The 234,931-nt window shown below is 41.4% G+C and overlaps 7 protein-coding genes across 14 annotated transcripts; 5 read left to right on the forward strand and 2 right to left on the reverse strand.

The window, feature by feature from the left end:
• The first annotated feature begins 901 nt into the window (after positions 1–901).
• On the forward strand, positions 902–10,166 carry ccdc92ba (coiled-coil domain containing 92Ba). The gene is made up of 4 exons (XM_006802031.3): positions 902–1,361; positions 1,618–1,758; positions 6,598–6,645; positions 9,138–10,166. Exons 2-4 carry the CDS (start codon positions 1,626–1,628, stop codon positions 9,869–9,871), a joined length of 915 nt encoding a protein of 304 aa, XP_006802094.2. The 5' UTR covers positions 902–1,361; positions 1,618–1,625; the 3' UTR covers positions 9,872–10,166.
• A 7,435-nt stretch (positions 10,167–17,601) lies between these two features.
• Positions 17,602–38,236, forward strand: cluha (CLUH binding protein of NUMT mRNA a). Of its 3 annotated transcripts, none has more exons than XM_006795490.3 (27): positions 17,602–17,952; positions 24,337–24,530; positions 24,697–24,868; positions 25,837–25,980; positions 27,141–27,268; positions 27,357–27,511; positions 28,081–28,206; positions 28,323–28,470; positions 28,556–28,648; positions 28,740–29,174; positions 29,263–29,522; positions 29,623–30,047; positions 30,639–30,740; positions 30,942–31,042; positions 31,752–31,904; positions 31,993–32,055; positions 32,147–32,391; positions 32,475–32,559; positions 32,644–32,797; positions 32,906–33,045; positions 33,165–33,245; positions 33,336–33,461; positions 33,554–33,675; positions 33,768–33,861; positions 33,945–34,079; positions 34,192–34,265; positions 35,036–38,236. In XM_006795490.3, the coding sequence occupies exons 1-27, from the start codon at positions 17,829–17,831 to the stop codon at positions 35,160–35,162; spliced, it is 4,206 nt and encodes a 1,401-aa protein (XP_006795553.2). In that variant the 5' UTR covers positions 17,602–17,828; the 3' UTR covers positions 35,163–38,236. The 3 variants fall into 3 exon arrangements, with proteins under 3 accessions (XP_006795553.2, XP_006795554.2, XP_035765629.2); XM_006795491.3 differs by having other exon boundaries at positions 29,623–29,960; XM_035909736.2 differs by lacking the exon at positions 17,602–17,952 and adding an exon at positions 18,602–18,909.
• Positions 38,237–39,621: 1,385 nt separating this feature from the next.
• On the forward strand, positions 39,622–78,210 carry LOC102799993 (lissencephaly-1 homolog). Of its 3 annotated transcripts, none has more exons than XM_006795487.3 (11): positions 39,622–39,810; positions 47,461–47,800; positions 60,742–60,826; positions 64,658–64,732; positions 64,989–65,195; positions 69,670–69,838; positions 71,199–71,301; positions 71,440–71,668; positions 73,476–73,577; positions 73,699–73,855; positions 74,798–78,210. In XM_006795487.3, exons 2-11 carry the CDS (start codon positions 47,769–47,771, stop codon positions 74,869–74,871), a joined length of 1,233 nt encoding a protein of 410 aa, XP_006795550.1. In that variant the 5' UTR covers positions 39,622–39,810; positions 47,461–47,768; the 3' UTR covers positions 74,872–78,210. The 3 variants fall into 3 exon arrangements, with proteins under 3 accessions (XP_006795550.1, XP_006795551.1, XP_006795552.1); XM_006795488.3 differs by lacking the exon at positions 39,622–39,810 and adding an exon at positions 39,901–39,958; XM_006795489.3 differs by lacking the exon at positions 39,622–39,810 and adding an exon at positions 39,992–40,200.
• Positions 78,211–79,313: 1,103 nt separating this feature from the next.
• mettl16 (methyltransferase 16, N6-methyladenosine) lies at positions 79,314–104,655 on the forward strand. Of its 2 annotated transcripts, XM_087850959.1 has the most exons (10): positions 79,314–79,438; positions 79,649–79,785; positions 90,240–90,427; positions 91,384–91,524; positions 92,733–92,848; positions 93,049–93,191; positions 95,956–96,025; positions 97,512–97,601; positions 102,650–102,823; positions 102,919–104,655. In XM_087850959.1, the coding sequence occupies exons 2-10, from the start codon at positions 79,658–79,660 to the stop codon at positions 103,528–103,530; spliced, it is 1,662 nt and encodes a 553-aa protein (XP_087707085.1). In that variant the 5' UTR covers positions 79,314–79,438; positions 79,649–79,657; the 3' UTR covers positions 103,531–104,655. The 2 variants fall into 2 exon arrangements, with proteins under 2 accessions (XP_087707085.1, XP_087707084.1); XM_087850958.1 differs by lacking the exon at positions 79,314–79,438 and having other exon boundaries at positions 79,625–79,785.
• A 1,617-nt stretch (positions 104,656–106,272) lies between these two features.
• mnta (MAX network transcriptional repressor a) lies at positions 106,273–121,786 on the forward strand. Of its 2 annotated transcripts, XM_006795485.2 has the most exons (6): positions 106,273–106,573; positions 111,010–111,616; positions 111,971–112,012; positions 112,214–112,325; positions 117,918–118,110; positions 118,261–121,786. In XM_006795485.2, the coding sequence occupies exons 1-6, from the start codon at positions 106,501–106,503 to the stop codon at positions 119,034–119,036; spliced, it is 1,803 nt and encodes a 600-aa protein (XP_006795548.2). In that variant the 5' UTR covers positions 106,273–106,500; the 3' UTR covers positions 119,037–121,786. The 2 variants fall into 2 exon arrangements, with proteins under 2 accessions (XP_006795548.2, XP_006795549.2); XM_006795486.2 differs by lacking the exon at positions 111,971–112,012.
• Positions 121,787–126,481: 4,695 nt separating this feature from the next.
• Positions 126,482–137,504, reverse strand: septin4b (septin 4b). Its single transcript, XM_087850960.1, has 13 exons — positions 137,458–137,504; positions 136,197–136,331; positions 135,051–135,374; positions 134,608–134,704; positions 134,425–134,511; positions 134,218–134,341; positions 133,975–134,109; positions 132,399–132,516; positions 132,170–132,271; positions 131,013–131,109; positions 130,701–130,863; positions 130,284–130,383; positions 126,482–128,109 (listed from the first exon to the last, which is right to left on the reverse strand). The coding sequence occupies exons 2-13, from the start codon at positions 136,299–136,301 to the stop codon at positions 128,041–128,043; spliced, it is 1,521 nt and encodes a 506-aa protein (XP_087707086.1). The 5' UTR covers positions 136,302–136,331; positions 137,458–137,504; the 3' UTR covers positions 126,482–128,040.
• A 40,592-nt stretch (positions 137,505–178,096) lies between these two features.
• On the reverse strand, positions 178,097–232,017 carry limk1a (LIM domain kinase 1a). 2 transcript variants are annotated; one of them, XM_006795479.3, is made up of 16 exons: positions 231,790–232,017; positions 228,672–228,771; positions 203,637–203,775; positions 188,386–188,495; positions 187,131–187,346; positions 186,695–186,800; positions 186,119–186,333; positions 185,791–185,977; positions 185,470–185,556; positions 184,368–184,499; positions 184,149–184,208; positions 183,439–183,504; positions 182,576–182,744; positions 182,401–182,456; positions 181,661–181,818; positions 178,097–181,249 (listed from the first exon to the last, which is right to left on the reverse strand). In XM_006795479.3, exons 1-16 carry the CDS (start codon positions 231,845–231,847, stop codon positions 181,081–181,083), a joined length of 2,028 nt encoding a protein of 675 aa, XP_006795542.1. In that variant the 5' UTR covers positions 231,848–232,017; the 3' UTR covers positions 178,097–181,080. The 2 variants fall into 2 exon arrangements, with proteins under 2 accessions (XP_006795542.1, XP_006795543.1); XM_006795480.3 differs by lacking the exons at positions 203,637–203,775; positions 228,672–228,771; positions 231,790–232,017 and adding an exon at positions 193,875–194,073.
• Positions 232,018–234,931: the final 2,914 nt, after the last annotated feature.

Consider the following 234,931-nt stretch of genomic DNA (forward strand, 5'->3'; position numbering starts at 1 on the left):
GTTTTTAAGTTTTTAAATGTGTTAATTTTGAGTGATGCTAGATACCGGGGCTGATTTAATTTTGGTGAAAATCTGTTCAAGGTCACACCACTTGTGAAAATTTCTAAAAAAAAATCTATATTACCCACAATTTTTTCTGGATCGTCTTCAAACTTCAAAATATACTAGCGCTTGGGGGACATGAGTAGCTAGGTTGGCTAAGCATTTGACCTTGGCCTTCACTGTTAGAGCCCAAGGTCAAAGTTCATATTGAAAAAAAAAGTTAAGAAGCCATATTGAGTAATAAGTTTTTCCCAGCTTATAGAAATCTAATCGTTTATTTGTGCCACTCTGCCTAGACCTCTTGCCCCTCCTTTGCCCCCCATGTAAAATTTTCTAGATCTGCCGCTGGTTATAGGTTAGGTCCTCTCCAAAACTTTAGAGCAATGCAATAATCACTGGGGGGCATAAGCACTTTCTTTGTTTGAAAGTAAAATTTAAAGTTTACTTTTTCAATACAAAATTATATGACTTCATAATGACACAAAATATTTATATACTACACTAGATTTCCATATTAACAATGCTGGCATGAGCATAAAAGATCAAAGTTAGCATAGCCCTTATTCTTATTACTATTAGACTCCCAAAAGGTCCAAATGAGGTCCCCGGCCCTCATGTTGAGAACCACTGCAGCAGCCCTCTTGTCTCTCTGTCCACGGTGCTGGAATCATGCGCATCCTTTCATTAAAGTGCACAAAGCAAACATGCACGCGAGGCTTTAAAGTTTCGCGTCTTCACACGCACGAGCTGCGCCTTGATCCTCCACAGAGTCGACTCGGAGCGGTGATGTGCCGCTCAGCCAATCAGCTGGCGGACTGACCCCGTCGTACGATGTTCTCGCGTGTTCTGGTCACGATGGCTTGTTTTCATCACCGTCTTCAACTCGCTGCTCATCCAGCAGCTCGATGACGCCTCAGTTGGTGGGAGCGGAGGAAAGGTGCGCACGTTAAGAAAAAAAATGGACTGCGCACTTTGCTCGTCGGTTTTCAAAGCAGCTTCATGTTCCTGCTGCTGATGATCGACCCTGCAGATGTTGCAGCAGGGATTGTTTTTGGTGTCGGCGGATCGCGGTGCCATGCGTCGTTTTGCATTTTTACGCACCCATCCAGCCTCCTCCTCCTGCTCTTCTTCCTCTGATCAAACAGCGTCACATGCTGCTGAAAAGCACTTAAACGCTCCAGATAAAATGTCTGGGTGAATGCGGCAGCCCGCAGGATTTGGACCGACGCCGGAGGCCAGCATGCCCGGACCGGAGGACGTATTTATAACGCTAGCAAATCACATTTCTTCACATTTTGGTACTTAACGTCAATTTAAAGGTAAGCAGGGACACTTATATTATCTAATGAAATATAAGTCGAGGTTATCGGTCAGGCTTGATTTTTTTTTTTTTTTTTTTTTTGGTTATCAATGCCTTATTTATAGCTCCAGCATGACCTCAATTCCGAGCGTGCAATTCCCGCTGAAGACAAAGTTACGTGGAGCCGCTGGAGCTCCAAGGCTGTAATCTGAATTTCTAAGTTAGTGTCTGGCAGGAGTAAACGCAGATTCTCTCCCCTTCTCTCGTCTCTTTAGACTCAGCCATGGGCGATGAGAGGAGTTTGTCTCAGCAGATAGAGAGTGTGGAGAGGAGCATGGTGTTCCTCAGGAAGGAGCACCTCTCCATGCTCCATGGTCTTCACCTGGAGATCCTTTCCCTGCAGAAACGATGCACAGGTGAGCGGTTTTCAGCTGCTGTTGCTGCTGTTTTTGAAAGAAAAACCCTAAAAAACTCTACCTGACCCCTACTTCTACTGACGCTAAAAATATATTTAACCACATGGCCTTTAGAGAATCAGCAGGAGTACTTCCTGGCTTCTTAAACCTCCTAAGACCCGAACTCTTTCATGGCATGCATTTTTAATTTCTCTTTGCTATTTGGACTGATTGGGACATGATGAATGTAAAAACAAAGAATTACCAGATTTTTTTTATATATATATGATTTTTGCTTCTGAGAAAAATGAGATCCACATATGAGGACATTTGTTTTAAATTTTGATAGAACAGTGGCAGTATAATGTCCTCGTAAGTGGATATCAGGCCCTTGTAGAGCCCTTGTAAATTTAGTATTTTGGTCTAGACAACCCAAAATGTGATGACCACATATGTGGAAGCCAGGTCCTAGGAGGTTAAATCAGTTTTTCCTCTTGGGTTTCTGCTATATGTTTACTTTAAATGACTTCTGTTACTTTATAGAATATAAGATGTGAGGATACACAATGTCTGAGTGTCCAAGGTGTGTTTAAAAAAAGAAAAAAGAAAACCCCTCCCAAAAAAAGTACAGAGTGGACACTGGAAGGTACATTTGTAATGTACATTTTAATTTTTAATCGTTTGCGGTCTTATGAGTTCATATTTAATTGAAGAATCCTTTTGGCTAATCCTCTTTAGGCATTGCTGGTGTTCTGCAGCTCTTTATTAATCAGCTAAGACCAATCTAATTGACCTTTTACCCTCAGAGAAAGGATTTACTGAGATTTTGGAAAACAGCCTTCTTTGAATGGGGTTTTAACCTCACAATAAACCATCAGAAACTCTGATATTTTCATCCTGTCATTTCCCTGATTTCACTGAATTATAACATTTAATTTTTTTAAGGAGACACATCCACTGAGCTAAAGCCAGTGTGTGTGTGTGTGTGTGTGTGTGTGTGTGTGTGTGTGTCCTCATTGTTCTTCTAATGTGTGTCTGCAGCACCACTCAGTGCCAGACAATGCTTACATGATGATGTCATGCTACAATTCCTGTAGATTGCATCATTTCCTGTTTGGTGCCTAATGGATGGTGCCTTCTTCCATTTAATCAAGCAGCCAGATGCATATGACCACACACACACACACACAGACACACACACACACACAGTCTGGTATTAGCCTTCTTGTGGAGATGTTTTTGTTTATTTCTGGCTAACCATCAACCCTGTTATAGTAATTCTAGCTTAAAAGCCTAAAATAGATCATCATTGGTTGGGACGTGAATCCTGTTATGTGAACAGTTTTTTGTCCCCAGTACACAACCAGCAGCACACATTAGTTAATTGACAGACACAGAAATACACGTGCTTTGTAATGAATCCATAGGTCCTATAGCTTTAGTAATCCATATGAAGAGGATTGCAGGGGGTGGAGGAGGATGGGGGAAGGGCTGGGTCCATTATTTTGTGTTTCTCCCGCACACATGTCACATCTGCTCAGTGCAGCTGCGTGTGGCAATGACACCACCAACAGAGAGAGAGCTGGCCTGCTCTTTGCCATCTCCTCCTCCTCCTTTCCTTTTGTTTCTGTGGGCTCTCCCACTGTAATGTGGGGCTCTTACAGATCGTTTATAGCAGTTTTTATTTATTTTTGGTCCACATGGAGCTTCAGTCATATTTCTGTCAGCTGCAAGGAAACGAAGCCAAACCTGCATAAAGACAGTACAGTGCATTTCTGCCCCCAGAAGTACGTGTACACAAATAAATCATCTTTCCTCAGCAGTTGGTGGCATCGGCCTGCTCTCCTCACTCCAGTTTGGTGTTGCCTTTAATTTCCACATTCCTCAGAGGTTTCTTTGGGATTGCACTCACTAAAAACAATACTTAGCAGCTCCTGTTGCTGCTGAGCATCTTTAAAGCTTCTCACGATGCCGTCGGGCCAGAGTGGAAAATCTGTTTAAAGGTTTTCCATGCAAATGTCTTTTTAAGGCAAAGATCAAACAGTTGTATGTATCTGAACAAGCGAGGAAAAGGAAAGGAGGAGAGCCGTTTGTGTGCGGAGCTGTCGCTTTTTTTGTCCGTGGTCTTTGAATATTTGCTTGTCACGGATTAGTTAGTTTTCTTTGCTGAACGTTTTTATTTGTAACTTGAGGCAGTGAAGAACAGATAGGCTAATGCAGTTTGCAGGACTCAGAGGTGTACCCTGCCAGCTCACTAATAAAGCGTGGAAGGTTACTGCAAGGTTGGGCTGACAGTGTTGTTGTGCACGTTAGTTTAGCCTTTTTTCTTTTTTTTTTCACTGTTCTCACCTCCAAGAGTTTCCTAATCAGCACATAAAGGCGCTTCTCTCTTCATGAGCTACAAGCTGCATCACTATTTGTAAATGAGGTCTTCCTGTCTGGTCTAATGCGTTTTTTGTGCATCCCGGAAATGAGTTGCATTTGTCCTTCCAGATATCTTTCCAACGTTCAAGGTTGAATCGACTAAACAAAAGCCTTGAATGCTCAGTCAGGCTGCAGGAGATAAGACTGACCTACAAAGTGTTGCACACGCTGGATGTTGCAATGTGCTGAGTGACTGATTTTCATTGTGTCAGGAATAATTCTTAGAATTACGCTTATTCTGTGCTCCCCGCTGCTAAATGAATTTCACGGAGTTTCAAGGCTCATGGAAGCTGTGAATGAGGGTGATAACTAGAAAATAAGATGCTTTCGAAGTCACTCACATTTGGGTGCAATCACTGAGTGTGCCTTTCTGGAGCTCCCCTTTTCTTTTTCACACCTACCTTCCTTCCTTCCTTCCTTAACTCCCCCCAACCCTCCACCCTCACACTCCCCCCATCTGTCTTTCTCTCTTCATGCCAGCTGCATGGGTGGGTGTGCTACAGTATGCTGACTGCAGAGGGAAGGAGAGAGGGTGTGACAGAGAGAGAAAGAGGAGAAGAAAGGCTAGGGATAACCAAGCCACATGCACATGATGGCACAGCCTGTTCTGTATGCACTGCAAATTCTTCCATCAAAAAAAAGCCTGAAGTTCACTGCTCATAATTTCTGACTTAAATAAACTCGAATATCTCAAGAGAATAAGAGTTTTTCTGGTCACGGGGGAATTAAATGAAGCACCGCTCTCTGTGTTGTGGTGTGTGCAGAAAAAGGCTGAATGTGGAGATTTTCCTGCTGCAGTCAGGCTGCTGTGGATGACCGTCAAGATGACTGACAGGACCGACACAACCAGCAGTCTGCTCCTCTGCACTCACTTATATGCAGAAATATAGTCCAAAAATCACTGAACGACTGAATACTTCAGTCTGACACATTTGCTTAACATATCAGAAATGCTTTATTTTATCCATCTAAAAATATGCTGCATATCACACTGAGCATCTTTTAACATCACTGCCACTATTCGAGACTGTTGCTCCTGCCTGATATACCCCCAAAAAAGGCATTAATGGCTTGATCATTTGATCAGATGTGTTTTATTGTCCAGAAAAGCTGCAGAGTTTCTAGTGCCTCTAATCTGCTTGCTTTGCTTTTATGGCTCAAGTGAAATGGACTCAAAGGCGAGCGCCTAATGTGAGACATAAAAGCCAGACGAAGCATACAGGAGACACAGATACAACAGTAAGATGCACATCTTCACTCGAGTGCTATACAAGGGGGAAAAAAATAACTATTAAAATAATGTAAAGGTACTTTTAATTATATGATTTTAAGCTGTGGCTTTAAGTTGAAATGATTCTCTCGAACAAAGCACGACAGGATGTTTAGCTTCATCGGATGTTTTATTAATGTGGCACAGCTCACGGGGATTGCATTTTTATTTAAATATATTCTGATTACACTGAGAGTGGCTCCACAGTGTAGTGGTTTACACGTTTGTTTAAGAAGCAAAAGATCCCCGGAGGAGGCACGAAACACTTTTGGGGTTGGATTTGCCAAATCAAGCTTGCAGAGAGATAGCTGGTAAAAAATATATATATATATATAGATATAGATATATATATAGATATATATATAGATATAGATATAAATCATATATAGATATAGATATATATAGATATATATTTAAATAAAAAAAAAATATATATATATAGATATATATAGATATATATATATAGATATATATAGATATATATTTAAATAAAAAAATATATATATATATATATATATATATATATATATATATATATATATATATATATATATATATATATGATTTATATCTATATATATATCTATATCTATATCTATATATATTTTTTACCAGCTATCTCTCTGCAAGCTTGATTTGGCAAATCCAACCCCAAAAGTGTTTCGTGCCTCCTCCGGGGATCTTTTGCTTCTTAAACAAACGTGTAAACCACTACACTGTGGAGCCACTCTCATATATATATATATATATATATATATATATATATATATATATATATATATATATATATATATATATATATATATATATATATATATCTATCAGAAAAGCAGCTTTTTCCACCATACTGATTTCACTCCTATATCCCAAAAATAAGGATAATAAAATAAAATGCTAATATGACAAATGTGTCCTTACACATCCAGACTGTGGCAGTCTCTAGCACTCAGTCTTTGATGTAAAGTTTCAGATTTTGTTTCATAAATTATGCATGAGCTCGCCGAGGATGTACTGCATCGAGCATCTGTTATGTTAACCGCCAGCAGCAGCAGCAACCACAAACTGTCAGCATACAGCTTTAATAAGACTCTGATCGCCTGCGTTTAATCTCTGATTATTTGATTTCTCTCTCTTCCCGCTGTCTTTGTGTCTCTTGCATGTTTCAGAGTTGACGAGCGAGTTGAAGATGAAGCCTCCGGGCAGGAGTCAAATAGGTATGTTTGAGTTCACATCCGCTCCCTTCACAGACTCTTCCTAGTTCTCCTCTCTCTGCCGTGCCTGACTGTGTTCGCGCCTCTTGGATTTTTGTCATCTTTTTTTGGCTTTGAGGACACAAAGACAGCCACATGTTTACATCTCCCCGAGCTAGTTTTCACTCACCCTCCCCATACTCAGCTTTAACCCCCAGATGACCCCTGTCTCTCTCCATGCTTCCACCCTTGCATCCTCCAGGGGACAGATCTTTGTCGGCCACCGCTGCCTCTCTCTTCAGGAGGGAGGAGTCTCTGGTAAAGCCACGTGTGTAAAAAGATGCCACAGCTTCACACGTAAGATGAAGAAACTGTCTCAGCAGCTAAAGCATACCTCGTGAAGGTGGCTCAGTGCAGAAAGAGGCACCATTTTGTCACAGCGAATTGGAGACAGACTCCAGAAAGAGCAGTCAAAAGGCTGTATAAATGTGCGTGTGCTTGTACAGAGTGCGGAAGGCAGGGGGGAGGAGTTGTGCCTGGTTGCATTACTCAGCCATTAGATCCCATCTACTTTATCCAGGGCAGGTTATCCCCCCACTCACGATACATCATGCAGCACAGCCCTGTGTTCTCCTCCTCACCCCGGCAAATTGATCCATCCTCTTTTTTTGTCTTCTGCTCTCCTTTTTTCCTTGAGGTCCCGGTGGGGGTGTCCACTTACAGATTTTGCTGAGAGCGAGAGAGAAGGAGATGTAGGAAACAAGAGAGGAAAAGAAAGGAGAGAAGTAACAAGGGGGAGAGAGGAGGGCAATTAAGGCAAAAGGAAAGGCGGCAGAGTGCAGTCAGCTGCAGACATGGAGGCGTATGGAAGGACGTAAAGTTCACATTAGGTAGTTCTATAGCAGGCGTATGAGTTTAGGTGGGGTGTGGTGATGGGCGAAAGACAAGCCGGTCGGCCTTCAGAGGATCGATCCTGTAAGAAAAATGGAGAAAATAAAGAAATAAATGAGTAACAGAGATGAAACCCAATAAAAGGCCTGTCATAGACAGAGAAATTACATGATACCATAAGCTGTAAGATGTTACCTTTTGGACCCCCAAATTCAAAGCTTTTGTCAGTATATGAAGCAGCTTATTAGGATTTTTCAGGTCGGTTTCCCTCTGGGCAGAAGGGTCAATGCCGGCCTCTGTGGTTATAATCCCCTGCTCCTCCTGCTTCTCCAGCTCAGTGAGCCCTGAGGTAACCGCACTGACTCAGGGCTTTTCATCCATACCTACCTCTCATCCCTGTGGGGAATTTTACTGGAATAAAAAGAGACAAAAGCTCGTCTACAGAGGCAAAAAGGAGAAAAGGCAATGAGCAGTGTGCTGTGTTAAACACGACCTTGGCAGAGAAGGCGTTTAGTAGTAGCCTGAATGAAAGTCTGTGTCTGTGCAGTCTGTTTAAATGTGGGACTGTGTTGTGAGGACAAGCTTTGCATACTGTACAGAATATAAATGCTTATGGAGCAGCATTAGCTCTGCTTTGGTGATAAGAAGTAAAACGCATGAATCAAGCTGTAGCTTCTGTTTTTCTCTAATCCACAAATTCGGCATGTGAGCATCAGTCGGCCTGCTGTGGGCAGGACATATTAAAGATATCAAATATCACAGTAACACACAGATTTTCCCATAATGTGGACCGAACGGCCTCACAAAAGACGACCGTTCATTATCAAACATCAGAATGGAAACGAGGACCATATTAGTTTGATCCACTGACAAAAAAAAGTGATTGATCGAGAATTTTGATTATTTATCAGTCAGAAAATATTTCTCCTTTTATTTTTTAGGTCGGGAGAAAATGTTTTTTTCGCCTGAAAAAATCATTCTGATTATTTTATCACATAAAGAAAAATGGTGGGATGCCCACCCCAGGATGGAAATGAGAGCAGGAGATTGACAGATGGATCTGTGCAGCGTCTGCAGTAATGTGGATGCTGTACCGGTCTCAGCTCAGCTCTGTCTTCATGGTGAAGACGCAGCTGAGCTTCACAGCAAATCTGACGATTTACTGGTCGATCTGCGCTATTATGGCCATCAGCTGTGGGTAGTGACCAAAATAATTAGATTGCTGATGCAAGCAGCAGAAAATGAGATTCCTCTGAAGGGTGTCTGGGCTCCTTAGGGATTGACTGAGGAGCTCGGTCACTCAGAAGTGGCTCAGAGTTAATGCTGCTCCTCCAAATTTAAAGGAGCTGTTTTGGCGCCTCCTAAATGAAGTATTTTGGGCATGGTAAACTGGGAGGAGGCCCTGTGGTAGGAAAAATGGATAATTATGTTATGAGGGAGCACCTCAACAGTTGAGGAGACGGGTGGGACATGGGAGGTCTGGGTGTCTCTACAGCAGAAGATGGATTGATGGATGGTAAAACAGAGGAGAGTATGTTGCATACCAGAGAGGTTTCCATAAATGTGAAACAAACTTTATTCTAAAACTCTACATGTTCATAATTTGCATTTCTGGTCTGCATCAGAATTGCAGGAGGAAGAGGAGCTCTTGGAAGCTCGCAGTCTGGAGGTTGAAAACCGCCTGGCAGAAAAGGAGTGCGCCTTGGGAGAGCTTAGGAAGGAGCTCACTCAGAAAGGGGCTTTGGTGGGAGTTCTCAGAGCCAACCTCAAGCAAAAAGAGCGCCATTTTCTGGAGGAGCTGAAAAGCCGCAGCCACTGTTCGACCGTCCTTAACACGGAGCTGCAGAAACAAACCGAGGCTGCGGCATACCTCTCCTTCCAGCTGCACGCTGCGAGGCAGAAACTGCACCAGCAGCGGATGCAGCAGAGGCAGGGACTGCTTTCCAGGGCCAACAACCAGGGGCTCCAGTACGGTGCTGAGCATAACTCCACAGTTTCTCCACAGATGCTTTCAGGAGCTTCCCCTTCTTCTCCTGTGGTTAAACCAAAACGTAAGAGCGCTAGGGCTTCCTCGAGAGTTGAGCGTTCCCGAGAGTGTGTGCCGATGGAGAAAGTGATGGGCCCTGCAGAGCCCACAGCCATGCCGGACCCTGCTCTCTTCCTCCACCCTCGAAGGCACAGGGCGCGCTCCAGGCACAGTGTGGCACAAAGACAGCCTCCACTGGGCATGGAGAAGGAAGAAGAGGAGGACGATGAAGGGGCAGGGGGTGGGGAAGGGCCAGTGGAGCCCCAAGATGAAGCTGCTAGACTGGTGTCTTCAGCAGCAGCGCCTCCCGCTGCGGAGACGCAAGCAGATTAGTAACTACTGTGACATGTGCATTTCAACTACTGTATCATCTGTCAGACTGTTACTGGTGATAACTGTTGTTCTGCACCTTGAGTGAATCCATACTGAGACTGGTTTTAGCCATTTTATTATATCACACTCACTATACGCTCTTTTTTAAATATGAACTTTGAAGTAACCTTAAATAACTCGCAAAAGTCAGTAAGTGTCACTTTAGGTCAGTCTTTTAAACTAGAAGGAATTGTTTACACTGCTGTCAGATACTCTCTGCATACTGTGGGGCCTTATTTTATGGTAGCCCCCCCCCCCCCCCCCTTCTTGGTTTGAGTTTGACCGTGGTAGCAGTCATTTAGAGTAGACTAGAAGCTGCTGTGGTAGTTGTGTTACCCAGGCAGCTGTGACCTTTAAAGGCCCTTCATAAATCACCCTAGGTGGCTGAGTGTTTGCGTGCGGCACAGCTGAATATATCAGAGGTGGTAGGCACATGAAAAAATGATTGATCCCCAGGAAATTCCTCACTTTGAATAGAAACATACATAGTTTGTTGTTGTTGTTGTTGGGTTTTTTGGGTTTTTTTTTTTTTTACTTCTTTTTGAAAAAATCCATAGCCATGCATCAAAGTCTGGTCTCCCCGGTGTAATCTGAAAAACAGAAGTAATCAGTCCATGCAACGATTTTTAAGGAAACAGGCTTTAAATAACTGTGCACGGTACAAATCACATTTTCACAGCAGACTTTAGATATCTCTGTCAGTTTTACCTGGCATCGAGGCTGTGTCTAAAATGAATATCATGCTCACTCAACAGGCACTAATTGCCAGAGTTACTAAAATGTTGCCCGGCATAGTAAAAAGTACTATCAGTATCCAGAAAGAGATCACAGTGACAAGATTGCCTGTGATATGTTAATATTAAATATGTAATTTTGGGAGTTCCCTTCTCAAGGTGCAAAATATAAGAAGGAGAATGTTTCAATCAAGCACGCACACTAATTTAATAATGCAATTTACTTTTAATTGTGCCGATATTTAACACAGAATAAAAGCAGGTCTTTTTTTTTTTAAACTTGATACTGAAATTGACCGTTCAAAAAGCAGCGCAACTTTTGTAAAGCACGCTATTTTGCCCTTGTTAATAAATCTGGCCCTAAACTCTTCTCTGTAACCAGCAGAATGCCTCTTTGAGAAACACTCCCTAACAGCAGCCTGGTTACGTTTGGGCAACAAAGCTACAAGGCTGGTTTGAGTCAGAGTACACCTGTTTAACAATGTCACCCACATCACAGAAAGCCTGAAGCCAAACTGTTGCCATGTGCAAAGCAGCCAGTCAGTGTTTCAACTAACAACAAAGCGTTTTTCCACAGCCCACCTTCACTGTTCTGGTTAGTGACCAGATCGTGATACACTTTAGAGCAGCGATCCCCAACCCCCGGGCCACAGACCAGTACAGGTCCATGAGTCGTTTGGTACCGGGCCGCGAGAGTCGAGGCTAACCCTAACCCGGTTTTCAGAGTTGTTATCGGTTTTTAGCGTTATTATTATTATTTTTTTTTTTATCGTTTTATCGTTAACTCGGTTTCCCTGTGTGTGTGTGTGTTTTTGTTTTTTTGTTTTTTTTGTACAGGTTTTATTTTGTTGTATTTATCCGCGACACCTTAAAGGCCGGTCTGTGAAAATATTGTCGGACATAAACCGGACACAAATCCGTGGCGCAAAAAAGGTTGGGGACCGCTGTTTTATGCTTTTTGAATTATTTTTGTTGTAAATACAGTTCTAAACAAATTTATTAGATCACCAAAAATTCTGTTCAGGAATGCAAGTAAATTAACATAATTTGGCATCTCAACCAAAAAAATATAATGTGCTTTAATATTGTTTTTATACTTTTTTTTTCTACAGCAGCTGATTTGAAAGTAATAATTGACAACAATAATTATATTGTAGCATAAAAAATGTGCATACAGAATTTTTTTTTTTTTTAATTAGTTACAGATACTGTTCGCTTAGGGCAGCTGAGACATAAACCTTACACTGGGCGGTGGTCTAATACATTTCTTAAGTACTGTATGTAAGGCAAAAGCTCAGTCTACTGCCTCTGCTTGATGAAGGGAGGAGATATCCTTATGTGGTCCTCTCAGGCTCCACCCACCTATTGTCCAAACCTTCTGCTTATGAGAGGCAACCAATCAGAAAAAGGCTGGCTTAAAGGGCAAGGAGCTACAACAGCTTGTTTCAGTCAGTGGATGAGGGCAAGTATAAGATGAAGAAGAATTATTTTGAACTGTGAATCATGCAAATCTAAAGTCCTGAAAGGTACTACAGGTCATTAGACTTGGTTTGTCTACATCAATCTCAGCCAACAGGTTAAAAAAAAAACATTAGAAGAAAACAAAATATTATCACTTACATTACTAAGAAAGCATCACAACTTGTCATTCATTTTTAAATAGCGGTAGCGATACAATGTGAAAATAACTAACTTAATTCCTTTAAGGTACACAGTATATTTTATCAGTGCCTGTCTCTAAAGGAGGAGAGGTCAGCCACATGAAACTTCAGTCTGTATGTTTTAAGAAGTGATGGATTGGAGTGGTGTGCTGCCTCTCCTTTGCAGGGCCTGCTTTGCGTGTAAACAGGCCACATGCTGGTGATAATCAGTTCTGACTCACTGGACTGTGCACTTTACTCAGGTGTGGGTTGTGTACAGAAAACACACACGTACGACGCCTTCTTCGGCATATTTGTGTTTGAGGGTCTTGTGTTGTTTTGTTTCACTTTTTTTTTTTTTTTTTTACCTCAGGAAAAAAAATTAGATTTCTTGATGTGTCTGATGATGTGTCTTACACTGAAGAGCCAGATGATTGTTTTGATGGAATTTCCTTTCACAATTTTTTTAAAAACACATTTAACAAAATCCCAAACTAGCCTTGTGAGTGCACACGGATGCAGTGGCTGTTACCCTCTGTTATCAAAACACATGCATATGGTGGCCCCTAGTGAAACAATGAGCAAACAGCATGAAGCAAGCAGGTGAAATCAACCTTTTATGCTACGGCTTGCATTAACAGCGCCCGTTTATGACTTTACATCATATACACTGCAACTACTGCCTTATAATATATAAGAGGAGTCGTGATGTAATAAACGTGCACACGGACTCAAAGGAAACTACAAGTCTTTACTTAACGGATGGTTTCCTTTTATACAACTCTGGTTGGGGTTTGCATCACAATCCCCAGTCAGATCACAGTTTTTCTCCAACGCTTTCCTTGAGCCATAACCTAACTGAGTAACCGCAGCTTGATGCGAGTCTTCCTGTAAGACTGAATTTGATTGTAAGGATTTTCTTTCACTCCTAAGCCAACGGTTAGCGGCTTAGCATCATGTTTGTAGGACTATTATTAATAAAGCAATATATATTGTATATTTATATATTATGAGTAGGTGAGGTCAGCTGGTGTAAGGACACTTGAGGCGTGAAAATAGTTTCTATCTTTGTAATTTTTCAGCTCACAGTGTTTTCGCTTTATTTTTTTCTGAACTGTCTGATGGATTGTTCCATTTTAAAGTTTTGTCACTGACTCTTTATGAGATGAGTTGCTACGCTAAATGTTAAGGGATTTAATGATATGTTGCACGTGACGCAGCGGTGAGTAAATCGGCATATTCTTATGCCACCTGAGAAGGTCTGGATGCGACCTGAGTGAAGTACACTTTTTCTTTCTTTTGTTTTCTTTTGTTTTGTTTTTTAGCAAAGAAATGCAAACATGACAAGGGTTTCCATTCACCTCTTAGCTGGGAAGCCATTAGCATGACCGTGTGCACTATTCTTCCTCAAGTTTTATGAGATAGTCGGTGATATAAGTGCAAAGCTGTCTTGTCCAAAACAGTTTCTCTGACAGGGAAAACTGAGCTTTAGACTGTTAGACTCCATGAGTTAATCACTGCACCTCCTATCCAGGTAGATTCAACTCTCCATCCACCTGTAATCATCAGTTTAATAGATTTCACAGCAGATGATCCATGCTTTTTATGTAACATCGAAATACTGGCTGCTGTATGCATCTCTGCTACAGTTTTTACAACTCGGAGACTGACAACTTGTTTGTCTGCCTTGAGGGAAAACGCTAATGAGCCAAAGAGGCCCACCACTGAAATTAGCACAAAGACAAACAGTGCGACGCCTAACGAAGATGTCTTTCTTTCAACGAAATCTTCACTGCCTCAGAGCATAGCATACTATATCTCACATCATGCAAACAAACGGTAATGATCTGCACATATCCGCAGAGAACGTCTTCCATCTTTCAAAACACTCATGTGACTCTAATCCTCATATCAGTCGCATGACAGCAGCAGCATCTCTGTCAGTTTTACTCTTCCAGGTCTTTGTGGTGACTCCTGGTTGATTTTCCGTCTTACAGAAGCATTTTCAGGGCACCGTGAAGCATCTCGTTTGATGTGTTATGTGGTTTCTAGCAATAATACCCAACATGCAAAACAGAGATGTTGCTCTGGGTTGTTATTTGCTAATGACTGATTACCGCATATACTGTGTTTGCTTCCTACAGTAATTTACTGTACCCATAACCCAAATAAACTGGAAGGTTGTCGAGTCTGCTTGCTTTGTCAATAAAGTGATTAAATTATTTTGCATTTATGTATTATTATAGTTTCCTTTGATGTGGCTCATCTGGAATGAGCATCAGTGGGTCTGTTACACGGTAAAATATTACTATTAAAATATGTGATTAGTTTCTGTCTCAAAACAATGTGGTAAAACCATCAACCCTTCTCTGCTGCTTGTCCTTTTCAGAATTGAATTCAGGTTGATTTCGCTGAATGCTCAGAAAGTATGCAGGCTAGCCCAACTTTGCATGTGTCAGGTTATGTGTAACATAGTGTCTGTGTCTGCCTGGATGAGCAGGCAGTCTTCCTAGCAGAAAGCAGATACTTTGTGCACTTTATGTATGAACAGACAGTGGCTGTGGCTCAGGAGGAAGAGTGGCTTGTCTACTAACCTGAAGGCCGATCCCTTAGCTCCCCTAGTTCACATGTCAAAGTATCCTTGGACTTATACTGAACCCCGAGTTGACCCTGACACATCATCGGACTGTGACTGTGTGAGATTGTTAGGTTAAAAGTGTGTAACAATAAAAAAAGATTTGCTTACATGAATGTGTGTGTGAACGCAGAATGAGATTTTCAGTAAGAAACAGCTCTGAGGGCTCAAACTGACTGGAAAAACATTTACTAATGCCAGTCCATTTACCTCCCAGGCGAGGTGTTTGGGGCATGTCCTACTGGGAGGTTGTCTCAGGGCAGACCAAGAACTCGCTGGAGCAATTATATCTCTTGACTGGGTTGGGAACAACTCAATGTCACTCAATGGATGAGCTGGAAAAGGTGGCTCGGGTGAGAGGGTTCTCTGCTTAGACTGCTGTCTTTGCGACTCAAACCTGGAAAAGTAATAGAGAATGGATGGATAGATAGATGGATGGATGAATCTCAGTGAGCTGCTGGAAGTGAGGAGCTAGTGTGAGTGTCAAACTGTTAAAGTTCAGCAAAATCAACCTGAATTCACTTCTGTTTTATTGGTGAAGCACCAACAACAGGTGAGATAAAATCCAATGAGTCCCTTTAATCCAGCACCTAAGGACAGATGGGAGATTCTTTTAACGGAAACAAACCTGGTGAAGAGCGGCTATGTGCCTCGACCAGTTGAGTAAGGGTAAAGTGAAAAGAAGGGGATGTAAACAAAAGAAGTATAACATTAAACACTGCGCAGGTTGGAGGGCTTAGAAACGTGTGGTAGGGGAGGCAGATTTACCTTCAGAGAGGTATCTGTCTGGAGAGATTAGAGGAGATGAGAAAGGTGCTCACTCCATCATGGGAGGTCCTCCAGTAGCATGGGGCTATGGTTATCTAATTCAGTTCAAACTACAAGAGTAATTAAAAGGTTTTGAAGTCTAATTTTAAAAGCAGAGAAACGTCCGTCTATTCAACCAAACTGAGCTTGTAACTGCGGTTTAATAACTGACAATTCTTTGCAGAATTGTTTTAATTCAGCCACATTGGAGTTTTCTAGCTTGAAAAACCTCCAATGCCTGTTTAAAGTTATGGCAAAGCATCTCACAGATCTAGCTCCAGACTTAGAGTAGGCCACTCCAAAACCTTCATCATTTTGTTTTAAGCTATTCAGACGTGTACTGGCTGGTGTGTTTCAGATCATTTGCCTGCTAGATAACCCAAGTGTGCTTCAGCTTCAGGGCACAAACTGATAGATGGACATTCTCCTTCAGGATTTAAGAGCAGAATTCATGGTTCTATTAATTATGGCAAGTCAATCAGGTCCTGAAGGAGCAAAGCTGACCTAGACCGTCAGACTACTACCACCATGTTTGACTGTTGGTATGGTGCTCTTTTTATGAAATGCTGTGTTAGTTTTACATCAGATTTAATGGACTTAAAGCTTCCAGAAAGTTCTGCTTTTGTCTCATCAGTCCACAGAGTATTTTTCCAAAAGTCTTGGTGATAATCAAGATGTTTTTTGGCAAATGCGAGACTAGCCTTTTTGTTCTTTTTGATTAGCAGTGGTTTTCTCCTTCGAACTCTCCCATGGATGCCATTTTGCCTCTTTCATATTGTTGAATCATGATCTTGGCCCTTAACTGAGGTCTGCAGTTTTTAGATGTTTTTCTGGGTTCTTCTATTACCTCCTGAATGAGTTGTTGGAGTAACTTTGGTAGGTTGTCCACTCCTGGGAAGGTACACCATTGTTCCACATTTATCCATTTGTGGATGATGGCTCTCATCATCAAGTTTGCTGGAATCCCAAAGCCTTAGAAAAGGCTTTGTAATGCCTTTCCAGATTGATCGATGTCAATGACTTTTGTTCTCAGCTGTTGTTTATTTAGATCATGGGATAATATGTTTTGACACTATTTCGAGTCTTGATTCAACAGTTCAGACAATAATGAGTACAATGACTGGCTACCGACATTGAACTTATTTTTCCACAAACTTTAATCACAGCTAATTTATGATTTTTCTTTTTTGCATCAGGGCAGGTAGGTTTGTACAGCTTTTTAATTTTAACCCTTAAAAATTAAATCTTCATTTGAAAACTGCATGTTATATTTACTTAAGTTATCTTTCTCTAATATTGAAGATTGTTTGATGAAACATTTAAGTATGAAAAATACGCAAAAATAATGTAATCCACCAGTTTTACCCTCAGCATTCTAGTAGATGAGCCTACGGTATCAATTTGAAAATCTTAGATTACATCCTTCTTGAGTCACAAGATTTTCATAAAAGTTGACGTCTGACCTTGAGGTTTACAGCAGAGAGGTAAAACAAAAATTAGGAGAGGGTGAAATATTCGTTTTACAGCACCTAATCCGAATAACTATTAAAATAGTTATTTCAGCTATTGTTCTAACCATTTTGAGGGGATTTTGTGTGAAGGCTTTGCAAAGTACAGCCAATAAAAATGTGGAAGAATGCTTCAAGATATAAAATGCTATGCACTTCCACATAAGAAGAAACACCGGGTCATTAATGTGATTAGGGTTTTAAATCACTCGTGTTTTCCTCTCTCCATCCATGTGTCCATGTTTTCTTTTAGTACAAGAGAAATGAAAAACTGGTGAGTGCGCACGAATTGTCGCGTGTAGCTTTCCGTAGCGCCACGCGGAGCAGGTGGGGAGGTGCAACGCAAAGGCAAAGAGGTCAAGAGGAGGGGAGGAGAAAACCACGTGTGATCGGCACTATGTACAGCACTGTCCTTCCTCTGTAGACTTGTTTTTGTAAGCTTGTACCCCTCGTATGTAGCCAGCTAGCTCGTGACAGCCAGAGAAGAAGCTGTAGTTTGTCTTTGTTTATTTGCGTTTCATTTACAGAGACACACAAATATTCGAGCAAAGCTGCTGGGGGATTTCTGTCACAGAGACACACTGACTGCCGACCATGGTGAGCAAGACAGATGACATCCCAGCGTCGGTGCCTAACTGCAATCCGGCAGATCCCGCGGATGGAGCCCAGGATGGTAAAGGAGCAGGAAAGGCACCTCTAAAAGAGTCCTGCGGTTGTGGTAAGTCCGCTGCAGACACCACTGCTCTCATCGTGCATGCAGAATCAACATACATACAGCATGACTGAATGTCTGCTTTACTGAAGCTGTGCAGCATGCACCAAATGTGGTGACTTTCACCTCCATGCTGCGCTGTGTGACTTAAAGGTCCTCAGACCGAGCGTAGTGCTGCTGCTTTACCCCTCCATCTCTGGAAGTTTGAAGGTTCCACCTTGCACCCACCTGCTAACCAACTGTCCGGTGTTAATGGGTTTTTTTTTCACTCGACTGGGACCGCTGCTATATTCACAGCTGGCTCGGACTTCAACCTGACACTGCAAGCTGCTCAGGCTAACCTAAACACATTGGCCGGTAATGCTAGCATTATCTTTAGCGTGTCCCATTCAGCGTGAAGCTAGTTAGCGCCCCGGTTAGCTAGAAAAGCTAGCTAGCTAGCTAACTAGCACACAGGCGCTCCTGTCGCTGTCAAAGCTGTCTCGTGCCTTAAAACCAAACGTGATCACGGGGAGCTATGTTTTTTCGGGTAAAGCACGGGGCGCCTGTGTAGAGCCTGTTTGTTCAGACCACATAAAGCAGCAGTAGCTGCCGTAGCACAAACTCGCGCTGACGCACATGTTCGGTAACTGAAGGTCACCTTCAGTGGCGCTTCACACTGCTTACATGAACACGGGGGGGTCGCGCACATGCCTTCGTTTTTACTGTGGGTGGTATGTGTATCACACAGCTTGTGTGGCAGACATGTTCGTCGTTACCGAGCTATAAAAAATACGCGTGAGGTGGCTGAATCGCGAGGTGGTCGGTGTTAGTCCTCTAACCGGCCCCATCTTCACCCCCCCAGTCCTGATTAGATCGAGCGTTCCTCCCCGACCGGGAAGCGGAAGCTGGTTATAGCCGATAAGTCATGATGGTGGTGTGCGCACGGTGAGGGGGAAGGTTACTCTAATAATACGCGAGCTGGTGAGTAAAAGCTGTCAGGTGAAGGTTGTTTGGGAGCAGCGGCGGAGTGCTGTGGGTGCAGGCGGGGTTAGACTTAATACAAGGGCTGTCACCTGGTGAAGTTTGACTCCCACAGCTCTGAAGTTCATTGCAGCCTGCCCGGACCTTGAAATGTCTCATTGCACAGTATCTGATTCCTCCAGCTGTCCGGAGTGAACCTTTGTCGGTTTGATGATGAAGAGCTGTGGTTTTGTGTGTGTGTGTCACTCATTATAAAATCCCACATGGAACTGCATTTCAGACGTAAACAGTGTATTAAACCATAGTTTTGAGTCATTGGGAGGGATGGGATTAGAAATGAGTTGTGGTTTTGCAGCTTGACGTTAGAGAGGCAAGAAGCGGAGATGATTTTGACATGTGCGGAGGAAGAGGAGTGGATGTTAAAGATTGAGCTGCCAGGCATCCTCTCGTGTAATTAAAGCTTTCCTATTTCCAGTCCTTTAGTGTTTGTTGGAGCCTGGGTGTCACATGGGCTTCATGAACATAGCAGTACAGCTCCAAGCTTTCTCCCTTCTTGGGGAAGTTGTGTCAGCACATATCCGTACTGTTGGCAGCACATGTTGCAGAGTAGCATCACAGCTGATGGCACATGGACTTGTAGTCAAGCTGTATTTTAAGCTTGTGATTTTCTTCTTTCCAGTATAACTGTAGCAGGTTCATATGTTTGTAGATGTCCTTGGAAAGCTATATCTGCTTCAGCCCCAGAAATCCAGCATTAACCAAGCAGTGTGACTTCACATGTCAGCACTTGAAGCATTTTTAATTTAAAATTACTTTTTACATCCCAAACCACTCATGGACTAATCAAGAATCAATAACAAATGTAATCACTGGGCGATGGTGACGAGGTTGATGCGTCTCAGTGAGTAGTTGTAACTAGACATACTAACAGCACGTGGCTGAGCAGACAGGTTGAGGTGAGGGTCACTGTGGTTTTAAGGAGCTTATTGCTCCTGTGGGTGGAAGAGTGCCCTTGTTAATCCCAGCAATCACTGACACCCTGCCTCGATTGCTCATCTCTCTTGGCATCTTCCACACCTCTGCTATTTGTCTCGTTGTCTTTGTAGTTTGTGGCTCAGAGTTGAATGGATTTTTTTATTTTTAGGTCTCTAGGGATATGTATATGTATAATTTCGTTTAAAAAAAAAAACCCCATACATTTATTGGAGATATGGCAGAAATATGTCATTGTTTGCAGGAAGGATTTTGATTTCAGTGATCATGTTATGGTTTGGACTCATTATGGATCCTGTTTGTGACTCAAGCTGCCCCCTCCCAAGCCTGCACCACAAAAAAAGTCTCTAGCATCATTCAATGCTCGGGGAATAAATTACAACAACGGATAATCTGCTGGCAGACTTTTAGATTTCAGTCTTTGTGTCCCCGTCCACCAGAAGGATGCCACCTTGTGGTCCAGCAAACTCGATTACAGAGGGGCCTTGTGTGCTAGGTGGTGTTTTCGGTGTTGCCTGGCTGGTTAATGTTGCCATGGTGACGGTGTGAAGGGCTGCAGAGTGGCTAGATGGCCGCTTGGCTGGCTTTATTGTTTATCAGGAGAAGTAGGCTAATGGAGTAAACAAGAGAGTGCAGTTCAGCACTGAGCTTTAAGTTTGAAACATTTTCAGTTTGATCTTCAGTTGTTTGTTAGTATTTGAATGTATCTAATAATTTTTTTCTTTAAAAAAAAAAATCTAAATCCTTACTTCATTCCTTACCGTGACCTTGTGGAGGACTTGGGCATTGTACCAGTCTGAGCATTTGCTGCAGTGCTTAATGGCCGCTCCTATACATGGTTTTTAATCTCTGCTTTTAATTATTTGACTCTGATTAGAGCGGTTTGATTGTTCCACTGAAACGTGCCTTTCAATTACTGATCAAGTCAAGTTAGCACTGTCTAATTAGATGGGTTGATACTTAATCCCAAAAGAGAAATCAAAGCATTTATTTTAGGTAAACAGATATGTTTAGAGGTTTATTATAAAGTAACACATCATTACACTGTAAAACTCATATTTTGTCATATATTTCTCCATAAATAGAACACGAATTTACAGTTTAGCTGATGAAGTAATACTAAAAGAATTAGAAGTGTCTGATTTCAGCCAGTAAATGAGACATTTTATCATACTTGTATTAAATTAAGTAGTCATTCTCAAGGATTTCTGGCAGACTTTCTGATGCACACACTGAGTGGAAAATTAACCCACTTCATTAGGTCCTTCTCCTGCATTTGGGAATATATACACTTATAACCAGCTAGTGCATCTCTATTTCTACACTAAAGTAAAGCAGCATGCAACATTTCCTCTTCACTGTTTTAACGTTGCTTCTCCCGCCTCCTTTTGCCTCATTACCTACTTTCTGATGAACTTTAATCCCTCTACTGTAGAGAATAGGTCTGTTTTGCAATGCTTAGTCCACTGGAAAACCTCATCATTAGTCTTATCACTTATAGCGTTTTGTACTGTTGGGTTTCTGCGATGATGAATCTGATATCTACAGACTTAATCTAGCCAATTGCACGCCAACTCCCCTCTTTGTTTCTTATGAATTAATCCAAACGAAATGATCAGAGACAACCGTTAATGTCTGTAGATCTTCTTTTGGTTAATGAAACATTAGAAAATCTGTAAAGTGCCTCTTATCACAGTCTCTATGCTTGAGGAGCCAGAGATAACCTCTTCAAGTGACTTGTTTTGTATCACTAACCATTCATTACCTGAAGATATTTAATTAAATTAAATTTAAAATGAGGCCGCAAATCAAATTTTAAGAAGCTGCACTTAAGAAATGCAGTATTGGCCTAATACTTCCCTGTTAACGCTGCACTAACTGATTGGATCATATGCGTTTTATTTCCTTCCTGTCTAGTCTATAATATTTCAGAAGTTAGTCATCATCATGTCACTTGTGTGAGCCAAAATAGAGCTCGACTCGGAGATGAAATGTTTCTGCACAGATCCCTCATTCTTTCCGACATTGTTGGCCCACATGCTCACACGCCCTGAAGCAGTTGTGTTTGTTGTTCAGAGCGTGGCCTGTCGTTCCTCTCCCATGCGCTTCTTCCCCCTCTCCTCCACCGTCTCACTGCGTTCATTCCCCACCCGGGGTCGCGGTCCAGGTCCAGCCCCTCCCCTCCCTCTGGCCCCTTCTCTCCGAGTAACCCTGACACCGCATTACCCTTGACAGGCGGCAAGGACGCGCTGGCTGGCAGCAGTTGTAGGTCAGTGAGAGAAAACATTTGCCTGATGTCCTTGCAGTGGGCCCCTGTTCCTTTGAATTAATGTAGCTCATTTTTATTCATGTCATTTTCCTCTCACCTTAACTGTTACTCAAGAAAATAATATCCATCCGTCTTCTGTATAATGAGAGGAGCTGTCAGACTTTTCTCAGCTGGCCTATTGAACAGAGAATAATTTTGGTGGCTCTGATTTCTATAAAAGGTAAAGCAACTGCTGGATTATTTGTCACAGTGCTGGTATAAGCAGATATCCATGTAAGTGACCCATAATTCCCTCTCGTGAATGGTGAAATCCTCCCTCGAGGCCTCCTGGCTGAGTTCCCTGCAGTGTTGCAACAGTGTAGGTTTCAGCAGGTCACTGCTGGAAACCAAGCGTTTTCTTTTCTAGACGAAGCTGGTTACTTATTGTCGAATTTCAGATAAATCATTAGTGACTCAAGTCACTTATGATTGTCAGCGTGCTCTTTTCAGTACTGTTGACGTTTCATTAAAAAGAGAGATCTGAGTGTTGAGAAGATCCCTCACGCTAATCCTCTAGTCTTTGTCGACTTCAGGGAAGCAAAACCACAGCATTGTCATGGTATAGCTGAGCTTTGTTGGCTCTGCTCAACCATAAATAAATATTTTATAAGGATATCGGTAAGATCATCTGGGCCTGGAGGATTGCCTTCCTTATTTGTGACCTGGCTGCTTATGTGGAAGAAAAGGGAGTTGGTGTTGACATGATGGCTGAGTCACTGATGGCAGCCAAAGAGGTGCATTGTCTAAATTATGCTGTAAACAAATAAATTATAGCATAAACACAGTGGCCTCGGGACTTTGACAGGAACGCTCCTGCATGTGGTGCAGTTGACACAATAACTACATAGTGTGGTGGTTAACGCATTCACTTGACAAGTGAAGGGTCACTGTTTTGATTCTAGCTGGAATTCGGATGCGAAGGGCCACAGTGTTGAACCCTTGTGACAAGGTAGGACCCAGAAGTAGCTTTATTATTATCATTATTGATGTGGAAGAAGGGGCAAATACACGTCTTTGTTTCATTTGAATATACTTATCCAGTTTACACAGTTTAGCATCACCAGACAGCTGTAGTACCATATGTCTGTAACTACATATAAATTCCTGTGTCATGCTGTTTGGCAAGGTGAGCTCACTTGGAGAGTGCATAACAATTGTTCTTTTGTCCTTTCAGTGTTAGCAGAATTAGCCTGTAGTGTAGTCTGTGGTGGCATTTTAGCATGTTAGCTCTGCTGGACAAAGTGCATGATTGAGATTGTCACTGGAACAAAACATTGAATGGCAGAATCGAGAGTTTGAATTTTGAATTAATAACCAGAAATGCTATATTCTGTTTTAGTGATTTTTTTTTTTCAGAAGTTTGAGTTATTAAGTCAAACTTCTTCACTTGAAATGTTGACTTATGAAGGAAAATATTTTTCCCCCTTTCATTAGTGGAAACAAGACTCTAACAGTTCTGAAACCGAGACAGTGCTTCTGTCCAGTCTCCTCATGACTACTGAAAAGATTGGAACTGGTCTTTATAAGTTGCCAAACAGGAAAAACACAGTTTTCAATTACTCATAAGAAATTCAAAGGAAGAATGTGCTAATACTCGGTGTGCTTACAGCTGCATTTTGTCACCAGTACGCCAAATGTCACTTTTTGGGTTACAACATTTATATTACAATATTTTCTAATTAAGATCACACTTGTATTAAAGTGGAAAATTCAGAAAGCGATCAACTTTTTTTTGTTCTTTTTTTGTAAATGCTTTATCCAACTAACAATTGAGTTCAATTCAATTTTTTTTCTATAACAACAGCAGTTGCTTTGAGGACATTTATATTTTAAGGGGCATAATACAGACACAACCCCAACAATCAGGCAAAGCCCTGTGAGCAAGCACTTGGTGACAGTGGGAAAGAAAGAAACAGGAAGAAACCTCCAGCAGAATCAGCCTCAGGGAGGGGCAGACGCAGGTTGAGGGTGAGAGGAGGACAACATGTTAATAAATTGTCGTTTCTGACAAAGGGAGTTGGTTGTGTTATTTTAAATAAAGCATAAAGTAGTGGAATATTTTATTAGTAGATATGTCTTGTGACTTGACATAAAGCTTGATCTATGCACTTTTTTTTTCATTAAAGGGCACAGTGCAGATACAGCCATGGTAAATGGTGACAGGGCTCATGAGCATACGGAGGAGACGGACTCAAAGCAGGATGGGAATGGCGAGGCAGACGGAGGGGAGGAGTCTAATGAACAGGAAGTGATAGTGATCCAGGACACAGGCTTCACTGTAAAGATCCAGGCTCCGGGGACAGAGCCATTTGACCTGCAGGTGAGGATAAGCTGCAGTTCTTTAAGAAAACTGCAGGACTTTTAAATGACATGGCTCATTAATCAAGTCATGTCTGTGATGATGTAGTTTGTAACGTGAATTAAATGTTGCTGCTCCTCCTCATTTCTGTGTCACTTCATTTCTTTAATTTCTTCCCCAACATCAGGTCTCCCCCCAGGAAATGGTGCAGGAAATCCACCAGGTTTTGATGGACCGTGAGGACACCTGCCACCGCACCTGCTTCTCTCTGCAGCTGGATGGAAATGTGCTGGACAACTTTGCCGAGCTCAAGTCTATCGAAGGTCTGCAGGAGGGATCGGTGCTCAAAGTGGTGGAAGGTAAGGTTCTGAAGCACCAAGGCTTGTCGTGCAAAGTTTGGACGGACTTCCTGAGAGCTGTTGTCCATTTACTTAGAAGGGCACTACATTCATAGCTATCTGTTTAAGAGAGAATCATGATGACTAAGCACTTTGGTGACGGTGGGAAGGAAAAACTAACAGGAAGAAACCTCCAGGAGAACCAGGTGGAACTCAGACAGTATTGGCAGCTGCAGCCTGATCCTGATAAACCGTTTTTATATACAAATATGTTGGTTGTCATGTTGCGGCATTATACACGTGGGTCTGCTAAGGGTTCGACTTATGTAATGGAAAAGGTGTTTCTAAAATCGGTAATCGCATTCAATTCTAATCATCACATCCATCCATCCATACATACATATTGTCACACTTGTCAGGGGTCCGGCTAAATACAAGACGTTAACATACAGCTAGCGTTAAATGACCCAGAGTGACGCTCAGGCCAATGTTTGAGTTTTGCAGTTAACAAAAGTAGAGATGAACATGCTCCTATTAGTGTTTAAACTCAGCCTCAAAAGCCAAACTGAAGTATTCCCCATTAGTGACGCTGCATCTGAATCTGAGGAATATGTTTCAGAGTGTGTCTGTTACCTATGCTGAAGCAGCGCAAAAATAGTCGACTTGATGATAATGTACAGAACTGGCTGGCAGGAGGCTACTTGTGTGACCTTTGCAGAGAGTGAACAATGTTTCACAAGTTAAATTCTTCCTTGGGGTGTTTTTTGGGCTGGTGTTCCTTAAGTTATCGGAAAAGACACTTGTGCTGATATGAGCGAAAATGCTCTTGTGTTAACCAATTAATTTGGGGGACAAATTGATTTGTTGCTTAAAAACCAAAAAGTTGTGAGTAATGCAAATTTTTGAGTAGCCTCCAGCACTCATAATAGTTCAGTATACATGTTGCTTAGTTGGGTTTTAAACCACACTGTTTGTTTTGTTTCCCTCAGAGCCCTACACGGTGCGTGAAGCTCGAATCCATGTGCGTCACATCAGAGACCTGCTGAAGAGTCTGGACCCTTCTGACGCTTACAACGGAGTAGACTGCAACTCTCTCTCTTTCCTGAGCATCTTCACTGATGGAGATCTTGGAGGTATGACACCAAGGATCAACTCCAGTTTCTTTAAAGAGTGTGATTCCTGCTTACAGAGCTGGACCTTGTGTAGTTTAGTTGGACTTTGAGCACATTTGAGACAAACTCTGTTAAATCATTGATAAACCTTGTATTACACTGTTTTGAAGTGTGTGAGCGTAACAAAGAGCACGCGAGCTGAAATGCCCGTTTCTGAGATGGAACAAGAGCAGGGGAATAAAATATGGAGACAAAATGAAGTTGAGTGCAGACCAGCAAGTTGGTGCATGGGTTAAAATCACACAAGGCAAACACGTTTACCATGAATATCACCTAAAACTCTTTTCAATCCTATCGCCTTGCTGGTTTTCTGTCATTCAGACAAGTTGGGTTTATTTTTCTGGGAGGCTTAATGAAAGAGACACTCGGTTACGAAGTATTTGCACTGAGAGACAGACACGCAGTTTTCTTCTCTCAGTGATGGATTTTAAAACCTACTTTGCAGTCGGGAGATAAATGAATGACTGTTATTGGCATTAGGAGGTTTCCCCCCTGCTTCTCAGTGAAATCGCCTTTTAAACTGCTTGTATATTATTCATACGTAAGAGCTGAGGATTAAATTGTTTCAGGGGATTTTTAAGAAGGGAGTAAAATGTTTCCCAGCTCTAATATTTTCACCATGCACTGCTGCAGCCTTTGCAGTAATCGAACAGCATGCAGCTTAGAAATGAAAGGCAGAAAAATCTAAGACTCCCTTCTCAGTGAACGTGTTTGTTCAGACATGTCAAACTCGATCTTAAGTGGGTTGGACGAGTGAAAGTTCCCTTTCTCTCAGTCTAAAGAAGTTTAACTACACATTTAATCTCAAAGATATCTTAATGTGAGGAGAAGGTTAGGGTTTTCTGCATAATGAAGAAATGCTGCTGCAGTAAATGAAAGAAACCTGTCAGCGTGACAGAAAAAGTTCCGGTAGCCGTCCATTGGGCTTGAGTCTTTGCCGAGCAGATTCTGAACCCCGAGCCTTATGTTTTCCACCCTTGTGTTAAGCGATCAACAGATGGTTTTAAGAGTGACTAAATAAGGTTTATGTGTTCACATTAGTCCCGTGTGTGTGCATGCATGCTGTTTTATTCAATAGAAATCCACCAATTTTCCTTTCTTGCTTCCTCCTTTGCTTATAGAAACTGGAAAGCGGAAGAAAAAGGGCAGCGAGATGGAGCAGATAGACTGCACCCCTCCAGAGCACATCCTGCCTGGCAGTAAAGAGCGCCCCCTTGTGCCCCTCCAGCCACAGAATAAGGACTGGAAGGTGAGGAAGGCATTTAGGGATTTAAACGAGGGAAGTAAGTTTGGCTTTTAAACTTGAGATTCATCTTCTTATTTTACGTGCTCCACAGCCCATGCAGTGCCTGAAGGTCTTGACCATGAGCGGGTGGAACCCTCCACCTGGAAACAGGAAGATGCACGGCGACCTCATGTACCTGTACATTGTGACTGTGGAGGAGCGCCATGTCAGCGTCACTGCCTCAACACGCGGCTTCTACCTCAACCAGTCAGTTGATGTTTGGGCCTCGTGTCTCCTTACAAGCTCTGTGTTCTTACTGCAGCTGACTCTCTGCCGTTAAAGTGCAGTTTAAGCATTTGGCAGCACCGTTTCTGCAGCGTGTATTCATAATTCAAGATGCCATTAGGTGAAGACATTTGGCAGCAGTTAGTCTGCAATTAGGTGATGTAAGAAGCGATGCTGTGAGTCAGCTCATTATAGTTGGCACAATTTCTCCTGTAGTGTTTTTCCTTAAAATAGAACAGGAAATGTTGATGCAGTTTGTTTAGGTGGACAGCTGGGAAACATGTTGCATTGTTAGGATGAAGATTATTTTGTTTTGGTTTTTTATGTTTTCTCTTTTTTTTTCCCCTTCCAGTTGTTTGCTCAGTCATAAGCTTGCTTTCATGTATTAGTGCTTTGTAGTGTGGTGGGCATATTTAACAGCAAGTTTGTTGTTCCTTTTTCGGATTTTTAAATAGATGCTTTTCCTCCATTTAGCAGGCTACAGATGATGAACTCCTCAGTCAGCTGTATTAGTGTGAACCATGATGATAATGTGCTTGTGTGCTTTTCAGGTCCACTACCTACACCTTCAACCCCAAACCAGCTAATCCCAGCTTCTTGAGCCACTCTCTAGTTGAGCTGCTGAGCCAGATCAGCCCTGCCTTCAAGAAAAACTTCACTGCCCTGCAAAAGAAAAGGTGAAAATATATCAAGTTTATATCTAGTTTTAGGACCCTCTCACAGCAAGTGAAAAATGATATTTGCAGCTAAATTATGAACCATGGAAATTATGGTTTCTCTTTTACTGCTGCAGAGTCCAGAGACACCCATTTGAGAGGATAGCCACGCCTTTCCAAGTATACAGCTGGACTGCTCCGCAAGTAGACCATGCAATGGACTGTGTTCGAGCTGAGGACGCATACACCTCCCGCCTGGGTTATGAGGAGCACATCCCTGGACAGGTCAAGGCGCTGAATCCAGCAGCAGATCATCAAGAAGAATGATTTAAAGTTTTTTCCAATATTAATTTTCTTGTTGTGCATCTAGACCAGAGATTGGAACGAAGAGCTGCAGACTACCAGAGAGCTGCCCCGGAAGAACCTGCCTGAGCGGCTGCTAAGGGAGAGGGCTATATTCAAGGTTTTAAGTCTTACTTTCTGCAGCTCTTTAATTAGCCACATTGTTGCTTATGCTGATGCTAATTTAACGTGAAACATTTTCCTTTCTGCAGGTCCACAGTGACTTTGCGGCAGCTGCCACTCGAGGTGCCATGGCTGTCATTGATGGCAACGTAATGGCCATCAACCCTGGTGAAGAAACTCGGATGCAGATGTTCATCTGGAACAACATCTTTTTCAGTCTGGGCTTCGATGTGCGGGACCACTATCGTGAGCTGGGGGGCGATGCGGCCGCCCACGCTGCACCCACCAATGACTTGAACGGAGTACGAGCTTACAGCGGGGTGGATGTGGAAGGTCTTTACACTCTGGGAACTGTAGTGGTGGACTACAGAGGCTACCGTGTCACCGCCCAGTCCATCATCCCAGGTATCCTGGAGCGTGAGCAGGAGCAGAGCGTCATCTACGGCTCCATTGACTTTGGGAAGACTGTTGTGTCTCACGGCAAATACCTGGAACTGCTGGAAAAAACCAGTAGGCCACTAAAGGTAAGAAGCGTGACTGTGTGACAATAATAATAAAGCTGACTTGTGTCTACATACAGATACTGTGTATGTTTTGTACGTTCAATTTTAGATCCAGCGGCACAGCGTGCTGAATGAGAAGAATGACACGGTGGAGCTGTGCTCCTCCGTCGAATGCAAAGGTATCATCGGGAATGACGGCAGACACTATATTCTCGACCTCCTTCGCACCTTCCCCCCTGACCTCAACTTCCTGCCTGTGGATGGAGTGGAGCTGTCTCCAGAGTGCCAGCGTCTAGGCTTCCCCCGCCAGCACCGCCATCGCCTGGCCTGTCTACGCCAAGAGCTCATCGAAGCATTTGTTGAGCACAGGTTTGTGTTGTTGTTGTGCAGCAATAATGAGCTGTTTTCTAGAAAGCTGTGCTGATTATATAGAAGTGACTTTGCTACTTTTTCTTGTCTTCCTCTTCAGATATCTCCTGTTCATGAAGATGGCAGCGTTACAGCTGATGCAGCATAAAGCCAACAGGGACTCTATCAAGACTGACACACCCGCCATCACAGAAACCTCAGAAACACTCGCAGAGAGCAAAGCCGACACGACCCAGACAGACACAGCACAGACCAATGCCACAGATTCCTCTAAAGCAACAGACATTTCCACAGATGGCACTAGCCAGACAGACAATGCTTCCACTGCTGCCTCACAAACAGGAACTGACAGTGAAGAGAACTCCTCGAAGCCCACAACAAACGGGCCTGTAGACCCCACAGCCACCCAGAACGGGGAATGCAAGGGCCCATTGGAGGGTAAGGAGCTTGAGGAAAGTATTCCAGGATTAGCTCAGGCCAAAGAGCTGGCGGAGACCTTAGTTTCCGAAGATGGATCTAGCATTGGTACGTTTAGAAACACCGCCGCGCCCACCCCCAAAAAATTGGGGCCAGGACAATACAGAGAGAGCTACTCTGGTGGATAACGGCATAGAAAAAAGAAATGGATCAATAGAACTCTAAAATTACTGGATCATAGTGTTTTCTTTCCACCTGAGTAGCTGTCCCCGTTCAGTCCTCAGCCTGCAGCAGGGAATAGTGCCCCTCCCTCGAAACAACCCATTCCCAGCCTGTGATCCCTTTGCAGCAGGATTTGACCCAATAACTCCATAATCGGGTGCTGTGTTGATTAATCCAAAGGTGTTTTGAAATGCAGAAATAACCTTGTGGTGGGTGATTTGTGTAATCTGTGTGAGCCAATCATAGAGCGAGGGTTTGTGGTCCTGATCGAATGGTGGTGGGTGCTCTGCTGAGGCCAGGGTGAAATAAACTGGACTGCTGTTGTTGTGTATTGATGTGTGAACAGATAGTTTGAGGTGAAAGAACAGTTCAGATCAGAACTGATCTTTACACATTTTGACATGACCTGTCTGACGTAATCACCTTTAACATTTCTGTATTTTTTTTTCTTTTGTCTTTGGTCCCAAACACACACAGACCCCAAAAGCCGTGAAGTGGTCCTGAATGCCTGTAAGGCAGTGGGCTCCATCAGCGACACAGCTTTCGATATCCGCTTCAACCCTGATATCTTCTCCCCAGGTAACATGATTCCTATTATATGGGTTATTAGAAACAAATAGCTGGGAAGTCAGAAATGATCTGTTCCATGAACATTGTGTGAAGCTTTTAAGTTTTGGAAGTGGAAAACTAGAGTTGTGGAGACACTACCACATTTGATTCCTGATTACTACAAAGTGAATACAACAAAAAGCAATGATTGTGTTTGTGGTGTTGAACCAGGAGTACGGTTCCCTGAAGAGAGCGCAGACGACATCCAGAAGCAGAAGCAGCTACTCAAAGACGCAGCTGCCTTCCTGGTTTCCTGTCAGGTCCCAACACTGGTCAGTGACGCTTCTGCTCCCAAACATCCAGCTGAGTTGTCTTGGTGTGTGAAGAGTGTGGATTCAAATAGTTTTTGCCTTTTATTATAAGGACATCACGATCATGTTAAACTCCCCGATGAAGGCTTGTGTGTGGCTAAGGAAATGAAGGCCCAGGTAGTGTCTAACATGAAATGATTAAAGCATAATTGTGTTCTGCTTAAACTATTCACCGACTCTGTTTTTGCTTTTCCGGTGTATAAAACCTTTGCAGCTGGGAGACTCTTATAGAGAGGGTCAAATTAAGTTTTAATTGTAAACTACTTAGGAAAAAAAAATAAATTTCACGACAGCAGGGATCAGATTAGTAGGACCTCCTATATTTAGCTGCCATAGAAGATGTCACCACCTCGCACTACCCCAAAGACTGCAAAACATCATCAGGACTGCTCTCAGTCCTGGTCATTGTATGAACTGTTACCCTTTGACTGATGATAATTCAAAGCATGCGTTCAGAAATGCTACTTCTGTTTTTGTGGAAATTCAAAGCATATTTTTGGTATTTTATTAGTAGTTTTCTGCACTTAACTGTTTTTATATTGGAGTTGTGCGCCTAATTTCATTGTTACAATGATAAGAAGTCTGTTCAGTAAAGGCTTGCACATCAAATTATCATGTAGGGTTGTCTGTGTCTGAGTTTAAAGCCATGTTTGTGTGTTTTCATAACCAGGTGAAGGACTGTTTGGACCACAGTGCTCTGCCCATGGATGGAGCCTCACTAACGGAGGCTTTGCACCAGAGAGGCATCAATGTTCGCTATTTGGGCACAGTCCTGGAGTTTATGGAGAAGACTCCTGCCAAAGCCCAGCTGGAGCACATCTATGTGAGTCTGATTCCTCAAATCTGACCAATAGCATCAGCACACACTGTTTAAATTTAAAAAAAAAAAAAATTCTTCTTGTGTTTTTTAGAGAATAGGAATAACTGAGCTGATCACCAGATGCGCAAAACATATATTCAAGACGTACCTCCAGGTTAGTTAAATTTAATGGTGCAACATTTTCTGCTCTCTTTTAAAGACATTAACGAACTGTTGTTTATTTTCATCCGTGCTTTTTCCTGCAGGGTGTAGAGCTGTCTGCCCTCTCTGCTGCTGTGAGCCATTTCCTAAACTGCTTCCTGAGCTCCTTCCCAGACGCCGTTGCCCACCTGCCTCCCGATGAACTGGTGTCACGCCGCAAAAACCGCAAACGTCGCAACAGGGTCCCCGGCGGTGGCGACAACACGGCGTGGGCCAGCCTGACACCGAGTGAACTGTGGAAGAACATTGCCTCTGAGGCCCAGAGCTATTATCACTTTACCCTACAGTGGTAAGGACCCCACCTGTTAAACTCAAGCAAATGTAGAGATTTTGCATGTATTTCTAAATAAAACCTATTTATTCATTACACAGTGAAAGTGTCGACCAAGTTGTGGAGAAATTCGGCCTCCAGAAAATCACTCTGCTCAGAGAAATTTCAGTCAAAACTGGCATACAGGTAACTCATTGACGTGACTGCACCCTCACTTTACTGAATGGTCATCACATCCTTTCTTAGACTTGTGTTTTATTTGACTTTTAGATCCTGATAAAGGAGTATAACTTCGACAGCCGCCATAAGCCTGCCTTTACAGAAGAGGACATCCTGAACATTTTCCCTGTGGTGAAACATGTAAACCCCAAAGCCACAGATGCCTTCCACTTCTTCCAGAGTGGGCAGGCCAAAGTGCAGCAAGGTGACGTTTGCATGCCGTTTTAAAAAAAAAAAAAGAAGTTTTTTCAGAGCATTAACCCTTCTTCTTTTTGTACTAATATATCTAAATTAATCACTATACCGCCCTCAGGTTTCTTGAAGGAAGGATGTGAGCTGATCAACGAGGCTCTTAATCTCTTCAACAACGTGTACGGAGCCATGCACGTAGAGATCTGCTCCTGCCTGCGCCTGCTGGCGCGCCTTAATTACATCCTGGGAGATCACCCTGAGGTAGGTACAGATGTGCAACGCTTCCTTTTTTATAAGCTCCATGCTGATTTTTTTTTTGTGGTGCTGAATGGCTCTTTTGTTTTTGTTTTTTGTTTTTTTTAATATTTATTTACCTGCAGGCTCTCAGCAATCAGCAAAAGGCTGTTCTGATGAGTGAAAGAGTCCTTGGCATCGAGCATCCCAACACAATTCAAGAATATGTAAGCTACCAGATGGAGGAGGAACTCATGTTTGTTATGTTGATCATGTTTAATATCCTTCTAAACTTGTTTGTTCCTTTCATTTGTCAGATGCACTTGGCCCTGTACTGCTTTGCCAACAACCAGCTTTCGACTGCTCTGAAGCTTCTGTACCGCGCTCGTTACCTCATGTTGTTGATTTGTGGGGAGGACCACCCTGAGATGGCTCTGCTCGATGTGAGTGCGGACTTCGCCTGCTGGCTTTAATGTTATTTCTCATAAGGTGGGGAAAAAGCAAAATTATTGAACTTTGTTCCTGACTTCCTCAGAGTAACATCGGGCTGGTGCTGCATGGAGTCATGGAGTACGATTTATCTCTGAGATTCCTGGAGAATGCTTTGACCATCAACACAAAGTACCACGGACCTCGGTCCCTCAAAGTAGCCCTCAGGTGGGTAGATTGATTTATTCATTCATATGCATTAGAATAAAAGTAGTAATGGCATGATGGTTTGTATTATAACTGCCTTATTGTTGTTCCAGTCATCATTTGGTTGCAAGAGTTTATGAGAGCAAGGCTGAGTTCCGCTCTGCACTACAGCACGAGAAGGAGGGTTACACTATTTATAAGAACCAGGTATGCTCCACAGCAGTTCATACACTTTAACTTTACCAGTTGTGATGAAGCAGTTTTTTTCTAACGTTTTTTCCTCGTGTCAGATGGGGGAAGCCCATGAGAAGACCAAGGAGAGTTCTGAGTATCTGAAGTATCTCACGCAGCAGGCTGTAGCTCTGCAGAGAACCATGAATGAGATCTACAAAAATGGCTCTAATGCCAGCATTATGCCCCTTAAGGTAAATGTTCCAAGTCATTTTGGTTTTTTGTGCTTCCAGCTGATTATGTCCAAATGTGCAGTGCTGATGGCTTTTTTTTTTGTTCCCCCTTTTCCCCCCTCTGATTTTCTAGTTCACTGCACCCAGCATGGCCACCATCCTGGACCAGCTCAACATCATCAATGGCATCATCTTTATACCTCTCAGGTAGACACGTAAAGGAGCATTACTGCTCTTTGTTGCTTGTATATGGGTTGGTAATCTCACAACACGCAGGAAGTTGGTGGCTTCCTCAGGCATTAAACTGTGGAACTGAATAAATGGGGAAATTATTTGGTTATTAGCGTAACCCTGGTTCTCCGAGAGTGTTAAGATTGGAAATGCAATCTTTGCTTTAGTTAAGATTTTATAGAAATTTCACTCTTTCGGGTCAATATACTCACTTCCTATATTTGAATTAATCCATCCCAGAAAATGGCCATTAGAGTACTGTGCAAAAGTCTTGAGCTGCCCCTGATTTCTTTGTATTTTGCTTCCAGGGTGTCACACTTTCTAGTATTATTTTTAAAGTAGTCTTGAGCAGTAGTTCTCTAATTTTTCCACAAATGCTTTGACTTTGGATAAGAAAGTGTTAAGCTACACAGGCTGTGTGGATGTATGTGTGCCTATACAACCATAAATCCTGCAGACAGAAATCTGTGTGCCTGTTCTGATATTGGACCACATCCTTCCTAGTAAATAAGGACTTATAATTTAATTTTGTTCCACCTCATGTAAACACGTGATGCAGACAATAAAGCTCCTTGAATCCTTGAGATGAAGGTGTGGTTAGCGTGTAGCTAAAGCACTGAAAGATGGAAAAGCACTATTGTTCTCTGGGAGCATGTCTGTGACATGAATGGGGATAACTATAGGCTCAGGATTTCTTCTATCTTAGGGAGTTGTGTGTTGATTTTTCTTCTTTTTTTTTTTCCCAGCCCAAAGGATCTGGAGAACCTGAAGGCAGAGGTGCAGAGGCGGCAGCAGCTGCAGGAGCTGGGAAAGAGCGAGGAGCCTGCTGAGGACCGCTCACTGGAATTGGAAGACAAAATTCCCATCGATTAATATTGAGTAGTGGCCAACACAGCTATTTTCTGCTATGGGAGAGAAAGACGGGCTGTGATGGATGAGTCACAAAGCCTGTGGACCCGAAAGCCGAGCAGTCTAAATCAACATAAATAAATGAAAAAAATATAAATAAATAAAAAAGAGGAAGGGGAGGGGTCAGGGTAGTCCAGACACAGACTGATGAACTGTAGGAGAAAGGAATACTGAGCAGGAATTTCCTACAAAGTAGGGATAGAGGGGAGGAGAAAGTACAAACAATCTAAAACCACTGTACCGTGCAATCTGAAAATCCCAAGAACCTGGTGACGAAGCCCTAGAGCGTGTTAGCTGTGTTAGAATTGATGAATATGAAACGAGGGTTTCAGCCGGGGGCGGGAGACCAAGAATGACCATGACATTTTATACCAGAGCCTTATCCACTCTACCATAATCTCCCCCCACACACAAGCCATTCTTCTTCTCAGCTCAAACTTTCCACAGCACTGTTGGCCCAGGACCATATTCTGCCCCCGTCATTGCCTAAAGAGCCTCGAAGATCCTCGGGCAAGTAGCCACCCACTCGTGGTGGATCCTACCCTGTCCTTGAACTCAGGGGTACTTTCTACTGTGCACTAAGACCAGAAAAGACCAGTTACTAAATTTGCCATTTTTCAAGTTGGGCTTCTGAATGTAAACTTCCCTTGTTGGTGGCTCATTGAGCCTCCTTGCAGCGAGCACCCATCATTCACACGTGTCCTCAATAATGAACTAATTTGATCTTTCTGTCATTTGTACTTGAGACATCCCAGGAGGGTGCATGCTGTATCCTCTGGTTCCCGTTTCTCCAGCGCAGTCACAGATTAGCGAGCTCACAACTAATCATTTAGGTTGTTTTTTTTTTTTTTTTAATTTCTTTTTATGGATTATTTTTGTAAAAGTGCACAGGGGGGAGTAAGAAGGAATTTTATTGCCTGTTCATCATCAGTTAATTTAAAGCCATGTCTGTTTTATAGAAAATGTATAGAAATGGAAAAACGATGTATAAATCTCTATTAGACAAGTACTTGATTGATGTGTATGGGAAACACAGATTTGAACAAAAAGAAAACGTCCACCTTAAGCAGTAGATTTATCTATCTATATATATAGTTAGCTGTGTTCAAATATCTATTTTTGCACAGTGAAAGAATATGTGCATGTGTGTTTGTGTGTTTGACAGTGTGCGTCTTTGTAGTCGGACCTCAAATCTGTTGGCCGGGGCTTTCCTCGCATAGTTTGAATAGAGGCTGAAAAAACATTGGCTTTCCAAATCTTTAATAATTCTGCACACGGTAAACTGGGTTCTGTTCTGGGCCCCAAAAATCCGCTGATATACTGAAATTGGTACTGAAATTAACTGCATCGCTTCTCGACATCGGGAGTGATGACAGACTTATCGTTGCTGGTTGTTTATTTTTATTTTTGTTTTCTCGTTATGTGATTTGTTATTTTCTTCATGTGTAATGGAGCCGAATCCCAGACAGGAGCGAGCAGTAAGCCGTTTTAGTTAACTTTCTTGTGCTGTGTGTCGACAGGTACACGGCGTCACCAAAACTAGGAGAGAGGGGGGCGTGGGGGGAAAAGGAAGGGCTGCCTCAGTGATGTACCAAAAAAGACTGATAAAGGCTTGTTTTTGCTGTAAACTTAATGTTTTCCCTCTCATGGAAAGATGTGAGTGATTAAAGCAATAGAGCGATGATGCATTTTTTTTTTTTTTTTAAAGAATTTTACTTGTTGGAAGTCTGCCTTCTTACTGGACTGGAAGAATGATTTATACAAAACAATGAAAGATGAGTTCTTCACACCAGGAGATGAGGTCACTACAGTGATTTCCAGATTGCTCCTGAACCAACAACAGCTGAGCATGTGCCTGTTCTCTATCCTGAATGGAAACCAGCAGGATGATGGCTTTAAAAAAAACAAAACAACAAAAAGATGACATAAGCCTTGTGATTATGTCTTCTGGTTTTCTTGTATTATTTTCTTCCCCACCTACTCTCCAAGTGGCATTCAGCAGTAATACAGACATTGTCCAAAAGGTGGCACTCTAACATTCTTCTGTATGTGAAGGACAAACGTTTGACCTACATGACAGGAAATGTCACGGTGCAAGTTCAGATATGCACATGCTGTATTTGATTTAGAAAAGTATGCTCATGGACGTTTAGAAACATACATCTCTTCTAGCATAGCCAGATGTACTGGGAATGCATTAAATTGCATTACTGTAAACGTTACATGAGATTCTGATTAATTTTAAAATACCAATAAGTTTTGACATTTAGCAAGGATGTGACAACTTTAATTTTTAGCACATTTGTAGTTCTGCCTGCTGTTAAACGTGTTCTAAAATGTTTGCAGCAGAACACTTAATGATCTGATGCTACGATAGTTTATGAAACTCCCTGAGAGACAGGAAACTGTCTACAGAGATGCTCTGCTGCCCTTTCAACACTTAGCTTTTCACTTTAGTTGGGGACATCAGTCTGACTCTGCTGTAGGTTCTTTCCTGAATGCTGTAGATGTTTATTTGAGGTTATCTCCAGAAGAGGGGGGGCAAAGTGTAATAATATAAAACTATGAAGTGTATTCATTCACACATATTTTGCAGAACTTTGCAATTTGAATGTAAAACAAAAAATGCAAAGCAGGTCATGGAGAATGAATGTTTAAAGGACAAATACTCAAAGATTAAACACTGAACTTGCTCATATGGGCTCTGTGCAAAGTGGCTTTTTAAAGTTAAAAAGAGCTCATACTATCTTATAAAAAAAAAAAAAAGAGGCAAATATCTATCGTAAAATATGCATTTCACTGCTCCTGGTCATACTGCAATACGGTCTTTGTGTGATGGTGAAAACACTGGCTGTTTGAGGGTTTTGTGTTCTCTCGCTGATGAAATCTCTTCTCCACAAAGACTTCTTAAGCCTAGTGTTTGAGTCTGCTTCCCCTGATGGTGTGTGGTATTTGTGTGTGTTGCTCTTTACAAAATAATCTAATTATTTTTTGGTCTGAGTATGCTTTTATATTAAAAATGGATTCAAATAAAACTAGTGAAAGATCTGTTTGGATTTTTTTTATCAACTTTTTATATGTTTTTAATTGGTTTTATAGCAAGTAGCCAGTGCAGATGTGAAAAGGTTTTCAAGGACTCGACGCAGTCCCATGGAAACACTAAGTACACCTAATGTATACATAGCTCTTTAGTGGGCTCACCCCAGTATTTCAATTAGGTTGAGGTCTGGACTTTGACTAGATCATTGCAACACCTTTATTCTTTTCTCCTGTTGCATGACATCAAGTGAAGCTTCAGCTGTCATACAGATGGCCTCACATGTGACTCTACAGACTACTTAGGTATTCAGAGAACTTCACAGCCAATTCGGTGACTGCAAGGTGCCCAGGTCCTGTAGCTCTGGAAAAAAGCCCAAGTCATCAAACCACCACCGGCATGCTTGTTAAACTCATATGAGATGTTTGTGCTAAGTTGTGCTTGTCTTGTCTGTCCAAAGGACGTTCCCAAAGTCTTGTGGGTGTTCAGATGCAACTTTGCAAAACTAAGGCATGTTGCCATCATCTTTTTAGAAAGAAGTCTCTTTCTTCTGGCAGCACAACACATACTTGTTCAGTCTTTTCTTAATTATGCACGAACTGCATTAACTTTCACATTTAACTTGCAAACCATAGAGTCTGAGCTGTAGCTCTTGGGTTCTTGATTTTTCTTTGAAGGCTCTAAGGTCTAACCTTGGAGTGAGTTTTCTGGGACCTCCACTATTGAGAAGATTTTGGCATTGTGTTAAAACACTACCAATACTTATGCCTTTATAGAGATGCTCAGTTAATCAAGTGCATTTGATTAGCAGCATCTGACAGTGGCTACTACTTACTCCCGTTCATATGAAAGGAATACTCAATACTGCTTTGACAGAACTGCATGTATGGTCCTGTGGGAAAAAAAAACCTTTCTTGACTGTGTATCTGAGGAACATCAGTATCAGCTCTTGATCGGTATCAGTCTATTTGTAAATAACTGACAGACTTGTGTCTCAGCTGGTACAAGAGGAACCAGTAACAACACCAAAAAGAAAAAAAAAATCTAATTTCAGCAGCTGCTGTCAGTATAAGTAAAAGTTTTAAACATGGTACATATTTTCATACTCAGCAAGTTTTATAAGTAAAAAGATTATTTATAAAGCTTACTAAGATGGGGGGTAATAAAAAAGGAATTTACCTGAGAAATGTCCTAGAATTGGCGTGTAAAGTACAAAAAATAATTAAAGCACTAAATAAAAAAGTGCCCTTCTGGGAGTTTAGTAAGTCTCTACATCACTCATGACATTTACTAATGAGAAGCCGCAATCTAAGAGTTAACAGGCAAATAAAATAACGACCAAGGGCGCGCGCGCTCCTGTGACGGCGTGAACGCGAATTCCGCGCGCGTACCCGGCCGAAGTCGAATGCGGTAGTGTACGAAAAAAAAACAAGCGAGCGGAGCCGACAGGAGACAAGACGGCCACAGTTTACCTCCACATCATAAGACCAGGTTTTGGGAGCGGAAATTTCACGCCCTGCCGGGTCGTGTTGCCGTCGGAGACGTCTGAGGATACTCGCGGCCAGGAACAATAGGGTAAGTCCGAGCAGTTCTCATTTATGAAGCCGGCGACGGTCGAAGGAATCCGTCGTTAGGTGGGGAAAATGACGATGTGGCTGCAGTCCGTGCACCTCCTTTCTGTGCCTCAAAATGGCGGATAGGCCGCTCTGGACTGGAGCAGCAGGTACCCTGTCAGTGGGAGTTTGTCCTTGTGTGCCGACAAACAGCACTTGAACACTGGCTGTCATTTAAGCCGTTATTATTTGCTGTTTTAGTTAAATGTAGATACTTGAGCTGGAATACAAAGTGCGGTTTTGATTGAAGTTAAATGAGCGAGCTAACTTTCTGGAGCTAACTTGGCTAACGTTAACTTTAGCTGAAGATAACCTGGAATAAGATAATGATAACGACTGGCGTTGTGGTCAGGTAAGCCCAAGTAGAGTAAGTTTGGAGAAGGTTTCAGTGATAAGGTATATCAGTGCCAGCTGTGCTGCTTATGGCGTCCACCTTAAGTTAGTAATAAGTAATTAGCGTAGTTAGAAGTGCAGTAACTGTGCCTGTCAACCTAGTCTCTTAACCTCTGCAGCATGCTTGAATGCATTTCCAAGTAGAGGGTTATTCTTGGAAATGTTAGGCCTGTGTCTCGTTTAAACACCTGACCGCTCGCACCGTGTGGTTCTGTTGTCGTTAACCGGCGGTGCAGCCCCGGCGTTAGCATTTGGAAGCGGTTGTGAGTGACGTTCAGGCGTCGTGTGGTTTATTGTGCAGATATTATTGTGTTTCGACATCAGTCAGCCCAGTTGCTCCCGTGACCTGTCACCGGGTGCGTTTCTCCCCTCTCTGGTCGCTGTCACACTGCTTGATGGATGCTCGGCTGAGGAAGCTCCCATCATTACTGTCACACTCGTGGGCTGCTTCACGCCGTGTGTTGTTGGCACGGTGTTTGAAAATCAGGGTGGAGCACGCAGGAGGAGGCGACGTGTTTGCATGTGTGCCTCGCTGCCGTGTTTTCTGTGTCTCGTTGTATGAATTCAGAGTCTAGTGAAAACGGGGATGAATGCTAGTCTTTGCTCTGGCAGTCTCATGGGGGAGAGTACGTTGTCGCTACTTTGCGTTAACCTTGTTTTCAGATCGGATAAACCATTAATTTGAGCTAGGATCAGCCACGCCTGGTAAGTGTCCTGCAGCTGATCCTGTGGGATGTTGATATTTATTTTAGAAAACGGCATTCAACACGTCTTACACTCCATGCAGGTGTTTGCGATTGTGTTGTAGGTTGTGACAGACTTAAAAGGACTCTCAATTGCAGCCATTTTGAGGAGCAATGCAGTTTTTGACAGTAGCGGTGGTTGGGATCTGTCACGTGTAATACTATTATGATATGCACACACTTATCTCTTAAACACTGATGCCAAATGCTGCAAATTTCTTTGGTCTTGTTGTGGGTGAAAGTTGGTCTGCTATTTGCTTGATCTGTTTCTAAATCTGCACAGTCCACACGAAGTTTAGTAATAATTTATGCAGTTTTCTTTCAATGTCAGAAAATGTAGCTATACAGACTGTTCATGATGTCAAAATAGTTCAAAGTTCAACTTTTAGTTTAAGAACAGCAGCGTTGTATTTGTATAAAATATACAGTGTGCTGAGCTGATTTTTACTTGACAGCGCTTTTTTCTCGTCTGTGCTGAGTTTTTATCAGCAGTTGATTTGAATAAGTGCATCTCTGTAGCCAGGCCCCATTCAGTACTGTCAGCACTGGAAACACAGCAGCACCAATTGTGTTTCACTGCAATGGGAAGCTTTAGAAATTGCTTTTAGTCCATCAGCAAAACTGCAAAGAGTCACTGATGTTGTGGGGTTGTCATCTAATAGTTGTGTAAAATGTGAAGATTTTTGCGAGAAAGGAGCAAAATGTGCCCTTTTTTTCTGTCAGCAGAGAGTATTGAGGGAGGGAGAGACCGAGAGAGAGGCTGTTTGCCTTTGCTATAGTGGATGGCACAGAGGTTCACCTTCCAGACAGCTTGCCCACTGCTAAGCTGACTGGTCATTAACCAATCTGCCAACAACAACTGCCAGTCATCCTACAAATGACTGTTTTCACACGTTGCCAGATATTCTGCTATACTTTACAGAAAGTATTTATGTTGTAGTGAGACTGTAAATAAGTTGTAGAGGCTGATGCTTTGATAGCAATCCACCATTTGTATGATAGTCACCATAGTTGCTTGCAGAATTAACCTCTGCTCTATATTTATAGTCTTAATAGTTTCAGCCAGTAGCTTGTTGGTGTGCGGTGAATGGCCTGGAGGGATTCATACATGGTTTATAACAAACCTCTTTGCTGTTGTGTAAATGTAGCAGGCTAACCTGCCTCAATGGTGTTGCTCTCGCCTGCATGTTCAGCGTCTTATTGGCGTAACATTGATCTGTTGTCCTTTACAGCTTCCTCTCTGTTCAGTGTCTATCCCATTCTGTGGGTGTGGATGTTGGGGGGGGGGGGGGTGTGCTCTTCCAGAAGATAAAACAGCTGTTTGAGAGCAAGGAGTAGGTTTTTTTTCTGTCTTGTGCACTACTTAAATATTTTTGTAGTCATGCATTTGAAGCTATCTGTAGAAATCTCCTCTATTAATCTCAGGAGAACTATGCTATCTTACTACCCATGTAATTTAATAGGTTTAAGTGACTGCTACCAACCCAGTTAACTAAGACAAGCACCTCGTGGGTTGTAGCGGCTGCATGTTGGGAGCCGAGCCAGATGTTCCCCCAGTTGCAATATCAGTTAGTGGTAAAGGTCTTTAGATGGTCTCTGCCTGAGTGATTTATCAAGAACAGCCATTCACAGAAACTTAGCATTTGAGTGTTATTAGAGTGGAGAGGATATTTCCATTGTGTGTCATCAAGCTTGAGATTTCTTTAGTTATCTGATTTTGAAAAACCTCTATTTAGTCTTGTCAGGAAGCAGTCGTCTCCACAGCGTATTTCCTAATTTTATCACTTTGTATGTTAAATTAGCCAAAGTATGTCGACATCTAAATTACTGCCTGTGTGATAAGCCTCTAATATGTGCACATTAGCTGTTAAATATATTATGTTTATTGCTCTGTTGAAACCCAAGTCTTGAAAACATCATATTATATCTGCTTCAGTAGCTAAATGTGTCAGCGTTTAAGTGTTGGGATGATGACGACATAACGTCACAACCAGAGAGCTGTGAATCCAATGTAGCAGTGGGTTTGCGACAGTCAGCTTTGTCAGCATTGCTGCAATATTTTGTGACTAGTTACTGGAACACTATTTCACATGTGACTTTAGACTGTGGTATTTTTGTTTCTCTTCTCTGCACGCCATAGCAGCTTATTCCTTTGTTCAGACACCATAGGATGGGTAGTCAAAAAGTTTGTGCATACCTCGTCTGTAATATTTGGCTGGTAGCATAAAGTTAAGTCATAGTGTTATGGTGACGTGTCAGGACTAGATATCGAATTAGTTTGGGGATTTGTCGTCGTCTACGTTGTTTTCTTTGAGTCTTTTTCTTTTCTTTTTTTGTTGACATTTTTCCTCAGGTATTTTTAAACAATTGTTGCACATTTTAATTGTTTGGATTCAAATTATCAGTCAGGTGGCCCACCTTTTTTTTTTTTTTTTAAGTGTGTAGAGACCAGCCTTGGGTTATCTGCTTAAATGCAGCTTGTGCGCAAATGTTTGTCTGAGATAGACTTGTAGTCAAGACCGCCTAAACCAAGACCAAGACTAGGGCAGGGCGATATGACCAAAAATATTTATCACGATATACATTTGAAAATTTGCGATAACGATATAACTGACGATATAATTGACACTAGACAAAATACTGTACAACTCCACAACTTAAACAAGCAGCTGTTTTTTGTATGTGCATTAAAGTTACATAAAAATGTAACAGTGCAAATTCCTTGCTGACAGTTTAACCAAAAGGCATTTCCAGTGGAAACTGGTTGACATATCCTCAGCATAACCATGTGTAATATCCACAAAACTTAAAAAGAGGTTATACACACACAATACCGTAATATTATGTTGAAGCACAGTACGTATCACTCCGCGAGGTGATACGTACTGTCGGAGCCGTAATGCTCTGACAATCCATCAAGCGGTGTGGCTTCGTAGCTTAGCAAAGTCGTACTGAAACATCTGACAGATTTTCGAGCGCCGTGTACATAAAATCGTTTCGAGGTCAGTAAACACAACCAGAATTCATACATAAGGCACACGGGATTATAAGGGGCACTGTCGATTTTCAGAAAAATCAAAGGATTGATTTTAAGTGTGCCATATTTTCCAAACAACACGGTAATAACAACGGCCCGCTAGCATGCTCTACCAAAAATAGTGCTTTGTTGTGTATCTGATGGACGAAAGCTAAACCAGTTCCACACCACTGAAGTTGCAGCATTTTAACAAACCAGTTCTGGTTCATCCGTTTCATTTAACGATCCGCTTTCGCTCTTCTCATTGTGCGTCGCCGCCATGTGCATATGTATACATAGGCAGTGCGCATGCGCGTTTTACCCATATTCTATCGCGATATTTCATTTTCCTATCGTTGCCCAAAATTACACCGGTATTACCGTGAACGGTATGATATAGCCCAGCCCTAACCAAGACAATATCAAGACCAGAGGGTATCGAGACCAAGACAGAAAGAGTCAAGACAAAATCGAGACGAGACCAAGACCGAGACAAAAAAGTCTTTAAACTGCAGCCAGATGCTGCTTTGTTTACGGGTGTCAGGCATATTTATGTGTTTTTGCGATGCACTCGCACAGCCCTCCTCACCGCTGTCTACTGTCACTCAATAACTGAGAGGACAGACGCGCGCTCCACTTGACTGTCGCGTCTCTCACCCTCTCTGTTTTTCACATAATGATATTATCCTATATCCTCGCATGTAATTGGCCACAATATGGAGGGATTGGAGCATAGCTGAGCCACTGTGTGAGAGCTGAGCAGCGAAAGGAAATTAAGTGAGGAGCCGGCTCTCGCTCAATGGGAGTTGACTTTTCTGATTCACTACAAATCACTCTCTAAGCACGGCTCTTAGAGCTGATGCTTTTGCGCATGACACATTATCGAACGTTACGTTGTGTGTCATGGATACTGTTGACTCCAAATCTCCCGACCACTATGTCGATCTGAGACAGCAAGACCGAGACACCAAGACAAGACCGAGGGATCCGAGACCAAGACCAAAGTCTTTCGAGACCAAGACAAGACCAAGACCGCGTAAAAGTCTCTAGACATCCAACTCTAGTCTGAGAGGTCTCAGAGGTAACAGCCAAGAGGCAAACTCTGGAGCTAAAAAATGAAGCAGAAGCAAAAGTGCAGTAAACTGCAGTGCTTCTAATGGCCACTTGAAGCTGCCTCCAGAAGAAAGTTAAGCACCCATACACTCACATGTTAAAACACCCAACTTAACAGCTTTAAAAAGCATTTTTGCAGCCTGGTTCAAAAATGAGTTTGTCCTCTGTTGACAGTTTACCCTTGATAACTCTGAGTGGGGTCATTTTTACTGTAACTCATCTACCAAGGTAGTTATTTAGGAGACTTTTGGAGCATTTTAATGGATTATCTGAGTAATTTTATGGTCTGAGGTGTGATGCAGGCTGTTCTGGAAGTACATTTTACTTATGGTGAGTGAATTTTAGTATTTTGTTTTAGTCCATTATTTTAGTACCAATTTGTGTGTCTGAGCTAATGAATGTAGCTGGCTAAAATAACTGGAGGGCCCCCAATATTTTATTTATTTATTTTTATTAATGAGTAAAAACCCTGATTGGGAAGGATTCATTACATTTGACTGCTGTTGTTGCATTCTTAACCACAAAAGATGCAGAGTATGTACAGTACACGGTGTTCATTTAGTATGTATGAATTGGTCTCCTAACATCAGATAATCTGTTGGGACTCATAAGCAAATTGAACACATCTCCCAGTCAGCATCATTAATGTAAAGGGCTCTGTCGTTGTACAGTTCCTGGTCCTGCACAAAGACAAGACAATCACTGGGAGGAAGACGCATTACCATTATTGACTGCCTTTGAGCAGATTTATAGATGCACTCCTGGCTGCGGCTCATACCCCTCCCTTTCCATCGAGGCACAACATTTTGTGCTGAGCCAATTAGCCTGATTGTGCTATTGTGCAAACATTTTTGCTCGATGCTGAAGCCGCAAATGAGTTTTTCAGAGAAGGGAGTCCTACACATTAATGGATACACACAGCGATGAGACCTGCCAGCAATGCAGAGAGACGTATCAATATGTGGCAGATGACCTGATTTTCACACACAATGGCAGTTGTGAAGGTTGATGCATTTGGTGCCTATTTTGTGTGGTAGTTTTTTTGTTTTTTTTTTATATGGAGGGAGTGAGGGAGACATTTTTAGCTTCAGTGCCTGCTCGTTAGAATATTTTTGCTGCGCTCTGATAGTGTTTTTGGGCAGCAGCCAGCACGCCGTAAGGCACACACAGTCAGGGGTAAGTAGACATTTGGACTGCTGTCAGGTGGTGACATCAAGGTCCAGAGGTTAGCTGCTGGTCACGTTAGGCTGTGTACTGTTAATCAGTTTCTCTACAACATATGAATATGAATAAATGAATAAGCAAGCAATACAAAGTAGTACTTTAACAGGTTGGTCAGTCCTACATCTGACCAACTAGAATTATTTAGCTTGTCTCCTTTTTTCTGCAAACAGAAACACAGTGCATAGGAGGACTCTTTTCCTTGTGGTAATGCAACTCCTGCATCTAAAATCAGCAATGTGCTTTTTTTTTTCTTCATTGTAGCTTCCTGGGGTGTTTCTATTCCTCATCTCTTCTGTAGCCAAATAACGGTTTCTTTTACTGCCTGTTTCCCAGGCAGCAAATCTCATGTCTACTTTACATTGTTTCCTGTGTCTGGAAGTCTGCCTTGCTGTAATTTTGTCAGCTTTTTGCAGGTGTTGAAGTAATTTGGCTTAGTTTGTACCTTTTGTTTAGTGCTCTGGCAGAGATTTACTGAGGCTAGTCCCAGTAGATTAAGAGGCTTACTCTGTTGGGTACCTGGTTTGTTAAAGTGCTTTTTCAAGACAATGATGCAGTATAGAAATAGTCTTCATCGTGACATTCTTAACATTTCATTGACATTTATTATTCCTCAAATAAATACTTTAACCCTGACAATACATTTATTTTCCCACTACCACTGATGGGTGTTTTTTTTTTTTTTTTTTTTTTTTTTTTTTAAAACATGCCATCAGCCAAGTCAGCTCCTGAGGTGATAACGAGATGATGGGGACAGGGGAGTTTGAGCACAGCCGTTACTCATACTCGCTCTGCCATGTCCTGTTTTTCTTTTCTGTTGGCAACCTGGGAGGAGAATGTGGGTCAGCTCTTGTATGTGAACGGAGAGGCATTTGCTTCAAGAGCAAACGAGAGTTGTGTCATGACAGAATGTGCAGACAGATAACAGAAGTGGATGAAAATATTTAAAAGTAAACAAATAAAAAAAAATCGAATGAATGAGCAGTTTATGGAATGATTTTTTGCTTTATTGTTCAGTTTTTTCCATCATCGCTGACAGTGTCTTTGCTAAACTGGTGCAGCACACTCTACATGTTATCTGTCATGCATACCTAATGCTGACTTTCTCTTTTTCTCTCCCCTGCAGATGCAGCATACACTCAGCTGGTGACTGGTCTGCAGGCTCTCCATTTCTTCTCCCCGGAGTCAGCCAGCTTTCGGGGGGCAGATTCCTGCGACCCTCTTCTCTTAATCTGAGTCTTAGTCTGGGCAAAACTAACCTGTCATTGGAGTACACCACCTGACCTAATCTGTGTTGCTTGGATCAGCACAGCTCATCTCCTGACCGAGGAGAGCGCAGCGGCTGCACAGGAATCACCTTCTTCTTCTTTTTTTTTTTTTCTTTTTTTTTTAAAGATAAATAAAATCCGGCTCCGCCCACACTGCCCCGTCACGATGGTGCTGTCACAACGTCAGAGAGATGAACTGTAAGTTTCCAGCACAGCTTTCAGATTTGAAACTTAGGGATTTCTGCGCTGTGGTTTGTTTGTTGCCATCATGTGATCAGACGCGTTTCATACTCATGTGGCTCTTACTACAGAGCAGGATGTGGTGCTTAGGATTTTCAGGGCAGGTTACCATTTCCATTGGTAACTTGCGCTGCAGACCTAACAAGCTCATGCAGAAGCCAGATAAGAAAAAGATATCCCGGGTATGCTGAAATTGCTTTGTAGTCTGCGCTCTTGAACAGCTGCCCAGTACGACCACAACCTGCTCATATTTCTGTGCAGTGAATGCATTTAGCAAAGGGGTTCTGGCAGCTCATTATTCTGATACCTAATCACATGAGTGCAAGTTATAATGCCAAATACCCCGACAAATGGTGTTGGTGTGAGCTGGCTACATTTGAGCTTCATTCGTTCACCTGTCCCAAAGCAAAAGACACTGATATTTTTAAAATGGTTAAAAAACAAAAAAGCCTGAGACAAATGTCCTTTGTTGTGGTTGTAGACTGTTTACTTCCAGGGAAGGATGTGTATTGACTACAGGATTCAGTTTAAATGGTTAAATTTAGTAAATGTTTCTCCCCTCGGTAACCTGTCAAGATTAATCAATAAATGGTTAAAGGTTTCTAAGCTCCCCTGAGGCCTGAAGCACAAATTTATTGATCGACCACCTCTGCTGCCTACCCCTGCCCGATGTGACCTTAGAAAAGCTTAGACTGCCACCTTTGGCCCACAGTACATACACGGAGATCCAAGGAGTTTGTATATTTGCGTTCTGCTCGCTGTGAGTAGTGATTCCACAGAGAAATCATGCACCCAACATAGCATCATTGGCAGCGATGTGGCACACAGACAAAGACATGTCTGCTCATGTGCTGAGTAGAATATAGGGAGATGGGAAGAGTGAGAGGAGCTGCAGTCTGGGCTTGGTAATTAGCACCTCAGGCAGGGATAAAATGTTAAGGCATCTCAGTGTGAGATAGAAGGTCATGAGCAGGAATTGAGATCATCTTCCTGAGCTTTAGTTGTGGAAAAAATATCCATATCTGTGCAAGTCAAGAGTGTCTAACTTGCTTTATTGCGCCAGGTGATAAAACCCATTGTAAAATAATATATGATAGAATAGAGCTGTGCAATATGACCAAAATCTCATATCCCGATATAAGACATCTATCGTCCCGATAACAATATAAATCACAAAAATGTAACATTTTCTGTAAATTCTGTGAATCTCGGGCAGCTCGACTTGCGTGAAGTGTTTCCGGCTGGGCGTCATGTACCTGGAGTCGAGTGTTTTAACAGATGCATGAAACTATACATTTTTAGACATAAGTTGTAACGGCCGCCATTTTCTTTGTGAGTATTTATTACACAGCGTGCTGCGGGGAATAGCCTGTTCTAACGTTTGAGTCTAAGGTTTATTTTTTAGCACCTGACGGCTCTTTTTTGCTTCTCATCCGTAAATACTCTCCATACTCTTTCACGTGATTCAGTTTATTTTGAAAAGTCTCAACAGGATCTTGAGCTTTATTGTGAAAGGTTTATGTGGGAAATAAACAAGCGGACACCCGATGGTTTTACCGCGGTTGTTGCTAACGACAACGCATAAAAACAGGCACTTGTCCGTCCGTAGTGTGGTTATATTAAATATAAGAGAAAGAGAGAACTTTAAGAAATTAATATAGCCACCACAGTGACCATCAAAACGATGAAAAAATAATGCCGTAAACTGTTTATTTTGCGACACCACGAAACAAACAATAGCGTAAAATGAAACGATAGACGTTTTTATATCGTCATCCAATATATATCGTTATATCGAACAGCCCTATGATAGAACACCATCCACTCAATATTTTTCTCTTAAAGAGTAAATGGGCACATTCTGAAAATTTCCCCTCAGCCATAACCAAGATTTTATAAAAATCATAAATTGTAGGGCCTACCAGAAACACTAAGCCAAACTGGACCCTTTGGCAGGCTAGTTCTAGCTTCCAAGTTACATCTTTGGTGATGGAATTACTATGTTAGAGGCACATGATAGATTTTCCTTTGTCTTTCAGTGAGGTGAAGACCTTGTTGATGGCCTAGTTTGTTTTGGGTGTTTGTTTGTTTTGTTTATGTTTCTTTTTTTGTTTTGTTTTTTCTAACCGCCATCTTGCACTGTCATTGAAAAATGCCTCACTGCATGTGACAAGGCTCTCAGCATTCCTCAGTCTTTCTCTGTGATTAGTGCTGTGGGAGGGGTCTGTTGGTATGGAGAGCTCCATTGGAATGCTAATCTTTCGTGCTATTTGCTATTCAAATTAAGCTGGCAGGGACACACCCCCCCCCCCCCCCCCCCCCCAACCAAAACAAAACAAAAGTCCCTCTTTCTTTTTTTTTTCTTCCTTTCTCTCTGTTGCACAAGTTTCTAACCCCAGTGGTATACAGGAAACTGTTGAGGGACCCCCTGAGTCGCATTCAAGCATCAACGAATCACATTTGTTAGTGATGTTGCTTGGCTCGGATAGTGCTCTCATGCAGTGTCCTTAAGATGTCATTTCCCAGCTGACTTTCTCATTTTGCGAAGCCTGCTTGGAAACCAAATGGCCCGTTTTGAATCCAAACAAGGCGGTAATGGGAACAGTGACCGGCTGATTGTCTGCTCTTCACACTAATTTTTCATTGGGCCCCCTCCTTTCTTTGCCACAGCCCTGTTTAGCATTAGGCACCAACCCAAAAAATTTAGTTCCCATAGCATTCAAGCATCTTCTTCCCTCTTTTTCACAGTTGAAGTGTTAAAAGTAACCAATCGACTGGGGGGCAATAAAAGCGCAGCTTTACAGTCTGTTTTTGGAAGAAATATTTTTGCACATTATTCCTCTTTTTTAAGAGAAATAATCTTTGTCAGCACCATAGTCAGATGCCGTGATTGCGCAGCATCTTCACAACAACTTATTTTCTTTGTCTTTTCTTTCTTTTCCTTCCTTTTTCCTTTTTTTTTTTTGCTGCCACTGAAAAGCCCGTTTGTGTTCCTTTCCAGGGTCAGGAGACTTATCCCCAGCAGCGTGTAGCAAAAATAGAAACAGAACACAAACTATCTGCTCCCCTGAAAGACCTCGGAGGCACTTATGTGCAAATGGGCCTTTGCTTTTGAACTCTTTTCTTTATTAAACAAAAAATAACCAACTCCATGTCTTGGGCAACAAGATGGTGCATGTGATTTTATTTTTTCTTCTTTTTCCACCATGCCCTTGTCTATAAATGTGGTGACATAACAGATGAAATTCAAAGATATGGAGATAACTGCCACAGGCAGTCAGAACTGTGGTGTAAAGAGTTCACCGTGGCTCAGTTTGATCATTAACAGGACTTGGATCATGTTTACCTGCCAAGATACTAGTCCTCTAAGTCCCAGTGTTCACACTCATTCAAATAAACTCAGTTATCCAATGACTCCTGCTTGTGTTTTGGCTTCACTTTGAAAAGCTGAACCACAGACGAAAAAAATATATAGTAGTTTGGATATAATGTAAATGTTCAAATGTTTTTCTGTAACAAAGACAAGGAATTATGAAAGCACATTGCTTTGTTAGATTATGGAAAGCTTTTAAAATGATCCGCGGTTGTAGTGATTTTTTAAAATGGCTCATTTGAGAGTAAAACTTTTTGATAAAACATGCTCTTTATTTTGTAGACTGTGGTAAATGGACTGGTTCTTATACAGCGATTTTCCATTCTACTTGTGCATAGCCAAAAATATTTATCACAATATATGTATGAAAACAAAGGCACTGCGCATGCACGCTTTACCCATATTCTATCGCGATATTCCCTTTTCTTATCATTGCCTAACATTATACCAGTTTTACCGTGAATGGTATGATATGGCCCAGCTCTACTTGTGCGCTCAATTTTTTTTTTTCTCATATAACATGTTTCATTCACCCGTCATTCAAGCACTTTTTTTTCTACATGTAAGCACTTTCTAACATTCACACACCACGAATGACCACACGGTAATTAACACATAATGCACCAACACAATCAATAACATCAGCCAGTTATGTAGGTGATGTCATAGGCTTTTCAAAGATTCCCCGCTGAATCTAAATCAGGCCTAAATCATTGCAGGGTTAGAGATGTGCGTGACTAGTCCAGTTGATTTTTCTGCCCTTGCTAGTTGTCACCAATGTTTCAGTGTGTTGTCACTTTTCGATTAGTCAGTCTGATCTGTATCCTGTTGTTTAACTGTTGAGTAATTTAGTTTCCAGAAACATTCCGCTTGGCAACTAATTTACTAGGCAGGTAAGGTGATAGGATTCACGGCAGGTTACCTTTTTACCTTCTGATATCCACCACTGTGCTTGTCATGTCTGGTTTGGTGACAGTCAAAATGCACAGTATGCGTTTCAGATGGAGCCTCGCAAACCAATGGGCAACGTCACATGACTACGAATAATTTAGAGGGTGCTTATTTAAACATAGCTGTGCAAGCTAAACGAGAGGTTCAGATTGATTGCGTGTCGCTTAAATCAGTTAGCCTTTGCACTTTTTGTCAGTTTTAAGTGTTACTGTACAGATTTGTGGCTTATAAGTCAAAGGTCCTTCCTTTTTCATTAATTGAACTTATTGCATTTGTTCTCCCCAAGTTGGGTCCAGAGAAGTTGTATTTTGCTAGTAGATAAGTGTTGAGCGTGAAGGATTTTTTTTTTTTTCCTCTCCCCTCCATGGTGGTGGTAGTAGTGAGCAGGAGGTTCTCCAGCCTCTCTTTTGGTTCTCAGGGAGCTGAACACAGCTTAGTGCACAGGTGTCAATCAGATTTTTGCACTGGCATGACAGCACTCCCTGTTTTGTGGACCATCATCTCTTATCAATTAAGCTAGTTAAGACAGTTTCAGTTGGTTGAAACCTCGATCGGTTGCTCATTGGAGTTTCCAGTGGTTTAGTTTACCTAGACTTTTACTGTCAAGAGTCAGCATTAATTTTCTTTATAGTCCCTCCCTGGTTTCCTCATTACTTGTATTTCATTTCAGCCAGACCTTTCTCAGTGCGTTTTCATAATGCATCATATTTATTAGTAGTATAATAAAATACTCAAATCCAAGGTACATTCCTAAGTAAGACAGATTTGTGGCTCAAGACCTCTACCACCAGAATTCTCCCATAGATTTAAATGGAGGGCTCTCTAAGTGCCATGTGTGTCTCTATCGCCTATGTCGTGTCTGGCTTTATTCTGTGTTTATCCAAGGATGAATTATGCACAGCCTCACTGGATTAAAGAAAGTTTGACTTTGGCTTCAGCTCAGTCAACAAAACTCCATCATTGCTGTTTGACAGAAAATGTGTATATGCCACACCCATTATAGAAAAAAAACCCTGCTTTTGTTTTCTTATTTTAACATAGACACCTGGTTTCCACACCCATGCTGCTTTTGATCTTAAAAGCCATCTGCTTCTACACACCCACAGAAACGCACAAAGGAAAGTCAATGTCTAAAGTTGACATTTACTTAAAATAAATAAATAAATATAGAATGATGTTAGAACCTTCTTCTTTTCTGAATTCCAGTATAGTGGGGGTTTTCTCCTTGGATTTTTCTCATGGCTTAAATGATAATCCCCACAAAAAAACCATTCCCCTACCTGTTTCACACTCACGCTGACTGCATTGTGATCATCATCCTTCTCAGAAGCTTTGTGATGACAAAGATGGAAATCTATCAAGGGGTATTTCTGCCTTTGGGGGCTTTTCTCTGGGGTTTCCCTGACTTTCAGAGGCCTTACCATTTTAGGTTTGGGAAGGATGGATTATTATTTTAAAGAAATTGTAAGTAGTAGTAGTTTTTGTTGTTGTGTTAAATCATGTTTTTTCAGCTACTGTCTTCATTGTAGTTGTGAAACAAAGCTCCAAGCCCTTATTGGCTTTTTTGGGTTTTTTCACTTGCGTTTGATCCCTTGACGTATATACGTTGTACTGTTGCCCCACAGTCACACCCAGCAGAGCAGTGTTCCCAACACTGGTCCTTTCTTTAAAATGGTTACCCCTGTCTGTGTGTTGAAGGAAAAAGTAGACCTTTACAAAACAGAATGAGGTATAGCCAAACAGTCTTTAATATAGTGTTCAAGTTAGTGTGAATATTAAAGGCAACATGGAAAGTAAACTAAATCACTATTGGGAACGCATTTCATGCATGTGCATACATCTTCATGTGCAAGGTGTTTCTTTGCATCTGCATGTCGGTGTTACTGGTATTTTCTCACTGCAGACTTGGAGAGGGGGAAGTTTACCCGATTGGAGTGTTTTCTCTTCTTTGTTTGACCTTTTTATCCTCTTTAAAGTTGAAGCCATTAATATGTTGTATATAGGCTCTATATTTATATATGTGCTTGTTGTTTTTATGTTGATAGATAAATGTCTTATTGTGTTTACTTGGTTTAAAACAAAAACCCTTAGGTGGTCTGAAAAGCTTTCTATGACAGACAAAGCCCTGCTTCTGAAAAACAAGGGTGGTGATTGCCTGAAGGTGCCAACCAAAGCCCAGAGCTCTTTTTATCAGTCAAGTAAGAGGAATAGAGTGGTTTTCATAGAGCTAGATTTAGCTGGGAAGTTATGCAATCTTGTTATTTATTTATTTATTTAGTTAGTTAGTTAAAGTTCTCACTGAGAAGTTATCACCTCATTTAATATTAAAGGCAAATTTAGCCCACTGCTGCAATTCTGTTGCTAATTGCCCGCAGCCTTATTGTTTAATATAAACACTAATCATAAAAAACAGGGCAGTGCTGTGTCTTTGCTGTTTGCAAAGTGATCATCATCAGACAAACCAACCACTGACACAGCCTCTTTCACCTTTAAAAGCAGTCAGAATACCAGAAAAATCTCTAGTCCAGCTGAGATGCACATAGCAAAGAGCTGTGCTGTCTTTTGAAGAATATAACATTGTAATATGAAATCCAGGGGAAAGGTAATTTTGAATATGCTAAGATATTTTTCAGAGTGTAGACCTGAGCTGTGGTCTGTTAAATATTTATCAGGAGTCTTGAAATGCAAACGGGCCCGTAGACAGAAATGGAAATATTCCTTTGTGAGGGTTTTTTGTGGTTATACAGCAGGGGGGCAACATCCTGTTCAACCAGCTGTAGCTAATGGAGCTGCTGTGTAGTGTGTGGTGCATTGTAGGTTAAATGTATTCTAATCTGTGCCTTAACAAGAGGGTGTTTGTTGGCTGATTAATTTCTATGCTCTGCTGTAATCACTGGGCATGTCAATAAATTAAATGATAGCCACACATTTAGGTATGACGTGCTTTATGGAGTGTTGCGTTCAGTTTTTCATACTAAACTAGTTAATAATCTAAAGAACATTAGTCTGATCTGAAAAATCAGGAGCCAGAATTAACAACAGAACTCTGTCTGTAAATGGTGATATAAGAGTAGAAAAAAAAGCAAAAGAGTTGGTGATTGGGGTACTCTCCTCTCTCTGGTATGCATCTTTTTATAATGAGTTTTGTTAAAGGAATTGAGCATAAAATCAGGATGTAATTGCAAAGCATGGCGACAACAGAGAATGAGAAGGGTGAAAGCGGATCGTCGAATGAAACGGATGAACCAGAATTGGTTTGTAAAAATGGTGCAACTTCAGTGGTGTGGAACTGGTTTGGCTTTTGTCTGTCAGATACACATCAAAGCACATTTTTTGGTAGAGCATGGAAGCAGGTCATCATTATTACTGAACTGATTTTATGTGGTACACGGCGCCCAAAAATCTGCCAAAAAATGTTTTAGTGTGACTTTGCTAAGCTACAAAGCCGCACCGCTTGATGGGTTGTCGGAGCATTACGGCTATCGTAGTCAGGAGCCTCACGGAGTAATACGTACTGTGCTTCAACATAATATTACCGTATTGTGTGTGTAAAACCTCTTTTTAAGTTTTGTGGATATTATACATGGTTATGCTCAGGATATGTCGGCCCATTTCCACTGGAAATGCCTTGTGGTTAAACTGTCAGCAAGGAATTTGCATTTATACTGTTAAATTTGTGTATAGCTTTAATGCACATAAAAAAAAAAAAAAAAACAGCTGCTTGTTTAAGTGAAAATACATTGATGGGTTTTTTTGCACTAATAAAGTTGTGGAGTTGTAAAGTATTTTGTCTCGCGTCAATTATATCATCAGTTATATCGTTATTGCAAATTTTCAAATATATATTGTGATAAATATTTTTGGCCATATTGCCCTGCCCTACTTTACAGTCATATTGCTTTCTCCTTTTCCTGCACATTCACATCATGCGTAGCGCTAATGGGTATAATAAAAGCTTCCCAACCGGCATTGCACTTTACCAACAACCCAACTTGAGACTTTACCAACGTCTCAAGTGAAGCTAAACAAGTGAGGAGACTTTAGTCATGTTGTGTAATTTGACTACTGTTTGCAGTCAAGTGAAAAGCTAGCAAACAAAGAAAAGTTGTTTGTCTAGAGGAGCTGGGAAATGCCCCCAAACTGCTCTTTCTTTCCTGTTGGTTTGTTATTGTTTTGGCTGTCCTGCTAACGTCCAGCGTACTGCATGGTGAAGTTAATGTTGGGCTCATAGACCAGCATTTTTCATTTAAAACCTGAGCGACAATCTTTCTGTGCAGTATTATTTAGTTAGTATGCTGACAGCGGTGTTATAAATCTTTAATAAAAATATTAAATGAGAGCAATAAATATTGGGTAATTGAATAATCTGCTTTATTTGTTTGATTTAGTTTAGCTTTAGGGGAGGCTGTGTTCGTGCTTCTCATTTCTAAAAGGAAGCAAAAGTGGAGTGGGAACTGCGAGGAAGTGATGTCACTGGCAGACGAGCTGGATGCCTGACTCCCTCTCTTCTCAGAAGGATGAGGTCATGCATCTCTTCCTCCTCTCATCCCTGTTTTTCTCTCTGCATCACAGGCTTTTCTTCTGGGACCATCAAGCGTTTGTAGTGCCTAAGAAAACGTAGAGGTCTGATGAAGCATGCCAGTATTATAACCCACGTGAGGCTTGCGTAGGCTTTTGCTTAATGACACTAGATTGCTAACACTTGTAAGCAGATGCTGGTGTGAGAGTTTCTGAATAGTTTGTGAGTGATTAATCTCGTATTTCATCCCCTGATGTCATCACGGAGATCTCACTGAAGCAGGGACTTCCAATGCAGGCTTTCAGGCCATCTATTGTTCTTGTTCCTCACTTCTCTCTGGCCTGGCTGTCCACGTTGCTCGCCCTGCCCTCGTTCTCACTGTCTCCTTATCGCGTCATCTAGCTGTGGGCTGCTTGTAACCATGGAAACTCTGTTCTCCTTCTGTTGATATTTGTACACCTCCCCATTTTTTCTCTCTCCCCCATTCTCTTTTCATCACAGTCATGAGGATTATAGATGGTTAAAGACTCTTTTTGTTTTGTTTCTTTTAAAAAAAAAAAAAATAAAAAAAATTGGCACATCCAATGTGAAGTGGCGGTCGTCAGCGCTGCATCCCCTATGCCGATGACTGATTTGAGCAGTGTGGCTCTCTGTTGACCACTTCTGATCGTGTGTGTGTGTGTGTGTCATCCCTCCCTTTGTTCATTTGTTTGGCTGTGTAGCTGTTTGTTCTTAGTTATTTGTCATTCTTTTTTTTTTTTTCGAGATATCCTGCTCTAATATTGATCATGATCATTTAATACAATAAATTAATATTTTAAATATTGTGTGTTTGTAAAACCTTAAAGAATAATCTGAAACTGAAGTGTTTGTTAACAGCTGAATGGATTTCACTAGTCTTGCTGACAAAAGTCTGCATTTCCATTATTTTGGTCTTAAGATCAACTAATGTAGCTGCACCCTTTTGGAAAGTGTGATGCTTTGTTATAAATCCAGGAGTCTTAATTCCTTTAGAGCCACTCACTCCACTCTACAAAGGTCTGAATGAGAACACCATTGCTAAGGACAAAATGGTTATTTTTATTTATTTTTATAATCTTTTCATAATTGCCAGAGATTTGTGTGGAACGTCAAATGCACAGTCCTGCTCCACCATATGGTTTATATATAAATAAGTGATCTTCTGCACCTTCTTGTGGTGCAATAGAGATCATGGATACATCAATCACCATATCAAAGGCATCCTCTGTGCCTCAGCTCCTTCTCCTCCTCACCTGCTTATACACTCAAGACTTTGTGCTTCCCCCCTCCCTTTGGTTGTCTTCTAGGCTTTGAACAGGCTGTCAGAAGAGTAGATAACCTCCTGCTAACCTTGAGCCTTAATAAGGTCTGGGCCTGTTGTCACAAGGATTCTGGTGGGCAGAGAGAAGCGGGTTTCTGTGCTCAACCCTGACCGAGAGGGTGCAGGGGGCACAGGCTGGGCTGACAGATTGTACCCCCCACACCCCCGTCACATTGGCACCTCAAAGCAGTGCCTGCCTGACAGCTTGTCTGGCATCTCCTGGCATAAATGGTGTGCAAAAGAGCAGGAGGACCCAGAAAATATTGTATATCAGTTTAAAGAAATTTGCATTTCTTTTTAAGGCGGTTCAGTTTTATATCAGTTTTTGTTTGGTTTGGTAGGTAGGTGATTGTGATGGCTGCATGCAACCAAACAACTGAGATACTTAGGTAATATTAATTTGGTCTTTTGTCTTATGTTTACGTTATGCTCTAAAGCTTTTGTGATCATAAGTTAACTAATTTGATATTTTTACCTGTAATGCATGACAGCACTAAGCTATAGCCCAAATGGTGGCATAGACTTTGCTTTGCATTGTTTGTTATTTTATATAGGTATATGTTATATTGATTATATTTCTGCTCTTTCTGAGTTACCTGACCTCCGCTCCAGTCCTTCCTGGTTTGGCTGAAAGAGGAGGCTGAGGGTGGAGCTGGTTTAAATGCAGAAGCCAATAAAGTGGACTGGACCATCTATTTTGATCATGCAGGGGGAATGGGGTTCTTCTTGAATGATGGTTAGCTGTTATCTCTTTAGTTTTCACCTTTGGTGTATATAATGGTTTATTCATTTGCCAAATAACTGGAGCTGTTTCTCATTTGGGCAGGTCAGTTTGTTGAGTTATGTTTTTGTTAAGTGACTTTTGAGTAGCGTTCTGTTAAGTTAACCTCTTTTATGGGCCCAATTGGTTCTTAAAAAGTTTATTTTTGTTATTTTGAATTTTTGTAATCATCTTGTCCTTTTTGGGGTATAATAAAACCCATTTTTGAAGATTACATTTGTGCCTGTGTGTTCCTGGCTGCTTGGATCATGACAGTGATATAAGACTGAAGGTGGAGCTGGAAAAGGTTTAAGAAAACACAAATCCAAATTCACCCTGAAGAAAAGTCAGTGCTCCTCCGGCACTGATTTGTCAGTTCGCAGTACTTCAGCCATATGCAATCGTTTGCTTTTTCCATGCAATACTCTTGGGAAGCTGTGAGGTTAAATAGAAGGACCTGCTTGGAAGAAACTTGTGTGTGTAAAACACCTGGCCTCAAGAAGGTTTGTGTCACATGGTCTGGGAACTTCAGCTGCTTGCTCAAAAATGTCCACAGTTCCCAGTCTAATGCTGAAGAGAGCACGCTTGCTGATGGTTTAGAGTTTGGCTGAGGCTTCTTCACCTCCACCAGGTGAAGTACATTCATGTAGTCATGCACTCATCAACCAAGTACAAGTGCACACACAAACCAAACATGAGTATGTGGGAAACTTCGGTGAATGGGTCAGACAAGCGGTGACTCTATTTCTTCAGTAGTGAATCAAATGTCTGTACAGCACCTCAATAGTAAAACACAATGAAACACCTGCATGGCAGTGTCCACATTGTAAGTGGAGCTGTACTGGATAATAAATGAAGGTCTGATTAAAACATTATCATATTGCTTTGTCGCAGTTAAACTGGTAGTTGCCACAAGAACATTAAATTATGCTCAGGCTCAAATTATAATTGAAATTGCAAAATCACCAAGTGGAAGAATTTAAATATATAATCCACTTTTGTTGTGCACCCTCCTGAGAGTCTAATTAGGTGGAAAATATAAAGCCCGAACTGTTTGATACTGACTTGAACCTCATTAATAACTCTTGGTAAATTGAACTGCTGCTGAGGCTGCAGTCATGAACCAGACGTGCGTGCGTGTGTGCATGTGTACGTTTGCCGGGTGCCTCACAGGGGTCTTTGGGTTTCCCTAGAAGACAAAAACAGGAAGAATGAAGGTAGCTTCCTCTGTCCCTGCTCTGCCTCACTACTCTATTGTCTTTCCTATCTAGCCATCTCTCTTCACATATTTGAAATAGTAGGACTGTTGTGTACTGCTGTCACCATCCTCACACCACCTTTTGTGCCGTCTTGCTCAAAAGATCTGGTGTCTTTGAACATCTGCAGATTTGGTTCTTAAACTCAGGAGATCGACTGTTTTTAAAATAACAACAGCCAGAAGCTCGTAGAGGTCACAGGGGTTATTCCCTCCCACCTCCATGATTTCTGTTTTCCTTCTCTGTACAAGTAGGTGATGGTGGGATGTACACTGGCTTTCATTTTACCTATATGTACACCACGGGGGAGTCGCCCATTCCCATTATTTGCCCACAGCAACAAGAGCTCATTATAGAAGCCAGACAGATATGTTCTCAATTTTTGTCAGATGGGTGGAGAGGGGTGGGTGTGCCTGTGTGACTGTAAGAGCGAGTGAGGAGAGTGTGTATTTTTCTATTGGTAGTGTTAAGTAAGCATTTTTATTATTATATAGTATGATAACAGTCTGGGAGTGTGAAAAGCATATAAAGTGTCTTTGTCTGGCACGTTTCCTGAACCTGATGATTTTTCTGTCTTTGTTTCACCCTGTTGAATGCAGCTTCATTACTTGTGTCGTCATTTCTGGTGGCAGCTTAACTACTATCTTGTCTGCTAATCAGGAACGACTAATTATGGTTCCTCTTTGTCTGTTTTGCAGAAATCGAGCCATAGCCGATTATCTACGTTCCAATGGATATGAAGAAGCATACTCCACCTTCAAGAAGGAGGCGGAATTGGATAATGTGAGTAGATTAAGGACGGACACATACATCCACACAGCCAATCAGACCAATTTAAACAAACAGTAGGTGTTGATTTCCACTTTATTTCCCATCATGAACATGTTTTATTTTGTCAGTATGTTCAGGAGTGTGACCTGGAGCACCTGCTCCTGGTCAGGATGCTCTGTCTGATTGGTGTGGCTTGTGCTGCAAGCCTTTTTTAATTAAATTAATATATATATTAACATATATACTTAAAAAAAACATTAATACCTCTCCTTTCTGATGAAATATGAATGTATTAATTCCTTCTGTCACCCTTTTATTAGGCACACCTATCACAAATGTTGGGCCCTGAAGTCTTATTTTTATGCTGCTTATATTGAGTGTTTTGGACACACTCATGGAATGTGGAGAGTTAGTGGTGCCGCACTTACACTTACATTTTTTTCTTTTGTGTCAGCCCCTAAAAACAACATCTGGGTCATGTTCTTTTCCTCGATGTACCTTTCCTCTTCTTGCTTAGTGTGAATTTTCTGGTGTAGCTATAGCATTAGGAGCAATGCATAAAACAAACCAGACATAAAGTTCAGTTTATGTTGACATTGTTTTAGACAGGTGTGAATTGTAATGTTGTTTTATTTATTTATAATGTATGCATTGGAACAAAAAATACCAAACATCTAATGTAATTAAGAAATGTGAATCCAGCACTCAATTCCAGCACTCACAGTGGGAGAGGTGGGACTTCACTGCTTGGCGGGATTTAGGGGTACGTGTTGAAAAGGTCAAGCATCTTCAGTCTGGGGTGTTTAGTAACTTAAAATTAGCAACATGAACCACAAAAAAAGTATGACTTTGTGAGTAATTGTCATTTTATTGTAGGTTAAATCAATAAACACCAGTCAGTCACCTGTGTTAGTTGTCACTTAAAACTCAATCACTGCATTTTTTTTCCACATGATACGGAGTGTAGTAAGGAGCCTAAAGTAAAATATGTGCCCTTTAGGGCTTATTGTGTAGTGTTTGTCATGTTATTGCTTATTTGTTTAAAGCTCTCTTCACCTGAGAGCGTTTCTTATCTCACTCTTGCTCTTCTGCCTTGTGGCACCTTTTCTTTTCCATTGCCTTCACATGACACCACACTCCCCTCTCTTCTGTGTCTTCATCTGTTATTCTCCCACTTGATCTCCACGTGACAGGTCTTTGGAAGCAGGGTGAATAATGGATGAATGGCACAGAGGGATTGGTGCAGCCTTTTGGGTATCGGTCACACGCACCTTGACGGGACTCGGCTAAACAGATGAAGCATTTTTAAAAAAACAAAAACAAAAAAAACAAAACATTTTATTGTTATTTTTAGGACTGTTAAGTATGTTACCTTTTTTTTTTAATGCCTTTTAAGTGTGGTTGGGTTTTGTTCTTACTGGTGAATTAAGTGTTCCTCGGTGTGGCTCTTTGTGGACGTTTGAGAAGCAGTTTAAAGTTAATGTCATGACAGACTGAGTGCACTGGTAGGAATAATTAATGTAGGTCATGCTCCAGTATTTTCTTGCCTATTTGAAGGAAAGTATACATACCTGCATGCACAGATAAACATGCGCACGCCTTTTTATTAGCCACTGCCAATTGGCTGGTAGGCAGAAGTGAAGTCTGGCTGTGTGTGTGTGTGTGTGTGTGTGTGTGTGTGTGTGTGTGTGTGTGTTTTGACCAGGCAGATGGCAGATTAGATGACTGCAGACTTGTCCAAACTGGGTTCCTCCACTCAGTCCATCTGAGATAGATCTGCTCGATTTCTTCACAGGGCTCCGTACATGTCTTTGTCTCTCTTTCTTGTTAACACCTCCTGTAGCCCTGAGGAATCACCTCTTCCCACTGAAACGTGTTAAATATAGGCTTCGACATCACCTGCAGCTCTCCACACCTCCAGGATGTTTGGAAACAGACACGGCTGAGTAGGGGGCTGTGAAATTGGAGTGCACTGCTAATTTTCTCCCTCACTGACACCCGTGGCTGTCTGTCAGTGTGGGTTTTTGATGCTTTGGTACTTGCGCCCTAAAGGCATGGATGTGCATAGAGTCCTCCAAAACTGTTGCATTGTTTATAGAGCGAGGCAACACAAAGCAACACTTCAGATTTACTTTAGTATATACTTAAATACACTTTCAATAATATTTCAGAAAAAAAGATAAAATGCTCTCCTTGGTTATTATTATGGTTATGCATTTTGATTAGTTTTTCCCCCTTTAGTTTCTAGAGTAAGTTTGCCTGTTTCAGTTTAGTTTTGTGTGTTTTTTGTTAGTTTGGGGGTTTTCTTATTTTTAGAATGCGGGTGGTGTTTTGTTTAGTTTTTTTCTCCACGGATATGATACTTTTTTCTGACTTCTTACATTAATAATACAAACACAACACTTCATGTCTCACAGACATCCCAGTCTCTCTAAACGTGCACTAAAGCATGCTGTTTGCTCGTTGGCTTGACTAAACTGACAAAGACTAAACCTAAGGACTTTTCCTGTTTGTTTTTGTTTCACTGTTATTTTCATTCTTTTTAAGAGTTAAATTTTTAGTTGTATTGCAGTAACTTGAAGCTTTGTCCACACTTATTTTTAGTTCTAAGTTTATCCTTAGTTTATAGTTTATGTCAAATATTACTCGATTGGAGTTTTTATCTCAAAGATTTGTTGATTTTCTTTGACTAGTCATTGAAGGTCATGAGAGTGAGTGATTTATTTATTTTTTATTGTTATTATTTTTTAAAGGCATTTAATGACACTATGCATCGTTATTTTGATAAACAGTATGTATTTACACAGAGCTAACTTTGACACTATGTGTATAAGAGAATACACTCAATGGGGTGTGTCATGTTTTATTGTTTGATGTTTTCAAACAAAATTATTACAGAAAATAGTATTTTTTAACATTTTCTTGATGTAATTTGTTGAAATGTAAAACCTAATTCATAAGGCTATTAGGTAAGCTGTGATAAGTTTGTTTATTGCTGTATGTAATCTTATAAAATGGTAAGGCTTGCGGGTTAATTGGTAGCAGTCTATAAAAAGCTGGTAATTAGCATCAAAGAGTGCTGCTGGAACCACGTGCCACCACTGGGCCAACATCATTTATTTTGTTGTGTGTGGTGAATAAATCCCTGGTTGGTCTGCACCTCATCTCTGCCGCAAGCCTCCTATTTCAGTCATACCACTGCTGGCCTTTCTAATAAGGAATCAAATGATTATTAAAGACATGCTCTGTGAGACTGTCAATCTCTATATATATGGTATTTAACTTTTGGTGCATATGTAGCGACACAGAAAGCACGACACTGCAGTGTTTTGTTTCCTCCGTTGCCTGTTTGTGCCATGAAGCCAGTTACGTAAAAGGTAGAGTCCAACTCGAGGAATAAGCCTGCAGGTGAAATCAGGCTTCAGTCTGCCACAAGTTAACTTCTACCACTGCTTCCAGGACCGGGTGTGTGGCTGTGAGGCTGTAAGCCTTTCTTGTCTGCAGGAGATTAGCTTGTGTGAGGAGGATTAGGATTTGGGGTGTGTGTGCGCGTGTGTGTTTGTCATACAGTAGGTTGGCAGTGTCCTGCAGTTGGTGTTGGCCTGTGAAGGGTGTGTAAATAATCCCCCCCCCCACACACACACACACACCTTTTTGGGGGGTTTTTTTGTTGTTGTTTGTTTTGTTTTGTGTTTTTTTTCTAACTATAGCCAGATCTCACTATGCCCCTATCCACCCTTGACACCCACACACACAACATGCTCCTCACCGATTATGCTAAGCCCACGACTTTGACTTTCTTTGCCAGTTTTTCTGATACCCCCCTCACACTTTTCTCCCCAGAATGAAGAACTGGATAAGAAGTACGCCGGCCTTTTGGAAAAAAAATGGACCTCAGTCATCAGATTACAAAAGAAGGTTTGAGCTTTTTTTTCCCTCCTCAAAGAAAGCTTGTGGGGATTGTAGTCTTGTGAAAGGTTCGTGATATTGGTGCTGAAGCAGTTGTTAACACTGAAATGAAGTCTGTCAAAGAAAGCAATGACACCACTGTTGATGTAAAATACTAACTTAAACACAAACAATAGTCTCGTGAATCCATGTTCCTTCTCCCGTATCTCCTAAATGCACATTTCAATATGCTTCACCAGCTTTTGTCCCTGTGCTCTCTGGCTAGGTGATGGAGCTTGAATCCAAACTAAACGAAGCTAAAGATGAGCTCACTCTTGGTGGGCCCGTTACTCAGAAGCGTGACCCCAAAGAGTGGATCCCACGCCCACCAGAAAAGTATGCGCTGAGTGGCCACCGCAGTCCGGTCACCCGTGTAATTTTCCACCCTGTCTTCAGCGTCATGGTGTCAGCCTCTGAGGACGCAACAATAAAGGTCAGTCCTGCTGGTTTCAAGTCGAAGAGCCAAGAGTTTCCAAATAAAATCTGCACTAGGTGATTTCACTGACAAATTTGTCTCGGGGCTCAGGTTGCACATAACAGTCCAAATAACTTTTGAAGCTTTAAATGGAGCCCTGCAGGACTGTGCTCTCCCTTTGCACATGATCCGATAGCCCTGATCTACTGATGTTTGTTGTTCTGCTCAGCATAGCTGCTGATGGTGGCCCCAGTGAGTCTTATGATGAGTTCAGAACATTTCAGCTTTCCAGGGATAAAAACACTGACAGTTTTGTTTTCAGTATAAGACAGTATAAGACTTCAGTATTTTGTCTCTAAATTCAAGCATCGTACTAATCAAAGTTTAAGAAATGGTCTCAAACTGTGTTTGTGGAGCTGGATTTTTAAGCTCGGTTAATTATTTAGTTTTAAAGGAGAGTAATAAAGACAGTTGTGTTAAGTAGACTGGTATGGGTATCCCAGCAGTGGATGTGCGCTTTGTTGAGAAAATGTGCATTTTGTCACATCTTTTAGAAGAATTTCTACAAATCCAGTTATTCAGTGTTTGATGCCTTCTTTTCCCAGCATGCACAGATGGCACAGCTGTCGCTCTGCATGGGTAATATTTGAGTATGCTAATGTTTTAATTCATGATGTTTGGACTAAAACAGGCATTTACGCTTGTGAGAAATGTTCAAATACAATATTGCGTGTATATCATGGCCCCAAAAAATGACTCCATGAGTGGTTTGTGTGTCTGATTTTGAGCTTTCTCATATCAGAGGTAAAGATGTATGCAGCATAAATCAGTGTTTAAAAATTGCTTTATAACCTTGTTTTATCGGTCCAGTTTTGCCCTTTCACTTTGTGCTTAATGTAAGCTGTCTTTAAAGAGAAAAGGATGGGTTCAATTCTTTCGTTTCAACGGTTTTGGTGTCCAAAAACAAATTATTTTTTTAAACATGGCATTTTCCTTTTACAAGATATGTTTGCATTGTAGGCAGTGAAAAGAGGCATTCATATATTGAGTGGCCTTTTTAAATTTTTGGTATTTTGAATATGCTGTCATTGTCAAAACATTAAAAAAAAAAACTTTTATGGAGACTGAAGAAGTAATTTGACCCAGTGATCAAAATACATGCACATGAACAGAATCTGCATTCTTGGACTTGGTGGTATAATCTACCCTGACTTTAGAGTATTACAGCAGTAACCTCCTCCTGATTAGAGATTTAAAAATGATCTCTTTTTTTTGTCTTTTAATTTAAAGCCCGCTTGGTGGCATTTTTAACTCAAACACCTTTTGTTCTCTTCTTTGGATGATGCTTCCCTTAGCTTTCCCTTTACTGCTCTGACTCTCCTTGCTAGATGTACTCTGGATTATACGAGTATCTGTCTCTGTGTCTTGTATTTATTCGTGGATTCCTTTATATAAACTCTGTGTTCTGTCTCTGGGCTATTTTTGCAGCTGCGTTTCTCCACTGCTTCACTGAACAATGCCAATACTCCGCTGAGCTGTTTGTTATCTGTATATTTTATTCATGAGACAATAACAGACATTTGTACATCTCCTCCTTGGCTACACCCACGCAGCAGGGAATTCTCTCTCACTCCGTTTTGGCATCTTCTTCCTTTTCCAGCCCCGCCCTCCAACTCGCTCCCCCCACTGCACCCCCTCCTCAGCATCCTGGCGCATTCATCTTCCACTTAAACCATTAGCTGCCCCACCATGACTCCATGCCATCAGCTGTCCTTCCCTCAGGAGCAGGGAGGCCCCAGGCCCAAATCTTACAACTGAGCCCCGATTTCAGGCAAATCTTTTCCCTGTCACCTCCACTCTCTGCACCCTGCTTTGAATCCCCCATTTGTCCTACTTTTCATCTCCTAAACCCGTTGTGTTTAATTTTTTTTTAAACAAGGAACGGACCCCTTGACTCAGAAAAGGCCAGACTGAGAATCTTGTCAGCTGCCTGACCTCATAATCAGGCCGTCTGTTAACATGTGGGAGGCAGTAGATGTTAGCTTGGTTTCGCATGAGGACCCGGGGTGAGGTGGGGTGGAGTGTGGGGTAGCGCTCTCTCCTGAGATTAATCTGCCTCACAGCACCTCAAAAGCTCACTAATTAACACCTTGTCTTATTTGTTTAATCTCCACAAAGAAAGCAGTAAACCTTTTTGTGGTCATTAACTGTAGTCACATTTCTGTTTGCTGCTATTCGAAGAAGTTAACTTCCTCTATAGCAACTGATTCAGAAACCTTTTCATTTATAGAGGAAACCAGCTTCATCAGAATTTTACTCTTGATGTACTCACCATCATTTTGATAAAAACAGGCATTCCTAACCTCGTAGTATTTTAACATGCAGCCTTGATTTGAAATGCATATGTTACCTTGTGTGATTTGTAATCTTCATGCACCAGCAAATACCTCTCCAGCTCTGTACTGTACTATAACAGCTCAATGGGCAAACAGAGCTGGTACTGACTGATGTTTAAAATGCTGACTGGCCTGCTCATCGTTGGAGTAAGCAGCTTCATTTTCATTTGTGCTGACTGCTCAATATCTTTCTGCTTTTGTAGTTTTTTTTAATGATATTTTAGTTTATTAATCCCCAAAGCAGCACTGAACACTCAGTAAAATAAAATGGATCATAATGACAAAATGTATAGTAGGTAAAAATGTATTCAAAGCTTGAATAAATGCAATTAAGTTAATCAGTGTTTCTTAATGAGACTGTTTTTAAAATGTTTTCTAATGGCATTTATTGAAGTTATTAACAGTAACTTTGCTTGATGTTACTGGCAAGTTGAAACTTTGTACAATAAACTACCAAGCTAATGGTACAATAACAAAAGCTGGCTATAGGCCAGTAAATGGTGGGAGGGCTTTTGGAGGTCAGACTGCACACACACATTAAGCCCTTTAGAGCTGTTTTTCCTTACCTCTCACGTCTTTTGTGTTTTATACTTGATTAAATTTAATTCCATTATACCGGAGGGGAATAAAGGGGAAAAAAAGGTTAAATAATTCCATCACATGTTTGGTGAAAGGCAAAAACTTCTTTGGTGGGCCTCAAAATGTTTTATATGCAGGGAAGTTCTGACCGGAGGTGACTTTTCACTGTGTAGGTACTTTTATAATCCAATATCTGCAGCCGTTGTGACAGATCATAAGACCACCTCAGGAAATGTTATTGGTAGGCTCAACTTGGGTTGTACATTGTTAGAAACCCCTTGTACTTGTATCTTTTCATGGGATGTAAGCTGTTTTTTTTTTTCTGTTTCAAATCCTGTTTCCCCTTTATTTTAAGTAACATCTCTGCATGGCAAAAATAAAAAAAAATTAAATTAAAAAACCAAAGAAACCAAACCCATAACATGAAAATATTATGGGTTTGGGAAAAAAATACATGAAAATAGGAGTTAACTGAGGGCTGTAAAACTAGTAAATCTACTCAAAATTTTAAAAAGGGTTTTTACACCTGAATATGATCACGGTGGTTTAAAAAAACAAACAAACAAAAAAAAAAACGGCACTCTGAGGAACGTCTCAGAACTTTCTCTGACACCTTTTCTGCTGTGCTCGTAAGAAATCTCTCTTGATTTGCAACTATAATACCCTTTCATGCGAGTACAGCAAATCATGCTTCTGTGTGTGCTCAGGTACGCCACCAGGAGGTCAGGGTAATTTAAACAACTGAAGTGTGAGCTTTCTCATTGCTTTCCTCACAAATAGCACATGGACAGAGTCTTCACATTATTAGCGGCCTTTGATATTTAAAAAAAAATCTTCACTGAAAGAATGGAGGCTATTAATCAGTGCCAGTCTGAATCATCAGTCTTTCAGTGTAGAGTTACAGGTTAATGGATAGCTGTGCTTTAGCCTCTGCTCCTGAGTACTGTTATATGTGTGAGTGTGAAATGTGTACATCCAACAAAAGAGGGAGAGAGAACCACTGAATTCATCCAGGACAACCTCCCCCAGCCATCTGTAGCTTCCTCGTGGGAAGAGGGCAAAGGAAACTACGAGGATGGGGGAGGTGATGGGATGGGTCTCCCATCACCGTCTGCCCCAAAATTCCCCCACCCCAGGAGAGGAACCAAGAAGGGTTTATCCCTCCGTGACAAACCGTCTGTCTGCTTTAAAGCTAGAGACGCAGCAGCTTTCAGGCTAGAAAATTAGACTTTTCTATACTGTGCTCCGTCTGCAGCACTCACACTCGGCACAGTAATGTGTTAGCTTTTTTCTGGCCAAGCTGTGACCCTGATGAGCAGCTCTAAGGTGCCACAAGCTCTAAAATGCATTCAGTATGTGCTTCCTTTGACTTCTGCCATCAGTGCGTCTTATTGTTGTAACTGTAATTTCAACAACACAGAGCTACAGATGATGCAACGTTTGGGTGTGTGATGAAATGAAGTGTATCAGCGATATACAAACTTAATGTTGACAAAGGGATTTGCTTTGTCCATCAGGTGTGGGACTATGAAACAGGAGACTTTGAACGCACGCTGAAGGGCCACACAGATTCAGTGCAGGACATCTCCTTTGACCACACAGGCAAACTGCTCGCGTCCTGCTCCGCAGACATGACCATCAAGCTGTGGGACTTCCAAGGCTTTGAGTGCATCAGGACCATGCATGGTAAGAAGATGAAGCTGTCGGTTTCTTTTCTCTAGTGGATCTTAATCACAGCTGCTGCCGTTTTATATCCCCTTTGTTATGGTTTCCGCACCGTGTGGTTCCAGTGCTCAGGTGCTACACATGCTGCTTGTTATCACATTTGATGTGCATCAACTGGCACCAACCCAAGCCGGGGAGTACATCTAGCTCTGGATTCAGCTCTTCTTAACTTAAAAAATCATTTTAAATGTGTCCTCTGGCCCTGCTCGTTAATGGACCACCTTACCAATGCTTTTCATCTTCAAACCTTGAATCTGAAGTGGCCACTGATGGCTGTCTGTGAAGTAGACATAAAAGAATATTTATTTTTGATGGGGGTGTAAGCCCTTCCTGGTGAGCAGACTAAACCCACTCAAGCATTCTTAAATTTATGCTGGAGTTGCAAATCCTGCGTTTTTGTGCAAGTGAGCAACAGATTTCACCGGTTGCCGGTCTTCTTTTTGGTTTAAATGAGAGTGAGCTGCTAGCACGCATATATAAACAGACGAGCTGGGTTTGCTGCGCAGAACTCATCAACGGAAATGGCTTTATTAATCTGAGCCTGCTGTTTACTTCTGTTAGCCACCATTTTCCCACCTCCTTCTTTTTTACTACCATCTCTGTCCTCTTTTAATTCACTCAACCTTTCCTCCTTTTTAATCCACTCCTCCTATTTTAAATATCTTGGTGGAAACGCACACACGCACACACACACACGCACAAGCACAAAGAGAGGGGGAGAGAGAGGCCAACTGGTGAAGTAGATTAGTGCCGATTTGGACAGAAGCTTAATTACCCTCTTCAGCGCTAGATAGCACTTTTCTGTGTAGCTGCCACCCATTATTGTAGCCTGGTGGCATGTGCAAGTATACACACACACACACACACACACACACACACACACACACACACACAGGCCTTTTAGAGTATGCTTACTGTTGTCTTCATCTATTTAGCAGCTTAAATATGGCCCAGCCTTTAGGTAATTACGCGTCTCTTATTCTCTGTCTAACAAAAATGAGTGCTAAAGCTCCAGCATGTTGGCTTTCTTGCTTGTCAGCTTCTTCCCTTTTTTTTGGTGAATTATAACAGTGTTTGGGCTTTTTTTGGTGCTAAGCATGTGTTTTTAAATAAATAAATACATTTATGTTTCTAAATTTTCATTCTGGTGGTCAGATTGCAAGCAGAAAGACTAAAAGGATCATGTGTTGCAGTCTGAAATCATTAAATTACATTTCACAGCAGACTTAGATGTTATGTGGGCTTGTGCTGTTGGGTCTGTTTTCAGAGGTTCTGGGTCTCGCTGAATCTTTGTTTTTGTGTTTGTTTTTCTGTGTTCCAGGACACGACCACAATGTTTCGTCTGTAGCCATCATGCCCAACGGAGATCACATTATTTCTGCCTCCAGGGATAAAACCATAAAAATGTGGGAGGTGGCAACTGGGTATGCAAAAGACACCTTTAAGCTGTTCTTTAAACCATTGTGTGTTATTTATTTTTACTTAAGCTTGATGTTGGGTTTTAACTATTTGCAGCCACGCTGATAGCTTTCTAACTGCTCTCATGTTTTTTTGTTCATCAGCTACTGCGTGAAGACCTTCACAGGCCACAGGGAGTGGGTCCGTATGGTACGACCCAACCAGGATGGCACGCTGATCGCCAGCTGCTCCAACGACCAAACAGTCCGCGTGTGGGTGGTGGCCTCCAAAGAATGCAAGGCTGAGCTGCGGGAGCACGAACATGTGGTGGAGTGCATCTCCTGGGCACCGGAGAGTGCCTACTCCACCATCCTTGACGCCACAGGCTCGGAGGTAAAAGATCTGCTTGGATACATCTCATTTCTCCCAAACTCCTCAAGGTCCACACAGGTTTTGGTGTATGTGTTGGTTTGTTCTCATCAAATGTGCAGTTTCGCCTTGTATGAGTACAGTCACTGTTTGAGAACCCAGAAATCTTTCCTTCTAGCAGCCAGTGAGAGAAGTAAACATTTGTGGGAGGTGGCTGGAATCAAGACACAGTGATATCTCATCATGGATTGCTTTCCTTTATTTATTTTTTTGTTCATCCTATCTTTACATAAAATGGAAGTTGACTCTAACACCTGTATCCGGCCACAAAAAGCAGCCGTAAGCTTTTCCTCCATTTCTGATCGTTGGTCATGCCAGCAGAGTCGACAGTCGTAGTCGAGAGTCTGAAGCCCAGTGTGAATTTTTTCTTGAATTTTAAGTATTTTTTAACTCTCACTAATGCAAATTTGCCTCAGTTCACCTCTTTGCATAGATTCTGTGAGACAATATCACTTCTTGTTTGGTGTGAACACACCGTAGGGTTTATATTACCTGAATTTGCAGTTCAATATGTTTTTTCCCTCTTTTCCTGATTTTAAACCCGAGGTCAGATCGTATTATATTTGGAGGCATTAGTTTGGTACAACTGTATGTAAAAGAAAAAGAAAAAGGAAAAACTCAGTACTGCCTTACTGTTTCCATTAGAATTAAGAGGGTAAACAGCCAGGTGCTGAACTGTCAGCGCTTGATTTACTATTATCTACACCTTATCAATGAAACACAGCATATCAGAACAAATACCCGACACCAACTGTGAAGCACGGTGGTGGAGGGGTGGTGATTTGAGGTTGTTTTGCAGCTACTTGTTATACAGACAACCTCTGTATACCAAAGTATACCAGAGTCAGATGTGAAGCAATCTGAATGACAGATAAAGGCTTGGCTAAAACCAGGTCATGCAACAGGACAAAGGGCCCAAGGTTGGATGGTTGCAAAAGAAAATAATCAAGGCGTTGCAATGATTAAAGTCCAGACCGGATTGAAGTGCTGCGCATAAACCGATGAGCAAACCTCAATGAACTGAAGCAACATTGTAAAGAAGAGAAGACCAGATTTCCTCCATGGCAATTTGTGAGACTGATAAAGTCAAACAGAAAACGATTACTTCAAGTTATTTCTGCTCCGGGTGGATCTAAAAGCTGTTGAATCATAACGTGAACCTAATCGTTAACAGGATTGTATACAAACTGTGAGATCAGTTTATGTGTGATAAGTAACCATCACTAGTGAAAAATATTTGTAGCTTCAAACATATCCAAACCAAATAAGACTTTGACTGATGATGGCGAGGAGATTGAGCCACAAGGCGGCCATCGCTATACAGCCATGTGCTGCCAGTCACACACACAGAATCAGCCCATCCTCCTGCCTCATGATCTTCAGTGTGTCTGATTGTAGCCTCGCAAATCTAAACACACATGCTCCCTCGCAGCAGTCATCCCAATCTAACCTGTGTTCACAAAAGCTGACTTTTAGTACTCTTTAAATAGTTGCTTTTTTGTTTGTTTTGTTTTTTTTTAAATAAGCCAATGTAGTTGTTGGAATTGGGTGAATATGCGGCCTGAGAGACAGCTTTTGTTATACAGATGTTTGCACATGTGCTCTCAGACTAGTTGCCAGCAACGTATAACACAAACGCTCAGAGGTGTTTAATTTAGGCTGCTCTCTGTGTTCTGGTACAGTGGGTACAGTATGGTACTCCGCATAAAGTACAAATAATGAATTATACACACAGCTAATATTTCAATCCCCTCCCCTTCTGCCCGACCAGTCCAAGAAGAGTGGGAAGCCCGGCCCCTTCCTGCTCTCCGGCTCCAGAGACAAAACCATCAAGATGTGGGATGTCAGCACTGGCATGTGCCTTATGACGCTGGTGAGGAACATTTTTGAAGTTTTTGTGTGTGCCACATCCATATTTTTGGGGGAAAATGCTTTAAGTGAAGATATATTTCTTCAGGAATCAGATGAGATGTGTGTTGCTGTATCTCATGCAGGTTGGCCATGACAACTGGGTGCGTGGGATCCTCTTCCACCCCGGAGGCAAGTTCATTGTGACCTGTGCAGATGACAAGACCTTAAGGATCTGGGACTACAAGAACAAGCGATGCATGAAAACCCTGAGTGCCCACGAACACTTTGTTACCTCTCTGGGTAAGCGCGCCCCCCCCCCCCCCCCCCCCCCCCCCCCCCAAAAAAAAAAAAAAGGCTTGTGCCTTGGTATTGTTTGTTGACGTTGTCTCCCGAAGTTCTCCCTCGCGGGGTGTGAATACATGTTCCAGGGTATTTGCTTTACAGTTGCGGTGAAGAAGCCGAGCTTCTTTACCAGGCTCGCTCGCAGCTGGGGTTTAAAACGTAGACAATCGCTGCAGGATTATTTATTTATTTTTTATTCCCCCCTCTCCTCGCGCTCCCCAGTATCTGCAGCTTTTCAGCAGATCAAGGCTTGGTTAACTCTCCTGAGGAGCTCTTGAGCCAACTTTTCCTTGGCAAGCCGTTTGAAACCCAGTCCTCTTAAATCCTGCTTCAACTGGAGAGGATCGCTGTGAGCTATTGATGTGATGAGTTCTGGTGCAGTCTGAAAAAAGCAACAGAAGCACCTTTTGTTTGAAATCGGCAGAGAAAAAGAAACTTCATTTTCCCCCCTTTTTCTGTAGAGGTCTGTCATACAACACCACGAGCTCTTCCTTTATTTTCAGTGATGACTCACTTTCTATTCAGTGACGGGAACATTAATAAATGTTCCCAGAACAAATGAGATTTTGCGGGCTGCTAACCAGCCACGCCCCTGAAATATCGTCAGATTCATGTCAGGTCTACATCGTTTAAAAGAAGGGGGAAAAAAAGCAATGCCAAAACCAACAATAAGTGAAATGCCCCAAAGCTTTGCTTGTTCCTCAGAGCCTTACAGCTCCATTCTTGTCCACAAACATTGAAAACACATGCTTGATCCGAGCCAAAGGACGTGAAATAAACACATAACAGGTGTTGGATATATACTGGCCTGCTGGCCCACAGGGGCAAAAATGTTGTCAGTGTCACTGTAGTCAATTTGATGGTAACTCTGCTTTGTGTTTTTTCTCTTTTGCTCCACAGATTTCCACAAGGCCGCTCCTTATGTGGTCACCGGGAGCGTAGATCAAACGGTAAAAGTTTGGGAGTGTCGCTGATTTGGACCTTGAGAGGATTGGACCACAACCCGACCACCCAGGCGCTCCTCCTGCCATCCCACTTACCCTTTCACCTCCCTCCCTCACCTTAAACCCGAACCATCTCCTCCCTCCTTCCCCTCCACCCCCGCACATCTCGGTCCCCTTCTGTCGCACTTACCGCCATGGTTATTTACCCATTGCGCGCTCTCTGGTCCAGTAATTTTTATTTTATTTTTTTTGTCCTTCTGTGTAAATTATTCCTGGATGTAGATCGAGCTATTAAATGTTACACAAAAGTATTCTTGCATGGTAATCCAAAATTGTATACTGTAAATTTACATGACGTTGTCTAGAAGTACCATAGGTTTAACAACGGGGCTCGCGGAGCCTCCACCGACCAACCGAAGGCGGATGTTTTTGACTGGGTGTGAAACGTAGGGCACTAAAAACCGATAATTTAAGAAATGACAGTGTCTTTATGTGTAAGATTTATTTTTGTCTATTTTTTTATTTAGGATTTTTCTTTTTTCCCCCTCTCTCTCTCTGTTATTTCTCTCCTTCACTGTCGTAGTCTGTCGGTGCCTAGCTCGGTGAAACGTTTAAGAGACGAGGCAGGAGAAACGTATATGTGGGGCTTTGTTATTGAAATAATCTGTAGCTTTATAACATCACTTCTCAAGTGTGCATACCATTTCTCTTCATGTGGATCTAGGTAATATTTTAATGGCTGTATATACGAATGTTTCAAACTGTGTCCTTGGACCTCGGGGGCTTGAAAACGGCTTTGTACTCATTGTCACGGCGGCACATGAATTGCTGCTGGGCTTTAGATAAATTATCCCATTTTTAAAATGCGTGGCTTTGCGAGTACCTACACTAAGCTTGTTTTTTCTTCTTTTGTTTTTTGTTTTTTTTTTAAAACAAGAAGCCTGATGTAGCGAGCGAGTTTCGCCGTCAGTGAGCGCCCTGGTCGCCGAGCAGACTTTGGGGATTACACCCGTTTAATCTGAGTAAAGATCTCGGGCGTGCCTCCCTTTTTAGGAGACGTTTTCCCTTCACCTCCTCAGTCAGACCCGGCCGGATCTCGTAGCCACGTCTCTCGCCTCCTGACCTGGTTGGCTGTGGCGGGGGGGTTTGGAGCACCAAAGGAAAGTCTGAAGATGCTCAGTTATCCCGCTTTGCCCTCTGAAGGCTTAAAAAAAATAACACAGTGAACTGGCTAATACACGACAAGGAGTCAAATTGAGCGCCCCCCGGGTTTCATATCTGGCATGTGCAAGGATCTGTAATTTTTGAGTTATACCTTGTGTATAAAGAAATTGGTTTTGAGTACTGAAATAATACAAAGAAGCCAGTTTTCTGTGAAAATAAATGTAAATTTAGCTTGTTATGAATTAAGAAGCCTGGCAATTTTTTTACTGTCGCCGTAAACTGATAACCCTAGCCGGGAATGAGGATTAGTGAGGAAATGCCGGATAACTATGGAGGTCGTCTCGTCTGGACGGTTTATACTTTAACTCTTTACCCTTTGAAAGCCTTCTGGGAGTAACCCTGGAAACGCTTTCCTGAACTGAGCAGTTTGTCATATTTCAGACCTGCTTTACAACAAAATGACTGGGTTTGTATCTGCAGCTATCCTTGTAAAAACCCTGAAACTATTCTGATTGTCAAACCACGTCTTTATTGATATATGCAGAGGTGTCAAAACTCATCTTAAAGGGTACAGAGAAAGACAACACTAACACCCGAGGGTCTCCACAGACAAATCTCTCCTGAGTGGGTTTCCTCAAAAGTTCTGATTTTGGATGAAATGCTGAAGAGACAACCATTCCACTTCCCTCATAGGACACAAACATAATGAAAAATAAATGAAACATCTTGCGTCTAGCTGTAGCTGCCAAGGTGATTCGTTAATCTTGCACATCCCTGTGTTTTTGTTTTGTTTTTTTCACTGAAGCTTTGTTCATTCACTGGTGATCAAAGACAACATTAATGATGTTGATGAAGCGTTTAAATTAAATTTAAAAACAAAAAAACAAAACACTTATAATTTCCGATTAGCCGTGTCATTCCGGTGCATCTCTTGGCTAATAAAGAATTCCACTGCTTTAACCGATCTTCTTATCTTAGCTTCTTTGCCAAGTTTTTCCTCTCTTCCTGTGTGTAACTGGATGTGGTGATCTGCTGCTCAAGCTCTTGCTAGTGGCCACTGTGAGCCTAAATGTGACCTGGTGATGTAGCACCGCTGCATGTAAGCCTGCGCCCAGAGGCGGAGCTGTCGGAACGTGACGTTTTAAATGATTTGGTGAATGATTGACTTAAAAGAAATTGGCGAATGAGTGCTTATTTGCCTTCTTCCTCTTCAGCGTTAATGATAATGGTGCCACGCTGTTGGCATCACAGAGAAAGAAAGAGAGTAATTGTTTTTTCCCCAAACTGATCCCAGGTTCGGACAGCTCTGATCTCTGGTTGTAGGACAGCTGGTTTTGTTGTGTGTGATGCTATTCGAGGGAGGTTTGACAGCCTCCTCCTTCTGTACATGCAATGGGATTGTGGCAGACTAGGATGTCCCAAAGGAGAAACCCTCTCTATTACTGAAAATATTACCCTCTGCCCCCTTATTTTTTTTCTCTCCCTATAAGCTGTTTTTTCTCTGTACAGAACATCTGAGTCAGAGGCTTTGGATGAAGAGAGTAAATTTTTGTAGTACAGTTTGGCTAACAGAGATGCCAACGTGTTAAATGTTCTAGCTGAAGCCAAAAATGGAGACATTTGTCTGTACAATCGGGTTTATCTTGAGAAAGCAGCCTCCTTGGTGGTCCAGATGCTGCAACCAGCCTTTTTGAAAAGTCTCCTCAGGATCACGCTATGACATGCCAGACCACAAAATGTAAAGAAAAAAAACGTATGCCCCTCCTTGATTTTACTTCAAGGAGGAAGGTGATGATCAGAGGTCAGGACGATGTGCGTTCTGTTTATTTTGTAATAATCGGTTGGGGGAGGGGGGAAAAACGGAAGGAAAAAGACTAAAAGCAAACCTACAACATGGCTGATGATGTATGCAAGTGTTGGGAAAATCCCCTTTTGACATTCACAGGTCCAAAGCAATCCCTGTGCTGCTCTGGTCTGGTGTGTGAAGGGACCGACGGACAGCTTTTTACTGTCTGTGGGTCGTTTCCCTCGGCCCTCTGTAACCTGCCTGTGAACCACACACGAGGACTTCAGACTTCACAACAAGCTCCTACAGGAGAGCTCATGATGTTATCGCCACTATGGTCTCACTCTTCACACAGCAAACTGTTAACAATATACCTGGATGTCATTATTGTTTGCGATATAATAAAAGAAGAAAATCTACGTCTGTGTCACCTGATTATTTCTTTAGAGAAGCTAGCAAGGGGCTAGGGCTCTGGAAAAGTAGAGATGATGGGTATGGGGGGGGGCGCAATCAGCCTTTTTATTTTATTTTATTTTATTTTATTTTAAACAATTTGCATGCAGCATGGTTGTTGGTGCTATACAGGCTGGCCTGAGTATTTCAGAACCTGCTGATCTGCTGGGATTTACACACACGCACACAGACACCTTTAGAGTTTACAGATGATGGTCTGAACGAGAGAAAATATCCAGATGTGGCAGTATGTCAAAAGAGACATAGGAAGGCAACAATAACTCAACCATCCCTTACAACCAAGGCAAGCAAAAGACCATCTGTGCTGTAGCAGAAGACCACTCCAGGTGCCACTTTTGTCAGCTAAAAACAGGAAATTGAGGTTACAATTTGCACAGTCTTACCAAAATTGGACAACAGAAGACTGGAAAACATTGTGTGGTCTGAAGGAGGGTTCAGACGGGAACAGGTCTGATCCTCCATGGATTCAAATAGAGCAATCCTGCTTTGTAGTTCAGGTTGGTAGCGGTGTAACGGCGTGAGGGATGTTTTCTTGGTACACGTTGGACCTCTTAGTACCAGTTGAGCATTGTTTAAACACGACAGCCTGTGTGAGTATTGTTGCTGACCATGTGTACCCACAGTGTGTGCCATGTTACAAAGTTCAACAGAGCACCTTTGGGACGTGCAACCAAGAAATCTGCAGCAAGTGTGTGATGCTGTCATATCAATATGAACCAAAGTCCAATTACAAATGCGTAATAAAATGACAGGTGCACGACGGTAAGGAGCAACCGGGGAAAACGGTACACGGGAAACGTAAAACAGACCAGGGCTCAGGACTGAACATAATGAAAACGCTAAACAGGATCATTTTAATTATTTTTTATATTTGTTTTTAATCAAATTTAAATGTATCGATACAAAACTTAAGTGATTTTATAAAACTGACATGAAAAATTATTCCTTAAAAAAACCCCACAAACTTTTACCGGTAGAGGCTCGAAGCTAAACACCGTTTCGGTGACGTCAACGCGCAACGACGTGGATATGTGACGTGGCAGGCGTACAGGAAGTGAGCTGCAGAAAGTGGGAAAACGTTCGTGCAACGTGATCTGTGTAGTGTTTTTCTCCGCTTTAAAAAGTAAGCGAAGGTCAGGAAATATTAGCAGCTACAGGCTGAGCTCTGTGACGGTAAGCAGGGGCAGCTCCGCTAACCCCGTCTGTTTGTGCTCCTTTAAAAATGTCAGACATTTGTTTTTCTGTCTAACATCAACTTTTACTGCTGTGAGTCCGTGTCTGTGTGTGTGTGTGCAGCCTTAGTGTTGCTGTTTACACTGCCGATGTCAGTGATCCAAAAGTGAAAGTTCAGCACTGTTGATGTCACCTCATGTCCACCATCAGGGCTCAATAATGGCTCTGAATAAGTCCATGCATCCTCGGAACCGTTACAAGGACAAACCACCTGACTTCGCTTATCTGGCATCCAAATATCCAGACTTCCAGCAGCACGTGCACACAAGCCTCACGGGAAAACCTATGTAAGTACCTGAGACTGCCCTCCGCTCTCTGTGTGTGTGTGTGAGTGAGAGAGAGAGATCCGTGGCACTAATAATCTCCACTCTAGTTTCTTTCATAATTACACACATTTACATGCAGTACTTCCAGATTGTGCACCTCACTGGAAAATGAAAACAAACAGTGTGATGCATCTTTGCATCTTGAGGCTGATCTCTGAAGAGTGAGTTGTCTCCTTGCTGCCTTCCTTTCTCCTTTTCTTTCTCCTTTCCTCCCCTCCCAGCGTACCCAGACATCCTCTGGGTCTGTTGGCCCAAGATTTCTCCTCTCCTTGCATTTTTCCTCCTTATTTCAGAGATTTCCTGATTTAAAACAAGCCAACTGGTCCGAGTGCAGTTAACACCTTACAAAACAAGATTGTTGGCTGCTTTGTTAACAACAACAAAAAAAGATTTAATGTTGAGTAAATTAAACCCCACATAGGGCTATAAATATTTCTGGTCCTGGTGATTTTCGATTAAGCTGGCACCGAAGATTTTTATATGGGCTGGTACTTATATACTGCCAAGTGTCATTCACCCAGTCTCACACACATTCATGCACCAGTTTTATCTGTGCTCAGGTGCTTTATCTAATATTCACTCTGATGGATGCATCTTGCTGAACCAGAGGAGCTGGGAATCGATCCCTCTGACAGACAAACCGCTGCTGCTGTACCCGTATGCAGGAAAACCCCCAGTTTTATAACAGTGACTTCTGTATTCTACCAAATATATTATTTTATAAGAATTATATAAAAAAAAAACCTGGTAACGTCTCTTGGAGGCATTTCTAAACAACTGCGAGATCATCAGTTCAAACAGGCTCAAACTGCAATAAACTGGAAAATGCAGGAACACCAGCATCGCTGTCCACAGTCAGAGGGTGCTGACCAAGAAAGAAGTCTCTGCTCGAAATTGACATCTTCAAGCTTGAATGAAATTTACAGCCTTGCACACGGACAAGCCAAAAGTTTTATGGTCTTTAAACGAGACAAAGATTGAGCTGTTTGCAACATGTTTGCTGTTTGTCTTTCCCCTCTCTGTTTCCTGTCCCTCTTCACTGCTCCACTAGCTAATTAAAAAAGGAAAAAATGTGTAAATCAGAGAACCCTGTACACACTGTGAAGCACGGTGATGGTAGCATCATGCTCCCGGGCTGATTTGCTGGCGGTGGTGCTGATATAGTAAACAAAGTGGAATAATGAAGGAGGAGGAAAACCTCAAGTCTCCTTAACTTGGACACAGCTCAGTGATCCAACAGGACAATGATCCCAAACTGATTTTGGGATGGATAAAGCAGGCTAACATTAAGCTTCTTTAATGGACTTCCCAAAGTCCCGACATCAACCCTTTTGGACATTTGTGGATTACTCTTAAAAATCGGGAAACCGGCATATTTTAAATGAACTTCTTCTACCAAGAAGCGTGGTCAAATATCCAGCCAGGATTACGCCAACAGCTTGTTGATGGCTACCAAAAGGGTTTGGCTAAGGTGCAACTTGGTCAGGGACATTAAACTAAATATTAACAGGAATGTATGAATATATTTGAGCCTGTATGAATCCTTTCAACCCTGCAGGGATTAGACAAAATCAAATAAATCCAAACTTGTACACCAAATTCTTGTTTTGTAAAATCTTTAAAGACACATGCTTCAATTCAAAGAAATCATTGAAACCCCGAAGTTACCACGACATTCAAGCTGATGAGTGAATGTGAACCTCTGACCACAGATGTACGGTACCTACCTAGTTCGCACTAATTGAAGCCCTGAGGAACACATTCAGCTCCTCTCATGACCCAGCTGACTCGCTCTGCTGGTTAACGCTCATTCAGCTTCTGGCAGCAGCAGGAGGAAACCTGGACGAACGATTAATGGGCCCAACGTCAAAAATTTTCTTCCTCTTCACTCTGTCCTCTGTGCATGTACGAGGGGTTTCAACCAGACCCACAATTTAACTCGAAATAGGTTAGTGTGCCAATCAAAGAAGGCCGGCAAGCTTCCTGTGTTTTCCTCCAACTGGGCACAGATTTTGTGTGTCTGTGTGTTGCTCAGTGAGATCGAGCTGCTGAGAAAAGTAGAAAAAGTCCAGGCTGGAGAACAAAGGAAGGGTACGTCTGGTGGGATTGGTGGTGTTGACGTCAAACAGTATGAGCTCATGATTGCAGCTCTCCATCTCTTGATTTTCCTGTCTCGTTTCTGCTGTGTGCGCGCTTCGTTCTGTGGTTTCCATCCAGCGTTTGCCCTTCAGTGCTTGCTGTGATGCACTCAATTCCAGCGAATTGCTACCTTTGATATTTAATAAATATGAATGCAAAACAGATCGAGGTAAATGTCTGGGCTTCTGCTTTTATTTTTAATTATGAGAGCACGTGTGGAGTGAAAATGTAGACTTGTGGGAAATCTTATTAGATTTTTGGGTCGATAAGTTGGAGGTGATTTTATTTGTGTGCCACCGTTTTAACACCAACTGTCACATTGTTTCACTACAATGAGCACGGCTGTTAACTAAACCGATAACTCTTGCACATTATCAATCTTCTGAATACAGCGTATAGGATTTTCACATTGAAACCATAGGTGTGTCTGCTTGACAGGATTTTTACATTTCTCCACTAATTGGAAGAATTTCATTGTGAGAAGAGTGAATTTACTCCCCCTTTTAAGAAGCTGATTACTAAACTTTAGAGCAGATAAATATGTTACCATAGGTTTTGTTTTTTTAGTTGAGATATCAAATAAAACACAACTAACGTTTGAGTGACGGCGAGTGTAAGAGATGCCAGTCATTGTTGGACTTCTCCTTTGTTTACATTAAACAGGTAGCACAGATGAATGCGGACGCAGTGTCACTGCAGTGAGTCCGAACATCTGTCTGTGGCTGCGAACATGTTGGCGTGGGCCGTCTGTAGCGGACCGAGTGTGCGTGGGCACACTGTAAAACCCGACTTGATGTCCGCGTGTGACAGGTGTTAATTATCAGTCTGCGGTTCCCTGACAGACGGACAGATGACAAACAATGAGGCGGCGGTGTTCGAGCTTGACGCTCGGCATGAAAATCATATCTGGACAATCAGGGGATGCGACAGCTTCTCCTGCTTACGTGTGAGATTTTTGTGACAAGACCCGATGTGAGCGGACACACACACACGAAGAACTGGTCGCTTGAATTTAAAAAAACAGACGGCCCTCCGCTCGCCTTTGAAAAAGAGGGCTCATCTCAAGCACCACCATCCTGAGATAATATGAGGAGAGAAAACTTGAATTAAATCGTCTCAACTGACACTAAACACACTTGGTTTGATAAAATAAGATGCCACCTAATCACCGCAAACTAGTGGCTTAATCATACAAGTCGGTCTATAAAAAAATCAGTGGCTACTTGGTGATTGTGTTTAGTGTTGTAATATTCTTGAATCAACGGATCCTACCTCATTTTTTCTTCTCCAGCCAACATCAATATGCTTGGATACGTCACTCAGTGAACAGCCAGCCTTCTCAGCAATGACCTGCTGTGGTTCACCCTTCTCCTGGAGGGTGTCGATAATCGTCAAGTCAGCAGTCTTACTCGTGATTGCAGTTGTGCGCACAGAGCTAGAAGAAGATCTGTTTAAACTGTGTTATATAATTATTATTTTTTTTTATCAAAGTCTAAATTAATGATCTAATTGTTTGCAGTGCTGGATTTCTGATTTTTATGAGCTATAAGCAGTAACCATCTTGATGAAAACAAGGAAAGGCTTGAAGTTTTTCACTTCAGGTGTCATGAACATCAGATATTTATAGAGAATATGTGAAAGTCACACTGTTTAACTGTTTAAGAACAGTTGCCCCAAGGTGCTTTGTGTTATAGGGTAAAGATTAGCACAAAAACCCTCCAATAGTTCATGAACGGACGAGTAAGCTGTTGGTGACAGTGGCACAGAAAAAACTCCCTTTTAACAGGAAGAAACCTCCAACAGAACCTTAATCAGGGATGGTTGGAAGGAGAGAGAGCCATCTAATTATTCATAATTAGATACAGTAGTGGGGTATAAACACAAGCAGACTGAAAGGAAGGTCTAAATTTGACGAGATGTGCTATTAAACAGCGAATGGAGTGTGTCGAAATGATGTGTCGTGTGGACACGCATCATTAGATTAGCATGTTGGCGTGCGCTATTGGTTAATTTGGACTGAAGAGAGTAAACGTCTGAGGCCAGCGAGAATTATTTGGTCACAAAACTGACGAGCTGCAATGAGGGGGCGTCTGTGGCACACTGATGTTCATGAGGCATTGCAGTTAATGGGATATAAGCAGAACAATTATGGAGTTATAACTAGGCCTGCAGGATTATGGCTAAAATAATATTTTCCACAAGTTTCATATAGAAGTAAATGTTTAACTTCAGGGGCGTTTGCACTGCTGGCTGGACAGAGCCCGTTGGAGGTGAAACGAGCCTTTGGTTAAAGCCGAGCAGATGCGTGAGACCTTGGTGGTTTCACGTGCCCCACTGTCGGGTGAGTCCTTGCAGTGGATGGGAGACGGCTGAAGATGGGGTTTCTTTGTAAACAGATGCACGTGAACAGTGTTTTAGTCATTTAGGCTTACCTCATGGCCATGTTGTTGAGGCTTAAGGATGTCCTGTGATCCTTTTTTTTTTTTTTTTTAAAGAAATAAAAATCCAATATTTTGTTTCATTTCTGCCCGACACCTAAAATTTCTGTAGGAGTCACTGACAAGTTTTTAAGGCAGCTTGAAACATGTGACGACAGGAGAGATTCTGGATTTCTGGTTAGCCGTCTGCAGGAATTTGGCTCTTCCTCCCCGTCAGCCTGTCGCTCCATCAGCGGAGGGATTAGTGCGGTTTTGTACTTTTCAATGAATTCATCTTCTGGGTTTTTAAGTATTTAAGCACTGAGTTGGGGGATGAAGGTAATCTTGGGGAGACACTCACTCAATCCTCCGGGGAGATATGCCTCCCCTCATTAAGGGATCGTCAGTGGAGCGGACTGATAGCAGCGGGCAGAGAGGAGAGCTCAGTCCAGAGGCAGCACGAATTTGGTGGAATTGACTGGAAGTGAAGCAAGAAGAAGATAAACCCCAAAATATTTTTAAATGTTTCGGGCCTTTTTCCAGATTTTGATAGGAGAAGGGGGGGCTCTGATCAGGCAGATAGAAGGGTGGGATTAGGAGGCATGAATGGTTATTAAAAATTCAGCAGCTCAGATGAGATTTAATTTAAAAAATGTTCAATTTTCACACCAGTTTTGTTCAAAGATGTATTATTTAACAGATTCCTGAAATGGGGGTTGGAAATGAACGAATAATTAACAGCTCTGATCAGTGCAAATTGATAAATGTAACCTTACATGGATCTTGCAGCAGAGTGGCTCCTGTACCACTCATTTTAGTGTCTGATCAGGGAAACGAACCACTTTTCGGTAAGAAATGATCAATTTATTAAGGAGCACATCAACATTTCATCCTCAAAGTGAATGTTAGAAGAAGGAAAAATGGACAAGCGTAAAGATTTGAGCATGTTTGACAAGAACCAAATTGTGGCTTGGGGATATGTCAGAGCCCAAGCTGCAGCTGTTGTCGAGTATTCCCGGTCTGCAGTATCTATAAAAAGTGGCTCAAGGAAGGAACAATGGTGAACCAGTGATAGTGCCATGAGTGGCCAAGGCTCAGCGATGCAAATGGGGAGCAAAGTCCGATCCAACAGACGAGCTGCTGTAGCTCAAATTGCCAAAAAAGTTGATGCTCGTCCTGATAGAAAGGTGTCAGAACACAGAGACCTCACAGTTCGTTGCATATGGGGCTGCATGGCTGCAGAGAACACCTAGTATCCGGATGCACTATGGAAAGAAGGCGAGCCGGCAGAGGCAGGGTGATCATTTGGGCAATGTTCTGCTGGGAAACATTTGGTCCTGCCATCCATGTGGATGTTATGTTGACATGCACCACCTATCTAAGCATTGTTGCAGACCATGTACACCTTTTCATGGAAACGGTACTCTCTGATAGCTGTGGCCTCTTTCAACAGGCTAATGCATTCTGCCACTAAAACAAAAATGAGGGGAGGTGTTGACTTGGCCTCCAAATTCCAGATCCAGTTAAGCATCTGTGGGATGCGCTGGACCAGAAAATATGATCCATGGAAGCCCCACCGTGGAACCTAGAGAATTTAAAGGATCTGTTGCTGATATCTTGGTGCTGGATACCACAGCACATCTTCAGGCCCCCAACCAGTGGTTGGGGGCTTATGGAGTACATCCATCTTTCACATACAGTCTCTACAGAACTGTATGTAACTCTAATGACGGCGTGTTAGGCTTGTCTGATATATTGAGTTGCTTTAATTTTTTTCCACTTTTGATCTTGAGAGACAAAGGCACCTAAACTCCTTCCTTCCACTCACCTTTCTCTAGATGTTCTCTGCTAAACACAAGTGTTACATGCATTGTTTCATATCAGACTATCTGCAGAATTGCAAAATGAAACAAAACGTGCTCAGAGAAATTCATAAGCAGGTTATCTTTAAATTCACGGTGAGCTTCTTGTGACGCTCTTATTGCTGCTCTTGTGAGGACTCAAAAAAACCCCTAAAACTCATGACGTGAGAGAAGTTGCTGCTGTTCAGCACAAAATATGTCCCAGTGCACTCAGATTGAAGCACCGTGAAGGTCGTGTGTGTGTGTGTGTGTGTGTGTGTGTGTGTGCTTTATTGCTGATCATGGAGCTTGCTGTCTGTCTCAGCACTAAACGCCTTCTCACCTCCACATTTTGACCTGAGCCAAGAACTTTACCGCCCTTCAGCACTTAAATTGTCTTTCTTTCTCCACCTCCTCTCCGCCTCGGTTAAGTCAAATGCAACCAAAACACGACTAGACTCCTCATCGGTCCTCCCGGTGCTGTTTTTATATGTAGTCTACTCTTCTCGTCACTTCTACGCTCAGATTTGTCCCACGTCGCATCCCGTCGACCACGTTAACGGCGTAGGCACGCAACGGTGAACCTGTAAATCGCGGGCACGCTCACGCTGCTTCTGGCATCAGCCATTGCTCCAGCGTGGCCGGATTTGCGTGCTCTCCTCATCTGTTCAGTAGGTGGGGTTGCCATGGAGATGTGGCATTTGCAGTGCTGCTGATGGGAGTGATCGGTCTGCATTGCACACACACATATAAAGAGCTAAAAATAGAGGGCTGGCTCCCTCTCTGAATATTGATCCTTATCTAATGATGCCTCAGAGGAGAAATGAAAAGGGGGCAGAATCTCTGTGCGCTGGACAGACGAGAGAAGCCGGCTTTCATTTTGGGAACGTGCGAGCGTTATGCTGATTTATCACTTCACCCTCATTAGCCGGGCTGTTTTTAAAGTGCAGATTTCTTCACTGGTTGGTCATCTGCAGTTGTGTTGCAGCTCAGAAGAAGCAGCTGTTGGCTTTCTGTGAGAGGTCAACAGCTGTTCACAACTGGACCATTAACCTTGTGTGTTCATTAGGTGTAGAGACAATGACTAAGATTGATGTGGGGCTGTGTGGGTGCATTGCGCCTCATCGGGGGTCTTTTGTCTTTGCTGCCACCTGAATGAAGATGCAGAGTTCTGTGAGAAGTGAAATAAGCATAAGCATTTAGAAATATTTTAGTGGCATTTTCTGTTTTTATTAGACCCCTGACAGCAAAGAAACGACAGGAAACGAGGAGGAAAAGAAGCACCTAAAAGAAGCTGATTTTAGTAGAGCAGTGTGATGTTCATAGTTCAGCTGTGGGTTAACAAGTTGTTAGTGAAAATTAAAAACTATGAAATGATAAATGCATCTTCACCTCTTTGATAGTTTTGTGTGTTCTCTGCTAATGGAGCTAATAAAGGATGAACTGAAGGACTTTTCCTTAGTGTTTAGCCCCCGTGAAGAGCTTTTTAGGCTCTTATAGTTTGGTCACTTCCCTCAGTTAGGTTAATTTTACTCAGGAAGGCTCCTATTTGACCGCACTCCTGGAGAACTGCATATCGAATAAAGGCCTGTCCGAGGTTCGCTCTTTTTTTTGACTTGTCACCTTCCTATTTTGCCACCTTTGATGGTGTCGAGTCAGAGGTTCTATAAATGACCACAGTTGACCAAAGTGCTGTACAAGTTATACAATAATATACACTGTATATAACAGTCACTAAACCAGCAGTAAATATACGATAAAGTTCAAAAGTTGGGACTCTTGCCTCATTGGCTCTTGCTCTCCTGTTGCTTTTTTTCCACTGGTACCCACACCACTCAGCTTGACTCGGACTTTGAAGTTGAGCCGAAATGGTAGTAGTGGAAAAGAGGCACAAGTCCAGTTAATACTACCTACTGGAAAACAGAACTCTTCTCCACTTCCTGTCATTTTCAAAGGAGATTATGTAGCCAGTGACAGAAATGTGAAGTGAAATGAAGGTTCAAAGGTTCACAGTGAACATAGATGGTGTTATTATTTTGTCCTCCACACACAGTGGAGTCAAAGACTTCCATACTGCCACATTATGTTGCTCTCATCTCTGTTGGTCAGTTCAGTTAGTTGGAATAAAAGAGTTGCACACAGCCAGAGCATGTAGTTTTGTCGTGGTGCATGTGTGTTAATTTAGCTCCAGTGTTGGAGCTACTGGACCTCCCACACTTGGTCCAAGTCAGAGTCACAGACTTTTTATGCATCCATCCCGACTTGGTCCAGGTCTGCTGTGTACCTCTTTCTGAAGATGATGGTTTGTCAAATCTGTCATACTCCTGGTATTTTAAGTCTAAAATGAATCCTTTAGTGATGACTAAACGGTGCACATTCAGAGAACTCACAGGACCTTGCAGGATTTTCACTCACACTTAAACACGGAGGTTTTCTGGTCATACCCCTGACCTCTGACCTGTGAAAAACCCAGGCTGGGATGGACTCTTTATTTAATGTGAGGACATGAAAACTGAAATGCAAAACATTTCAGTAGTTTTTGTGTAACCGAATCCTGAAAACGGCGACAATGAAAACACAATCAGCGGCTGCCTGCTTTTGAAGCCGCAGAGCCGTTTCCACCATCACTCGATGCTTTTTTTCTGCAGGAATATGCTCACACCGACACTGCGAGGTGCCAGACGCTCGCATCGCGAGGATGCGTCTAATTGCATCTGCCGAGGTGCGAAAGAACTCTGCAAAGCTTTAATTACACCTCTCTCGCCCACTCGTTTTGTCTGCGTGCCTGTGTGACAGCTGAAATCATTAAACACGGCGAGAAGGAGAAGACGGGCGAGCTGAACGACTGGGACCGAGAACTGGGAATAAAAAGTGGGAGGTCTGAGTTGTGTTGAAAATGTGAAACTCATTGTCATCAGCAGGGGATTGTGAGTTGATGGGCTGCTTATCTCCCTTTTGTTTCTCGTGCGCGAGCGTGTGTATAACGTGAAGTAATGCGGTTCAGTGCAGTGAGCTGCAGGAGGCCGGAGCAGCTGAAGGTTAATGAAGTGCTGTATTAAGAGCAGTTTGGTAAATTGCTGTCAGATGGGCCACATGGTGAAATGAGAGGATCAGCAAGAAGCTAAATTGAAATGATCCTTAAAGGAAAATTGTAGTTTCTTTCAGGCTTGGCTTTATTTTCGGTCACCATTCCCGCTGGTACTCACTGGAAGTGCTGTACTCACCAAATGCTGAGGAGAGGGCGGTGAGGAGCAGTTAACCACTTTTATTCAGGATTAAATGAAGGTGAAGAGCAGAAAGGTGGACCTGTTAAGCTAATTTCCACTAGCCATGCGTGATTCAAGTTTAGAATAATCTTTCATCTGATACGGAGCATCAGTACGGCTCATTCCCTCTCTGATTGAAACAAGTCGTTTTGGCTTTTTTCTAGTTGGGTACTTCTAGCAAACAGAAGGTCTGAACGGTGAATAGAAACAGCTTTTGTAGACAGGATGTAACACTAGGACGAAAACCATTCATCAAATAACTCAACTATAAAAGGAAAAAAATCCTCAATGCAAATGTTTTACTTTGATGTTTTCTTTAATCCACGACTCTGTAAACCGTGAGCTCAGGTGGAGAGTGAGAAGAGTTTTTTCAGCGCCTGCTACTGTAGAAAGAAGCCTTTAGACCTTACTACGATATATCACTCAGACCTAGTTGGAACTTTTTAAAATTTTCATTGAAATAAGGAGTTTTCTGATGAGCTGCACACCCGCGTTCAAAGTCACACTTCCACACATCAGACTTCACCCTCGTTGTTCAGCTGTGATCAGCAGGACTCGCAGTTATTCACACTCATGACTTAACTGGTGTCTAAAACATCTGTCTCTTGCTCGTTTTGTGTGTTCTCGATGTAGACAGATGCAGATTTCACCACCTAGCAACAGATGACGTACGTTAGATAAAGTCCGATTCCCACAGCTGCTCTGAGTTTGAAACGTTTTACTCATTTAGTCGCATTTCTGATTTTCTTCAGAGTGAATTTCAAAGAGCCGGAGGCGGTGCGAGCGCTGACCTGCACCCTGTTAAAGGAGGACTTTGGTTTGGCCATCGAGATCCCGCTGGAGCGACTCATACCCACCGTCCCCCTGCGCCTCAACTACATCCACTGGGTGGAGGACCTCATTGACGGCCAGAAGCAGCCGCGCAGGGGCATCGACATCGGTACGGCCACCAGTTTTAGTCGCCTTCAGCGCACGTGTGATGTGATAGTCTAGTTAAACTGCTTTGATTGGTTTATAAGACGAGAAATCAGGCTTACTTAGTCACTTACTTAACTAAGTTCAAACATGGTCATTTGCACTTCCATCACTCACTGTCAGACTCAAAATATAAGGTCATCTGCACTGACCCAGTGTGTCAGACTTCACTCTAATGCATATGCGTTTCAGTTCTCACCAGTACCTGTACATCTGTGTAAAATGAACGTGCTTTTCCTTTAAATGCTGCAGCAAACCCCAGCAGCACATCTTTAAACATTAATAACCACAGACGGGGGAGATTTAAATGTTAATGCCGCTGCTCTGGTTTTTTCTTGATGTGGCTCGCCGCTCGGCACAGCACCTGAAATGTCAGTTGGCACTTCCAGCAGATGAGCCCAGTCATTCCCAGTTTTCCCAGCACTCGCCAGCCTGATCCCCAGTCACACGTCACTACTTGTTTTTCATTCTGTCGCTCAGAGAAAACAAGGCCTGACTTTAAATGTGTTTTCCTGCAGGTGTGCTGCTCCTCTGTAGTTCCTCAGGTCACTGATTGGTGACCCCGAACCTTTATGTGCGCCCACTGAAGCTGTCTGCTGCTGATGGATCACCACTGGGTGTTTCCTTTTCTAACCGAGGCCATCTCAACTGAATTATGTGGCTTTGGTCCTTGTTAGATGGGAATAATTTAATAATAGCTGCTGGATTTGACATTTATTGACCATTATGTTCACCAAGTCTAAGATAATTCTTTGGAAACGCATCATGTCACACTTTGGGACCTCCTTCCTTCAAGACAACAAAAACACTGCGGCACATTTTCATATTGTTCAGTGACAGCTATGATCAGTCATCATTGTGAACGCATACATCACTGTCAGGCTGCCAGTAACGTGTGTGTGTGTGTGTGTGTTTCATCAGGCACTGGGGCGTCCTGTATCTACCCCTTACTGGGAGCCACAATGAACGGCTGGTACTTCCTCGCCACAGAGGTGGACGACATCTGCTTTGACTATGCTACCAAAAACGTGGAGCAGAACAACCTGTCCGACCTGGTCAAAGGTGCGTTTAATCTACTCATGTGAAGGTGACTTCATCTTCAGATATTAGACTACGCTGGAACTCTCATACACTGTCTCACTAGAGATGATGTTTTACGTGTGAGCTGCAGCACTGAGGATGAATTTCAGGATACTGTGATTACTAAGAAGTAGATTAATAAGACAGCAGGAAGAAGTCAGCTACCATTAGCCACCACAAGCTACTGGTCACGTCAGGTCAGCGTGACTTTGGAAATAAAAACAAAAAACAAAACCATTTTGCACAAATGTTCAGTTGGATGAGGGTTGATCGCACTTTTCTGGTCATAATTCATGTGATAGTGATGAAAAGGTTTAAACATCAGATATCATCAAAGGTCCAGTCTGACTTGAATGATGTGTAATTCGGAACATCTTGGATTTCACCTTATCCTGTGGGTCTAATACAGCCTGGAGACAGATTGGTTTGTTAGATGATGAGGTTTGCAGGGCCAGTGGGTAGTTTTTCGGGGCTTCTGGTGAAGCCGGTCAATATCGACGCAGAGACTTCCTGTGTGTCCACTGGTCATTGTTTATGATTGTAGATGATGCTGCTATAGCGGCTCTGACCAGCCAAAAATTAAGAAGCTTATGTAGGTTGCATAGTGCAGGCTTGTTCTGGCAGATCCCACAGATGTTCCACCAGGTCCTCTGGAGTTTGGAGAGCAGGTTTGTTGTATTGCTTGTGCTGTTCCTGAGCAATTTTCACAGCGTGCTGATGTCCTGCTCGGAGAGGCCACTGCCATGAAAGGTATACGTGGTTTGCTGCAATGTTTAGGTTGCAGACCGTGCACACCCAGAGTGTTCCAGCAAGAAACAGATATTTTCACCAGTCCTATTTTTAATGCTGTGGCTGCTTTGTGTAATTTGATCACTGATTGTTGGTGTAAATATTTCAACAAGTCCCGCCAAAATCTCCATATCCTGCCTCGAAAATGCTTTGTTTCCTGTTGTAGTAAATAGGATGTCTTTTTGTGACACTTAGCCGGACAAAACAGGGACGTCTTGCTGGAAGTCGTATTTAGCCTGAGCTGAGACTAAACTTGTCTCTGCTCAGCAAATCTGTGGCTGACAGGAGTGCAGCACACAGTGACTCGGGAGTCCCATTTTGTATTGACAGTCATACATTTTATTCAGCTTTTACACACTTGTCGCACATTAGTGTTTATTTATTTATTTTACCTTCCTCAGTTGTCAAAGTTCCTCAGAAGACTTTACTGATGGATGCCTTGAAAGAAGAGACAGAAATGGTGTACGACTTCTGCATGTGCAACCCTCCCTTTTTCGCCAACCAGCTGGAAGCAAAGGTAAAAGTTCAAGTTTAAAAGTAGTTTAAATTCTGGAGCGTTGTCTGCTTCGAACTTGAAGTTTCTGACTCATTGACAGTAAATGCACTCGTATACTGACCGGAGAGGCTCCAGCACCAAACACAGTGTGTTTACGTTTTAGTAACAGGGCTCTAATAGGATTGCATTGTAATCTCTGTCTGTCTTGCTGCCCTCTCCAGGGGGTAAACTCCAGAAACTCACGCCGACCTCCTCCCAGTTCAGTGAACACGGGCGGGGTGACGGAGATCATGGCAGAGGGCGGAGAACTGGAGTTTGTCAAGAGGATCATTCATGACAGCCTGCAGCTCAAGAAGCGCCTTAGGTGAGGAAAGAGGACTGTTTTCTTCTTTTCTTTTTTTTAAAAGGTTGCACACGTATTTGTGTGTGTAAAAACACAAACGTCATTACAACACAGCCACATATTTAAATTGGCGGGTGGATGTAGATGAGTGCTGCACTTGTAGTTGCTCTGGAGAGGCTTGGAGAGCTTTAAATGGCTGCAGTGAAGGGGAGACTCGAGAGGTGAAATGGGCAGATGGGCTGCTGCACATTGATGGAGCTGTCACCCACAGTTGCTTTAATGATTTTGGCACACGTTGACTCTGTGCTGTATCCGGGAGCCCACAGGGAACAGCTGTGTTTGGGAGGGTGAGGGTGGAGGGGTCGGATAGATGGGTGGGGGTGTCTCAGGCGGCCCTCGCTTTACCCTCCCTCGTTACGGGGCTGTCACCGAGGCAGCCGAGCGAGACCCGGGCAGAGGGAGCTGCAGAGTGGTGCTATTAAAACTGATTAGACGTGTCACACCTGCTACACGGAGCACTGTGTGTGTGTGTGTGTGTTTGCAGAGTAAAGGAAAGATGAGCACTCTTGAGTGGGACTGAAGTTAACACCTAGTTGCTCTTGTGTGGCAGTGTTACACTAAAAGTCAGAGCGAGCCGGGTTTCATTTCGCAGGTTTGAGGCTCCGGCCAAACCAACCGGAGCCGACTGTCACTCCCAAAACCATGCTGGGACACGAGAGCCTCCAGGTGTCCATGGAAACACTGCCAGCCTTTTCCGATTGGTCCTTCGAGACGCCCCCATTGCCCCGCTCTGCTCCTCTTTCCTTTCTTTTCACCAGAGGGTAATTACTGTCAGATAAGGCGAGTTTAACTTTCAGCCAAATATCCAAAAGTGCGGTTAGATTTGAGGTAATGCTCCTAATTCATCACGCCATTGATATGAAAATTACCGTCTCTGGTAATAAGACTGTAATCACGTGCCAGTGCTTCAGAAGAGAAAAGACTGAAAGTGGAGGCTGATGCAGCTGCGCTCTTCTCAAAGCTGGTGGTGCATTCGGGGATCTCTCCTGGGCGTTGCTCCCCACTGTGCTCAAAATTGGCGAACATCTGTGAATATTAGAGCTGTTAAATATTTCATCGTGTCACCTGAGGCTGACGGGCTGCTCCCCAATATCCCTTCAGCCCTGGCTGTCCTCATGCCTCTTTAACATGATTACATGTCAGTGTCCTTACTGATTGTCAGTCACAAGTTAAATAATGTGTCAGATTTAATTTTATTTGGGTGTTACAGAAGCTTTTTAGCCAACTGCAGTCAGGAGGTAGGTTTGACACAGTTGAAGTCAAAGCTTTAGGAAATGATGTTAAACTGCATCTATGTACATGTCTATTAAAGGCTTTCTGTATTATAATGAAATAATAATAATTATTATAATAATAAGGAAAGTAAGACTAAAAGATGTTGAGATGGTTGAATGGTTCACAAATTGCTAGTATCTCACTATAATGATCATAGAGTATTTATGTATGTCTGTATGAACTCCTCCTTAATGGGGGAGCCAGTCACAAAACCTACGTACGTAACTTAACGGTGTCCAGAATTTGTATTTTTTGTGTGTGTGGCTACCACATTACGCTATTCCAAGTAAATGTCAAACCCAAGGTTTGTAGTTTTAGGTTTTGCTTTCAAATTGAACAGGTTTCTCAAATAGGATGAATACATGTAATAAATACAGGAGGGAAACAAAATAGCACCACAGGCATGGCAAAAAAGGCTTGTAGGGAGGGTTTGTCCTTGTGTTTGTAATGTAGGTAGGAGCCATGTAAGGCTGTAAAAGTCATTAATAAAACTTTCAAATGAATTGAATGTTACATTTGACAGGTAGCCAGTGTAGTGGTCTTTTTATTCAAATTCTGGGACTTTTTTTTAATGAGCTGGCAATAGGAGATGGACTTTTGGCTGGGACCCAAGCAGTGAACATTACAGCAGTCCATGAAGGAGTGGGTGAATTTTTCGAGCTCTGTTACAGATAGAAAATGATTGACTTCATCATTAGACATTTCTTATGTCTGATTTATACAAATCTGTAGAGCCCACGATTTGGGTGACAGCATTGCCAGTAATAAAACCTGTATGGGTTGCGTCGATAACTACGTCAAGTTGAATTTCTAGTGAGGTGTGCATCAGGTTGAAATGTAGGAAGTTTTTACAGTCCTGTGAATAACTTGGCACCTCCTTACTGCTTCCACAGGAATTAAGAGGTTAAGTAGCAGCCAGGTACAGATTATCAACTGCAGTTGGTAAAGTAATCATCCACAAATCTGAGCACCTCTATAAAAGCTGAAGTTTTGGCAGTTTGCTGGTTTGGAACAATAATCTGCTCTGGTTTTTAAGAGCGGAGGCGATAAAATGAAACCCTGATGATGACCCTAACCCTAATAAAAACATCACACACACGTTTTGACTACCTCTGTCAAATTGACCAGCCATCCTTCCAGGCTGACACCCCGATGTGTTTCTTTCCTCCGCCTGCCCCAGCTGGATGTTGCTGCTCATTGATCAAGTCCAACCTCACGTCTTTATCACACAGCAGTGATTATTGATCAGGCATCCACCACGGGATGACTTCAAAGCAGTTTTTCCTCTGCTGCAGGATGTTTTTCTGCCTCTCGTATTTTACTTTGTGTCGCTCCCCTGAGCACTCCCCCTCTCCTCATTTGATCTGTGCTCGAGGGTTCACGCCCGGCTGTTGGCCACTAACACCTCCAACAGACACAGTTTGGTTAATATGGATTCTCCTTTCTGCAGGTGGTACAGCTGCATGTTGGGAAAGAAGTGCAGCCTGGCACCTTTGAAAGAGGAGCTGAGGAAGCAAGGGGTGAGTAGCCAGCGAGACCCAGAACAAAGACAAATTTACGAATACATGCGCAAACACGGTAATCAGTGAGAGTTACAAAGCAGGCACAGCTTTGATCTCAGTTTGTTCATGCAGAGACACGATGCTTCTTGCAGGGCTTGTTAAAACAATCTTTGCCACACCCCCGTCGCCCAAGCTGCCTTTCTCCTATGTATTGATGTTTAAAGGAGGCAATCACCAGCACCAGCTGAGCACGCTCACAAACGAGCCATGAATGAGCTGATTTCTGTTTGCTGTGCATGACTGAATCACACGCCTCTCAGTAGCTAACATGCATTAGCATCATTAGCCTGACTAATAGCCCAGCACATGACTCCTGACTGCTGCGGGCCTGCAGTACCGCGCCAATCTCACAGACCGCCCGGCCCCCGCCCCGCACCTGCCACCCCTCAACCCTCCTCCGGGGTGTCGCTGCTCATCAGAGTGAGTGCAGCATTGGCTAACATCCAGGAAGAAGGCTTCATTCTGAAGCGTGTGTAAAAAGAAACCTGCGCTTGTTAATATGCTAATGCTTTCATCACCAATTACTTGATTCATTCTCCAGCGTGTCCTCAGTTTGTGTTTTTAATTTAGCAAATGTGACTCTGTTACACATAAAAACTCATCTCACCCTCAGAGCTGTCTGACCTCTGACATATAAGATAAGTGACTTCCTCTTATTTTCTGAGAAAACCCCGACAGCAACACAGTGGATTCCCACATCCTCCTTATGTTCTCACATACTGTCAGAGACGTGAAGCCAAAGGTCACATTGGCAAAACATCACACTGTCAGATTCAGTCACAGCTTTCTAGAAAGACTAAATTCCTAAATTGTTAGTTTTGATCGCAGATACTGCACACACCAATCAGTCACAGCTGCCAATCAGTACTGATACTCCAAATGTTTTTATAATGATGGGTTTTGTTTTAAACAAAATATTGAATCGGTGCTATGGGAAGGATTTTATTTGGATAAAATAACTGAATATTGATAGTGAGACGGATACGTGTAGATATGAAATGACAAGCCTCGGTTGCAGGAAAATATTTGAAGTTTGGATTTTTCTGTATTTAACCATAAATGATCATCAGATTTTCACCTAAGAGTGTTTTCACACCTGCACTCTTTATTCCATTTAAAATCATTTTACTCTTCTCTGCGATTCAGTGTAATTCAGCGATGGTACACAAACTCATTTTTATTTTAAAATGTTTCTTTTCTCACATCTAGTTTCAATTTTTAGTTTAAATTAACTATCATTAATTTTGTTTGTAGAGATGTATTTTGCATGACTTGGACTTTTTCTCTTTACCACAAATATTTTACATGTGATCAGTTTCTGTGGTGTATTTTCTTTATGAATTTATTGTTTTGATGATCTCAGATACGGCCTGGTCGCCAGAGTACTGCAGTGTTTTCATGTTGTGCACTTGTTAACTCCAGACTCCTCTCTGTTTTTGCTCAGGTGCCTAAAGTGACCCACACTGAGTTTTGCCAGGGGCGGACCATGCGGTGGGCACTGGCTTGGAGTTTCTATGACGACGTGGTTGTTCCGGTGAGTTTGTACAGATTTTTTTTTGTTGTTGTTGTGAAATGTCAGTAACAGAGGATTACCAGGATCAGGATTACATATCCTGGTTAGAGCTGACCAGGTTACCTGCTCAGCTCTGAGGAGCACATTTTGCTCTGCTGCTGGATGTTTCCAAACCCTCTCCTCAATAATGCACCACCTCTGTCCCTCTCCAGACTGGATCCTCTTTCCCTGCAGCCTCGTTCCATTATGTGCACTTACTCCGTCCTCTGGGGAGATGTTTATGTGATTTCTAACATGCTGTAGCCAGGCAACAGTCGCCAGGGCAGGATTGTGCGCGCACACTGTACCGCAGGCGTGTCTGGATTAGAGGGTGAGAGTTGGAGTTAAACAGACATGAAAGCATTGCAGAGAGAGATCTGGAAATGATGCTGCAAACACATAAATGCAGGTGAAGCAGAGGGCTGTTTGGTGGACTGTTTCTGTTTTTCAGCAAAAAAGCAGTTGAGCAGAATGATTGGCCTAATTTTTCTCCATCTACCATCCTCCACGTTCACACTGCTCCAAATCATCAACAGGCAGAGCCCCTCGAGCACATGTGGGGTTACGTAGCAGAAGTTCACGGTCAAACGCCCAATTCTGCCTGCATGAACCTTTCTATGGTCATCTGGTTTATGTATATAAGCATGGGAGAGCTCATTAATGTTAAATGTAGACTAAAACATATGTGACATGTATGATCTGTGACCTACTTAACCTCATTATTACCAGTGGTGACTTAATTAATTCATGTCTGGTGTAACCAGAAATGTTTGCAGTACAGTTATTGAAGTAGTGGAAACCTCAGGATTCCTAAGGATTCTAATCCAGGAAGAAATAGATTTTTGGTCAGTTTTATTTATTTATTGTTTTTGCATGTCATTTTCATTTGGTTCCCTCATTTGGAAATTTTCCATTTTCATCATCCTTTGTCCAGTATATCCACTATTCCTCCTCTGCACATCTCCAAACCCTCTCAACCATGCTTGTCTAACTTTGTCCCCACACTGCTCCACCTAAGCTCTGATGTATTCATTACTATCCCTGTCCATTCTGGTCAGTCTTCAGCTCAGCCCCCTGCCTATCATTAATATGGTCAACTCAGAAACATAGCACTGACTTTTTAGCAAAGCAGCCCCACTTCCTTTTTCAGACCTACTATTTGTGAGGTTCAGCCAGTCAGGAAAAAGCTAGAAACAGACCAAGGATGGAACTGAAAGGCTGAACCAAGGCTCAGTATAAAGGATTATTTTCATCTGTGAATAATGCAAAGCTACTCTACTAGATTAGAGTACTATAGAGCTGGAATCAAGTGTAATGAGTCCCCTTTAAACAGTTTAGTTATTTTCTAATTTATCCTTTTGACTCTGGAAACTAGTCATGGCTGTTTGATTGGAGCATCAGCTTGATCCCAGTCTTTTTAGCTTTTCACTGAGTTTTGTCTTCCTCCCGTAGTCCGATACAACCAAAGACCGCATAGACAACCCTTCCCTCGTTTGTTTTTTCCAACCAGTACACACAAATCCACACTGTTTTCAACATATGAAATAATACGAGCTGTTGTTATTTTTAGATTCAATCTTATTACAGAGAGAGGACAAAATGCAGGGGTTGTAGTGAATTGAAAGGAAACTACATTAGATAGAAAGACCTTTCGAATGCAGACAAAAGAGGAGGAAGCACATCCAGCACAAGCCGACAGAATAAAAGGACCTGTAGACAGAGAAGACTGCCAGGCTTTATCTAAGCCCTGAGGCCCACTGTTGCTCATACAAGCCTGTAGCAGCAGGAGGAGGAGGAGGAGGAGGAGGGATCAGTAAAGTCCAGAATCCAAGCTGGGGTTTGGGGACCTGATGGAAATCGGGGGGTTGGGAGGAGGGGGGTGATCAGAGTATGATTTACAGTTTGCCTGCAGGTGAGACTGGCAGCAGTTTGTTTCTCTATGATGTGCGTGTGCATGTGTGTGTGTGTGTGTGTGTGTGTGTGTGTTCATGGACTCAGGAGGTGAAGATTGATGATTGAACATCATTATATGTAGAGAGAACAGCTCTTGTTGGACTCTTGTTGGTTTTAACCATCTCTGATTTTAAAAATCGGGCAGGTCTGTGTGTGTGTGTGTGTGTGAGAGAGAGAGAGGGCATGCAGTGAGGTTGTAGTAGGTAAGTGGGATTAATAATGGAGTGAAAGAGCAGCGGAGTCAGAGGAGGATGGGATTCAGTTGAGAGGTGTGTATGTAAACTCTAAATGTGGGTTTTGTGTTCTTTCATTTGTAAGTCTGTTTGTGTGTGCGAGATTCTGTGTCAAGGATGCTCGGTTATGAACAGACAGATTTGGCTTGATGGATTTTATTGATTTCCTTGCACAATGAGCTGCAGAGCGTGCAGAAAAGAGGGAGAGACGTCTGAGGCAAACAATAAGAAATAAAAAGCAGCAGCCAGACAAGGCAGCGCTCATTGTCAACCCATTAATTACACGTGTCCATCTCCTCTAAATATGCATCTAAAAGCACCGTCATTTTAACTAAAAATCAATAGATGATTGAGACAGGGAGTGAGCACCAACTCTGCTCTTCTTCTTGAATGTGCAGCAAATTCGGCGATTATCTCTGAGGAACTGTAAATGATGAAACATCACTCACAGGCAACAATGAAAATCTTCAGTGACTCTGAGAGTAACTGAAACTTGACAGCAGGCGAGTGCAGCAGAGTGAAGGTCACCCTCTGCTCCTTCCCTCAGCTGTTTGTAGGTCAGTCGGCCATGCTGTCTGCTGCCTCACTACTGCCGCAGACCCCCGCTGTCTCCCCGCTTTAAGCCAGCCTGCAGTGAGTGCAGCGATCACAGGTCGGCTGCAGTATGACTGCTGCAGAGCCTCAGTACTCCGACACAGTTGGGTGATGATCTACATCGCCATTACAGCATGACATTAAAGGGAATTAAAAATTTACGTTTGATTTATTGCAGGCTCGGGTGCAGCTTGCATGATTTGAGCGCCCTCTTGTGGCACTCTGCATTTATTTTTTTCTCTTTAGATTTGTTTTTGATGCACAGATATAACTGCATCATTTTACTCATGCCACTCATTTTATGTAGTATTTTTAATGGACTCTCACTCATGGGCGACTGCTGGGGAATGCTCCAACCCTCTCCATGAGATCGTTTTAGGCCTAAAATGAGCAAAAACTGTATCTGAGAGGTTAAAGAGTAAGGAAGGAAGAGTACAAAATGTGAGGAAGTGTTCAGCAGATTTTAGTGTTGGTAGCAGGACAGTGCAGCTACTCTGAAGGCCAAAGGAAAAAGACTCAATCCAGTAAAATGTCAGTTTTCCTCCTCCTCCTTCCTCCTTAAAGGTCAACTGTCTGAATGCAGCACAGATGTTAATCATTTTAAAATTTAATGCTGACTACAAGTCGCACTGTGATACGGAGCTACTTAACTTTGACATCCAGTTTGGTCTACAATATGCAGACCAGGGGTGGGTGACTCCAGACCTCAAGGGCCAGTGTCCTGCAGGTTTTAGATATCACCCTGGGTCAACACCCTGAATCAAATGTTTAGTTCATTACCAGGCCTCTGGAGAACTTCAAGACATGTTGAGGAGGTCATTTAGCCATTTAAATCAATTGTGTTGGATAAAGGACACATCTAAAACCTAGAGGACACTGGCCCTCCACACCTGTAGACTGTTGCATGATATTTCCTTGCATGTCCCCCTCAGTGCTGTTATAACACAGTTATTGTCTGCATATTGACCTCCAATGATATTGGAGGTGACTGAACGCTATTCATGAAATGACATTTTCCTGTAGTTGCAGAAAGAAGTGTGTTGCTATTAGTGCGTTCTTGATTGAAGAGTTTACAGATGTCTGAGTTTGCCAAAAGGATTTGAAACAGCTCACACTGTGTAAACATTGCCCCCTGCTGGCAGCTGTGCTCTGAACTCAAACAGTTCATTGTCTCTTATTACTAGGGATGGGTATCGTTTAGGTTTTATCCGATACCGGTGCCAAACCGGTACTTTTGGAACGGTGCTGGTGCTTAAAGAATGGAGAACACAAACTTTGTCCAAAAACCTCTTATGTTTTTATTTTTAGTAGTCTTTTTTTTATGGTGACTCCACCGTTGAAAATAGATGGAGATCTTTGACTATAAATTTTGTCACTGCCCTATGAATTTTGTCCACTTTTTCTTTGGTCATTTTAGCCTTTTTGGCCAGGGTGAAGGGAGTATCTGCCATCAAACAAGAAGATAGCCGCATGTAACTACGACGGTGTTTGCTAGTTCACCTTACATGCATTAATGTAATAACGTTGTTAGCCTACTCAACGTAAATTACACACGAACAACATTAAGCTACCCAGAGATGCTGCTGCCATCATCATCCGTCATCATTTCTGCTACACTGGCAGGGCTAGGGGCCAGGACTCTCCTCTTCGGGTTCTTGGGAGATGTTGCAAACTCCGAGACCGATAACAGGCACCACACCTGCAGTAGATGTGCTCGGTGTGAGGTCTTGCAGCAAGCTATCAAATACGGCGCATTTCTCGGCTTTTAAAAAAACGCTATGCGTCGGCAGGTGTTTCATCAGATTCGAGGTGTTACCTCCTTTGCACAGTATCACTTTAAAGCACTTGTTGCAGGCTGCTGGGTTTGCATCTTTTGCTGTGAAGTACAGCCAGACTTTTGACCACTTCGCCTTGGGCATTTTTAATCTGTCGCTCTGGTCTAAAAGAACGTACATACCTGGGCCCGCCTACTATCCTTGGAAAGGTAAAATGATTGGCTAGAATCCAAAGTGTGTGACATCTCAGGAAAAAAAAAAGCACTGAAATAAAGCACCGAAATGTGCGCTGCTTTTTGGTCTGGTTACTCCCGTTTATGTCAGAACCGGTGCCATCATGGCACCGGATACCGGTACCCATCCCTACTTATTACTGTGTGGATTTGAGTATCCTCAAATCTGTTTCCCCTGTCCTCGGTAATATTCAGTACAGCTCGCTGTCTAACGGTGTATGACTGGCTTTGTATGATCTCAGTCCCCTCCCAGTAAGAAGTGTAAACTGGAGAAGGCCCGGAAGCCCCTGTCGTTCACGATGCCGGAGGCGGGACTGAAGGAGCTCCAAGCCAAGGCCTCGGCTTTAGGCTGCACGTGCCGCAGCCCTGTGGAGAGCCTCACCGTTCTGGTCGAGAAGACACTCAGTGAGCTGCGGGTGAGCTTCACTACTGAACATTGTTTTATGTATAATAGATTTCACTGACGTTTTGACTGCACTGGCCTAACTGTCTCACGTGTGCGGCTCTGCAGGTGCTGCACAAACGTGTGCCTTGCAAAAAGGAAGAGCAGAGCCTCTTTCTGACAGCTGTGGAGAACACCTGGATCCATGGGCGTCAGAAGAGACGTGAACAGACACGTCAGCTGCGAGAGCTCCCCAGGGCGCCACACTGTGCCGGAACCACTTCACAAACCACCGTGACCGCAGGTGCTCCAGAAACCTCCCAAAACCAACTGACCACCGCAGAAAACGGCAGCAGCCAGAACGAGAACGCAGAGAGCAAAAGCACGCCTGCAGACAAGCCGGGTAAAGAAGTCGCAGAGAGCATGACTGGGGAACAAAAAGAGGCCCCAGAAAAAGTAACAGGCGAGGATGTGGACATGGAGTCCTCTACCTGCACAGGAACGGGGCAGGAAGCAGACCTGAAGGAAACACCTGCTGCAGCGAGCGAACCGCCCTCGAAACGACCCGTGAGCCCCAGCACTGTCAAACACTTCTTGTTTAAGTGTCTGCTGAACGTGATCCAGGAGCAGAGTGATGTAGTGATCGAGATGCACTGGGTGGAGGGTCTGAACAGAGACCTGATGAACCAGCTGTGCACTTACCTAAAGAACACACTTTTAAAGACTGTCGCAAAGTCCTGATCAGCAAGTCGAGATCTTTTCTTCTCAAAATTAAAAGCTTTATTTTTTAGACATGATTAATGTTAGGCTGTGTGTTGGGAAGTTTATTTTGTATAGCTTCTGAAAGGCAATTCTGTATTAGCTGTTTCTTTTAATTCACTTTTAAGATTTTGTATTCTAGAGGCAAAAGTCTCCTTTCCCCCCACTGAAAAAACACAAGCTTGTTGTAAAAAAAACAAAACAAAATCAATATCACCTGTTTTAATTAAAATACTTATTAATATACTATACTTCATGTCAACCATACAACAAACAAACCATCATACATAACAAGAATCTCTATCGCAACAAAAGTAAGGAGACACCACCTTGTAGCACTTGTCACCAATTGAGCTTTACAAGTTAATTTTACTGAGCTGGAATCTTCAGGGAAATTACTCCGAACACTCCAACCAATGATTCATTTGGCCTTGCTAATAGCTGATATACTCATGGAATCACCCAACACTGCATATTGTGTGTTATAAATTGCAAAAATATTTGGAATAAATGTACATTTTTATACAGATTTTTTTTTTCCCTTTCTCATAGTGCATTTTTACTGAATTGTCTTTAATTGTGTAGTACCTGTAGATATCCACAAGAGGGCAGCGTCAGCTTGTCCTGTGTGTTATGATCCGTTGTACTCGTTGATCTTTAATTGTTCCTTTGTTAGAGATTGTATTTTAGACTCACTGTCGCTCCAGTCTGGCACGACTGTTTTAAATAGACCCACAGACCGTGTAATTCAGGAAGTTCCTGGAGCCCCTCGGTCTTTCCTGGAGAGCCTTTGGTATTATTACTCTGCTGTACCCGGTTGACTTCCTCAACAGCATCGAGTGAATAACAGGAAAACATTCCCAAAATATGCAGGGCCACGTGTATGTATGTGCACATTTTCTGTTGTCATAAGCAGAAACGCGGTTCCTGCTCGTACGACGTGCCCTGCGGTCACGGCCGGACTTTGACTCCGCCGATGCATGAGTCACGTGATATCTGCTGAATAAAGGGCAACAACATTAGAAGCTGGCATTTTTGTTCTTTTGTTTTTGGTCCGCTGATACAACATCTTTAAAGATTTTTAATATGCCTAAAAAACTTCCAGTAACTCTCTCACTGTTATTTATGTTGCTGTCATAAAGATGACGTTTCCTTTTTCTGCAGACCTTGAAGGCTTATAAATCAGTCTGGTGTGACCAGTGTGACTGGAATTATTACCCTAATAAATCAAAAAGACCTGAAGTGACTAGCTAATCATTTCGAACACTAGTTATTTATAAGTCCAGCATTTAAGTTGCTGCCTCCAGCCACTAGTTTAATTTATTGCTTTTTCTTTCCCTCTTTACTATAAAAAAGCACATTTGGGTGGACAAAATCACCATAGAATTAGAGGGAAGTGTATTGTCTTTAATCCTTATTCTGACATAACAGCAGTCAATGATGAAAGTGAAACTGAGCTGTGGCCTTACATTAATCAAATAAGCCAAAATGTGCTACTTCGCTATGCTTTTATTGTTTAACAACTACAGATATGGCTTCAGCAATAACACTGATTAGTGCAGGGATGACGAGCTCTTTTTATAGCCATATGTGGGTGGGGCGGACCAGTGAAACTGCCCTTCAGTGTCAACTAGTTTAATCCTTGAGATATCCTAATTTAAAAAACCAAGTGAAGTTTCAACAGTATTTCTCAGTTTTTCCCGCATGATAAAGAAACCTTGCAACACGACTCTTTGGGCTTAAATTTTAAGTGTAAACAAATGTGTAAAATTCTGGTAACATCACAAAAATGTCCAGTGAACCCACTATAAAAAATAAACAAAACAACATATATTTCTATAGTGAAAAAAGCGGAAGGTTTTCTGCCACTTGATTATTTATCTACTACTTAATGACTTTAGTGTAAGAATCACCATGGGGAATCTGTGAAACATGTAAATACAGTAAAAAAGTCCAAAATGTATGCCCTCCTTCATGACCAGTGGGCCAAACTTGAGTTGTTGGCAGTCTGATTGTGACCCCTGAGCCTTATGTTTGACAGGGGTTAAAGAGTGGAAGTAATCTTCAGATGTAGGAACCAATCATAGTATAGAAACACTGTTACACATGAACAGAAATGTAAAAGTAAAATAAGACATTATACGGACAGACAGGATTATATTATTTATGTGCACAGAGGTGTTATGATGCAACTGTTGGAACTAGCACTTGCAGTTATTAGATGCAGGGCTCAGTCTACCCCGTGACTGCTTGGTTTTTTGCTTGGTTTTTACTTTTAAAGTGCGCCCGTACGCCTGATGCACGCTCGTAAACTCCCAGCATGTGACCCTGACGTGCCAAACAAAGCTCGCTGACTGTTCTCCGCGCTGATTGGCTGGTGGACACAGCGCCAATAAGATGTAAATTTACCGCAGTCAAGCAAACTGTCGGCCTTTCGTTTACACAGAACAACTACGCGGTGACAACTTGTAGTCATCGATTAGTCAAACATCAAGCCGCGAGAGGGCGGCACGTGAGACACTTTTAACAGAACAAGCCGCCGTTCTAAGCGGCAACATTTTTGATACATTTTCTGCGCGTGGCGGACGTGACTCGTGACGAGAGCTCCACGAGACCGAAATCACCCGAACCCCGCTCCGTGTTTTCCCGTCGCTTCCCTCGTATGCACGCGGTGAGGGAGGGCGTTTGTCTGTGGGCGGTTACAAACGCTGCGTGATTCACAAACCTTATTTGTTCGTACTACTTTGAGCGCCATCTTGTTTGTAACTCTTCTACGTAAGTGGTAGAGTTTCTACTGAGGGGGGTATCGGATTACCCTCTTTTTTTCTCCTTCCTCCCCCCTACCCCACCCTCAGCTTCAGACCGGGAACCTCTCCCTGTGGCAGGCTGTACGCACAGGCGCGTCTGCTTTACAGCCTTTTCTCCGAAAAAAGTATTTTCAAGCGGACAGAAATGAGCATCGAAACGCTTCTGGAAGCGGCCAAGTTTTTGGAATTTCAAGCCCAGCAACAACAGAAAGCACGTGGTAAGTTTGTATTTTATTGGGAAAAAAAGATAAAATAAATAAAAGCTCGCTCGCTTTTCACACTCTGGCAGTCAGGAGTGGGAACCAGTCCACCCATTCAGTGAAAGGTTTAGTCTCCGAGTTAAGAGGAAACCCTGCCTGTGGCTCATTTAGCAGCACAGTGTCTGAACCGATTCCCGTTTGTCACGTATGCATTTAAAGACCGTTTCAGTCTTCCCAGTTTTACTTTCATTCCGGTTTTAGAGCGGCTGCTGTGGATCTGGAGGCTTCGCTTCATGTCAAGATTGAGGTCAGGTCTCAGACAGACAGGCAGACAGAGTCGGGCTTCTGCTGCAGTGTCAGGGGTTACTGCATCGAAACCTGCTGCATAGACACTTAACGTGCTGCTCGGCCGCGTCACCGCGCGCCTTCCTGTATTTCTGAGTATCTGCACGCGCTGCTGCGGAACATTAAAAATAAAAACAAAACACGGTCCGATGAAGGGCGGTGGCGCGCGGAGTGCCAGGCTCGTTTTACATAATGACCTGACATCGTCCGCTGGGGATCAAGTGACTCTGGCATTCAGGTTCCCCCTCCTCCTCCCTCCCACCCCAGCAGTCTGCGCCCCCTCAGTCCTTCCGCGCGCCTTCCGGATATCAAGTGTTGTAGTGACTCTGCGTACCTGTGTGTTTCGGTGTGACTGTCGATTCTTAATACATAAAAAAGCAAAATCACAAACTCCCCTGGCGCTCCAGACTCTCGTGGAGGGCTTTGAGTGTCAGTCGATGACGTGAAACAACAAACCACGCCCCTGTAGTTTAAAAAGCATAGATGGTTACGCCCCTTCCACCACGTGCGTGCCGGGCAACCCCTCCCAAAGATCGTTTATAAAGCAGATGGCTCACTCCGGTATGCCATCCGTGTAAACTACATCCGGAGAGAATTAACAAGCGTTACGTTTTTATATTTACAACTTCATTCAGCTCTCGAGTCAACCAACTCTTCATGTGAGATTTCTATTCAAGTTTCTTGTGATGTCATGCTGCACATCGCTTAATGACTGAATTATGCGTCAGTGAGAAATCTACTGCATAACTTACTACGTAACCAGAAACTCCTCTAAACGCTACGCCGTAACCTGACGTGCACTTCCCGAGAAATGGTGATGAAAACCTAGTAGAAATTGCTTCATGTGCAGGAAATCACTTGGAATCACTGACCAGTTCATGACCCTTTGTGACTGGGGCTTTTTTTAAAAAAAATCTTTTCCTGTGGGCCAGTGGTTGACAGATGGTCTCTAGCCTTATGTGTCTGTGGCCTTATTTACTTGACTGTCACCATGATTGTCACACATCCAAATGGCAGACGAGTTAATGTCACATGTCTGCAACTCTTTGTTATATACATGCAGTTACACTCCAATAAATCAATGTATCTTGCATGGATCGCTATAGCTGTCAACATATTGTGTTTGCACTGCATATTAAAAGGAAACAAACCTATCAGAGTTGTTTACGTTTGCATAGCTGTGAGGTGTAGTTATATTTCGGGGAAGGTGCAGGTTGAGCTACCTCAGACAGCCCTAACGCTAACATCAGACTTGCTGAAAAAGTGCATTACACTTCCTGCGCCGTTCAAGCTTGGTTGCCAACAGATCAGCCCTTTGGTTGAACGCTGATTTTTACATATGCTGTAGCTCTTTACATATTCGTGAATGAAAAGTAGCCTTTTGGCTAATTATGGCATATTTACATTGATATGTTCATGAATGGTTAAATTCATCATTACGGAGAGAGTCCACGCAGGCTCAGAGTGAGAGATCCTGTTTTTTTCCTGTCTCAGCTGCTCCTGCCTGGTGCATTCTAAGCAGGCGCCTTCTCCTCCTCCTCCCTCTCTGCTACTGTAGAGCAGGTCACTGTGTGCAGGAAACTAGGCCAGTGTTCCTCTATGTACTGCTGCAGTTATATAATGCATATAGAAAACCTGCTTGTTTTTTGTAAGTGTTTCATGGGTTTTCTTTCAGAAAAGACCCCTCTATGTGTTTATGTCAACAAAACAACATTAAATTGTCAGAACTCATAACTGTGCATGCAACAGCTTATGAAAGCTGTCTACTGCAACTGGAACATCTTGTTCTTTCATATGTTTTTACCGCTGAAGAAAAGACTTTTCAGTGTAACAGGACATGTTCATACACTGGAAAAAAAATACACTGAAATGCTTAAAGTAACACTGTTAAAATTTTTCTAGAGCTTTTTAGAGCTGGATAGAATATCTCCTTCCTCCATCACATTATTTTTTTTTTTACAGTCACAGTCATTGATAAAGTGACATTAGTGTTTTAAAATGTAAAATCATAACACTATGTGCTGCTTTTTCGTAGATCTAAATAGACTACCAGATCTGTGAAAGATCTGTTTTAAAGCAGGGCTATAATGTTCTGAACTTTGAACCCTCAAAATGTGAGCATGTATATTTTAAACTGATTATACATGGATAACAAGTAGTATCTGTCACATTATTATTATTATTTATTTATTTTATTTTAAACAAAAGTTGAAGTTAATTTAAAGACTGACCGATAAAAGGTTGTGATTTTGAGAAATATTAGAGAAACCTGCTCTTAATCCTAACTGATTAAACAAGCTGACCTCATACGCCATGCTCTGGTGCCAGGCGGTTAGATCCATTAATTCCTGCTTTTATCAATGTTGGTGTTTTAGAGATGTGTTCATTCAGCTTCAAATAGTCTTTGATGTTAACAGGTGAGAATATTCCTATTATTTTGTACACCCTATTTGAAGGCAAGCTTACATTATGATGCAGCAAACTACATAATCTAAACCCGGATTATTTTTTTTTTGTTGCTTCATACAATCTTATTGTACGTAGCTATGTAGAATTTTACATACAATGTAGCTATTGTTTGTAAATGTATAATAAAAACAGACTGTAAACTTGTAAATTAAAACCCCCCCTTTTGTGTATTTAAAAAGGTACAAAGACAACATTTCACATTTTGAAACTTAAGAAATGTTACTGGGTTTTTGGGTTTTTTATTGTCTTTAGTGGGAAGGTTTCAGTGACTTTTTTGGATGTTGTGTATCTAATAAACATTTGTTATTTTATTTTTTAGAGTGACTTAGCACCTAATTTCTTGGAGACAGCTGTGTTGTTGTCGCTCACTGTCGTCATCATTTATGTGAACTTGTTTTCAGTGGCTTGGGGTGAAGTCTGTGGTGCCGCTGTAGCTTCAGCTCTGCAGTGAACGGATGAGTGTGTACTGCTGCAGCGTCCTGATCGCATTTATAACGATGTTGATGACAGCTACTTGTATCTGACATTTTCTAACTGTGAACATGAGCTGCCATAGCAACTAGAGTCCCTTTCCACAGCATCTATACAGTGTGGAGGGGGTGTGCTTTAGATGACTGGACAGCCCCGTAAGACGCATTTAGACTGACTCATGTTTTACAAAAATACTGAAGCTGATCACTTTTCAGTTAGATTTATCTGTACGAATCTTTCACATGGCTGTAATCACAGTTTATTTAATAGTAATCAAAACGTGCAATCATTTTAAAGCTGGCTCATTGAGATCTGCAGTGTATTAACTGTTATAAACATGGCTTTACAGATAAACCTAACCTGGACATGCGTCGTGGTAGTAAAGAGACCCTTGGGCTTTGTTAGTAGAGATCTAGAGTCGACTTGCACTCACTTCCCCAGCACAACTCAGTCAGTGGACTGTGACCAGGATTACATTACAGCGAGATGTACCTCCATTAAAGCAACAAGCTTCTTTTGTGAAGACATGCTCAAAGCTAGGCAACATTTTTGTGGATGTGAAAATGCATGTACAGATAAAACACAAAGTAGGAACAGCAAGAGAGAAGAGCCTGAAACCTGAAAGCTCAGACTTTCATTTCTGCTTGTTGTATTTACATAACAACAAACATTCTCTTGTAGAGCCACTTTGACTTACAACTGGATGTTTCAATAATATTAACAATAATACTTCATCACTTTACGTGTAACAGGAGTCACAGTTATGGAATATGTTTGTGCTCTTTCTCTTGTGGCACAGATGAAATGAAACCTGCTACTGTCATGGTTTTACACAAGTTTTAGGTTTAGTTAAAAAAAACATCTGTTGGTGTCATGTGCAAATATACCTGCAGCTTTGAGTGTCAAACACGTCTTGTTTTGCTGATTTACTATAATTAAGATGAGCAGGACTAATGTCACCGAGCTGGTACAGCATAACATGCCAAAACAAGGCCTTCTACCAGACCTTTCTAGAAATGACTCTGGCTTATTTCCTTTCACATACTCCCAAAATCTATCAGTACTGTTAGTGCTAACAGATTTAGAAAGCTCAAAGGGTTGTTGCTGCATTTTTGTGTATGTGTGTATAGATGGGATTGGTTGTATTAACGGCTGTGTTTTTCCCACAGAGGATGAAAAGGAGAAGCTGCGTCTGCAGCACCTGAAAGAGCAGAGCCACCCTAATGTGAACTCCACAATCCACATCAACAATGTTTCTAAAGCAGAGGAGCTCCACATGGAGTCCCGTCCCCCACCCATACCATCAGCTCTGTCACCTCCCTCTGTCCCCATTACAGTCATCCCGATACCTGTGGTCACCCCCAACCTTACAGGCTCACCTACTCTACCTGTTACCACGCTCTCCCCTCCTGCTGCTCCTCCACTGGCCTCCCCAAAGACAGACTCTAGTCCCCCTCTGGAGCAAAGTGCAGCAGCTCTGCTCTGGTCTCCACAGCCCAAACCTGACACCCAAACCATGGTGACTGCCAACCACAAGCAGCCGATACAAAACCACCACCTTCAGCCGCAGCTCGTCACCCAAACCAACAACACTAAACTACACCAGCAGCTGGTTCAGCGCTATCCGGGTACCATCGTCTCGCCCATACAGCAGCAAGCCTTACTGCCCCATTCAGGCCCCGTGCTTCAGCAGGCCCCCCTGCACAATGGCCCCGTCAGCCGGGGAAGTCCTCCTGATGACAGTCGCCACCTAGACAGCAAGAAGAGGCCTGGAGGGTAAGTCTGACCTTTTAACTCAGTATTGTTTTACTGAGGATCAATTTAAATCAGTCCTTAAAATGCAGAAAAAATAATAACTGGGAGTCCAGATTACAGATGTACTGAAACGGTGTCATCAGTAATCTTCTGTGGTCCACTCAGATAATTATTAATTAGATTCCACTTTGCACGGTTGCTATTACGATAATTTGGATGAGATGATAAATTCACTCACTTACTGTCATTGATCTGTCTGCTCCCAAAACTAAGAAACAGGTTCTTTGATTCATTTTTTTGGGGGGGTTAATTTAATTTTTATTATTTCAATTTTGTTGCCCTTTTAAACATCACCATTTTACTGTGCTCTTGCAGGGCTGGTACAAGAGAGGTGCATAACAAACTTGAGAAAAACAGGTAGGGTCACCCCTTTCCCCAAAAGCATTTGCCAATAGATTCTTTTTTTTCCTGAAAACTTTACTTATTGGTAGCGCTTCAATTTTGAAATGTGCTTCATATTTTAATCAGCGGACTCCCAAATAGAGATGTTGTTATATTGAAGTGCGCTTTACCATTAGCGCTGTCTAAAGTACCTTCTATTTGTCTTGGGTCTGTCAGACGAGCACACCTGAAGGAGTGCTTCGAGACGCTGAAAAAGAACATCCCGAACATCGATGAGAAGAAAACCTCCAACCTGAGTGTCTTAAGAAGTGCACTGAGATACATTCAGGTGAGCTTGTGATGTCTCCAAAGTTCAAAGTTTTATTACCTTCAAATTCCACATTGGTGTATCTGGTATTGGTAATCATTGGTATCCGATTGGTGTTGGTAGATTTTAAAATCTTCTTGAATTTCATTAGTTAGATTTTCATTGGCTGTTTTGTTACTCAATGTTAATATTTATTTTACCCTTTTGTGTACAGTGTGTTGTGACCACTTGTCTGTGAAAAGCACTTATTAAATAAACTCACTTATTATATTGTTTTAACAGCTAGATAAATACAACCACAAACCAAAAAAAAATCACAATTACAGAAATTACAGATTTAAAAACCAACAATCGAAGCGCCACCAGTAACAAGTGGCCTGAACCTCCTATCACCTGTTTTTGTTTAGCAGTGTTTCACTGGAATGCACAAAACATCCACAAAGGCGATGCCTTGTACTTTATTCCCCATGAATGCAACTCGTATAGGGAGGTTATAACACATCACTGATGATTGCTCGCTCTTTCCTCACTGCTAACAAAGCTGTCACACTGTGGTGTTATTGACCCCCAGTCTTACTGGATACATTTACAATCTTACTGCGTTTAAGATCCTTAGTTGCAGAGAAAAACATCAGACAGCAGCAAGTTTAAACACGGTGATGTATTTAGATCCTTCCTGAGTCTCTAAGACGTCCTCATTTATACCTTTTTCTTAAGTGTGCGAGTGTTTCAACGAGTGACTCGCCATTTCTATGAGTCAAGCTTTCCCGGTTAGAGTATGCTGGTTGTAAACAGCTGGCGCAAAGGTCTGCCACTGGTCTAGTGTAACTTTCAGACTGACTGTGCTGCTGAGTGTGTCCGTTTTTATTGTAGGTCATTTTTCCAATACACTAATCCAGGAGGCGATAAAACAATATCTCTATTTACGTTTTAAAATCCAACAATGCTTTTATAGATTTGCGTTTTACAATTAGTTGCATGATCTGTGTGTTTACGTTTGTCCAAATGTGGTTAGCGGTTTGCTGTTTAATTTGCATAATAATAAAACACTTACACGGTTTTAGACATGTGGTTGTCACGCATTGTTGTTTATGAGCATGAAGTTCATTAACCGACCGTGGTGCAGGTTTACTGATGTGTACACCGAGGAGGACGGCATGCTGCTGCTTGACTGTGAGATGCAGCAGGCTGGTTATTCCTCTGTGCGCGTGGATGCTGAGGGAAACTAGGACAGCGTGGGTGCACAGCTCGTCACCCAGTCTCCCTCCCTGTGCCCCTCTCTGTGATTAAGCAACATGCTGTGCGTGTTGTGTTCGACAGGCTTGTGCGTCTTTTCCTCCACTCATCAGCTGAGCTGGACATGCTTGAAACAAACAGAGCAAGGGAAACTTACATAATTGATGATGCTTATATGTGGAAGTGAAGAGTATAGTAAAGAGTAGTATGAAGCAGTTAACCCAGTATTGTAATAGTGTTATACAGGCCACAACAGTGTGTTGTGCCTCTTTGTCACGAGGGTCTTTTTGATTGGCCAGACTGGTGGTGTTTTGTTTTGGAGGGGTGGAGTAAAAGATGTGAGTGTTGGGTGATAGGATGCCTAAAAAAAACAAAAAAAAAGGCAGAACACGTGCGAGCACTGGCATCTTGACATGGGAGGTACAGACGCGTGTCCTGCCTGCATGCACCTCATTCCCGAAACTCTGCACACTCCTCCCTCCCCGTCCCTGTCCTTGTCCTCCTCTGGGCTGGCAGCAATGAGGCAGCCTGCACACAAAAACACTGAGCTTAGAGGTCTGAATAAGAGGCTTTCAGCTCAGCGCTTCGCCGCTTTTATTTTTACATCTTATTGTAAGTGTTCATTTGTAAATGAGCAAAGTTTCTATGAAAATAAGTGGTAACTGGAACAGTTTTAGTGGTTTTCCAGTGAAAGGTGCAAACTTGGCTAACAGCTACATAGGTCAACTTCCACTTCCTTATTACATTTCAAATGAAGATGACCAGAAAATCTTACATGTGAACCAATTGTTTTCCTTTTTAATTATAGCAATCGCGCTAATAGAGCTGTAAGAGGGTTTTTGTTTTACTTTAGAGACAACATGTAGCAGGCTTTCCTCTGAGCCCGTAGTGGTGTCGCGAAAGCCGAGGCTGTAAAATAAGCCCTGATGCATTAGCGCTCCTCCTCTCCACTCCCCCTCCTTCCCTCCATCCTGCCTCTCTGAGCTTTTAAGGCCACATGAGCAGCAAGCACATGGCTAGCCTGAGCCGCGTGACGTCACCCCCCCTGTGCTGGGCCCCCACCCAGCACTGCAACATGCAGGACTTGCTGTACCACCAGGCTTAGCCGCCCGCAGCAGGGAGGGAGCATGGAGCAGTAAACATAAGGCTCAGCTTACTCCACACGCGCTTCACTTCCTCATGAAAGCTGACTGAACTTGTTCCTCCACTGCTTGTCCGCAAATGCCAGCATGAAAAGTGCTGTACTCTCTGCTAGATGAAGATAAGCTAAAAATGTATTTATCTTTTGATATTTTTAGCATAGTCACTGTGGACTTCATGGCATATTTCCTTTGAAAGGTTGCCTTACAAGATAACTGTACTAGTTCCTTTGACATTTTCATTTTTGTTCATCCTTAACATTAAAAAAAGCTGGCCTCCTTCAGCTTTCTGACGACTCGGCTCTTAACCGCAATGAGGTAAATAGGCCAGCTATGACCAACACAAGCTTACACACAAAGGATTGGTGTGCAAAAGTAGGCATTTTATTTCCACAGACAGACTTTTTATTGTTAAAGTCGGGCACCACGTGAAACCCTCTGCTCCAGCTTGAAGGCAGACTAAGACAAGGGTTTATGGTTACCACAGTGTCATAAGACCTGTGTGCAGGAACCCGATCAGTGGAGCAGCATGTCTGCAACGTGGCCTCCTGTGCTCCTGGCCCTTTAAGACAACCCAGCCTTGTGCTGTCTGTTCACGGCTGCTGCAAAAGTGAGTCAGTGAGTACAGCTTGTATTGCTCTCTTTCAATCCCCTGTTATCTGTGGCCCTCCCTCTCCCTTTTTCTGCGGGGCCATGTGCTCGGCCCTCGCATTGCTTGTGACAATAATGCTTCAGCAGTGTTTACCTGCCATGCGCACGCACAGACATGCACGCACACACAGTTCTGTGGTAACAACTCTTCCCTGGAAAAAAGAGGAGGTCTGAATGCAGTCATGTGCAAAGAATTCAAGCGTACCTGGCACATTGTGTCCTACCAATCTGGTGACATGTTTAACATGGTGATGAAGTCACGTGGGACCCATCTGCTGCAGTCTTGTTTATCAGGTGTATGCGGTTAATCTCAGGCTAGCTGTGTCTAAAAAGGCGAATGTGGCGTTGGCTCTCAGCAGTTCAGTGGGTCTCTGTGTCTGTGGAGCATTTCTCCACTCTCTCATTCTCTCTTTATGAGTCATCACTTAAAGCTGTAAGCTTGTAGCGCTACTCACGTAAGGCTGCCAGCTACATGAGGGTAAAAAAGAAGGCGGCCAGACCTTTTTGGACATCATGTTAAATTTTCCTCACCAGAGTAGGTTTTGACAGAAATGTTTACACACTAAGAGGCTGTTAGAAACCTAAATCGCACCTCTCGCACATGAAGGTGTGTGCCATCTTTTAGGATTTCAGAGAAAACGTTGACATGTTTTCAGGAGTTTCCCTGACAACCAGAGATGGGGGGCATTTTAGCACATCTTGTGTAGAGACGAAGGGTGTTTTTAATCTGTACAGAAAGGCGGTGCTCTTTATGGCTGGTTACAAGTTGCACATCTGTGTCCAGATGTTTAACAGTGCATGCTAAGGAGCACCTTACTCAGTGAACAGTAGTGTACATGTCTGTCCTGCTATTTAAAATCTGCATGTCCAAACTATATCTCCATTAATCAATAATATTAAAATACAAAGTTGGGATCCCTGTCTTTGTGAATGAGATGGTGCAATACCTGAATTCTTGGAGTTTTCATTAAAATAAGAGGTGTAGTTGTGATTCACATTAAGAGTTGTTCCATGTAACAATTATTTTAAAACAGAACTAGGCTACTAACTCTGATCGTAGATAACTTTAGGTCTATTTGGGAGCAAGGACACAGATTTTCCAACTGTAAAAAAAACCTGCTCTGGTCACAATAAAAGCAGTTTAACTTAAAGATAAGAAACAGCTTGTTTATGTGGATTTGAGCTAAACTGAAATATGAACGGGACTTCTTCTGAGCTTCTATTTGTGTTTAAGTTACTGAGAAGCAGCCAAAGTACAGACCACTTGGCCCATGCATGTCTAATCCTGGATCAGGATTTGAGACAGGTGCTGAATCACACAAGGCCCGCCTTTTGTCCCCTTTTGCTATTTATGTACATGTGCATTGTGCTGTAGGCGCACACGCTCATAATGCACATGCAGGAATGCACTTAAACCGAAGTAGGCCAGAAGCAACCTACACACGACTTAAATCGTACACACGATGACTTGCACATTTACTGTATCGTCACACTGTACACAGTAGGATGAACACTAACAGGAAGTCCACCCTTTATGATCTCAAGTTATCAGGTTGCTGGTAGCGGGTTTCAGACTGTGTCATTTCCCTGAGCCTCTCCCACAGAGAGCGTGCTGAATACTTTGACCAGGCTGCATGTGACATGCAATAAATTATATATAATTAAAGACTTCTGAAGTACTTTAAAATGGGAATACTTAAAAACACAAGTCTGCTGATCATGTACCGGTTGCCATAATTTCACTTTTCCTCCTGATGTTGCACGCTAAACATAAAAAACATAAAACCAGTCACTGTCAATAGTAAAATTCATGTATTCACATTTTATAAATGTGTATTTATAAACGCAGACACAAATGCTAAATACCAAAAGTATAAGAACATAATGCAGGACGGGCCGTTTCTGAGTAATATGCTTCATTGCTAATTGGAACCTTTGATGAATTGCTTTAAACAATGTTTTAAATGTTGTTGCTGGAAAATGTGGCTTTCATTGTAACAAATTTATATATTTTTTCTGATAGAAGTAATCAGTTATAATGTATAACAGTTTTCTTTCATTAATCTCTTAATATTATTATTTTGAATTTGGAAAATTTGCTATTAAATAAACCATTTCTCCCCTTTATTAGAGAAGTACGAGTTCAAATAGGCCCAGTAGAGTCAAAGTTCATCCCACTGGTGCACTTTGACGTTTTCCTCAAATAAGTAGTGCTGCAGATTTTCTCTCCTCCACCCTCTGTGCACACGAGTAATATCTAATTTCATATCAACATCTTTGACAAAATCAGAAACGGGTCATTTTAACTCCTCGCTAATTTTAGAGGTTGAAGTGGTGAAATCTGTTAAATACTATTAAGACTAATATAAAATCAATGTGAATCTTTACAGTATTGCTTCAAGCATGACCTTGGACTTGAGTAAAAACCTCTCTGACAGCTTCACAAAGAAAATTACTGTGGTTCTCTTCTATTGGATGAATTTATTACACAGTAAATATGATCTTAACGTTTACCCTGTGGAATTTTTCCTGTGTAATTCATAAACCAGTTCTGAGTTTTACCTTTGTATTCTTTTCCTCCTTGCAGACATTAAAGCGCAAAGAGAAGGAGTATGAGCACGACATGGAGCGTCTGGCCAGAGAAAAGATCGCTACCCAACAGCGACTAGCAGAGCTGAAGAATGATCTTAGCCAGTGGATGGATGTGATCGAGATTGACCGCATCCTCCGACAGACAGTGCAGCCGGAGGAGGACCAAGCTTCAACCTCCACAGCCTCGGGTAGGCAGACGGGAGGGATTGGTGGGGATTTATGTTCACTCTCAACTGCATGTCTGTAAATCTCCCTAATACACAACCAAACACTGTTTCAGATTAAGTCATGTAATTATATATGTAATTAATGAATTCCATAATTTGTTGGTGTTGCAGAAGGTGAAGACATCATGGATGACGATCTGGACGAAGAGCCTGCACCAAGAGCACCCACTGCCTTACCCACCGTGCCTCAAATCATGAAACCTGAGCTGCGCACAACTGCAACACCTACTCAAGTCCCAACTGTGATGCCCACCACCACTACCTCCTTCACCACCCCACACAACCAGCGCAAAGCCCCTCAGCACCAGCCTCAGTCGCTACCAGTGACTCCCCCACAGCCACTGTCTAAACCTGCAGCTCCACCAACGCTCACTGCCACTACATCCAGCACACCTTGTCAGCTGTCAAATCCCACCCAGACGCAGATGGTGACCACACCCAGTCTGCACCCCACAGTTATTGCTCATGCACCAGTGTCCCACCCTTCGGTCATCCAAGTGATCCCAAGTCAGAGCTCCAAAAACATCGCCCAGCTGGGTCCCTCCACCACCACCAGCTCTGTGCAGTTAGCCCCCGGCCACCAGCCCATCAGCCACATAACCGTGCACCCAGTGGCTCACCTGAGCCAGCATTTACCCACTCTCTACTCTCAGCCGGTGGCTGTCACACAGCCGGCCGTGGTCGGTCACATCACTCAAACAATAAACCATGCTCATGTGAACGGCAGTGCGCCTGCACAGCCAGCTGCCACCATTGTTGGTAAGCAGACAGCAGTGAGCACCCAAATGATGGCTCACCACCCGCAGCTAGTGGGTCAGACGGTGCTCAACCCTGTGACCATGGTAACCATGCCCTCCTTTCCCATCAGCACTCTGAAGCTGGCCTGAACACTGCCAACAGGACCACTGAGCTCCAGACTGTGATCCCCATGACAGGGGTAAAGTGATGGAGGGATGTTATTCCCCCATGTTAACAAAGTGACCAAAAACAAGTCCCTGTTCTTAACCTTCCACCTTCTTGTGTGTTGGTTAGTGTTGTGGGAGCACTCAATGGGCCACCTCCCTGCTGTGAACCACGGGCTTCATACCAGGCCATTGACAAGCCAACCGTGTGTGCAGGAGAGCTGCTGGAGACCCTTCTGCTCTGTTTAATTCTCACTTAAAAGCATTAAAGTGGACACAAAGCTGGGAACAATCCTAAAACTCCTTCTAGACCAGACTACCACATCTTCTAAGATATAACAGGCTGCATGTGACTGACGGTCCTAATGTCGTGTTTGTGTTGTACACAGTGGGCTGATGTGCAGTTTTTGACCTTCACCTGCCATCCTTCGTTGTTTTAAAGTGAGGCAGTGCGTATTTTCACAGAAGCTAGAAAGAAACGGCCTCACATGGGAAAATGTCGATCTGCTATTATAGAGTCCAGACAGTGTAGGAGCAGAGTGCTGGCCCGCCAAACCCAGCACAAGGAGAATGTGGTTCAGAGGAGCCCCTCCTCTTCAGCAGCAGCACATGCTGTAAGGTTGGAGCCAAATCATGGACTGCACTTTGCCGCCTGAGCAGGAGCTGCAGTCCTCGGTGATGGTGCACACAGCAACAGCTCCCCCTGGTGGTTGTTTGTGTTCATAGTCAAACTACCACCTCTGCAACAATGACACAATTCTTCCAGTGAAGTAAAATGATGATATCACATCAGAGTGGCTATACATGTACATATATAGCTTTGTCAGTTCTAGGCCTAGCCAGGGTGCAGGGTGTCTCAGGAGCTTGTCTCTGCCTTTAGCGAGTAATGTTCTGTTGACAGATTGCAGCCAAGATGACAATCAGCACCTTGAATTTTAAGGCTCAAGTGCTCAATCAGAAAAGGGTGGATTTCTCATTTCTGCCTCAAGTGAATGAGTTTAAGTATCTCAGGGTCTTGTTCACAAGTGACAGACTGACTGGTCCAGGCACCGCACCAATCAGTGGTCTGCTGTGGCAAAGAGACAGCTGAGCGCTAAGGCAAAGCTATTCATTTACTGGTTGATCCACTGTTCTACCCACAAACTGTGGTTAGCAACTGAAAAAAATATGAGATCACTGATACAGGTGGCGTAAATGGGCTTCTTTCTAGGCTGTCTTGCTTAGCCTAGACAAGATGAGGAACTCATCATTCAAGAGGAGCTGAGTCAGATGAGGTGGTTTGGGAATCTGAGTAGGATGCCTCTAAGGTGAACGGTTTCAGGCATGCACAACCAAGAAGACACCCGATGGCAAATCCAGGACATGATATCTCTCAGCTTGCTTGGGAAAGCCTTGGTGTCTTCCACACTAGAGGAGTGAGGTCTCGATAGCTCTGCTTAAACTGCTACCTGTGTCCAGATAAGCAGAAGATTGGGTGGATGGCTGGATTTAGTTTTTAGTGTTTAAAGGACAATCAAATTGTTACTTATTTCTAGTATCTGTCCTTCAAACATACTGGTGATTGTACACTGAGCACAAATACAAGTTAGTGTTTTAGGATAAAACAGTTTGTGTCACAGCTGCTAATGTATTTTAAATATTTTTCATTTTGCAGAGTAGGATTTGTATCTACATCTATATGACCCCCAACCCCAGCAGAGGCGAGTTTATATGCGCTGTGAGACTTAAATACCATGAGGTAAAGGATGTGAATCTGAATACAGAAAGGTCCATAAAATATAGTGAAGTGTGTCTATGCTGTCTTGTAGTGCATATGGTAGTAGGGTGTGTGTTTGCATGCCATTAATGCATGCCATGACTGTACTAATGTAGTGATCACTATGAAAGCAAGGACCTATAGCAGTGCTCTCCGATGAGCTTATGAACTTCATTACGTCACTATAGGCGTGTGAAGGATTTCTGACACATTTAAGATTCTGTCATCCATAAAACTGGAGACAAGTATCTGTACAAAGCGACAACAACAGATGACTTTAATGTGTTTATTCGAGGCACCCTCTTTCCAAAGCTGGCACTGTGAACATTTAAAAAGTAGTCTCAATGAACAGCCAACCTGCAGTTTAACGCACTGTGCTCTCTGAATTTAATCTGAATGTACTGATCTGTGAAAACATTTGGAGTGTCGAAACAGGAGTCGAGCCCTTTTTAGAAATGCAGTTACTTTATTAAAGTGTATGTAAAGTGTAACATTACAAACCTGATTTTGTATTTTAAGATTTATTGTCGCTTGTGTCATCACCCCTCGTTTGTTAATTTTATCAAATAGCTTATTTTCTGGGACCATGTACAGTGCTGTATGTGAAGGGGCGATCACTACATTCAATCACATTTGGCCACTTGTTTAAATTATTCACCCCTTCCATGTTTTTGTATTTTGCTCTGATGCAATACGTTGTTTCCTTGCCATCTCTTAGATTTCACACAAACATCTGGGATAAATGGCATTTTGAAATCGTTTTGCAGAAAAACAAAATGCATAAACGTTACCAGATACCGATGCTTGAAGAAGCAAAAATATACCTGTGTTTTCCCTATGGAGAAAGTTTACATTGTATATAGCCTGTAAATGTTGGGCTTCATTTAGATCTATCTGTATTAAGGTAAAAGCTTGGGAAAATATGTAAAAGTTAAAATTTATAAAAAAGATACTTAATAAATTGTATTATGTTTACAAAGGTCTGAAGTGGCTTCTTTAAACAAAGTGTAGAGAAACATATTCAGAGCGCAGTCAAACATTAAACACTGCCTTATCCAGCGCTAACTCTCAGTGATGGATACACTGAGGTCATCAGGACTTGTTGACATGCCAGACTGGATGAGCTAAGAACTGAGCCGCCGACTTTCCAATTGGAGCGACTTTGCCTGCTGAGCCACATTAACTCAGAGAAATAAAGTGGAAAGTTATACTGATATTTGAACGCAGAATTTTTTTTCTAATTATTATTAGTTATTTAGCATTAACACTCCTTTAAGTGTTGTTTTGTTCATGCAGTGGTTTGAAACACCAAAGACGATCAGAGAAATTGCTCTGGTACTTTAACTCCAGAAATATCAGGTTAGGCTAATACTGAAAACGGTAGTAGATAAACTGCAGATATAACGTGGACAAAGAGATCAAGTTACCTCTGTATAATGTGATGCCACTTAGTAGCACACGCTAGCTACATTTTTAACACCTTTTCAAAACCTCTAAAATAAAAGCTGAACATAAGCATTCAAGAGGAGCGGAGTCAGATGAGGTGGTTTGGGCATCTGAGTAGTCCTTTTATACAAGCCTTCTGTAGGAGTTTCATCATTCCAGGATAACTAGATAACAAAGGCTAGTCTAGTCAGGATGTTATGTCACAATTCCCGCAAAAGCCAGGTTGGTTGTAATTAAAAACCTGTTTAATATTTAGTCATCATAGCACCTAGACATACAAGTTATACCTATGATTAAAGTTATCTGTATATCTGTTTAGTCCACTTAAAAGTAAAATAATTTTAATGTTTCAAAACTATTTTCTGATACCTTCAAATTAACGTTTCTACAAGTGGAGGTTGACACAAAAACCTTAACAATGAAAGTGCTTGCCAAAGACAATGCAACTACTAAAAATCACACTTGCTTGACATTTCACAGTTGTTGGTGCCAGACAGGCTGCTCTGAGTATTTCAGAAAAAGCTGATGTACTGGGATTTTCCCCACACACCCATGTCTACAGTTTACAGAAAGAAAATATCCAGTGAATTTTCTGTGTGTTGTTAATGCTAGAGGTTAGAAAAGAAAGGCCACACTGCAACAGTAACTGCATACCTTGGTTGTAATAACTAGGGTATGCAGAAGAGCAACTCCAAATACCCAACACGCTGACCATGGAAGCAGATGGCTTACAACAGCAGAAGGCCACTCTTGCCAGCCATATAATAATTTGCACACTCGCCAAAATTAGATGATAAAAGATTGGAAAAATGTCACCTGACCCGAGTCTTGATCTCCACTGCAACAGCCAGATGGAAGTGTCATAAACGGCATGAAATCTTCCTGCCTTGTATTGGTGCCTTATGCTGGTGTAATGGTCAGAGTAATTTTCTTGGTCCACTCTGGGCCCCACAGTACCAACTGAGCATCGTTTAAAGCATACCTGAATATTGTTGCTGGCTATGTCGATCCTTGTATGACCACAGTAGAACAATCTTCTAATGGCTGCTTCCAGAAGGATAACACACCACGTCTCAAAGTTAAAATCATCTCAAAACATGAACATGACACCAAGTTCACGCTTCTCAGACGACCTCCACAGTTACCAAATCTCAATCCAGTAGAGTGCCTTTTTTGATTTGTCAGCTTCACACAAATTTGCAGCAACTGTGTGATGCCATCATATCAACGTGGACCAAAATTGCAGAGGAACACTTCTAACACCTTCTTGAATCCATGAAGCAATAAGACAGCTCTGGAGACAAAAGTAGGTCCACGGTACTAGAAAGGTGTACCTAATGAAGTGGCCAGTGATTCCATCTTTCACACTAGCAACAAATTTAATTGAGATATCATAATTGAACAAGTTATTTAAAAAAATCGAAAACAATTTACCGAGGTAAAGTGACTGGTAATACAGGGTGGGCCATTTATATGGATACACCGTAATAACATGGGAATGGTTGGTGATATTAAAGTCCTGTTTGTGGCACATTAGTATATGCTAGGGGGCAAACTCCTCAAGATGGGTGGTGACCATGGTGGCCATTTAGAAGTCGGCCATCTTGGATACAACTTTTGTTTTTTCAATAGGAAGAAGGCCATGTGACACATCAAACTTATTGGTAATGTCACAAGAAAAACAATGGTGTGCTTGGTTTCAACGTAACTTTATTCTTTCATGAGTTATTTACAAGTTTCTCTTTGTTCACAGCCATTGACATGTTGAAGAGGTTAACACGTAAGGAGTGGATTAAAATTGTGTTGATATCAGGTGAACGCAGTAACCGGGTCATTGCAGCAGATTTCAATGCAAGACACCCTATGAGATGTCCTATCTCCCATGCTACAGTTAGCAAACTGCTTGCTAGGTTTTGTGAAACTGGTTCAGTGTTGGATTTGCCAAAATGTGGACGCAAGAAAACCGTCACTAATGAAGAAACATCAGTGGCTGTCCTAGCTTCATTCAGCAAGAGCCCACAGCGTAGCACTCGCCGCATGTCACTGGAGAGTGGCATTAGTCGAACATCCATTCGGCAGATATTAGCTACTCACAAATGGCACCCTTACAAACTCCAGCTACTGCAGCATCTCAACGAGGATGACCCAGATCGGCACACAGAATTTGCAGAATGGGCAAAACAAAAATTGGAACAGGACCCTCAGTTCACGCAGAAGATTTTGTTCAGTGATGAGGCAAACTTTTATGTGAATGGTGAAGTTAACAAACAAAACCACCGCTAATGGTCTTACACTAACCCACATTGGATGGATCCCTCCAAGACTGTTGGAACAACAAAAGTGATGGTTTGGTGTGGTATATGGGGTACAACGATAGTGGGTCCATTCTTCATCAATGGAAGCCTCAAGGCCACTGGATATTTGAAATTGCTACATGATAATGTGTTTCCCTCTTTGTGCACTGAAGCTGGCACGTTTTTCCAGCAAGATGGTGCACCACCACATTATGGGTGCCAGGTCCGAGCATTCCTAGATGAACAGTTTCCTGGAAAGTGGATTGGTCGTCGTGGGCCAGTTGAATGGCCCCCAAGGTCTCCCGATCTGACCCCCTTAGACTTTTATCTTTGGGGTCATCTGAAGGCAATTGTCTATGGTGTGAAGATACGAGATTTGCAGCACCTGAAACTACAGATACTGGATGCCTGTGCTGGCATTTCTCCTGCGGTGTTGCTATCAGTGTGTGAAGAGTGGGAGAAGAGGGTTGCATTGACAATCCAACACAATGGGCAGCGCATTGCACACATTTTATAAGTGGTCAGAAACTTGTAAATAACCCATGAAAGAATAAAGTTGCGTTGAAATCAAGCACACCATTGTTTTTCTTGTGACATTACCAATAGGTGTGATGTGTCACATGGCTCTCTTCCTATTGAAAAAATAAAAGTTGTATCCAAGATGGCCGACTTCTAAATGGCCACCATGGTCACCACCCATCTTGAGGAGTTTGCCCCCTCACATATACTAATGTGCCACAAACAGGACTTTAATATCACCAACCATTCCCATGTTATTACGGTGTATCCATATAAGTGGCCCACCCTGTATATTAAACATTTTAGCTAACCATCTACCTACCTACATCAAGAACTTCGTAGCATTACCTTTGCTTTATTTCCTAAGTTTTATAAAACAAACAAACTACTAAGTAACTTAAAACACTGTAATGAACGGACTCACTGACTTTTTTCCTCCTTTTGTGCTCCTTCCATCTTCTGACCCCCACAGCTGCAAAATGGCGTCAAAGTTAGCTAGCAGTTTTCAAACGGTTGTGAAGTTGCTGCCAATGTTATCAAAGTTCCATTTTTTTACTTTAAACCTCCCAATTAAAATTAAACACTGGGGAAACGGCTAGTAATTTTGGAAAAGTCTTCATTTATCTAAGCATTTAAAAACTTATATCAGTTAAAGTCGCAGAGAACGTGATACCTTAATTAGCTACCTTTGAGGGGAGGAGGATTTGACTGAAAATTTAAGTAAGATTTTAAGATAGGAAGTCGAAATTTCGAGTTAAGTATCACGAAATTTTGGATTTAGTCATAAGTAATACATATTTTTGAAACTATAAGTTGAACATTTAAAGTTATGCATCTCAGAATTTGTGCACACATCTAGAAATTTTCCATTACTTCTGATTTTTTTTTAAAAATGTATGGAAGAGGATTAGGGCCACTGGGGGCACGTCTTTTTTATTCATTTTCCAAAATTCAGAGAAAAGTCTCAGAATTTTGGAAAAGAAACCCCCCCTCCCTCCCCTAGTGGCTCTAATCCTCTTCCGTAAAAATGAGAGAAGTAACTCAAAAGTTTTAATTTTTTTTAAAATGTAAAGCTAATAACCCCAAATTTTTATGGAACGTAAAATTTGGAGTTACATCTCAACATTTCTTTCAAGTTATTAATTAAAATTTTTAGGATAACCTGAAATTTTGCTTTAGGTCTTCCTGACTATTTGTTATTTATTTCCCCCCCAGTGGTAAAAACAAGCTTCCTCTGATTTATTATAACACTGTGTAATAATATATAATAATATATATATACTATAATATATATACACACACTTCCTAAACTTATATCAGAAAATCACTATCAATCCACCCATCTTAGATGACACACAAAACCATTTAATCCCACTTCCATTTGCAGCCATAAAAAACTCATTGTCTTATTCAACTTGAAATTATAGTCATATTTTATTACAATATTAGAATTTGTACACATTGCCCTCTCCATCCTCTTTCATTTATAAATTTATTACATAAATATAATCAAAAAATGCAAAATAACGAAGGCAAATTTAACATGAATTCAAAAACAAAAAGTGTCACCTGACTCTGCGATAGAAACTCGAGGAATGTATTTTTCATATATATATTTTTTAAACAAAGATCAAACAAGTCAGAGTAGAGTCATCTAATCTATTTTTTTTTTTCAAAAAAGAAGCTCTGCAACATTAAAAAAAAAGGTCAAGAGACTCATGTTCACTCATTGTTTTTGATCATTACTCATGGGCTGTAATGGTGTTGCTAAGTTATTGCAAAAATAAAAGAAAAAAAATCTCACTTTTGAAGACCAATCCAAAGAAAAAATATTGGGATTATTAAATTTATCATTGGCTGTAAGATAAATGTAAAGGTTAGTACTCACCCAACATAGGAGCTCCCTTTAAAAAAAAGCTAAAAAAAATATCTAAATCTAAAAAAAAAAAAAACTTCTATTATCACCCCCAACAGCTGGTCAGTTTATGATCATCAAACAGATCTGCAATCTGAGTAATCTTCACAAAACTCATGCAAAAATAAAAATCACTGCATGACCTTTAATGCACCCCTGCCCTTTGACGCTCATCTCATGCAAATCTAGGGTCTTGTATTTTTCAACAACCTTTTGTGACTTTGCTACTTTTGGGAATTCTCCACGCGGTTTTTAAAGACTTCTCTACCAGATTTAAAGATACATCGCATCTCGAATGTTGACAATGACAATCAGTGAGTTTGCTTGTGAGCTAACACTGGCCAACCCTGTGACGTCGGGCATCAGATGTGACAACTATAATTGTGAACATGCAGACACTGAACAAACCAAATGAACAAAAATCTAAAAAACCCTTAAACCAAATTAACCAACAGGAACCTCCGTCATCCACATAGTCGAGCAGTGTAACATTAAATACAGCATGTAAAAAACAAAAACAGTAGGAAAAAATGTGTATTATAGAAAATTATATTATTACAGTATATATATATATATGTATATGTGTGTGTGTGTCTGTTGACCTGTAAAGATTTTTAAAAAATAAACCAGAAAAACACCCAGAAAAGTGTAAGCTTTGATGTAAACTTGTAAAAACAACCCTGTGATCATGTGGCTAAAGAAAAAGCTCTGATATGTGAATTAACCCCCAACCTTTCATTCATTCAAGCGAACATCACGAGAGCCGTTTTAAACAGCAGACAGGGAGAGTTGGGTGTTTCTCAGCGGTGCTGCCGTAAATGTCAGAGATTCTGGAGAGGATAAAGGGAGTCGCTAAGCTGCAAACGTCTTACCACCTCCTCGCCGGGTCCTTGATCCACGTATAACATGCTGCTGATGAGGCTGAGAGGTGGCTTGGGATGTCAATATCCAAGAGTGGAATAAAGGTTTGTTTGGGGTGGAGTGGGGAGTTTTTCTTTTTTTATTATTAAATCCCAGTGAGAGCAACACATGTACACAGTGTGACTGGGTTCTTGTTTCTCAATAGCCGTCCTTCTGAGTGATCATATGATCCTGGATCCTCTGCAGCATCTCCTGCATCCGCCGCAGCTGGGAGAAGAGAGCAGAGAGAGGAGACAGGTGTTAGTGTGATACGTTTGAATGCGACGCATCCACTTTCATAGCGGTGTGAAGTCTATGGGGGATTTCATCGAAGCTATTCATTTACGCACGGCTGCACAGGCAACAAATCAATAAACGCCTGGGAGATGGGCCTGTTCTCCCCAAACCACGTGACATGTGCTGAATGGCAGCAGGGAAACAAGGCTCCCTCCATCTGCTGCTTCACTCTGGACTACAGAGTATCTGTTATTACAGAAGCAGCACTTTAGGATATTAAAATCACTAGTATCAGTCAGCTACTCAATCACCTAATCATGTTGAGTGAGTTCCCCCCATCCCCCCCATCAGATTTGTTGGAAATAAGCAGGTAACACAGGTGTTATACAGCTCCTGTTCACCTGGAGATGTTTGTCCAGCTGCTGCTGTGTGTGGGTTGGCTATAACACCCGTGGGCAAAGATGTATTATTGAGCTAATTTGGTGTTACTGCATTGCTTCATGTGGATCAGACAGAAAATGTAAAATAAACAAATGAGGGAAAAAATAAGACTCTTTATTTAATGAAATAAATAGATTTTGCACGGTCTGGTGTTGCAGAGGAAAGGGGCTGGTATTGACATAGCTTATTTAACTCATTATGATTGCAGGACAACATTGAAAGCATATACAGCCGTCTATTCCTGAGACTCAAAACAGTCATTAACAGGGCAACAGTCTAGCATCTACAAACCCAAAATAAAAAAAATAAATCACAACAGTAATATTTATAACTAAACTTTGCAAAAAAAGTAAGGAAATTTGGGTTTGGTTGATTATTTCTGTGTTGCAACGATGCTGCTTGGTAATAAATCTTACACCGAGGGAATGCCTGTTTATTTCCTGTTAAATGGTGCCACATTTGTAATGAAAATACATCTGTGGGTTGAGCAGCAGATTTAAGCATGTGGGTTATGTGCATTAAAAACATTCTCTACTACAGAGATGATTAATTCTGCTATTGCTCTTGTTTTGAGCTTCTGACACCATGACTGCCCTTCACCATCAGGCCCCTTTGCACCAGTGTCTGCAACATGTGCGGTGGGACCTAAACATGTGGAGGACCGTTATGTCCAGATTGTTGCTCTGAGAGGGTAACAGCATTTACTGTTGGCATCTCCCTCACAGGAAAAACAAGGCTTGTCATCACTGCAGGCAAGGTCGATGCAGAGAGACTTCGAGATGAGATTTTGCAGCCAATGGCCATCTCTCTACAGTCTGGGACTGAACTCTATTCTCTAAGATGACAATCCCCCCACCCCACAGAGAAGGGTTTATCAGAGACTACCAGTTCGTTGGGGTTGTATTAAACAATTAAAGTATGTTTTGTTTCTTCAGACTTAAATAATCTAATCCATTAAATTACACCAAACAAGAGTCAATATCATAGCTGTTTGGCATTGGCAGGGAAGTTTTTCATGGGCTCAACTCTGCTGCTTGACTGACAAATGCATAAGATATAAGAATACAAGGTTTATTGCCTGGAAGCATTGTTACAACAAAGAAGTAATCAACCAAACACAAATTTCCCTACTTTTTTATGCTACTTTACTTCCACTAAGCATCACAGTATTGCACAGTATGTAGCACTTTAAATACCCACTAACACCAAGTTTTTTCTGTCAGTCTTAACACTTTCCCATCATTATCCTTCCCACCTTCTCTGACCTGCCATGCACAGATGTTATGAGCTCAGGTGCAGGAACACATGTTACATTCAGCTTTTCTTTCTTTAATCCTGAGAAGGTTCATCCTGAAACTCTGGATGATGGCGTGGTTATAAACATCCTGGTGCTTCCAGAGAGTGTAAGTGGCAACCTCTTTTCCTAATCACAGTTTAAAGCTCCAAAAGGCTACAGGTTTACTCTATAATTAAACCAGTTCCTGTTTATGAGACTGTTTTCTTGTGAGTTTCACAAAACGTGATCTGACTGCACTTAAAAAAAAAGTTTTTGGGTAATGACATCATCTGTGAGCTAAAGATACTCAGAGAGCTTCATCGCCTTTGTGATCTGAGTGCCTCTCTGGGCTGGGCTGAGGGTCTGAGTGCTCGTGGTGATCAAAATTGTGGGCAGAGTCATGCTCGTGGTCGTGATGCGACTCCAGTTCGTGGTCGGCATGCCGTACCTCCTCATCTTTCTCTCTGATGAGCTTTTCCGTCTCGGTCTCGGCCACTCCAGGCACCACTGGGATGGGGAAGTCTGTGCCGCTCTCCCGGGTTAGCTTACTGCAAAGAGACACACGTTTTGGAAAAGTTCACAGAGTTTACTACAAAGAGAGAACACAGACCAATGTAAATAAGCCTGTGATGTCTAATCAGCTGCCGACAAACATTGTTAAGACACTACACCAGACACTTCAGAGCAAACCCATCAAATACCTCAAGAATATATGAAGGTCACACGGTTTTTAATCACATTCTCCTTCTCAAAACAACAATATTCTAACATTGTCATAATTCATATCTTCATCTTGATTTTTCTTGTGCCATATTTCTTTCATCTCACTAAAACTTATTTCTCCCGTCCTTCAGCGTGAGCATACTTGCGGTTGCGCTCCTTGACGACCATGCGGGTCATGCTCTGGATGCACTGAGCTCTGTAGTTCTCGTAGTGAGTCTCTCGGGTCACGTCCTTGAGATCTTGCATGTGCGTGCGAACGAGCATGTTCCTCAGCTTCACGAAATCACAGTGTGCTGGGTTTTCCACTGCAGACCACAGAGTGAGGATCAACTACACACTCAATGCTTATGCACGTTCACTGTCGACTTTTGTAATGGTACATCTATACAGAAAGCATGTTAGTATGTATGATTTTGAGGTCTTTGTTTAGGGGAACATGTGAGGTCAAGGTTACCTTCTACAATACCCCAGGGGTACAGACGGCCTCGCACCCTCTTCCCTTTGGCCTCCACCACGGTGTTGCTGCCTATTACTGCAAAGGGGATGCTTTCCTAAAGGGGTCAAGATAAAGATCGTAATATTAAAAGCATGTTATGGTCATAAAGATCACATCTGGCTGGGCAGGATGTGAACACATCTGTATTAAAAAAACAAAAAAAAACAGACCAGTTATATCCCTTTCCTCTTAAATGTCTTCGTCCTTTCTTGTGTAAGACCTTTTTCCCCCCTTTTAAACCTGATCTTTAATCCAACAGGAGGTAAAATTCCTAATTTTAAACCTCAAAGCTATTGATTTGATTGTAATCATACTGACATGACTGTAGCATATGTAGTCGAATGGACCATGAACTTAAGATATAGCTTTGCATTAACTTTCCCTAGAGCACTGTGAGTGTATAGGGCAGTATAGGGCATAGATAAATATGATATCAATAAATATATTATATGTTTTTAAGATTTTCCTCATGTCACATACTTACATGTCAAAATGTGACATCTAACAAATTTGTTACATTATTGCTGTTCCAGTAAATAAACCAGTATTTAGATCTTTATCATAGCGTTAGAATGAAACGCTGTGTTGATATGATAAATTAAATTACACGTAGTAATAAAATTATTAAAGACGTGTCACATGGTCAAACAAGCGCTGCAGGCCTGGCAAAACCAGCCTGTATGACACAGAATATATATCCTATACTTACTAAAATTAAAATATATGATATGCATAATAATTAAGAAGTAATTCTGATTTTCTTGATAGTTATTGTTTGTTGACCAAAGTAAAGACCTGTGTGTTGAGCAGGGGTTTTGCTAGTATTGATAACTTTTGCTTTTATTTCCACCGACTGTGTGCTTAGTACCACCTTACAATACGGGAAGTGTAGAGGAGGCTGATTCATCAACACTTAAATCCACCAGGTCTGACTACATAGTCTGTCCATTCATTTTAATGTCAATTCTTATTAATATTAAATTTGTTTGCAGCACAATTTGTTTTGAATGACAATGATTTGTCTTGACTCTCAGCATTCTGCTTTCAGCTGAGTTTAGTGTACTAAACACAAAATACTTTGATGAAGAAAAGAAAGAAAGGAGATCACTGATCACCTTCAGCTCATGGTCTTGTTGCTTGAAATCTTCATCTTCATCAGAGTCGCAGTCAGGGAACTGGTATATCTTTATACCGTACTGCTCAATCTCCTCTCTGATCTGCAAAGAAAAACAGTGGAAAACATGTTTGATGTCAAAGTGTGAATAACGTCCTCTGTGAGGATACAAGTAAAACACTCTGCGGCGTATTCACAGATTCGTGGGATGAAACATGCAGTCGCCTTGCCTTAATTTTCTTTTTCTTCACTTCACCAGGGGTGAGTGTGTCTGCTTTGGCCAAGACTGGGACAATGTTGACTTTCTCATGGAGAGCCTTCATAAATTCCACATCCAGAGGTCGGAGGCTGGAAGAGATGAGGCAAAACATACCAAGAAAGGATAATGAGACACTTATTATTTATTAGGATAGTGTAGTGTAGACAAGAGAGTGGGCATTTTCGAAAAAGGTGAGTCACCTGAAAGCAGGCCACTGCAATAAGGACTACAGCTTTCAGCACATGAACGCAAACTTTATTTTAGGGGGTTCTCTGAGTTTTTATGGCCAGGTCGGTGTTTGTAGAGTGTAGAGTTTCTTCAGAGAATGATGGTTTGCGCACGTTTATCGCTAACCATTAGTGAGGCTGGAGTTACATTCCTGGGCAAAAAGTTATCAATCAGTGTCAGGAAGGTTTAGTTTGCTAATGATGACTAATTGAAGAAAAATACTTCCCGAGTCACATTCTGGGGCTGCCCTATCATGGTTTAACATAAACTGTGGCTGAATGAAATATACAAGCCATGCGCTTTTTCCATGTTGCCTTCACAGGCCACAGAAGACTTCAAAAAGGGCCACCACTGATGATTTACTGTTAGACAAGTTTAAACTGGGGTTGATAATCATTAACTGTTAGATCATTTTGTGCCAAAAAACTCCATTTAGATTTGAAAGCGTTTCATAAATGCTCATGAATTGCTGGCAATCAGGATCAGGCAACAGATTTACCTGGCGATCCACATCTAGATTTCTCCACTCTAAGCTTTCCTGCATCAAGTCTTATCTGTAGTTCAAAATTAAAGGAAGTAGGGGTGCTAGTTTATCTCAGAGATTTAGCATGTGACCACATGCCATATAGCTGAAATGCATCAGTCTGGGTTGGAGTCCTTCCCCTCCTCTCTCTCCTTCCCCCCCCCATCTAATGCTGCACTATCAAATGACGGCAAAAATGTACCACCCCCCTCCCCCCCAAAAAACTTGAAGCATAAGATGATGTCTCTGGCTGCATGGCACACTGGCCGACCAATCAGTGGCAGCAGACATTTGCTCACCAACAGAGGGAGCCGTTTCTCCATGGCTGTCACGCTGAAAATGCTCTGCAGCATTACTTGAATTTTATGGTATTCTGGCTCCTTGATGAACACAGATCTGGATGCGCACAAATGTGCTGAGAGGTGCCACAACAGCACACAGCACAAACAATTGATTAGTGTGAATTCACTGCATTAGATGTAAAGTTATCCAAGGGGAGCTGAGAGTTGCTTTATCTCTGGGAAAGATGCTGGGCATCAACAATTTAAGAGGCTGAACACATTGTGAGTAAACACCAATCCACTAGATATGTGTGGAAGATATCACGTGTGCGCTCAGGACGATGGCTGCGATAAACATGTGATCAGAGATCACGAGGAAAAGTGTAGTTAATGGTCCCATTATCATTTCTGCACGTGATAATGTGCTGCAGCAGAAACAACTTAATCTTCCATATTTTTAGAAGTAATAATAAAGAGAGGACGAGCAGGCTGAGTTAGCTGTAGCTTTGTCATACCCGTGACCGAAGGGTGAGATGAAATAGAGGCAGCAGTGTACGCGGTTGTCCTGGATGTTCTTGCGATTGAGGCCACTCTCATCCCTGAAGTACTGCTCGAACTGCTGGTCAATGTAGTCAGCCACTGACTTCCAGCTAAAGCAGAAACACACAGGGGCGTTCAGTCTCTGAGGCAAAGTGTAACAGCTGACCGTGTAACTCAGATTCACTCAGGGTTATCTGATGTGTTAAACATGTCTGTACCATTCAGTGTTGTTCACAGCGTCCCCAAACCCAGGGGTATCCACAATGGTGAGTTTCAATTTGACACCTTTCTCCTCTATATCCACCGTGTGTTTGGTGATTTCTACCGTTTGTGTGATTCTCTCTAGGATAGAAAAAAGAAGTAAACAGCCCTCAGCCATTACATAATGTAGTACAGCAAATTTTAAAACAAATAATCACACGCACCTTCTGCATTGAGCAGCTTCCTATCTTTGTACAGATCTGTGAGAAACAGACTGTTGACCAGGGTGGACTTTCCCAGGCCAGATTCACCTTCAAACAAAGAACAACAAAGAAGAAAAGACCGTCTTTTTAAAACAAACACGGTCTTAAGATCAAATAGCAGCTAATGCTAAAACGAGGATTTACCTGCTACCATGAGCGTGAAGTCAAATCCTTTCTTGACAGACTTGCGGTGCACCTGGTTTGGCAGCGTTGCGAAACCCACGTACTCCTTGTCTTGGTCCTACAAATGCACAAAAAGATAAAAATGGAATAAGGAAGAGGCTGTGTACACCATGGTTTCTTTTTTCAAACTCTTTTTGAAATATTTTGGCATTGTTGTCCCATTTGCAGTATTTCGACGGCAATAACAGCAACAGCACAAACCAAAACAAACAAACAAAACAAGAACAACAAAAGGGGGGAAAAAAGCAATATGCCCAAATAAAAAGGCAGATTTGCAACCATGGAAAATACCAATGTATTAATTTTAGACTGTAAAACATGGTATGAAGGGTATCAGCATGTTACAGCACATGGGCTGTGCTGACCCCTTTTTGGGGCTTCCTGACCGTGACGCCTTGTATTACCTCGCTACTGTCGTATGGGTCAAATCGAACCCACGGGCTCTTTGGCCTGGAGGGACTGACGGGGGACGACAAGTCAAACTCCACGCTTCGGCTTTGTGGCAAACCGGAGTCTGAACCCGAATCTGACTGGGCCCTGCCGGCCACGGGGGGCCGCAAATATGACGGGGTGTGGGGGCGGTCATTGCCCTCGGCCTGCCTGTCCGCATCATGAGCCTCGGGGTCATGATGGTGGTGATGCTTGTGATGGTGGAGACCGTGCCCACCATGATGCTGAGGGTCCTGCATAATGTTTTCCACTTCTGAGTCATCTGAATGGCTTGAGGGCTGGAGAGAAGCGAAGGTCGTGGGGGGGCGGGAGGGATGACGAGGCAAACAGGAAAAAAAAAAAAGGAACGGTAGAGCACCAATGTAGAGGGGGAGGTATGGAGATCCAGAGGGTAGAAAGTTTTAGAAAATCAACTTAAAGTTTTATGGTGAGGAATTTAAGACACAGCAGCAAAGAGATCTTTCATATCTGACAACTCAAAACTGTTAGTATACCCAGCTGAAGGCCAGTGGGTAACACATGACATTTCTACAGTAATGTGGATGAGCCTTTAACTATTCATTGGAAACAGGATACATGTTAGGGGCTTTACAGCTGGTGGATCAGCTTCTATTATAAATGAAGAGAAGTCATGTTAGAGCTGAACACTGCAGCCAAGTTGTTTTATGAAACTAACAATGAATGAACTCCAATACTGTGTTTATATTTACTCTCCTTTAAGAGTGATCGGTAACATTAAAGACAAGGACTGTTTTAGACATCAGATATTTTACTCTTCATTAAAAATGCAAACTTTAAAAGTGTAAATTTTCTGTAAGAGGACACGCAGCTATGGACTCTAGTTAGAGTTACTAAAGTCTCCCTGATAGATAAATAATGGAGTGGAATTCGGCAAGCAACACGGCCACTCAAATTCAGCTGTGAGCACACACTGTGGCACAGTTTTAAATTTAAATTTAGACCCTAAAGAGATAAATTGCTTAAGCGCATAAAAACTACAGACGGCAGAAATCAGCTGAAGATGGGCAGTAACAGAAAAATATTTTTTTTTATTTTTTTTTTTTGGGGGGGGGGGGGGGGGGGGGGGGCATCACCGATACCTGTTCATGGCGATCATGATCATGGTGTCTGCTCTGATTAGGGGAAGCTGGACAGGAGTCTTGTTCATCTGATGAAGAGGAATGCTCATGGTCACTGTCCTCCATTGCAACTGGGGCTAAAGCGCACTCTGTGATCTTGAATCCGAAGGGCGCATGCGTGTGGTGAGGTTTATCGGGGAAAAGAACAACAGGGAGGTTGAAGAAGAGGATGGAGAAGGGCCAACAAAGAGCCTCGCAGAGCCACGCATGAACCACAAGGAGGACATGAGGAGTACAGGTAAGATGAATAAAGACGAGGAAGAAGACGACAAAAAAATTAAAAAAGCTAATGAATAAAAGAACATACCATTTACAGCAGAAATGGTATGATGTATGTAATAATATAACAAGGGACTGAATATTAGATATATGCTATAAATTAATATGCATCTGTATACATTTGATTGCAAAATCAAAACATATATAGGATAAGCTAAACAGGGGCAGGAATTAATAAGCATTTGCTTCCTCCTTAGTAATTTTTTTCCAAACAGGAATTGCTCAATATTTTCAACATATCTTTCTTTGATATCATGTTCATTCATTTTTTAATATGTATTAACTCTCGTTATGCGTTTCAAAATAAAGATTTGATACAGATTCAGGCTATGTTCACTCCTCTTGTTCTGGTGCCATTTTCCTATTCATGCTCCCAGCTACAGTTACTATTTCAAAAGCTAACTACAAGTTTGACAGCAAGTAACTTCTGTGCCAATTTCTTTCCAGTTTAATTTTGATAAAAAAGCTTAGCTTGTAATCTTTTTGGTGTTTCCACATGGTTAGGTGCTCCACCTGTGACCTATAGCTCTAATATGATTGGGATTTAGAGCTTAAGGGCAGAGGAAACAGTGATAGTTTCACCGATTGAAATCGGGAAATCTGTGACCTGCTTTCCTGATGCACAACCAAAGCCCTAAGATCAATGTCCAGCATGGTGGGTTCTGTGTCCTACATAAAATTAAGTGTCAATCACCAACATTTTGCTTTGGATTACAAATCCACAGAAGTGCATCAAACAGACTCCCACTACTTTTTTTTTTGCTTAAATATGAAAAAAGCTTCAAAGCAACTTTTAGATGTATCATCTGGAATATCACACTAAAACAACTCAAGTGACTACAGGAATAAAAATCAAAGGACAAACTAATTATCAAACATATTCTCAGTAAAGTGGATAAAAGCACGTTCACCCGTTCTCACCTCCTTTCTTTCGATGCCTCACCTGTGTCTAAAACCCTCTTCCTTTTACTTCTTAAAAACTGCTCCTCGTACAAAGTCCAGCAGGAATCGGAAAGCAAAGAGCAGCGGCTCCAGCATTTATACAACTCCACACTAGAGGACACGGCGCCCTTCAGCTCCATTGAGCTGGTCGGCACCCCGGGGAGCTGATCAGTGGCATTGATGAGGTGCACGTCAGCGCTCACAGGCAACACCAACCCAGACATAGACTACATCCATCAAATCTACTTAACTTTGGGGCTGCACAGCTCCATGTCGTGCACAATTATACACAAACTGTGAGTTTGACATCTTCTGCTGTTTCACCGTTTTGTCTGACAATTCACATTGACACCAGCAAACAGCCTAATCTGATGAGTTGGACCTGATAACAAAGCAAAAAGATAAGGAAACACTGATAGCAGCATTAGAGCAGAAAACATGATGCTACTTTGTCACTGTGTTGTACAGTGTGTGGACTGATGTTATAACATGAAGACAAATACTGTACATATTTTGCAGGGCCCATTCTTAACCTTTGCCACTCACAGCTAATGTCTGCACTCCATAAGCCTACAATGACAGTTCCTGTGACAATAAAATATGTCAAGAGCAGAAGTATCCTCACAAAAGACTTACAGAAACTGCTCAGAGTTTGCAGTGTGACATCAAATTCAATTCTAATAATGATCGGTTCAGCCAGAGAGGATCTGAGGCCAAATTTCCTCTCATTCTGTTTGGAAGCTCGAGTACTAAAGGAGGTGACTAAAGTCAGATATTTAGGTTACATCATCAGGAACAATCACTGTGATGATAATTAGAGCCTGACTGCTATTGATACCAAAACCAATCTCCACATTTGGTGATTTAAAAACAGGATAAACTCATATACTGATGTGCAATGCTGATATACTACCCCAAATGTGTATATTGTACAGCTGGTGTTAAAATCGGTCCTAGTGGTGTATTTAGACTAAAACTAAAATGAAAAAGAATAATGACTTTAACTAAAAGCCCAGAAGGCTCTGCAGAGGACCATCACCACTTGATTGTCAGCCTGGCTATCGCTGACCATGTGAGTTGTCTACTTAGAGGCAGGACTGTAGAACTATACAACATCCACAGACACACATATACTCTGCACATATTCAAAGAGACATCAGGGCCACAAATGCTCTTCTTTCTCTCCCTTAAAAATTTCAGAATGCAGAAAATGACTGACCTAAAGAACAGCTTGGAATAAAGAGTGTCACAAAGGTAACCACCAAATGTTTCCTCCAGATCACACGAGGTGAAGTCGAGCTGCTTACTGCCTCATTATAAACATAACTGCCGGCAATGCTGATGAATTCACTAATTAAGCTAACAAATGAATTAATTATAAACTATTTATCTGCCAAGGCACTTGTCTTCACGTACCACATTAAGCATTTAGGAGAACTCCTCATTTATAAGCAAATTTATTCAGCAACTTGCTCCCAGTTTCAAACTCTGCAGTTTGCATCGTCTTTACAGGAGACATCATCGTGTCTGGGAATCACACAGTTACTGTACACATTTCCTATTCCTTTTCTGTTGTATGCACATATTTCAGAAACTTACATGTTACCTTTTTGTGTAGTGTGTCTGTGTCTTCATTCCTTTCTACTTTTGTAGCATTCCTGAAGTTGACCCCAACTTCAGAGCTTGGTTACAGATTTCTTCTCTAAGCCAAACATACTCTCAGTTTACTCCATCTTTAAAAGCAGCCGAGATAGCAGGCATTACTGAATGCAGGTAGGGGATTTGTCTTCCTCTAAGCACTAAAGCAGCTTTGTACAGCAAACTGATGAGGTTCAAACAGGTTCAAATTCTTCCTCTCACACCAAAGCAGCCATCAGGCCATTGCTCCGCTGTGTTCTGGGCCCTGATATTTAAGAATTTAGAGCCGAAAAGGTCTTAAGAAAGGAATGCCACAGGAAATTGTGTTTGGGGTTTTTTTTTCTTTCCATTTTTTAATATACCTAAGGAAACATTCATTTTCTCTTTTATTCAGCTGGAAGAAAAAACACAGCTCAGACTATTAGTCAAGCACAATTACAACTATTCTGTGTTCCTAGTATGCAAAAAGTAGGAAAAGGGATATTGGGGAATTATTAAGGCAGAGTTCAACATAGGCGAGACATTTAGGCTGATTTTACTGGAGTTCCATTTTCCACATGCAAACATTTCCACTAACTTTAAAAAAAACATTCAAGTATCTCCTGACACATTAATCTTGGGCTTAAATGCATTCCCACTAAAATGCACTTCAGCGCAACTTGCTCAGCGCCATCTTTCCAATTCAGTCTGGGTGGAAAGCAAAGCCCATAAACCTGCACTTTAATGGTTACTGTGAACAGGCTGAACAATTCAAATATTAGCAAATGTTCTGAGATCAGCAAAAGCTCCTTTTAACAAGACTTACCATCATATATTTCTTAAAGTTGGCTTCTCCAAGCCAAAAGAAAGGCAATTTCCAGTCCCGAGCCAATAGAAAATGAAAGTCAGGCTATTGTGTGTCATGCAGATAAATCAATATGCTAATGAAAAACATGATTGACTAGGGATAGAAAGATTAGTGCTGCTCTCATGAGCAATACAAACACAGAAAAGCCATACAACTCACACAGCTCTAGATTTAAAGTTTAGAAAGAGACCCCAACAAAAGTTTAAAAAAGAAAAAGAAAAAAAAAAGCCCCCAATCTTGTGTAAGATTTACAGATGTGTCCCCCTAATCCCGATTTCTCCAATATTAACTGATGACGTGAAAACAATCTTCTTTAACTAGAATGAAACCTGATGGGCTTTGACATCTATGTCACATTTTTCCATTTTGGTCCCACACAGTCTCCCACTGGAATGAGTCTCCACTGAGACCTGAACCAATTATAATTTCCATAACTGGCTCAGGATGAGTTCATCGAGAAAATAAGCAACCAATCGCTAGAGAATCCACGCAGAGTTTGACGAGAGATAAAACAGAACAGATAAACTGCCAACTGGGTGAAACCATGGTGTAGCTGGTTCTGATCCAAAGTGGTACTGTGAGGATCGGAAGCACAAAACCCCAGCTGGAAATCAGGAACACCAATGCCCAAGAAGTAGTGCCAAACAGGCCTTCATAACGCAACAGTCCATATGGCTTTTGAGACTTCCTCACATTACTCAAAAACATTAATCTACATTTTCTACATAGCAAAACAAAGGAGGGAGGGAAAATTAATCACTGGTATGTGGACAGAAACATTTTGCCTCTGGAACGGACATATTTTACTTTGTCAACAGCTGCGTCTTTGTCATTTCCTGCAACACTGATAAAAATGCACTTATGAAACATCCTGAAACGTCCTGTTTGCCGTGTGAAATTAGTAAGAAGTAGGGTTAAAGTAACAATTTTAGCTCTTTGTTGCATATACAGTCCACAAAGATGGATTCAATAATCTTAATGATATTTAATAAGCAGTCTAAGAGGCAAGTGGTAGGTTTCTGCACAGCTACTGAGATGAATAATACTAGCCTTTGAAGTTCTTTCCAGTCCTTTATCAAGAAGACCACTGTTGGAAAAAACAACCTCTCAAGTATGTGTGGCATTTATTACGATGGGAGTAAAATCTTTATGCTAAGCCGTGCAGTCCCTGAGAAACAATTGGAGGACATGAAACCTAGCCAAACACAAACAAGTTGTGCGGCTGACTGTGCTGCTTTGTTACTTTTGGATCAAGATGGTGGGTTTGGCTGGCACAGTGCTGATGGACGGTGATATGTTGCATTAAATGCTGCTCTCAGGGGAAAAGCCCTCTTCAAATGTACGACATGGGAAATGCAATCAGAAGCTGCCAAAAGTCATAAAGAAGCCGGGCAGCGTGTTGTTATTCACCGTCCGTGATGAAAGCACATTTCAGCTCGGTAGGAAATGCAGTTGACAGAGTCGTATATAATCCAGCTACAATAATTACTGCACTATTATTCACTTCTTGCTAAATCATTTTTGCTTGACATGAGGTGCCATGGTTGGCACGAATTCTCTCTCTACTGTATGCTGGTAGACAAAGTATGATTATTATTATTTCATACACACTGTGTTGATATTATGCTCCTCCTAGATTTTAGTGTTTCCACAATTCAATACAAGACACTATTTATATAGCACCAACTCACAACAAAAGTCACCTCAAGGTGCTTTACCCAACAATAAGACAATCCACTTTGAGCAACCACTTGACAACAGTGGGGAGGAAGAACTCCCTCTTACCAGGAAAAAAAAAAAACTTCTGAGAGAACCAGATTCTGTGAGGGGTAGCCATCTATTCTGATGAATTGGGGTGGAGAAAAAGAGTAGACAGAAAAGGAAAGCATAGAGAGCTATTACAGACAAACAGAAACTATGTGAGAGAGTAGAAAAAATTAATGACAAACAGCAGTAAAACAAGAGAGTGGAGTGGGTTGCCTACCAATCGGAATCAGTGGATTGCCTCCCCAGCTACTCTCCCATGTGAGAGTATCCTTGAGTAGTGCGAGTTCGAATGTTAGATACAGCACATGCATGAATGCTTGTTTGATTGGGCAAATGAGGCTTATAGTCAGGGCAAGGCTCGCAAAATTTCAAAATCTCTGGTAGCCCTTCGGGCAGGCATTCTTCAGTTTTTGGTAGCCCAAAATAAATTTAAGTAGCCCGAATAAAAAAAGAAAGCTATTTTTTAATGTTTTGTTTCCTTTACAATATTATACATTAAAATATAATATTGTAACAGAAACAAAAATTAATCAAAAAAATTGTTAAAATACAAATCACAACAACTGTATAAAAATTACAATCATCAACTCAAATACTTGGTTCAAATTGAACAGAAATTTCTATGAACTGAAAGAACTGTGTAGAACATGAATCAGTCTGTGTCAGATCCTAAATCTGAAATTTCCACTGAAGTCACGGGTAAGAGGTAAGTGGAACCAAGATCTAGGCCATTTGCTTTTTGAAGTTTGCAAAGACTGCTAAATTTTGCCAATATAGTTCACTCTTATAGCACGCTGTTCTAAACAGCTTTTTCAGGAGTTCTTGTTGTGCTTGGTTTATTTTTAGTATGTTTTTTTGCAATTGCTGTTTGTTCTGGGACCGATACTGCAGACTGAGCAATAATGCATTTCTTGCATTTCTCATGGGTTCTGATGGGGTCTTTCTTAAAATTACTGGTCCCAGTAACAAAGGTGCTTGTCGACTCAGAAATCAAATGAAACTCACAACACACCTGGCAGAACATCATGTTATTTAGCTTGTCATATTCCAGCCACAGAAATTCTTTTGTCCATGAAACCAAAAAACCTGCGCTTTCTTTTTGCCTCATAGTCTGATTTGTCATAACTTTTCCGTTTTGTGGTAAGCTTTTCTTTGGCTGCCCCTTCTTCACCCTGACCTGACTTATTTGGCTGAGCAGAACTAAAATACCAGCGTAAATCCTGCTGCTTTTACACACGTACTTACATAATGGTCAGCGATTCTTTGCGCACTCAACCTCTCACATGTTTAAGCTTGCAGCAAGAGATTTCACTTGTCGCGTTTGAATAGTAAGCTAATGAGTGATAAGACTATGTCAGAGGAATTGGTGCGCAATTAATCGTCACTCACCAATCAGTACTGCTGCTCCCTACACACCGTTCGCGCGATCGCAAAATGAAAGTGAAAGCAAAAAACAAGCGCAAATTCAAACGCGATTTCAATATGTCACATATTGACAGTGGCTCATCGATGCCAATGACATAATTACTCAGCTACATTGGCGAAAGAATGCAAAAGCATAGACATATATTTTCCTTCCTACGATAGCCCGACGGGCAGGGCTGAGTTAGATTTTGGTAGCCCGACTGGAAAAATCGCTAGCCCCGGGACGTCGGGCTAGCGATTTTGCGAGCCCTGCAGGGGTGCACATAAGTGGTCCACAGGTGCGCATTCGCTGTCAAAAATAAAAGACGTGCACCAGATAAGAAGTTGCAACACGTGTTTGCGTCCATAAAAAAAGGCACTGTTTTTGTCCGCTAGAGTGGGATTTTCACGGCACATTCTGCACCACATCTCTGTGCGTTCATCATTTGTTTGAAGCCAGCTCACATCCTGCAACCACTTTTCCGAGAATACGCGCTTCTTTTGTAGTTCGGACTCCTTCGGACATTAAGTAATTGCTTAAAGGAGCTTCTTCGACATCTTTAAGAGTTCTAAACAAATGTCTGTCCTCCTCCAGAAAATCTTATATACGCAAACACGCGTTGCAACTTCTTATCTGGTGCGCGTCTTTTATTTTGACAGCGAAAGCGCACCTGCGGACCACTTATGTGCACCCCTGACTATAGTAAAGAGTTCTTGGAGTTCAGCTGCAGCAGAAAAGTTGAACATAAGTACCACAACATTTCACATGTTAGAGTGGAGAAGAAGTGCTCACTGCCATCATGGGAAGTTCCATCCACTGCCTAGGCCTTAATAGTTGTTATCACAAGAAGTGATCCACTAGTCGCACATTGCTTTGTCACTGACACCTCAGTTACCTAGGTATCAAACAGGAAAATTTAAAGTCTAACATTAAAAATAGAGAGAGTGTCTGTCTCCAAAAGCCAAACTGGGAGAGAGACAGTTGAAGGCTGTGTCTCCCAGTCTACTTTTAGAAACTCTAGGAACAACAAATAAACCTGCAGTGTGAGAGTGAAGTGCTCTACTTGGACAATATGATAGTTTGTGATGCCCGAAAGATCTCACAAAGCCTGATCATTCAGGACCATCCCTGTGAGATGAAGGATTTATATTCAGTGAAAAGCAGCCAGTACGTGAAAACTATTGCTTCTATTTTGGATGAGCTGAAGGCTTTTCAGGGAGCTTTTAGCTGTTCATTAGGTAATAATGAATTAAAATACTACCTCCTAGAAGTAACAAACTTGTGGACTAGCTTTTCAGCATCACTCAGGAGACAGGATGTTTATAGTTTTAGCAGTATTGTGCAGATAAAAGGAGGCAGTCATAGACATTTGTTTAAGGTGCCGGTTGAAGGAGATATCCTTGTCAAAGAACGACTCCAAGAAAAATTAGATGTCATGAATATAAAAGCTGCATTTATACTAATAAAGCATGATTACAAATGCTTTCACAGCATTAACAACACTGTGTTGTCGAACAGAGAGGCTGAATCCCAGTAAGGTTTCCCCTTGTGATGAGGCCAGTAGCAGGTGGTGAAGGGAGCCATGTGTGTGCCGTGTGAATGCTGTGGTTGTTTGGATAGTTATAGCGGCGCTCTGTGTGAAGCTGGCTCAGTTCAGAGAGAGAGAGAGAGAGACAGAAATAGTCCAACTCACCACACTCTCCCACAGCTATAGAGCCCATACAAATATTCACATGACCACAAATATTCACTGCTACACAAAAAAAATTATGTTTTTATCATTTCCTACTCCAAGTCAAAAGAATACAAAAAGATAGCAGCTCCCTAATCAGGTGTTTCCTCTTCCTCAAATGTATTTCTGTCACAGTAAAGCACCAGGAAACGACATCTTCCTCCATCTGAGACTCGCTTACAAACACGCTCAGTGCATTAAGCCATCACATCTGATCAATGCATGTGTCAATCAGGGTTAGCGTTTTAACTTCTTAGAGATGTGCACAAAGGAAAAGCGAAAACCAAACAGATACTCCCAGCAGCTTAGCATAAAACCACCATTAGCTGAGAAAAAGAACAAGCCTGGTCACATGCACTCATGTGAACGGTCCAGCTCCCACAAGGTTTCATGAGGATAATCTGAATGCGGCCAAATTCAAACACATGTACAGGGAGAACCTGCAACCACATGTAGGAAACTCAAAAGAAAAAACAAAACACCAAGAGTGAGTCACAAGCAGCCGCTAAATGCAGGGTCAGCAAGAAGAAAACCAGCAAACACATACCTCTCCATCACTGTTTGCTTCTGAATTTGCTGCCATATTATATCTTCAGTACCAGTGGTATTCCTTGAGGCTTACAGCTTAAATTGCACAGAAACCAGTGAAGAGACGTCACTTAGCTTCCGGGCCTCCACTCGCGTTACATAAGTGCATCAACTTTCCCTGCAATCAAGTGGCATACAAAGTTCCTCCTGCACATGTCCAACATCTTTAACAGGTAAACCTTCAATCTATGCCTTCTCTGCATCTGGAGCTTTTTCCAGAGCTCCACCCAGCTCTCCCCTTTCTGACCAATCTGCAGCTGTTATGCAGATGAGCAGCAGCAATGGAGCCTGTGTGTGCGCGCACCTCTGTCCTGCCTTGAGAAGAAACACTTGTTCTGCAGGGAGACCAAAGACACTGGCCCTGCAAGCCTTGCAACAAGCAACTCATGCCCTCATTCCTAAAGCCACAACACGCGTGAGGTTAACACATAACACAAACACACACACACACACATATGAAATATCTGTCGCCAACAGAAAACACATGTGAGAAATAATTCTGTGAATAATTCAAACTATCACTGGGAGAATCTGGTTTTGCAAGAACCTGGGATGAAGCATCAGAAGATAACAGCACTGTGCAGTTAAACTCTTACAATGGCCTTTACATCCAGTCCAGACCTCCCAGCTGGCAGTACCAGGACCAGAGCGGCACGAGGAGAAAGAGAGAGTAAGTGTGTCCATGAGGGGGAGGAGAGGTAGTGTGTGGCCTACATGCTACAAATAATCTTTTTTATCTAATACACACTTCGCGCCCCCCCCCCCCCCCACACACACATTCTTACTTAAGTGGACCACAGCTCAAAGCTTTTCCATTAATCTCAGAGATTCCCTGTGTTTTGCACAGTCTTACAATACTCACTTATTCTTAAAGGATTTTATGATTACCATGTTGGGTTCTGAACAAGGGTGAATGAACTCATAAGTGTTGTGTGGGTTTTTAAAAAAAAATTTAAATCATAAAGCTAAAAACCAGTTGAAAGAAAAAAAAAAAAAAACACAATATGATGGTGATTCTGTGATCTAACAGCATGTGACAGTAACGAAACATAACCGGAAACAAAAAAAAAGAAAAATATAAAAGGTCAGCTTGCGTCTGGGCTGAGATCTAATCTTCGGCTTTTTAGGGGAGAACAAAAACAGGAGCAGAATTCAGCTGAGAGTTCATTTTCTGCCTATGGGAGGAAGAGCTAAATGTAACACGATCCCAATCTTAATAGCTTTTGATGCAAGTGTGCCAACTTACACAGCCGTAATAACTACCATAAGCAGAAGCAACGCAAATAGAATCAGGTCAACAGACGTGCCAGTCTAAGAAACCACACAGTAGGCAAATCTCACTTAAACAGCCATTAAATGCGACACATGCTCAGGACTGGCCTGGCTGAGAAACACAGGCTTATAGACAGGAGATATTACTTCCTGTAAGGAAAGATAGTGTCTGGGGAGACGACTCCTGCCTTGCTTTAATCCTCTCTGGCTGCATCACATCATGAGGGTGATTATCGTGGACTGTCTGAAAGGGCTGACTGTGCCCAAGGGACGGTCAGCTTTAGATATAGTGCAAACACATGCACATGCACGTACCTGTATGATGGACTACACAAACACACACATGCTCGAGTCAAACAGTAGAGTCTACAGTGCTGTGAGGATCACACTGCCCCTCATAATTAAAATGTCTCTCTGTACATGTTTACACTGCAGGGTCGTTGGCTTGGGGCCAGCAGGGCTGGAATGAGTTTCTTGATAAAACTATTTGGTCCAGTAAGCTACACCATATTTTATTATCTCAAAATGTCAAAGACAGAGCCCGTGCATCAGTCTGCTCAACAAATTATCATCTCTATGACTTTGTGTTGCATGTACGTGCTGAATTTCTCTCACCCAGAGGACGCACTGTGGGACGGTGGAGGGAGGGCAGTGCCACCTGCTGCTCATGACTGGAAACGGCTTGATAGGAGTTAATGGGTGTCACGGATGGTACTGTAAGTGTAGTATGTGCATGGGTCATGGGGCTTTTCCACAGCAGACTTTCAAAAGCAGGGAAGGAACCGAGGTTAAAAAGGTCTATTCAAAGTACCAGAGGCATTTAAATAAAGTAGATTAACCAAATAAAGCCAGCTGTGAGGCATGGAAAGAGGTTTTTTGGGTTTTAATAGAAAATATAAGGGAATTAAAAACAAAAAACTTAAAAACAGGCACGTAATATCGAAATGAGCAGTCTTTCAGCAGGTCATCTCATTGCCAAACGTCAGAAAGTCCCGAAAAAGCAATCTGCATGCTCGTGCTCATGAACGCAGACTGTTGTTTGTTAGCGGGGACCTAGCTGTCATACACTCCCTGGACAAGTTGCAATCTGTTGCAGGACTAACACACAGAGACAGACAACCATTCACGCTCATGATAATTCATGGCATATTTTAAAATATCGCAATAAAAATGAGAGAAATAATCCAGCTATGACCAACTGTGGTCTTTTTCATAAGCGGCGACATGATTCATGACACCACTGACCTGCAAATGTTTTCTCTATTAAAACAAGAATATATATACATTTCATCACCATGGACACAAATCAGTGCACACTTGAGTGGACAGATGAAAATGATGAGAATCATGAAATACTGTTGCCAAGAAACACAAATCAGTGGATTAAAAGACTGTGTAGCAGCTTCATTTAATGGCATTTGGGCAAGACTTTGTAAACATATACTGCACAAACGAGCCCTGAACTTGAGACAAACAGTCCTGCCTTTGGCTGTAGCAGAGTACTTCATGCATGCAAAGCAAGGAAAGAATGGAAACCTGTGTTTTTAGATGCAGACAGGAAACATGCAGCACAAAACTTGGAACTTGATATAGAAGTTTGCCTGAGCTTCCCTAAAAGAAACTGGATAAAAAGCCCTACAAGGTAGCACAGTAACACGAAATACACTCTGACACCCTTTGAAGCAGATATCCAGCATCTATGCAGGAACATAAATATTGTTCCACAACAGGCATCAACAAGGAAACGCTAGATTTGCTGAACTTAGACTTCCTACACTTCCTCCTCCATTCAGTTAAGGATCTTTATCTGACACAGAGACATTCCTGTTGGAAAAGAGCTAAAGCATTTTTCTCACTTTGTTTTTTTCACCCTTCCTTAAAAGAGGCAAGGTGCAACAAAGGCTCATGAAGGGGGGAGGGAGGTGGAGATTTCCATTGTTACATTCAATCTAAATCGCAGCATTCATCTGAAGGGTTACACCACTTCGGGATGGACTCAGCCGGCATATCTGCTCGCTCACAGCAGCTCGGCCTGCAGAGAGTGCGATTTCCAGCTGGTGCAAAATCTGTCTCAGGATCAAGACGTCTCAGTTTTATTCTTTTCCCCCATTTCGCTTATTTCCCGGGAGAGAGCTACAAAACAACTGCACAAAGAACAAGAGAGAGGAAAACAACATTAAATAAGAGCAATTACAGTCATATAAAATGTAGTCTCAATTGCAGCGTATTTGACCAGGTCTGTTTGTAATCTTTTCTAACAGCTTGAAGAGACTGAACTGCATCATTACCATCAGTGTAGATGCTACAGTATAATGAAATCTGGTTAAACGGAGAAAGAATCGGTACAAATATCAAGCAGATTTACAGCTTATCAAAATTAGCTACATACAAAAAGGCTAGAGCTACACTTCATTTCAAAGAACAACAAAAGGGTCTGCTTTCCCCTCAACTGAGTAATTATACTTTTTTTTAAAACTACCTTTGGCAGAAAACTGCACATTTAATGAGCTGCACTGTTTATTCTTAGTATTATTTCAAATGAGGGCATGGAAAGGAGAAGTCGCAATGCAAACTGCATGACTTGAGTCCAGCGTGTTGTTTATTTTAACTGGTGTGGAGAAAAACACCTGTGAAATAAAAGGCGGCAATAAACAAAAACAAACAAAAAAGGGCCAACATCTGCCGGGTGGTGAACTCTGTGTGCCCTGGAGAAAGGAAGCTGGTGGGTTTGTTGTGCGGCCTCGCTTGTGCTGCACTGAATTCCAGCCCGTCTAGCTCCCACATTACACGAACACAAAAACCACCTTGTGTGATTTTTGGCTCCTGCTGGGTCTTATCACAACGCTACCGGAGTCTGGAGTTGGAGCCACAGATCTGCTGAAACACTGTTGGCATTGTGTCTAGGACAGATTCAATAAGAGAAATTGCAGTGTCTGGACTGGGTTCCCAGCCTTCCCAACGGTGGAAATCAAATGGAAGCACCACTATTCCCAGATTCATTACTATTTTAGTAAAAACCCTGGAGCAGGCAGCGCTGGAGGTTGACTATTCATTACATCATGTGCAGTATGAATAAAACAATTAAGAGACTGAAGTGTAACTGTGCACTACAGGCAAAATGCTTTCCCAGGAAATAATCTGTGGTTCACTTTAACAGCTTGCTCTTTTACTGCTAAGTTAAATTATGCTTATAGTTTGTAGAATTTGAGCTTGTTTTCCCAAAGTTTTGTTGAAAGTCAAAATGTATAAGTCAAAACAGCAGCCACTGCTGGATAGTAAACACCAAGGTAGGAGCAAATTTTATTTTTGAGTCCCAAAAAAGTAAAGTGCAATTCTGCAGACTTTCCGAAATTCTTAACATTTGACTTTGAACGCTGACTGCGCTTCCACTAGTTTTCAGTCCGGTCCTTGTACCTGACCCTTTTCAGAGGATCAAAGGAAATGTTGTTGTTCCCACATGCAAAGATCCAATTTGAAATTTGTAACTTTAGACACCTTGTTACTAGCAGCCTGTCACACAATCACATATGAAAAAAATGGGAACACGTTATCAAAATCTCGAACGATAGCAGTTTGCCTGGCATAAAATAGTATTTTTGCACCAACAAGGTGATTCCCAAAGAGCTATTAGCCAAACCCTTAGCATGTCTCAGCAGATGTGCAATGTTAAAAAAAAAAGAGAAAAAAAGAGAGGAAACTAGACAGCTGTCTAGAACAGATGAACAGAAAAATGATCCATCAGCTGTTCAGCAAGGCCTCATCAGAAATGAACTTGGAGGAAATATGGCTATCAAGAACTCATTCATAAGGAATTGAAACAGACAGAAAAAGCTAAGGTTTGCCAAATTCCAGAAGAAGAGGGCCTTAAAAATCAGTGACAACAAGTCTGATGGAGTCACGAATCCAAATGTTTTTGTTCAAATTGTTTTCAATAGGTACAGAGGAGGTCAGGTGGAGGCTCTGTTATGGTTTCGAGCTGCATTTCAGTCACTGGTGTTGGGAATCTTTTCAGAACTGATGAAATTATGAATGCTGAAACATGCATGCATACATACATGTATACATGCAGTTATATACTATGGTCTAAGGTCTGCCATTGGGGAATTTATGGTGAGCTGACGAGTAAAAGTTTGTTGGTGCCAATGTCACAAATTCAGCTTTGCAGTACTACAGTACTCATACATTCATTACACATTTATTCACACCAACACTATACAGAACCACAGTGCTTTGTTGAAGTGAGAAAACTTTTAAAAGTGTTATCAAGCAGACGCAATCTGGGTATGTGAGAGAATCAAAGAAAGCACTACTTTAGAAACCCTATCCTGGAAATATCCTTTGGTTTGTAGACCTTTTTGGACTTACTCAGGAGATAAATATACTATAACTTAATTGTTTTTATCTCAAGATAGAACAGCTTATGGCGCTCAATAGTCCAAAGTTACCTTGATTTTCTTCCCAGATGTTCTGAGCTTCCTGAGGTCTTCTCCCTGCTGACTGAGCTGTTTATCCTATACAGCAAAGATCGTTACGCTCCTATAACAGGACTGATTGACAAGCTGAACCTGTGATTGATACTCCAGACACTCCACATGAGGCATGATAGGATTAAGAAGCTGCCAGCATATAAAGTAGCTCATCTCTGTCTTTTGATTGATCTTTAAAGTTTTAAGATAAAAATGACCTCCTCATTCAAGCTAAAAGCTGTTATAAAACTGCAGAGTCATGCTGGAAATCACAGTGGTTACGTATCAGCTTCGCCTTTAAAACAGCCAATCAGATGGAGCTGATTTCTAATCATCTGAGTCTAATAAGCAGTGTATCTGTAAAAACAGATTCATGTTTAGACAAGGTCAGAATAACAGTAAGATAAGATGATTTCGGCTAATTTGCACTATGAACTCACATGTGTGTCAATCCACAACTTGTACCCTCACCAGATGGCATCGGTGGCTCGGGTGATGCCTGACTTGCCTGGGCTCCAACATGAAGTACACATAATTGTCCCCTTCCTCCTTCTCTTTCCATCTGTTCACATTCTCACGGATGTAATCCGCTTCTCTAATCTTGATGCCCAAACACACCAAGAACCACAAAAAACACGCAAACCTCAACACGAACGGGTCAACTTGCCAACTGACTCATCTGTGACGCCAGAGATGGAGCTCAAACATACGTTGTGCTGACTAACGAGCATTCAAACCTTCACAGGAAACTCACACTCCACTGGCACGTACTTTTTTAACCTCTTGTTTACAGATGTCGGTCTTGCCAGCAGCACGGCTGGCAGCCAGGAGCACACAGATGAAAAGAGCCACTACTGTACGTCCATGTGACCTCAGTATCAACACTACAGTGAACACATGCACATTATTAAAATCACAGTTCTCACAGTAAAAGCTCCTGACTGGGTTCAGAGGACACTGTCAATGTCAACAACAGATTACCAGGAGCTCTGAGACAGAGGAGATGTGCTGTCTAACGGAGCTTATTTCACTTCTCATCACAATGCAGATGACGGATGACACGCTACACTTACCATTCTGCAGATGGCCAAGTCGTGCGCGCACACACATAAAACGGACCCAGCAGAGAACAGCGATCGGCCACGAGTGGCTCCAGAACCTGCACGTACAAACCTTTTTTGCCTCCAGTTTCTGCAGAGCTACACAGTCTTAGAGCCAGACATTATTAACGTGAGGGTGCACACAGACGCATGCCGTACCACGGGCTTGGCTGTCGGTGACAATGCAAAACGAGCAGCAGCAGTGGGACAGATCTGCTGTGAGTGTGAGTGTCCGGCAGAAAGAAAACACAGTGGGAGCTGGGTTAAAAAACACCAGTCTGCAAAGCATTAAACATTAAGAGCTTTTGATGTAAGTGTGTTGGACATTCATTTAACCCACATGTTCCATTTCAGGTGCAGGATGGAGAGGTTGCATGTGGCATGCAGACATAACCAACTAGATTTTAACATGTTTCAGTAGCCTGCAGTGTCTGCTTTTCTTTTTGTGACCAAGATGTAAAATATGATTACATATACAGGATGTTCTTACTGTGTTAGGTGATCATTATTAAATAACTAATACAATTATTAATAATAAACACAACAAATAACAAACCACTTATCATTCTCCTGTCTAATATTTGATCCCCATATTAAACACGGCTAAAGTTAAAAAAACAACAACATCAGTGTACATTCAAATAATCCCTACAAGTCAAGGTTGAGGCTTCAGATTGCTTCAAACACCAGGTTTCAAACAAATTTTTTTATTCTCTTGGCTCTGAATGGTGTCATAGAGAGGGGATTTTGCTAATATGGCACATCTGTTAATATTCAGTCCTTCTGTTTGTGGAGGGCAGCCAATGAGAAGAAAGTTAGCTTAACAGAGGAGGAACTAAATGACTTGTTTCAGACAAATGATGAACTGATGGGCTGCACCAAGGCCCAGTATAACAAAGAAGAATTATTTTGAACTGTGGATCATGCAAAGCTACTTTAGCAGACTCAAACAAAGTAAATATGGAGTTGGAGATTAGCATAACAGGTCCACTTTATGTACTGAGGTGCAGAGGATTCAGAGCGTTTGCCTCTAATTTGTTTATTATTGGCACCTGGTGCTCAGGGCAGTGTGTTTGGGCCCATTCAAAATGGCATGATGAGACTTATTTAGGGTGTAGCCTGCTCCTTCACTTACACAAAATCATGGCTTGGCCCATAATCTGGTTTTTCTTTAGCGGGAAAAAAAAAGGACTACTATACATTTTACTTGTTCCTGAATAAGCCAACGATAATTTGGGCACTTGTGTGTTGTGATTTGTGTCTTGGTTTCAGAATTGTTACAGTTCTAATGAGCACAGTAGTTCATTAGGGCTCATAGGATGAGTTAAACAGACTGATGTTGCTGTGTCAATGTTACCCTTCTGTCTTGGCCATATTTTCATTTCTACAAACTCAGCATTGCTTAAATATTCGATGAATATTTCCCAGAGCTTTACTGTTCAATTATCTATGAAGCACTAAAACAGCACACCAACTGCAGAAGAGCACTGCTTAGGCTTTCTGGAGAGTGCTGCACCACTCTTGCACACTGAAGGTTGTGTGGCACATGGTGTATGTCACAAGTGCTCACACCTAAAACAAATGAGGTGTCAAAAGGAAATGGCACAAACTCAGCAACACCCTGCCGGGTATCAGCGTGAAGCTTAACGAAGAACTCGCGTCCAACGTATTTAAATGAATAATATCATTGTGATAATGATATGTTGGTGTGTCGACTTTTGAATTAAACTGCAGCATTTAAAAACTAAAGGGCACATCCACTCTCTGAAACAAGCTGAACAAAGATTTTAACACCAGGTGAGTCTGCTGTGGTCACAGCTGGAGCTGTGTGTTTCAGATGACCACATTAAGATTAAGGTCACTGATAAACTGACTGGTTCTTTGTGAAATGCACTTCACACACGGACACACACGCACAGTTGTTTGTCGCCAGATGCCACGTTTATTTCTAGTTTTCCTTTGTTATGACCGTCCACAGTCTGACAGCTCTGGTCTCAGCTGATTTCCAGCTTCCACTCCGCTCCTCTCCCGTCTCACTATAAAAGGGGAAGGAAACCATCATCAGTCCAAACGCCATCAGCTGTTCTCACCTGCATCTCCAGCACCGCCCTGTTGAGCTCACTGCACCACTCCTCCCCTGCAGCCGCGCCCGGGACCACACCTCCGCCACATTCTTACATAGCATATTTCTGATAGTTGAGCACCTAAAGATCTTTCTTACTACAAGTATCATTCCGCCAGTCATGCACACACTCAGAGCTTTTATCTATACCTAAGTGCTTTGAAACATTCACAAACTCACACTCTGATTAATGCATCAGTACCTCGCCCAAGGATACTTGGGATTACTGGAGGAGTCAGGGATCAATTATCAGGGATTGTCTAACACAAAGTGTTTAGAGCAGTCTGGAGCCTGACTTTAGGTTAACAGGGATTGCTTATACATAGGATTACCTCAGTATTTGAAACCTTTGGCATGGAAACTTTGATTTGAACGGATGTGGTAAGACAAGAGTTTTATATTAGGATTGCTGCAGATGTGAAAACACTTGAGCCATAAACGTCAGGAGTTTGCATATATTACGAGCTTCTTGCCTGCCAATCATAACTCAGTAACTGTCACGGCCATGTTTCTGTGGAAAAACAGTAAAAAGCAGAAAAGAATTTTCTAAGGCCTCCTTATGTTTATGTTCTTATGATTTTCACACCATCAGAAAGTTCCTTTGTACAATTGCGCAAAGCCAGAATCGAGTGTAGTAAAAGATAGAAAACATGTGAGTGCACATAGTAAGAGTGGCACTAACACGGCTGTGAAAAAAAAAAAACTGGTCCCTTTTCATACACATGTATTTAGGATTTCATCAAAAAGAATAAAAAGAATGGGGAAGAAGAAAAATGAGGTAGAAGAAGAATGAGGTAGAAGAAAAATGAGGTAGAAGAAGAATGAGGAAGAAAAAGAAGCACTATAAAAAATTTTCAGTTACATCTGATTAATTTAGTTGGGGAAGGAAAAATTTCCTTTTAATCACCAAATGCTTTTATTTATAGCAGTCAAAACTAAATACACAAGCCTGGCACGGCAGCGGCAAAGTTTTGAGATAAAGTGAATTCTGACCTGGATGAATAATTTCTCAACTGGCACAGGCACAATGCTAAATACTAGTACAGAGCTGATTTCTCCCCACTTACCCTGACTCATCTGTGGCTGTGAAAATGCATTCTGGGAGCTGCAGTTTGAAATGCTCACTGACTGCCTAACAGCCCTGGGTCTTAATGGATGATGACTGGCTCAATGGTGACTGAGCAACTGTGGGACAACATGACAGTGATGTGGAGCGAAGGATGTGGGTGAAGGGCAAGTTAGAAGAAATTAATAACAGTAACATGAAGATGGGAAGAGAGGAGGGGGAGAAAAAAAAAGCTTTGAGCAATGCAGAGGTCCATAATGAAAAAAACATCTCAAAATTGTCCACAGGGGTTGTTGTTATTTTATTCCCCCTTTGGCTCTGTTCACTCCATCGTTCATAGGCATGACCCCAAAAGGACAAAAATGATCAGCTTGCATAAGAAATACAGTCATTCACATTCCTGCAGTTCATTCAACTCAGTCAGGAAAAGTTTAATATGTCCATAATGAAGAAAAAAAATGCAGGCACACTCACTATAGTCATCCAAAAAAAAATAAAAATACTCATAAACCAAAAAGATTTCTGTTATTCAAAAAAGCTGGCAAATCAAAGATAGTTAATAATGATCATACTGATTTTGGGTCAATTGTAATGTGTACATCACTGGGTGTTAGTGTGTCAGTGTGGGCATTAATCTGGTAGGGGCATAATGGTTAGATACAGCCATATGTGGGGGAGGAATAAATGGTCCTCTGTTTATATTTGTTTAAGGGACAGTGGCTCTGAGTTAAGCTGGAAGCTCCAGATGTGTGTGACTGTGTGCTCGTGTTAGCAGAGCCTTGTGTGTCTGTTTATCCGTCTGTACGAGCGGACAGATTGCTGACAAAGCTGCCATCGTCTAGTCAGCAGCTGTGCTCTAGTAATAGCAATAATCCAGTCAACCACATCTGTAAAATGGAGCAAACTGAGTATTTAGACAAGAAACAAATGAAACGCAGTGCCACAGTTTGGGTAACTATGATTGCCTGTTTTTATATAAATTGTTAAAGGAAATGTAAATAGTAAAAAAAAACAACAACAACAACAACAACAAAAAAAACTCCAACTTACTCTTATTATTTTATTTATTTAATGATAATGAAAATGCACTAAAAAACAAAAGCACAGTTCCATCACATTTAATGAAAATCGTTAGCTTACCTATGAACATGTAATGAGACATCACACCTTTTCATTGAAGTGTATGCAAGTGTTTCCACAACTACAAACACTGAAGACAGTCTCAAACACATCTGACCAGACTCATGGCCGCTACTGAGCATCCTTATACAGACTATATTGGGGGTAGACGTACTTAACACAAAGTCCTAAAAATGTATGATATACTGATGAAGTCTTCAGCTCTGTCCTCAATTTATCCCACGTTGAAACGACTGCAAAGCATAAGAACTTTAGGCACCCGTGAGTCATATTTGTGCATATAATGTCTCTGAAAGGGAGTAAAGTGCAGGCTAATGACTAAATGAGGCTAACACTAATGGAAACATGCTGGAAAATATCAGCAAAGTTGTAAAGGGAGTGATCCAGCCTGAGGTTTCCTCCCTAAAGACAGAAATACAGCAGGCCATCGCACCAGTAAAAGCTGAAATAGACGCATGTAAGGCACAACTGGCTGACCACAAAGAGGATTTAAATACACTGGTGGCATGAATTGATTCATTGGAAGCCAGTTTGTGATAATGCCAGGCTAATGATAATGCAACGCTACCAGTGCAGACTGTATATTTAAAACAAACAACAACAACAACATAACAAAACAAAATAAACTCATGAACGTAGCAATGGTGATATTATTTGAATTGAATTAGTGAAATCTGTAGCCTATCCAGGATCACACTGGCAGAGAGATTGCCAACACTCTGGCCTTAACATACATGTTACTTGACTGTGGAGTAGCTAAAGGGAACCCAAGGAGGGGAGAGCATGCGCAGAAAGGTACAAGCTGACCTCTTGTCCCTTCTAATAACTAGTGTAAATTCATCATGGTCTCACAGTATCGGCCAATTCGTCATTTGAACTTTACACTATACAGGTGGTGGGCTGTGCGTAGCTATGGGATTTGTGAACATTATGGCCGCCACCACCACAACACCAGCATCCAAGTGGATGCTTATAAGACTGTCTTTGGTCAATCTCAAGTTGCCACTTCAAGAACTGCAGTTTCTTTTTTTAAACTTCTGTGTTGGCTTTATTTTTCCAAGAGGTTGCTGCTTGGTCTTCAAGGGTAGGTGGTGTCTGTGCTTCACTCTGGTCGCTTTCCAAACAATTATTAAAGTTGGTCTGATTTAAAACTGACCTGCAGTGCACTGACAAAAGTAGCATCATGAATTACTAAGACAGAAAAGAAGCTGAGATTTTCAGGTTGCATCCTGCAGCACGTTCCACTCTGAATCACTTGAAAAGCTTAAAGCACTCAGCAAATCGAGACAGCAGGACAACAGTTGGCACTTTGGGCGGGGAAATCTGCAGAAGTGTGGCTTCCCTCTAACCCACAGTGAGGCCATCCTGTATGAGTGGAAGTGAAAAATGAATAATTTCAAGGAGGGACTTTTCCCTCTTGTTCCCTTGGATTAGTTGGGAGCAGGAATCTGTTGCTGACCTTAGACTGAATTCTCAGGCTAGCTCTATTAATAGCCCAGACACCAGCAAGCACAAGACTCCTAAGTCAGCAGCCTGAGCTTGCTCGATAGGCCCTCCTTTAGTCTGGCTCTAGATGGACCAGGCAGTTGATTAGAAAGGAAAACAGGCCTCTCGCCCCACATTCTCCACTCATTCAAGTGAGTCAATCTTAAACAAAGTACAATACAGCACATGATCTTAAACTTCAGCATATCCTGCACATTTATGAGAAAACAACATCTGTGACTACCATGAATGTCTTTCTAAACAGGGTAGTCACGTCACTGCACAAAGCTTCAACATTAGCGTCAGATGATAACACTGCAGAGAAGGGGGCACCCCCTTTGGCACGACTCCCAGTCAATCTGGGCAGTGATGCAAAAGAGAAAGAGAGAGACACTGCTATGCCATAACCAAAGAGCTCATTTAGGGCGAGGAAACTGGGCTTCAGTCTCCACAGAGTCTGAAAAACAGAACGTTATTCAGAGATCATTGGTGTGCTGCAGCTTGAGAGCCAACAGGAACAAGCTGGTAAATCACTCAAAAAAAAAAAAAAAAAAAAAAAACTTGCTTAAACTCCACAAATGATTCACAGCCTTTGACAGGTCTTAGAGACATGCTTTTAGACAAGCCAAACTTCCATCATGCTATGAACTGTGGTTTATGATGACAGAAATTTATTGTTTAAACTTCTTTTGTGTCACCAAACTTGAGTTCAGTTTTTTTTTTTTGCTTTTCTTTTAAAAGCACAAGGGATTGGTCCACATTGCCTTGGGATGTTACAAAATCCTGAGACATCTTTATTTTTCCCTGGACAACTTGTGCTGTAGTCTTCCCAGTAAAAACAATGTCATAACCAAAGTGGCTGAGAGGGAAAGGCCACAACTGTCATTTCACATAAACATGGACTCAGAATTACATCTTACTGTCCGCCTCCAAAGTTCTTCCTTATTGTTTTAGAAACCAACCGAGAAGAAAATCACACTACTTAAGAGGGATGTATGCTCTGTCATAATGGCATGTTGCAACCCAAGAAAATATCCAGCAGGGGTTTGTGGGAGGGAGAGAGTGAGGGGTGGGGGGCTGGGGGGGCTCTGCAACTGACAATCAGACTTTCACACCTACTTTACGCCATGACTCGTTTTTTCCGCTCGCTACACATCTGCACTTTAAATGTGGTCCAGTGCAACCCTATGAACACCTCCCTGGAGAGATTTGCAACACTCGACTTCCAACGTGGTCAGACAGTAAGGGCTCTGAGACACCGCAAACCAACTCTTACAGTGCTACTTAATGTTGACAATGCCTGAAATACACACTCGTGGTGCATTCATTACCCAGAAACATATAATAACTTTGACTTAAAAGAACAACAGTAAGATTGTAAAGTGCAAAATGCATCAAAGACTGAAACAACTGCATTATACTGCTAACACAGCACTGGCTCTTTGCAAGCAGCTGTGTGCACAGCTAACAAAGAACCCATGAGTGTTTTGCACTTTGTGACAGCAGCTGACTCACAGTCATATTAACAATAAAGACTCAATAAATAAATGCATTAAACCCTCATCAGGCAGGTTCGGCTGATGCTACATTTAACAGTTAGTAGCCCTGTCCAAAGTGTACCCTGCCTTTCACCCTATTACAGCAGGTGACCCTGAACTAGATAGGAGGTTAATGTGGATACATGGATAGACTAAATACTAAAAATAAAGCCACTTCCTGTATATTTTTGTTATATATAAGTTAGTTATGAGTAAAGAATCTCGTGTCAGTTCTCATTCGGTCTGAATTTTTATTTCAGCTAACGGGCCCTGGTTCTGCCGGAGGTTTCTTCCTGTTAAAAGGGAGTTTTTCCTTCCCACTGTTGCCAAAGTACTTGCTTATAGGTGGTCGTCTGATTGTTGGGGCTGCACCTTGAGGTGACTGCTGTGGTGATTTAGCGCTATAGAAATAAAACTGAATTGAACGAACTGAAACATTTTTAGCACACAATTTTAGTCAACTGTAAAAACCTTGCTCAACCGTGACTCGTGCTTTCTGCCCCCTCTGCGGTTTACATAGTTTTCAGTGTGTTTTGTAATTCGATCTCACACACATTCACAAGTTAAACACAGAGTGCTACTGAAACACGCAGCACTTCTCACAGACGTAAATATCACAAACAGCGTCAAAAAGGGGGAAGCTTGTTAACAGGTGGACTGGAAGTGCAAGGACACTGAGGGCATCTATTTACTGCCCTGTGAGATGGCTGAATACAGGAGAACGAATGTCTTATGCTGTAAAAAAGACAAAAAATTAATAAATAAAATAAAAACTAAAATAAAATAGCAGGAAAGTGATCACAGATAGTTATAAGCTTCTGTGTTATATCCCATTTTCCTCCAGCCTCACTGCCAGTAACAGGCCCGTCTGGTTTCTGTCGTTTCCTCTGGTACCTCGGGATCAAATTATTTTCTGGTCTTTTTAAAAAGTGTGTATAAATATACACTGAGATCTGCTATAATGATATCATCATGCCTGACTGACACACAGGAGGGCACTGCTAACACACAGTGCTATTACTCAAAAGCAGCTCAACAAAATGACACAGACGTTTTCCACTGAAGGATGGTAGGACCATTTTAAATTTTCATGTGGTCAATAAAGGACCAAAGACTGAGTTATAGGAAGGGAGATAATTCACTCAAATAAATGAATAGGATTGCGAATTGTGGATCGAGTACTTTCTAACAGCACTGACAATTACACGTTGTATATTAAAACCCACTTTAGGTTTGTATTTCAAAGTTCTCAGTTTGGCCACAAACAGAAATATAAGCTGGAGATTACAGCCATGATAGAGCAGCTTCTTTGTTTTCCTCTGCTGAGGACATTTTAACTCACTGACTGAAATGAATAAAAACTGGGCAAAGCTTGTAAGAGGAAACTGATTGTATTAATTTAGCTGTAAAAGGGACAGAGATATATAACAGCTATTCTGAGATTTTTAAAAAAGCCTTTTGGTTATTCAGCCTTTACTCTCCCTCCAGTTTGACTATTAGTGATATTTAAAAAGTATCCATACACCGAGCATGATCCTCATTTTCATACAGGCATATTATAGAAACAAACTTGTGGTCTTTACTGCTGTAAAGTGTATGTCTACAGTGTATTTGTCAAAATGTTTCATAAAAAAACCCAATGAAATAAGTGCTACAGTTACTGAAAAAAGGACCTGAATAAACTTGTACTACACCCTGTTACGAGCTGCCTTGGGCAACCTGTTAATCTGTCTAAAGCACCGGATGTTTTTCTTTTTTATTTTCAGTTACCAGGAGCCTAAAAAAGGAGACTGAAAGAGGGTTTTTTAACAGTGAAAATAAGGAAGTCATTAGCTGCTCATAGGGTTTAAATACTAAGGGCCGCTCCATAAAGCAATCCATAATGGATGTCCTGAGGGTGCTGTTAACTTTTGAAGATCATAGAGGCGCACGCAGACACACACACAAAATAAGATAGACACTTGTAATTAAAACTACCTCACAGAGAGGATTAGTAAATGGGTGTCTGGCTTCCTGCTGGGCCACACTGCCTTTCAGAGGGTTTTTTTAAAACACCGTATTTTATTCGTTACAGTTAAAACTCACGCAGCGTCTGTAAATCAATGTGAGGCCTCTTAAATTAAAATATAACTTTTATTACACATGCTTTTGTTAAAGTATAGTTAGACCCTACTACGACTATATAAACCTGAATGATAATTTAGTGTCAGAACTACAGTCATCATGACTGATGACCAAAAGATGCTCATTTCTAAAATCCCAGGTTCAGAAACCTTCTTGGCCCCGATGGTGGAGACACATGGAGAGAGATCCTGGTGTGGTTGGAGTTCTTGTATAGCAGGGAGGTCAACATGCCGCAGTTATGCAAGTATGTTTATGTAAAGGTTAAATAGAGAAAGTCTAAAGCCCAAGGGAGTGAGTCCTTTAAGTGAGAGGGGCTATTTTGGATGCTGGAGATCCTTCTTTCACCAGAAGATAGAGAACAGAAAATCTCAAATGAAGGGAGGATATAAAAGGGGTAAAATGGGTGGAAAAAAAGAGGGGCGCAGGCTTAAGAGAGGGCCACGTGTCAACACTTTGATCTGTCAATGAGACGCACATGTTGTGGCGTTTACCCAGTTCACACAGAAACAGACACTTCAGCCCCAAAATCCCTGAGCTCACATCACTACTGCTCTCAACTGACCCCCAAATACACTACACAGAACACATAAAATACAACCAACTCCAAATTACAGTTACAATGATATGTTTTTGTTTAGCACCTTGTGTTAGTCAGACAAAAACACTATGAATCGAATCATATCAGGCCACAAAGATCACATAGAAAATGAAACCCAAAAATAAAAAGACGCATCCTGAGCCTCAGGGGCGTCATTAATACTGGCCAAACAAACTGCAGGGGTAGTAACAGCAACAGTGTTTTTAAAAAGTCATAAGAAAAAAAGGATGTTAACGTACTCAGTCATTCCAAGAAAGATGAAAAAGATTTTATCACGTGTAATAACGTGGATGAAACGGATCAGATCACAGGTCCATCCCCCACAGATCCTCATCATGATGCTCTCGGCTCAAACACCAGTGAATAAAACATACTTAATCTGATAGGAGAGCATAAAATGTGAATCAGGTTTGACCTGTTGAACTCCAGACACTGTTCCCATAAACTACTCGAAGACTTTACTGAACAGTAGGGTGCCAGTGCCGTGGTTATAGTTTCAGTTAGGGCTGGGCCATATTATACACTCAGAAAAATAAAGGTGCCAACTGGAACCAAAAGTGGTTCTTTAGACTGATGCCATAGAAGAACCTTTTTTGGTGCCACAAAGAACCTTTCAATTAATGGTTCTTTGAAGAACCATTTCTATAATAAAGTTACGTTGAAACCAAGCACACCATTGTTTTTCTTGTGACATTACCAATAAGTTTGATGTGTCACATGGCCCTCTTCCTATTGAAAAAACAAAAGTTGTATGCAAGATGGCCGACTTCTAAATGGCCAGCATGGTCACCACCCATCTTGAGGAGTTTCCCCCCCTCACATATACTAATGTGCCACAAACAGGACTTTAATATCACCAACCATTCCCATGTTATTACGGTGTATCCATATAAATGGCCCTGCAGTACAGAAAATAAGTTTTTGAGCCTGGCGTCTAAAGGCCTTCTCTCTTCCACTAAACCACGTCCTAAATTCCAGTTACACTTATATCCACCAAACTGCATTGTGGCGATGGTTTAAACTTCCAGCCACTCCACGCTTATCCGTCTATCATCATGTTTCAGCATGATGAAACATGATGTGCTTAAATCTGATACCTGCCTCTGCCTAAGTATCTGTTTTGTCTGTGTGTCTGATGCTGATGGTGCGAGGCAAAGAAATACAGTAAATCCACCTGGTTTCTTTATCGTCTGGATTTATGAGCAGCAGCTCCTCCTGCAAACTAACATCTGATAACATCCCATCCCTGACTGCAACCCTATGAGCCTTCTGTAACTTTCCTTATCATTTACAGGCGTCTAGCAAACTTGGTGTGTTTTCCTCATGACTCACATCATCCCCTTTGTAGTCATTTCTTATAATTTACCTGTTGTTATAACCAGCACATTTTCCCACGTTACATGAAATTAATCTGACATCTATTCCTTTTTCATACTTTTACTACACAATACTTATTTTTCTACAAATCAGATCAAGATACACTTTATACACACACACACACACACACACACACACACACACACACACACACACACACACACACACACACACACACACACACCAGGGACATAAGGGGCCATAAGGGGCCATCCTTTACTGAATCCCCTGCCCTCAACATCTCTACCATCTCTCCTGCTCTTCCTTTTGGCTTGCCTGGAATTTCCTCTCGCTGTCCGGCAGCATGGTGGGAGCATCTGGAAGTGTTTGCTTAAGGCGAGCAAAGGGTGCTGCAGCTGAGGCCCATGCTGGTCTTATTTCTATGCATTAGTGCACAGTCGCATATTCTCATGCAACAATAAGCAGATTTCAATGTCTAACAAATGTCAGACGTATAAAATGTAATCCTAAACAGCGAAAAAGCAAAGACCGTTGTCAGCATTCACCGGGGTGCCAATGTCATTGTTGACAAATGAAGAAATAATGCTCTTAAGTGTTCAAGACATAACCTGTAAGGCATAATTTATTTATTTTTTAACCTTTACTTAACCTTGGAGTGAATCTGTTTTGTGTGACCTGGAAAGACACGGGCAGCATTAATCTGATGTCTTCTTGATGGCATGAAAACATGGATACCAGAGGGACCCTGCCTGGGTTTGAAACCTTCTCTAGAAGGGGGAAAAATTTACCTACTGAGCCTCCATCCTGCAATCGGTCCACAGCAAAATAAATAAATAAAAATTCCCACATGTTGGCAGTGGTCACTCCAGAGCTTTTTCTGCATATTTCTCATCACATCAGACGTTTCCCCTCCCATTGTGAGGTCTGATAATGACATTTAAAAGATAGCCTTAATTGTTATCTGCTTTAGTCGCGCATCCACTTAGAGTAAACTCCCTGACTTTACTCCCAGATGTACAGAGATTAGATCAAGGCATTTTGACTCTCAGCCCAGACAGCTGCCCATCCTTACAAACATCACTCTGGTTAATATGCTGCTTGTGCTGCATGAAATTCCTCTGCAGGTTCCTTTGTAACGCAACTACTACAGGGAAGAAAAGAAGCTACAGTGCAGAGTGCTACAGAGCAACCACACTGAAGTCAGGCCCAGGTCTTGAGGATGCTGCTGGGGGGATAATTGTTGGTAAATAGAAAAAAGCTCTGTTGTTTACAGAGCCCTTCCTTTATTTAGCTCCACAGTAGCTGCAAAGGAAATATGCTTTTCCCCCCTCTATGAACAAATCAAATAAATCACAAAACAATGCTTGAAGACCCAAAAATGCTAACATTTGTTTGAATGTTTTGTATGAGCTGCAGTATGTGTGGGTGACTTTTCCTTCTATGGTATTTATTCACTCCAGATGAATACTGTTTTGTATTTTAATGACAGTATGAACTATATGCACACATGCTGAAACATAAGCAAAATGTATTTTCACTGGGCTGACTCCAGATGAATTGGAGATGACTGCACTCCAAACCACAGAGTGAAAAGCTAGAAGAATATGAGAGCTGTCCCACAGGGGTTAGAGGTTAGGACTGGATGCTTTAAATACTATAACTGTGCAATGAGAACATGGAATCTGGGTATGCCAAAAAATGAGAGCCACTCTGCAGATGTAAATTTCAGTTTGATTACAAACCAGTCTGAGCATAGTGGAAAAAAATGTGGCATATTTTCTGAAGATGGTTCTTAAACGAACAATTCCAAGTCTCCTAAACAAGAAACAGCTGGAGCACTGCACAGAATATGTTTATATGAAATGGTCTTTTTATTCCCCTTAAACCACAGTGGCCTGACCATACTGGCAACACCTGCCACTGTCTCATCGCCTGCCTCAGGTTCTCCCTGAAAGATAATCTCAGTCAGAAAAGCTGGTAATCTCATTGGTTTAAGCATATCACGCATTGTTAGCTGAGTGCTGGGACCTCAGTGGGGGCCATGGGAACTGGGCTGAGATTATTTATAGCAAGTGGGAGGATTGGCAGGGGCCACTTCAGTGAGGCTTTAGAGGAATGTTTAAGGTCACCCTCTGACCAAAACTTCTGCAGAGTGCTCAGAGTGGAGGTTGGAAAGCGAGCTCGGGCTGACGTGGGACATCTGCAGATATGAAGCCGGTTAGCTTGAGGGCTGGGTGAGCAAGCCCAGCAGGGATAGGAAGGAAGCAGCGAGCACAGGAAGTTGGGATTTCAAAGTAGGAATGAACAGGGTGATTCACAAATGCATTTCCAACATTAGTCTTCAAGCAGCTACTCCAGAAAGATTAGCAAAGGAATGCATACATAAAGAGGCGATAGATAAGCCTAAAATTATGAAGTAACTTAGACAAGAAGTCATATCAGCATGAAGAATCATCTTAGTGCTAAATTTAAGGCTGTTGCTGGAGGTAGAGTACAGCTGTTGGATAAACATCAACATTAACAGTAGTTCTATCTTATTCCAGTGTCCCAGCAAACTTTGACAAGACCTAAGCTGAAGCACCTAAATGAACATTTTCCTGGAAACCTGATGGCCAAAGGCTTGTGGTCCATACCAAAAGGGTTAAAAAGCTCTCAGCAGCTGCAGAGTCACTGCTCCACACTATTTACTGTGTCAGTCCTTCACTTTTTATTTTCTAACTTTACTGCTAGGGCTGCCACAAACGATTATTTTGATAGTCGACTAGTCACCGATTATTTTTGCGATTAGTCGACTAATCAGATCATGCATCCATTGGACGTAAAACGTACAGCTTATTGCACAAGCATGCATTTGCTCTTATATAACTATCATTAGCTTGCAGCTTTAAGTGTTTAAGGTATGTGCTACCTAAAAATAAAGACAAGATGATAGTTTATTAAATCTTAATGAAATTTGCAGATTGTTTCGGTGAAGTTTAAAAAACTCCTTGCTATCTAAAATATAACAGGACACCGGAGTATATTCTCCAGCATCTCACACTTCTGATAATCAGTTGTCTGCTTGACATTTGTTCAGCTGTGTAAAAACTATAACTTTAATCTCAGCCAAACCGATTTACTCAGGAACAAATAAAATACTAAAAAAAGCCAAACAATAACATTTTTAAGTTGTCTAAGTGACTTATATATGTTTAACCTGAGTAGCGAAAGACAGCGGTGGGTTTGAAAAGGATTGGCCGGGAGTCCGGTGTTCTCACCGGCTCTAGTGAGCCTTGCTCCCGGCTAGCTATCGAGCTAGTGGGTAACAGACGTCTCCGAAAACGTCGGAGCGCTTTTGAAAATATGTGGTGTCTTGATAAACTAAGCAGATATTTGAGGTTTACAGAGCAACATTCTCGCCTGAAAATATGCTAAACGTTTATTTTGTGAACCAGAAAGAATAATAAGCAGTCGCTTCTGGGACACAGATTCTTCTTCTTCTTCTTCGGGGTTTAAGGGCAGCTGGCATCCTTGTACATGCAGTGCTGCCATCTTCTGTTTCAGTCCGTTATTACACTCTTAAATCCTACTATTTATTCCTGCGTCTTTTGGTATCTTACAAAGCTTCAAACGACGCATCGACTATTAAATCAGTCGTCGACGATTTTGATAGTCGACGTAATCGTGACTAGTCGACTAATCGTGGCAGCCCTATTTACTGCACAAATAAAGATAAAAAAAAGTCCAGAGAAAAGGGATAAGGCCTACTGGACTGCATTATTTTATACTGTTCTAGGGATGGACCGATATACAGCATTGGTCCGATCCTTACTTAAATTAGTGGATCGGATATCAGGGAGAAATAAAAAAAAAAAAAAAATTGTAATTTGATCTATTAAATATCACAAAAGCAACTCACAACTGAACTTGCGACATGGCGTAGCCCAGGTAATGACCTTAGCACGTTGGAGCAGTATGAGTCCCATGAAAGAGCGGCTGTTGCGTCCGAGACCTGTCGGCGGTCTTGAGTTACTTCACGCTGAAAGCATCTGGAACCTCGCTACGTGCTGCCAAATTGGCTTTTCATCTCCAAGCAAGCTATCCCAGCTAAGTAAAGCAAGTGTGTAAGTTCATCTCTGAATGTTTGTAAAGCATTCCTACGTTTAGCTTAACAACCGATATATGGAACACGGATGTCTGTGCGTTGTCATTGACCGTGCAATGGATAGACTCAAGTTTTACTTTAAAAAAAAAAACCCCAAACAAAAACTGTGTTGCAGGCTAAATAGTTCTGTGGTTTGAAAAAACAAACAAACAAACTATAAAAAACATGTTGTTTTTTCCCCATACTTGTGTTAAGCTTAAGCAAAATTCAGTCTCAGGTAAATGTGATACAAAACAGCTTACACTGACTTCAATCTTGATAAAAGATGAGTGTCATGAAGCCGTGTTTGCATTTATTTGCACTTCTTTCCACTCTGGATGTCTATTTATGTTAATAAATAGCTTTAAGTACAAATGGGTCCATTCTACAACCTGTTTTTTTCCCCGTTGTTGAATATAAACATTACCTCAACATTTTCAGAACCAGAGTTTTTGAAATCTGCAAAAAATGGCATTTTAAATTACTTTTGGAATCTTACTTTAAATACTTAGATTTAAAGTTCTGCTAAAAGTTTAAATAAAAAGTTTGGGGTGCAGAGTATTTTTTGCATACAAGTGTAACAGAAGAGTTTTAGTGTTTTGTCTTTTTAAATTTGACTATGAACTTATACAAAATGCTGCAGGATATTTAAAAAACTATTGATTATAAAATAGAATATATCGGATTCATGTCGGTATCGGCAGATATCCAAATTTATGATATCGGTATCGGACATAAAAAAGTGGTATCGTGCGATCTCTATACTGTACAGCTTTTTTTTTTTAAATTAAATGCCTGTGTATCCCCCTTATATTATATTTTTATATTTCACTTTCATAATGGCAGAAAAGCATATTTGTAGCCTGTCTTTCAGTGGAAAAACTTCAACATCAATATTAAACAAAAGATGGCGTCTAATGCTGACAAAAAAATCCTTCCATTATCTCTTCTCTTTCACCACAATTTACTGCCGCGTTACCACAGCCTTGTGTTCAGTGAAGTGTTGCGTGCCTGCTCCCTAACATGACTGTTTGCCATCGAATGAAGCTGAAAAAACCCCAGCAGGCTGCCTGTCAAAGCCACACCCACAGGCAAAAACAGTGTCTGCATTACACAGGGAATCTCACTACACGCTCAGAGAATGAAGCCCACACACTTTGCACAGATACACAGAACGATGGGTCAGCTTTCACTGATGAGTCGTACATCATAGTCTCAATAAAACAGCTTACAGAAGAGAGATGTGCTACTGCCAAGGGATTCATTGAGAAAATGTAACTGAGGAGAGAATATAATGTTCATATTTGACACTGTATGTTAGCAGAGATTCATACGATACCACACATCATGTAAAGTAAACCAGGTGTGCAAAATTTTTATCTCCCGTTTCCCTTTCGCAAATACTGAGCGAGTAAAGCAGCAATGAAGACTGAAAAACTACTCATCTGTTGTTTGGTCGTCATTATAAATTTGTGGTTTTATACATTTTATTCGTTTTTGCCTTAATTATAATCATTTAAGTTTTGCACAAGGAAGAATAATGACTTTAAGGGGAATAGTACATGCAGGCCTCACAGTTGATTCTCTATGGATGCATCTTGTGGAAACTCAAGAAACCACAGCTGAAATAAGTTAACAGTTATGATAATTACTAGATCAGAGAGGACAGTGGGGAAATAAAGATACTTTATATGTGTCATACACATGCTAAATATCAAACCTGTAACATAATCTGCGGTTTTAGCGTGTTTAAGTCAGAAAAGCAACATTTTCCCTCTCTCACAACCACACACACACACCGGCTGACACTCCCCGAGCAAGATTCTATTGCAGGTTTCTTCCTGTTAAAAGGGAGTTCTTCCTTCCCACTGTCACAAAACAGTTACCATTCATTTATTTGATTTACTTGCTTGTTTTCAATTGGACTTTCTTAACGCCTACTGATGTCATTTTACGATATTCACACAGCACCAGGCCTTTGGTGCAATTTTCAAACTCTTCACTCTCTAATTTGTGGCGACTCAAGCAAATTTCCATCACAGCGCCAATGATGATCGGATGATGAAATGAACATAATATATTAGGAAATTTTAAAAAAAATTTAAAAAAATGGGATTCATAAGAAATCTTTTTCAAAAACATAAAGCTGTTAATAACTGCTATATGTGTGACGATGTCCGTGCGAAGTCTCATTCAGATTGATCAACCCATTAAGGTGGAAATGGGTTACATACAGACATATATACGCAAATATGCTATGATCATTATAGTAAGAAGACAGCTATGGAACTATCTATGTTAAAGTTTTGCTTGCTAAAGAGAGAGAAGTTTTTAAGACATTTAAGTAATGGTAAGGCTTGATTCAATTTTCATTTGTCCTTATTTAACACCCTACTGGAAAAACAAGACAAACAGAATGTAATCATTCAACATTCCCTGAGCTTAATTGCTTGCTATTTTTACTTCACAATGACAACAAGTAGTGCAAGTATGTCTTTAACAAAGAAATGGCTGTTAATTGACAAACAGGCGTGGTGCAGCATAAACTAGACATTCTGCATTTCCAGTTTCTAAGTTAACCCAAAGAGAGCGTGCACAGTTGCAGCAACAGCAGATGAGAAAAACAGACGCAGCCAAAGGAGAATCAGAGGAGAGAGGGAAACCGGCATCCGCTGCAGTCGCTAGCGAGCTAATGGGCTAATAAACTCCAACTATAGAGCGCCTGCATGTTGGCTGCAGTGGCAAGCAGCAGCTGAAGCCTCAGAAAGCTAATGGCTAGTTGAGTAAAAGCCACAGAGGAATGCACCATGCTGATGTGTGTGTGGAGAAGTTCTCTCAAGAGAAGCAACCGTCCTTTTCTACATGCTTTCCACAACTGGTACTGCCCATCTGACGTCTCTGTGTCTGTGTGCGTGTGCGTGCATGTGACATTTTTAGGGTAACAAAAGGAAGCCACAGCCACCCTCTTGAACCACCACACCCCACAGTCCTGTGTGGTTTTACAGCCACTGGGTGTGGGTGCAGGGGAAGGGTGCTTTATTTATGTCAATCTGGACCTAATGATGGCTTTCAGATGTGTAGATACAGTAGACTGTGTTTAATGAGAATAGCAACAATGGGTGTGGTTTGAAGAGCGAGAATTAAGATTATGCAGACTCGGACATCTGCTTATTTAATCACATACCCAACGAAAGATGTGCCAAACCGTCAGGAGAGTAACGAGCGAATGCTGTCATCCAGCCAAGAGCTACAGCAGCAGCAGCCGCCACTTCTCGGCCTTGGACAGATGCTACAAGTTTCCTCCCTAGGTGTTGTTCCCTCTGTCAACACACCCTGCAGCTCTGTCACACAGGCCAGGAATGCAGCTGAGAAAGGAACCGGGGTTTGTCACACCCACGCAAATCCAACCCCTCTCCACCCGTCTGTGAGCTGCTCGCACTGGAAAACAAACACCCCGTCCTCCTCCTCTTTCATCCCCAGTCAGTGGGGCCAAACACAGCTGTGGGGTTTTGGACAGTGACATCAAAAGAGTAAAGCAAAAGCATTGGTGGGTTTTGACACTAAGGTGACCGTCATCTGGTTGCTGGAAAGCTGATCACACTTGACTGCAGTCACTCAAACTGCAGCACAGGTTCAGGAGAGCTGCTGACTCCAAGTTTCACTTTACATATTTGAGTGTCTACAGTCGCCCTTTCATCCTCCAACAGACAAAAGAAAAAAAAAAAAGAAAGCTGGAACACGTAGCAGATTCTCAGCTGTCACTCTGCGGAACATAGAAAGAAAATCTGGGCTCTGTGAACACACCCATTCACATGAAGCCAGGTGAAAAGCCCAGACCATTTCACACTCAAAGTATTCACAGCAAAAAAACCCAAAAACAAACACAAGATGAGGGAGAGCAATTTGTGAAAAGAAAAGTGACTTCTGATCTGAAACTGAACAACAACTCCGGCTAGCAGGGATAAAATGCCCTGACATCCACAAACCACAATGTCCTCATTTTGGTGAGATAATCAAGGTCAAGCCTAGCCTCATCAGCGCCCTACTTTGTCTGTGGTTGTAGGATTTAAGCAAAAAAGGATTTCTTACCTCATCATCTGGTCGGAGGAGGATGACATCCAACACAGGTCGGACACATAGGGGAGGAGAAGAAACACATAAATACCAAAATGTTTAGTCATACAGACAAATCATGAGCAACCCTGAAACTTAGGAGAACATTTAAATGCAAAGAAAATGCTGATTATCTAAGAAGTATTACCAGAAAACACAAAATGCTCCAAAACAGTCTGCTGGATGGTGTCTCAATATTCAATCAAGTAATTCGAACAATTTTAAACACAACACTCTCAACGACAATAAATAAATAAATAAAATAAGAAACAAGTAAGCAAAAATACATGAAACGCCAATATATATTTGTAGAGCATTCTTTTGAAGATCAAAAATAATTGACACATTTTTAGATTCAATCATAATCCCACAATTTAACCACAACAACAAAAACACATCTTTGTCTCTTTCTTTCTTTCTGGTGCCAAGATATCTAAAAAGGTTTCAGTGACATGGGTCAACTTTTACTGAAATACACACAAGGGATAATGAATAAGATTTTGATCCTGTTGGGTGTTTAAGCTTGTACAGGTTGTACCCTACCTCTCCAACTTTGAACTTAGATGGATGGATGATGGATGGATGGGTGTTTGAAAAGCAACATCAGCATGTGGCTTGTGGTAAAGCTCAAGTGAGGATGCTGCAAGCCCGCATGCTTAAAGGATGGAATTTAGTCATCAGTGTCTGCACATTTGTGTTATGTAAATAATTTGGGGCAGAGGGTCCTGGTGGGTTTACAGAGTTGGAGTGTGCTAGCCAGGAATTTAGTTTGACAGAAAGCAAGGAAAATAACATTTGAAAACCAACTTCCATACAGAAGTCTTGTACTGGTGAAAGGTTCAGATAAAAATAGCATCAAACTGGCACCAATCTCAAAGTCTAGCACTTTTCAAACATTTGGCCACTCCAGTAATTAGTCATGAGCAGGCGACGATCCAAATTATTCATGAGGTTTGCCATTTACCGATTCCTTCAAGTCTTAAGAGGCAAAACAAATTTCTTTACTCCAAGCTGCCCATCCTGGAAGGCTTCCTGGCAGGATAACAAATATTGATTCACTGCTTTAAACTCAGGACCATCTCTGCCTTAGCGTGCAGAGCAGACTGAGGCACAGGTCAGGGAGCTGTGCCTCATTATAGCCTCTGCCACCATTTACAACCACTTCAGGAAGAGCAGCAATGTTACAGGAGGTGGTTTAGTCAGTCCTACATATGGACAATATATAATGTATGAGCTGCATATTACTGCTGCTGCTCTTTAAAACCAAACTGAGCAGCATGTGTTGATTCCAGAAGCACCAAATGACTGTGACATGATGGCACAGTTAACAACAAATGGATAACTTTAACAATCACACTCACAGCTCTCCAAAAATATCTGCAAATTTTGGAATGAAAACATCTAATTATGGACTCACAGTACTACAGTAGTGTAAAAGCTATTTGGTTCACTTCCTAATTTTCTCTCTCTTGACCTACATGCTGAGATCCTCCACCAGCGAGGCTGTCAGCACAGCCAAAGCAGGAGGACAAGGCTTTCTCTGAGGAACACTGCGCCACCTGTCCCAAACACCCACTGTCAGCCATGGAAACCCATGCTAAGAAGCTCCCAGCACAAAGTTTTCATGCTGATGATAATGCCAAAGGAGGCTGGGAGCTCTGCAGTTGCTGAGGCCAGGTGGAGATGCAGTGCTTCCTAAATGCTTCCACCTTGCAATAATACCACTTACAGCGAACTGTGGAATATTTAGGAGGGAGGAGCTAAGTGCTGGATTTTATACACCAGTAGCAATGGGACTAAATGAAACACTGGAATTCAAAGATTAAGGGGTTTGGCCGAATACGATGTATAACAAACCAAACACTGCATGATTAACTCTGAGGGATCCAAATGTTTAAAAGAGTTTAAAATTGCCTTCAAACCTTATTTGTCTTCTAGTATGCATCCTGTCTTATCTATTGTGTAACATTTGGTTTAGGAGTAATATATCTTTGGCATTTAACAGACTGAGCTCTATTAAAGCTTGGGCATTTTATTATGGTTATACTTTTCTAGATACAAATCAAATAGAAACAGCTCTGGGTTCACTTTGGATAATTTTAGTCCCACATCACTCTGACTTCTTCCCAAAATATTTATCCTTCTTTCCAAAATATTTATCCTTCTTTCAAACAGAGTGAAAAAGTGTATTTAGCACATACAGTACATCTGGTATATTTGTTAATTAAACCCAGTTACATATGTTTACAGTAAACTAATTGTTCTATTTTATTACATGCCAGCAGTTCTGAAAAGAAATGACACCTAAGAAATTTAGATAACACTGAAACACTTGTGAGCAAGCAGCAGGACATGGAAACACTAACATTTGAACTTACTACTATGCTGTGAAATCTAAGGACTCCACAAAAATTATTTAACAGGGATGCGGAAGATCTGTCTCTAGACAGTCTCATTTCCTGCAACAGAAATTTGGGTCTTATTGTGTATTAAAGGGCTGTTTTATTGCTTAAATCAGCATAGTAGTATAACCTTACTACTACTTAGAGCACAGACACTGTGCACAGAGCTGACAAAGGTTCACTGCATATTTCTAATCATCTGGGTGCAACATATGACATGAGCAACACACGAAAAGAATATCATATGAACGCTCAGCACAAGAGCACTCATCACCTCCCACTTTCTTTTCGCCATGTTTGTATCCATTACACAACCCTTCTGTGCATACAGTACACCACAGGGCAGCTGTTTCAATGAGGGGAATGTTTCAGCTCAACTGCAGCCTCTGGTACTTCACATCACAAGATCACTGCGCCCAATAAACTACTCTCTGTACCCACACCGACACGATAAGATACAGGTGAGATTCAAACTGTTTACAACAGGGAACCAAATCTATTTGATGTCAAGAGAACACAATGTGTCCACAAATTTCTAAAATACCACTGAAAAAGACAAAAACTTTACAAATATCTTGGCTTAGAAAAACGTAACAGTGGAGCCCAATGTTTGGTTTTGGGCTGTCGAATGCCGTTCAACAACATCCAAAGGAGAAAGAAAAACATAAAGGTGCCAGTGAAAAGCGATCTGAGGCAACAAACTGAACCAGAACTTCTTGTTTTATGGTGATGGTGTAATATACACTCCAAGCTCTCCATCTCCCCAATACATTCATTTTGCCTCTGTACTTCACCACACTGGTTTTATAATGACACGATGAAGCTGTGGTCCTTATCTGCATTAACCCTTTCAGGTCACATAGCTACACTAATTACCAGCCAAGTGAAGGCAGCTGGATGGGGAGGAAACTCTGCACTTGATGTCTATAGCCCCCCCTTCCAGAGTTAACCTCTTGAATTAAAGCCAAATGTCTCCATTTTAATCACCTCGTAAAGGCTCGTTTCAATCCTTTGATGCTAAACACAGCAGATTACAGAGAAAATTTAAAAAAAACAAAAAAGCAAAAAACACAATGTCACTGTCCAAATATTTATGGAGCTGACTGCAGATCTGCGTAGTCCAGAAATAGTTCGGTGTGGTGAGTCTTTAGCTGCAGAATTACAGTGCTGTCGTCCCGTGTGGAGCTCAGGCTGCTGCCAGGCTTTCCAAGGATTTTTCATTCAGCGGGACGAAGTGTACCCTCACTCCTGTCCTGTCTGTCTGTCTGAGTAGACCCATAAAAATAAAACCTGCACTTATATCACCGGCTTACAACCCGGAGCTGTAGCCAAACAGACCTGAGATGATGAAGATTGAGACGATTTGTGTGTTTAATTGATTAAATTATAACAATAATACAGTTTAAAAGGAAGGACATGTGATTATTTATTTATTTATTCTTAGGTAGGTCCTATTCAGAAAGTAGACGAGCATCTCCGCATTCAGTGTCGGATGTGAGGACTCACCGTGGTTGAACATTGCGGACCGAAACCGGCTGTTGCTGGATGAATTTTCCATCTTAAAGTTTCACTGAGCGCCAACGGCCGCGACCTTCTTCTTCTCTTTTCCCCCCTCCTCTTCTTCGTCGGTATTTTCCTTAATTTCCTCTCCGAATCTGAACACAGTGACTGTAAAACACTCGCCTGCGTGCCGTAACCGGACAAACCCGTGTCTACACACATACACACACACACACTCTTTCTCTCGCTCTCTCTCTCTCTCACACACACTCTCTCTCCGTTCGCGGTTCAAACTGTCGAGCCGCCTCCTGACTGCCAGCTCGGTGACGTCAGAGAGCAGCCGCGGTTGCCGCAGCATCGTCGGAATGAAAACAATCGCACGTGGATGCGCGTCGGGAAGAACGGTCACGTGCGTCTCAGAGGAATAAACTGCAGCACTCCGGGGAAGCTGTTAGCATCGGAGGAGGACAGGTAAACACAGGTGTGTGTGAACGTTGGAGCGTCACAAATAACGACAAAGCTAAACTCCATCTTTTTAATTTAGTTTTTACTTTATTTAGTATTTCTTTTTGAGGGACGAGGCGGTGATTAGTTCTTTTTTGGGGGTCATCTCCGTCTATCAAAATTCTACAATCGAACAAAAAATATTGTAAACATATGACGGTGACGTTGTTCAGTTTCGCAAAATATTTGACATGATGTGATTGAAGTGTATACATCTGGCTTTGATTCAAGATGTTCACCAAAATATTGCACTTAAATTTTTTTGGGGAAATTTACTTATTTTAAATATTATTATTTTCAGTAGCTAGATGCTGTTTCCACCCAGATGCTTTGCCAGCTTAGGCTGAAACATTCGTCTGACCAGCCTAAAATTTGAGCTTATACATGTGTATTTATTAGTTAGTGCCAATCTATAATTAATTGATTTTGATGTATAAACAGGTTCAGGTTACTTTATTTGTATCCATAGGTAGATTTGTTCTGTAATCCTGAGTCATCAATCCTCACATGCACAGTTTCAACACACAGCAGACAACAGATAAGCATAGTACAAAAAGACTGAAAAAAAGAACTAAATCATTTTGAGCATTCAGTAACCCACAAAGTAACAAGGCTACAATTTGTTCATCTGAGTGATGGCTGCTGGAGTAAAGCTGTTTTTAAACTTTGTTCTGCACATCCAACCCTTGCAACTGTTTGATGTACACTCATCAGCCCGTTAGACCACTTAAGAATCTGACTGTGAATCTTCTCTTTATAATTAAAAATGAAAACCGTGACTCCAAGTAAGGGAATAAAGCAGGATACAACTTCAACTCTTTCATGGTTCCCAGACATGAACATCTGCAGTTTGTATCGTCTCAGATTGGAGTCAGCTGAAGATCTGTGCAAAGTGTTGATGTGACAAAGCAACACACTTGAGGGTGACACCTCGTTGAAGCTGTGATAACTGCATTTCTCACTAATTTCTTACTTACATACTCTCATTTTAGAATCTGAAAACTGCACCTCCACAACTCAACACTGAAATTCATGCTTAAATAATAAGACTTCAGCAGCACTACAAGAGTATATTTGCTTTTAGCTGGACTGTTTCTGATTTAATAAAGTTATCTTTAAACTGTGCGCTTTAATTTAAGAAAAAGCTGTGAACATGTCTTCCACTCATGCTGTGTTTGTTTATTGTTTTTAACTGTAGTAGTGACAGGTGTATAATGCTAACTGTAAATGAATCTAAATGATGAGCAGATATAATAAGAGACAGATGGTGACATCTGGTGGTTGCTTTGTAAACACTTTTTAAAAATACTCACTCCCTCCATCATCCCAAGTTGAAACAAGCACTATTTTTATCACTTTAATGTTGCCCACACAGTTTCTCTGCAGCTAGTGCTGATACTGCTCTCTGAGATAAGCACATGTCATCAGAACAACCATATTTAGAGCTCACTGGTGCTTCAGTAGTGGAAGGAGGTTAATCGCAGAGTGAATATAGATATAATACTGCACAAAAGCCTTAAGTGACACAAGAAAGCTGCCTGTTCATGCCGTGTTGGAGAATAAATGTGGTCAAGACAAATATTGACTTTCAAGCTTGGATCTCTGTTGTTGCCTTATAAACAGTATTTCTATGCATGTCTGCATATTTCATTAAGCTGCTGCAAACATTTCCCATTTTCTTCGCAACATATAAAGAAACAAAGGCTGCCTCCAGACTGTTGCATAGTATTGTTTAAGAAGAACAGACACCTGGTTTATTTTAAGAAGCAACAGTTTTATTTGTAGCTGTGACAAAATGGAAAAAAAAAAGTTGCCTCCTCAGAGTCTAAACGTTCAGGATTAAAGTGCAGAATTGTTTTCACAGCTTGTGTAAAAAAAAAAAAGAAAGAAAAAAATTAAATAAGACAAAAAAGAAATATCAAAATATCAAAACTAACAATGGAGATCTGGAAAATATAAATACGTTACAGAACAAGATGAAATCTCATACAACGTGGTTTCAGCAACGATAATCAACCCACTTGAATCAGGCTTGCACTTATGATACATTAAAAAAAGGGAAATCAGTTCATGTTTTCAAATCGTTGGCAAGGCTAGCTTACAACAAAGGCACAGCATTGTTCAGAGGTAACGATCCTTTGCAAAGAAGTGCTGCGGCGACATTCTCGGCGATCATCAACACTTCCTCACAGACACGCCTAACATGCTCAACATGGCTCAGACAGGGATGGAGAAAGAAAATGTGCCCACGGACGAACACATAAACTGGGAGGAGCTCACTTTACAGAAGCGCATTTGTGTTACAAGCGTACATACTGACATAGTTTACATGTTTTCTCAGTGTCCGTGCTGAGGAGCGGTTTTCTGCAAAGCTGCTGGATTAACTGAATCAAGAAAAAGCTCCAGAATATTACGGCCCTGAGCCAAAAAGAGTACAATGAAAAGGTGAGGAAGTGCTCTATTGTCAGAAAGACCAGCAGTGGTTGCATCCTCTGTGGGCGTCATACATGGAACAAGCAGTCAGAAACAACACAGAACATCATTCGCAAAGGACTGGTCTGTAGGCAGCAGGCAGAGCCGGGACATCTCATCCTCACGGTAGCATAAGCTTGGAAACTTTAGGTTTATTTAGGTAGAAAAAGTGGTGCTGAAACGTAACTATTAGCAATATTACCTCAGATATATGAGAGGAGGGGTTGACGAATCTGCTGCCAAAAAACAGTATTTAAAAGTTTAACCATGTAAATGCATATTCATAATAAATCAGAAGCACGGTCCAAACACGGTACAGTTTGCTATCGAGAGGATGAATTTCCCGGATCCCATTTTTTATAGTTAAAAGGCTCTATCAGTGTCTTGCATTCATATTTCAACCTGAACTGACATTATTTCCTTATCACAAGTAGCCCAAGAGAAAAAATTAACAAACGTGGCTTTAAATAGCCACTTGGTTATATAGTGCAAATAAAAGTACTCAAATGTGTACAAAAAGATTTTGGTGGGTATATAGCTATTAAAAACAAAAAGAGAGAGAGGGATGCTGTGTTTTTGTTTTTTCCTTTTTTTAAAACCCCGGCTTACTCTGTTTACACTTTTTGTCTTTCTTTTATAATTTTTTTTTAAAATCTCAAATAAAGACAAAAATAACTCTGTTCAGAAGCTGAGCAGACCTAGCAAGAATATCATGCAGCTTGTGAAAACATCAGCAGGAATAAAAAAACAAACAAACAAACAGATATAGATGTCTCATGTTAGAAGGTGCAAAGGAGATTATTTCTGAGGATGCACACAGACAATGGAAGGAATACAGTGATATTTACAGCCAGCGTTTACATGTAAACAAGAGACAGAGGTGTGGGACACGTGATGAGGCAGTACCTTAACTACTGTACAGTACACGAGAGAAGAGGGAACCCTTAAGAACTGCTTGATTGCTCTCAAAACCACATATAATTAGAGCTGATCACAATACGTAGTCTTAGAGTTTCAGTTAGTTTGAAGCCATTTGATGCGATTAGATTGATCCAGTATTATTTTATCTGTGGCAACACAAAAGCTCGCAGGTTGACTGCTGCTTTTTCGGATAGAGAGAAAAGACGAAAATGTAACATTTACGGGGTTTAAAATAATGTTTTAGGGATTAAGATTGCACATACGTCGAACAGTAAAAGCCCCAAACCTGCCACAGTGGTGGAAATGTAGAAAGAGAAGAGGGGGGGAAGAAAAAAACCTTTCGGCTGTGCCTTTTTAACTGCAGTCAAACCTCTACTCTCCATTTCTGGTCGGCCAATAAAAATATGGCAATGTCGCGTACGTATATAAAATATGTCTGTACATTTACTATATTTAAAACATTTACATTGTCATAGGTTATGTACACTGCTAAGTGTTTAAATGTCGGTGTGGATGAGATATGCCAACGGCTCTTAAAACTGAGAGACAACGTACCAAATCTATGCCAAAAAAGGGTGTGTGTACCTCCATGTGAAAGTCAGTGCTACACAAGAAATAGGGGAGAGGGGCAGCAACACAAGTAGATTAGTGGTTTGTGACCAAATGAGGTCAGAGGGACACGAAGAACCAGGATTTGCCCTGACAGCATTATTTACAGTCATGCGCTCTTCTGTGAACTATTTAAAGCTTGAAAGGGTTTGCTTCATGAGTCGATCTAAACCTCTAAACGACACACACAGACATACACACACACCCACACTCCCTCGTCTTTGACGTCCAAACAGAAAGCAAAACCAAACCTGCAAACATCTACTGCACAATATATTCTGTAGATGCCTAAAGTGAAGGTCTGCTGTATGCATTGTTTTTAGGGGTGGGGACAGGGGGATTATATTTCCACATGAACATACACACTACAATAGTACAGCAAGTATTCTTGACCTGGTATGACCTCTAAAGTTAAATCTACATGATTCGAGAGCTGATTTGCGATTTGAAAGTCGGGTCTGATTGCATATGACGTGTTCCACTGTAGCTTCAGGTGCAGCAGAATCAAGCAATTCTAATTAATGTCTCTTGATTTTACTTTGAAAGTCAATATGTGTGCATCTCACGCAGGTGGCTTTCTCAGTTTGACATTTTTCCCCCTGAGTCTATTTACTGAGCCTGAGCCAGTCTGTTCCCGCAAACACGGAGGGGTATTTACATGACTCCTCCGCCCACTGCGCCAATCCAGGCAAGGTGGTCGCCACCCCTGTGGGGGTTACTGATAACGTCCCACTTGTCCCTGTTGTGCTCGGGCCTACTCTGGCTGCTCGGGGTGGGTGTGCAGGCCGTTCTCAGGACGTGTTATGCTGTGGTGCTCCCAGAAGGCCTTGTGCAGCTGATCCACTTCGGACATCAGGGGCAGACCGATGTCCAAGTGCATCTTTAGGTTCTCCAGCCATTCCTCCAGTTTCGAGAAAGCAGGCCTGTGTATTAAGAAAGCAGACGGACACCACAGTTTGTTAACCTCTCCTATTTATTTGTATTCATCAAGTTCTTTTGTTATAAATTAAAGAGACAGTTCACCTCAAAACACAATAAAACTTGGTTTTCTTGCTCAGAAATGAAAAATCCAGGTACCTGACGGGTGTTTACTTGAGTTAGTCATACAACACAGGGAAGGATTTATGCTTGTTTAATCCTTTTAATGTGCTGAAGTAACCAAAGTTGTTAGAATTGGAAGTTTAGGCCAGTTTCAAAGGATCGAGAAAATAGGTTTTTTTTGGTTGGTTAGTATCAGAAAAACCTCTTTAAATAAAAAGATGGCTCCTGTGATAATCCAACTCTTGGTGAACTGTCCCTTTAGGTTACATGTCAAAATGAATCTGGTGTCTGACCGTTTGTCTGCATCGAGGTCACAGCACACAGCAGCCATGGGGAAGAAGGCGCGGGGACAGTTGGTGGGACAGTAGTGCTCCAGGAAACCCGAGATGTTCAGTCCAAAGTCTGTCGCTCTGGGGAGGTAGTCGGGGTCAGCATTCACCCTGCCAATGATCTGGAAAGAGCGAGAAAGAGCAAAAAGAGTTAAAGATCCAAGTGTCAGAAGTCTCCCCCAGTCTTGGTCAGCCCTCCAGCTGAAAACCAGCAAACCCTCCAAACAGAAGCTCATGGTGCCAGCAGACCACAACTATCATTTGTGTGCCCGTCAGCAGCCACATGAAGACTTCTTTGCTTTCCTGCCCTCTAATCCCTGTAATGTTCTCTGGATAATAACGTTCATCTGGAGAACTCATACTGGAGCTCCTAAACTGTTGAGCCCAAATTATGTGGATGGTGTGTGGCCAGGCTGTAAGCCTTCATCACTGTGGCGCTGGATGCTCAGTCGGAAAGCAATTTTCCCCCTGTGGAGTTTGGGAGAAGGAAGACTGTTCCCCTCATAAAATGTAATGGCGTGTTTCATATGAGGCTAAATTCAAGGTTTGACAGTGTTAACTTTTTCCTCTAATTACAGAATAACACCTTAGACTGGTTTTATCATCTGGAGGCCCTGAAGACATTTGAGATCTCCGGGTTTATTCATGAAAAAAATATAACTTCAGGAATCCAAAATATCCAGAGCAGCTGATGGATAGCTTACCTCGCAGAGCATGATACCAAAGGAAAAGATGTCTACTCTCTCATCGTAGCTCTTCCCTGCGATGGAAAAAGACAAAATTAGACTAATGTTAAGATTTTGGTGACCTCATACTCAAAAAAATATTTGTGATTAGCACAGGAAAGCAAGGACATGGATCACTTCCTGTAGTTCATACCATGGATCATCTCTGGAGCCATCCAGTAGGGGTTTCCCACCACCGTGTATCTCTTCCGGCGGTCGGGTCTCTTGATGCCAGACAGCTTTCCCTGCGTCAGCTTTTCCCCATTCTTGTCGTCCACCATGAGTCGAGCCAGCCCGAAGTCTGCCACCACCACTGTATTGTTCTTTAAAGTAAAATATGCCAAAACATTTTATTTTTATGCAACAAGCATACTCACCAAAAGTCACTAAATGTGATTTTTACTACACAAAGTATTCACATTAACGACATTCACAATATAAAATGATGTCAGATGCAATGAAATCACTTGCTGGGAGCAGGGGACAGCTTGTGTGTACCACAGGCTGACAGGTTTAATGACTTGTTCACTTTTCATAAAGGAAATGGGCATATTTAGTTCATTCGCTTTACAGCTTGAGGGAAACACTGTCTGAAAAAAGCGTCAACCTGCTAGTTACTAGTTCTGGATTCACTCTTTTCACTATCAACATCATCACTTCTGAAAAAAAGACAGACATAGTGTTCAGGGATATATCTGTGGTGAATCAGGTTTAAGCTTCTCTAGTGAGCTTAAAATTAATCTCCAGGCTGTCAGGCAAACATTTTGTTGTCATGTGACACGTGTTCAGCACTCCCCCTGTTTAGGTCCGGCAAGCTGAATGTTTCTGCTTTAAGCTTCTTGTGTGGAGTGTTTTTTAAGTCGTCTTAGTCTCCCATAGCAACTGCGACAAAGGCCTTTTTTGTTTTTGTATGAGCGAATGGCAGGTGTGCCGTCCTAAATCCTTAAAGAAAACATGCTGTATGTGCAGAGGTATGTCGGCACAAACACAAAAGTGTACAGGAAGACAAGTTCTTACCTCTCGGACTAGACAGTTGTGAGAGTTCAGGTCCCGGTGAATAATGTTCATGGAGTGCAGATATGCCTGAATGACAGACAGACAGACAGATAGGAGAGGAAGGAAAGTCAGGAAGAATAAAAATAAATAAACAGTCTTTTGATAATCTGTAAGTAGAACACTGCCAAATCGAACAATACTGTCTGGGTTTATCTCAAAAAGCTCTTGCTGAATGAGCATGCTTGACATGCATCATTGTACAGCTATCTGGAGGAAAATCCAGAGAACCTGTGTTCTTATCCTGCAGGAATTTATGCTCTGATTTAACCTTTATAGTAAGAAAAGTACCTCACAAGTGTTGTAGCTCACAAACATGACCACTAGAGGGAGACAACAGCAGGACTAAAGCTAAAAGTATGTGTACAGCAGATATTCAGAGTGCATCTAACAGGAGGCGGTGGTTATCTCTCACAACCACTGATCTCTACTTTTCTCTTGGCTCAACGGGATTTGATTTTTATTTATAAGGTTATGATCTTGGTTATGTTTTGTTATTGACAATACAACCGCACCATCTTCACTTCCCTCTGTATGTTTTAGAGTCTGGCAGTGTCGTGTTCTGTGTTTTTGTGTGTGCAGTGGCAAAACAATAATAATGATCTAAACCACTATCTCCATGCAGAAAAACCTTGGTTTGTTTTCCAGAGTGTATTAACAGTATATACACTCACCATCCCAGCAGTGATGTCCTTAGCAAAACTAACCCGCTGGTTCCAGGGATAGTTTGAGTCCTATAGGAAAAAACAAAACACACAACTTAATGTAACATACTGGTATAAAGTGATGAATCATTACTTCTTTATTTTTATTATTATCCTTATTAATAATAACCATGCTAGTCCGTGCATTGGAATTCCATATAGGAAACAAACACCCCCCCATTTGTTTACCATTTTCTTGATGATTTCCCGCAAAGTGCCTCCTTTGATGTACTCTGCGATGAAGTTGAGTCTCTTGTCTTTGTAGAGGACTCCGATGAACTTGAGCACATTGGGGTGATCCAGGCATCGCATGACTTTCACCTTAAAGACACAAATAATTATTTATTTATTTTCACACACTGTCGTAACATCTCTGGGAAAAGTCCACAGCAGCTGTAAGGGATCTTAAATATTCACAGTACAAAACTATCTCCTGAACAAATTATGACAGTCAGTGTTAATATTTTTGCAGCTACTTTACAAATGTGACTACACTACTGGTAAAACTAAAGTCACATGGAGGAGGCAGCACGCCACTGTTACACATGACATTTGAAATGTTTGCCTCCTTCTTTTCTAATCTTCACCAATGAGGATTACACAAGACTCAGTAATTTAAGACTTGGGCCACCTACAAACAAGCAGCCAGCACGAGTAATAATCATTGCTTAGCTGTGATTGGGGCTCATTTTACAGCGAATCTCTTTACTCACTTTTCTAATTACAAGACTCATCACTGTTTCAACCCAATAATAAAGCTAAATACCCACTCATGAAAATCCACAACTAAAGTGGAACCATTTTTCTGAGCTTCAAACATCCCATTTAGGAGGCAGTTAACTGGATGAATGAGGCTAATCTAGCGCCAAACAGGAACACGAGGAGTGATTCAGATCCTCAAACCCCAAAAAGCCTCACAGAAATCCGAACCTGAGTCATCCTCTGCTATCGGCTCTCTTTAGGGAGGTCGGCAGAGAGATAAAGTTTAATGTGGGCGGTAAAATAAAATCTGCCCAGCCATCATTTTTGGGAGACAGGACTATGTGAGCATAGTGAACTGATATTATTTCAAAGGGGAGTTTATGCCTTTTTAATTTCGTTTTCTCTTCAGGTGTGAGACATCTGCCTTTTTCATTTACCCCTTTCCCACATTCAGGAATGGCTCACTTTAACTACCATCTTTAGCTTTGGCTTATAGAAGAAAAAACAACAATAACTTTTGTGCACAAGCTGCTCTGTGTTATGTTTCATTCACAGTCTGAAGTCTCTGAGATTGTCTGTCTCCACTCACCTCTTTGAGGAATGTTTTTTGAGTCTCATCATCAAAGCGGATCAGCTCTTTCATCACCATCACCTCACCTGTCTCTCTGTGTGTCACCTTTAACAAGACACAATGCACAAATCAAGTTAAGCAACACTGTCTGAAGCAATGTTAAGAGACAAAAGAAAAATTCCCTGATGTGATAAATCCCCAGTCATTCCATCCGCCTTCCACTATACACTTCTTTCATCTCAATGCTTCCCCCTTCTGGATTTTTTTCAGTATGACTCGTCATTTACAATGTAGCATGCAACTAATGAGTCTAAGGAGTCTCTGCCAACTCAAATCTACCTTTATGGCTTGTCCAAAGCATCCCTTCCCCAGCACTTCTCCGTGGATGAGGTCAGAAGGGCGGAAGATACGGTGAGTCCGGTTTGAGACGACCCGAAGTGACTCAGACCGATTGATGTCCTTCCTCTGGGAGATTGGTGACGCGGCATTGCTGGATCCAGGCGACTTATCAGTGCTGTAACTTCGGCTAAAAGAGAGGAAAACAAAGAAATCAACCTTTTCATGAAGGAAGGTGTTCACACTTTATTAATGGGAAGATGAAAACAAACATTTACTCTTTGTAGCAAACTGTGATAAAAGTATATTAGCTGCTGCATTGATGCCTTACGTGATGATGCGGGATTTCAGGTTGCTAATGTCTGGATTGGGGGGCTGGGTGATGGGTAGGATGGGGCTGGGCCCTTCTGACAGTGGGGTGGACAACGGACCGTCCACCTGGTCCTCAGCCTCTGAGGAGCCTCCCTCCTGTCCCGACTGGCTGTGAGGGTCGTGTTCGATGGTGAGCTGCAGCAGCCGGCTCGTTTCTTGGATCAGCAGGTCAATCTGGAGAAGAAGAGACAGATAAGACAGGATGGTCAGATCAAAAAGTGAACGGCACTAATGCATTTCAAAACTTAAAAGGATATATCTGCTCATTGAAGTGCTCTGGTTGGATTTGCTTATAAGTTCAGGGTTAGATGAAGCACTCATGTTTCAGTAACTTCCTTTATGAATTTACTGAAACATTTATTTATTTAAACAGCTGGTTATATTATTAAGTCTCATCTTGCCACTGGAAATCCTCAAAAGCTGAAGATGAATATCATCCCATTTTCCTCCAAAACAATAGGAACACAGAGAACCGCCTGAGTGAAACTAAAGCATCATCTTTTAGCAGCAAACACATAAAAATAGTGATGAATACCTCATCCAGAGGAACGTTGTGAATGGGCGTCCCATTAATTTCTAAGATCCGGTCTCCAACGTGAATGGAATTTTTCACATCTGGGCTGATGCAGTCGGCATCCACCCTGGAAACAAAAAGAAATCTCCTTAAACACCTTTGTACACACAGGGGACATTTTTCTTTTAGTATTGTCCAGAGAGCAGATAAGTCTGAGCTCATTTGAATAACAGTGACTATCCTTCCACTCTATTATACATTTTAAATGAATCTCATCTATCACTCTGGCCTTCATTTATAAATCCCCCTCCTTTATCCTTTGTCCTCCACCATTAACCTTCCCTAATGCTGCATCTCTTAACTCATTCCGCCTTTCCTCTTCATTTTTCACTTGCTCTCAATTCCACAACCTGAAACACGATATTCATTTTATCCACAAAACACAAACGTGGCTCACTGGGAGACTCTGACGGTGTGTCCATGTTCGGGACTGTAGCCGTTGGTCGGGCTTAGCGGCTGGTCAATCGCCACGGAGAAACCGCGCCCTTTGCGTCCATTGTTGCCATCAGCGGAGGCTGGGATGGACACCAGTGTGACCGTGTGAGGGATCCGTGAGCATGGCGAGTCCGGTAGCGACACCGGGGTCACGATGGTCTGGTAGTAGCAGTGACCACTGGAGCCAGAGAGGAACAGAAGTAGAGATTAAAAATAGAATTTATTTTTATTTTATTTTTTTTTCTAAAAATGAGAACAGCGGTAATAAAACAGATAATAGGAATCCTCGTGAGGTTTGTATGAAAAATCAGCTTCTCATTGCAATAATTTTCACAGTGTCACATGTTGCTTCAGCTCAGCCAAGACAACACTGTACACTCATTGTTTTGAGTCAGGTTGACCTTTGATAAGTCAGAATGTTATGAAGTGACTAATAACCTATGAGGTGATGACAAACAAGGACAGCCCCCCCCCCCAACTGTAAAGCTGTTGCTGATATCCTTTCTGTGTCATGTCAGTCAGCAACATGCGACTCTCTCATTGAATGTAATGATCTGAGAAAACACCAGCTCTCAAGGTGAGTAATTCAAAAGTATTGTAGGGGAGGTACCATAGTTCTGTAGATTTAGGCTGTCTCAGTGTCTTCTGTCTCTCATGTAACCCCAGACTCACTGTTCTTGTTGAATCTAAGTCTTTATGGACACTGCAATGTCATTATGTTGCTGCAGAATACAATTAGCCGCCTCTCTCATGATATTCTTTGATAGATACAGTCTGAAACTTGTGACAAGAACATTAAAGCAACCCTGGAGCTATTGGAAGCTAGCAACTAACAGTATGATGTACAGAATACAGCTACTGTTTATATGATAATAAAAGCATTCTTCTCCCAGTTTAATGGTTTTATGACTGGTTTCATGCTTAAACCACACTCAGATATGAGCATGTCTTCTGCCAGTTGTCACCAGTTTGTCATAATGTTGACAAAAAGCCCTTTGAAGCCAGAAATAAGCTAAATAAATTTGAGATTTTGTCAATCAACAGCAGCTTATGGCACACTTTCGTGCTCTCCTAGGGATTCTGAGCGGATTAGCTTATGGCAGAGGATGAAACTGGGGAAAGATCATGAGTACTAGTTTCACAGGCTATGATGGATGTGACACATAAAGCAAGCGCCTCAGCTTTTTTTTTTAAACTTTACAGTGACGGATGCTCACCAGTACAGTTTAGATCTCTCCACCAGAGCGTATGTGTCTCCATCACCGATGAACGATCGGCAGTTCAGACATGTGAAGCATTCTGGGTGATATTTCTGTTCCCCTGCGACCTGTTAAAAAACACACATACACACAAATACATAAATGAACATGTAAACAGAGTGGTGGAGTCCGATGTTAAATAGATTTTTCTCCTATCTAAAGACGAAAAATGTAGCAATATTTCAGGGTTTTTGAGCAACAAGCAACATGAGGCTGTCTCTGGGAAGAAGGGCGAGGTCTGGTGATTGAGGGTAATCATTAGTCTCATGCACAAGCATCGAGTTTGCTGCTGCCAGATGCCCTCCAGAGCTCGGGGCAGTTTTGCAAACAAGAGAGAGAATTGAGTTATGGCCAATAAAGAAAACAGAGCAGCTGATAATTCATACTGGCAGCTCTGAGGGTGAAGCTCTGGGTGTTCCTCAGACCAGAGACCACTAAAATGACCAGAAAAATCAAGCATCAACACCCCCACTTTTAATGCCGCTCCCTGTCCTTGCTTGTTGCGACACTCATCGACTAAAATAATTGATTAAGTAGCCTTCGATGTATCATTATCGACTGCTTCAGGTAATGTGGCGCCTGTCCATGCAAACGACCCACCCACTTAAAGGCTTAATGATTAAACATGAGACATGAAATTAAGTACCTAAGGTCAAGCCCATGAGAGCCATTTGCTCCCCAGAGGCTGTGCTTGTTAGTCCATTTTTTGCTTTTAGTGGCAGAAATTTTTGGAGGGAGTGGACCCCTTGACAGCACTCCTCAACTGCACTGATTTACAATGCTAATGAGATACAGGAGGACTAAGAAGGGGCACCGCATGGAGGAGAGCTGGACAAAGAATAATCAATCACATGCAAACAGAATTTACTCATTCAGCTGTTCTGTTATTTAACTTTCTGATAAACTAGTGGAGAAATAATCACCAGAATACCTGATGAAATATTAACGTTGACTGTGCCCCTGCAATACTGCATATGATCCAGGTCATTATAAAAAGGACTCATGGCTGCAAACCTGCAAACCTGAATCAGCCTCTAAGCAGAACTACTTTTAAATGGTAGTAAACCTAAAAACAGAGAGGGGAAAAGTGAAGATCAAAGAATCAATGAAAACCTCCGTCTACAGCCATATGTCGACTACTCCTCCCTCCTGGGAAAACAGCAGTGAAGACACACAAACAAGTAAACACATGTCGAGGCCTTGGGCTGCAGCAAGGGAGACCCCGCAATTAATTTATGGCTTTTTAAAGTAATTCAGCTCCTTCCAGCTACACAGCAATAAAATATGCCCCCATCCTGACTTATTTGTATGTTAAATATTTCAGTTTCTGCTTTTGAAGTTAAAAACAACAAAAGTTAGAGTCTGCCACTAACAGGAGAATAAGAGTCAACTTGTATCCTAAGAACAAAAGAGGAGAAAATAGAAAATAGGCTCTGTAATGGACACAGGGAACAAGGCAGCTGCGAGGTTAATCGACCAGCTTAATTTCTTTATTCGTCAACTAAGCAGTCACAAAAAGAGGAGCCATAAAAATTACACCGTGACTTCGAAAGGACATGTAAACACAACCTAAAGCAGCAAGTGCTGTGAGAATGGGAGATCATTGTAAAGTTAAACACAAAAGCTGCCCGATTATTTTTAGCGCCACATTTTCTCTTAGGTGTAGATTTCTCTTAGGTGCAGCCCTGCAAATAAATTAAGAAGACAGGAAGAGAGGACAGCTGGACGGAGATGAAACGGACGTGTGGCTCTGCACGCCCTGACTCTGTGGCGGCCATTTGCTTGCTATGCAGACACAACAGACACACACACCCTCTTTAAACCCGCACGTGACAGGCGACAGCTGCTCCCCTCACACTTAGGACGTGGTCTCCCTCTAAAGTGTGGATTGAGAGATTAAAAATAAAGGACAAAAGATGAAATACGAAATCACTCAATGAAAAAAAAAAGAAAAAAAGGTTTGAGAAACACCAAATGCATTAATACACTACTGGTTCCACATCCTACCCTGACATAAGGTCTGTGGGTGTGTGTCGAGTCTGCATTAGCTCATAGTCATGCTCAAGAGTGTGTGCAATGGTGTGCGCTAGCCTCGTGTCCTCTTCGAGTGAACACAAACCAAACAGAGAACACATGTTTGCCTGGGGGGGAGAGGAAGTGGGTCCACGGGGTCCAGGAGTAACCGGGTCAAGCTGCCGTTACTCTGCTGCCACGTGCGCCATGTTCATGGGATGACAGAGAGAAATGAAGCTAAAGAACAGTTGAGGTCTTTGTTGCTTCTGTGCTCAAATGTTTATACCAATGATGTTTTTAAAGAGTGTGGAGTTTACTAAAAGTGCAGTTTCAATGCTAATTTCTTGTACATATATATATGTAATTCTATATATAACATTCATGAAGGAAGTTAATTTGTTTGGTGTCATTAACAGCCTAGTGCACTGTAACTTGAAATTAGTTTATTTAATCTTCTCAATTAATTTAATATTCAGCAAACTGATAGAAGTTAGCTACACAACAACTACACTTGCCAAATAGTTGGTACATTATTTGTTACTAAGTTTAATCATAAGAGTTATTAAACGCTGGTTCTCTTCTACAGTCTGCCTTGTGTCCGATCACGGCAGATGGCTTCTCTTTCCCTTAACCTGGTTTTCTTCCTGTTAAAACAGAGTCTTTGCTTTCCACCGTCACCAAGTGTTTGCTCATAGGGGTTGTTCGATTGTTGACGTTTTCTCTCTATTACTGTAGGCATTATAAAGCACCTTGAGGCCGCTGTTGTTGTGATTAAGCGGCATATAAATAACACAGAATTTAATTGAAATGACTTGAATTGAATGACTCATCTCTACATCAAAACGATTTTTTAGCTTCTTTCCGAGATGTGGATTAAGCCTAATCCCAGGTAAAAAAAAAAAAAAAAAGTTTTTGTGTTCTGGCTAATCCATGTCTGGGGAACTGGGCACTTGAAACAAGTTTTAAACAAGTTTTAACCAAGCTGGGTAAATCTTACAACACATAGGCTAAATGTTAGAAGAGCGCATACAAGTGAATCTAACAAAAGTCATGTTTGGAGAGAAGCCTTTAATTTAGTAGCAGAATTTCATCATCAGCGTGTGAAACAGAATCAAGGAGAGTCTTCATGATAAATTGTGAAACTCATTGCTGGAAAGTTTCTTCACAATGACCTCATCATCTTGTTTTTACTATATCACACTATATGTAGATAAAAGTATTTTATTTATTTAAGTTTTTTTTTTTTTTTAAATTCTATTATCTGAATTTTCTCCAAACACTGAGGATCCCTCAAGTTTAAAGAGCTCACTCCTTAAACAGTTTAGCATACATTATCACCACATTATTAAGTGGTTGCAGTCTGCGGGGTTTTTCTGGTGAAGAAGTACTGATGAGGTGATGGGGAAGAAAAATTTCTAAGTAGTTTCGAGTGTTACCTCATTACCACCAACATGTGACCGTCACCCACAGACACTTTTAGGTTAATGTAGCCTTCAAACTTTGTTTGTTTTTCAATGATTTATAAGTGCAACCTTAGAGTGGCTGTGGAATGTGAAGTGACCCTTGGAGGTTGTTTTTTTAGGAATTTACAACAGTGTAATACTCTCAGTGACAGATAAAACAACAACACTGAGGTCTGAGTAAATAAAGTTATAATTAGCATGTAGATTATGTTACACACACATGGGCTGAAAAAACTAAGGCAGACCAGTGGCAGAAGTTCCTTATATAAAATTTCAAAGACACGTTTTTACAGTTGACAGTCTCTCATTTCTATTTCATACGTCATGTTCCAAACCAAATCATTTAGTTCCTGTTTTGCTCCGGTTTTGCTTCAATATCTTTCATATCTTCTTTGTGACATTTTTCCATTTCCATCACATCAATTCACATTTTCCTCACTGATTATGTTTACTAATGAAAGCCTTATACAAAACCTTATACAGCAGTGAATACAAAGGACCACAAACAGATGCCACATGTCTGATCGCAGACGTGAAGAACTTTCTAGAAAACAGCAGGGCCAAAGCACTGGGAAGTTGACACACTGATCTCACATCTAAAGTGAAGACATAATGATTTTTATGAAACTATATTAACAGCAAAGTAAATGTGAGATGTTTGATGAGAAAAAACTTGAATATATTTGAATATATTGTCTTTTAACTTATCTATTTAAGGAATACATTAGTGGAAATCTGATGCCTCTGGGACACCACAGGAACACAGTCAAAGGATAACATCACTAGGCGCTTGTAGGTCTGCATATCCAAACCATTGACTATTTGTACAAATTTCCTAGGCATACACACCAAACATGAATAAAGGTGCACCCATTCTGAAACTGAACCCCTGCAGCTAGAAGCACCGGTTGGATCCTCTGACTTAAAAACACTCTTGCAAAACGTGAAAGAATGACCTCATATCAACAACGCAAAGGGTGACTCTGAATGGACTCACAGGATTATAGGAGATCTGGCTTTGCTTAAACCCATCCTTGATGTAATGAACTTTCCTCTGAGGCATCCTGCGTGAGCTAAACAGAAATACGCAGTCCATATGTGACTGAGTTCACTGAAAGCAAAACAAAATTTTAATAGCTGTGTTTTAAAAAAATGACATCATGTGGGGGAATAGTCAGAAGAGCAATGTGTATCTGATACCTGATTTGCTGCACTGAGATTGAGCTACAACTGGGTCAAATACTAAAGTCTGTCAAAGGGATTTCCTAAAGCTTAAACACACAGAGTATGATCAAGATGCTGCACAAAACTGCAATCAAAGCTGGCTAAACATATATCAAGTAAAAAGATGATGAAGCTACAGTACACATCATTTAAGCAAACATAATTAGACTGAAAGGCTGACAGGGAAGACAGTGGGTCACATTGATGCTGTCTGAATGGAAACCCCCTACCGTCACAAACCGTACAGTGCCACAGCATACCCTGGCCTCCGCTTTGGAAAGCTGCTATTCAGCCTGTCGGCCCCCCTCCCTCTCTTTCTGCAAGTCTCAAATCCACTTTCATAAAAAATAAATATATAAATGAAAATGTCCTGACAGTGATTTTTAAAAATAATCTTTTTGAATGTGCTAGCACTTTTATGTGAGGAAGAACGCATCCTAAAAATAGCATGTGTGCCATGGCTCATCACATTTTCATGACACTGGAGCAGAAAAAAAGACGCATATCTGTAATTAGAAAAAGCAATACACTGACCCAGTTTAAAGGGACACACAAAACACACCATATTTCATGCTCTGGCTTTAACATTAAAGAGGCATGCTGGAACAAGACTGTGCAGGAGCAACCGGCAAACTATCTGAACCAGCTTGGAGACCTGCTTCGCTGCCTCCCCGCCGGCTCATGAATACTATAAATCACTCAGAAGACATCCAGAGTGTCAGCATCAGCATCAGCGAATAGGCTCACCTTCTTATCCCTTTTCCACAGCCTGAGACAGCAGAAACTCCAGAAAAATAAATCTCCCACCATGTCAACGGGAGCCGGCGTCTCTCCTCTTCGCTGTTCTAGTTCATTCTACTGAGGCAGGCGATTTCCCCCGCTGTCATAACAAAACACTGGCAGCAGCCAAAGCAGGCAGCAAGAGAGCACTGAGAGGGGGAGGAGAGAGCGAGCAGCCCACGCCTATGCAGCTGAGCTCATCTCTGAATCAGTGCCACTCCTCCTCTCCCCCCCCCCAACCACTCTGCCTTCCCCTTCTCCTCGCTCACTTTTGCTATGACATCATCGTTTCCTGTTTGGCCCAGCCCACTCTTGTACACGCTGTCAGCTTGCCGGCTGCTTCGCACCCCCTCCGCCCAACCCCCCACGGCGTCTTCAGAGAATTCCTTCCCTCTCCCCCTATTCCTGTAATCACATTTTGAAAGCGGCAACAGGCTTGCCTTATTGAATGTTATGCTATGGAAAGTTGTTTTTTTTTGTTAGGTTGGACTAATTTGTTTGTGTTGCATGTTTAATTTAGTGTTGTGCTGAACTAGGTAAAGTGAATGCACTGGGCTTGTTATTTTCTTCCTTTAAACAAAAAAACTTGATAAAAATGCAATTACTGATTCTTTTCAAATCTCAAATATTAATAGTAAAGCAAACCACAGTGAAAGCAAGCCACAAGCTTACTATTCAACCAAATCAACAAAACTAGCCAAACCCAAGTAAAAATAATACAGCCTAAAAATAATAATGTAATAGCAGCAAACATTTTGGAAGTTAAACCTTTAAAAACTGTTTAATATAATAATTAATATTTTATTTTAGGTGTTTTTTCTGACCAACTAAAGCTTCATTCAACATCCTGCAGATCGATGGAAATGCATAACTAAATAGTAAATACTTTTTAAGTCTTGTCCTATGCTAATGTTAGATTACAACAGGCAGGATTTCACCACATAAAGTTGAAAAAAAGTTCAGAGCTCCTTGTTACATTTACTGTAAAATAGGTGTGTCCTATTGCGCTTTTCCCGTCTTAGCTTGTACAGAACAGTTCGGCACAAACATGTCGTGCATGCCAAGAAGTCCAAGTCTCTGCCCTCACTTTAGACCGGTGCTGGAGGACCATCTGAGTGTGTACTGTGCAGATATTAATAGACATTCAGACCCATTCACGCTAAAGTGGTGGAGACAGACTGCAGTGAGAGACAGCTGCCAGGCAAGCATATGATATGGATTCATATTACCTTAATAATGTGATTATTGGAAGGTCTAGTGACAAACAGCTTGTATAATTATTCCAAACTTTGCTAATCTAATAACAATACACAGTACATGGGAGTCAAGATTCAATATAAAGAATGTCTCTTGCAAAAGGTCCTAGGTCAAGTCAGCATTAACCAAGCAGGGTTTTTTGTTGGTAGGAGAGACTGAAGCTCTAGGAAAATAATCAGTAAAGGTTTTCACACAGAAATGTAAACAAATTAAATAACAAGGCATACACAGTTCTCACAGATATATGTTAATGCTAAGTCAGAGACAGAGCTCCTGGGATTCTTTAATTTTAACCTTTATACCCGCTTAACAAGCTCACTTGTGACACTGTAGCCAGGATGTAAAGTATGGTTAGTTACACTCACTGGACACTTTTTAGGTATACCTATTTAAGCTGTTGTTAAATGTCTAATTAGCCAGTCACATGCCAGGATGCATATAGCATGCATTTAGGCATGTACACGGTCAAGATGACCTCTGAAGTTCAAAGTGAGCTTCATGATCAGGAAGAAAGGTGATTTAAGTGACTTTGAATGTGGCATGGTTGTTGATTCCACATGGGCTAGTTTTGTATTTCAGAACTCGCTGAAAAGAAAAACCACACTTTGTGCCACTCCTGTCAACTTAGAACCGGAAAGTGAGGTCTTATTTTCAAATCTCAAATTAATACAGCATCTTTGTGATGTCACAGAACAGGTGATTTGCATTATGAATGTTCAGCCAACAAATCTGCGTGGCACTGTCACGGAAACATGGACCAGAGTCACTAAGAAACCTGATCCTCCAAAGGAAGCATTATAATACACTATAGTGTCTATCTGAATAGGCAAATATTTCTGTTATTCATGATCCAAGGCAGAGAAAAACAAACAAAAATAAACAAACAAAAACATTCTTGACTGTCTTAGTATGCAGAATACTACCTATTTAATAACTAAGTAATGCTGATTCATCAACTGTTAGCTTCATGGTTACTTGCGCAGTTCTGACCAGGCTTAACATTATGATCAAATTTCACTATAGAAATCCAATGAAAACTTCAGCTTAACTGTCACTGCTTACAAATTGAGAAAAAGGGAGGGATTGCTACTGTGCTTATTTGTCTGCATGCAGGAGCGTACTCTACTCATACTCAGCAAGCTCAGTGAGCAGTCATTAAGTATTTGAATTCCCATCTGATAAAGTTACTGTCATGCAGTGGAGGAAATTCACCCTCTGTTCACCAGGTGGTTATTTTTATAATGCCGTGATGTCACTAGAAAATTATGAACTGAGTATTTTCTCAGAAATGTCACTAGAATAGGATACAACAAGTATGTTATGAAGTAAATATCCTTTTAATTAGGATTGTGTTATATTCTTTAAGAAGCTGATTTCATGAGTAATAAAACAAACTTCCTTAAATTATTACACTCTGTGGAAGCGATGCAGAGATGTTAACCCAATTACCAGATGAACGCTGGGAAGTCTGAAATATTCTGTAATATATTTCCAGCTGTAAGCAAAGCAAGGTTCGGGACTTTAATCAACTTTAGATAAATCTACATACAAACTGCTGTAAAACAAAGAACTAAATACAATCCGTGAGGTATTCAACTACAAAGAATTAGCAACAGGAGTGAAAAACTGCATCAGTAACCTGTATAGTGTGTGACACTAAACTGGCCTCTTTGCAGAAAGCAAAAGTTAAGTTCAGTCCAAGCTGCAGGCACAGAACTCAGAAGTGAAACCCAACAGCCCACAGCTACCCTACGGGGGGGAATTCAGTCCACAGAGGTGGCTGTTCTCATCAGTGTTTCCACACCGGGAAGAGGAAATGATAAACAAGTGTCTTAACACATTTTACTGAAGGCCATTTGCAGATTACTATGTCTGATTAAAAATATTTAAAACAGGGAAGTGATTGTAACATAATCTATTTCCTACCATCAAACAGGGCACAGTGTGAGAACCTGGCCTCTGAGAGGGAGTTCATATTTAGACTTCAAAATACGATGCAAATTAAAGAGATTACAACATGCTGAAAGAGAGCTTTAAACCAGTTAGTTACTGATGAGATCAACGGCTGCTCTCAAAAAAGCAGTACCACAATCTGAACTGCAGCATCTTAAACATATGTTTTGGCAACACATTAGATGTATCTGTCCTCACTTAGTGGTAAAAGACTCATCAGGCATTTACAGAAACAACTGGCAGACTCCCATGTACACACAAGACACATCAGACCAGTGGGAGTTGTAAAGTTCAGTGTAGATCTGGGACTTTCCACTGGTTTTACAGCCAACCCAAACACAAGTATTACTTAATATTAACTAAAAATGAAAAGCAACATTTGTATACCACTAATAAGGTTATACCCTCACTCAACCTAAATCTGCTGAACAGTTCAAATGAAAAACTATGTACACAAATGCTTTTATTTCATTATTTAACTTATTTTAATATAATAAGCTAATCTATGTAATCATTAACACCGCACAAAGTTTCAGATACATCTGACTGAGTGAAACTGAAAACAAAAGTAATGTGTCAAGAACACAACAGAAGTACAGCACATGTTGTAACATGGTTTTGAAATTTTCATAAAGGAACACATGATGCCAAAGAAAAGAAAAGAAAATTCCAAAGACTCACAAACACTTGTGATTTCAGGGAAACGCCTCGGATTTTACCTCCAACTGTTTCAGTACATCTTGTATTCTAAGACACAGCAAGGGAAAAGTCCCTGAGATTTATTGTTTAAGGCCTGTCAGGCCAGAATAACCGTCATCTCTCCAAAGCTGTCAGTAACACAACGCAATGAAAACTAACAAACAGCAAACTTGGAAAGGGTTTGGGACCTGATGGACACGCTGCATATAAACTCAGGCCATACAATCATTTTGTTCAGTAATAATTTCAATTAATATAAAAAGTTTACTTTCTCATGAACAATCAAGTGCAGTGCTTCCTGTGAGAATCCTCAGCGCATTTTATTTCCCCATCAACTTTACACTTTTATACAACATGTTTATTAACTAGTCATCTGATTTGGTTTGTCTTTTGTGGAAAGAGCTTCGCCTTAGTAACTCTATGATTTTGTAGGAGCAGAAGTGGCAGAAGTGGCAGTACAGGCAGCAGCGCTGATGTCAGGCACATTCATATACACATACTTACTTTGTAGATGTTTTTGTCTTCCCTTTTTTCTTTTAATTTTCCATTTTAACGTCATTTTGGCTCAGTTAGACAAACCATATACAACAGTATATGCAACCTGAGCTGAAAATCACATCAGATTTACTATGCAGGCGGCCTCTTGCCAAGTATTTTGGTTGCAGACTTTATACAGCATATTTACACTGTACCTGTGTTTACTGCTACACAACCCAACTTAAAATGTCTCTTAAAACATTTCCACATTTCTCAATCTTGAACTGTTCTGCTCCTTTCCTCTTCTACTTCTACTCTCCTACTTCTTCAAAACTAATGTATGTCTCAAATATGCAGCAATGTGAAGCAGTTTTACTCATTTTTGACTCATATCTATCATGCAATACCATCAGGGAGGTGTTTGAAATTCCCTCTGTAGCATGACAACTAGCCCAAACATACTATCAGAGCCCTAAACAACTATCATAGCAACAATATGAATGGAGCTTCTACATCCCTAAGCATAGTGGAGATGGTCAGGGACCAAAGAGGACTGAATCCAAAAATGAACTGTGACAAGTTCAAAGAGTTAATGTAGAGTCTAACAGAAATCTGTGAATCTGTTGCTTTTTTGAGCCATGCAATAAACAAGAATGTAATTTAGACTTGTGTAAAGTAAACCCAACTTAGAAAAAAACTCAGTATTCCAAAAGTGTTATTCATTTTTTCTATTCACAGCACTTTGTATTTGCACTTTGTCCAGAATCAGAGCTCAGATTGCACCACAGCCATCACAGTCAACAATAACAAAAGTTCCTGCTGGCATGGAGGGCCAACTGACAGCAAAGCGCTGTGGCAAAGATAACAAAGAAAGAGTGAGAAACAGTCAAAACAATCCACTCTCAACCTTTAGATAATTACCAGGCTCGGGTCGATGTCTGGCACAGTTTCCATTGGATGGATCTTGGCCCTGATTTGTTTGCAGATAGGCTGACTGACTCTAAACTGAATGGGGGCACAGCTGGGATTACTGCAGATTCATTTGTCAGGAGGAGGAGTGATGGAGGGAAAGAGTGATGAGAGGAGAGGGAATTCAATTCCATCTGTTCATTGCATAAATCAGTGCAAGTACAGGTAGGTAGTAAATAACTAAGAGTTATTCTCTACCTGAATTAACTTCTGTCAACTTCCAGCTTAAGGTGCTGAGAGCAGCAGAGGTTGTAGACACACACCTGTTTACACACCAACAGCCCCTTCAATAAAATATAACAGTCTAAGACATATTGTTAGATTTATTTGGTTTAATAGCCCCATCCACAGGGTAGCAGTGGTTACGGTCCAAAACAATAACAGAGACACACGGAGCAATCAGGAAATTCAAAGGGAGACTGAAACCACCAAAGCATTTCAAGCTTAATATTTCATTCTTGATCCTGGAAACTGTAGTAGCCAAAATAATCTCCACTTGTCTCCACCGAGAGACTCTTCTTCTGGGATTTTTAACCATAACAAATATTACCCTGACATGTACAAGAAAGTTATAAAAGAAAAGCTGCTCCCCTTATTTACAAGGGATCAACATAGGAGGGAGTTCAGCATATTTGATTTGGCAGATGCACTTCCTGACACATTCCTCAAGAGATTTGTCTTCTCCCAGGATCAAACCAAGGATCTGCAAAGGTGTAAGCTACTGCACTGTGGAGCCACTACAAGAAAGTCCTAAAGTGCCTAAAGGAAAAAAGAACCAGTCAAACTCAGTCTCAGAGTAACCGTGTAACATCTGGAATCGATGTTTTATTACACTGAAGAAATAATTTAATCACTTAACTGCACAGACTTTGTGTTTTTGTCCTGTTTTGATTAGAGAAGGATCAACTGCAATTTTTTGGCCTATCCCATTTTTGGATTTTCTCCAAGTGTGACCCACAGATACCATTTTTTTTAGATTCTAACTTCCTCTCTAAAAATGACAGCATGTGCAAGTAAAAGTCAACTTTCTTCAATGCAAAATTGAATTTTCATTATAAAAGACATTATTAAACTTCACAATTTCTTTATAATCCCCCCCCAATCTGCAGTGAGTTACAAGATCTTCTATAGACAGCTAAAAATATAGTGCTTTACTCTGGAAGCAGGTGTAAATAATTAACTGAAAATGAGTTGCTGAACCCCCAAATTCAAAGAGATCTTTTTCTTTGCCAAACAGAAGCTCATACAACATATTTAACAAAACAAATGTCAGGTACTTAGAATTATATTACAGGCATGTTAAGAATTTGTTAGCCTCCGTAAATTTCCATGTTCAGCTGGGTGAAGGTGAATTATGAGTCTGATGTGATTTGTTGTCACAGTTGCTTTCATGGTGTTTCCCCTGCAGTTTACTTTAATTCTATTATGTTGTGTGTGACTGTGCACATGACTATTTGCCTATCTACACTGTTGTGCATCTGTTCCACATGCATGAAACAGACCAGCTTGCAACTGGACATGTGTGAGGATGACCAGTCAATTCCAGTCCCTGCCTGGTCAATTAGTGCACCCCTAGTTCTAATTCATTTTCTACTTTGACACTGTCAGTGTAATCATGAATTTAAAAAAAAGTGTCAAATTTTGCTTGTATTAGATAGTTGAGATGTGAAAACGAACTAAAATGTACAGGATAATGTCCAGTCACACAAGCGTTCTGATATACCAGCTTGATGCAAATAGCTTATTAACTCCTCCAAGCTTCTCTAATCTGTGAATGGAAAAACTTTCAGATTTTTGCACCTTTGTCTCAAAGGCATTCATATTGTTTACTCAAGCAATAACTGTCTCTGGAAAGTGTGAAAGTGAGCTTTTGCCTACCTTTTTATCTCCACACACTAAGTTGCAGCACAAAGCTGGCATTCTTGTTGCACTGTTAGTTTGGGAAAATTACTGAAATGATCTGATACACCCCAAACATTTAAAAGCAAGAGCATGAGGGCATTTCATACAATCCATAGCTTTGTGATTTGATTTATAGACAAGCATTTTTATGGATGCATCATGAATGAAGCATTGATGATGCTGTGTTATTGTTGTATGTCAATAAACTGCACATAGTAAACATACAAAGAAAAAACACTAAATCTAGGCGTTGCTTGTGGACATTACTGTAGCAGGAGAGATGAAATCCTGTGAAACGCAAAAACAGCTCTTCCATGTTTGTCTGCAGACTCTGACTCATCACTGCATGATGGAGCTCAAAATGGTTTCACCAACTGTGACAGCAGCTTTTTAAGGTGCAGTGGCCTCAGTGATTTTTAAAAATAGGATTGTGCTTTCCTACTAATCTGCATAGGCGTCAGAGTGACTGTGCAGGATGGGAGTAGGCTTCTCCTTCTTTATGGGGTGTGGCACAGATGTAGGGAGCTGACCTTGGTCTGCATGTGTGCACAGTGATACAATTGGACTGGCCATCTTGAAGCCTGACTGGCTCACCAATCTTAAATTTGCTAAAGTGCAGCTGCAGAGACAGTCAATCAGTGACTCTGCACTGTAAGAGAAGCAATAAACAAGAAAGAGAAGGAGAAAGAGGTAGCAATCACTCCACCTAATTCACTTTACAGTCTCCTCTGTATCATTACTGAGATTGCATAGCAAAGGGCAAGCTGTCTGGAGGCAGAGGAATGATAAAATACACACATGAACCCAAACATTGCATTCTGCTAGCTTCTGCTTCTGACCAGGAGGATGTGGAAATGTGGAAAACCAGATACTCGATATGCAAAGAATGAACTCAGCTTCCCCACATCAAAGGACCACCAGCGTGTGGGTGGCAATAACTGCACACTATTACTTCAAAGAGCCACTAGACAAATCTTACTGCAACTACCACATTTTACTATGGTAAAATGTTGCACCTCTAGACAGCTGCAGCAAAAACATCCCTGTTTTGGTCGCAAGCAGGTAGCCCTGGTCGCTCATAGCTTGCATGGAAGACACAGACTCTTCACTCCTAACAGGTGTGAACAGTGTGGCACAAATGTTCGCTTTCAAAGTAAAAGTTGTTGGTTGCAACACCTGCAACAATAACGTTTGCTCTAATGGGTATCGTGAACACGAGATACCAAAAGCCAAAACTGCTGTTTACTTTAATGATGAATGAGCTTTGCTTCATTAAAAAACTGTACACACTGACCCCATTTCTATGTAAATTTACAAGTTTGTTACTTCAATAAGACATTTAAGGTCAGGCATGCAGCAACTGCTCTTTCACTTTTCTAAAATAACAAGAACAAAAGATCAGATAAGTAGCTATATTTGGGCTTATCCAGGTAACATCAGCGTTAACGGTGAGTATTTGGTATCAAAAAGCCGGTTCACTTCTCACAGGGCTACACTGCCATGGGAACTTGTTGCAGGCCTATTCTGCTCAGGAGCAAGATAAGAGATAAGAGAACAATATATACAAAACCACCTCAGGGTGACAATCATTCTATGGAAAATCACATAATCACTCCTGGAATATCTCTGCTAGTTGGGATGTTAATTGTAGCCAGGAATAATAGATAAGGTCAAGTAAGAAATATAGATTCAGATACAGAAAACATAGCCTTGGTGTGTTGAACTTGCTTTGTAAGGGAATCTCTTGGAAATGGCCTAATGTTTGTGCTAAGAGGTGATCTTAGCAGCATAGGAAGACTGTTTTTTGCAGCTGAAATTACAGTGTGAACCATCCAAATATCATCTTGGCTGCATCTCTCCACCCCAGCAACGACGAGTTAACACGCCAGGAGATTTGCAAACAGGCACAAAACAACATCAGAAAAAAACACCATCCATTTGCATTTCTGCTACTGCTGGCATTGCACTGGCAGGGAAACTGGGCCCTCAGATATATAAAGACAACATATTTTATTACACCAACATACAATATTAATCGGTCTCTCCAGGCTTTGAATGTGTGTGATTCCATCACTAATCAACAAATAGACACAAGTCTCTTTTGGTGCTGGTATCTTGTCTTTTCTATAATGCAGCAGCACTTATCAGCAGAAGCCAAGTTTATCTGCTTTCCAGCACTGTGGCCACATCTATTGTGCACTCAAACCTCTCCTGTGTCACAACAAGAGCTCTGACTTTCACTGGAGGTCTGTAAGAAGATCTCTCTAAGCTGCCAAAGGCATCAGGGTCAGTTATAGGTCTGGCACATGTCCTACTAAAATCTACACTTGTTGGCACACAGCAGTCAGTGAGGCTGTAAACATACAGACTCAGATGTGTGTATGGGTCTGTCACGGCCTGAACTCAAGGTTTATCAGCAAACCAAGAACCGTGGGGGTGCTAAGTGATGAGTTAAGTGGCAGATCCTCTTACCATAATGAGGCCAGTGGTGATTGGGTCGTTGCAGCCATGGCACAGCTCCCCAAATTTGGCCCAGTAGTCCTTCTTGCAGAAGAGCCGGCCATCTTTTTCATAATACCAGTGGGACAGCGAGGCGCTGCACTCACAACACCTAACAGGAGAGGAGACAGAAACGTACACAAGAACAATTAATTTAACAGAAGATTAAAGACAAAGTAATACCACTGCTCCCTTAAACATGAATAATCCAAACATAATGAAGATGATCAAGTCCCTTTGCAGTTGTAAAAGAGAGAAAGTAAATTAAACTTTTTGACAACACAGAAATTAAAAACATACAACAACCAGAATGAAATATTCTGGTTGCGATGTGTATATTATTGAATTGCAATAAACCAAACCAAAAGTTTTTTCCAATTTATGATATTCTAATAAAAAAAAAAAAAAGAAATAAAATAAATGAACCTTGCTTTCATATTTAAAATGGGCAGACAAAACAGATGAATTAAACAATTACATGTAAAATCATTTACTGCTGATCAGTATTATAAACAGATTCATCAGCTGTTATTTTCAGCACCCTGAGTAGTTCAGTCAACCTGCAGGTCAGACCTCCAGGAAAGTTAAGTGGTGCACAGCAGATTGACTTGTTATTGTGCTGACAGAACATAATATTGTACTGCTCTCTGTAAACCATACTTTAACCCTCCTAATGACGCCTTGCAGAGCTCCAAATTATAGTTTTCGTAGCGATAACAAGTTACTTCGTGGCCCCGTCACACACCACGCAATAGGCAAATGATAATACATTAACCCACAGCTTATGACTGGAAAAACAAAACAGAGTCACAGGAAATAGAAAACATGAATGATAAACAGAGCAAACACTACGTCAACCGACGTAGCCTAGTAAGCTAGGCTAAGTTAGCCTAGTAAGCTAGCATAAACCTAGAATACCTTAGACGGGGAGAAACAATAAACTAGGTAGTTTTTAAGTAAGTAGTTTTAAATACTTCTCAATCCATTACCAACGCTTGATGATAAAGGTAAACACACAGCAAAATGACCGCTGACGTATTAAAGTTGACAGAGGTTGACAGCTGCTCTCAGCGTCAGGCAACTGTTCCCATGGAAACGACTTCGGAACTACAGAAAAACTGCACAGCAGCTACAGTATTATCGTAGTCCATTTACATAACAACATTTAGAGTTTTTCTATCTTTTCGATTTAACTTTCCAGCCTTTGGTGTAATTAATTTGTTGATCCTAGGCAACTTTGTTTGTATTATTTTTAATGTTTTGACTGTCCCCGACACCACAATTTTTATACTTTTGGGATAACTAAAGTGTATCTTATGTTGTCTTTATCGTATTTTGATTAATTTACAACCCCAATATCAACAAAGTTTGGACGATGTGTAAAATATCAACAAAAATGAATGCAAATTTTATAAACACATTTTATTCACAACAGATTATAGAAAAAGTTTTTTTTTTTTAAAAACTGAGACATTTTACCATTTTAGGGAGAGAAAAAACAGCTCATTTTGAATTTGATGGCAGTAACATGTTAAAAATAAGCTGTGATGGGGTAACAAAAGGGTGAAAAAGTAAGCGGTGTTGACTAAGAAGAAACTGCTGGAGGGACACTTGGCAATCAATTAGGTTACCTGGCAACAGATTGGTAACATTATTGGATATAAAAAGAGCACCTTTGAGAGACAGAGTTTCTCATAAATAAATATGGGCAGTTGTCCACCAATTTGCAAAAAAATTGAGTCTACAAATTGTGGAGCAATTTCAAAATAATGTTCCTCAATGTAAAATTGCAAAGAACAAATATCTCATCATCTACAGTACATAATATCATCAACAGATTCAGAGTAATCGAGAAATCCCCAGTGCATGGTGCAAGGCCAAAAACCAATACTGGAAACATGACGGATCTTGGGATACTCAAGTGGCATGGAAATCACTGGATGGACTCAGGAACATTTCCAGAAGTCATCGTCTGTGAGTACATTTCACCGTACAATCAGCAATTGCAGATTAAAGTTCTATGATGCAAAAAAGAACGTGATCCAGAAGCAGGACCATCCAGCTTGTTATCAGCACTCAGTTCAAAAGCTTGTGTCTCTGATGGTACAAGGGTGTTTTAGTCCCTGTGCAACATGCAGCTTGTACACCTGGAAAGGAACCATCATTGTATATACAGATTTCACAAGAATATGCTTGCTTCAACCAGACAACATGCAAATTTTCATTACCCTACATAACTTTAAATTTATTTACTTTATTAACATGAATTTAAAACACACACACGCACAGACATACACACAAAAAAACAATCCGTCATCAGGCTGCTCCCGTTTGATTGTCTGAAAATAAGCCAGTGTTGTGGTATGGTTTCTGAGCCTGAGTCTACACCAGTTACTAAGGAGACGGTCTGATAGTGAGCCAAAAAAAAGATTCTTATCTCTAGAGCTAGTATATCACCAGAGTTTAATCGCAAAACCAGTCAGTCACCCTGATAGACATCAGATGATGACAGACAGAAGGCAGCTGAGACGGCAACAGACAAAAGGCTGTTCGTATGGTGATAGACAATGAGACAGATACGAGGCACACAACTTCCAAGTTCACCTACAATGCAGATAGTACAGACTGATACACACGTGAGTGTGACATTCAAAATAAGTCTAGGTGTTTTCCTGGTAACTGATGGCAGATAAGAAAAGTGTGAGAGATTAACAGTGTGTTAATCTCTTATGGGTCAGACTTTTGTTGAACACACAACTGGGAAAGAAATGTCCATAAAAAAACAGGTTGAGTCCTCCTGATTTTCCAGCCAATCAGAAAACAATCGCTTTTTTTCTCCACACTTCACGACTTTGTGAAAGTCGTAGGCACAATAGCTCTGCATGTGTCCATAAATCAAAATGTGTGCTAATCCCCCATGCATGTGATAATGCATTGGTGAGGTAGTACACTGCTGACGTGCTTACAGACTGTGAGTGCTTGTTTGTAATCTGTCTAAATCAGTGCGTCTAGCATCCATGACTAAGTGAGCATCTCTGGTCCTTCCCAGTGGAGCTTGCCTCCCATCAGCTGGCTGGCTGTCTGGGCTCATCTCTGCTCAGGGCAGCTTAAAACAAGGGCTGCTTGCTCTAAACATATTATGGATTCAGAAGCTGGAGCATAATAATTGACCAGAATAATACAAGTTGATTCTAGGTGAGGGGCCAGAGTAAGAGCAACTACTACGAAAGAAGGAAGAAACAAGGACTACTTACTCTGACTGGGACAGGGTTACTAAGGCTGGGTGAGCACTTTATTGCTGGACCTTATGCCATGCGAAAGAGCTACACAACAGCTGCAGGAAGTACTGTAGGACTTGTGTGGTGGACATGTGGATTGAGCGGTGGTTGGGGAAAAGGATGTCTCCAATTTCCTGGTTGTCTTTTCTTATTTGTGCAGACTTGTTAATTTCTTTTTTAAATGAACTATCTAGGGGTTTGAATTCTAGGTTGCAAAACACAATTAAAAAAAGGAAATTGTTTTGATCATTTATCCCCCTCCCAAAAAATTAAAGCTCCAAGGATTTTCTGCAGAGGGCTGAAATGTGGTGCAGCCTCTGCATCCCCTCCCTTTTTTTCCTCTTTGCTGCACTTTAAGGATTCTTACTCACTTTGCTGAATACCTGTCCGTGTTTGCTAGAGTAAAAACTGAGAGACTCATTAATATATTCAGCAGAAGCAGCAACTTTCTGTGACTTTGCCCGAGGCCTTTCACCTTGTGTGAGTCACACACTGCGTACAAACACATGACCTTGCAGCACATACTGACACACATGCAATTTATTTATTAGACAGACACACTCAGTCTCCCTAGTGTCCACATGCAGAGCTTCACTGCAGCTCAGCAGATTGTGGCAGAGCTGCTTCAGTATGCAGCGCGTCTGGGTGAGCAGGGGGGAGGAGGAGACTTTGAAGTGGGTCAAGGCTTTCGGAAGACGCCCGCAGTGACGAGCCAGGAGCTACTCGGCTGTCTTGGCTCTCTGCCCCTCAATAACTGTCTATCACTTCACACGTACACATCCTGAGAGATCCTGCTGAGGCAAAGTCATACCTGGGTGGGACGCATGAAATTCTAGGAGTCATTGTAAAGCTCAATGGGTCTGCTACTTTCTGAAATTTGTCTCCATGTAGTCCTGAGGGGTAGCAGCGTATTAAAGATATGAGTGAATACATTAGTGCCTCCCAGGAGGAGATTGCAAAATTTCTGCCTTCAGCACAAGAATCTTATCTCTGAGGCAAAGCAGACATGCAGCAAAGCTGAATTACAACCCAAGACTCCCATGGAGGGGAAAAAAAGCCCCACCACAATAAAAGTAGTGTGTTAATGTGTATTTGTTGGCTCTCTTTTGGTGTTTTTGTGTGACTGTGTTTGGGTGTGTGATGGCATTGACGTGTAAGAGGATTATCAATGTGAAAGACTCAGTTAGAGCCTCTGCCCATTCTGCTATGATGCTCCAAAAATCTAACTAGTAGAGAGCTTAACAGTTTCTCATACCCTGCTGAGCTCTGACAACTCCTCACTGTAGGGGAAAAAAATAAAATAAAACAATATATATTTTTATTGTAATACAAGCAGTGCTGATGGTTCACTTAATCTAAGTTACAATGACCTGACAAACACTAGAAAAGGGGCAGGGGTAAAGAAATGCACACGCCGGCTGCACAGACATAACTAACTCCCACAGACCAGTGAGAGGGGGCAGAGCAGATTTTAGACACCATGAATGCCAGCTGGATCTCAGAGGGGAGGAAACAACCAATGACAGAAGAGCTGAGATTAAAGGAGGGGAGTGAGTAAATCTGCAACTGTTCCCCCCCTCCTGCTCGGATCCCTGGTGGAATTAGCTGAAAGTATCTGAAAGAGGAATACATTCCTTTTCCAGGTCAAAAGGAGGCAGTTTTTTTTTACCCTGCCTCTCACCTCACCTTCCTCCACAAACATCTGCTCTCTATCCAAGTGCCATCACGTGTTACTCAGTGTCTGTTGAGGCATTTGTGCTCAGAGAAAAAATTCTATCTTTACATTTTACACAACATAGACTATAGCAGCAGAAGACCACCCTGGGTGCCACTACAGATTGAAAGCTTTGCCTGGTCTGATGAGTCTTGGTTTCTGCTGCTACATTCAGATGGTAAGGTCATGGTGTAAACAACATGAAACCATGGATCCATCCTGACTTGTATAAATGATTCAGGATGGTGGTGACAGTGTGACGATGTGGGGGATATATTCCTGGCACACGTTGGGTCTCTTGGTACCAAATGAACATCATTTAAATGCTACAGCCTACCATGTCCAGACTCTATGATCACAGTGCACCCATCTTCTGATGGCTGCTTCCAGCATGATAACACGCCATGTCTTAAAGCTCAAATCATCTCAAACTTATTTCTTGAACATGACAATGAGGTCACTGTACGCAAATGACCTCCACAGTCATCAGATCTCAATCCAGTAGAGCACATTTGTGCTGCAGATTTGTCAGTACAGACAAAAATCTCAGGAGAATGTTTCCAACACCTTGTTTGGCATTAATAATTAAGGAAGATCTGAAGGAAAAAAGGAGTCTAGATCAGTACTAGCAAGGTGTACCTAATGTGGCCAGTGAGTGAATATGGGCAGACAGGCAGATGACTCGCCCCCTGCTGCCCATTATGAAGAATGCAGGCTTAAGTCTCATTTTTTAAGATCTGAAAGCTGTGTCCAGGTCTATGACAGGTTAACCCTGACCACTTCTTTCTGGTCAGAGAACAGTCTTAATATTGAAATGTTAGAATAAATTAGTTTTTTGAATTCTGTATTTTGTAAGTTTTTTAAGGTTTTAGTCAAGCTCAACAAACATGAATCTTCACTGGATTGACAAATATCTCTTATAACTGCGTGGAAACATTGTTTAAGATTGCAGTATTGAGCTATATTAATAGAAAAATGGGCTGGTCTGGTTAAACAAGAAAAAAAAGGAATGAAGTTGTTGACAAAATGGTTATTATGAAATATCCAAGAAAAGAAAACTACAACATTGGATTTGAGATGACTCTTTCTTTTGCATTTTTAATTTAATGGCCAAATTGGCTAGATAAAAAAAAGAAGCTTGAATCAGTGCATTTATATAAAATGTTTCCATTCTGATACGCGACATATCCATAAATGTGCATGTAGGACTAACATGCTGCTAAATGTGCTGAAGCGCTATCACTGATGGATCAGATGATCTCATTGGACAGCTCTATGATGTAATATGTTTGTGAATGACTCTTCATCTGTTTGTCACAGTGACAGCCTGACCCGGGTCAATACCTAATGTGATTAGCTTGTCCAGCTGGTATGAATGACTGAATGAATGAATGGAGAGACATGTATCTTCTGACAGACTCCATTGGAAATGTAAACACAATGAATGAGACAAGACGACACAGATGTGACCGAACACATCTCATCTGAAATAACACACAGTACATTTCAACATGTAAACAGACACATTGTATTTATTTATGTGGCTTTGAAGTAAAATTAGAATAATTAAGTTCATCAAACGTCATTAATCATCATATTTTCCGTTATATTAAAATGAAAATATCAATGTCACATGAAATTTGAAAGGATAAACAAATTAAAGTTGCTTTTTTAATTAGCAGCGATTAAACTAAAAACAGACCAATCATTGGATTTTTGGATTTTTTTCTTGTGCGGTGAAGCGAATCTACCCAGCGTTGGATTAAATTAAGTCTGTGTCTATATTGGGAGTTTTTGAACAGTGCTTTTTATCAGATTTGCAATGATTAGTTAGTAAATTAGTTAAATTACTTTATTTTAATTAGTTTTCTTGTCAATTAGCCAATTTGCAGGGAAATTGATCCACAAATATTTAGATTGATCTGTTGTTTAAGTTGCTTGTCAAGAAAAGTGCACTATTGAAAAAATATTTAGTGTTTGCAGGTTGTGAGAATACATTGCTCATCTCACAGCAAAATTTAAAAAAGGATTATCTTTGGGTTCTGGACTGCTTAGCAGGACACTTAAACACATTCACTGGGACTCTGGAAAATGTTAACACTTCTCATACTTAAGAAAGAAATTAATCTCTACAGAAAAAGAGACAGGATAATTCAACAGCGAGAAGAATTTCCTGCACTTCTACAGGTTTGCGTCAATCAGGAATACACAGCAGACGCGCAGACAGACAATGAATAATTTATTGGGGATAAATGTCCACATTATTTCAGCTGTCATGGCGAGGCTGAACTGACACGCAGAGCTTTGTGCTCGTAAATATAAATCTGCACTGTAGCAAAAACAAAAGGAAGCAATTATTTTCTCCCACATGTAATCAAAGTAGACATCAGGTTTAAAGTAGTAAGTAACCTCAAGATTTTTGTAAAGACTTAATTTAAACAAGTTTATAAAATGCCATTTAACTGCCCATAGACTAGCCTGACATACTGAACCAGTCTGCTCAGCTCACCATCACTGAATACAACGTGAGATGAGAAAGAAAGGGCTGCATTTGTGAAGCTGGAACGGCACAGTTTTGGATATGTTGCCTGTATTTTTTCTTGACTAAAATATACACCAATAAATTCCCATATTACATATTCTAAATATATGCAAGTGCTATCGCCTCCGTTTGAGCTAACTTGCTAGTACGTGAAAACATGTCTTAGATTTTATTCTCTGATGACTCGAACGCCTCGCAGTGAAGTAAAAGCAAACAAGTCTCCCACACAAACACCGCCGCCCACCCGGTCCTGGTCAGCATTTTGTGATGTGTCTTTGTGTGTGGGTGTGTACACATAACCACAGGTCATTAAATGAGGTGAAGGCTGAGGTGGCTACAGGAAACGGGAGGGCTCAAAAGGAAACAGTATGTGTGTATAGGACCGCTGCACCTCCCAAACACGCACGCGCGTACCAGCGCACGCAAGCATCTCTTCATCAATTATTAAATCTTCCATCATCCGAGTCAAGCTCAGGACATCCATCTTCCTTCTATCCTCAAAGACAGATGAAATGCTGAGAGTACCTATGATCAATAAGCCAATAAACAGGTCTGCCCGTCTGCCCAGAAAAATCTAGAAGAATTAGACAAAGGACATCAAACGTGTATGATATTTGACGGTGATAGAAACAAATTTGCCGACTGTGCAAAAACCCCAGAGTGAGCACTCAGCTGTTGTTACTGTGTGGAGGATAAGCTCAAATCAACCTCAGGCAAAAGAGAAAGGAGCACTGAGATGGAGGGGTGGTCTCACACGCACATACATGCACACACAGGGGGGAAAGTCAAGCCGATGAAACGACTGTCTGGGGGACGCCCCTCAAAGGAGACATAAATAGATTAGATTGCTGGTCCGGAGCCAAATTTCCACTCCTGATATTTTCCCAGGAAGGAAAGGAGGATGTCCAACATGTCAGTGACATAAAAGAATCATGTGCGTTAAAACTCTGACTATGAGGACTTTTTTCTGTCTGAGCTGGACTCTTTGATTCAGTCAGCCTTTACACATTAACACACAGCACAGACACATTCATCAGGCACATTCCCACGTGCCCCCTCTTCATCACCCTCCCCCTGCCTGGTTCCCCCTTCCTCCTTCTCCACGGCAACACAAAATGCCACAACGATGATGTCACCCTCTCTCATAAAAAAACAGGCATTACCTCATCACCTTCTGCTCACCCTCAGTCTCACTCTATTGGGTGGTACCCGGAAATCAGCGCAGCCAATCAGGCTTCACCCCGCTCCCCTGACCTTGGTAGACTCAGCAGCATCCACACTCACGCTGACCCCTCATGTTTTTTGCTACTCTTAAGGAATTGAAGAACCAGCCAAAGAGAGAGAGCTTTGCATTTTAAACAGTAAATAAATGACATCCTCCTGAGGCTCAACTCTGCTGAACAAGTGTTTCAGCCCGTGGGAGAGACTCTTTATTCAAGGCCCGGCGGTCTATTCAGCTGGTAAACAGGAGCTCTGGCAGACTGTGAGTGAATGGAGTGCACGGCAGCAGTTTCCTTTGTGACTGCTAAGCCATGTAGACTGACCGATTGTCAGTGCAGTCGGCTCGCTGGCCATCTCACTTGTTCCATCGAGGAAGATGATAAAAGGTATCTGGGAGCTTTGAGAGAGCTATTTAGTAGGTCTCATTCATTAGCAGGTTTCTTTTACAGACCAACTCCAAGCTTAAACACTAACACATGAAATGAAACCAGTGAATTGTTCAGTGGTTATAACAGTACCTTTATCCGGACACTTATTGTTAGCATTAATCATGAGAAGTATGAGGTTATATGGTTGGACAGGTGAGTCACACACCAGACTATTTTGCTGAATTATCAACAACTGCATGGACCACTATTAAAAAAAACCCACAAAGACTTTTAATAGGATTTATGCAAAATTCTTATCAATTTTGTTCTCAAAATGCATTTTTCTAGCATGGGTTTAACTGAGATACCTTTAAAATTTGGAGGACTTTGCACATGTAGAAAACTACATTAGCTAGTTCTCCACTGCTAATCTTTTAGGGCAAATATCTGGTACCATGGCTCTGTGAATGTGGACTCTCAGGCTTGTTGCATGGAACGATTTGAATGTTTGCAGATTTGGAGGCCTGCAGAAACCACAAATTTGCAGGTAGGCGACTAATGTTTTGTTTACAGCTTCTCATAAACAAAAGCACATAGTGATGACATTCTCTCTCGTTTAACCAGCCTTAAACATAAGCAGATTTAGATTTGGTACATGGTGTCATACCAGGAAAGTATCACACTGAAGTTAAATGTGTTTTTCTGGTTTCAAACTGTCTGTGAAGCAATTCACCTGATTAGACAATTTCAAAGAACATATAACTATATTAATATTAATAATATTAATAATAATGATAAACCAACTCAATGTATAATTTAGAAAGCTATATTAGGACAATAGGGACCTGAAATTTTGCATAATTCCTTATAGAAAGTGTATCTTTCCCCTGGAATATTTTAAACTTGATAAACTGAGACAGAATCAACCCAGTTACTGATGCTGCTCCACTTTACTGAACCTGAAGTGTCCTTCTTGGCTTCCCCTTCTAATCATATATGAGACTCAAGCAAAGTAAACATACAGTTACCAGCACATGCACACTTCATTTAAAAGGATTTACTTGTTTGTCTCATCTTTGTCTATGATGTATGTGACTTTATTGTTACAGTTGTGTTTTTGTTTGTTTCATAAAAATAAAATGATACAAAAAAGAAAAAAATTAGTGAATCATGGATGTGTCAGTAGAGGAATTTTATAGTTCTGTTTCTGGACTCATTAATCACATAATCATGTCGTTGTTTCTGGTTTGGTGTCACAGAGTCCTCTACTGGGTCACATGGCAGTTTTATTTTCTCCCCAACAGACGGTAGTGTGGGTAAGGCATCACAGGTGGGTGTGGACAGCCGGGTGAGAGTTGAAAGTTGAAAGAAAATGATTTTTGTTAGGAGGAAAAAACAAAACAATGATGCTACTGCCCGGATCTTTAGGTAAACTTTAGTTTGGGCCCTATTTTTTTTTTTTACACTCCTGTTAACAACTGCTAAAATATTTGAAGTGTAGGGTGTGAAGTTTTTTGGCTTTCAAACTAATCTACATGCTGAACTATTAATGGGCTGTTCTCAACACAATCACGCTGCAAAACTAGAACATCTTTATTCTTGTGAGCTTAGCTTAGCTTATTTTTTGTCCCTGTAAAATGATGAAGGTCAGATATGAAACTGGCAGGACTCTTTCAACGGTGACAAAATGTGGGCTTTAATATTCTTCATCTTTTTTAATCCCATTCAGGGTTTAAGTCTGGACTCCATCTCCTCCAAACAGAACAAAATTGAATTTTTAAAGTGTGATTAAAGCACAGGAGCGAGTGCCAAAGGTTAGAGCTGGGAAAAAGGCGATTAATAAAAATGCACCCATCACACAGGACGACTTTTTCCTCCCCGCTGCAAATATTATCAGCCGGCATGAACTCCAGATATGAATTTGATGAGGTGCAGGCAGAGGAAGGAGACTCAAATGATGTTTTTCTAGATTTTCAAAAGCTACAATTGCAGCCATTAAACAACACAGGAAATGTTAAATGTTGTCCAATATCCTGCAGAACTACCACATTAACACACCTAAGAACTTCCTATGATAGTCTCAAGGTCGTAAAAGAGGAAACAAGTAATGACTTTCTATTTCCTCAAAAGAGGAAGTCAATACAATTTGAGTAAATATTGGAAGAAAAACTTGACAAAAAATAAGTTGCATCACCAAACGTCTTTGTTAGAGAAGCAAACACGGTGAAAAAAATATGAAAACAGACTTAACAGAACAGACCATCGGAGTAAGTATAATAGTTAATTCTTTCACAGAGAAAAACTAATCATAAAATTAAATATAAAACCATCGAAACTGACTTTATTTTCCCAGTTTGACCAGCGTTTTAGGGCTCAGGCGCATCCCACCGTCATCTCTGTTGTTAATGAGAGGACTGAGTGTCCTGCCTGGTTGTTCTGGATAATGCTTACATTATCTTCTAAGACACAAACAGCCAAAAAATAAATAAATGTGCTAAGCCCAGAAAGTGCATTCTCATCTAGTATGTGACTCACAAAAAACACACGACTTTGCTCGAGGGTGGTGACGTAAGCACGTCTACCCGATAAAAAAAACAACGACGTTGAGCCCGCGGTGTCACATGTGGGACAGCAGCGTTTGATTCATGGTGGCACTTTTAAAAGAGGGAAGTCAGGAAGTTCAGGGGCTTTTGAATCCAGAGAGACGGAAGTGTGAACGACACCGAGGACTGACGTGTGCCGGCACTTTGGAGAAGTGAGAGATCATTTAAGAGAAACGAGTTAATTTCAGTTACTGCATCACCCTCAAGTGCATTCCTAAAGACTGTTGGTCAGAATATATACAAGAAACATAGTTCATGCATATCAGAATACACTTAGTGCTGCTTTTCATGTCAGCACAGAGAAAGTGAAAGACACTCCTAACCAACCACCACACTTTCTCTTTGGGGTTAGTTTACTGCCTTTTTTTGTCTATAAATTAATGGAGTTTTGAGCTTCACCAAGAAAAAAATATATAAAGATGAGAATATTAATAAGTCACTAATATATTACCAGTAAATAAATCCATAGTGAAAATAATCACTAGTTACAAGTTACTTTTTTAGGACAAATTTAGCCATAAACTCAATTCTTAGTCCAACTTTTTTGACAGAATTAAGCAAATACATTTTTCATTAATCTGTTCCTGTTAATTAGTCTAATCATTTAATTCTTTTTTAAATGATTTATAACGCAAAAATGAAGATTTTGAGTTTTTACACGATGGTCGCGTACACTTTTGAACAGTTAGTCCAACAGAAACATCCTCCTTTTAACAGTTTTTATATTTTTTATACTTTAAACACTTCATCAGCTTGGAAAATAATAGTTTGTCAAGGTAAATAGGGTTAAATAAAGTTTTGAAAACTGCAACACTGTCAAATAAGACCAACAAAAAGACAGCCAGAACAAAAAGTCCACAAAAAGTTCTACACTTGTTTAGTACTTTGGACTAAACAAGAGTTTTCGAATAAGCTCGGAGCACGACTTACGTCCAAGCTAAAGTTCTGTTTCGCTCTCAGCAGCTCAAACATCATTGTTATCATCTATAAACATAGACTGATGGGTGCACTCACACTCTGGGCTGCCTGCTGCGCTGCTTCTTTGCTGACATGTCACCCGAGGGAGCAAACGCGTTGTTTAGACAGTCCGAAGACAGACTCATGTCAGCAGCTCTGATGTTTGACTCACTAAGCTCGCCCGGCTTCACGGCCTCGCTGTCACAAGCGTCAGTGTCTCTCCCTTCCTCTGCTTCCTCTCTGAGTGCAGCTGTGTACAGAGAGGGTCACACTTCTTTATCAGCCACTTCCTGTTCTCCCCGCTCGTCCTCTGGGAGACTCGACCCTCTGACAGCAGAGGCTTCGCCCACAGCAGCCCTGCCTTCCTCACAGCAGCTCATTTCTTCAGTTTAAACTTCATGAGGCAAATTTCCTGCACTCGTCAATACATTTAAAGGCTGTGGCGGAGCAAATCAAATTTTCCTCTTATCCAGCATCTATTAAACCCTTCCACCACCTCTCAAACTATTAGATTTACCAACCTCTTCACAGGAGCACCAGAGAGCTTTGTTTTATGAAGGATGGGGTGAGGTGAAGCGAGGAAACAGCTCCTGAGCAAGGTGTAACCTTACTCACAGAGAAATCAGCAACCCGTTGAAGCTGGTTTCTAACCCAGAAAAAGGAGGGAAAAAATGCCACCCAATTCAAAATTTCAGGTCACCGTTTTTCAAAATTTTCATTTAGTAACTTAAAATTTCAATTTTATTTCTTTATTTGGAGATATTTTCCCAGAAGTTTGAAGTCCAAATGTTTGAGGTAACTAACACCAAATTTGAGATAATAACCTAAACTTTTGACTTGCGCTGGCTGAGCGGTGGAGACAAGCTTCCACAGTAACCACATTCAAACCAGTCAGACTTTAGTGATAAGCTGATATCAGCCAATCAACATATTTTTGAGATAGTTCAGAAATAGAATCAGTCACAGTTAGTCCACACATCAAATTACCTTCAGCACATAATCATGTTAACAAATTACTGTTCCTGCAGGAAACAGAAGCAGGTTAGCATTTTTTTTATTCATCTGTTTTCAAGGAAACAATCGCCATGCTCTTATTTTGAAAGTTTAGTTACCGCTTGCTCACTGGTCGGCCCCTCATTGTGGAAGCCCTGATGAATCTGATGAAGCTTGTGAGCTTGCCACAGACCCCCCCACCGCATCCATAAGTCATATTTTTTAATTATGTCTAATAATAATTTTGATCCAAACCTCTGAGTAAGTCAGAATTTTGACATAACCCCAAATTTTGAGGAATAAATATAAAAATATTACAATAGTTTAAAAAAAGTATATAAATTCAGCAGTGTAAACAAGCCTCCATAAGATAGAGCTCCATCAGCACTTTAGAGGCAGCTAATAAGCTTACATGTTAAAAATTTAGTGAAGTAATTTATTTACAAGAGAACTTCGCAACACTCGCGCTTCATGTTTTACTTTTCTGCTGCTATATTTTTCCACATATTTCATTTGTTTGACAGAATTATTGTGCATGTTTGGGATTTTTGGAGTTTGTGTTATTTTGGGAAGTGTTTTCTGTTTGGTTTCATTTTCTCAGTTTTTTATTGATTCCAGTAAAAGAGCTTTTGTGTGATTTGTTGTGGTTTTGAAGAGAATTATTCAAGTTTCAGTTTCTGTTTAAGTTTTTTGTTTTGTTATTTATGATTAGGATTACTGCTCTAATCTCCTCAATATTTTATAGTATTAGTATTTTAATGAGATTTTTGGGGGGTTGGTATAGTTCATTGTGTTTTCTGAGGTCTGTGAGTTCAGCATACCTGGGGTATATTTCTGTTATCTGGAGTCACCCTAAGATTAGCAATCCAGTAATCGGTTATCTGCTCTGTATGTCAACCCTGTATGTAAGGGTTTCCCCTGCATGTTCACATGGAAGCGGGGGTGATGCCAGCAGAGCAGCTGATTTCACAAAGGAAAATGAAACTATTATTCCAATATAAAGGGGGTAAACACATAACTATATTTAATATATATATTTATATTTAAAGCCCTGAATGAACATGTGTGCACTTTAAGTGCTTTGTCCAATGAGGCTGTCAAAAAGCGGCTACATTAAGACAGTTTAGCTTATCTGAAGCCAGGAAAGATAGCGGGCAAAAACGCTGACTGTCAGTCCAATAACTCTATCATTAACACATGGGATAATCCGATGGATTATTATCAAGTGTTTCCTTAAATTAGGGTTTAAAAGACAATTTTAGGTTTTATTCTTTAAACTGCAGCCTCGGTGGTGTAAGGAAAAAAAATCAAACAAAGGCTTAGACTATGTGTGAAGTTGATATGGGATCAATAAGTACTGATAGCTGCTCTGTTTTGGGATCATCATATTACTGCTTTCAAAAAATTAATTTCAAAAATGAAATGGTTACATATAAGAAGATTCAGGGGAAACACAAACACTTTGAATAGTACTAAAAAAAATGTAAACTCTCCCTACCCACCAGTCTCAGGGATCTTCCAGAAATGCTCTACAGCAGCATGAGTTACCATGGCAAAATACCACAGTGAGAAACGACCCATATTAACATGATCAAAACCCAGGATTAATTCTAGTTACCTGGGTAACTTCATAGTGCTTCATAGTTACAGGCCTCAGGTGTCTAGTATTTTAAGATTGTTGTCATTGCCCTCCCCCCTTTATCCCTGGGTGTTTCCTTGCCCATACTTGTTGCCAGGGGTTTGTACTGAGGCTAAACAAAAACTGCATTACTAGCAGGGGGTAATACAAAGTCTGTAGTGAGCAAAAAACGGTTTAAGTAAATTCTAGGGCCGGAAACGATTAAGCTAGGGGGCTAATATGTGTATAAGTGTAAATGTGTTAATAATGTCTGGTTTTGTACTCCCACTGAGAACACAACGTCTAGATGAACAGAATCAGCTTTCTGGGATTTCCTTACCCAGATGATTGATCATGCATCAAGACATTAACACACATGTTTAGTCACCCAGTCACATGGCAGAAACGAAATGCTTTTAGGCCTGTAGACATGGTCAAGATGACCTGATTCAATAGAAAAGAATGGAAACAAACTTGTGTTTTTGTCACAGGCTGCCAGTATAGATACAGTTTAAAGTAGCTTCTTTGCCAAGTTGTCTGTTATGTGTGGACACAACACTGCTTAATTCTTGAGTGAGGTGCCTTTTATAAGCTTGAATGATCAGTGTTAAGTTGCTTAACGAAAAGGAAATTCCTCTAAAAATGTTCAGGTACAAGGACAGGACTTACATGAGTGAAAAAGCAGACAATTTCCAATGGAAAAACTCTGAAAGACCTTTGGAAAGCCTGTAGAACTACTGCTCAAGTACTGCTTTAAAAAAAATACAAGAAAGTCTATCTTGTAAGCAAAACATTAAAAAAAATGACGGACCGTTCAAGATTTCTGCAAAGCCCTGTATATGAAAGGATGTACAGTATTTTCTGTTAGTCAAATACTTGTTTAATCTTTAACAAACCTTTATTTAAAACAACTTTGTTTTCCTGAGGCAGTTTTCTGTCCTTTCAGCCTGCCACTACTTGACGTCGAGTCTCCGTCACATTCTGGAGCTTCTGTTACCAGGCAGAGTTCACATGCAGGTGAAAGCAGCTGAGTCACTGCAGCCTCTTCGTGCTTTCTGTCACTGACACAATGAGTATCGCAGAGCGCTGCCACCAATAAACGATCTCAAGCACTTTTTAAAATTCGACGAGGCTGTAATGTTTGTCCTGCAGATGTGAGTAAGCGTACGGGACAGATGGAGACGTAAATGTGTGAGTCCCATAGTGCAGGCAGGCAGAGCAGCAGGCTTAAAGTATACTCATCCTTCCTTAAACCATCATAAAAGCGCCATGTTTGTTGATAACACAGTGTGGAAACACATAAGCATTTGTGCACTATCAGCATCAGGAAAAAAAACCCCACTGCAGGTGATCAGACGTGCACATGTGTAGATGTGGTGGATGATTGAAGCGGATTTTATATAAAGTGCTAAATAAGCAGAAGCCTTTGGGGCGACGGTTGGGGTGATTGTCAAGCAGAAATGGTTTTATTGCGAGCAGCAAGGGGCTGCAGCACACTGGAGAGAAAATGCAGCAGCAGTCGAGTGTTCAGAGGGAAAAATAAATATTGATTTTCAGTTCAGCTTTATCTGATTTAATGAACTCATTTTATAGCAGTTTTATTTTTTATTCTAAATTAGAAAAGTCATTATTTAGCTTTACTGTAAGCTGGTGAATCAGACTACAAGACAAACCCATGGCCGTGTCAGACGAAGACCAGAAACCATCCTATCCCCTAAATCAGAGAGGCCATAGCAGTTTGAGGTTCATAGTGATCCTGATCCACACAATTTTTCCATGGAGTTGTTTAATTCCTAAATTTAAGGTTTTCAAATCAATGAAATTTACAAAGGGACTCTCGCTGCCTTCTGACTCGTTATGGTCCTTTTAAGATATAATGAATAAATGAATAATTAAAAATCATGAAGCACTGAGACGTTCATGTGACTCCGATCCGCAGCCCTTTGACTTTATCTGCCCCTGCTTTCCTGTCCTTTCTTCACTGTATCTATTAAATAAAGCTGAAAAAGGCCAGAAAAATGTGAAAGTACAGCAAGTGAGGTCAAAGGTCATGGCCAGTCTGTTTACGGTGATCAAGGGGGCCACAAGCCCAGATAAATGAGAAGGCTAGCTTCAGGATGGGCATCAGACGTAAAGTCAAATGGATCATATTTAAGAAAGAAAGCCTGTAACACACATCTCTGAGTAACAAATTACAACCAACATGTTTGAATAAATCAACATAATGGAAGTTTCAGATCAGTATAGATATTCCAATATTGTGGATGCATTAATGTTGAAGAGTCTCTGTTTTGCAGTTCAGCTTTGATGTAAATGGAAAGGAAAAAAGGAAAGAAAAAAAAAACAGTTCATACTGAGAGCTTGACTGCGATTTCCCTTGAAGCCTAGCTCCTGCTGTTTTCAGAGGAAAACTTCTTTTTTGGGTTAGGATTTAAGCTCCAGAAAGTCCCTGTCCCACTCCTCACTTTCCCACCAATGTTCAACCTTCATTTACCATGGAAATCCATTTCTCTCTGAAGATCCTGTTCTAATTTCTATCCATTTGTGCTCTCGAGGGGGAAAACTCTCTTTTTACAGACTTCCATCACACACACAGCTTCTCTCCTGTCAATTCAACAGTTCTGGTGTGTGTAGCATCACTGCATGGTGGAGGAGCAGAAGGGCTGAAAGCTACAGGCTGATATCTGACACCTCAAACAAGTGTGATGGAGCTGACACAGAGCTCACGTCTGAATCAGCTACACGAGGCTCTTGACAGCAGATAACACAAGTAAAAGTGCTTTTACTTTAAAAGTCAGGGTGGAAAAAGCATGCACAGAAACCTGCAGCAGCCCTTCTCAGTCAGATGTAACTCCCTATCTGTGCTCACCGTGCATATAGATACCACAAACCATTGTGGACTCAACCCTACGCCAGGATGCCCTCCTCAGATTTCCCATTCAGATATCTGGCCAGGAGGAAATCATTAATGACCCACTCAGAGCTGAGTTTCAAGCCAACCCACTGACCAGCTCGGATGAACTGATGAAAAGAGGCAAGACTCGAAAACGCAGCTGGACATTTACTACCTTTACAGCCGGTCAAAATCAATAGACAATAAAGCTGAGTCAGTGCAACTATTAAAAGCTACTATCAGTGAAATGTGGCTTTTTGATTACATGTGATGCCCATTAACAATGACCAAGAAGAGGTCTCCATGCTATTTTTTTGCACTGTAGATGAGATACAGCTGCACTGTGCCACCTGTAACCAGTGGAGGCACTGCGAGTGTGATTGAATGTAAGCCGATCCAACTGATGACAGCTACACCGTTCGGCCAACAGATTTAGGCAGCAGCACCGGCTCTGTATTAGTATTTGTTTCTGTATAACCCCGAAGATTCTTCAACCTTTAAAATTCTCTTTTTAAAGAATTTATGTCTACACATGTGGTGATATCATCTGAGTAATTTACTGAACAAAATTTAAATGAAGGAAAAACAATGTGGTATTAGAAAAATGTGACCTTTTCAACTGCTCCTCATCTCTGTTCGAAGACAGGTGACACTGCATTATCCACAGACTGACATTATAAGAAAGACATAACCACCAGGACCTCCATGCCTGCCATTACTTTAGGTTTTCCAGGATATCTCCAATGACCTTTTGCTACATTGACCTTCAAACTTTATTTCAAATACTAAGAATGGGTGAATTAGTAAGTTTTTGTCTAATATAACCAAAGTTGCCAGTCCCCATATTAAACACAGTTTCTACCTGTGTGGGCAGCTATCGGCCACAGGTGTATAAAATGAAGCACGTAGCCATGGGGTCTGCCTTTACAAAAATTTGTGAAAGAACTGTTTGTTCTAAAGAGCTCCTTAAATTAAGCACTGCTTAAAAGGACGTCACCTCTGCAAGTCATTTTGTGAAACTCCTTCCATCCTAGATGGAGCTATCAACTCTAACTGGTATTACTGCAAAGTGTAAGCTTTTAGGAACTCCATCATGAAGTGGCAAAGTGCATAACGTTACACAGTACGTAAAGGGTACAATGCACCTCACCAACGGTCTGCGTGCCGGGAGTTTCATTGCATGTGTTTCCCATGGCCAAGCAGCTGCTGTATATATAATCTTTTGGTGGCCCAGCACATTTGTATAATGTCTGAGGAGTATGCTACAACAGACTGGGAAAAAGTCTTACAGCACGGACACAATCACAGCAAAGTTGGTTAGCATGCTGCATCCATAACCAGTAAAGGTGGATGAACTACCAAGTACCTCACTTTCACTTCTAAAAATGGGGCAGAGATCTCAGGGTGCAGACCGTATTATCTGTCTTCAGAATACACAAACATTACAAATTGATGTAAAAACTGACCACAGGAGTCTGTTTGAATTGACTCACTTGCAGCCAGCCTCAAGTGGGCACTGGATGTTCATCTGGATGTTTTTGTCTCATCTGCATTGTCTGTACTTTTTCATGATAGCGCACCCGAATCTGTGAATACACATCGGTGTCTGAGTTGCATTCAGGGTAATGTAGTCAGTGTGGTTGGGAAAGGGGATAACAAAGTGTGGAACAAAAAAAACACACTAAAAAAACCTCTGTTTATACAACAGTTTGAAAAGCTGGTTTTCAAACTGCTGAGGATGAATTATAGTACATTTGGAGGAAGTCACATCTGGTAGTCGCATCTGTTATACGTGACCATCATTGACCCTGTTTGACCTACAGTGCTTATTTTGGCTTTAGTTAAGACATTTTTAATCCTGACGTCAGTACACTTCATTATTTATGCATTTAATTTGCTTCTATGTGTAAACCATTGTGTGCATGTGTTTATATGCACTGTTCTGCCTGAGCTGTTTTCTATTTTGGTCAGAACCCACTCAGAAATCATCTTTTCAATCTTAGATTATTTTTTATTTTCTTAATTAATTATGAAATAAAAAAAAAGAAGATAAAGTAATACTCATTTCTTAAGAAGTGATCAGAGGCAGGCTGACTTGTGAAGCTTTGAGTGCTTAAACAGTAGGAGGACTCCTCAGCGAGTGTCTGTTTGTTCTCCTGCTTCTCACAAACAAGGTTATCTCCATGAAGGATGTGAGATGAGTAGAGACGAGAGAAAGAGAAGGAAACGTTACATAAGATCATCAGTAAGAAAAGCAGCGACAGCATGTGTGTCCTGTTAATCAAAAGAAACTAAACAGTCATTTAAAAATAAGCCCACTTTTAAAGTTAATAATCTCCACTCGCGAAACTAAGTGACAGTCCTGGACTGTTTATATCCAGTTTGGTTTAATTAGGAAAATATTAAACAATGGATGTTGAATATGGAGCTGCCAAGGAGGAAGAAAAGAGGAAGACCACAGAGAAGATAAATGGATGTAGCGACGGAGTACACACAGAGGGTTGGTGTGACAGATTATTTTAGGCATAGGGTGAGATAGAGGCAGATGAGCCGCTGTGGCGACCACTAAAAGGAGTAGCGAAATGATGGAGGAGAAGAAGAAGAAGGGAAATCTACTGAATTAATATGTTTACTACAGGGAAATTCCTCCCAGAAATCTGTGTGATTATTTCTGGTATTTCATAAAAACACATTTTTCCTTGGCTCTGCCTGAAGGAATCGATCACCATTAGTGCATCTGAAACATCTGTGACTATGTCTTAATTTGTCTGCTCCGAGCTTCGTGTCACATGACCCAAGGCGGCTGCATTGACTGAATGTTAAGTGACGCCTGCACTTTAACATTCTTTTAAACTTAGGACAGCATGCAGCTGTCTTAACATAAGAGCTCCTAATGAAAGATATTTAACAGAGAGGATGAAAAGTAACAGGAGACGAACAACACTCTTTGCTTTCCTTTCAGACCATAAAGTCTTTTGTGATAGCTGGAAGCTTGTTTATACAGAAGAAGACTGACCTATTAAATATTAAATCTATTTAATGAATGGATGGATCTGGACTCTAATGCAAGCTCCAACATTTGATATTCAGTTGTAGAAATGTTAAAAACTTCTGTGTTTTGTCTACCAGGATAGGATCAGTTCTGCTCACGAAAATCTATTAAAATTCAAAAATGTTAATAGATTTCTTTCACACAGAGACACACACAGTCTCTCTGCCCACACACAACATGGTGTAGTGCAAGTTACCAGAATCTGAGTCTAAAACTAAAACCTGCTTGTTCATTTCTCCAAATCCACGGACTGTAGAAATGTTCATATGGGGGTGGCTTTAGGTTTGACGCAAGAGTTCAACCAACGTGTGCTTCATCGGAGTAAGAACGACTCCCTTTGGTTGATTAGGAGAAAAAGTCTTGAGCAACTTCAGGTATCCGAGTGCCTCTATTTATGAGTTGCTCTGGTTTGTGTAAATCATAAAATTGCGTAACAGGTTTTCAGACAGGTCAAGTCTGAACGTTTCTGTAACTATCTGTAGTGAAGTCAAAGTACAGAGAACAGCATTCATATGGTAAACTTAAAGACAATATTTATGTTTTATAAGTATTGTATGTTTTTAGGAATTAAATAAAGTTTTATTTATACATGCTGTTTTTGTTGTTATTGGTCTTTTGCACACTAGGGGGCAGTTACCTGCTGGGTTACTGCATTTAAGGGGATTTAAGGGGAAGGGGTTAAATCGTTCAGGTCAAAAATGCAACAGTTAACAATGTAAGGTTAGGCTGCATAACTGATAGTCAACTGGGACAAGAATTGCATGAAGAGGCGAAGGCAAAGTTTGGACTTGTGAGTATTTTGAGCGCACCGCTGTGGAGCACGCGTCAGAAACTGCTTAGGTAACGTGGCGCCAAGTACCAGCTTATTAGAAAGCTGTTATGGCAAGTCTTGATCACATGACCTCAGAAGCCTACTGGGGACATATGGATGTAAAAGTTGTCTGATGTTTTCTGGTACTTGTCCACGCAGAGCTCCAAAAGCAAAAAACAGAATCTTAAAGTGGACTCTGAAGTTAATGGAACTGAATTAACAACAGTGCGACACGTGAGTACTTAGAAAAATAGTTAAAAGTCTTGCAGCCATGATGAAATCCAGATGTGATGAGGTAAGAGCATGTCGCAATGAATGGAACTCAGCTATTTCTTAAGAGATAAAAAACAGGAGCAAACCAGAGATTTCACGTAAGCATCCAGAGTGAAAATAGAGTCAAAGGTCATCCCAAGGTTCCTGACAAAAAATGTAGCAAATGTGGCCAGGGGACCTAGTTTTCATTAAATCTGTCAGGAGCACAAACAAGCACTTCTGTATTCTCTTCACTAAGTTGGAGAAAAAGGTCTACCATCTAACTTTCAATGGTGCCTGTAGCTTAAAAATATTGTGTGGCTTAAAAGAGAGATACAACTGAATGTTATCTGCACAGCAATGATAGGAAAAGTTTTTAAAAGTGCTCGAAAAGTACTGAAGAGGGAACAAATATAAAAGAAACAGTAAAGGTCCCAAAACAGAACCTTGTGGCACACCATAGACAAGAGAAGTGGAAACGGACCTGAATTATTACCCATCTCCACTTTTCTCATACACAATGGGTAAAATAGTTGCATAAAAATAATCGAGTACGCATATGTTGTGAACAAAATGTTAAAGGAGACACTTATAAGTGAGAAAAATTACAAAATGTAATGGCTTAGGGTTAGAGTTGACTCAGCTCTCAGAGCATTGAATGTCATTTTTCAGAAGCACACATTTGACTGTGAGTCAGTCAGGACTTGTTTAAACCGCTGGTGACTTTGTGTCTATGTGTATCTGCATCTTTTGCAATTTCTTTACTGTGAAGGTGTCATGACGTTGTAATTTTACAGGTCAAAACTAGAGAAGATGTCTCAACAGCCACAATGCCAATGTCTGTCTTTGGAAATATTATTCTGGTTCCCTTTGCTCAGTGTTGAATTAGATCACACCCATCTTTAAACTCCAAATTTTCATTTTGATCTCAGCTACGCTCCTGTAAAGTTTCATTACTGCATCATGTGAAGGTTTCGACATTATCACTTGTCTGACGCAGGTCTGCAGCCAGGACTACTTTAGGTTAAGTCTGTTACAGAATTAATCAAAAACTAAAAGTACAAGAAAACACAGCAAAATCTGAAACTTTACCTTTGCCTTCACCCACAAAAACGAAACAGTTGTGAAAAAAATACAGATCAGATTTAAGGAGATTTTCTTAGAAAAGGTGGTGGGAGGAGGATACTTGTGTTAGCATTACAGTGAAGAAAAGATTAAACAAGGAACAAGATGTGATTATGGGCAATAACATGAAAACTCAATGTTTTCAGGGAATTTTAGCTCCTCGAAATAAAAGAAAACACAAGCAGGCACAGACATGCCTGGGAACGAGTCTGTAACAGTAGCGCTTCACTGTGATGTCAGCTATTTTCAGGAAATGCTGCAGTACAAAGCCTACATTGAAACCACAAAAAACTAAACTTGTTACACAACTTGCCAGCTATTTCTCCCATTTAATATCTTTATTACAGTTTCCCAAGGTGATATGAATAAACTGCTTTATCTAACATCCTGAAACCTGATCATTTTTTAATTGCACAGTCATGTGAAAAATAAAGTTTCTCACGGGACTCTCTGCAGTCCTGAGAGAAATAAATATGCCCCATGATTCACTAGCTCATTAAACCACCTTTAGTAGCAATAACTTTATCAGTCTCTCACATCTCTGTGGAGGAAATTTGACCCACACTTCTTCACAACATTACATCCGTTCATTGAAGTTTGCAAGCATTTTTTTTGCACAGCTCTCTTAAGGTCCCGCCACAACATTTCAGTTCGGTCTGGACTTTGCTGCTGTGTTTGGAATCACTGACCAGTTGCACGACGCAGTTTGCGTCAGTATTTAGCTGTCAGATGGATGGCCTCATATTTGACTCTAGAATACTTTGATGTACAGAGAAGTTAATCATCAGCTTAATACCTAATAGGTGCCCAAGTTATATGCTTGGAAAACAAGCCTAAATAATCACCCTCCACCACCGTGCCTGTTTGCTGCTATGAGGTGTTTGTACATTACAGCCAAACATGCCCAAAGGACATTATTCCAGAAGCCTTGTGGTTTGTTCAGATGAAACTTTTCAAGCCTAAGCCATGCTGTCGGGCTCTTTACTGAATGCTTCAGACCTGTAAACTGATGATCAGACAGACAGTGGATATGATTAGCAACATCCGGCTACTGCTTAGCCTTTATTTTCCTGTGGAACCAGTATTTTAAGAAAAAAAGGGTTTTCACTGGACTGTGGACTCACAGGACTTTTAAACACTGAAAACAGCAAATATTTGGTATTTTTATTTTATTTTCTAGGGTACTTTTATGCCTTATATGTGCAACCATTAACTCACTTCACTCACTCCTTCGCTGTCCTTTAAAGCAGTAATAATGAGTGATATATTAATCACAGTAATATACCATTCAGCAGACACTTGGTAACCGGCTGTTGAACACAGTGGAACATTTAGCAGCTAATTGATAGGCAGAATTCCCCCTCAGGTCGACTCTATGAACAGCGCTAAATACCAGCGAACTTTTGACCTGTATTTACTCTAGCTGGATGGACTTGTAGGATGGATAAATAAGCAAGATGCACTGTGATATTTCAGTGTTGTTCCCAAGTGGCCAAAATCTCAGTGAGACTTAAAGACGTGTGTGCACTCAAAGTCTGGGTTTATATGTTGAGTCTGGTTTGCTGTTTGTGCTGAAAGTACCTGAAGCAGACGGTATGCCAGTCATTGCTAAGGGCCTGGAGGTACTGCTCATCGTAGATCCTCTGTTTGCATCCCGCGCACACGGGCAAACTCCCTCCAGCTGTAATGACAGGAGACCGACATGCTGATATCACCATATTAAAGCTCATTAAACATAAAGTTAAAAACAGTTCGTACAAAGAGATGTGTGTTTGTGTCTCTGTCTGTATGCCATCTCCATCGCTTATCTGGCTATGCAAATTATCACTGCTGGTTTATAACCCAGCTCTAAAAACACACAACTCAAACAAACACACCACACAGCGTCTCCTCCATCGTTACCACCAGAGCAGAAATGATGTACCATCTGAAGGGGCATTTTTAATGAGCATACGGCCCAGCAGGGGCAAAACCACTAATTTGCTGCATTGCCCTGTTTAATAGAAAAACTCTTGTTTATTAAAAAAATCATAACATTTAAAGGAACACAATTTTTTGCCTAGAATTATACGATAATATTAAAACTTTGGCAATGAGAAAAATTGAAATATTATGACCAAAAGGCATAAAACATCCAGGTTTCCAAAGGTAGTTATGATCAGTAATAAAAGGCTTTTATTTTACTTTTCCAAACCTACCTCTAATTGGATGTTTTATCCATTTTTTCTAGTCATAAACTTTCCATTTTTTTTTTGGTTGTTTTGGGTTTTTTCCCCACAATTTACCTGTACAAAAGGCCACAGAATAAGCCACAGCACAAGTATTTACGATGTTCTACCATAACCTTGCTCGGAAGGGTATGAGGAAACGGTGGAAACACTGTTTTTGGCAGCTCTACAGCTGCTCTATAGTGTAATGGTTTACACATATCTCTATCACGCGAAAGATACCTGGTTAAGTCCCAGAGGAGAGACAGACCCACTTGGGTGTCACATCTAGTGTGAGAATCTGCCACGTCAAACATGTGGAGCTCCCTGCTGTGGCGACCCCTTTGTGAATAAGGGAGCAGCTGAAATGAGCTATTCTATTAAGCAAGCTTGGCTAACAAGTCCAAAACTAATCGAGTGTAGAAATCAGGGTGATGATGATGCTGCATTGTATTTGCCTCGGAACTTCAGATTAAGGGGGGCCATTCCAGATGAAAATTCCCAACTGGAAACTCAGAAATTCCTACTTTCGACTTCAAATTTAACGCATCATGAGTGTGGAGGCGTGGGTGCGTGTTGTAAAAGCAGGAAACGACACAAAGAAACTAAAGAGAAACTGAGATGATGCATAAAATGATGGCAGGTAGGTGTACGGTTTTAAAATAATGTAGCTATCATCAAAACTGCTAATAACATAGTTAATAACATAGTTATTAGCAGGCTAATAACATGCCTGCTAATAACATTTTATATTTTCCTTACAAAATGCAAACTAACGCAGAAAAGAAAAGTAAATTAAACAGAATTTAAACCAGACATCGGCTTTCTTCTACTTCTTTCCTGATAAGAGTCGTTTCCATGAGAGGAATCTTATTAGCTGCAGATCAAAGATTCCAACGCTTAGGAAAATCTTCATTATGATTAGAGTTTCAGGAAAAAAGCAATTTGGCAGAGTTGGGACTATTTATCCTGCAGTAAGGGTTCATCTGGTGCAAAAGGCGAGGCGGCGGCCAACGTTATGCTGTGTTAGATGCATTTGTTGCCTGAGTTAATTTGCCTAAAAAAAAGCCACACGGCAAGACTCAGTGAGTAACAGCAAACACAAACATGGCAGCCAGTTGAAAGCATTCCATCCGTGGGGATGCTGTTTTGATTTGTAAAGAATAAAACTGCACAGATGCTACTGCTTCAGGTTCCCCCGCATTACTCTCATTGCTGAGCTCCTGAACTTGCAGTACACCCAAGAGTAACATCACGACTGTCACCTCAGAGTAACAGCCGAGCGTAGCACCTCTTCATCATGGCATTTCAACAAGAAGTAACAAGAGTACTTCTCCACATACAAAGCAGCTATAAAGAGGCCCAATTTTGACCAAGGTTAAGTTCAAAAGTGCCACAACATGAAATCTGGATACTGGTGGAAGAGTCTTGATAAAACTCTGCACAACAGCTTCAATTATTCATCCATCCTGTGAACTGAAAGCCATTTTGGCAGAGCTTTGGGTGCTGATGTCTGGTGCTAATGCGTTTCTTCTTCACTCCTCCAGCCTTCTCTCTTTAAACACTTTTTTTACCATCTTTTTTTTTTTTAGTATTTTTTATTGTGGCGCATTTCTCTGCATGATCTCTTTCCTTCTGTTGACTTCAGAGAGAGCTGCCAAGGCAAACAGAAACACACCTACATTCTGGCACAAACTGTAAAACCTGTGCAGGTACAGGTGCGTAGGCCCCGCCCGCTCTGACCTAAAGCAGACACTTCCAGATTAGCTAACCACACTGCAATGCAAAGTGAAACCTTACATTGGACGCCCATTGTTCACCTCAGTGAAGCTGACTGACAGCTCGGTGTGCAGTTATCTCACACCACATGCCAAAATACACACACATAGATCAACAATGTGGTTTACCAGCTGTTCGAGCCATAGCTTCCTGAATCACTATCCAGAAAACAATGAATTTAAAAAAACATACAATTAAAACAGCTTCATTAATAATGAGATCAGAAGGTTATCTGGCTGCTTTACACGATTAAATATACACCGGTCACACACCTAAGTTAATCATGGAGTCTGTGGGAGTCTTAGTTTGGTGCAGGCACAACAGGAAACTCTGTCATCTGTGTGTTTTCACACAGCATGAAGGAAGCTCTTAAAGGACAGTTACTTCTCATGTAACAACCTGTTTATAAGCACTGCATGCTGGATTATTGGAGAAGGCTGGCGGCAGATGAAGAGTGTGGTGGTGGCCTGAGGGTGAACGTTGCATACAAACATGCTGGCCGCATCCACTAGAAGAATGGCTTCATCTGCGGCACAGCCTGGCGCTCCCTGCACACGAACCTATTTCGGTACAGTAAACACAGAAACGGTGCAGTGTGCAGCTTTTTTTTCTGTTGGAGCATCTTCTGCGTTTCGAAGAGCAGGGAGTGCGCCGTGGTCTCCGCATCGCCCACCCCAAAAGCCGAAGCGCGTAACCAGCACGCAGGTCCTTACCTTCCTCCTCTCCCATGCGTTCGTCCTTCCAGGTGCAACAGAGCAGCATCAACCTCATTCACACGCGGAGCTCCGGGAGAGAGCCAACTGCCTCTGCTCGACGGATAAACGGTGTTCACCGACACACACCGCAACGCGCCCGGGGGTCGTGTCGCTGCGCGTCGGTCGCTCCCTGCGGCGGCCCACACAGCTTCCTTCTGCCCGCTGCCTGCACGTTTCTGCGGCGCTTCATTCAAGAGAGGCGCTGACCAATGAAGCTGCCGAGCAGTGCGGAGGAAACAGGGGGCTGGCCAACCACAAACACGCCCTGCTTAATAAAGTCTGGAGGAGGAGGGACGGAGGGGAGAGGGGTAGGTGGGGGGAGGCGGCGCAGAAACGCCACCATAGTAACTACAAGATAACTACAAGTAGACAGAGTGCGCTCTTGTAGAAAGGCAGGTAAAAATATTAACGCGTTGATGCATGATAGTGGCGAAAGGGGTTGAGATATGGGATAGGTGGAGGTGCTGGAAGTAGCTGTTAAGTGTCTCATCAAAGTGCAAACAAAGTGTAAGCAAAGGGTGCAACATAAAAAGAAGCTGGAACGAAGGGAAATAAAATTAAGTGGTTGGCTGGTTTGAAACCCATGAAGGCAAATCTGAAAGCAGCTGCAGTGTAGTCAGCAGTATAAAAACTGAGGTTTTATTTGATGTCTAAATCGTGAAATTTGCTGTTCATGAGATTAACTGGGGCTTAATTTAGGAGCCATAAAATCAGTTAGCTCTGCAAAGAAGTGTAAAGCAGACACGAAACGGAAGCGTGAGCGCACAATTCAGAAATTACAAAATGGTAATTACTGATTTTAGTCATTGCTTAAATGCAACGCAGTCAACAGGCACGTGCAGGGGGGGGGGGGGGGGGGGGGGCTAGAGGGGCTTGAGCACCCGCCCCTTTCCTGATGGGTGCCCAAAGTGCCCTTTTGTTGAGGCAACTTTTTAAAAAATATATTTATTTATTTTAATGTTTGTGTGCGTGCGGAGTCCTGTCTGTGCCCCTCAACAATAATATTTAACTATTAATCACAGTTTTGCTAAATAAAAGGATCTGGCTTGCATCAGTCACATGATCACATTTAACCAATGATCGCCCCTGACGGCAGGACGCGCTGGTTACGAGCCGGGAACGAGCTCACAAAGAGCACGCGCAATTTTTTGCGGTCCGGAGCTGTAGGAGAAACACAAGTTAACTCAGAGACACAGACTGATGCGACAAAACCAGTAAGTAGGTGTAAAGCGTACACTGTAGTCTATAGCACACAGGAGTATTAGCTTATTACGGACACGTTGGTAAGTTGTCTTGTTGCAACTGACGAACTGAAACAAACGAGCGTGCTGTGTGTGCAACAGCGCGACAAACATTACCTGTCCTTTTATTAACTGCACAAGTAGTGCTGGTCATAGCTGCTGGCTACCTGTGTAAGGCTGTCATGGGTCTGTAGCTCTGTCACCGTTTTAGGGAACATATTTAGTTTTAAAGTAAGTTTCCGGGATTTTCCTGCCTTTCTGGAGGGATTATATTTCACTAAAAAAACGATCTAATATGCATGTCCACATAATTATGCATTATTATAATTATAATATATTAAAAAAACACACCCTGTATTTTAAAGAACATACATTAAGAAACAGATTATATTAGATTTATATTTTAAATAAGACAAAATTTGGTTTTTACAGCAGTAAAATGATTGTATCTCTACAGTTTAAAAAAGCTTTCCCCCTGCACAGAGTGGATAGTGAAACAAATGGAATCATAAATACATTATTTCATATTTATTACTTCCCCCTCCTCATTGCTTTATTATTGTAGCTCTAGTAATAAATAATAATGTAAGGATTCTGGATCAGCACCGTGATGCCCATAGTGTATACAGTATTCTGAAGAAGGTCTAAAATGTCACTGTGTGTGCGTGCATGTGTGTGTTTTATTTAGATGGATTAAAAAAAAATATATTACTCATGATATAACATTGTCCAGACATGCCTGGTAAGGACATGAGGAGGGAACAGTAGGCGCTGTGTGAGGCTACTAAAGGCAGTGCTGTAACATTTTTCTGTCATCATTTTATTATAGATTAAGTGCAAGAGTTGTTAGGTGTGGATAATTAGATTATAGTTTATTGCAATAGCAAGTTGTGCCTTGTTCTCAGATAGACAGCAAGTGGAGAGTGATATATGAAATGATGGGATGGAAGGAAGAAGAGAAACAAAGAGTGATTCACAGGCAGAGCCTAAATTATTTCTCACAGTTTTTTTGTGTCCTTATGGTTCCAAGTGCTGTCACCAATCTTTGCATTTTGTTATTATCTCATGACACTTGTTTAATCAGCTACCATCTCTCCTATGGACTTTTTACTGTCTACAGTCTCAGATCAACACAGCCCTGCCCTTCCCATATTAGATTCTTGATGAATGTGTGTTGTTGTTATTCAGCCTGGTTCAATGTGCCCCTTTTTAACTTTGAGCACCCGCCCCTTTAAACCTCTCTGCACGGCCCTGCAATCAAATATAACTAGCTTCAGTTAAAAGAACCCAATCAACCAATGTCTCACAGCAATTCTGAAACGCACAGAAATTAGTGCCAATTTCACACAACAAATACGGAGGCGAGTTGAGGTGCAGGTGATACCGGTCTACCACGTGACACTAGAGTGGACATAAAATGGCAAACTCAAATTCAAATGCAGACAGACTATCAACATATTGGAATAAATCTGAGTGAGACCTATATAAGACATGGTTCTGATTGGATATTATTGCCATTGGTCATGGTCATGTGATCTATCACATACGATTTAAGATGGTGCCGTCCTACGTGTCATTATCTGAAGAAAAGCAGACGTAGTCAAAACGTCACACACTACTAGATGCAATAAATAAGGAAGCTGGAGCTCTGCAGTGTGTGTTAATTATTTTCTATGTTTACATATTTTCGGCTCTGCACCTGCTCCACGTGGTGGTGAGGATGGACCCCCCCCCCTTTTTTTTTTTTTTTTTTTGTTTGTAACTCTGAGTGAGTCTGGATGACCTCAACACCTCTGTAACACGTCTCTTTGCAGTAAGGGACTCACTTCAACTGGATGACTTATGCAAATGTAGACGGC

Source organism: Neolamprologus brichardi, chromosome 14, assembly GCF_056152115.1.
Source record: "Neolamprologus brichardi isolate AB-2024 chromosome 14, ASM5615211v1, whole genome shotgun sequence".
Classification (NCBI taxonomy): Eukaryota; Metazoa; Chordata; class Actinopteri; order Cichliformes; family Cichlidae; genus Neolamprologus; species Neolamprologus brichardi.

What these genes read in the sequence shown, in the direction of transcription:
- ccdc92ba (XM_006802031.3), top strand. Translation starts at nt 1,626, where the DNA reads ATGGGCGATGAGAGGAGTTTGTCTCAGCAGATAGAGAGTGTGGAGAGG. An exon ending in CCTGCAGAAACGATGCACAG is followed by an intron (nt 1,759 to 6,597) that starts GTGAGCGGTTTT and finishes TGCATGTTTCAG; the next exon opens with AGTTGACGAGCGAGTTGAAG. An exon ending in TCCGGGCAGGAGTCAAATAG is followed by an intron (nt 6,646 to 9,137) that starts GTATGTTTGAGT and finishes GGTCTGCATCAG; the next exon opens with AATTGCAGGAGGAAGAGGAG.
- cluha (XM_006795490.3), top strand. Translation starts at nt 17,829, where the DNA reads ATGGTGAGCAAGACAGATGACATCCCAGCGTCGGTGCCTAACTGCAAT. An exon ending in TATTCAAGACGTACCTCCAG is followed by an intron (nt 32,056 to 32,146) that starts GTTAGTTAAATT and finishes TTTTTCCTGCAG; the next exon opens with GGTGTAGAGCTGTCTGCCCT. An exon ending in TCCCTCAAAGTAGCCCTCAG is followed by an intron (nt 33,676 to 33,767) that starts GTGGGTAGATTG and finishes TTGTTGTTCCAG; the next exon opens with TCATCATTTGGTTGCAAGAG.
- LOC102799993 (XM_006795487.3), top strand. Translation starts at nt 47,769, where the DNA reads ATGGTGCTGTCACAACGTCAGAGAGATGAACT. An exon ending in CTGAGGACGCAACAATAAAG is followed by an intron (nt 65,196 to 69,669) that starts GTCAGTCCTGCT and finishes TTTGTCCATCAG; the next exon opens with GTGTGGGACTATGAAACAGG. An exon ending in TTGACGCCACAGGCTCGGAG is followed by an intron (nt 71,669 to 73,475) that starts GTAAAAGATCTG and finishes CTGCCCGACCAG; the next exon opens with TCCAAGAAGAGTGGGAAGCC.
- mettl16 (XM_087850958.1), top strand. Translation starts at nt 79,625, where the DNA reads ATGTCACCTCATGTCCACCATCAGGGCTCAATAATGGCTCTGAATAAG. An exon ending in CAGCTCAAGAAGCGCCTTAG is followed by an intron (nt 93,192 to 95,955) that starts GTGAGGAAAGAG and finishes TCCTTTCTGCAG; the next exon opens with GTGGTACAGCTGCATGTTGG. An exon ending in AGGAGCTGAGGAAGCAAGGG is followed by an intron (nt 96,026 to 97,511) that starts GTGAGTAGCCAG and finishes GTTTTTGCTCAG; the next exon opens with GTGCCTAAAGTGACCCACAC.
- mnta (XM_006795485.2), top strand. Translation starts at nt 106,501, where the DNA reads ATGAGCATCGAAACGCTTCTGGAAGCGGCCAAGTTTTTGGAATTTCAA. An exon ending in AGCAAGAAGAGGCCTGGAGG is followed by an intron (nt 111,617 to 111,970) that starts GTAAGTCTGACC and finishes GTGCTCTTGCAG; the next exon opens with GGCTGGTACAAGAGAGGTGC. An exon ending in GTGCACTGAGATACATTCAG is followed by an intron (nt 112,326 to 117,917) that starts GTGAGCTTGTGA and finishes TCCTCCTTGCAG; the next exon opens with ACATTAAAGCGCAAAGAGAA.
- septin4b (XM_087850960.1), bottom strand. Translation starts at nt 136,301, where the DNA reads ATGGAGGACAGTGACCATGAGCATTCCTCTTCATCAGATGAACAAGAC. An exon ending in CCCCTGGGGTATTGTAGAAG is followed by an intron (nt 130,864 to 131,012) that starts GTAACCTTGACC and finishes TGTGGTCTGCAG; the next exon opens with TGGAAAACCCAGCACACTGT. An exon ending in GTCAAGGAGCGCAACCGCAA is followed by an intron (nt 130,384 to 130,700) that starts GTATGCTCACGC and finishes GTCTCTTTGCAG; the next exon opens with TAAGCTAACCCGGGAGAGCG.
- limk1a (XM_006795479.3), bottom strand. Translation starts at nt 231,847, where the DNA reads ATGAGGTTGATGCTGCTCTGTTGCACCTGGAAGGACGAACGCATGGGA. An exon ending in GAGAGATCTAAACTGTACTG is followed by an intron (nt 187,347 to 188,385) that starts GTGAGCATCCGT and finishes CTCTGGCTCCAG; the next exon opens with TGGTCACTGCTACTACCAGA. An exon ending in ACAACGTTCCTCTGGATGAG is followed by an intron (nt 186,334 to 186,694) that starts GTATTCATCACT and finishes CTTCTTCTCCAG; the next exon opens with ATTGACCTGCTGATCCAAGA.